General features: G+C 29.9%; 2 protein-coding genes across 6 annotated transcripts; one reads left to right on the top strand and one right to left on the bottom strand.

Annotated features, from left to right (window-relative positions):
• The first annotated feature begins 57,444 nt into the window (after positions 1-57,444).
• LOC129967060 (G protein-activated inward rectifier potassium channel 3-like) lies at positions 57,445-212,200 on the top strand. 5 transcript variants are annotated; one of them, XM_056081708.1, is made up of 6 exons: positions 57,445-57,560; positions 191,823-192,615; positions 198,320-198,641; positions 204,498-204,775; positions 208,156-208,393; positions 210,467-212,200. In XM_056081708.1, exons 2-5 carry the CDS (start codon positions 192,068-192,070, stop codon positions 208,385-208,387), a joined length of 1,380 nt encoding a protein of 459 aa, XP_055937683.1. In that variant the 5' UTR covers positions 57,445-57,560; positions 191,823-192,067; the 3' UTR covers positions 208,388-208,393; positions 210,467-212,200. The 5 variants fall into 5 exon arrangements, with proteins under 5 accessions (XP_055937683.1, XP_055937681.1, XP_055937686.1 ...); XM_056081706.1 differs by lacking the exon at positions 57,445-57,560 and adding an exon at positions 68,471-68,797; XM_056081711.1 differs by lacking the exon at positions 57,445-57,560 and adding an exon at positions 134,444-134,463.
• A 2,613-nt stretch (positions 212,201-214,813) lies between these two features.
• Positions 214,814-226,756, bottom strand: LOC129966675 (enoyl-CoA delta isomerase 1, mitochondrial-like). Its single transcript, XM_056081188.1, has 7 exons — positions 226,480-226,756; positions 225,202-225,326; positions 223,430-223,576; positions 221,651-221,749; positions 218,631-218,650; positions 217,507-217,688; positions 214,814-215,321 (listed from the first exon to the last, which is right to left on the bottom strand). Exons 1-7 carry the CDS (start codon positions 226,616-226,618, stop codon positions 215,155-215,157), a joined length of 879 nt encoding a protein of 292 aa, XP_055937163.1. The 5' UTR covers positions 226,619-226,756; the 3' UTR covers positions 214,814-215,154.
• Positions 226,757-246,532: the final 19,776 nt, after the last annotated feature.

Consider the following 246,532-nt stretch of genomic DNA (forward strand, 5'->3'; position numbering starts at 1 on the left):
TATAATGATAATTTTTTTAAACTTTCATTTTCAATTTTTCTAGCTGACAAACAAAGTTTTGGTGCTCGACCGATTTTGAGATGAATAATAGCTATGATGTCATAGTTCTACGTCAACTTTTGAAAAACGCATCTGCTGTCAAAGAAGCATACGTAATAATAAAGCAATACTGGTAAAAGCAAGTCAGCCTTTTAAAAACGCATCTACTTTCAAAGCAGCATACATAATAATAATGCAATACTGGTAAAAGCAGGTAAAAAAAAAATATGCGATTAAAAGATGATGATGGAAATTGCCATTATTGTTTTATTCATTGCCTACGCGATTTCGAATTTTAAAACTCCCTAACCAAAACAACATCATGTTCTCACAAGATAATAAATCGATAATAACGTTTAACTGAAACGAAAATAATATGAAAAAAGAAAATTGGAATTAAACTGTTGATTTTTTGAAAATTAGTTTTTACTCTTAAATTGTCATCTGAAATGTGTTTAATAAAGGATCACATTATTGAATCGCAGTATGGTTTGTAAATGCAACAAAAAAAAAAGCCTTTAGAATATTTTCAAATAGCATTGAAAATTTTGCAACTTCGATAGAAGAATCTGCCAGTCTGTAAATCTCGGTTATGTGCCTGCTAACTATTTTTTTTTTACTTGGTATGCTCTCTAAATGTATACTGGAAGGTGAACAAAACATTTTTGAGGAATAGTTATTCAGTTTCACAAATGGTTCTTCTCAATAAGCGAATAAACACAAAACACACTAATTGAAATAGAAATTACTTTTTGTATTGACACACATGGTTCGCTGCCTGGCTCTGTGACAAGAATTAATTTAGCTCTGACTTTCTGCACGTTTGGCTATTAACACTGGAAGGATACGGGTTCCTGACTGGATGACTATAATTAAAATGTCATTTTCGTAATGCTAAATTGACTCTCTCAACTCATTAGCAGAAGTCGTTTTCTTAAGTTTAAACAGTGATGAAAGGTAAGACCGGTACTCTACGAATGCTGATTGGAAGGAAGGTTTTTCTTTTTGTTCCTTAGAAGTGTTTTCTTTTGGAAACGAGTCCTAAGAAAAAGAAGAGCAGCTTTAATAGTTCAGTAACTTGAAATGAGCGTGAAACATAATTGTGTTGTTTCATCTTTTAATAAGTAGTAATGGAAATGTTTTGCCGGCGTAAAGATTTAAGGAATGATGGTAAGTTGTAAATTCAGGAATTATATTCAGAATGTAAACAGATTAAAATAATTAGCGTTATTTGTAGTTGCATTCAAAATTTTGGCTTGACTTCCTACACATCTGTTTATTTTTCAAAAAACATCCCGGCATTTGTTTTCTACAGATTACTACATATTGTTCTTTATTTATATGAAATTAAATATCCAAAATAATTTAAGGAAAATGGTACTTTTTTGGTATAAAACAAGAAATCTAACATATGACAAGGTTTGGACATCTAGATAAAAATGCTAAAATACATCAATGATTTGTTTAAAAGATAATTTTAAACAATACAAATGAAAATGATTGTTTTTCATTCGATTGTTTATGTACATTGGTAAAAGTCTTCAGCGTAAAAAAAAAGGGGGGGGGGGGGTAAAAAAAACTGCATTTACTTCTAAGTTTAAAAAAAAATTCTTTAAAAAGGATTTATTTACTGCTAATTTAAAGAAGTCGAATATTCGCAAAAAGCTTTAATAGGTAAGTACAGAAAATTCGAAAGAAAAATAATGGATGAAATAATTTACAGTTCAGACATTTCTGAAACCAAGCGGTTACAAAGATAAATATTTTAATAATGATATATGCTTGAAAAATAAGCATAAGTATATTATTTTACAGAACTCTAAAAGAATATAATTGTTTGGCCAGCATAAGAATGATTGCAAGGCAAAATGAATAGGTTTAAGTGATTATTTGATTTTTTTTAATAATTTTTTCTTTTTTAATTTTAATAATTATTCTCGACTTTCTCATATGATTTCACAGTACAATACATTTTGTGTCTAGCTGTATAGTATAAAAAAGAAAATTAAAGTATTTTCTTTGGACCTCTGAATCAAACGATTAGTGAAAAATTTGAAATAGACCAACAATTTATTGTGAGGCGCATTTACCAAATTTCATTTGTTTAGGCAGTCGTGCATTTTGAGCTACCGCACTCACACATGCACACTGACGTACAAGCAAACCCTTCTATCCATTGGCGAATATAATCCAAAATTAGATTCTTTATAATTTTTTGCAAAAACCCCATATGCAATAAATTTGAGTAAATATATAATAATTCATTACAATATTTTATGAAAACAGAGTATACACTAAATTACATTTTGCTTAATTCTAGACCTTTATTTTCCTTTTTACCTATTATTCTAGATCTTTATGTCTAAGTGGGTCTTTATGGGCTTCAAATAATAGTTTCTAATACTTATAAGCCGAAATTAAATCATTCAAAGACGCTATAACTCGAGGTAAATATACCACACATTACCTAAAAACTCCTCAAACGTTTTATGAATTCTGAACTAAATAAGTAGGACAATTTCTAAATTACGTAACTGGAAGTGTCATCTAATTAGACAATAAAACGAGGGAAACGGTTAAATTGATCATTCCGTTCCTTAGTCCAGTCATTCAAGCCGTTTGTTATGAAAACTTTGCAAGTTAGTTCGATATAAATACAGCTTTGGCCTTGATTGCTCTTGAACATTTCAGTGCAATGCAAGTTAGATTTCACACACTTGCATTTCTCTCTGCAACTTTTATCATATTCACAAGAAATTGGCGATTTTATAGTTTCTTCGCCACCCTCATTCATCGAGAGCTCGTTTCAAAAGACGTAATTTAAATTAAGATAGATTATATATAAGATCTTCCATTCCTCGCCACACCACGCCAAATGTGACCATTTTTCGCACTAACGATCCATTTTGGCTTAAATTTGCTTGACGAGGAATGATTGCGAATGATCGACTTTGGTTTTCTATACCATCAGATAGAAATTTACTTTTTGCAACACAGCAAAAATCATCTGATGTAGAAAATCTTAGAACTCAAGATTAAGCTGCTTTATACACTTGGAATAATTCATATTCAATTAAATTCGCATGAATTTTGGTCTAGTGGTAGATTGGATTTTTACACTTTTAAGATGTTTATAGATGTTTCTGAGCATTACTTTCTTCAAAAATCAACATGTCAGATTTTCTTCACTTAACTATGAAACACAAAACGTGCCACATTGTGATATCATACAAAAAGTTCTAGAGGAAAACATACCCTTTGATGTTTTAAATGTTTTGTATAACCAGTAAAACCTTAATATATATTTCGGTATCCGTTTCCAACTCCATAACTCATACAATTAATCAACTAGCTGGAATGGTCTCTCTGAAATTTCTCGCATATTCTCCAAGGAAGACTTTCTCATAATTGTGGACTTTGAGTTAAGCCATGATCATCTTTTTCATGACATTGGTGAACGATAGCTACGAAAAATAGATTTTACCATTTTTACTGAATCTATTGTGAGAATATGTATTTTGAACACCTTTTTATAGTCTGATTTACTCCAAAATTTGACACAAAACTACAATTGCAGTCATAAGATAACATACTGAATTTCATTGACTTAAGTCCTTATAAAAGTCATACATGTGAAGTTCATACCGACAAGTTCTTAACCTTTTGATGGATTTGGTTGCTAATTTTATATTCTAAATGTGTACCAAATTTTATCTACTTCCCTCTTCATATTTTAGAGTTATCTTCATATGTACCAGATTTTCAGTTCAGTCAGACATTCTTTCAGCCAGACTTCCTATGAATAGGCTTCGTTTAAAATTTGATAGAAATTTATAAATTTGGTCATAATGCCATATACCAAATTTCATACTTCTAGCTCAATGCCTTCCTTGAGTTATCGTGTTCTTAGACAGATTGACAGACAGACGCATAGACAGACATAATGACAAAAATTTATTTTTAGGACATGGAGAGGTCTGAAATATAGAGATATATCAAAATTCCGAGTTCGAATTTTTTGACGGTTAAAATATTCCCTGTTTATTGCATATACGAGAAAGTAAAAACGGAGAATATATATTAAAACAAATAGTAATTTTAAAATGATATAATAAAAGACATTTAGAAGACATGCTAGCAGATTTAACGCAGTAGATTAGCATGCAAGCTTATCTTATTCCGTAATATAATCGATAGACGATAAGACGTTTTCTCTAGCTAGGCAAATTTCCAGTTTTCATGTGTATTTGGAAGTGTTTCTTACAGACCGATTGAGACCAAGATTGGAAAAGGTCACTTTTAGTCACAAAAACCAAATTTCATATATATATATATAAGTTATTACATTCATATGCTTGTGAAAGTACAAACCGGTAGCCAACAAATCCCTGGACGGATTTGGTTTCTTACAGACCGATTGTGACCAAGATTGAAAAAGGACTGCACTTTTAGTCACAAAAACCAAATTTCATATATATATATATAAGTTATTACGTTCATTTGCTTGTGAAAGTACAAACCGGTAGCCAACAAATCCCTGGACGGATTTGGTTTCTTACAGACCGATTGAGACCAAGATTGGCAAAGAACTACACTTTTAGTCACAAAAACCAAATTTCATATATATATATGTATAAGTTATTACGTTCATTTGCTTGTGAAAGTACAAACCGGTAGCCAACAAATCCCTGGACGGATTTGGTTTCTTACAGACCGATTGTGACCAAGATTGAAAAAGGACTGCACTTTTAGTCACAAAAACCAAATTTCATATATATATGTATAAGTTATTACGTTCATTTGCTTGTGAAAGTACAAACCGGTAGCCAACAAATCCCTGGACGGATTTGGTTTCTTACAGACCGATTGTGACCAAGATTGAAAAAGGACTGCACTGTTAGTCACAAAAACCAAATTTCATATATATATGTATAAGTTATTACGTTCATTTGCTTGTGAAAGTACAAACCGGTAGCCAACAAATCCCTGGACAGATTTGGTTTCTTACTGACCGATTGTGACCAAGATTGAAAAAGGACTGCACTGTTAGTCACAAAAACCAAATTTCATATATATATGTATAAGTTATTACGTTCATTTGCTTGTGAAAGTACAAACCGGTAGCCAACAAATCCCTGGACGGATTTGGTTTCTTACAGACCGATTGTGACCAAGATTGAAAAAGGACTGCACTTTTAGTCACAAAAACCAAATTTCATATATATATGTATAAGTTATTACGTTCATTTGCTTGTGAAAGTACAAACCGGTAGCCAACAAATCCCTGGACGGATTTGGTTTCTTACTGACCGATTGTGACCAAGATTGAAAAAGGACTGCACTGTTAGTCACAAAAACCAAATTTCACATATATATGCATAAGTTATTACGTTCATGTGCTTGTGAAAGTACAAACCGGTAGCCAACAAATCCCTGGACGGATTTGGTTTCTTACAGACCGATTGAGACCAAGATTGGAAAAGAACTACACTTTTAGTCACAAAAACCAAATTTCATATATATAGGTTATTACGTTCATATGCTTGTGAAAGTACAAACCGGTATACAACATATCCCTGGAAGGATTTGGTGTGTAACTACGCTTTACATGTTAAATCTGTGCACCGAATTTTATCCTAGTAATTCTTTTCATTTTCTAATTATCATGTTAACTTATATTAAGAAAGTCGGTCAAACTATTTCCGAATGGATGTTTTTTAAATAAGTACCCATAAGTATGGAATAAAGAATACATACCAAATTTCATCTGTCCAGCTCAAAGCGATTTTGAATTATCGTGTTCATAGGCAAAGAAACGGACATAATTCCAGAATTGTGTTTCTTCGGACTCACGGAGGTCTGAACCGTGGAAATTCTTCAAAATTCTGAGTTCAAATGTTTTTGACGAGTTTAATATTTTATATATTTTATGTACAAGACAGAAAAAAAAATATTTAATGTCTTTACAATGCACGCGTGTGTACAAACCATCAAATAAAATGATGGAAAGTACTATTCTAAAATACAAATATTTTTTTTAAAAAAAAAGTCTCAAAAATGAGAGAAAAAAAATGTTACTTTATGAAATGAAATCTATATTACTGAAATGCTAATTTTTGACTTGAAAACTGGCGCGCTTCAAATTGATGAGGAAAAGGTTTATACTTCAATTAAATTTTAATAAAAACTCTAATAAAAATGTTTTAAAACCCCTTTCTTGGTGAGTATAAACTACTAAGAAAGGGGAAGTACGTAAGTATAGAAGTAATTAGATGTTGACTTTGGTAGCTGTAGATCCATAAATCTACTCTATAAAGCGTTTTCAGTGACTTTTTTTTCTCATGCATGAAGAAGCATTATGCAATTTACTGAGAAAAATCTTCCATTACTAATAATTTCACCGCAGTTTCGCTCGTGATATGAAATCCGTTAAAGATGAATAAAACATATTTTTTGATATATTGTATTTCAAGTTAGTAAAGACAAAATGTCTTTTTGCATGTCATTTTAAAGGATTTCCTGTGCAATTGCATATGAAGTTTCTGCTTTAGTTAGGAGAATGACCAAATTGGAAGTGAAAAATGGTTGAGGAACAGACAATATATAGAAGTGGAAAATAGAATTTAATAATAAAGAAAATGCTTTTAAAGTCTGTCTTCTCAGGTTATCTATCCTTTGTTGAATATACGAAAAATAAATGCGCCAGAGAGAAACATTTAAAAAAATATTTTGCAAGACACAAAATGCTTAAAGGTGAAGGTTAAAATAAATAACACGAGTTTTCACTATTTAAAGAGAAAACTGCTTTAGAAAAAAATTCCAATCTCCTATACGAAACATTAAACCATTGCAATCCTTTAGGACTTCATTTCCCTTTGTATTATTTTAATATATTTAAATTAATCATGTAGCAACACCTATGTAAACAAAATATATATTTAATAACCTCATAACGCCTGAAAGAAAGAAAAATTGGTATTGTTGAAAGATAATTTTTTTAAAACTGTTTAAGTTGTGTCAGAAAGATTTTTTTTCTAAGTATTCTACGAACTTATTGAAAAGAATATTAAAATTTCGATTCATTTTCAAATAATATCTTATCAAAAATTTGAAAGAGATAAGGAGAAATAAAAAGGCGAGCCTCATTCTAAACGAGCACCTGTTACCTAAAAAAATAGGAAGACGTGCCAAATTTGGTAATTGCAGATGCTTGTAGAGCATTTTAAGTGGTTGTGTTTCATGTGATGCATCATACAGAATTGTAGGCAATATCTAGCATATTAATAAAGATGTTATGTGAGAGCGATCAAGTAACTTCATTTTTTTTATCGATTTGAAATTTTACAAGTATTAAGATTCGGTTTGGTTTGGTTATATTAACGTCCCGTTTTAAAGCAACACTAGGGATATTTTGGGACGGACCTCGTCATTTTGAACCGCGGTTAGATGACGAGGACGACACCTGAGCTGGTACCCCCTCTCCACACTACACCAGCGTAAGGGCGTTTGGTCATGACGGATTTAACGTGCAACAGACCCCCTTACACGACAGTTCTTCGGTGGAATCGGGTCACGAACCCGAAACTCTCCGGTTCCGAAGCCGAGACCTTACCACCAGGCCACCGCGGCCCTCGGAAGTATTAAGAAAAACACATTAAAAGATAAAATAAAAAATAATTAATTGCAATGTCTTTATTTATTTCTAATTTACAGACATAAATATAATATTTAATAACAGGGCAATAAATTTTTTTATTAGTTGCTCTAGACATTTTCAAACAAAAGTTGGTATTAAATTTTATATTTGAGAAAGAAATTTCAGAATAAACTCGAATAATAATGTAAAATTTTTGATTTCGGAAAAAAAAAATGTCCCATGAAGTAAATACATCACCTCAATATCAAAGCAACTTTCATGAGAAGGCCAGATCACTTTTATAAAACATTTCATATATTTATATAAAATTTTAGAAATTTTGAAGAAAATTGAAACACTTGGGAAACACTTGGAAAATCTTCCAACTTTATGAAAATAGACTTTTTTAATAAACAAATACCCTGAAATTTCAATTTAGTTAATTGGTTTCTGGAAATATAATTTCCTTTATACATTTAAATCTTTAACATGCATATAAAGTATATCACATACACATTTCTGCACTATAATTGAATGAATATTTAATTTTAAATATGGCAAAACATTTGAAATCGCATTCAGTTTATTGAACGCCAACATTTTTTTGAATATTATTATAAGAATAAAATATTTCATTAATATTATTCAATGTAAAATTTAAATATAATTATATTTATTATATTATTAAAATATTTTTTGAATGATAAAGATCCAAAATCTATAGAAACCTATCCACTTCCTTATCTGTCAAAAAGCAGGCATAATACTTGATTTATAATTTTTATTCTTTTCATAATATCTCCAAAGACTACAGAAATGCTACTTTTTTAATATTTAGATATTGATATATCTTAAAATTTAAATCCAAAAATCATTAAATCAAAAATCATAAATTTTCATCCAAAAAATGAAAAATGAAACAAGCGATCAGAGGAATCGCCTTTCTCCCATTGAGGAAAAAAAAAGCAATTATTTTTTATCAATGAGGAAAAAATGATGATAGCCTTAAAACATACTATTGTGATTGATTGCGATGATCGAGGATAGAACCTGGGACCTTGAGTTCGCAGTCCAGTTACATGACCACAATACAAAAACAATTGCTCGTGTAGCGGACTTGTTAACTGACTTATATGCTTTCACTACACTTTCATGAATATAAATTCCAGCATAGCAAGAAAAAAAAACCCTTTGAATTTTCTTAATAATACATGACTATTTCATTCATAAATTTATTACAATGGCACTAGGGCCATTGTATTATATGCCAGACGCCTGAACAAACCAGAACTTTTTTCTCTTAAGGTGTACGTACACACTTGAAGATTTTTTTTTTAATTTTAACTTTAAAAATCCAATTTTTTCACAGTAGGTTATTAATATATGTTTAAACTCATTTCAGTGAGAAAAAACCATATTACACTAATTATTAATTAATTAAATAATATTTAATGAGCTAATTAGCCTATTTTTTGAAACATGATATCTTAAATTCTAATTTGTACAGACACATAATTCTAGTTGGAAATTATGCCTAATGTGAGTCTTCATGTTGTCTGCCTCAATCAAGTTATAAAAATAGATAGTTATTTTTTTACAATTTTTTCATCAACGATGAATATAAAAAGCGAGATTTTTTCTGTCATTTTAACTTTTAAACAGCTATTAAAAATTTATTTCTATAAATATTACTTTGATTGAGGCACAAAACATCCGCTATTTCATGCAGATTATTTTGATATATAAATAACTGTATTTAGTTAATTTATTGTTGAGTTATGATTGTTTGAATGAAGCAACAGAGTGGGAAAATATCATTCTTCATAAAATGAGTTTTAAAAACACCGAAACTAGAGTTTTCAATGAAAGTAATTCAAGAAAAATATTTATAACTCGAGAAATATTTGGAATATTGGCAACATCTTGGTATCGTTTGAAAGCTAAAGGATCAGAGAACTTTATTAAGCAATAAAAAAATATTCGATATTTTGAACGATTTTCGAAGTTTCAAGTGTGTACATACACCTTAATAAAAAAGGACCAAAGTTTTTTTTTACCGAAAGATCATCGTATGAGCGATATCTACACTGCTTATCATCTCTGGTAAATAATAACTAATTTAGAAGCATGAACGAGAAAAAAATCATTAATTATATTAGTGGGGAAAATAAATGAAACATTAACGTTTCCTATTAATATGAAAAGTAAACCTCATGGGGAAAAAAGAGGAAAAATTGAATAATATACATTTAAGTATTATTTGCACTAGAAATATTGACGTGAGAAAGATCCTGACCCCCCTCCTAGACTCTTTGGAATAATATTTGCAAACATCCGGAGGAAATATTGATTTTCAATATTTTAGAACACCATTAACAAGTCTTCAAAATCCTTATTTTCAGGATCAAAAAATCATTTTTGAGCGTAGATGTATCGTATATTATTACCTACTCACGTTGAATTACGCTGTTGATTTAAAATTCTTATGTTGTTCTAATGCAGACGTTTGAAAGAGACGTTTTGTGATTCGGCTTCCAATATCTGATTACTTTGTAGTTATTCAAAATATTATTAAATCTCACTTTTAGAATTCTTTGCTGTTGTTCAAAATAAAAGTTCCGCTACAAAGGTTCACGTGCAGTTTCAAAATGGGTGTTTAGATTTGACAAGAAAACAGAATCAAATGAATGTTTTATCACTGCGGCGGATTGTGATGCGCGAGGATAGAACCTGGGACCTTGTGGTTCGCAGTCCAGTAACATGACCACAATACAAAAGCAATTGCTCGCGTAGCGTAGCTGTTAACTGGCTTATAAGCTTTCATCACAGACTCTCCCTCCAGTGAGTCGGAGGTGAGACGAACGATATGGCTGTTGAGTGGTGATGTATTAGCTGCTGATTCTAATGCGCCTGTACTCATTTGAGTATCGCAAAGCGTTATGGCGAGCGTGTGTGTGGGTGAGTGGTTGCTAATGTGCTGAGTCAAATGATTGTGGGTTGCTGCGTCAAGTGAATCTGACGACTTTGGGTTGCTGTGGGTAGATGGCGCCACAACAGCTGTACGAAGGAGCATCGTCCGAGGTCACCAATGTTGAAGATTGTTACGAGCGAGGCTAGAACCTGGGACCTTGTGGTTCGCAGCCCATTAACATGACCACAATACAAAAGCAATTGCTCAGGTAGAGCAGTTGTTAACTGGCTTATAAGCTTTCACCACATCACTATTCAACTTTTTGAAGCCAGTTTTAAATAGTTTTATCTTCATATTTAGAGCTACTAATTACTTTCTATTATACTTAGAATAGATAAAACATAGCAATCGTCAAAAAATTCGATATTTTGACGAATCTCCACGTTTTAGATCTCCCTGAGTTCGAAAAACATGTTTTTGGAAAATGTCAGTCTGTCTGTCTGTGACAAAAATAACTTAAAATTTTTTTGGGATAAACGGTTGAAATTTGGCATATCGTCTTTATACTAAATTTGCAGATGTCTCTCAAATTTTTGAGTAAAATCTGATCAGAGAAAATTCAGTCTGTTCGAATATAAGTTAACACGATAACCACAAAACGAAGAGAGCTAGATGGATAAAATTCGGTACACAAATTTAACATCTATTGCCTAGACACCTATCAAATTTTGAGTCAAAATCCAACTACGGGTTGACTGTCTGTCGGTCTGTACTTACAGAAACATGCAAATGCAATAGTTCAAAATTGCAATGACTTACATATTTTAAATTTGGTAGATGATTTTGAGATTACAAGTGTAATTTTCTGTCAAACCTTTCTTTCACTCGATTGAGAAAAACGCATTTAAAGCACAAATTCGACTTTTGGATACTATTAACGCATTCCAGAGATTAATCGCCAAAACACTCGCCAAGTATGATATGACAGATTGAGTAAAAATGCTAAATTCCGCCAAAAGTTAATATTTCGCAATAATCATACGCCAGTGACATGCAGAGCTTTCTCTGGCATGAAAAGTTTATTAGAGAGTATGAGAGAAAGTTTTTGTAAGAACTCTCCCTTTGTTTTTTATAATTTTGGTGCATTCATTCGTTGCCTATCGGAGAGGGAAAAAATGTATGCTACATGAAAAGTATAAACTTCATTTACAATATTATGATCTGAAATTAAAACCAACCTTCTTGCTAGATGATGACAGTTTTAATTTTAATTAATTTTAAATTTATAACTTTAAAAAATCTTTAGCGTTTTATTATTAATATTATCAAATTATAAGATTCTCAATGGAATGCTGATATATAATGAATCTTTAGCGAGTCTAGATTTATAATTCGCTATTTTGTACGTCTGATTATCTTAATTGATTCTGTTCAATTTCTTCCGGAATTTCATTAAATTTAAAAGATTCAAATCAACTGAAAATGAAGCCAAAGAAATTTAATAGATACTAGAGTTTATATATTTATTTAATGTTACTTGGTGAAATCCGGCTTTTTTTTGGTATTTTCATATATTTGCTGCATATATGTACGTCGGAGAGTTAGGTTTCATATTACTGTGAAGTTCAAAAACCTCCTTTTTAATGAGCATAATGTAAAGCAGCTTATTTCTCTTTCTTTATTTTTAGCAGTTTTTTGAAGTTTGCCGAAGCACCTTTCTTCTTCATCGGCGTTAATTTATAATTCATTTCATATTCATACCTCGTGAAGTTTCATTTTCATAATGATAATTGTGGCACGAGACGCTATGTTATATTTCCGTGTTTTAATTTATTAGTTTCATAGTTAATTTATAGTTTTTTTTTGGTTCCTTTATTTGTAATGCATATTTTTAACGACGCTTAGATCGTTCAGTTTTTTTTTCTTCCAAATTTATGTTTCTAATCAGAACATATGCTAACAGATGGTTTTTTTTTTTTTTTTTTTGGGCTTACAAAAAAAAGCTTAAAAATCCAACTTCTTCAGCAGAGAAATCAAATTATTCATTAAAAAAAATTTGATTAGTGCGCATGCGCTACTGAAAAATGAGTAATGATTGAAAAAGATGGAAAGATATTATTTCTATATTTGAAAGAGGAATTTAAAGAAACATATTTGGTGGAATTAAACGTGATAAATAATGAAAAATAAGAACAAACCGGAAATTTACTGATTATTTAAAGAGCCAAATATTATTAATTTTAATAGCAATACCTTTTATTAAATGGGCAGACACTGAATAAGTTTGGATGACAGGCGAGCCACTAAAAAGATCCTTATGGCTAAACCATTTCGTACCCGAAAAAGAAGAGGATTAGAATTTAGGTGGGTTGACTGTATGGAAAAGATGCGAAATCCATTTAGGTGACAAATTGCGAAAACTTAATCAAGAATAGGATGGCATGGAATGGAATTCTGTGGAAGGCTAGGGTTCACCGGGGCTGCCGCGGCAATAAAAAATAATCCAAACATATGAATTACTGTCATTGTTTTATTGATCTTGTACCATCACTTTCTGCACTTCTACATATAGGGAAAAATAGTATTTTGTATCGTATTTCTGAAGAAATATGCTTCTTTTGGTAAATCTTTAGGTGTGAAAAAAATACAAACCAAAACATACGAAATATAAAAGATAAAGCAGGAGGAATCGATCATATAATGAAAGAAAGGCATATTAAAAACAACCAAAAGAGAGGCAAGGTAGGCTGTAAACAAATATTAAAGGAATTGCAAAAAAGAGCGAGGGTCCTTTATTTAAGGGATTTTTTTGACACGTGTAGTCTTAGGAAAGGGAAATTTAGTTATCTTTAAAAGAATGTGGTAAACAATAGGGATTTTTATCCCTTCACTCGGAGTGTGAGAACCTGTTCAATTAATATATATATATATATATATATATATATTACCAGACAGGTTACACTTAAGCCAAATCACAGTTTCGGATACTTCATCATACTTCTTGCTACCAACATATTTCTATCAATCTTAATTATATAACACACAAAAGCAGATTAGCCTAATGGACTTACTATTGATCAAGCTTTTCTTAATTTCTTATATTAAAATATTGAATTTCGACTGTGATATGATGGCAAATACCAAGAGAGACTATTATGGTCAGGAGTTACGATTTATATTTTCTACTTCATGTTTGAGAAGCTCTTAAACAGTTTTAAAGTTTATAGTTTCAAGAACATGGATTGTTGTTAAGCTATCTTATTTCAATACATTTTCTCCATTGAAAGTTAACCATGAGAGAACGCGATTTTTCAGTACGCACAAGATATTCATGACATAATCCGCAAGTTCTACAAGACTTTATTGTTATAGCAATAGTTTGTATATTGATGCAATTATAAATTCTGAACCATCTTTAATATTAAATTTATAATCGGAAACATTCTCACCTTAATTTTTTCGTGTGTTTGATGCTAGATAAGGGAATGAAAAGCTTCCAATATGATGGTTAGTTCTCACTACCCAGGTGGGCTCAGAAATGGTGCAGGGTCGGCTATCCTCTACTGACGACGGGTCTTGCATTCTACGGGAGGGGTTGTACCTAGGCTGGTGACAACCTTTGAAACTCACCCATAATTCCTATCTATGCTGTTGCAACATTTCGGTCATTCAGATTTTTCAATATGCCGCAAGGTGACTCGGAATAATTGTTTGTGATAAACTTTAGGTCACTTTTAGGTTAAGAGTAATTACGCTTAGGTTAAGCATTATTACTCTTAATTAAATGCTAGAGATAGTTTGGTAAATACAAAAAAAATTAGGATTGTGTGTATGCTTCTATTTAATAATAAAAGTTAATTTATTTCCATCAATTTTTTTCTTTACACATTTTTTCATACATCACGTTTTACAAACATCATGTCATTTTTTATGCTCCCGTTTCGTCATCTTACATTTCGTGTTCTTGAATCCTTTTCAGAGGAAATCGATTTCTTTTTTATTCTATGCTATCATTGAAAAACGCATTAAATCTTTGATACTTATCTATCCATTTGCGAAACATTGTTGAAAACACGAGCCAACAAATTAATTCATAATATTAATACACACATTTCCTCTTCTGTTGAAATGATAGACCGGTATTCTTCTTTCTAGCGCGAATGAAAGTAAAAGCAACTCGTTCGACAACTCGCCACCAACCGGTGGAACTTTCTTGAAACAAATTACCAATTCTTGCATATTCCTTCTAGTTGAAGGTAATTTGAGGACAGCAAACGCGGTCACTCGCTTGCGAACGCGGAGTTGCCACTCGCAGTTTTGCAATTATTATTATTCCTCTAGTTTTTATTATTTTGTTTTGGCAATGCAAAAGTGTATTGAAGGTTGTGGCAGTGTTTTCCTTCACGGAAACAGAAGTGTAATAAGATGCAAAATTTACGGCATTAGCATTTTTTTTTCCTTTTTAGTGGTAATTAAAAGTCGCCAAAACGAATCATACTAATTAAATTTGCATCTCTTTTCGTAACATCTGTAAATGATTAATGAAATTTAGATATTAATTGTTTTTGAATAGCCCATATTCTTAAAGAATTCATAATTTTATTCATTTATCGAATTTTCTTTTTTTTTCTTTCAGTTTTCTTAATTAATCTTTTTGTGGTTTTTGCGTTTAACGGTCGTCAAACAGTTGTAATGTCTTGTTCCACAAGGACAAGACATTATATATATTTTCATGAATGGTTTATTTTTGAAAATTGAAGGTAATCTTGCATAATTAATTTGGGGATAAAATACAACTTTTCTTTGCAATATGTGAAGTCATTCTTCTCAAGGTAAATAGAATATTATTAGACTTTATGCTAATTTTGAAAAATATGATTTCAAAGCAAATGATTTTTTTTCTATTGTAAAATTTGGATAATCATCTATTCCTTTTTACCAATTGGATTCTTGGGCTTTGTAATCTATTTTTCTCTTTCTAAAATTTTCATTTTTGGTTCTAATCAAGAGAATTTGGACAAAATGATATATATTAATTTCACTGCATACTGGCAACGACCAAGGAAATAAACCCGTTCGTTATAATTGTACTTTCACTATTATTTAAGAATCAAGTAAATATTTCAGGAAAATATTTTGTCCTAATCATTCTCCTAATCTCTTAAGCAGGAAATATCTAAAATTCCCCCTCCGATTTCTAAACATAAAAAAAAATATTCGCCTTGAAACTTTTTTTTTGTTTAGTCCTTAATAAATGTTTATCATAAAATTGTCCTTTCTCTTTATAAAAATTACGACCCTCAGACAAGATCGTAAAGGCCACAATTGGTCAAGTTTTCATTTTTAGAATGCCGGTCGGGCTTCGTAACATATTGAAGAAAACCGAGAATACGAATATACAAATTTTGGTGATATTTTTGCCGCTTGAATGAAATTAAAATTTGAGAGAGAACTGAGATTTTAATAACAAGATTAAACCAAATTTCATGTATCTTTGCTATTGTATTTTTGAATTATGGCGTTTATATATATGTGAATATATAAACAAAAAAAATCTCTTGTCGGATGTGATCCAAAATTTAATTTAAATCTAGATCTTTGAATTAAATTTTATTCATCTAGTTCTTCGCGCTTTCTAGTTATTATGTTCACTTACACTCGGCAGACTGACAGACAAAAAATTTTTCCTCTTAATGGATTTTGTTCAAAATTTGATAAAAATCTTATGCACCAAATTTTATCTATCTAACTCAAAGTATTTTTTTAGTTATTGTACTTGTAGACTAAGATAATTCCAAAAATATTATTTTCCGAACTTGGTGGTGCCTGAAATATGGAGTGTCGTGAAAATCTAGAGCTCGAATATTTTGACAATTACAATATCTTATATTTGCGTATTTCATATACGAAAAATTGAAAACATTAATTACAACCTCCGCTCCATCATTAAAAAACGAAAAGGCATATACGCACATGGAAAAATACCATCTTTTAACCTTTGCAATCAAAAATAATTCGATGCATAATTTTTCACCGATTGTTCGTTTCAGAATTCCGAGACCTGCACTTTACTAAGGGGTGATATGCAAAGAGATGAGCAATTATTATGCCTCCTACACCCTCGAATAATTTGAATTTACCCTGCTGCTAAATGTAAATATCTCCTACTTTCAATTTTCCTTTCACCCTTATGAAAATTATTGCATTTCATGATTACACAATAATTTATTTGATAGCGAAGATTGTGGTCTGGGTGAAATGACTTGAAGACACATGTTGTCTTTTATGGGGTTTATTGGTTAATATCAACAGCAAAAGGCACATGATTACGCCATAATGTAGTAGGCCTAGAGAATTACATATAAAATTTTTCGGGAGAGAGGGAGAGAGAGCCGAGATCACACTCCTCCTAGTACAGGAGTCAAGTTCCCTTCTGGAAAAGAAAAAATATACTAACATCAACAGTGAGACCACGTAATATTTACATGATTGGCAGCTAACTCCGCCCAGGAAGACCATGTGGCTAACTGAATTCTTAACACATCCCTTTTATGACGAATTATGACTTCCTGACGCATGCGCAAAAGCTCCGAGGGTCTTAGAATCCGAGAATGAACAGTAGTGCAAGAGTTTGTTTATTGCTCAGAAAAATAGATATACTTAATTGCTTTAAGTTGAATCTCCACGAAAAATTAATCTATATCTTCTTACCACTCTGTAGGTACTTTTAACAATTAAAACATTACTAAATAAAATGTCAAAATGATGTACCATTTTGAATGGTGCCTGAATGGAGCCCTTCTAGTACAAAGGGTTAAATCTTAACTTCATCATTAATTCTCTTACGAAAGATAATTGATTACATTTGTTCCACAATCTTTTGAAATTTCTTCATGTAACAAAAATAACAAGAATCGTGTATTTATTATAATGCTTATCTTTAAAAAAAAACTTTGGATTCTTTAATGACAGTACTGTATTTTGTAAGAAGTGGCCGTGGGAAAATTATAAATATGTTTGAAAGTTATACTTTAAATTTCATTCGGTTGTCCTGCTGTGAAGCTAATTTCTGAAGACAGCGGTCATTGTCACTTTTATAGATCTGAAGTTAATCACTTTCACAGGTGACCTACTTTTCATTGTTTTGGTATCTGCAAAGGTTGTTTTCAGCCTTACTAATGATCTGATTTGCATTTATTTGGGAATGATTATCGATTTGGTGTGACCTATCATTTCATAAAATTTCAGAATTGAACAGTTCATTTCGGAATTTATTTTATGGTGAAAGAAGCAATGTAAGACTAAACAGAAGTTTTCCAAATGTATAAAACGCTTCTTAATAGACTTTAGCTGTAGTAATAAAGTCGGTATTATTTGCATAAAACTTTTAGACATCATTATATTTCTTAATATTACATTTCGTGGCAATTCCTTAACATTAAAGTCGCCAAGAAATAAATAAGTAGGTATATTTATTTGCATTCAAAGAATAAAATGCTAGGGGAAGTAGGAAACACAAAAATAAATCAAAATCACATAGGAAATGCATGGTCAGAAAGGATATCCCGATGAATACAGGGTATACGAAAAGTGACAATAACGGGTGAAATCTCTTTATTTAGCGATATTTAATAATAAAACTGTATTTGCACTTATCCAAATTACAATAACATCTCAAAGTTTTTGCTATTCAAAATTATATGCTCTTTATATTGGCGATGCGTGGAATAGGTATCTCTTTCAAAACTACCCAGCGTTTCTTTGTCATTTGCTGGCCGCGGAGGTTTGGTGATAAGGTATCGGCTTAGAGACTGGATGATTTCAGGTTCGAGATCCTGTCCTTACGAAGAATTATCGTGTAAGTGAGTCTGGTGCGTGTTAAATCCGTCGGACTAAATGTCTTCCCGCTGGTGTGTCGTGGAAGTTTGTGGGAGAGAGTGTAAGTTCAGGTATCGTCCTCGCCATCTGACAGCGATTAAACGCTACGAAGTGCGTCCCAAAATAGACCCAATGTAAGTTTAAAACCGGATTTTAATTCGACTAAACTGAACTTTATCACTTCCATTGGAAGCTTGGTTTAATTTTTTTCGAGACAATTTGAAATTTTAATGCAAATGTATTTTGATGCAAATATAACGTAAAGAAAATAAAAAAAAAATAAAAATTAAAAATAAACTGTAATAAAACAATTATTAATTTTTACAAAAAGCAAGCTACGCAATTATTATTTTCGATTATTTTTTCTTATCTTCTTTATTCTTTCTCTTTTACGAAGATTTATTCAACAGTAGACATTATAATTTTAACATTAAAATTTAATTTTTATTCTTCAGCTACTGTTGAATACATCTTCATAAATTAAAGAATGAATGAAAACATAACCGAAAATAATAATTTCAAGATTTACTTTTTAGATTAAAACTAATAATTGTTTATTACAGTTTATTCTTCCAATGTACCAGTATCGAGTAAAAAATTAAATTATAATTTTCTTATTACCTTGTAATTAATTTATTCACAATTAATTAGTAAAGAAAAAATATCAATTATGCCGAAAATCTCGAATACGCGGTTTATTACAGATTATAGTATATCACATATATAGTGCACTAGCCGCAGCCGTACAAGAAATACAACTTTAGAAAACCTGAATGTTGTTGAACAGAGTGTTTCATGGCAACATAACGATGCGTTCCAAGGGCTCGCTGTCACAATGACCGCACACTGGGTGTTTTTTTCCATCCTTTTTGAAACGCTTTGCTTCATTAGACACATGTTCGTCCAGACGCACGATTTTCACCCGTGCGGCCACTTTCATTTTCATCGCCAGCTGACCGTGTGTGTCTGGGCTGGTGGACTTATTACTGGTAATGGGGTCACGTGCATGTCATTTTACCGAGGTTATAATTTTAGAGTGCTTTTTTGGGGGGTATTCGAACTCTAATGTTTGTTAACCAAGTTTAATGTTTCGATAAGTTAGTATTTTTAAATTTTTAAAAGTTTATTTTTTTATTTTATGCGAAGTATACACAAAAGATAGTAATCGTTAAGCAATATGACCTGGAAATTTCGATATTTTTGAAATTATGTCTGTCGATCTGTTTGTGAAATCAATAATTCAGAATGCTGAATGAAATTTGGTATGCCAAAATTATTGCTACAATAGCTACCTTTAGTGTGCTCGTTTCAGGATTTAAAAAAAAATGGTAATATTAACCAACTGAAAATAAGAACCGAATTGGGTAAAATCAACTATATATTTATAGCCTCAAGGGACAAAGTAATTACTTCGAGTCTATCTACAATTCATTTCAAAAATAGCAAAAAATAATTAATTATTGCTTATCAATATTTATTCTTTAACAATTTATTATACATTATATGTACTTGTGCTGTTTGTTTAAAATTTACTGCATCCCGGGCTTCAAAATAACGAGTGTTTCACTCGTTTCGGTGTTTATTGGGTGGTATTTTCAATCATTCTTTCTGTCGGAACCATTAACCATATTAATGCATTTATTACTTAATATTTCTCACAAAATTCTCAAGATTCTTTTACAAAAAAGAGATTGTTACACTGCAATATTACGTTGACTTATTTAGGTAAACTTTCTTGTTTGTTAAGAAGTCAATTTTGTGTTTAACACTTAAATCAGCTCTTTTTAAATCCCTTTTATTTTCACACTTCAGTCACATGCAACAACGATTTATAATTGTTTAACATATTTCAAACCAGATGTGCACAGCTGTTTATTTAAACCAATCAAGACCGTTCTAGTCTAGACAAAAGAATATGAACCCTATGCCCTGAGAAAAATGAGGTTTCCTTATAAATACAGCAATAAATATAATTTATAGAAATACATATCAGTAATTAATGTCGGTTGAAAATGAAAGATCGGCCGATTTTCTACTTCAAACCTCACATTTTTGATAAAATTCATCAACGGGAAATTTGCCTATAATTGGCTAGGAGGAAGAGTTTCAAAATGTTCATCATCTAAATATTTAAAGTAATAAGAAAAATAAAGCGACAGAATCTCCCAGCCAGAACCGCTCAATTTCGATAATTTTGATTTTATATGGAAGATTGTGACCTTGTCATAAAGGGACGCTTCCTCTCTTCCTAGTTCCACTTTTGAACTAAATCGACCTTCCAATTTTGTAATTCTTTCTCTATGAGGAAATCTTACGACAAAATTCTCCAACTGAAACCACTGATACGATTTTGATAATTTCAGTTTCATATGAAAACTCATGACCCTTAGATATGCGATTAAAAGCTACCTGCTTTATTTTTTCAATCCATTTTCGGAAGAAATTGAAATTTCACTATGTACTTTTAATTGCAGAAATCTTACGACAAATTTCACCATTCTTTATCATTGAACCGAAAAGGGAAATTTGAAAAAGCTCATTATCCCCGCATATGTCATTAAAGACCATCTACATTCCATTAGTATGTGAATTTGTAATTATAATTACAGCTCTATGTCAAATTTGGTTTTCAATCGGTTGGCAAAAAAGAATCCGAGATACATATTGGGTCTACTGGTACTTTTATAATGATCATATGTCAGCCATCAAAACAAAACCTAATAGTCTTTGTTGTATTTAGTCTTTATTGTATTTATTGTTCGTTAATCGCATGCGGTTAATAATAGTCAAGAACATTTATTTAAATATATCGAATACCACTGCTGTTGATTGTAAAAATGGACCCTGTTGTACAGAGGCAATTAATGTAAAGTATTACTCTTACTTATTTCATATAAAAAAAACATAAAAAATCTTTCACTAAGGCTTCAGTTGAATATTTTAAAGAAATGAATGACTTTAAAGTCTTCATAACAGTTCTTTCAGTACTCTTTAAAATGAACCTGTATGTATCACTCTTTGAATGAGTGTTCGGCAAGATGTTCGACAATTTTAACTTGCAAATCACGTTCCAAAAAATGTGACCTTCGCGGTATTGCATACCTTTATGTCGGACCACCGTGGATTCCAGCGGTTGTTTTTGATGCCAATGGACTCAAAATTTCTGATTTCCGTCTGATTTCGAAACTTGCGACCTTTAAATACCTGCTTTCATATTTTTTAAAAAAATTATTTGCATTAATTATAATGTTGTATACGATGGGAAAAACGATAAAAACTCTTGTTTGAAATATAAATAATTATTTAATGAAATATTTAATACTATGAACAAGGAAATAGAAATTTTTCGTAAAAATTCTTATTTTGGAAAAGGAATGAACACTTGTTGATATAAGAGAAACGAAGAAACTTTTTTGTAAACTTGTAGCAATGATATAAATATAAGGGTAATACTGTTCCACTTACAAAGATTTACAAAATGATAAGTAGATTAAATATGTATCATGTTTTACAGATGAACGAATCTATTACAAATTTCAATCAGAAGTTGAATTAAGATTTTTTTATTTTGTGAACGATTGAAATGTAGCTTGCTAGCAGATCAAGAATTTGAAATATTTGTCCATATAAAATGGCAACGAATGTGGCACAGAAATCGCTCTTATTACTTGTTGTCGAATGGCAGCAGTGAAATGTAAATAAAACGCTATATGAATGTTTCTTATGGTTTCGTTGGATGTTCTAACAACAGTACTTAAATGCACGGTTTTAAGCGGCAGATACAGATATAGGGACAAAGTATTGACCAAATGTATAGATATTCATCAGAAGCCATCTATCAAAAATTTATTAAAAGTTAGATTTATCAAAATAATAATAAAAAAAGATTTGTAATTTCTTTAATTAATTTTTCAATTTATATTCTTGCAGATTTTTTTTTAATTCCTTACATTTTCAAAAATATTTATTATATTCCTGATTAAAAAAAATAAAATTCTAATATATGAGGTATTCGAAGTAACTCTTTCCAACGTTAGTTTTTTTTCCTTCCTAGAGTAGGAAATTGTTTTTTTATGAATATTTGAGTGATTTCATTTTTGTTTATTAATGCCGTATAGAAAAAAAAATATTGAAAAATTTCTGTGCATAGAATTTTTGTATACACATTCATTTAACTTGACTTGTTTCATATTTGAAAAGATGAAAGATTAGAATCTATTTTTCATTCACTTTCTTATTCTCTAGAGATTTAAAATTCTATGTACTTATTTATTTTCGATAAAAACATGCTATTTCACTTTTTTAGTACTCAATTATCAATTAAAAAATTAAATTTAATTAAAATTTGATTTGATACCTATGATTACATGGTAGAGAACTTTAAAAATAATTTAAAGATTCCATATCATTTTTATAGTGAATTATAAATTAGAAGTTAAAAATTAGAAAACGATTAAATAAATTTATTTTATTTCCTAGTATGCATATAACACATGAAACTGTGTTTTTTTAAAAATATATTTTTTTCATTTAATTAAAATCACGATTAAGCGTATTATACATTTCATTTAATTTAAACTAGATTTAAGGAACACTAAAAACTTTTTAGTTAGTTGTGATTTTAGTAATGATTCAGTTTAAGTTAATTTTAGTTGTGAGTAAATTTATAATTTATTTAAATTATTTAGTTGCGATACAAATATATTTAGCGTAATTCCAATAACTTGAAACGCAATATATTTGTTAACGGTATAAAACATTCTAAACATTTTTAAAGCATTGACAAAGTATGAAAATGAAGATTTCTCCTTTCGACATATTTGTGGTTGGCAAAGAGTTTCTAAAATTCAACTGCATTCACTGTCCACGTTTGTCGCCGGTTGAAATAATTCAATGCAACTCGCATTTCGAGAAAAATTTCGCCGTGACCTATTTTGACGTTTCGTTGCTTGAAATTAGTCCTCTAGTTCAAACTAATTTCATGCAGAATGTTGGAGCCTCTATATCAATCAGAAAAGATGCAAAAAATAAATAAATAAGTAAATTAATCTCGAAAAGATTTCAGGAAAACAGTGCAAACAGAAAATGTGTTTGTTGCTATGTTCTGAAAACATGGCCTGTAATTTCTCATCATATTTTCGTCTACACATAAAAATTTGTTTACATGATCATTTCATAATTATTGGTTCTGGAAATATAATGAAAAGTTATAAATGCCCTTGTTCTAGTATTTCGTTAAATTTCTTGAGTAAAATTACTGATTAAATGTTTTATTTAAAAAAAAATATGTTATTAAATAATTCGCTGTTAAAATGAAAAAAAGTCACTGATCATTCATTCTATTGATTTCGGGTATGTAGTGATTATTTTAAAAATACATAATGAATAATTTAAAAAAGCATTTTTTTGTATATATAAATTAAAAATGCATTATAACAGCTTAAATACGCACTTCTATAGTTTTAAAATTTTAACACAATAATATAAACGCCTTGCAAAATGCAAAAATCTTAAAAAATGTTCTATAAAATAAAACAATGTACTTATAACTACGAAATTTTATACCTAATTACTCCTTGGATATGTGGTGAAGAGCTTATAAGCCAGTTAACAGCTCCGAAACACAGGCAATTGGTTTTGTCTTGTAGTCTTGTTACTCAGCTGCAAACCACAAGGTCCCAGGTTCTATCCTCACTCAAATCAATCCTCTACAAATAATTGGATAATAGATGCTCATAAAGAATTAGTTTTCCAGAATTGACACCAGATGTTTAATTAAAAACAACAATGTTTTTCTTCACTATCGTTGGAGCATATTTTTGCGCCAATTAAAACGTCAAAACATTACTTATTTAGAAATATTATTTCTGCACAATTTTTCTCAAATTCTAACACATTTTTAAAAATATTTTAAGTATATTTTGCTGCAATACTTTTGATTGTTTTAAATGGTATATTAAATTTCCGAGATTTGCAACGATATAAAATATACTTTTTGTGCTCTTTATTATTGTAAACAGAAACTTTTAAAACTAAAATAAAGATGGAAGGAACAAGTTTAAGCATTCTAGTGCAACGATGCTTTAACCAGAGTCTTGAATCTTCTCAAAGAAATTGTCACGTGTAAATATGGGTTTAATTAAATTTGTTAGGATTTGCCGTTAGGATTAGAAATAAGCTAACGGATGTTGCCTCAGCAGTAAAAAAAGGCAAAACAAAAGGAAAATGTCCAGCGTGACATTTCTTTAGAATGCATTAATCAATTACTTTAAAGCGCATAGCGATTTCAAAAATAAATAAATAATGACTTTACAGAACTGAATGATTTGATAATGTGACTAAATTTGAGTATTATAGCATTCATGATTTAGCATTAGAATGAAAATGAATGCTGTAGCATTCATGTCCATTGATGTATTAATTCATTTGCAGCCACACCCAAATTAGATTAATCAAAGGATGTAAAACTATTTTTAGGAGAAGGCAATTAATTAATTGGTAAAAAATGGCAGTTTATTATAATTCATTGGCGATATAAAAACTATAAAACTCTTTAGTACTAATGCGATGAATGAAGACGTAAATGCATATGTAAGGATTCTTTATAATCTGGTTCAAGCCAATATATATTGATTATACTGTGGCGGATCAGAAGGTTGCGTGTTCAAATCACGTCTGGGTCACCAATGTGGCGGATTGTGATGAGCGAGGATAGAACCTGGGACCTGGTGGTTCGCAGCTCAGTAACATGACCATGCTACAAAAGCAATTGCTCAGTGTTAACTGGCTTATAAGCTTTCCACTATAATACTATTATCTGAAATTTTTACTCTATCGATTTAAACTTTGAAACAGGAAGAACAGAACCCCTAAACATGCCGTTTTGACCATCGCGTTATTAGACTAATTTTAGATGCGAACTGTGTCTTTTTGCCGACATTTTGTTGATCCAAGAATTCCTTTCAATATATTTCCTTTAATACAATGAATATTCGAAAATAAGTTCTGGCTGGTATATACTCTTAAAGAATTACATTACGTTTTAAAGTTCATGTATCGATGATGCAATTATAAAAAGTGCATGAAAATGGTCCATAACTATCTGCTGAGGATAGATTATACCTTCATCTGTCATCTCCAGGGCCATTTTCAGTTCCAGTTTTGTACCGTTACGCAAAATCGCATGCCATCACAATCAGCATGAAGGTCAATCCTCACCTTTATTGACAGGCGAGGCACAGATCCCAGCTTCTAAATGCTTTATGACCCTTTCGTTTTACGCGCATCTTGCTTTTTGAGCGTGTCGTCCAAATCATGTTTGTCCGATTATAGGTTTCCGCCAACCAACAGATCTGAAGGCCGAGCTCAGGAGCAATAACATCCCGCGAGGACGTTGGACGCATCAAAACAGCGGGGTTTTTGTACTTCACTTTCGACATCCTCCGTTTTTCTCAATTTTCTTGGCCTTCAGAAAAGACGCTCGTGTTTTATTGGCGCTCGAAAAACACTTCAGTTTCCGACAATACCTTGTCAACGATTGACTGGGTCATTCACATTCTTTTTTTTTATCACTTGTTCGATGACATGTTTTGAATCTTTTGTTGCAAAAGAGTCTTTTGTATAGTTTTAAAAGCATGGTTTATGTAATAGTGTTTATGTGGATTGTGTCATTGATATGTCATAGGAAGCGATTCCGATCTGTATATAAATTTAGTAGGAAGTTGGTGATGTATGTCCTTGAAAGCATTATTTCTAGAGTCATACTGTAATGAACAGTATAGAAAGTTATAAAAGATATATTATGTATTCTTACCACTGAAGCATTGAGGTACTAAATTTTGACGTTAAGAATCTTTTTCAAACTAAACATTTTTCAATGACAGTGATTAAGCCTTTTTGGAATTTATGCTTGTTTTCCATTAATTGTATTCTCTCGTTTTGAGCTAACTGTTTTTTAAATATTACCACTTTTGCTTACTTTCTGTTTGAATGAAACAATAAGAGAGATAAAATATGACAGAGATTAAACTATTTTACCACTAAGAACATAAGACGAATTAAATACTGCTTTATATTTTTAAGAGGAACGAGCTAAATCTTGTGTTTAATCTTGTAATTAGTAATTGAGCAATAAATTTCTTATTCTTCATTAAGATATCTTAAAGGGTAAAAAAAATATAAATCTTCTTATAAACCACATGTAACTGATGCGTACAAATCTATTTAATCAATCTATATCTAGCTATTTAATCAATCTATATCTAGCTATTTTAATCAATCTATATCTATCTATTTAATCAATCTATATCTAGCTATTTTAATCAATCTATATCTATCTATTTAATCAATCTATATCTAGCTATTTTAATCAATCTATATCTATCTATTTAATCAATCTATATCTATACATATCTAATATATCTATATTTATCTATCTGTCTATATCTAATATATCTATATTTATCTATCTGTCTATATCTAATATATCTATATTTATCTATCTGTCTATATCTAATCTATCTATATTTATCTATCTGTCTATCTAATCTATCTATCTATCTATTTATCTATATTTATCTGCTTTATCTATCTCTATCCATCTAATCCATCTATCTATATGCATTTCTTTCTCTTTTTCTCTCTCTCTCTATGTATAATATGCTAACAAGTGACATAGAAATCGCTTTTATTACTCATTATCGAATGGCAACAATCAAATGTAAACAAATCATCATCCGAATTTCAGGCTGCATCATTGAACGTTTTTAGCGATGCATAATGTGATTCAATGCCTCAAATATAGCTGCAAAATATTATTAAAAATGTTCTGGAAAGGGTTCACCGTGTCACCAAAAATTATTCAATCAGAGGAAAGAAATTATAAAAGAAATATAAAAACAGGCTTCAAATAGAAAGTTTAATCGAACTTAAAACCAACCGACACCTTGTAGGTAATCGCTATGACTTGCCTTCTAAAATTGATGTTCATATCTTTCAAAATAATTATTTTATAAACATGATCTTTTTATTATCTTAAACCCAATATTATCTTTTTAGTGATATAATTTCGTTCATCCCCCTAATTTTAATATTTTTAAAAATTCAGTTCGATATATCATCTAATCTTATGATGGAATTCTAACTTTAATGCAATTAAATGCAATTTAATGCTTTTATCAATTCTTAACTCCATAGTAGGATTTTCACTTCCTCTTTTATTTCATAATATGCGCACTTTTTAATTTTTGGTAAACTTATTCTACTGAAATCATGTTTTTCAGTTGCATCAGATAGCAAAGTGAAATTTTTTGTTAAAAAAATGCATTTTATAGTTATTAATTAACAGCCTATAAAGTCAATAATCTGGGCGAACAAACTGGTTGTCAAAGGCAGCGAGTTTATTAAAAAATAGTAATAAATATATCTGAGGTGCGAAATTTGCTGTCCTGGATCAGGAAAAATCATATATTATGTTAATGTCACATAGCATTTGTCTAATTTTACGATTTATAGCCTTGTATAAATCTGATCTGAAAAATAATCTGGTAAATTTAATTTTGCTTCGGATAGTAAAGACATACTATCTTGGTGATCACGTACGATTTTGAAGTGTTACAGTTGTATTGGGCAACATATAAATAGTGCTTCGAGTGGCAGTTCGTCTATTAGAGCTGAAGAACAGCAACACCTGCCAAAAGTATTTTTAAAAAGCTTGTTTTTGTTTTCAATTTTAATCCTATCTCGTTATTTTACCTTATTAAGAATACATAAACAGGAAAAAATTAAAAAAATAATAATAAAAGCAAAGAAAAAAACAACAACCTTAACCAATAATAAGTAGATAACATGTAAAGGTTGATTTTCGAGCGACCATAGAAAATATCACACGTAAAAAACGAATCATATGATGCTTTATATTTTTCTCTCTAAAATGAAAAACACATTTTATTTATTGATTGATTTTTTGCTTCGCTTTATTTTTCTGCACTTCTTTTTAATATTTCCTAAAACGTATCTTGTCCACCATTTTTATTAATTTTATAAAAGTTTTCACTTTTTATTTACTTATCTTTGTGCGCGAGTTAATGTATCTAAGATCAATATATTAGGAATATCTTTTTTTTTTCGGACTGCAATGTTTATTTTTAAACTTTACAAATAAATAAAAAAAATTTTAATATTTTTTATTGAGTTTGGAAAAGTGATATATAGATGCGACCAATACTTGTTAAATTTTGCAGTTTATAATTGGAATTATTCTCCAATTAGTCTTAAACTTGCTGTTCTATATAGATTCTGTTACATCCTTAGTTTTGATATTTCTGAAGCGTTATTTATTGCATTTCTTTTTTTCATATTTTCTTAATGCTGCTGATAATCCAGTTGATAATCCAGTTTCGTGAATATGAATGGCATAAAAATCTACTTCTCTTTTTATTTAAAAATTATATTTCAACCATATATTAAAAATTATATTTCACTCATTAATATTAAATTAAGGTATAGTATTAAAAATTCATAAAATCATATTAAAGAAACAAATTAAATCCCATATTTATCATTAATTTTAATTTTTCTTTATAATATATAGATTCTCAAAACATGGGCAAGTGAATTAACTGAATAAACATAATACTGAATTAAAATGAAATATCTAAAAGCCACAATAATTTAATGCATTATTATTCTATAAAATGTCCTCAGTCATCTCAAAAGTTTCGATTTCGAAACAGCAGAAGGAGAATAAAAAAAAATAAAAAAACCTGAAGTCCATAATCTTTCTATCTGAAACGAATCTAGAGATAATAAAAGCGGAGAAGCGTTTCGTTTTTTTATGACCGCTCTCTGTCAAAACAAAACATTTCGTATTTGTTCCATTGTTGGATACGCAAGCAGAACATGCTCATAAAACGAAAAGAGAAGCTGGGTATCATTGCGCTTCAGTTGTTTCGATATGATTTATGAATAAATGCTCGAACGGCAGCTGCGAACTGAAAGTTGCATAAAGGGTTTAGTTCATTCTTTTATTATTTCATTTCAAAAGACGAGGATAATATTTTTTTGTTATTTTTAAATTAATTGTCTTATTAATATCTAATGAAACAGAATCACGTGCGATTCCCTCATAAGATTTTGTTTTAATTTTTCTATTTCAAATTTTTTAATTTATATCATTAGCAGAAATCTTTTCTAATCATTTCTTTCATCGAGTTAAAAAAAAAAATTCATATATAGTATTCCTACATTACAATGTCCATTTTAATTATCTTATTATATGTGGATAAATATATAAACTTGCGTGTGGGGTACACGGAAAAATCATTAAAAATACTTGTGAACTTAATTTTTTAGCTAAAGTTAATTTGTTTCCGTAATCGATTAATCGTTAAGATTAATTTGTTTCGATTGTTCGATCAATCATTAAATAACTTGCCAAGGATGACATGATTTTGTTTAGTTATACTAAATTCCCATTTTAAAACAACACTAGAGGTGTTTTGAGACTGACAGCGTAATTTTGAATCGCAGTCAGATGACGTGGATGACAGCTGGGCTTGCACCTCCTCTCCAAGCTTCCACGCCAAACCAACAGTGGGACATTTAGCCCCGCTTACACGACTGTTCTTCAAAGGGACCGGATCTCGAAGTCGAAACCCTCCGGTTCTGAAGCCGAGACCTTGACATCAGGCCACCGCGGCTCCAAAGAATGTACTCTCATCTTAAGATTTAGAAATAAATAAATAAAAATAAAATGAATGAATGATAAAAGAAACTATTAAAGATAAACTATTAAAGTTCTGTAAAATTTTTCTCGTAAATCAATACGGCTTTAAATATTGCGTATGTATTATAACCTTATACTTTTATGATTCGTTTTATTATTTAAACGTGACAGCTTAAATTTTCAGAAAAAAAGAGTAAAGTTTGCAGGAAATATATTGAAGGAAGTTTATTTTGATATGCAGTTTTTGAGTAAAATAAATAAAAAAAACTCGTAATTTCTAATTCGCAATTTTTTTGCCTATAGTAATTAAAAATCTACTTATTATTTATTTTTAAAAAAAATAATTAAATTATTTAAAAATAAATAAAAAAAATTCGGATAAAGCTAAAATGGTACAATGATCAATGCAATATTGCAGTTCATATATAGCTACGATGAATCAAATGCCTCTGGAAAAAAGTTATTATTACAAACTTGTTTCTTGCCCTTATAGAATCATTTCAATATCGCTTATTTTTCCATTAAAACAGGTTTGAATAAATATTTCTTTGGTTTTTAAATAATTTTTTTTAAATTTTAAATTATTTTTTATGTAATTTTAAATTATTTTTTATTCAATTTTATCATTATATTTTATATATATTTTTAAAAATTTTAAAATATAATTTAGGAAAAGGTTGGCATCTACATCAATATTTTTTTAAATTTACAGTGACAGAGAAATACTTTTAATAACCAACGGGATTGGTCTTCCCAAAACTTTCTCGCAATCTCTCTAATAAACGTGTCATGCCAGAGAACACCTTGCATGGAACTGGCGTACAATAGTAACGAAATATGAACTTTTGGTGTGGATTTATCATTTTTATTGAATCTATTATATCATTCTTGGCCAGTTTTTTGGCGATTAATTCCTAGCATGTGGTTTATACTCAACTCAAAAACCGAATTTGTGAACGGAATAGATGAACTTTTCACTCAAAATGTGATGTAAAGACCGTAAACCAAATTTTAACCGTCTAGTTCAAAGATTTTTTGAGTTATCTTTGTCAGAAAACAGACAAATAGACAGACATTTCCAAAAACTTCTCTTTTGACTCAGAAAAGTCCAAAACGTGGAGATTTGTCAAAATCTCGAGTTCGAATTTTTCGATGAATATTGTTTTTTCTCTATACTATGTATTCGAGAAAGTAAAAACAAATGATATAGATTTTATTGTAGTTATTGTTTTCAAAACAATGCTTTTAATTTTTCTTTAAATGTATACTCTTTCAAATTAAAAAAAATAACATAATCTTATTGTGTTAATGCTGTGATTAAGAAATCTGGTTTCCCAGATTGAACTACAAAATTCTTTAAGAAAAAATTAAAACAAAAATACTGTTTGCTTCTCACGTTCACATCAGCATACAATGCATGAAACTGAATATGAAAATTTATGCATTGTATCATTTCTTCTTTCTTTCTTTCGTCACTTCTGATTCTACTATGTAAATTTTACATTTTACTTCGCCAACCAACATTTGATGCCTTAATGTCCATTTATTTATTGGTTTGGAGTGTTTCCAAAGTTATGTTGATCCAGTTGACGAGGATCATTAATAGTTGTAAATTTCTGGGCTACTTTTTTGTTCAAGATCACAATCTCATTGATTTTAAACACCCAGATTGGGTAACCATTTGCAAAACAGTTCGGAAACTTTTGGTGAACAATAGAGAAATTTAATAATTATTTCAGCAGCTGATAAAGAAAAATAATTCTTTTTCGATCAAATTTTCGTTAAATTCATGCACAAAATTAATTATTCTTACTTCCATACATAAAATTCATACTTTCCTGTGTACGAGGTGCATAAAGAGAAATTATTGTAATATACAAAAAAATTCAAACTTTAGGTTCTGACGTATCTCCACGTTTCAGACTTTGCTGCGTTTCGGTATTATGTCGGTCTGTCTGTCAATCCAATTGTCTGTCTATGAATTCGATAATTCAAAAAACGCTTTCAGCTAGGAGGATAAATTTTATTGTTTGGACTCCGCCAATGGTTTTACGCTTATAGATAATAATATAAATTACAGATAATCTTTTCATAACTATTTATCGCCAATTATAACTATTTATCGCCAATTATAATACTCAAGTATATTTATTAAAATGTATAAGATGAAATTTTTGGCGAGACTATTTCCGCAGGTTTAATCTTATCAAACAACAAAGCAGAGATTTAGTTTTTATAATGAGTTTTTACCAGTCAGTATAATTAAGCAGCTAATATATATTTTTCTTGTATTTGTAAGAAATTAAAATAATAAATGCTGTTAGAAATTTTGTAAACATATAAATTTTCCGTAAATATTGTTATGCATTTGTAATATTGCTTTCCGGCTCACTAAGTCTCTTGGTAGAAAAGAGAGTTTTGTAGATATTGTAATAGCTGCTGAATGAATGGTGAATCAATGATTCTCGGCCTTGGCGACAGACTTCATAACCATTTGATAACTTGACGAGTAAAACGAAAGATCTCGAATTTTAGTCATAATTCTATTAGGACTCGAATTCCAGAGTTTGTCCCAGAATGTTCGATGCTTTGCCACGGGAGCTATAAAAATGGAGGCTGACAGACGAGAAGGTGACAGTAATAAACATTCTAGTCACGTAGTTAAGTTGAACTCAAACGAATGGCTTAGCGAAATCTGTCTTATCACCATCTTGAGAGTTATCTCTGAGAGATTGTAATTTCGCGGTTGTTTAGTGATGGCAGACTTTCTAGTTGTTTACTGCAAGTGCTTTTCCTATTACTATTTTTGCTTCGGCTGTGTTTTGCTATTGTTTATTCACATTTTCAAGTAGAATAAAGTCTTTCTATTGGTTACGGAGCTTGTTCGAGTTTTCATCGTACAACCCACAGACGGATTTGGGATTACCCGTTATAATGTTCTGTAGTTTCAAAAGTTTCTTCTTTGCTTTAAATGAAGTGCGTTCAGGCCAGCCATCTGAGGGGTGAAGGGATGTTATTAGGGTTTGACGGTTTTTCAAACCCGGTTTTAAAAAACCGTTTTTTTAAGTAAATTTGTCACATTCGAAAACCGGTTTATAAAGTAAGAAAACTGGTTTTCCGGAACGCCTAGATATTCCAATTTTTCAATATATATATATATATTGGTTGGAACTGATTTGTCTAGCAGCTGGGGGCTTAAAGCGATGAGATGCGAATTTATTATCAAGTGTAGGTATATTAGAAATTCTGTTAAATGAACTAAAAAAATAGAACACTGAAATAAGTTTCAAATTGTTATATGCTTTAGAAGAACGAATTCAAGAAAGTAGAATTAGCGACTCTTTTGCTGTATTCGCACACTTCTAGTTCAGCGCAGAAATCTAGTGTACTTTCTTTAGTTTCAAAAACCGTGCTATCTATATTATTAAATTATCTGGAAAGATATTCTCTAGATTTTTTCCAAATTCTTATGTGGAAACCGATTCTGATGAAGAGCAAATCTTAGAAACTATTCGTCAGAGTAATGCTTTTTTAAAAGAAGCCATGGAAAAATCAATTCATAGGTTTCTTGAAGACCCTGAAGAAAAACTTGCAAGTCCGAAGACACTGAAAGCTGAATAAGGTAAGTAGATTTACAGTAACTTATGCCACTTACTTGGTAGAATACAGCATATATTAATTTGATAATTCATTCTATAAGCTGCTTAATACTGCTAGATACAACCGTGTCCATGCCAATGGAATATCGCTTTGGTTGTCAAAAAAGAAAAGCTAAACTTTACAAGAAGTCACAAGTAAATTAGTTTTCTTGGTTTCGAAGTAATTCTGGAAAAGAAATTGTTTCAACTTCAGAAATTACAATTCAAACTTCAACAGGGAAAGAAATTTCTACTCCAACTACACAGTCTTGCAATGAAAATGTTGAAACGGTGAAATTTGTTGAAGAACCGTGTGTTTATACAAATATGACCGAATCAGAAAATAATGACAGAAATGACAATAAGAAATACGATCAAGAGAGTATAATTGATCCTGGTTTATGACCAAGTATTAGAACTGATAAATTTAGAATGTTTTATGTTAAAGCAGACCTGTACAACACAAGGGATTTTTTACTAAAGTGCTGAAGTTTCCACTGCGTACTACTTTTTAAAAAAATGCCAAATGGTGAAACTCAATTTCACTGAGGGTTAATTTATTCAAAAATGCAAGACTCCGTGCTTTGTTTACCAAAAGAAGAAGAAATGGCCAAACTACACGATTTATAGGTACTTATAATAACTATAGAAAGCTGTCAACTGTAATCCAGTATCATAAGCGTTCTATTTGTCATTTTAATTCATTTATTGCTTGGGAAGAATTACTAAAACGACTAAATTTACGTTCAACTATTGGTAAAACAAATCAAGTTAGCTGATTCTTCTAAACTGACTGATTTTTCTGATCTTCCACTTAGAGGAAATCGCGAAATAAAAGGATAGCCTAATAATGGAAATTTTTTTATGTTTGATCTAATTATTAAGTAAATACGACCCTGTGCTAACGGATCAAATAAACAAAATTATAAATTCGAAAAATAGAATTGTGCATCATTTAGCATATAGTTAAAAAAATTATCTCTGCATTAGAAAATGGAGCCCTTAACAAAATTAAGCATGATATAAAAGCAGCCCTGTACTATAGTATTCAAAAGGATTGTACTCCTGATATTTCCCATAAGGAACAAACTTCAATCATTATTAGAAATGTAAAATTTGAAGAAAAAAGGTTAACTATAAACGAGTAATTTGTAGGATTTATTGAAATAACTGATGTGACTAATAAAAACTCTATTGAAAAGATTTACTGAGCTTGATTTATATAATATGAATTGTAGAGGGAAAGCATAGGACAACGGTAGTAACATGAAAAGGAAATATAAAAGAATGCAATCTAGAATATTTTCTCTAAATCCGCATGCAATTTATGTTTCTTGCCTATCACATTCCTTTAATTTATTAATTTGTGATGCCGTTTCCAGCAGTGTATATAGTAAAAAAACTTTTGGGGATATTACAACGTTTATATTACTTATTTTTTGCAGTGGGAAAAAGATGGGAAATTCTGCAAAGCATTTAAATATTACTCTTAAACCATTATGTGACACTCGTTGGGAAGCCAAAGTATATTAGGTGAAAGCAGTGCATACACAGTTTGAAGAAATTTGCAATGCCCTAGAAGAATTTATTGATGTTTAAATGACGTAAGTAACGATAATATAGAGGTATTCGAAGCTAAAAGCTTATTAGGTGCAAAAAATGTCATTTATTTTATGTTTAATAGTATTGTTTGCAATATTTTCCAAAATTAACATTATCAATAAACTATTTCAAGCAGAAACAATTGCTTTTGACTCGGTTTTCAATTTAGTCAATAAAATTAAAAATGAAATCCAAAATTTAAGAACAAACTTTAACACATTTTTCGACGAAGCAAAAGTGCTAGCACATAATTTGAACATTTTCCTGAAAACAGAATTCAAAAAAAGGAAAAGGTTATGTTCCGAAGTTATAAAAAAACCCAGTAGAGGAATTTAGATGTTATTTTTTAACCCTGTAATTGGTACTGTTATTGTACAAATTGAAGATGGGTTTAAAAGTATACGAAATAGTATTTCTGATTTCAAATTAATCACTGATATAACAACTTCAGAAAAATGTGAATTAGAGAAATGTTCCAAAAACTTTGTAAAGTTTTATAACATAGATATAGTATATGAAAACCTAATCCAAGAAATTTGTTTGTTACGGGATTAGATTTTGAGTGAAAGATATTGAAATAACTCACAAGAAATATTCCAATGCATACTAAATAATAATTATAATGAGTTATTTCTAAATGCATTCACTGTGTTAAAATTTTTCTTTACGTTACCAGTTACTACAGAAAGTGCTGAGCGCTCTTTCAGCAAATTAAGATTAATAAAGAATTATCTTCGGTCAAGCATGTATTTAGAGCGCTGAAATGCACTTGCTGTAGTAAGCATCGAAAAAGAAATGGCAAAAAATTGTAATTTTTCTGAAGTAATTGATGTATTAGCAAAAAAAAAAAAAAAAAAAAAAAGAAAAAAAAACTACGCATTAAATAAATATGCATTAATAATGTATGTTCAGTTTTTTTTTTTTTACAAAAAATTAGGACCCCAAATGATTTTTTTCACCCAAGCCCCTTTGAAGAAAAGGACGGCTCTGACCATAAGGCCTTTAATCTACTCTGTCATATCCGGCTATAAATATATGGCGACGAATTATGTTATGAATTTGTAAATTATTGTCACTATAATTTTTCAAATTCAAGTCATTATAAGATTCCTCCATCAGATTTATAATTGTCAACGCTACTGATTTTCTGTATGTGTGAGTTCTACAACAATTCTTTGTCAACTACATACTTTAAATTCTTTTTTATTTTTTTAGAATAAAAAATATATAATTCTAACGTATATCTAAAAAAAATTGCTGTTGTTGCTACCATAAATACACGTTCTGAATGCTCTGAATTTCATGTTCGTAATGAAATTTTGGGGCATTAAAACACGAAATCAAAAATTAGATGTGTAGTTTTGTCAAACTAAAAAAAAAGTTCATTATTTATTTCATACTTGAGTAGCCTCTTAGCCGATGCATTTCCAAAGAACTGCACCGTTGCCCAGGGAACACCACGTGGAGGTGGGCTACTTTCGCTCCCCGCCCACCCACCCTCCATTGCTGCATCCGAAGACAGTTCTGATCTGAAAACTGCATCGGGCAGCTGACAACAATTTTGATGTTAAATTGCGTCCTTCTGCGACTGGTATCTCACTGGAATGTCCAAGGCTAAGCAGAACTGGTAGATCGCAAAGGATTCTACAACTGGCACTCCGACAGGAGCCATCCGTGCAGGCAAACCCAGAGCAGAACACAGCTTGTAGACCGTATAGGATTCTACAACAGGGATATCAGACTTCTGGGTTGCAGATGGAGCCAGTTTCGCTGGAAGTTCTAAAGCCTGGCAAATCCTAAATACCGTGTAGGAGCGAACCACTGGGACGGATTCTACTCTAGTCGCAGGTGGATCAACATCTTGATCCAAATCGGGATCGAAAAACAGATCTCCGATTGAGGGTAAGTGGGGGAACATGTAATATTTCAACAGTTCCAAGATCGTCCAAAGGACGATCCATCCAACGATGGCCGTAGCCTCATTGAAATGTTCAAAAAACGCACTAAGCATAGCTCAGCAAAATAAGTCACACAACGATCAGTTGCAAAAAGAGAAATGATTCTTAACAGAGCAGCACAAAGTGGATTTATTGTTTCATTTATGATGTTGTTTGTATTTTGTGCTTTTGTTTAACATTAAACAGTAATATTTCTGCTAACAACAATAATAAGAGTGATTGTTGAAACCTCCGACATCCAATAACAATTGAAGTTTAACCAATGATTATTACTAAGTTAATAATGGAATAAATCTAATAATCAAGCATAGAATACTAGAGGGGGACAAAGAGGGGAGTTAATATTTAATTAAATTATGTGGGTTTTAATTTATATATTTTTTCGAATGTTAACTACATCTTTTATGAGGGATTTAAAACAAATATCATCGATCAAGATTGAAATTGATTAAAATTTGTAAAAAATGTGTTGAGTAAAATTTGAGAACAAATTTCCTTTTTACTTAATATGTTAAAAAATAAGTTTCTACCCTGTGCTGTATTTGAGCTAAATTGCCATCTCATAATAGTGTAGCAATTAGTTAAGCAAAGGAAGTGGAAGGTAAAAGAAAAATGAAAGAAAAAGAGAAGAAACGCGCAAAAATATGCTAAAAGACAAAATTCACGCGAAACTAATGCAGAAAAAACATCAATTCAAGAAGAACCAATTTTCAAAATCCCTTACATGGGCCTTTAGTGCTTCGTAGAATAATGAAAAAAATCGAATATGCATTTTGGACGCTCATTTGTCAACCAAATGAAGCTCAAATTTCCATACCAAACTATTTTAATGATAAGATCAATTATCAGATTAAGTCGCTGTTATAACGTTTACGCGCTTGTGAACGAACAGATCGACAGACGGTCAATCCAAATTTGAAATACTTTAGATGTTAAATCGCCGGCTCCTGGCTTAGGGGTAGTGCGTCTTCCCTGTGATCTGGACGTCTCGGGTTCGAGTCCGAGTTCGGATATCGTTGTTCTTCCCCTTGTATTCTATCTGTGAGGTGTGTGAAAGAGCACCCCACCTCCCTGTAAAAAAAGGTTGTGCACGCGAGTGTGTGAGTGCAATCTTCATATAAGCTAGAAGTCAGACTTCTGCCCTCGGGTGCTCAGGGGTCTTTATCCTCCGAAGCTACTGGACCCCTCCTTCCGTTGTAACGCGGACACGACATAATCAGATGTTAAATCTGTGCATCAAATATTAGCGTTCTTCGTTTTGTTGCTATCGTGTTAAATTACTTTCGGACCATCGAATTGACAAATTTCCTCTGAATGTACTTCGTTGAAAATTTGATAGAAATTTAGAAATATGAAGTAGAGACCATATACAAAATGTCATCCATCAAGCTGAAAAAGCTTTCGAATAATTGTGTTCAATCATAGGCGTGATTTTATTTAAAAAAATAAGTTTCTCAGATTTTGGGAGATCTAAAACGTGCTGATTCATTAAAACATGGAGTTCGATTTTTTTTAAAAAAATATTATAGGTACAAACTATAAAACTCGACTTAAACTATTATGTATAAACTATATTATTTAACTATTATAAGTCCTGGCTAGGCAGACCGTCAACCTATTCTTATTTGATTGACTGTTGACGAGTTTTCAGCAAGTTGGCACGATTTTGTCAAGTTTTGCAAGTAACTGGACATTAATCTTAAATCTTACCGAACCTTTAATTACTGTGTCTTACTTTAAAAAGTATCCAGAAACTGAATTGAAGCTTCAAGTAGCACAAATAATGCACAAAACCTGGAAAGTGAAATGCAATCATTCATTTTGTTAAAATTTTATAATATGAAATGTAGTTAATATAATTACGATTTTGTAGCCTTTTTCATTTTCTGTTAAACTCATCTTTAATTAGGAATCTGTTTTATGCATGAAAAAAACTTAATATTTTGAAAAATGATGATATAAATAATTTATATACCTTCTTCCTACATTTATCCTTTAAACTTTATACATGATTTCAGTCTTAAACCATTAGAAACCCCAAAGACGCCAGAAAAATTGAAATTTGTTCTAAGTGAGAGACTAAGAGCTATTGAAGGTGTTTGCGTAGCTGTCGGCAGGTTTTATCACACGACACAAAATATGAATTAAAGAAATGTTCCAAAAACTTTGTAAATTTGTATAACACAGATTTAGATGAAAACCTAATCCAAGAAATTTGTTTGTTACGGGATTTGATGATTTGATTTTGAATGAAAGAGATATAAATGAGCCGGCGTCCTGGCATAGGAGTAGCGCGTCTTCCCTGTGATCTGGACGTCCCGGGTTCGAGTCCCGGTTTGGGTACAGTTGTTCTATCTGTGAGATGTGTGAATGTGTTCTCCTGTAAAAAGGGGTTGTGCAAGCAAATGAGTGATGCGTGAGTAACAAAGTCGTACTCTTGGCGTCTAGCTGGCGCTACTATAAAAGCAAGAGACGCTCCCCCTCCGGCTTAAATCGCTATCTTCGTAACAGCGGGCTTGTCCGTGACAAGTACTATAAGAAACAACAACTGAGATATAAATAACGCACAAAACATATTGCAATGCATACTAAATAATAATTATAATGAGTTATTTCTAAATGCATTAACTGTGTTATAACTTTTCTTTACATTGCCAGTTACTACAGCAACTGTTGAGCGCTCTTAATTAAAATTAATAAAGAATTATCTTCGGTCAAACATGTGTTCAGAACGCTTAAACGCACTTGTTGTAGTAAGCATTAGAAAAAAAATTGCAAAAAATTGTAATTTTTCTGAAATAATTGATGTATTAGCAAATATAAAAAAAAAATCATGCATTAATAATATATGTTCAGATTTGTATTTATTCATTTTTTTTTCTTCTGCTTAACAAAAAATTAGGACCCCAAATAACGTTTTGCACACAGGCCCTTTTGAAGAGAAGACCGGCTCTGAGTACGTTTAATAAATTCTAAATCATTTTTTCTTCTAGAAATGCTTATTATATGCATTTTTAAATAGATTCAACTCGTGTAAAATTTGCAAGTATTGAATTCACCGAGAAATCGAATTCCGCCATCCATTGCGCATCTTATAGGATAAAAAGGGCGCCAAATAGCAGCAGAGCGTAAGGCAATAGATAACCTTATGTCAGATTACAATTTTCATTGAGAAGTAAAGAGTTCTATGTTAAAGCTGCTATGAAATATCACGATTATTAGTAACTAATTAAATACTATTTTATACTAACTACAGGAGTGGTCTCCTAAAAATTTTTTCGCATACTTTCTAATAAATTTGCCATACCAGAGAACTCCTTGCTTGCCATTGGCGTATAATAATTATGAAAAATTAACGTTCAGCATGAATTTAACATTTTTACTGAATCTACCATCTCCTTCTTGGCGAATAATTTGGCGATTAATTCCTGGAATTTTCAATCGATTGAAACAAAGATTTGACTCAAAACTTACAGTCACAGAATTCCAAACCAAATTTGATATCTTTAAGTCATTGCGTTTTTCAACTATCGGGTTTACATGTTTCTGAAAGTACAGAGACACATAATTAACCCGTTGTTGGTTTTGTCTCAACCTCTGACTGATGTCTACACTATAGAAGTTAATTCTGTGTACCGAATCTTTTCTATCTTGCTGTCTTCGTTTCGTAATTAAAGGGTTAACCTGTATTCGAACAACCGGACAGATAGACTTTCTTTGAACGGATTTTGCTAAAAATTTGACATAAATCTACAAATTTGGTTTTAAGCCCGCATACATATTTCATCCATATAGCTCAATGTATTTTTTTTTATTTAACTTTGCCACTGACAAAAGGACAGACAGCCATTTTTCAAAAATTTACTTTTCGAATTCAGGGAGATCTAATATACAGTAATTCGAATTCGAATTTTTTGAAGATTATTGTACTTTCTTTATACTGCCTATACGAGAACATAAAAAGAACAATTATTGAAGGGGATTTGAGTTTCTTTTTCAGCAGGAATAATATTTTGTATATTAAGAAAAAAGAAATATATTTTTATTTATAATTGATATCTGATTTTTGAATCATTTACACAAATTGATAACGGTTACTCATTTACCCATTTTGGTGCTTTTAAGTCTGCTGCACTTCGTAAATGAGTCTACTGCATTTCGTAAATAAGTATCTTCCTTCGAAATGTTAAAAAAAAAAAAAAAAAAAAAATCTAAAACGATTTTCTTGCAGAGGGAATTTCCGAAAGGAGTAAGTGTCGCAAACTTTCGATTTAAATGGCAAATAAAAATAACATTTTTGGTTCTTATTCTGCGATTGTTCTGTTTGACGTCGAAGATTCGAGAACACCAAGAGCGAAAATAAAACGTACATTATCCATAATGTATCCATTGTGAAGAGATTCCAATCAAGTATTGACAAAAGTTCATCGGACGTGTCTGTTGAATAGAAACAAGTTTTGAATAAGGATGGGTTCTAAGTGCAAGAAGGAAGTAGTGTGGGTTTTCCAAAAAAGAAAATCTTTTCAAGTTGTGAAATACAGATCTTTCATGTACAAGACTCATTGTTCACTGTCTATATGTATATTTATTTTAGTGGTCTTTAAAATTTTTAAAAAAAACTTCGTATCCGGTTACTGTTACACAATGCTAAGAAAACTTTCAATAATGCACCATACTTAGTTGAAGAGCTTTTACCAAATGCAATTTCTGAAATTTAGTATGTTCGTATAAATAATCCTATGAATGAGTGTTGTTACAAATAATAGAAAATAAACCATCACTCGGTTTTATACTACAATTTCAGATTTTGTTTAATAAAATTGGTTCCATCATGAAATGTGTTCAGAACTTCGTCAAGTGTTCACTATCGACTCTTAAGACGATAAAATAAAAGTACCATTTCCTTAAATAAGGCCATATAAGGTTTTTTGAAAAGTATCTATAGTTATCTTGAAAAAAACAAAACAATCGTCGCATTCTTTATATACTTATGCAATGTTTGCAATAGTACAAATGGTGGATTCAATCATGTTGCGGCCCTAGGCAATTCACATTACGAGGTCTTTGTTTGGATAGCTAGTCATTTAATATCGTGTTTTAACGAATTTTTCACTTATTAAGTTATCTTAAAAATATCAATATTATTAGTTAATTATAATGTGTCTATATTTTTATTTTAGTAGCTTTGTAGATATATATGTGTGCGTGTGTGTATTAATATTTATATCGTAATAAAAAATGTAAAAGATAATGAAATTCTTATATAATTAATATTTCAATATATGATAAAAAGTAAATACTTATTATTTTATTGACGATTTTAATAACCTGATATGCACATACATTGTAGTATTAATATTTTTTTTTAATTCAAATAATATGCTTTTCCCACAAATTTATTTATTTGAAAAGTAAATTAATAACACTTTTCAATCATTGTGCTTGCGGCCGTTCTTCAGTTAAGCAGTCATAGGCATCTACCTAGTCTGCCTGGTCGGAAATACGCCACTAAATAGTGGTACGCATTTTACCACCACTTACGTATTTTTGGTAACGAATTGGAATACACATTTTGGAATTGTACATCTTCCCACCAGCCAATTGATCCAAATTTTCATATATATGTGCAACTTTTGTGTCACGATCATTCACCAAATTTCATTAATTTCACTTGTTTAGTTTTAATAATTATCTCTTTTAAAGACATACAAGTAGACGGAGAAACAGATAATCAACCAATAGAAGGGACTGCTCGGAAATTTTATGTGGATATGCGATTTTATAAATCAAACTACAGAACCCATCTACCTCATTGCGTTTTTGATTCATTGAGTTTGCATTAGCACAATCAGCCAATCAGGAGGATTTCTATGAGTTGTTTAATCCAAACATTGTGGAATACTTATAGCAGTAGAGTAAAGAAAGAAATATAATATCAAATATTTCCCGTTTAACTTGTAATATTTTTTAATTATCGTATCCACAGGTATACATATATAACTCCAAGAATAGATTTTTCGAACTCAAAAGACGCAAAACGTCGAGTTTCATTAAAATTTGAAAGTTAAATTTTTAAATATTTACCAAATTTAAAAAGAAAAAATCCATATAGTATATCAATCGTAACTTTGCATCAAATTACTCTAAAGTAAAATATCTCTCAACATAAATTGGGGGGGGGGGGAATTCAGTTTTTTACATGTTGATTAAACTAACATTTTAATGATACTTTTTAATCTAGCCGTTAATTTTATGAATTCGTTGAGTTGAGTATATCATGAATATATATGAGTTGAGTTTTATATGAGTTTTATCATGCACAAACTCCTTTATTATTTTATTGATTTAAAACTGAGGTATTTCATTTACACAGTGCATTTATTGGCATCGCATTGAATCAAAGGTACATATAAGACAGATTTAGAATCAGACAAATGTATTACATTTCAAAATTTGATGTTCAAAGATATCGGACATTTACTTTCCTTTTTAAAAATATTTGCTGTCAAGTTGGAAAAATATTTAGAATTCCATGTACTAAAAGATTTTTTTTATTTCCTCCATTTTTAGAATGAATAGAAATAGTAATATTCTAAGAGCTAATATTTACTTGCCATAAATATATTTCCTATACAATGATTTCGCAGAATCCATGAGTCAATATTTTAGTGTATTCTCGTATTGCCAATATAGTATTATGTAAATAATGACGAGGATTCGGTTAAAAAGCAATTCAAAATGACACTTTAAACATAGAACTAACGATATTTTTATAGATATTTTATATTAGAATATAAAATACTATAGATATTTTCTTATTGGGATAAATTATTTGTAGATGCAAACAACAAACAATTCACACCTTCCAGAACAAACCAAAAGAAAGAGCAGCGCTTTGCATGAAATTTATTAATCATCATAGTTTACCTTTAAGTGACTCTAGACGAGAGCCTAGATGTGCCACAAAATTCAGGCGCTTGAACATTGACGAAAATTATTCAAAACTGAAGTTAATAATAGCAAACCTTCCAATAAATGTTGCTTAAAAAAGACTAACTGATCTGGTTGTAAATAGGAAATTGCAGCGTATTTTAATGTCGATTCATTAATTCGATAAGAGTAAAACGAATGGGAACTGACAAATAAATGAGCAAAATACATAGTAAAATGACAGTGTGGCCTTGACAGAGTGCCTTGCTATAATTCATTGTAAAACCACTTATTCATTGTGTATACGTCTTTAAAGTTTAGTTCATGTACATATTGTTACAAATTTATAATATTGCTTCCATGCACAGTTAACTTTATTGTAAGAAAGAGAGTATTACAGATATTTTAATTTATGTAGAATAGATAGATGCCGGGTCAATTATTCCAAGCCTTGGAGACAAACTTGGCGATTTTTTTTGATTTGATGATGAATTTGGCGATTTTGGTGATAAAAAAATTTATTCGAGAAAATGCAAAAATTGTTTCAATATCTCTGTTGCGATTCAAGATACGGCGATCCTTCTAGAAGATTCGACTCTCTGTCCCGAAGACTTTTTGAAAGGAGACTCTTAGTGAGCCGACTGGATTTTCTCTATGGAGTAATGATCACAGAGCGAGCTGTTTAGCCGCACTCTCAGAGTTCTGTATTGTTGCTATTGTTTAATAAAAATTGCTGTTTCCTGCCTATTGTTAATTTTTGCAAACGCTGTTTAGTATACGCTTCGGCTGTGTTTTGTATTTTCTTGTGGAACAGCAGGATCATTATCCGTTATCGAGTTTGTTGGACTTCTCATCCGGAATTTACCAAAAATGTTTAGTAATAATATTTATATTTTGTTGTATTGGGATGATAGAACATAATAGATAGTGGGAAAATAATTAAGATTACTTTACATCAAAAGAATAACAAGATCAAAGTAACTCCAGAATCCACCTTTATCTTGCCCTAAATTAATAGGATAAGGAGTTCCATTTCCATAGTGAAAAGGGAAGGCATGATTAGAGGTACATCTTTTTTAATCAAACGGAAGATTTTTTTAACCACAAATTAATGGTTAGTAGCATTTAACCCCACCCAACTCCTCCCAGAACGTCTTTTTTGCCACAAACCTTTCAACAGTGATTATTATTATTAACTACTAATTGCTGTAATATGTAGCCTATTTATACCACATTATAATATAATCAGCGGAAATGGTTTGTTTTCCCAAAACTATTTCGTATACTTTGTAATAAAATTGTTATGACGTGAATTTAGCATTTTTATTGAATCCATCGTATGATTTTTGGCTAGTTGTTTTGGCAATTAATCCCTGGCAAGTGGTTAATAATATCTGAAAATCAAATCTGTGCTCTATACACATTTTTCCTAACTGATTGAAATAAAAATTTTACTCAGAACTATACTTATAATCACAAAATGACATACCAGATTTCATATATTTAAGTCACTGAATTTTTGAATTATAGCATTTACATATGTCTGAAAGAACAGTTAGACAGACTTTCAATCCCATATTAGAATTGAAAAATTTGGTTTAGTTTTAGTTTAGTTTAGTTATATTAACGTCCCGTTTAAAACAACACTAGGGCTATTTTGGGACGGACCTCGTAGTTTTGAACCATGGTCAGATGACGAGGATGACACCTGAGCTGGCACCCTTTCTCTACACCACACCACACCAGCGGGAGGACCTTAAAAATTTTGGTAGATGATATACTATAGATGTTAAATCTGTGTACTGACAGCTTCATTTTGTAGCTATTGTGTTAACTTATATTCGAACAGCCGGACAGACAGATTTTCTCTGAATGGATTTTAAACAAAATTTTAAAGAAATTACAAATGTGTTGTAAAGACTATGTACCAAAATTCATCCATTTAGCTCAAAGCATTTTTGTATTAGCTTTGCCACAGACAAACAGACATAATGCCAAAATGTTTTTTTCGAACTCAAAGAGGTCTGAAGAGTGGAGACTCTTTAAAATCTATCCCAAATTCGAATATTTTGACGATTACAGTATTTATTCTATACTTCGTATGCATGAAAGTACAAAAAGGTCGCACTGACTCTAAAATGCGCGTAGTTGGTTTGGTATAAAAATATCATTTACGAATATAACTAAGTAGTATAAATTTTAAATCTATTTAAAATTCTTAAATAACTTTTTTGAGACGATGCATGGATTTTTCATTCTTATATATGTGGCACAAAAATTTTTAAAAACTTAGTCCATCTCTTATGATTTTAAATGAATTCCAGTTCAACTGTAGCCACGTGTAGAAATATCACTTCATCCGATTCTTTTAATTCAATCAAGAAAAATCTCTCCAACTTCGAATTTCCTAACTGAGTCTGCACTCCCGTTTTTTAAGATTCCACTCGAAAACAAAAGGCAGCGAAAGTAATTCGCCTTGCCGTGGCTCGAATCAACCTTGAACGTGAGGGAAAAACACATTTTAAGAAGTCATAGTTGAAAGCGTGTTAGAGAGAGTTTACACTGGTCCGAGGTCAAAAGATTTGAGAGGATCAGTCGCACTTCGGGATCCTGATTGATGTAAAAAGACCCATCCATATTTTCCTTTTCTTTTCCAATTCGGACTTCATAAAATTTTAAGAGGATCATAAAGATATTCGGATGGTTAATTCCAAAATTGTGTTTTCCGCAGATTAAAGTGTTTTTGTTTGTCACTTGTTTTTCCCATCTCGACGATTCTATGAGTAGTTTTAAAGTGATGACGGTGGATCCGTATATTTTTATTGCATTGAAGCTTCTTTAAAGGAGTTTATTTTTCATGTCTTTTGTTATTCAACGGTTTTCATATTTGTAATGATGGGATTTTGTAATCAATTTCCACGCCCACAATAAAACAGCTTAACCAAATAATTTGCAATTTCTTTTATTGTTTTATTTGTTCAGTCTAATTTATTTACATTGAAAGAGACTGGATGACTATAATTTCAAAGTACTATAGTACTATAGTACTAATAACTATACTATATAGTACTATAAACTATAGTACTAATTTGGATCTCTATATTGAGCAAAACATTCCAGAAAGACCAAACATCTTGAAAAATCAAATCTATTTAAGATATGTGACTACATTCAGGATGAATGTTTTTGAAAAACGTCCGAAAATAGTTATATTTTTAAATATTTGCGTGAAAAACTTTAAAAAGATATCTTTAAAATCAAAATATACCAGTTTAGTGGCAATTTTTTTAAATTTTTTTTAAAAAAGGGCGGGTTTTTTATGGCCAAAACGAGATAAACAAAACCCTTCTAGTTTAGAGGTTTATCAAATGATTTACTTAAAATTTTGCAAATAGCTTAAGAAATACAATATCTAGTTCCTGAACTAAAAATAAGCTGTGTTTCTATCCATTCTTTAAATACTGAGACCCGACTGATAAATAACACCAATTTTCAATTTTTTCAAATTATGGGGCATTAAAACCACTATAAAATTATTTCTAAATGAAACGATTATTTATTCTCTAGTTTAACAATTGTAGAACATATTGAGAAACTATTATGCCAAATTTGAACAAAAAATACCCATTAGATCTTAAATTGTGAGGTTTTCTGTAAGAAAATTTTATCAAAGATTAGAATTTGAGAAAATAACATCTAAAGACGTAAAATAGCTTAAGAAATACAATATCTAGTTCCTGAACTAAAAAATAAGCTGTGTTTCTATCCATTCTTTAAATACTGGGGTTCGACTGATAAATAACACAAAATTTTCAGTTTTTTTTTTACATTATGAGGTACTAAAACAACTACAAAATATTTTTAAATGAATAGATTACTTATCCTCTAGTCCAGGAACTGGAAAATATATTGAGAAATTATTATACAAATTTCAGCAAAAACTATGCATTAGTTTTTAATTTATGATGACTTTTCTAAAACAAATTCTACCAAGATTAGAATTAGAGAAAATGGTATCTGAAAATGTAAAATAGCACTAAAACGTCTGCAAAGGCAAATATATAAAACAGTGTAACTTCTTGAAAAACAGACTTAGAAAAAAATATTCCGTAATTTTGCAACAAAAACTACTTTTTAATGAAGTCACCTACTTTAATCTATTATATTTAATTGATAAATATTTATTGGCAAAGTGCTAATTATTGATAACGATAAACTATTCATTGATAAATAAAAAATAAAACTTTTCGGGACGTTTTGTCAAACTGAAACAAAGAGCCCAGAACGAGATTTTCGATGTTTAAATGATCGATGATTAATCCTTTCATAAATATAGTAAATATAAGAAATATTTATCAATAAGTAAATTAACGGAAGTTTAGTGAAAATGTCTTTCAAATGTAGGATACTTTTGCAGTTTGAGATTAAAAAAATAAAAATTCGAGACTAGACCATTTAATATATTTTGTAAGTTTACTACAGTGAAAATATTTTCATTGAATAATGATTTATATTTTGAAAAAGTCTATGCTTTGTTTTTTTAAGCTGGTCAGGTCGCAAGGGGTCATTGCAATGTGACGTCAGTGTTGCGTCGAGGTAAGAAATAACTTTTTTTTGAGGAAAATACCAGCAGACTCTTCTGGCCAGATGTTTATATTTCAAATGCATATGAAATCATGCTGTTATGTGAGGGTTTTTTTGTTGTTTAATTATCAACAGTTTGAGAGTTTCCAAGTTAAAGGTTCCTCTTTTCAAAGAGTCAATGGATATGTTTAATAAAGTGCTAACCAAAAAAATTGCGCCTGCTTTCCGTATACCAATCTTTTGACCTGCAACTAAAATTTACGAACTTCCGCTCTGCTCCCATGAGATACATGGCTTTCGTAAGCCCTTTAAACTGAAAAATAATAATTAAATGATTAATGAAAATCTCATTGATAAAGCTGTGATGAACTGATTGATGAAAAAAATAATTCTTAACCGATTGGTGAAATTATGAAAAGGTGAAGAACTGATTAATGAAAATATAATCCTTAACTGATTGATGAAAATCTGATTGATGAAATTATGAAACTGTGATGCATTGATTAATAAAAAATAATTCTTTACGAATTGATGAAATTATGAAACGGTGATGTGTTGATTAACAAGAAATAATTCTTTACTGATTGATGAAATTATGAAACTGTGATGAACTGATTAATGAAAAATAATTCTTAACTGATTGATGAAAATCTGACATAAAATTATGATACTATGATAAACTGATTAATGAAAAAATAATTCTTAACCGACTGATGAAATTATGAAACTATCATAAATTGATTAATGAAAAAAATAATCCTTAACAGATTGATAAAATTATGATGGACTGATTAATGAAAAAATAATTCTTAACCGATTAGTGAAATTATGAAAAGGTGAACTGATTAATGAAAAAAATAATCCTTAACTGATTGATGAAAATCTGACTGATGAAATTATGAAACTGTGATGAATTGATTAATGAAAAATAATTCTTTACGAATCGATGAAATTATGAAACGATGATGTGTTGATTAATAAAAACTAATTCTTTACTTATTGATGAAATTTTTGAAACTGTGATGCATTGATTAACAAAATATAATTCTTAACTGATTGATGAAAATCTGAGATAAAATTAAAAAACTGTGATGAACTGATAAATGAAAAAATCATTCTTAACCGACTGATGCAATTATGAAACTGTGATGAATTGAGTAATGAAAAAATAATCCTTAACAGATTGATGAAATTGTGAAAATATGATGAATTAATTAACAAAAAATAATTTTTAACTGATTGATGAAAATTAACTATTTCAAACAAACATCTATTTACTATAACTTTGTATGGGAATTAGATTAATTAATTTTGGGGGTACAGAGTACTGAACTAAAATAATTTCTTTTCGCATATTTGTATCCCATAAAATTAAAATATACCAACAAATCCGCTACGAACTTATACATATTCAGTGCCTCCCTTCTCCTCAAAAATGATTTAAGTATTTATTGGGACGTTCAACTTAAATACTTAAAATAACTGGACAGTAGTGAAGTTAAGCTATAAGATGTATGTAATCAACTTTATAAAATAGAAAAAAAAGAAGGTAAAAGAGTTATTTATTTGTAGTGTTAAAATGTCTACGATGTCTTGATTTTTCTCTTTTAATTTGAATTTTAAATGAATAATATATTTTAACACAAGGTGAGTATATTATCATTAAGATCGGCAAAAAATAGATATCTTACTCATTATTATATGCTTCATATTAGTTTAGAAAAAAGGGTATTGAGAATAGATGAACTGTTCGTTTCAGTATCCCGAGATTATCACTTTTCAATGATTTTACCTCGCTTAGGGTGAGATGGGAAAGGGTGAACGTATTTTGATCTTCATTTCCGCTTCACGAAATAATTTTTCGTCTATTCTTTTAACATTTGTATGCAGGTCTCGTATCATGTTTTACCGTATTATTTTATTCTCAGAATTAAGTATTGATTGCTAATGTGGCTAGTTCAAGTGGCATGACGCTTTCAGGAATGACAGGGAAAATATTTTATATGATATAAAATGTTAGAAAAAGTGTTTTAACATAAAAAAATTATTATTTTGTAAAAAAGCGAATTATCAAATCTTAAGAACACAAATCTTCCATTTATTCTTCATAATTTAAGGTTTATGCCTTTTATAGTAAATGAAAATTGTTCTCAAGTATTTTATTATTAGTGCTTTAGTGCTTTTACAAACAATATTGCAAGTTATTCGCAGTTTTTACCCCTCCTAAGTTAGCGGATAATCTGAGTTCATTATATTGTGAAATGTAAATGATTAATGATCTCCTCCTTCAATCTTTTCTTTCACCCCTATTTTGACTAAATAAACACATCCTGATGCATGAGCAAAAACGTTTCGAATTCCAGAACGAATAGTAAGTAATATATGAGAATTTCTGTTCACTTCTAATGTTGACAACAGTTCTTGATTTTTATATATTTTTTTCAATAACAAGTCCGGAAAAAAATTAATTTTTAGTCGACGAAATAAATATTGTTACAGAAATCACAATTACGAAAATATCTGAAAGCAGAAATTTCTATCGCAGGATTATCATTTTAGAAAGCACAAATCATCCTGAAATATATTTCCACACTTCATATTTTCGATTTCATTTTCGTTTCTTGCGTGGCGAATGCACTGCTACTGTTGGCAGTTCTTTGGATAGAAATTTCGCTTATTCGTCAATATTGCGATGGCCGGATGACAACAAAATATTTATAAATATTATATACATAATAATTTCTTCGGTTATTTTTTCCGAACAATGCTCATTTTCTGAACACATACCAATTACAATAACCAATCATCCATAAAACGCTATAATTTTACAGCGTATTACAAATTGTTTTTCTCTCCCGGTGTGTGCGTGGAGGGAAGGTTGGATACCACGTATACGCGAATGAGGTTTCCGCATAAGTGACAGTTAGTTCAATTCCCAATGTCGAAGCATACCTCTTACGGGTAAATATGTGCCGATGCCGGTGATAACCATTTGTCTAGTTCCAGCGTTATTATTGAGGCGGGTCGGTCATTCAATATCCCGAACGTTCAGAACAAGTTTAAATCATCTATGGCTACAAAATGTCCTCATCTGAAAGAAGTTTTGAATTTTTAAATAAATTGACTTTTATATTAATTTTCTGAAAATATGCTTAAGAATTAATCAAATAATTTGATGCAATTTTCAGCTATTCAATGTCATGACCTCTTTATAAGTTATTAATATAGTTATATCATTGTTATATCACTACATAAACAATTTTGTATATCACACATATATTTCTAAATTGATACAAATCAAAACCTAATGATTTAAGAAAATACAGAAAAAAAATGTCTTGATGCCGAAATAGTCAACTTTAAAAAAAAAACTAAGCATTTGCTCAAAATTCATAGGCGTTAAGCAGAAATGAAGGTCGAGAACACAAACACTCTTACACCACAAGGGTCGATACTCAACCGTCAACGAAGAGGAGCTTCAAGGCAAGAAGAGTGACAAGAGTGTGTGTTTAAGTGGGTTGGATTTGAAGCTAATTTGGTACACTCTTTTCATGATTTATAAATGACTGTTGATCTCATTCTTACCATGGTGGTAGTTCAAAAATATATTGTATCACTTTAGAAATATCGTTAGTGATATATTTATAATTCAAAGGTCGTCACAATCACATAACAAAAGTAACTTCTGGTATCATTCTGACTCTCTCGACTTCTTGTTTTATGTTGAGTCTTTTCATTGCCATGAGATGCACGAAGCAGACTTAAACTACATAAACGATGCACTCTTTATAATACGTGAGTATTTCATTGTATTGCTGAGACTGAAAATATGTTTGATGTCTTATCTTTGTCCTTTTAAGAATTGTTGTTTGTATTGTTAAAACATTAGTTGAATGTGAAGTTTTTTTTAGTTAAAACAATTTGGAACAAAAAAGATTCTTAACAAATTACATGACCCATTTCTGTTTTTCAAATTTCTCAAATACGAAAAATATTTAATTTTCTCTCAGCCAGTAATGGATATTTCTAATTTTTTTCTCATCTAGTATGAATATACGACTGGTTGTTATTATGTAAAATGCTGTAAAAAATATACAGTAAATTTAATCGCATTTTATTGAGAAATATTATAAAGAATTGTTACAATTTCCAAAATGTTCAACTAAGCATGTAGGCTCTCTTCGATACCCTGTAATCTTATTAAATTCTAAAAATGTCATCTAACTTTAATATTGTTGAAACTTTTATCGAAATGTAAATGATATATTTGTTTTTGTTTTGTCTGTAGATACTATCTATGATATCGTAAAGTGTATGAGTAGTTTTATATTTATAAAGATTTATTACAATTTCCAAATTATTTAACTGAACATCTAAGCCTTTTTTAATACCGTGTAATATTATAACCATTCTAGAAATGCCAACATCTAATTTTAGTATTGTTGAAAACTCTATCTAAATGCAAAACGATATAATTTTTTTTGTCTATAGATGCCATCCTTAATATCACGAAGTGTGAGTGTGTGTGTTAAATGTATTCCAATCTGTAAAATGTAAAATGTCTGCAAGCATCTTTCACAAAAGGTGAGCTTGTGCCACAGTAGTCAAAGCAGGAAGTTCATCAAGTTATAACAAAAATACATACGTACATCTGGCCAAAAAATGTAATTGTTATCCTTTCTTCATTCTAAAGCATACACGGAAGAGAATCAAGCACGATTTTGGACCTCTTTGTATATAGATTGATAAACAGATAGACAGACGGTCTTCAGAAAGGTTGACCTTGTCCAAAATTTTATAAAAATCTACGATAGTGCTGTTGAAAATCCCATGTTGAAATTCATTTCTCTACTTTCATTTCTATTGCGTTTTTTAGTTTCTATGATTACGGAGCAGACAGACCGATAGACAACCGACTGATGTCAGACTTGGAGACTTTCAATTCTCATAATAAAAACATGTACCAAATTTTATTTGTTTAGGTCATGACGCTTTTGATTAATTGTATTCATATGCAGATAAGGGAACTGATCGATTTTCAGTTGACAGTTTCGCCAAAATTTTATAGAAGTCTGGAATTTTATTTCTACACAAATATCAAATGAAACTTCATTCTTCCATAGTGTTAATTTACTGTGCTCTAAGACATATAAACCGACTGATATAATTCCAAAAATATGAATTTAAACTTGAAGAAGTCTGAAACATGGAGATTCGCCAAAATTTTCATGTGGAATTTTCTGAAGATTTCAATACTTTCTTTTGTATGCTTTGCATACATGAAAGCAAGAGACACAACGAATAATATAATAATGTTTTTCTTTTAAATAAACCGTACCACAAATTAACTATACAGCAAATTAAAAATTTTCATTTCAAAACAAAAGGAAACTTTTTTCAGTTGATTCTTCTGCGAATGAATTATATTTCAGTTATAATTTCTAAAAAAATGAAACAAACTAAATAATAATTTCAATTATAAGGTATTGCAGTCCTTAGATTTTGCAAATAATCCGATTAAATCCAAAAGGAAAATTCGTAAGAAATCGTTTTATCAAATCTATGTTTAATTCTTTTTCTTTAATCCTTTTGATATCATTACTGAGAAATTTCAATTAAATTCTCGAGAACTTTATGTCGGGGGAGGAGAGGGGGGAACATTTTGATTGTGCATATTTTGGAACAAACAATAATTATTTTTACAATTGAGATTTCACATTCAAAAAGATATTCCGTTCCAACAATCCCGTCGGATCAAATTGTTACATTTCCAAACATGCCTCCTACGTCATTTACGAAAAATACTTCTATGAATAATCTACATCTGCATGTGAATTATTGTGTGCTGTCACAAAACGGCATAGGTTAATTATGATTCCATCTGTTACATCCAAATGCTTTAATTTAAAGAAGGGTTTACAATTTGACATATAAGGAACCCGGAAAACAACTTTATATCTTTAAAAAATGACAGACAATGCTATGCACTTAATTTTTTTTTACCTTCTTGTAAACGAAGTGTAAAGAAAGTATTGCAATCTTCTGAAAATTCACATTTGAGACTGATGAATCTTTATGTTTCAGACCTTCTTTAGATCGTAAGAAACATTTGACAATAAGTCTCTCTGTCTGTTTGTCTGTGGCTAAGAGAGCCTTCACACAAAATTTACAGATTTCTATGAAATTTTAAGCCTTTTTCCATTCAGAGGAACTCTGTATAAAAAATGAATATTTCCAAAAAAATTCATTTTTTTATATTTTTACTATATATATATAAGTAATCAATCTAAAGTAAAAAATAGTTTGAAAACGAAACTAAAATGAAAACAGATATATATATATATATATATATATATATATATATATATATATATATATATATATATATATATATATATATATATATATATATATATATATATATATATATATATATATATATATATATATGTTTATGTTTATTCTCAGCAAAAGATAATACTGCTTTCTGCTGAGTTTTCCTTGAATACTGAAAGCACTAAAAGGAGTGCTATTAGATTTTTGAGGGATTTAGTACAAAACTGAATAAGTCAGAATTATTAGTTACACGCTGAAAATGTCTTCAAGTGTTGTAGTTCCGCAATCTCTAAATACGAGCCTCTCCTGGCTAGACTAAATTGACAGTAACAAGTTTTTTCCATGAAAATATAGAATCAAATTCAAGATAATACTGAATAAACTTCATTGATGAAGAGAGCATTTTTAAAAATTGAAAATAAAATGACAAAAGATGGTCTGTTCATATTGTGGATGCACTATGACAGTTAATTTTATAGCTGCTGGTTAAAATTAATTCATATATTACGACGAAAAATATTATAACTAGTTATTACAAAACTCGATAAAAATTCTATATTACGCTTAAGGTAAATTAAATATTTTCACATCATTTTTGATAAAAATAAATGTATATATTTACCTTTTATTTATACAATCAGTGCGAGTATTTCTTAAGAAAAACAAACAATTATTTTAAAAATAAATATATAATTATGGTTAAAAATATAAAAGAAATATATTAGATATAAGAGAAACATTTTATTTTATTTAATGTTTTAAAATTGCTTTACATGTTTACATGTATTTGAAACCAGTTAATAGACACTAACAGTCTTTTTTCAATAAATATCTCAAACTTTTATCTCATTCGCAATATGCGAGATTGTTTTACGATTAGTGATAGCATAAATTTTTTACATTTATTTGCATATATTTGTCTGATATTACTTGTTTTGTTTAAGGTGTACGTACACACTTGAAACTTCGAAAATTGTTCAAAATATCGAATATTTTTTTTATCGCCTCAAAATGTTCTCTGATTCTTTTTCTTTTAAACGATACCAAGATGTAGTCAATATTCGAAATATTTCTCGAGTTATAATTATTTTTCTTGAGGTACTTCCACTAAAAACTTTCGGGGTTTTTTTTTTAACTCATTTTATGAAAAATGATATTTTTGCACTATGTTGCTTCATTTAAACAATCATAACTCAACAAGAAATGAACCAAATGCAATTATTTATACATCAAAATAATCGGTATGAAACAGTGGATGTTTTGTGCCTCTATCAAAGTTATATTTATAGAAATAAATTTTTAAGTTATTTAAAAGTTAAAATGACAGAAAAAATCTCGCTTTTTCTATTCATCGTTAATGAAGAAATCGGTAAAAAAAAACTATCTATTTTTATTACTTGATTGAGGCAGACAACATGAAGACTAATATTAGGCATAATTTCCAACTAGAATTGTGTGTCTGTATAAATTAGAATTTAAGATATCATGTTTCAAAAAATGTACTAATTAGCTCATTAAATATTATTTAATTAATTAATAATTAGTGTCATATGGTTTTTTCTCACTGAAATGAGTTTAAACATATATTAATGACATACTGTGAAAAAACTGGAATTTCAAAGTTAAAATTTAAAAAAGTCTTCTAGTGTGTACGTACACCTTAACACGATTTCGTACATATGGAATGTACTTCCTCTTTCCAACCCCCACATTGTATGGGACACCATTATAATTAACCATTATAATTAATGGTGTTTAATAGCAATGGCGATGAAACATTTTTTAGCACAGGTTAAAAAATTAAGATTTTTGTTGGGATTTATTTTTATTTTTGTAATAAGAAACTGCACATTATGTAAATAAGAGTATGTTTTCCTTTTTTTGGGGGGGGGGGGAGGGACCTAACATTCCTCTTTGAAGTAATACTGTTTGATATAATAAGATATTTTCTTAAATAAACATATTAACAACATTATTCAAAGATTATTGGTATTTTAAGAATATTTTGAAAGGAATCAAATTATATTTACAAAATGTTTTACAATGAACTTTCTCGTTTGCTTTTTACCTCGATAATTCATTTAAAACCTTCACCACTCTTACTTACTCTTCTCAATTTTAGTTAATTGTTCTTTTTTTTATTATTCACGTGACCTTCTAAGAAACCAAATCCTCTCATCCTCCGCACGTTGCATCACCAATGAGAACCCTGCTCTCCCCCTTGCACGCGCTGTCCCGAGGAATATCTTCTAATCTCATCCTCAGAATCGTAAACATCACACGGACGCGGAGCCTTGTCCGCTATTACTATGAGAAAACAGAAGTAAGTCTCTTTAGCTTAAATCTCATTGTCATCAAAAGGAATTAGCGTATTAGCTCTTGCATTTCAAATAAATGAACAATTTTTTTTTATCAAGGTTGCATTATAGTATAATTAAATTTAACATTGAAACACCTGCAAATGCTTGCTTGGTTATATATTTACATACTATTTAACCAAACCTAATACATTTTCAAAATAATATTGAAATCAAATAATTCATATTTTTTTTTAAAAAGTGAAAGTTAATTATCTCTCTAGTAATTGTAAAAGTGTGATGAACATGAGAGAATATTATGAAATTGTATTTTAAATGTGCAACAAGTTATATAAGAAATTTTTAATAATTTTACTATGCATAATAGTTATTATGTATAACCCATGATTTACAACAAATTTGGTTTATGTTTAAATTTCATTTTGCTGTTTAGATATGAAAATGGCATAGCTGCAAATTTTATGAATCCCATAATTATCTTATCTTCCAATATTTTAAGTTTACACTTAAAGTTAGTTATATAAATTGATTATTTAGAAATTTTGGAATGAAATAAAATATGCTAATAAATAAATTTTCTAATATTTATTTTTTTGAATAAAACGTGAATAATATTTAATGCAACATCATAAAAAATTTTGAACCAAGCTGTCCTATATTCCAGTAGAAGCAAAAACTAGATACACTGAAATATAGTAATGAACAAATTTTTTTACATATTAAAAAATTTATAATATAATGTAAATAATAATTAAGTGAATATGGTAAAAACTTTTTGTACCAAGCTGTCGTATATTCCTGTAGAAGCAAAAACTAAATGTACTAAAATATGCTAATAAGAAATTATTTTTAACATATTAAAATTTATAATATAATATGAATAATAATTAATTGAATATTATAAATTTTTTTTGCCCCAAACTGTCGTATATTCCTGTAGAAACAAAAACTAGATACACTGAAATATAGTAATGAACAAATTTTTTTACATATTAAAAAATTTATAATATAATGTAAATAATAATTAATTGAATATGGTAAAAAAATTTTGTACCAAGCTGTCGTATATTCCTGTAGAAGCAAAAACTAAATGTAATAAAATATGCTAATAAGAAATTATTTTTAACATATTAAAATTTATAATATAATATGAATAATAATTAATTGAATATTATAAAGAAAAATTTGCCCCAAACTGTTCTATATTCCTGTAGAAACAAAAACTAGATACACTGAAATATAGTAATGAACAAATTTTTTTACATATTAAAAATTTATTATATAATATGAATAATAATTAATTGAATATGGTAAAAAATTTTTGTACCAAGCTGTCGTATATTCCTGTAGAAGCAAAAACTAAATGTAATAAAATATGCTATAAGAAATTATTTTTAACATATTAAAATTTATAATATAATATGAATAATAATTAATTGAATATTATAAAAAAAATTTGCCCCAAACTGTCGTATATTCCTGCAGAAACAAAAACTAGATCCACTGAAATATAGTAATGAACAAATTTTTTTACATATTAAAAATTTATAATACAATATGAATAATAATTAATTGAATATGGTAAAAAATTTTTGTACCAAGCTGTCGTATATTCCTGTAGAAACAAAAACTAGATACACTGAAATATACTAATGAGCAAATTTTTTAACATATTAAAAAATTTATAGTATAATATGAATAATAATTAATTGAATATGGTAAAAAATTTTGCCCCAAGCTGTCGTATGTTCTTGTAGAAGCAAAAACTAGATACACTAAAATATATTAATAAGCAAATTATTTAACATATTAAAAATTTGTAATTTAATATGAATAATAATTTTATATAATATTAAAAAATAATTGTCCCAAGCTATCGTATATTCTGTTAAATGTAAAAATTAATGAATAAAATATGCTATTAAGCAAACTTTTTAACATATTAAAAATTTATAATATAATATGAATAATAGTTGATATAAATGATAATAGTTGATATAAAAAATGCTGTTGAAACTAAATTTCATAAAATATGCTAATTTTTCAACTTATTAAAATTTCTTTATTATAATATGAATAATAATAATATTTTAATGTAAGGAAACTCTGATTAATTTAATATTTCGATAAAATTTTATTATGTGTAATTAGTTAAATGTTAGAATCTTTTTGTTGGAATGGTACATGATTACAATACATTGTTATATTTAGAAGAATTAATGTGAAGTTCTTATTCTTTTTTAAAAAACTTTTTTTATTTAATTTAAAGTACGCTAATAAAGTCCTATTTTCATTGACACCAGGAACATAGAAAATATTTTACCAAATGATGTTTTTCTTTCTGAAAGATATTTTAGGATTAGCAAATTTTCCAGCTGAGGAATAATAATATGATGATATTACAGAAAAATTATTTTTATATTATTTTCATATGAAATTGAAAACTTTAAAATCAGTCTCTATATTTGTGGAAACACTAACTTAAATGATGAATTTGTTAATTTTAGATTTCTTTTTATAAATTATAACCGGTTTGCATGACATAATGGATTCTTGCGCAGTTTGTATGCCTGTTTGACGAGAAAACTCGTCCAAGATTAAAAGTGTTATGATATTCAAATTTCAAGAAATTATTATGAGAAAGTGCTTGAATATTTTTTAAAAAAAATATCATTGTTGCTTGCTACTGTGAAAAAGAGCAATTATGATGTGAATAAATTGTCGAGGATGTTTCAAAAATATCTTTCTAATGCAGAGCAAATTTTCTCTAATGCGTGAACTTAAAATGTATTCAAAAAAAGTTCTATAAATGCATTTGAAATTCTGAGAAAAATATTGCATTGTTGACATTGAAAGGAAAAGTTTTATCTTTTCTCTAAAAAAACAAAATTATTTTGCCTTGGGAAGGACTTATCACTCCCGCCAGCTAAAAATAGCATTCTTTTTAATAGCAGTGTGCTTTATTCCATCTTAATAAAATATCACGAATATGAAAATTAATTCGTTGAAAACTACTTCCTTAAAAATAAACAATAAATTGAGTTTGCAAATTCTTTATAAAATTTGTGAATCCAAGGCTCAAGTTTACTTCGTTACATTAATTTTCCTCCAACTTTTTAAAAATTCATTTATACATTCAGAAAAGCCTCGAAAACTTCCGAACGTTGTGAAACCAGATTTGGACCATAGCAACAAGGAAGATCTTATGACGTCATAGCGAAGTAACAGGTGATAGTTTTGCGGAGGGAGTTGAGTCAAACCTTGGCTTCTGTTAAGGATACTCTTTCAAGCAAAAAAAAAAAAAAAAAAAAATCCCTCCTTTCTCCTCTTATTCACGGACTCTATTTGTTTTGAATGTCAGCAGTTGTTGCCAAAGCAAATAACTCTTAATAAAAAAGAAATATCTTAAACAATTGTGGAAATGAAGAAGAAGAAATGGGAGAAATATCAACACAAACAGCAAATAGATTTTACTTGTCAACTTATTGTTCTGTCTACAGATAAAAAGAAATGTCATTTGTTTTACAAATTAGCTTTTTCGTGACAAACTTGGCAACATATTTTTATACAAACGATTCTTTAAGAGCCATTTAACGTATAATTATGTTTTCTTTTTAAGTCACTAAAGAATTCTTCGTAGTAAAGTTTTTTTTTTTTCTAAAATTATTCAACTGATAAACATTTAGTCGAGTGAAGTAAATAATGTATTTAGTGTCTGAAATAGTGATTGCGACTTTTTAAAGATTTGCAATACTTACAGCAATTCCAAATGCGAATAAAAAATATACGAATGAATGATATAAAAAAAGGAATATGTTACAAAACTATTACTTATATATGACGCAATGTACTGTGTTACATATATATCGTGGGTACACTGCTGAATGACCAGTCAAATGATAAAGGAAAAACAGCTTAGGTATTCTTTTGCTTTAAAGTTTAATCTGTGCAAAAAAAAAAAAAAAAAAAAAATATTTTATCGACAGTATACAATATAGATAGAGAGAGTCTAGTATGAAACATTAAGCCGTTATCATGGTATTTAATTTCAGCCACCTACTATACCTGTGTCATCATGTTCCTTTCATAAATCAATGTATTCAAAATTGCAAAATTTTCTTAATGTCAAAAAAAATTAAAGGAAAATTCTGCATAAGTAACTAAAAACTTATTTGAACATTTAACGAAATGGCGATGAGTTTAATTAATTCGTAAATAAAATTCCGAATTTAGTGAAAATAAAATTAGGGCAATCGGAAATGAATTTTGCGAAGTTTTAATTAAACGTCCTTATGAAAATGAAAATTAATTTGTTATTAATTAATATTCTGATTAATATAATTAATATTCTGATATTAAATTAATTAATATTCTGATATTAAATTAATTAATATTCTGATTAATATAATTAATATTCTGATATTAAATTAATTAATATTCTGATATTAAATTAATTAATATTCTGATATTAAATTAATTAATATTCTGATATTAAATTAATTAATATTCTGATTAATATAATTAATATTCTGATATTAAATTAATTAATGTTCTGGAACACTCATTAAACAATCACTTATTTTTACAAATTAATTAATTATACAAACTTAATTACAGCAATGTTTGCAATTATCCTGATAAGTTCTCATCCCCAAAATATATGGGGCAACTGGAAAAAATAGCTTGATTTCTGTGCACAGTAAGGAACTGAACTGAAGAGAATATTTTTTTGAAAGATTCAGAAACTACTGACTTCTGTTTTTTATTGCAAAATCTATTTAACCATAAGTTGGAAACTTATGGTGAAATAGATTATTTTTTGTTGTTTTTGAATAAAAAACATATTATGTTTCATGAAATATCGTATATAAACTATAACTAATTAATATCTTCAGTTTGGAGGAATTTATAAACATTCCATCTCCAATTTGGTCGGGGTAAGAACCCTTTATTATGAGAATGAAATATTATGAAAAAATATGTAAGATTTAGAAACGTAATGAATAAGAACTAGCTGTTCAAATCAAAAGTTGAAAATAGAATTTCTATTTGAAGCAGAAAGTTCAACCTCCAAATTAATTTGTGCCTGACTTAAACGCTGTCTGAAAAAAAAATCTGCTTAGCGATAGAATGCGATAAAATAAATAATTTAAATATTTCCAATCGTTAATTATCATAAAGCACCAAAAAAATTTTGATTTAATCAAATTGAACGTCTTCAAATTTGTCGCATTTGGTTGATCACCATCGACACTATTCATCTCACGGATGGAAGAATTCTCGTCATTTTTTCTGGTAATTTCAACATTGTTGATCAAAATATACATATTTGTTTTAAAAAAAACTAATCACGGATGATACGAGATATTACTTCTTGAGGCTCCCCAACATCCGTTTCTTATTGAAAAGAGTGAAAGTCCTAATCTTTGGATTCCACTTTTGGCACCACGTTTCTTTTTTCTTTCTTCAGGGTGTTTTGTTTGTTTATTTTTGTTTTCTTCTAGATTCAACGCTTGCCAAGATCAAATCATTATCATTATTAACAATAGATTTCACGCGTTAACCCTTTCTAGGGCCGTGGGAAGTATGCTTCCTACCAAATTTATCAATCTTTGTATGAAATTATGTAGGTTGGTATAAGTTCTGACAAATTTTTTTAGTAAGTCAGAAACTCAGATGCTTCAGTTCTTTATCTCAGACAAAATGATGTGTCTTGATTTGTTACTTAATTATTAATGAACCAAATAAATTAATGAATCAAATTAAATTTATCTAATAAGCTAAATGAATCCCTTTTCTTATTCTAATTTCAAGCCTAAAAATATTTTCACATAATATGACTAGAAAAAACTGGCCCTTTAAAGGGTTAAAAGTATTATTTATGTAAATCACATGACGGGCTCATATTATAATATTAGATACTATAAAAATGACAATGGGCATATAATAATAAATATTATTGGCATATCAGGATACCAGCATGTATTTTAGACTTAATAACACTTTTTATCATGTAATAAATTATTTTAAATCCGTGAAAAATATAGGCGTTACTAGTGTAAAAGCTTTTTTCTAATTGCCTTACGATGAAATATTCAATAATATACTATTCTTTTTCTCAGAAGAAATACCAAAAATGGAAAATGAATCTTATTCGTAACTGTTATATCCTTCAGATACAAGAAATATATAAATTCGTAACTTACCTTCCAATTAACAGATATAAGAAATAAATAATGAAATTTGAGAAAAATTTGTTTTTATCTTTTGGCTTTTTCGTATATGAAATATAGAGGAAGTATAATTATTATGACGAATTTTCACGTTATTTAATTTTTTTCTTTTAATTTTAAACTTTTTTCTAATAATTAATATTTTTTTTAATTCAGCAAAAGTGTCATCTTTATCTCTCTCATAGCTAGTTAAAACTTTTTCCGAAGCATAAGTCTCACAAGAAAATTGTTTTTTCCAATTTTGATTCTTATAAATATTTTAATCTACATAATTTCTATTTGATTTATTTACAAATTTTCTGTTATTTTATATTCTGATTTATGCTATTAGAAAATAAATATATTTTGTAGGTGATGAATTCATAAAATTTTTAGTTTTTCTTACCTTGCAAATAATTTAAGAAATTAAAACAATGATCAGAAGCAGGAAATCTGATTTTTATATAAATTTCAACAAGAGAAAACAATAATTTATTAATAATTTATTTATTTTTTTTACTTGAATGGCAACATGAAAAAAAAATCCAAAAATTGGTCCTTTTAAGAACATTTATTTTATATCAAATTACAATTGTGTAATAAGTATTTTAATATTTTGAATACGAAATATATTGGTTATTTTAATATCCAAAAGGAAAAAAAACAGTCACTGTCAAATAAATTAGTTGTTAAAAAAAAACTGTTGTTTTGTTAGCCAAGTAAGTATAGCTAAACAATGATAATGGATACTTTATGTCTTTTGATTTTGCATATCTTAATGAAATTTGATAAATTAATCAAAATTATTGTTATTAAAAATTATGAACAGAGCTTTTTGATGTAACTATCAGAAACTAAATTCTGAAAAGACAAATGTAGAAAATGAAGAGAACTTTTTTGTTGATAAAGCAGTAGAACGGAAGGATTAAGTAGAAAAATTCATACTGCGCTTGGCATATCAAAAGTAATATAATATTTTTATCTGTATTATTAGTATAACATAAATATATTGCCTCCGTTTCTTTAAATAAATGTTTAGCACATCGTGTTTTGTTGTGTAAACCTACAGCTGTGTATCCCGCGATTTCAACGGGTTGGCAATCAGTCCATTTTATGTTTTGCATCCCGCGTTTTTCTCAGCTTAGTGTTGATTTTTACGATTACAGATTTTTATTATATCATATTATTACCGTGTAACATATAGTATCAGTTCACTTTCTTTGAAAAATATTTGAACTTATTTGCAAACATCGCATCCAAATGGTGATTTTAAAAAATTACACAGCCAGAGGGTTAATCTCAATTTTTAATTAAATAAAAAATACTGGCGTTAAGACTATTAATTATGTATTAAGAAGACTGTAAAATTCGATTTTTCTTTCTTCTATTAATTATCTGCAAATTATTGGTGATATTTTAAAGAAACCAGCGCCACAATTTAACTAACACATTTCCAGTTGCTCAATATTCTTCTCGATTTATTCCGAGTTTTACTAATAATTAAAATTCTTATTAATTTTTAAAAATGTATTTAATATATTTAATTTTAATGAATTCCAAAAAAAATTTGCTTCCATATATTTTTACTACTCAAATAATACTATACGTCACGTTGGTGTGATCTAAAAATTTGAGAGAGAGAGAGGTGATTTAATATTTGACAAACATATACAAAAAATTAATTGCTCTTTATTTTACCTTTTTCCATCCTGACATATTAGACAGGTCCTGGAATGATATTCCAAAAATCTAGTGTTTGTTCACTACATAATTAGATTCATAGAAAGCGCAAACTGCAAATAATGCAATGTAAATTATTTTTAGATGAAAAACAACTGGAAAATGTAAATATATTAGTATTCGTCAAAATTTAAACTACTTTTTTCGGAACGTTTTGTGTTTTCTTCATGCATCTAACTAATTTAAAATATTCCTTTATATAGAATGCTAGTTTTATATTAACGCGTGAAATGAATTAACTAATCCAATCAAATGAAATTTGCAATATAAAATTGCCTATATTTACAAATAATTTCGCAATTCAACAATTTCCCCAAATGCTACACAACACTGTTATTCAATTACCTGTTTTGATACTAATAACAGTTACGTTATCTTTTGATTCAATCTGTTCACAAGAAACATATCACTCAATTTTCCTGTTTGATTTCTTATAAAAGAAAATAGAAGTCAATTACTTAAAAATAAATCGCATTTGTTTAGAGCCGACGGCAAGGAGTTAATCTTCCACTAATGGAGAAGTAAAGCAGTAATTCTTAAACCACTATATCTTGTCGTCACGCCTTAGTAGGTTTCTCCGTAACGTTCTTTCGCTTTGGTGGTTTTCTCCGTACAGCCTTGAGTGCTCCGCTTTTTCGGAGAAACGTCGCAAAACGCTCAATTTTGCTGTCTTTTCGATCCGAGTACTTCCTTTTCACGACGGTCAGGTAGGGTGTACAGTTGAGGAAAGCCTTGTCACTATTGAAAACAAAACTGGGATTACGGGTTTGCAAATGGCAACAAACATAGAGTTAACGTCAGTGTAAGAGTGGGGAAACGCGACTTCGTTCAGTTTCGTTATTGAAACAGGAAATTCCTTAAATGTAATGGATTACGAATAATGATAATTATTGTGAAATGAATATTTTTGAGGAAATTTCTGTTCTTTTTTTAAAATTATATTGGTGAAAAATATTTTCGCAAGGCTTGATTTGTTTGGTTAAGGCTCTAATCAGAAATCATATAAGAATTATTTACAGTCGTGATTTATAGCTGTTTTAATTTGACAATTGAATTTGCTACCCTCTCCAAACTTTCATAAAAATACCTGAGAGACCCAACTTCATTTTTTTTTTTGTAAAATTATATCTATGGCTTGTTTTAAGCGAAATCTAATTGAATTTCAAACGCAGGATCGAACATGGGAAAAAAGCGTGGGTGCCCGAAGTTCTAACCATTACTCCATCTCTAACATACGTATGTAGGTAATGTATAACCATATGCCAATATTTAGTCATAATTTTTTTTGTGTGTAAAACCACGTTTTTTCTGGAAAGACACCTATATAGATAAAAAGCAAAACTTTTTCTAAATATAAAATTTAATCCAAATCGTCTGAGCCGTTTCCGATATACACGAAATAAATTTATATATACCCCAGAATGCTCGTTTAAAAATACCAGCAGGAACATGTTTCACTTGAGTGTGCATCAAACACGTGTCTGCAGTTCGAATCCCCTATCATTGCGACTCATTAAGAGTATTTTCTTAACTTTTTAAAACAGTGCATGTTAATTTCTAAAAATGAATTTGAAATATTGAAATGTTTTTTATCTTGGTTCCTTTAATTTAAAGTAAATATGGACACTTAAAACCTGTATTGTGACTTCAATGAAAATTGTAAAGAAGATTCATCTGTTGATATCTAATTGGATGCAAGAGAAATTGTCGCCTTTGACCTTCCCTTACCAGTGAATTTTCGTATTGAAGTGAGAAAAAAAAATCAGTCATAGCAATATCGCCAAATCGTGATGCAGTCAGAATACTATTGAGCTCATTAGAAAATTGTTTCAAAGGACTTTCTTAAAGTGGAGAAAGCAATTTATGCCGACTAATTAAAAAATATCCAGAATGATATGTTAGAAAGAAACTTACATTTTATCGTGCCACTTATGTGACGTTAATTACGTTATAGTTTAGTCTGAAAGTAGGAAAATTTTAAGAAGTTCACCAGAGAACGATACGAGGGACAAATTTTGTTTGAAGTGCGGAATTCCAAATAATGTTTAAATGCATGAATTGTCTATTTTAGAGATTCATATATTTTTAGTTAAAGATATTGTTTGCTTAAGGCTATTTAAAATTAGTTATATAAAGAGGAATTCGGTTCAAATAGTCATGTCGTAATAAAAGAATTTTAAAAAAATTCTATGTATTACGACATGATTATTTGCTTAATCGGTAGGCAAATGAAACTCCTATTCACTAATGGAGTCCATTAATGGCTCATCAAATGTGCAGTATCTCTTTAATTTTAGAATCTAGCGCGCATCTTGCAGACCATAAAAGCACAAGATCTCGGAGTACAGTGTAAGACAAAGCAGTTTTATATAAAATTATACGCATTTGTCATGTGATAGTCAATTCACGAGAATAATCGAAGATTAATTCAAAAGCGGAGTTTAAAAAATAATAATACATGGGATCTAGCCCTTTATGCTGATGCTGCTTTTTGACAGAAAAATAATTCTTATTAAAATAACAACTTTTAAAAAAATACCATAAATCAGGATTTTTATTAGTTATCTGATTATAAGAAATACAATTTAATTAACAGAAGATTATAAATTTATCGTTTATGTTAATTTTATAACGTTAATTAACTTCTATTTTTTTATGAAATTAAAACTTCGAAATACTAAAATATATTTCTAACAATAATGGTAAAAGTCAACTGTGTACAATTTTTCCATGCAATGTGAAGTAAAATTATCTTTTCCCTGTGAAACTTTTTCTTGCAGAAATAACGCCATTTTATTCATGAAAGGATTTAGAATAAATAAGTCATTCCGAATGAGAATCCGAAATCGAGCGCAAACTTTCAGCCAATCAAATCCTCTCGCCATTTCCACCACTAGAGTGAGCCACGGTCGCTTCAACGAAAGGGCTCAACCTAGTGCTGTTCACAATTCAGAAACAATTTCTTTTCCACTTGCATCACACTTAAGATAAATTAGTCGCGTTGTTAATCTCAGAATGGTCAAAATGCTACGACAATTGTTTTTATCAGTTTTATCGAACTTGTTTAATAAGTTCTACGCGTATGCCTAGTTTATTGATTTGTGATATAGTGATTCACCGTATGTTTCCATACGCTTGCTGTTCTACAAATAAATCTTCAAACGATTTTTTAGCAACGTGTTTATTATTCGCTCAACTCCGGCTGGAGATTTGCTGGGTCAATTTAATACAGAGAAGCGTCGTCGTTACCTTAGCAACTGCAATTGTCGATCTTATTACCATGGGAACCGGTAAGTCACGCATTATACTCATTTCTAAAATTATAAAAAAAGTGAAAGGCATCAAATTCCTTTACTCCCGGAGTTCTTGTTGCATGATTTTCTGGATGATGTAATTTCGAGCATGAGAAGTTTTGTAAAAACGGCTTAAAAAATGTTTTATTTTAATAATAAAATTGATACATTTTATATGTATTGCGTATAAAGTGCTATGCATAGGAAAGCACCAATTTCCTTTTAATTAATTCTAATTTTTATGGATATTCTAGAATGTTCTCTGGCCTGTACATAAGTGCATACTGTTGTACTTATTATTATAAAATTATAGTGCATTAAAATGTGCTGTCTTTACTTTTAAATAAAGTGGAGTTTTGCATCAAATGAATTCTGAATTTACCTCAATTTTGTTGCAGTTGAATATTTGCGTATATAATACTTTTTTTTATTGATATTTATTTTATCCAATTATTCATATACGAATCTAAGATATTAAATATATTTTCTTTCTGTATTATTGTTGCATTTGCTTATAAAATATTTGATTTCACTTGTAAATTATAAATTAAAAAAAGAAATTAACGATAAAAAATTAATTTCTGAGAGCGTTACATTTTAAAAAGTACTGAGCTGTATTATGTTTAATAAAAAAATTTAAGATTCTTTCAATAATTATTCTAAATATCATATATTTTAATTAGCCATTTTTATATTTTTGCGCAATGTGCGATGATAAAAGAAATATTTCATCAAGAAATGAGTTTGGAATCTAGCAACTCATCCTTTTTTATGATGGTTTTAAAATCAAAATATTTATATTTTGATGTAAATTCTTCCTCATCCTATATGAATCAGCGATGACAATATTGTGCGATTAAAAAAACCGTGAAAATCGATACTTAAATCATAGATTGTTTGTCACTTAATAATTGTATCATTGTAATAATGTTTATCACGAAAATTATGTAAATTGTAGGTTAAAGAGTAAAATTTAAAGTTTAATTTTAAACACTTATGTGCTAATAATAAAAATAACATTTATATATATAAAAATAAGAAATCAAGTAGCCTTTTATTATTTTATCTTCTAATTCGAAGAAATTCTTTCATCATTATTTAAAAATATCTTGAATGATGTCGTAATATTATCATAAAACTTATTTATTGTTGTGAAATTAACATACCATGTAGAAACTTTTCTTCTTGGATCTTTTAAAGACGTGTATAAGACGTTCAGGAAACTAGGATTTTCATCCAAGTTTTCTAACATGCATCCATTAAAAGGAAAGGTTCTACTTTAAGCAAATGAAGCATTGGAACTGATTGAAATACTTTTTGCATAACTTTATAACTCAAAAGCATTTATCTCGTGTAAATTAGTTTCTATGTGCCCTATTTTTCTAGCCCTTTATCCTGACAATTGCAAAGTATTCCTATATCTTAGAACAAGTTTTACAATTATTTAAACTAGACCAATAACAAAATTTGAAAATTTTCTTTACAAAAATGCTTTTTTTTTTAATTTAGTAAACAAATATGTCTTTTAACCATTTTATCAATTAAAGCGAAATAAATATTTAGGACTTTGTTCGAATTTCATTATACTAAAGAAATTTTGCTAAGACACTTTGTTTTGCTCTCGAAAAATTAATTTTAAATTTATTTCATTTCTGAATGCAAATAAAATTGTTCACGAATAACTTCACTCATTCAAATAAACCATCTTTTTTTTTACAATAATAAACACCATTTTGCACGTGCATCTATTGATGAGAACGAAGCGCATGTAGTTACTGGCTATTAAAATGCCACATTTTATCACGTGGTCTGAAAATAACCCTCTTCACGTTTTACCACACGTGAACTATACTTTCGATTGTCGTAAATTCGTTCTTTTTATAAATCATTTCCCATTGAAGTGATGCATATTCAACGACCTTGTGTTAATCCACCTGTGTTTCCATCTGTTATTATTACTACAAAGTCATCTTTTAGACTAAACAATTTTCTGAGCCGACACTATGGCAACATAGATGCGTCTCTATTTTTTTTTTAATTATTTCTATTATTTCAAGCTAGATTTTGTTATTTCATTGCAGTTAAAGGTTTTTATGAATATTATTCATAGTTATTTCTATGAATGATTATGAAATATCCTGAATGTAAAGTAAATGATACAGTGCATTGATAAGTATTCGCTTTACTACAAATGATATGGAAGTCTTATTAACATAAGGTATTTGTTTTGTAAACCTATTGTAATGATAAAGAGTTATCAATTCTTTTGGTCATTACATTTAATTTCAATATTATGAAAAACTTTTTTTATTTTTTAAAAATTAAAAGTATTGTGTTCTTCGATCTTTTAAGGAGTCCAATTGTTGGAACTGCAACGAAATCGAAATAATTGTTTTTGAAATTTTGTATGTGTGTCCTTCCTTTTTTGAGTTATCATGTCAAAACATACGGACACCTCAACAGATCTTCATGTCTATGTCTATAAACAGAGAAACTGAAAAAAAAAATAATAAATTTTAATGCACTAGCTTTGTATCAAAATTGTAAATCTGTGTTCTTTTGGTTAAAACCCGCCAATGAGAAGACTATTTGTTTATCTAATTGTAAATAGATGTGTGGTGGTAACTTCATAAGCCAGATAACAACCTCCGGAAAGGAGTGTACACTTCTGTTAAGTGGCTTTGTTACTCGGCTATGAATCCTAACGTTGCGAGTTCGAATCTCAAACTTGCACAGATGCAATTCAAAAATATTAAAAGTTGGATGGATGAAATATGACGTACTGATTTTATTACTATTCTTGTTGTAGATATCTGCCAAATTTTCAACCAAAATCACTGAAAGATTCATCTTCTGTCTGCTGTCTACTCGTGTATATTTCAAAGTGATAACTCAAAAGTTCAACATACTGCATAAATAATATTCTGTCTATAATCTTGATACCAAAACTTTAGTTTTGTATCAAATTTTGGATTCAGGAAGTTAATTCTTTGAGAAGCCATTTTTTTTTTGCTAGTCATGACATATTAAAATATTTTTGGAATTGAGATTGGCAGAAGAAAATTGAATCATTTTGTTAGATATTAGTAGATAGATTTAGTAATTAGATTTAGTAATTAAATTAGTAATTAGATTTAGTAGATATTAGTTAAATTTTTATTATTCAATTTGGTTAATAATCGAATAACAAATCAACAAATCAAGACTCACCATTTTGTGTGATACAAGGAAAAGTATCTTAAGTTTCTCCCTATTGAAAAATTGTGCCAGCTTATATAACTTCATACAAAGTGGTGGGAAGCATACTTCTCATGACCCTAGGAAGAGTTAAAGAGGAGAGGTACAAATAATATATTTGAATCTCTTTCCTAAGGTACAAAACTTACTCTAAAAGTCGTTGTGCTGTGTGGGTATGCGAGAAATTCTAGAGGACACTATTCTACTGATTGTGCAAAATGTTTTCCGGAAGTTAAATATGATAGTGGTTTGTACAGTGTAATTATATAGCAGCTATGTTGCAGCTAAACCCCAAAAATCAATATTCGCCAAATAAGGTCGCCAAATAGCATCGCAATTTTTTCCTGAATGATGAATTTCAGACTTTCACCACTGTGACTCTCAACAGGTACTGTATTAACGCCAATATCGTCCCAATGCTATCCATGCATTGAATGAGTAACGATTTTGATTTACATTCCCAGTCATCTCGCTCTGGTGTTTCCGCCAATAACAGAATCGATTGATTGCTTCTGAGTGACATTTCGCCTGAGGTCGCCTCACGTTTGGCGATGAATCACTGACAGCTCGTGTCGCTCGATCATAATAAGTCACTTCATTGTATCGCAGTGAACATGTTAACACTGGGTTGTAAACACACTTTCAAACTTATCTTCGCGTAAAAACTTTTATGTGGATAAATAAGCAGTTTGCAATGAAATCATTTCCGTGATATATAGCCACTTCATAAGCCACGAAAAGCACACGCTAGCGAAACACGTGGCAGTCTTCAGCGCTTAGTTAAAATGATTCATAGAACGGCCTAAAATTTAGATTTCTTTATGGCTCCAACCGTGCGCACGAGATCCTCATTGAAACGACAAGTTAATTCGAATTTTCTTTGTTATTTTTTACTTCCTTACGATTTCTTACGAAACGTTCAAGAAAAGTTGGAACAATCTTTCAACCCTGTATGCTTCGTGTTCCTGCCATTTATAGACGTGTCTGTTACATTTCCCATTTTCTGACAACGCACGGAATGGTTAGCTGCTGTTTTTATTCTCCTGTCCTTTAAACTGACATCATGTCAAGAGAGCGTTTTGCGTATAGATACATGACCTTTAATTGTTTCTTCAAGATTTTTTTTCCAGCTTTATTTGAGTGAGGAAATAAAAAAAAAAGATGAAAACACCTGAAGAGCGTGAAATGCTATATATTATTTGATGTTATTAACCGAGAAGGACAATGCCTACTTGTAGAGTAAATCATTATTATTAGAGCAGGCGAAAACGAGATTGTGTATAATGAGAAATTGTGAAAGATAAAAACTGATTTGAGTGTCTTTAATGTTTCTGTGCCTTTGTTGTCATTTTGAATTAATTTAGATATTCTCTTTGGGCCCTCGAGTATATCATAACAATTTTGATTACTGTTAGGAAATAACGCCGCATATTTTCTTCAAACTCTGAGCTTAGAGTTTGATATTTTATATTACATAATGGGAATTCCTGTATTTTTGGTGAAAAAATCTTTTGGTTACTGGATTATGGATTCAAGATCTGATGTCACCGCAGATCAGCCATAACTAGTATGGCTCAATTCAATAAATCCGACTTCTTGTGTTGAACATTAAGCTGTGTGTGTGTGTGTGTGTGTGGGCTGGCTGGCTAGGCTAGGCTAGTCTAATTTCTACAGGCTAGACAATTTGTCCTAGACTTGGTATATAGTATTTTTATGGCAGAGTGAATTGTGCATCCCAGAGCGATTTTTTTTTTTTTGAAATTTTAATTAAAAGTTGAGTCTTTACTTTTTCTCTTCATAATTTCTGAAATTATTACAGTAATAATTTTTACGTAATCTAAATATTGAAAAAAAAACCTATTTTTCAATGATACTAATTTAATATTTGTGCAATTTTTTTTTTAAATTTTGACAATTTTTAAAAAAAATATTTTTTACCAAATTTTCAACAATAGATTACATTATTGTCCTAAAATTCAAACTGTTTTTATTGTTTCATCAAACTTTTAAAATGTTTTTTTTTTTTTGTTGTTGTTGAAGGTTAAAGAAACATTCTGTTGAATATTTGTGTGTTTACAAGATTATATAAGTTGGTTATAACACTACAAAATTTAAAAGAAAGATGAACAGAACATTTTTGTTTTTAATATCGTTTTGATGTCCTGTAGTTAAGAACTTTTTCTAATAGAGATCATGTACAATGAACCGAACATATGTAAGACATTTAAAACATTTCGGCTGTCTTAATGTCTAGCATTTAATGAAACGATGGACAATAAGTTATATCTAAACTATTTAAATGAAATTATATCGACAAATTCGAACTCGATCGACAAATTCAACTAGTAAAGAATATATAAAGTTAAACTTCGGTGAAACTTGAAAAGTCTAATTTAACGTTACAAATTTTCACATTGTAGATGCAGGGAAGTTAAGCGATAATAAACCGATTTCGTCCTTTTATGATAGATTCAGAATGTTGCCAGTTCATATTTACTGGATTGAAATCAAATGCTGTCCGCTAGTATTTGTTTTGCAATTTGATGCATATTTAATACTATATTAACTACTAGTAGACATATAGCAAGACTTAAAATCGGATAATTAGAAAAGTAATGTTTATTATATTTCTATACCGATACATGAATTGCTTCCAATACCTAATTTATATTGAATAACTGTTAAGTGCGTGAATAACAAGAATCCACCAAGTAGATGAATTATAATAGAGTACCAAATACAGTAAACATTGTTGGGTTATATTAAAATGAAAGATGGTTGTATTATTAATAGTGATGCAATTTAGGTTTCTGTTCGTTTTGAATTTTAAAATTCATAACATAGTAATACACAAATATGTGAAAAGGTTTAAATTTTTGCAAGAAATGATCAAAATCAATTTAAAAAAGTATTTTTAGGTCCTGCCATTTCTGTGAGAAATTTATTCAAGTTTATTTATTTTACAGTTGGATAGCTTCTTTAAGTCTTAAAATTTCCTTGTGTAACTTATCATCACTCCTCTATAAAACTTGATTTCTTACTGCTGCTTTGTCGGAAATCCGGTCGAGAATTACAAGGCGCCACTTCATCGCGTCTTCATTTCTGTGTTGTGAAATATCACGCTTCATTAGACATATTTCTCCTCTATTAAAGAAAGAAAATTTCTTTAGCATGGAAACATTTTATCTCTTAGAAAAGAATCTAGCCTAGTTTCCTGAGCTGTACGGGGTGGAGTCATACATGAACTGTTTGAAAAGACGCGTCGGCATTTTTAAAACATGAATTGAAAAGAGGTAGTAGCAATTTATTTAAATGATTAAATCTGCGTAAAATCTTTTATACTTTTAATGTGATTATATATCTGGTGTTTATGCATAAATAAATAAGAGGAATTGGAATCATAATTCAATTCTTAATGCAGGTATGAATTGCAATGTAATTATTAAAAGTTTTTGTTGATTTTTTGTAACTGAAGATAAAATTAATTGCTATGATCGAAATAAAGAGAAGTTCACATTATTAGTTAGTTTTATGATCGTGACCGCGGGCAATTTTAATTTACGAAAATGTGTACAAAAGGATCATTGAATCTAAATGACTGCCTTTTATTTGAGATCAATAAACTTTTAAAAAATCGATAATTTGTATTTTTAAATATGTTTATCGCTTATAAAGTAAATCCGTAATGCCTTAAGACTTCGGAATTTCTACGTAAGAACTTGAGGATTCCGGTTCAAACCATGATTACTGCAACATCCAATGTGTATATGATCCTGGTGTGCTTTACATATAATACCGCTGACGTCTGCCAATTGCTATAGCTCAGAAATTTAGAAATGGTTTTCCGATTTAGGTATATTCTTTATCGTATGGCCATGAATCAATATTGAGAAATTTTTCTGAAAATAGCCTTCGTATTGCTACAAAATGCAACTTTAGATTAAAGTCATTTGTAAAATGATTATCAACTTCCTGTTGATTTTGATTTATTATTCTTTCGAAATTCGTGATAAAATATTTATTTTCTCTCCATAAAAATAATATAAATTTCTAATTTTATTTTTAACTAGTTTCGTGTTTTGTTCAAATGGGATTTTCTAATGGATTTTGCACCGACTTAGTGGTCAAGAGTTTTGCAATTTTGTGCACTTAAGTGCTGTCAATGAGAGTACATTCTTTGGAGCCACGGTGGCCTAATGTCAAGGTCTCGGGTCCGCAACCCGATTCCATTGAAGAACCGTCGTGTAAGCGGTTTTGGTGTACTTACATCCGCCGGGGCGTTCAAACGTCCTCCTACTGGTGTAGTGCGGAAGTTTGAAGTAGGGGTGCAAGCTCAGGTGTCATCCTTGTCATCTGACCTCGGTTCAAAATTATATGATCAGTTCCAAAATATTCCTTGTGTTGCTTTAAAAAGGGACGCTAATATAACTGAACTGAGCTGAACTGAATTGTTTGAATATTTTCAAAATTTATTTAAAAAAAATCGTTAATTAATTTACTATTGAGAATCAATTAAGAATTTTTTAAACTATAGCTGAGTGCTAATACCGTATGAGAGTCCTCACTTGATATTGAATTTGAAAAAAACATTAATTGTAAAATTCTATTATATTCATAATTACTGAATTATAAATTAACTCCTTTAAATTAAAAAATAATTTGAATTTTTTAAGCTATTTTTAATACTTTAATGAAAATGAAATTTTTTTGTTTGTCTTCTTGAATCAAGCTTTATTGCGAAGTAAATTTCAGTTGAACTAAAACTTTATCATGCTGTTACGAAGGGTTTTCTTTTTATATTTAACTTTCTTACCATGGTCACGATATGGTAAATGTCTTTTCGGTTTACTTATAATTTAAAGGAAATTAATTCAACACCTGATTGAAATATTTAAACACAGACATTTATTTTTAGTAACCCATTAAAGCAGAATTATAGATTTCGTACCAATCAGAATGCTACAAATTTAAACTGATTCACTGCATCTTTTTTATTGGTTGATCTTTATATCACCAGCTACTTTTTTCTTAAATTTTAATCTTTAATTCGAAGATGACACAATTTTGTTTTTACGATGGAGAACAGATAGTAATTGATCACTACTATTTTTTTTTCCTTCCAACTACTTTTTCATTTTGTTGTTGTTAACTTTGAAAATTAATTGAATCTATTTATATATTTTTGCTTAAGAACAACTTAAGCTAATAATTTGTCGATAGTTATTTTTACAAACATATATTTGTAAAAATAACTTTACTTCATTATTATCTTTACTTCAAAATAATTCTGCATAAATAACGAACAAGATAATGATTATTTTCTAGTAATTTTGGATGATGCCAGTTTTTTGAAAAAAAAATATTTCTGTAAAGTTGAAAGAATATTAGTTTTTAGTCTTTATTTTAAACGATATTCTTAATAATATGAATATAATAATGAAGTCTTAAAGTTTTCTTATTATAATGTATTTTGTATTTTAAATTTTCTATTTATTATTTATTCTGTATTTTAAATTATTCAGATTTGGGAATAAATGTCGGATTTAATGTTTTATGAATACGTGAGCAGTTTCTAAAAGAGTTGTATGTTTTGAGACTAGTTTCGTGAAAGTCATATTTCTTGTGCAAGTTACATATAGTCATTGAAGGTGCAAAAAATCGTATATCAAAAATTGTATTTGGCTTAAATCCACTTTTTTTATCTCGCCAATAGATGCCAAGTCACAATGCCAAACACACACTCATGCACTAAGTGACCGCCAAATTGTTCACTGCAATACTGCAATAGTGGCTAAGAATTAAATATTAAAAATAAAAAGGAATTTTCAATATAAGGTGTTAATTTAGGTATTTTTTTTATTTTTGAATGTTTAGAAGTTGAATTTACTGTGTGTATTTTATCGTACGTCTTAGTATTTATTTCTGGTTTTAGCATTGGCGACTTGGCATTATTTGAATATGAAATGAAAGAATATCCACTATTGGATTTCAGTTGAACGGAATATTTGATACACGATCTGTTGCATATTCAGTGACAGTATGGACAGCTTTACATCAGGGCATTTAAAGAAGTAAAATATGGTCTTTATAGCTTTAAGATGGTATAATTTGATTGTCACTGAATTAATGCTCTAGCTGAATTAGGAATATTCAGCTAGTATATCTTCTGCAGTCTGTGGATATATAGGCAGTGTATTACTGAGTAAGTAACTGTATCTCGGTGTCCTGGGGAGAAGATCGCTTGGTGGTGCGGCTCATATCTGGTGGAAAGGTAGAGCCGCTAGTTATAGTTTCGATGTCCGATTCACCGAAGAATTCCGTATATTAAATGCGTCTGATCCATATGAAATCCTTTAAAGTCAGATGATTTTGGTGTACTTCGGTAGTTTGGAGACGTTGGAAGATGATGGGTCAAGTGTCACCCTCATCATCTGATCTTTGCTGAAATATACAAAATTATATAATAGTCATTATGTTGCTTCAAAATGAGAGGGAAATATTACTGAAGTAAACTAAATCGAGTGTAGTTTCATCACAAATTGTATAACGGGTCGAAAATGCGTTAATCATGCGTGCGCATAGCGGCGGTAGTCTGTGTTCAGTGAAAATTTTCTCAATGTAAAAAGACATACTGTTTATGCTGAGTTTTTCCTTGATGTTGAGAGATTTAAATCAAATGCTTTTAAATTTGCAGATTTAGATATCATGCGTATTATTAAATAATGATTGGATTTGTAATATGGAGAGTGTTGAAAGTATTGGTGTCAGTGGCATAGTGACCGATGGTCAAGGAAGGGCAATAGATGCTCCTGCCTCTCGTCCCTTAACGCTCCGTTGGAACAAAACCTTAGTGTGTCTGCATCAATATATTAAAATGAAATATTATGAAAAGGCAAAAAAAAAAATGTCATGTCCCTAGCACCATCTGTATTTTACTAAGCCATTAATGATGACTTGATGAAAAATACAATTTTGCCTTGAATGCTTGTTATTCCCTTTACGTCTCTGGCTACAATACCGCATTGTCTCTGCACGACCCCCTATCCCAATTTTAAAGTATTTCTTATTTGTTGAACGTAATGCATTCTCTTTTGAGTTTAAGTTCGTGAACAAATCGCCAATCACGGTATTTTCAGAAAGATTTATTAAATGCCCTTGCTCATGAAAATATACTTGCACACATGTGGTTAGTTCAAATGGTATTGGTCACTCTCAAACAAGAATTATCATTTGTCAAATAATATTCATTATGGAGATTAACTAAGGCATTAAAAAAGTTTCCGAAAGAGAATTATCATTTTTTTATAATAATTAGAAACTTAAACTTTCCAATAGCTGATTAAATACCTCATTTGTTCTTATTAAGTAATGAAGGTTTGGTGTATGTTATTATTAACTCTTATGCAATAATCATTCAAAGTGTGCGCGTGTGTTTGTGACACCTTTGCGTTTTCCATTTAGGGTTGTAAAACAAGAACTGTTTACGTGGTCAAATAATCGAATACTATTAAATAAATGATCTGTGATTCTTTACGTTCTACTGATCCATTTCCCCAATGCAACCCTGACCTCTCCCCTAAATTATAACTCATTTTGTTCAATCTCCCGTCCCTGCAGGACATGCTCCGAGAAGCGTGACACCCGCAAATGGCGGAAAAATTCATGAAGATTTTAAGTGTGGAAGGTAAAAAAAAAAAATGCCGTCAGTGATTGATTGGCGACAATTTTTTAAAATTTGCTTCACGTGGCATTGCAGCCAAATTCAATAAAATCTTGGAAAGGCCATTGTGTGTATTGTGGTTTTCATTTTTTTGGTTCAGTAAATTAGCGCAGATGACCTTATATTAATGGGACCTTTCAATTCAGAACCTTGAAGAAATATTTTATTGCATGTTTATTTCACAAAATATTTATTCAATAACATGTAAATTATTTATTTGATGAAATTGAACTCCTGAAATTTAAATATTTAATTTAACCTTTCGTCAAATTCTAATCATTTTCAACAAAACAGCTTGGAAACAAAAATGTTTAGTTTTCCTGTTTTATTAAATTGACTGCATTGACACAGCATATTGAATTTTGAATATTTCTTATGAAAATTTTGTCTCCTTTCAAAAATAATTTTTACAAATTTTCCTTTCTTCTGTCTAGAAATAATAACTGTTACAAATAAATACTAAAAACTATCGGCATTAAATTTAAGTTAAAATTATTTGTTTGGATTATTATATTACCCACAAATGAGATGAGATTCTACTGAGCAGGTGAGAGAAATGGGTCTTCAAGAGTTTTTTTAATAAGAGATTTTTAATAAGCTAAAAGATATTTTTAACATCATGGTTGCGAATGATCAACTTTTGCTGCAACTTTTCAGTTCTTTGAAGTGTAACTTATACAAAGATATATTAGGGCGTTGGATTCGCGTCCCTTGGGTTGCGAGTTCAAACCTCGTCGGCCTAAGACTCTCGGTGTATGTGGTGGCTGGCACGTATAAATCTGTCGTGGTCACAAAGTCTTCAGTGTCGAGAGTAATATCACTGGGGGTACTGGATCAAGGGTGATCGTTCTCTGTTTCAGGTCTAAATTACCATCTGTGGATGAGTGAATGAAATGCGTGAATGAAGTCCGTCCCGTAAAAAGGGTTGTGACGTGTGTGTAGCTAAGTCGTACTCTTGGCCCTAGATGGCGCTACTGAAAAACAAGAGACGCACCCTTGGCATAAAATCTCTGATTTTTAAAATCAATGGGCTTGTCTATGACAAGTGCCATTAGAAACAACAAGAAAGATACTATGTATTTGTGTATCAAAGATAATACAAAAGTATACCACCAAATCTGAAAATTTAATGACCTACAAACAGAAAAAAAAACTATTGAGAATATTCTCCCTTCAGCATTCTCGTATGTTAACACAATATGGCGTATTTATAATGCAACAAAGAAAACCAGAGTTTGCATTTGGGGTGTCTTCCTTTCCATATATGGGTTTAAAATTTGGCGGGATCTATAGTTTTGGCGATAACATCTCATACAATATTTTATTTGGCGAAGTTCAGTTTTTCGAAGCATTCAGATTCTCACCTTATATATGCTCACAGTCAACTCTTTTATGAATTGCACCCAAAATTTGAATTGGATCTGGAATTCTATGTTAAATTTCATTTGGCGTTCAGTTATTACGTTTTGTTAATGAATATCCTTTGAATTTTGATGGGAAATCTGTAAATTTGTGGAAAGTTATATAATTAAATACTCGTAGCTCGTTACTTTTTTTGAATTATCGGATTCATAGATGCAGCGGCGATTTAAATATTTTGCAACCCTAATTGATCTAATTTGTGATGACCCTCTTATTATAAGACTGCTAATTTAATTTTCCATTTGAAAACATTTTTCGCATGTTAGTGATTTATTTTAGATTCATATGCTTTTATTAACTTTTTGGATGCTTGAGTCTATATTTGTACACAATATTATTGAAGTAGATGCTAGGTATTATAAATATTCTAACAACTGAACTCAAATAGAACTTATAAGAATATGACTAAACACATCGGATAAAAATATTATCCTAATTTCACCAGTTATGGAATTGGAATTTTTTTTATAAACATGTTTTTTTGCTACTAGAGAATGTACTTAATCAAGTTATTTGCAGCCTACTCTTAGCCTAGAGGCTTTAGGCAGATGCCTAATCTGCCTAATTGAAAATCGACATAATTCCAAATATTCCGTGTGCGCAATAACATATTCAATTATATTAGAATTATATATAATTCTAATTATTTATTATATATTATCATTATATATATATTATATTATATTTATATATTACTATTACTTATTATAGAAATTAAAATAATAAATGTCCCAAATAGGGAATGTCATCTAATTAGGCAGTTAAGTGAATTCATTAATCAAGAATTTAATAAATTTTCTTTGTGTATATTTCCTATATGAGTTTACAAAGAATCGGACGATGCTTATTTTGAGTCACGTGATTTCTTACTTTTTGTTGAGAGTATTGCAAGGAAGACAGCAAGCTCATCCAATGGTCTTAGTCATGCTAAACAAATAAACAATTTTGCATCTTGCATTTAGAAAAGGAATGCTGTAAAAATAATAAAACTACTGATGTCATCGAGATGTCTTTCTACTTTATTCACGTTTGTTTTGTACTCCTAACATATATGTTTTCATATGAAACAGTAAAATGAAGCATAACTAAACAAAAATTAAAAAAAAAAACTTTAATATAATCTCAAAGCTTTGAAATCAAACTTCAAGGTTTATGTACTATGTCTTTAGAAGCACTTAGTCATGAAATATAATGGAAAAGATGGTGTCGTCTGTTATTTTCAATGCGATAATTTTTCAAAGCCTATTCTGTATTTTAAGAACAATGGAAATTAAGAATAGTTTTTTCATTTAAGGTTTGCAGTTGTTTTATACCATTGTAAAGTAAAAAGTTTATCTAATGATAAACTTGTTTTATGAGTTTTGTTAAATAATTTGTTTATCGTAGCTTGTTAAGAAATATGAATTCATGGAAGCTAAAACAATCTATTTTTATCCCAGTGTCCTAATTAACAATTGCTTCTGAGACAATGAGTGAATGTGTAGTGTGTTCCTCTAAATTTCTTGTGGTATATAAAATTGTTACAAGTTTATGTATTTAATCGAAAAAATTTGAAATAATAATTTTTTATATAACTATTTTTTGGAAACAAAATTTTTACAGTGTTAAAATGTATATATTTTTAACTCGTTATTTTATGATTACATTAAAATTTTGTAACGTCATCAAGCATGTTCGACTCTATATTATTTTAATGTTCAAGCACATCAAGAAGTGAAAGATCGATTATAAAGTTACCTTTTCATATACTTGACATAAATGAAATGGAGCCACTGTGGCCTGATTGTAAGATCTCGGCTTCGGAACCGGACGGTTTCAGGTTCGAGACCCAATTCCACCGAAGAACCGTTGTCTAAGCGGGTCTGGTGCACGTTAAATCGGGGTATGTCGGGTCCCAACATCCTTTCACTGGTGTGGAGAAGTTTGGAGAGGAGGTGGGGATGCCAGCTCAGGTGTGGTCATCATCTGGCCGCGATTCAAAATGACGAGGTCCGTCCCAAAAATATCTCTAGTGTTGCTTTAAAACGGGACGTTAATATAACTAAACTAAACACAAATGAAATATTCCTTTTCACACACCTGTATTTAAATTTTAAAGGCTTGATATATTTAATAATTTTACTCTCTTAGGTTATTTAATTTAAGAATTACTTATTTTAAGAATCATGCTTGACCATACATTTCCTAGAAGCGGATGGGATCTGAACTTTATATTTGAATCCCAATACCACATAAAGATCCATCCTATATGTGGACTTGGTGCATGATAAATCTGATATCATGGTTAGAGGTCTTCCCACTTTTATGATGCTAAGTTTGGAGAGAAGACAGTCATCTCAGCTGTCGTCCATGTCATCTGATCGCTGTTCAAAATTACGAGGTCCGTCCCAAAGTAACATTTGTTTCTAAAAATACTAAATTAACCTTAGAAATAGAAACATCTTAATTTTATTTCTTATCATTTGATTAGAATACAATTATTGGTGTTTATTCGAATGGTGTCTAAATTTTATTTATACTGAGATGATAGATGCTAATTTACCCAATCAAGAAAAAAAGTTTCTGATCTAGTGAAGTGATGGATCAAGAGTGGCTTCAAATTAAATATATATATTTTTAGTTATAAAAAACATTCTGATAGTTGTTAACCCAAAAATCCCTATATGAAACGAGCATTCTAATTCTTTTGCGAGAATTTTCTTATCTCATACAGATACAAAACTATATCTTAAATTGCACTCGAATTTTATATACACCTTGTTATTAATAATTAACCATAATATAAAAAATTATGGTTATAAATTGATTCAAATATAAAATTATTACTCTTTGAAATATGAAATTTAAAAATTTGAAGAAATAAAACGACTGTATTTTTTACGGTAGAATATTAGCATTTTTTTCCGTTAAACATTTTATTTTCCAAATGATAGTAACGAGACAATGTGATACGGTTGTCATGTCTTTTCCTTACAAGTTTGAACAGCAAATTTCATTGCTAAAAGCATTCATTGAGGAAATAGTTTTGAATCCTTCATTGCAAAGTAAGATATGGTTACTGTAGTTCAACATATATGTGAAGTTAAGATTGTGGCAATATCGAGATAATAATTTGCCATGGACAAAAATAGATTATGCCAAATTTCCATAGTTCTCGAGTGATAAAAATTCAAGTCTAAAAATATATACATACAGTGTTAAATTAACAAGAAAATAATCTTTTATTAATCGATTTCCCATTCTGGTGCATGTGCTTCATTTTCAGTGCGCCGGTCTTGCCTGTGCATCTGCGTCCTCTGTATAAGTATGCGTCCTAAGTATAGTAATCGTCAACAAATTCGAAATCGAGATTTTTACGAATCTCTGTTTCGGATCTCCCCGAGTTCGAAAAACATCTGTCTGTGACAGATAATTCGGAAACGCTTGGAGCTAGATTGAAATTTGGTATACGGTCTTTACACAAATTTGCAAATTTCTATTAAATTTTGAGAAAATCTGCTCAGAGGAAGCATGTGGAATATAAATTAATACGATAACTATAAAATGAAGAGAACAAAAGAGATAAAATTACGTACATAGATTTAACATCTATAGTGCAGATTCTTTTAAAATTTTGAGTCAAATCTAACGAGGAATTGACCGCCTCTCGGTCTGTACTTTTAGAAACATATAAACGGAAAAACTTAAAAACACAATGACTTATATATGTCAAATTTGATATCGGATTTTATGACTACAAGTGTAATTTTGTATCAAATTTTTGTCTCAATCGGTTGAATAGATGCCTCTAAAATACAAATTCTATTTTCGGGGACTCTTAACCGCATGCCAGGATGGCACAATGAACTCGGTAAAATTGTTAAATTCTTGCCAAAGGTTAATATTTCGTAACTATTGGACGCCAGTGCCATGCGAGGCGTTCTTTGGGTACGCGAGAAAGTTTTGGGAAGACCACTGCCGCTGGATTTCTTTCGGAATTCATCTCGTAATACCTTTCTAAATCTGAATAAGACATTAGGTTTCATCCTATTTTGAAGTTTTCGCTCCAAATAGTTCCTGACAAAAGAAATTTAATTTGTATACATTCTGTATTTCAATAGGTAATCTCCGATTTTTTTTTTCAGTTACATATATGCATACATATGAAGCTGCGATGGCCTGGTGGTAAGATCTTGGCTTCGGAACCGGAAGGTTTCAGGTTCGAGACCCGATTTCACCGAAGAACCGTCGTGTAAGCGGGTCTGGTCACGTTAAATCCGTCCGAGTCAAACGTCCTCCCGCTGGTGTGGCGAGGGGGTGCCAGCTCAGGTGTCGCCCTCATTTGATCGCGGTTCAAAATGACGAGATCCGTCCCAAAATAGCCCTAGTGGTGCTTCTCTGGCAAAACATCTCAGTAGACGGGTCGCGAATATCGTTATTATTTTTATGATAATTGCCTATTTTATTTTTATTTTTCATTTTTATTATTATGATTGTACAATGCGTTGTTGGCATTTTGTGACAAAAAAATTTCGACACGCGTGGCATGTCTTTCCAGCTTAAAGTGGTTAAAATGGGTTACAAAATTCATTTAAGTAACTAAGGACAACAAGCTTACATGGAGTTTTTTTTTTCTATTATAATATCCAGTGTATTATAATAGAAATTATAATGTATTAGATAAATGTCTCTTGTAGTATAAGGAAAACAAAGAGAACACCATAAAAAAAAGAAACTTGAAGCTCTTGTCCATACTTAAGGCTTAATTTGGTTCTTTTGTCTTTACTGGCTTGATTGCATCAGCCGTTAATTCTAGTGACATATGTTTTATTTCAGTCATTTTATAAAAAGAATATCATCCTAAAATATTAAATAAAAAATATATGGCTTGATTGATTCATATTCTTGTCATATGCGAGGGGAAGTGCTATTCCAGAATTGTTTTAAGGCTAATGAAAAATGTATTGAAATTAAAGAAATGTTGCATAGAAATGAAATTGTTGCATTTCAAATGCTAATTTTTAAATTTCAAGAAATTAAATGGTACATTTAAATGCTTTTCATGTGATAACATTCTTTGAAGTTATTAAAGGTGGACAATATTTTGATTAATTTTTAATTTATTATATATAATTTTTTAAAATCTTGATTAGTGCTTCCTACCCAAGTAATTATGCGTTGAATTCGCTAATTCTAGGCTCGATGCTTCTGTTCAAATACTGTATCGAGCATTTTGAACGATTTTTGCATCAGGCATTGCGCAATTTACAGATCGTATCATGTATATAAACATGATCTTGAAAAATATGCATTAATACCATCTTTAAGGCTTAATTCATGCGGATTTCTCAATCTTGAAAATTCTGGACTACTTTTTCAAAAGATAATCACACGTCAGAACTATGCATTCGTACTTGATTTATACTAGGACGATTTGTCAAGATTTTAGTCGCATTTCATCATGTAAATCCGTAGAATGTTGAGTGTTGCTTTTTATGAAGCCAAACGGTTGTTTTCTCTATTAATGGGTCGAATTCCGATTAGGATTACTTGGCAGCCGCATAGGGCCGATGCAGCTAATTTGATTTAAAATACAATTAACTTAGCTGCCAAATAAATTTCTTTAAAAAATCGAAATTCTATGAATAGTAAAATATAATTATGTTATCGAGTCTCTTTCTGATATAAGTGGATAAGCTTTTATCTGCTTCGTTACGTTAAAAATTAATTGCAGATTTTGTATACATCATAAGTGTGCTTAAATAACATTGCAAATGCGTCCCAATTAGGAATCATAATAAATAAAATATACATTTTCATCAGTTTACTAAAATAAAATGAGCCTACGTTCTCTAAAATAATTCATTAATATGACGTATATCGATTAACTAAAATAAATCATTAATATGATTTTAACCCTTGGCACTCGGAAAAGTAATGCGATGTAAAATTATTCAGCTAATGCAAGGATTTGCTTATTTCTATGAAAAAAAATATTTATTATAGTTTTAAGTTGAATTTTACCGCAAAATTAATCTACATATTCTTACCATTCTTTAGGTATTTTTTAAAAATAAAAATAAAAATAATAAATAAAACATCAGAATGATGCACGGTCTTGAATGACGAGTGAGAGTCACCATCTGAAAGCAAAGGGTTAAATTAAAAATGCGTTGGAGTCTGAAACCAAACTAGTCAATTTATTAAAAGAAAACACTTTATATCAAGCACTAACTATGGCCGCAAAATTTCTAATGTTGCTACTAAGAAATGGGTAAAAAAAATCCATTGTCGAGAAATTATACATTTGAATGTTTTTCCGTTGTAATAATAGAGGAAAGCTTTCTTTTATTTAAATTTCCTAGCTTAAGGAATGTGATGTATTATAATTACAGAAAACTGAAAGTCTCAGGTGTGAAGAAATAAGGTTTTCAACAAATCGTATAACAACTGACTGAAAAATAGGTGTATCATGTATCACACATATTCAATTTTTATCTTTATCTAAAAGGTGTTGCAAATTTATCTCATCACCTGCAGGACGCTTTTTAACTGCACAAAGATTTCTGAAACCGTTGCAGTTGGTTCTTTTCGCGTTGCGCAATGACACTCCGTTCCTATTGTTTTACTGGAATGGCCTCTGCTTTGTATAAGCAGCTGAAAATGAAACCAGAACTGCTTTTAGTTTTTGTTAGTTTCTCCAGACAGAATTTTAAACTCTCTCACAGCAACAAAAGAATAACATTTCCTGGTGGATGTGGAATTGCAGAATCTTGTCAACATTTCAAAGGAATCGCTTAAAGGTGTATTCGTGGTGGTTTTCTTTGAAATGTGGTTATGTAATGAAAGTGTTATTTTTTTTAATTTCATGCTTTTTTCTATTTATTTTAAAATAAACCAGAAAATTCTTCTCGCTTTCTTGTGTATGAGGTATGGAAAAAGAATTATGTAATCGTTAAAAGGTGGGAAAGCGCACGAAATTCATTTATGTGAAATCTTTGTCAATCCATATGTGTGCACAGTTATTACACAGAAGTCAATTATGTAATAAAGCTTTGTACATGGCTTTATTACAAAAACTGCAGATTTTTTTAAAAATATTGAATCATTAGTTTGTCTCCTCGTTCGTGTTTGAAACACAGTAACTAAAAAATGCCAGAATGTAAATGTGTGAATTACAATGTATGAAGTTGTGTGTCCATATGTGTGCTGAATTTTATTACACAGAAGTCGGTTATATAAGTAAAGCTTTGTACATGACTTTACTACTATAATTGCAGATTTATAAAAAAAAAAATAGTCATCAATTGTTAGTCTCTTCGTGCGTGTTTGAAATACAGTAATTCAAAAATACCAGAATTTGGATGTGTGAGTTTCAGTATATGATATTGTACATACGTATGTGTGCTATATATACGTGCTACGTATATTCAGAAGTATATTCTGTTAAGTAAATAAAATTTTTATACATGACTTTACTACTATAATTGCAGATTTATATAAAAAAATAAATAGTCATCAATTGTTAGTCTCTTCGTGCGTGTTTGAAATACAGTAATTCAAAAATACCAGAATTTGGATGTGTGAGTTTCAGTATATGATATTGTACATACGTATGTGTGCTATATATACGTGCTACGTATATTCAGAAGTATATTCTGTTAAGTAAATAAAATTTTTATACATGACTTTACTACTATAATTGCAGATTTATATAAAAAAATAAATAGTCATCAATTGTTAGTCTACTCGTGCGTGTTTGAAATACAGTAATTCAAAAATGCCAGAATTTGGATGTGTGAGTTTCAGTATATGATATTGTACATACGTATGTGTGCTATATATACGTGCTACGTATATTCAGAAGTATATTCTGTTAAGTAAATAAAATTTTTATACATGACTTCATTACTAAAATTGCAGATTTATATAAAAAAATAAATAGTCATCAATTGTTAGTCTCTTCGTGCGTGTTTGAAATACAGTAATTCAAAAATTGGATGTGTGAATTTCAAAGTATGATGTTTGCATAATTCCATTTTGGATTTCCATTCGAAAGAAAGTGTTCTAATTAGCTAACTCAATTGTCTTTAATTCTGAAACTGAACACAAGTGTTGTTAAGTATATGGGAAAGTAGAGAAGTCTTTTGTTGTTTTTTTAAAGATTGTAGTCAATTTTTTTTCTCAGAATTATTTGCTGATTGGTGGTTGCTTAAATTTTTTATGTCGTTACGTTTCTTGAAGTCCGCAGTTGAAATGTGACATAAAATCTGTAAACAATTTAGTTTTAACGACGACCAGATTCATTCATATATCCCAAGTTAAGATCAATTTTCTGCGAAGATTGCTAAGAGGAAAATTAATTTTGTATTTTAAAGAAATTTCTCTGTGAAGTAAAAATTCAGCCGCATTACTGTACAGAAAAACCATCTCCACTAGGAACCAATACGCTAATTTTAATCAAAGCGTTGTGACGTCCAGATCCTCGCTGTATGAAGAATATCCAAATTCGTTAAGTCATACCTTATGAAAACCGTGTTTCCCTGAAGGAGTGTTATTTGCGCTAAATTCATCTGCTGGATTTAGTTGTTTATAATATAGAATGGAAAATCGAAAAAATAAAAACAGTATGTATACTCTTTTTTTTTATTACTGAAATAGAATTTAAAGCAAATAATTTTACTATGCGCGTTAATCTACTCCTTTATATTTATTGATTAATCCAATCTCGCATTCAGAAGGTTAAGATATCTGCATTTTGCTAACGAATCGATATTACTTTACCCAATCCATGCTCTATAATTTATTTATTGCAGTTACACATTTTACTTATTACATCTAAATTTTTTACGACTTTGACACCAAGTTTTAATCTGTATTTTCTCTGTTTTTTACTTTCGCAAATTAATCGGTATTTTTAACATTAATGCAAAGTTTTTTATCCGTCAAGAATATTTGAATTCTTATTGGATTGCCAGATTTTTCCTCTTCTGGATTTTGCAATAAATAAATCAACTTATTTCAATCAAATTCACGTAACTAAAATGAAATCAACCCCGTTTACGATTTTTATTTATTTCTTCCAAGAAATTTTTTTAACTAATTTATTGTTTCCTTTCTTTTCATAAACTATCGTTTTCCCTTGGTTTCATCTATAAACCATGGCAACAGTATTTAAAGAAACCGCGCGACGGCGTTACTGACAGCTCCATCTATCTTTACGCGTAACGTTTTTAAACAGTTAGCTCATTTATAAAGCATATTTTATCTTTTTAAAAAAATCGCTGTCTCATCATAAAGAATAGCTTTCCTTGATATAAATGTTTAATTTAGCATCACATTGAGCCCATCGCTTTTAAAATGACAATCTGCAGGAAGCAAAAAGCCGTAATGCTATCCCTCATCGCCTATGTTTTTGTCCAATCTCTATCTTGAAGCATCGAAACTGAAAACCGGCGAGAAGTCCTCCCTCAATTAAGAGCTGCGGCGATCGGATTGCGGTTTGGCCTACTTGGACAGTTTTCCAGACACGCGTTTCCAGCATTGGAAGGCGTGGCTGGCGAAAGGTCAGAGATGTGTGTTCGTGTCTAATGGGTGATAATAAAAGTAATTTCCAAAAGGAAAATTCGGGAACAATGTATTCGAATGGAAAATGTGGCTATTAAAATAGGCGAAATTTACAGTTTAACATTGTGTGGTTAAACTGTAAATTTAACACACAATGTTAAATTAACATTGTGTGTTAACACAATGTTAAATTAACATTGTGTGTTAAAACATTATTTTAATTAACGTTTTATTTAAAAAAACCATTTTTTTAGCCTGATAAAAGTGAAAGGCAAAATAGTGATTTATCAGATAATGTGAAGGCTTAAATATAAGATTTTTGTAGTTTTTAGCGTAAATACGTTAAACATTACGTATGTTTTTGTGGTCTACGTTTTGTGATTAAAATATACACAATGTTTGTGGTCTATTTTTGGTTGTGCTTGCTTATCATTCCATTGTTATTGATACTGTATCAATGCACTACTTTTTATTCTGTTCCGCGAATAGAATGGGCTGTATAATATTTTCATGATTTACTTTGTGTCCATATATAATACAATCACTAATCGGATGGCAACACCTCAAATGCTCGTTTTCAATACAGTAAAGAAGCAGATATCTGACCAAAGGACAACTGAGTTAGTTTCAATTCTTTTTTTTTACATCCGTTTTAATTTTTTAAAGATGTTTATCCCACATAATATTACGGAATATTCATAGTTGTTATATAATATGAAATTTTTTTGTTTCATTAAGATAACCAAACTCCCAGCCACATCCGTTGGTCTGATGTTGTCAATTTTTATTTGCTATGAAAATTCAGAATTTTCCTATGATAATTAATAATTGCCCTTTATATAATTAATTATTGCCTATCCTTCGCCATGCCCAGTTTTGAGGGATGTCTCGAACTATTTCACTGTATATTCTATATCGGGAAACACTGAGATGAAGTCTCCCAATCCTATTTTGAGGCCGCGGTGGCCTGGTGGTAAGGTCTCGGCTTCGGAACCGGAGGGTTTCAGGTTCGAGACCCTATTCCACCGAAGAACTGTCGTGTAAGCGGGTCTGTTGCACGTTAAATCCGTCCTGATCGCGGTTCAAAATGACGAGGTCTGTCCTAAAATAGCCCTAGTGATGCTTCAAACGGGACGTTAATATAACTAAACTAAACTAAACTAAACCCAATCCTATTTTTTCCCCCTTTTGAATGTTTCGCGTACTATATTTCTTTTATGAATGCTAAAAAGGAAATAAAAGCTGATTCCTAGATATGTCATCAGAGGCTGCTTTCCACCTTCCGTCTTATCTCTTTTTTAAATATAATATGTTGAATTCAACATTGTTATAACGCAATGCCGATATTGTAGAGCTATATGAGAATTAATTACAATTACTTTGTTACATGATACATATTGAACTTTATATGGAAACGCACGTATAAAAGCACTATACAAAGAGAAACAGTGGAACATCTTCATTGTATTGGTAGTTGGTCATCGAAACATCAATCTTGATAAAAAAAAAGGTAAATTACGAGAAATAATTTGTGAGTATATTTTAGTAGTTAGGATAAAATATAATATGCGAATGAAACAAAACATTTAATTTTACGGCATTAAACGTTTGACAATAGAATATTTAGTTCTAAAACAAGACAATGTTGCTAAATTGTGCTATGAATTATCTTAGGATTTGAAAATATTCTATAAATACTAAAAAGTAACATTTCAGTCTGTCTTAGAGTTCTTTTTCCTTAGAATACAGTTAATTTAAACAGTATTTTGACTTTACCAGTGTCAAAAAAATCAGTTGAATGTCCACGCTTATTCCATCGATATTAAATTAATGAAATTTAATGGATCGTTTTTAAACTAGCTTATTAAATAATCCTTTCTTTAAAACTGCAGAATATTTAATTATCCTTGTAATAATAATAATCGGTGAATGTACCATTATTATAGAACTATGCATTGCATTATATATTAGGGTAATAATCGAAATAATGTTGAAAAAAGGATTCTGGAACTGTCTATCTTTTGCTGAATCTGGTTTTCTAAGATCTTGGCTTTGTACTGGATTCGACGTGTGTTTCCAGTCGCGGGAAAATATGGCATGCATACAAATGATGAAATTATCGATGATGTCCTTGACGATTGCAGGATGTTTATTTGGACTCAGATTGCTTTTCATGTGCAGTACCTGTCTGAAAAATGTTTGTCCAAAATTTTTATCATTTACTGGAAAAAAAAGGAAATTGGACTTTTCTCATTGGTACCATTTACTATTTATTTTAATTCGTCTTCATTTTATAATATTCATTTTATAAACATTTTTATTTAACTTCCACATGTTTCATGCTCTGAAAATAGAATTTTCTTAGTTTCTGGTTTGAAAGCGTTGAAATTTAGTGCGTTTGTATATTCTCGATTGCAATACACTATTTTAATATTCTAACCTATTTATTAATTAAATTTTACCTTTGTAGCTACAGTCCAGTAGTAAGTTTGATAAACAATCGTTTTCGAAATTAAAATACAGAAAATATTGAAAATAAAAAAATATTTGCTGTAGTACATTATTATTTATATACTTACTTATTTTACTTCTCATAAAAGCGACCCTTTTATACAATGTACAATTATGCTCTTAAACTTTGCCGATCCTAAAGTTTTAAGTGTATTGAATAATAGTTTTCTCGGCTGAAATAAAAAACGCTTCCTTGTATAAGTTGATCACTTTCCGAAGCCAGAGGAAGTGATGTGTCGCCAAAACTTTTTCGTTTACTCTCCAAAAAAATATCCCAAAGAATGTCTTGTATGACATTGACTTACAGTAACTACGAAATTTTAACTTTTGGCATGAATATACCATTTTTACTTCTTACTTTCAAATAATATACCAAATATACCAAATAAACTGTCATCATTGACAGTTTATTTGGCGATTAATCCCTGGGATGCCGTTAATATTATCCAAAAATCGAATTTGAGTTTTTGAAATGTTTCTCTTAATGAATCGAAGCAAAAATGTGACACAAAACTGCTCTTGTAGTCACAAAATCGCATACCAAATTTGAAATATTTGTCATTGTGTTTTTGAATTATCGCATTTAACTGTTTCTGAACTTACAGCCCGACAGACAGTCCCCCGTTATTGGATTTAACTCAGTTTAATAGTTGTCTATGCTCTAGAAGTTAAATCCATCTACCAGATGTTATCTATCTGGCTCTCTTCGTTTTGCATTGAACGTGTTAAATTATATTCTAACAGCCGACAAATTCCACCGAACAGATTTCATTCAAAATTTGACAGAAATCTGCAAAAATTGTTGAAAGACCTTACTATACTCAATTGCCTGGCTCAGACTGCTTTTGAGTTATCTTTGTCACAGGCAGACGGACGGACATTTTCCAAAAATGTGTTTTTCGAACTCGGTGAGATCTAAAACTTAGAGTTTCATCAAAATTTCGAGTTCGAATTTTTTTCACGATTGCTATACTTTTTCTAGTACGTGTATACCAGAAAGTTACAAAAAAAAAAATCAATCTGAGACTTCTTACACTCTAAGTATTTTCTTTTAAAACATTGAAATCAAGAAATATCAAAATCGTGTATTGCGTAAATAGATATTAGAATTCCTCTATGATCAACGAGCTATTAATCTTTTGCGGTATATAATATTTCAAGACAAATAATGATAAATTCCTCTTGATATATTAGACAATTTCTTGTGCTGAGGAATCATTAATATTTTGTTAAATTTGCTCCGTTTTATTTTTACAATCCTAAATTTTTGGATGAATATAAAATGAGCATTGTTCCGTGAATCCATGATTAAAATTTGAATAACGCAGCAGAATTGTAGTTAAGTTATTTATTGTTTCAACTTTTTGCGAACACTTTTTTTTCGGGCGACGCTCAAATAATAGGACCCATTCATGTTCACTTGATAGAAGTAAATTACATCACGCAAATTTAATTTTACTAAATATTTCAAAATATGTAGATGGAAAAAAGGTAACAACATAATCAAGACAATATACAGTTAAAGAATGACATATATGGTATAAACCACGTGACATCCGACATTATAAGTTCACTCTGTTGTTAATTTATTAACACCTTGACTGCCGTGGGGGTCACCGGTGAAGGGGCGGGCCCATATATATTGCATTGTAAGGGTTCAGCGTTGCAGTGGATGTATTAATGACGAGTCACCACTGTAAATAAACGCATGAGAAAAAATTTCCGTGACACTTTAATGTGAGGCAAAAAAAAAAAATCTTTTAATATTTTGCTTTTAACAGTTAAGGAGTTGTTTTAATCCGAATAATATGTGTTTTGAGTTTTATTGGCAATAAAAATCTGTTAATTTTAAGATATTTCTTTTTAATAGCTATTCAAATTTTTGTAATTAAATATTAACAAAGCAAAGAGTAATGAAAATTTTTTATAATTGCATTTAATCATTTATTAAACTATATCTGAGTGTAAATCTTCATAACATCCATTCATATCGAAAAGCATTTAGTAGAGAAATTGTGGACTTTATTTCAAATTGCTTGTCAGATGTGACTTTTTATTCAAATATTGCCTGCTGAAAGATTTTGCTTTTGCTCTTTCAAATCAACGACCTTCCAAATTTTGTAGAACGATCCTTATTAAATGCAATGATAATTTAATATTCATCATTATAATATACATTTACATTAAGAAAACAAAATTCCATCTCATTTTTCAGATAATATTTACAAAGTTAGCTAGAGTTTATCATTTTTATTCTAAAATCCGCTCATTTTATAAGGATATGCGTAAAGCAAACATGCAATCGATGATTACCTACTGCTTTCTTTTTCTTGCTACTTTTTCTTTGGCGAAAATGGCAGAAAAAGATTAAAAGGTATTCCTCAAGGGTAAAATGGATGGCCAAACAGTATTCATTTTGAATCATACCTTCATTTGCCAAATGATGCCCAGTGATTACAAAAGGCGTACATAACATCGACGACCTCGTTGGGAATTCCATTTTTTTCATCGCATCCACCCTGTTAGCAAACAAGTAAACTAACCCACATAGACTAATAACCATTAGTTGACATTGTATATATAGTTAGGTTTGGAAAGTTTAAATATGACATTTCTTTTTTAAATGCATTGAAAGATTTAGAACGAAAGTTTGTTAATGTTAGCTAGTTTAGTTTTTCGTCGCACAGTATAGTAACCGCGTGTTGTTTGCCTTGCTTTTCCGTTCTTATAGAAAATTCTTTTATCTCATTGCTTTTCTTACATAGGCAAGTTGGAGTATCTGTATTTCACTTCATTTGTATTTAGTGGTGGTTAATTTAATTTTTATTTAATTCTTAATATTCAATTTTATTTAATCTGTTAAAATAGTGCAAAGGAGTTCTTTTTGTACTATTTCAGATGGTTAGAATTAAAATATCTTCATTCAGAAAAAAAAAATAATAAAAGTAGTTAATTAAATATAATAAAGTATAAAGTTAATTATAATAAAGTAAAAAGTTAAATATAATAAAGTATTTTTACTTGCCTACTTTCAAAGTAGAATGTTTAAAAATTGTTTTCTTTTTTCAATCTTTTTAATTCTTTGTTATAAATATTATAGACTTCTAAAATAATTTTTATAAATTCAGTATATCTTCAGTATTTAGTAAATTGCATAACTGGCATGGGCAAAATTTAAATAAGTTATTCTGTTGCTTGATATTTAACCTCTGAAAATACTATATATTGTCTTCGAGATACAAAAGTTTATAAAAATTAAAAGACTCAAACACACCAAGAAGCGAATTAAAAAGTCTGTTACAATTGGAAGAGATTTAAAAATGGATTGCTATGCAATTAGAAGCGAATTAAAAATGGGTCAGCAAATATGAAATGAGAAAGGCTTAATAAAAGCAGCGTGCTAAAGACAGCAAAGAACACCTAATATCAGTGATAAGTATTTTGGAAACGGGCGGAAAGAAATAACACAAACTTCCCAGTATGAAAGGGGAAAAGACTTGACCTAATTAGAATCCTAAGAACAGAATTTAATAATTAATATAATTAATATTTTGTTTATAATTAGTTAACCTAGTTATTAGACGAAATTCAGCTATCACCTGTAGAGTATCACCATAGTTGTGATTCATATTAATTAGGATTTATCCATTCTGTAAGAATTCAATAAATATTTATCTCGAATACCCAAGTGTCAGTTTTTTTAAGATAAACTAAAAATTTCAAACTCAGGAAATTGTAGTTTTTGCTTGACATCTTTTAAAATTTCTTGCTCAATTCAATGACACATTTCTTAATTACAGTAATGATGTAAGCCGTAGTCCTGAACGGTGTGAACCAGTGACGTAATCACTTAAAAAAAAGCTATAACCATCATTGAGACGTGGCCACTTCATCACAGTAAACTTTGCTTCCAGCTAAAACTTTAAATCCTTTTTTTTTAATTTTAAATTTTGCTTGTAGTAGTACATTAAGTTTTGAGTTTTCCAGAATAAAATCGAATACTTTTTACCTAATTTCAATTCAAAATGGACCTAGCCTAGTACTGTGAACACCCGATTTGTTCATGTTTGCCCATGAATTATTTATATTTAAAGAAAAAGAATTGCCATATTTGAGAATCGTGAAAATTCCACCATCGTAAACTTTTCTAGAATATGGAATGTTTTTATCATTTCATATGCGATATGCTGGTATAAATCACAACCCATTAATAAATGGATTGTGGTTTCACACTGATTCCAAAACAAACATTGCATTTATACATTTTCTATGCTGATTTGTATTTAGATATGGATCTTAAGGTTGATGGTCATAGATGTTGCAATCTACAGCTTCAGGCAAAATTAAGACTCGGTTAACACCTCATATTTTATTCCTCACTGCATAATATTGCCAAAGGCGGTTTCTGACAACAACCTGTCCATGACGTTAAAAGATCACCCATCTTTTCGCAGATGTTGGGCGTCCTGACGCAATTTGTATACAGCTGTCTTTTTTTGTCCACAAACATTGCCTTGATCAAGTTCACCTACCTATGAGCAGGGTGTCTGGTGTTTGACGTGTGATGTTTCAGGAAATATCACTCGTGCTCTATCAACGCTGAAACGGCGCCTCTATCGACGTAATTCAATTTGCAGTGACGCCTCGTGTAGACCTTTCAAGCTGGAAGATGTATTGGCGATACTTCATGATTTTATTTGGCGATCTCCTTTCTGAATGGAGGCTGTTGGCGGTATAAGTCATTTATGCTGTCCAATGCGCAATGTTTGCCATTCCAGATTGTTTGGTGAACAACTGTCTGTACTAATTTAATATTTCAAATGCATCGAAACTTCATTCACATATTCTTTGGTCAATAGTTATCTCCTTAACATGACTGTGTTTACAAGTTGGATGTTATTAGTAAATTGCATACAAGTGACACAAAAATAGTTCTAAATGCTGTATAAAGCAAACCATTGGACTTAGAGCTTCTGAATATTTCATGTAGTCGTTTTTGGGATAGTAAATATCTACTAAAAAAAATTCTTCAAATTTTTTGTTGTAGTTAAAAAAATGAATTGAAATATCAGTTTTTCTTCGATAACTTCAGATTTTTTTTTTTTTTGTAAAAAAATATATTTTTTTGCCTTTTAAAAAATACGTTTACAATAATATTAATTTAATTTATATTTTTCCTCGAATTTCGACAGCTTTTAAAATATTTTACAATATCTTACGTTGTTTTATCTGTACACGTTTCATTTCGAACATATTAAATTGTCGGGAAGATGTATTTTATGTGCATGTTATCATTGCTTTAAATAAGAATAAATTTATAAAAATTAATATAAATCTAGAAGAATCACATTCAAAAACTAAGATCATTCTACGATGTTTCTGCGTAGAGGTTCGATTTTTTTCAATAAAACCCTTTCCAAAAGTGCTTGCTATTTTTATAATTATTAAATTGAAATTATTTACATATTATAACTATTACATTATTATATTACATTGTTATATTACATTATATTATACTTATAAATATTCAATTATATTTTAAATTCAAAAGATTATATTAAATCCATGGTGATAATGTGTAACCAATTTGGTTGTACTCTAGAGTGTAACTATCCTTCTATTTATTTCGGAGAGAGCGCGGAGGAATACATGTAAAGTAGTTCCCAAGGATAAGGCGCGCGATGTTATTAGTTGTGGAATAAAGATACATTTTTGACATAAAATGGAGAGTGATTGCTTCCAAAACCTTACATGGAGTCAGATCATGACAAATAATATTATGGATTAATCATTCCTCTTCAAGAGACTTAGATGAAAGGAAATCTTATATAAACTGGCCACAATTAATTTTCTTCTAATTTTAACAATTACATATATTTTTTTACTTTTTTGATTAGTTTCAAAATGAAACTTGTGTGTTTAAAATGAAATATTAATTTAAAATTTTAAGTAAATAAATATATTTAAAGAAAAGTGGGATGAAATGTAAAAGAAGCAAAGGTATAACGCATAATGTTGTTAACCACTTAAATGTTTCATTTTCTTTACTATCTAATAAGATTACACCTATTTTGAGAATATTTTTTTATTTTGATTCAAATGGAAATGCATTGAATACTTGATTTATCTATGAATTCGAAGTAATTTTAATATTGCATCATAATCATTATGAATAGTTTGCCGGCGTCCTAGCATAGGGGTAGCGCATCTTCCCCGTGATCTGGGCGTCCCGGGTTCGAGTCCCGGTCTGGGCATGGTTGTTCTTCCTGTTCTATCTGTGAGATGTGTGAATGTGCCCTCCTGTAAAAAGGGGTTGTGCAAGCGAATGAGTGATGCGTGAGTAGCAAAGTCGTACTCTTGGCCCTAGTTGGCGCTACGATAAAAACAAGAGGCGTCCCCCTTAGGCTTAAAATCGGCTGTGTTTGAACAACAGGCTTGTCCGTGGCAAGTGCCATAAGAAACAAAACAACAAACAAACATGAATAGTTTATTTTTTGCTTACAACTATCAAAATTGATGCACGTATGGTACTCAGGCAAAACAGTTAATAGTTAATGAAATTCTTTATTTAATTTTTATGAATTGAAACTAAATATCTATAACCCATTCTCTTCCTGTTTTCGAATATAATTCACCTTTTACTTGTCTTTATTGCCATAAATTGCTATTTCACCTTCTCTTAGTTAATTGGTTAATAGATTTCAAAAATCGTACTTTTCTTTTATTTGTGAAGAATTAGTTTGTTTTTAATGGTTAAATTAGCTTTTATTTTGAAGTTCTGATGAAAAATGGGTTACAAAAATGCACACTGAAAAGAATTTTGTCGCAAGATGTCCTGATTGATCATATTTCGCTAGTCAAGATTCGACACGTTATCTGATGAATTCAATTTACTAGATAATAATGAATTTTTTTTCACGATTCTTTGTTTGTTATGAAAATTAATTTTAAAAAAATTTAGCTTCAATTTATTACACAGAAATCATTTTTTAAAAATTCAACAAGAAATGACCATTAATTGAAATATTAAGTTTGTGAATTCAATTAAGAATATTTACTGGTTTATTGCATCATCAAATATGTTTATGTATAATTCTTTCTTTTCATAAATTACTACAAAAACATATTTTAATGATTGCCATAACTAATAACTGGGATCCACTATTTTTTTTAACAAATTAGGTCACATGTAAAAAAATCAAAGAGTTTGTTAGGCTAATGATTTTTTGATTGGTTAATAGTTTCTTGAATGGATTGATTTCGAACCATGCATTTTACCAAAACTGTGGATTTCATAAAAATGCTGATTAGACCTGCTATTTAAAGCGAATACAAGAATTATTCAAATTACTATTCTATTACTGAAACCAAATTATCGTCTTGTCGAAATTCTGTGCCGTTATTTGCATATAAGATACGAATTAGGCCATCGGGGTCACTGTTGTGAAATCAAGTGTTCACTCGACTTTTTGATGCGTTCTTGAAAATATCAAAATATGTCCGCTCTGAGATTTATATACTTATTCATAGAAAAAAAGTATTTTCGTTTTAAAGATGGAATTATTTTTGAAGGTAAATTTGAATTGTTATTTTAACAACAATAATTTATATAAGGGAAAAGAAAACAAAATAAAAATATCGAATTTCGCCATATAGTTTTCCAAATAAAACTATTAAAAAGGCAAAACCTTTAAAGAAAAAATCTAAAGCAACTGATAATATTCCATTATAAATATGATGTTAACTTAATGTGCTGAATTGATATAAATGTAATACACATTTTTAGTTTCTCGTATGCTTAATATAGAGAAAGTATCGTACACGGCAAAAAATTCTACCTCGAGATTTTGACGAATCAACACACGTTGGACCTCTCTGAGTTCGAAAAATACTTTTTTTGGAAAATGTTCGTCCGTCTGTCTGTGACAAAGATAATTCAAAAGCAATCTGAGCCGGACAGTTGAGTATGGTATAAGTCTTAAAACAATATTTGCAGATTTTTGTGACATTTTGAGTTAAATCTGTTCGGAGGAAGTCTGTCTGTCCGGCTGTTTGAATATAAGTTAACATGACAACTACAAAACAAAGAGAGCTAGATAGATAAAATTTGGTGCGCAGAATAAACATCAATGTCTAGACAACTGTCAAATTTTGAGCCAAATGCAACGAGGGATTGACTGTTTATCGGTCTGTATGTTCAGAAACATGTAAACATGATATCTCAAAGAAGTAATATTTCAAATTTGGCATGGGATTTTGTGATTACAAGTGCAATTTTGTGTTAAATTTTTGTTCCTATCAGTTGAGAAAAACATATCTAAAGTACTAATTCGATTTTCGCATACTATTAACTCCTTATTAGGGATTTATAGCCAAAAGACTCGCCAATAATGACACGAAAGATTGAGTAAAAATGCAACATTTACGCCAAATTTAATATTTTATAACTATTATACGGCAGTGCGTGCAAGGCGTTATCTGGAATAATAAATTTATAAGAGAGTATGCGAGAAAGTTGTGGTGAAAGCTTATAAGCCAGTTAACAGCTACGCTACCGAGCAATTGCTTTTGTATCGTGGTTATGTTACTGAGCTGCGAACCACAAGGTTCCAGGTTCTATTCTCGTGCATCACAGTCCGCTAGAAAGTTTTGGGTCGACAACTGCCGCTGGTTATTTTGTTTAATATAAACTGACCTTCATAAGCCTGGCGTAATTATTATTGCCACAGTAATACAGATGAAATAATTGCAACGATCGAAACTAGAAAAATATTTAGCAACTTATTGATCGCACTTTAGTCAATAGAATTAAATAAATTAGTAAAGGCAGATGTTTGTTGAAAAAAATATTATGTATTATTATTATTATATTATTATTAAAAAATATTAATTTCAGATAAGCAAGCATTAAGAAGAGCATTTAGCTAAGTCATTGTTTTGCAAAAAAAACAGAATAATATGTAAACGTTAATGAACTGAGATAACACAAGATGCTAGTATTGATAACTATCAAAGTGATGCGAGAACTCTTTACCTTCCGCCTTCCTATTTAAATATCCGAATGCATAAATATTAATGAACTTGGTATTTAAAATCTTTCTCTTGTTATTGCCTTGATCTTTCATCACAAGAATACTGATGAGTATACGTAAATATTGTTACTCGAATGAAAATAGCGTAGGAAGAAAACTGAAATGTCGGCAAAAATTAAGTATTTTATAATGGGAAATATTTAATAGTAACAAATGAAACATTCAAGATAAATTGCGGATAAATAACCGTTTATAAAATTGCGGATACATTTTTATAAACGGTAACTCTGTAGATTTAAGCTGGATACCTTCTTTCTATTCTGTAAAATGGATTCAAATTGAATGCTTCAAAATTGAGAGTTTCAGTGCTCTAATGCGATTGGTTATTGATTTGTATTCAATCGGTGCTTTTGGAAAAATAGTTTGGGGATTAGAGTAGTGTAGTTCGAAAATATTTTTCCACTAAAGTGGCCTATTTTCTGAATGTCGATCCAGAACGCTAGTTTGGGGTGTTATAGGGTGTGGATTTATTCACCTTCTCCTCTGTCATATTATACACAGTGGAATTCAATACAATGCGGTGGACCATATATAATAAGTCTAACCTATCATCATTCTAAGAATAATTATTATGACTCGAACATAGATTTCATTTTAACTTGTAAGTTGTTCTTATTTTAATTTCCCCACTCTGCGTCCTCATGCTCAAAGTATTGTCTCAACAAAATTCAGAACTTATAGAAGTTAATGTTGTTTGTCGTTTTATTTGGACTATAGCACAGCATAATCGTGGTTCGAACAACGAAATCTTAGTAATATCTAAAAATGGAATGCCAGCGTCCTACCATAGGGGTAGCGCGTCTTCCCCGTGATCTGAGCGTCCTGGGTTCGAGTCCCAGTTCAGGCATGGTTGTTCATCTGTTGTATCTGTGAGATGTGTGAATGTGCCCCTCTGTAAAAAGGGGTTGTGCAAGCGAATGTGATGCGTGAGTAACAAAATCGTATTCTTTTTTCTAGTTCGCGCTACTAAAAACAAAAGATGCTCTCTCCCGGCTTAAAATCGCTGAATTCGAAATCAGCGGGCTTGTCCATGGCAAGTGCCATCAGAAACAACAATAAAAAGGAAATTCTTTCTGTAGTTACGAAAGAATAAAAGAAACCATATAAAAGAAATCCACGTTGCTTCTTTTTTTCTTAGAAAACGTATGGATTGAAAAAAAAATTGGTGAGAATAAAATGCAAGTGAATATTCATATAATCTTACTTTTCCAGACAAAATAAAATATATAAAGAAAAATGAAAAAAAAAAAAAAAACACCTTCAACAGTTTAAAAAGTATTACATTTTTCGTATGCATAATACGGAAATTTTTATCACGTTCTATAAAAATTGGTCCCATTTTTTTTAGTTGCGTTATTATAATCACGTAAAACAATCCACTGTATTTATCTATTGCGTATGTATATATAATATGTAAACATTGCGTTTATTCGCTTTGTGATTGGTAGATAAAGAGTCACCTGACCCATGATATCTAAAGTTTGTGTTGCCAGTATCATTTGAAATTGAGATTGAAACATAAATTTGACACAACAGTAAAATTGCAGTCACAAGATCACTTCCTGAGTTTCACTTATTTCAATCATTGTGTTTTTGAGTTCTTACGTTTATGTGCATGAGTAAATATTGTGGAGGTTCAAAATTGGATACGGTTCTAGATTACATATGCTAAACTGTGGATCAAATTTCATTCACCTAAGTTGTTGCGTTTTTCAATTATTTCATTTACATATAGATTGTCATGTACATATAGAATGATATCATTTACATATAGATAAAATATAGATTGACAAACGGACAACCCCGTGACAAATTGGATCTAAATCTGATACAGATCTATAGTTCAGATGCTAAATCAGTTTACTAAATTTTATCTATTGTATTCTTTTCGTTTTGCAGTTAGCATGTTAATTTGTATTCGCATAGCCGAACATATTATAAACTTGTGAATGAATTTGGTTCAAAATTTGACAAAACTCTACAAGTTTGTTACAAAGGCAATATACCGAATTTTATACTTTAGCTGAAAACCTTTATGAATTATCGTCTTAACAGACATGATTCCATAAATGTGTTTTTCAAATTCAAAGAGATCTGAAGCGTAGAAATTCGTCGAAATCTCGAGTACGAAAGTTTTGACAATTACAATATTTTCTCTTTCTATAACTTAGCTCCTGAGCCGTAGGGTCTCAGGTTCGGGACCCGATTCCACCAAAGAACCGTCGTGTAGGGGGGCGGGGCGGTCTGTTGCACGTTAAATCCGTCAGGGCCGAACGTCCTCCCACTGGTGTGGAGAGGGTATCTCAGGGTGCCAGCTCAGTTATCGTCCTCGTCATCTGACCGCGGTTCAAAATGACGAAGTCCCTCCCAAAATAGCTCTAATGTTGCTTTACAACGGAACGTTAATATAACTAAACTAAACTCTTTGTATAACTTTATATCCGAGGAAGTAAAAAATTACATTTAAAATTCATTAAATATCTTCAGAATGTATTTTATCACAGTATCTGTTAGATAAATGAAATTCATCCAAGGTATATTTACCAAACCATTTCTGTTGACCAAGACTTTTAATAGAAAGCTATACTGGAAATATGGTTTATGATGAAAGATGATAATATAAACAACCTTGATTCCAAATTTCATTATATTATAAGATGTTATTTGCTCAAAGCAAATAAGGATTAAGTAGGTTTATTTCAAATTTATTCTTATTTCGACCTACATTTGACTCAGAATGGCCAAATAATGGCCTTTGCACCATAAACCCCAAACTACATCTCACTTTATTCTCTTTGAAAAGTTTAAATTCTTCGAATATTCATTTTTTCTGTTCTGAACGTGTTTAGTTCTATTGATCGGACGCGAGGACAGAAAGTTTTACGTGTCTGTTACATTTCGTAAACACGCTGAAGATAATGATCCTGTAAAATTGCATATTCAGTAGAATTTGTGGAATGTCAAAGTTCCATTTAAAGAACACTTCGTAAAAATGTCGTTTTCTGCTTTAGGAAGGAAACGCCCGTCATTGTTGCCATATCAACGAACTCTCACTCAGTGTTTATGTCGATTACTTTTAATTCTTTTCAGGTTTTTCATAGGGTGAATCATTTTATAAAGCTTTGAGAAACTGTATGATGTTACTCAATGTGATTGTTCACTTAAGTTTTTTTTTTTTTTTTTTTTCAAATTCTTAATTTTCTTAATGTTTTCTAGAATATAGCACATGAACAAGTTAGAAATATTTTAAAAGTTTATATCTATATACGTGTGTGTGTAAAACATGCTTCAGAGAAAAAGTTGGGCAGTTCTTCAATGATTTTCATTCTTTATGAATTTTAAGAAATAATGCATTTTTTATCTTTTATCAAGATGTCTTTGTTAAAGCCATGACAAGCTCAGTACAGCGTACTAACTAGGAAGACAAAAACAAGAAAAACAATGTCAGAAACTTTTGAAACTTGTATAGTCATAGAAAGGAATTTGACAACATAACATTTTGGTTCTGTGGGAAAATATCAGGTCGCGCGATTTAAAGTTATAATGAAGCTAGAATTTGTGTAATTAAACATTGTTTTAGAATTCAGTTAATTAGGAATTTTATATAATATGAAATGTTGATGCAGCGAAATCTCTCGGCTAGAAAGAATATTTCGATTTTATACAGCGAATACGAAGTGTGTTCATAAAGCTTACGCAAAATTATAAAAATCGCAACTTTGTAAAAAATATACTATAAATAAAAACTATAAAATGGATTAAAAATTATGTAGCTAGTGTATTTTTGTCTGTAATAAAATCTATTTTTAGCAGATTAGCTTAAAAACTATATTTTCCTACCAATGATGCGGTTTAATGTGATGAAAACTCGAAACAATGATTAGAAACATCTTTTTTGTGCTAAAATCATCATTATTATAGATGGATACAAAATTTTGCACCAAATCATTAATAAGTCCGACTTCTGAATCCTTCTGAATTCTTTATAAATTATTCTTATGAATCATGCTGTATATTTCTATAACGTAGCCAGCGGAATATTTACCTCGAAATTTTATAAAATATTTCCTAATAAAAAGTGTTTGACTTCTCTCTCCGGCATGAAAATCGGGGGATCTCGGTTAAGACCATGAACGCTACGAGTGCTCATATTTTTAGTTTTGTGCTTTCAAGTTTTGTGCTTTGTAATATTGGGAAGAAAATAAATGTTCATAATGGGCACCTTTTTATCTCCCGCTTGTAACTAAAACTTGACACAGGTCTCTAATATTAGGTAGAAAATCCCATATCAAATTTCATTTATCTGTGTCATTTCGTTTTTGAGCTATGGGATTGGCAGATAGACAAACATAATTCCGAAAATGTATTTTTCGGGCTTTGAATTCTGAAATGTTAAAATTTTCGAGTTCGATTTTTTTTTTTACAATTATAATACTTTGTTTATTTTTTATTCTAAAAATTAAAAAAAAAAAAAGGCCGAGAAAAAAAATGTTCCTCACAATTTAAAATTATAATATGTAATTCTATTGTAAGAAACATAAAATCATGTACACTTTACAGAATAAATACTTACATTATTCTAACTTGGTAAAACTTGAACATAAAAGGCAGGCTTGAATCTTATAAAAGTTATTTAACCTTATTTTACTGTTCATTAATAACTGATTGCACTTGTGTGAAAAGTTACATTTAAGATGAATGAACCACAACTGGCATTTGAAATAGAAATTTTGTTGATTGTAGCAGTCCTCCACTGTAGCATTCCAAAGTGAATAATTCTTATGAAATTATTTTGGCATATAAATTATGAAATGAGGCTTCTCTTTAAATTCTAATGAAAATGCTGTTATTGACTTAAAAACCAAATTTATATTTATTTGATAATATAAAGAAATCTATGAATAGAATTTTTTTACCCTGAATTAACTTTTATTGAGTGATAATTGAATTTTTTTTATCAGTAAAGATTATAATTCTCGTTCAGCATTCGAAGGTTAGCGGTATTTTTTAGATATAGTAAAATCAATTTTCTGCAATAATAGTATTTATCCGCACCTACATAACAATTTTAATTTGTAAAATAAATCCTAAATCTGTAGCAATTCATCATTTTTCAATCTGTATATGCGAGACCGTTACTATTGTTTTATTTTTAAGTTTTCGTAAACATAAAATTGAAAAATTTGCATTTGTTGCCGTTGAAATGGAAAAAAAATTTCCCTATACTGTATTATTGAAAAATAACTTCTTATTTAAAATTATGAATATTTCAAATCAAAATTTCCTTATTTTTCCTAAAAAGTAGGCAAACTTCCTTTTCTTAAGAATGATGTGAAAAAATACAAATGCCCGTTGAATACCCGTTATTACTTTATTTATCTTTCACTTTTTACAATTTAAGTAAACAAAATTGTTTTGGTGTTGAGTGTTTTGCTTCTTATACCTAAAGAAATTTCGCTCGGTTTAATGTATTTCATTTTTGCATACAAAATAGATCAGAAAAAATTTACTTATAAAAAAAACTTAATTATAGTTAGTTATTAAGGATGTTTTATGATTGTAATTTTATTTAGTGAAACGTTTGCAGAAATAAACCGGCACAAAAAGTATTGTGAATTTTTTTACTCTTTTATTAAATTTCTTGCTGGTTTGAAAATATCATATTTATAATAAATATGTCGTCAATGAGTTTTTCTGTAAATTCCTTATACTAAATTCTAAAATGTTGTACACCTTTGCGTTGACAAATACAATTCAATATTTCAATGATTTCAGTACTTAATTTTCAATTAACCTATAATTTTCTTTATTTTTATATCCCCAAAATTCATCATCCGGTAGTGAATTTCGGTGTTATTAATATTTTATTGTAATTTTAATAATAAATGGTGACATATATTAAAAACTAAAAATTAGAAATGATATAAATTTTTAAAAATTACATGCTTTTACTGATATATTATAAAGTAGGAAGTAATTTTTTTTATGAAATCTGGAGGTCAAAATAAAAATTTGTAAAGTTATTCAAACTGAAATAAAAGCCACTTTGGAAGTTAAGCTAGTATCAAAATCACTGGAAATAAATTATAAACATTCGCAATAATATTTTTAAATTAACATGATTAAAATTCGAATTAATGTTCAATATTTTTATCAACACAGCATCTTTTATGATTTTTGTTTTGGCCTCCAGATTTTTCATATAAATTTCTACGATTTCAAGTACATTTAAATATTGTAATATTTATTGAAATTTTAAAATACTTATGAAATTTGTATAAAGAAAAGCTATAACTATAATTAAATTTTACGAAGACAATCTGAATTTTTTTTTCTTTTGAAGTTCTGGTTATAATTGGAAATAACTGCAGTTGTTGAATACTTCAGAACAATTAATCTTGTTATACCTAATTTTATAGAAAGACAGCACATAATGAATACTAAGTAGTTATTTCAGGGAAATTAATCATGCTATTAGTAATTTCATAGAAAAACAGCGTGTCAATGAATATCAAGTTATTTAAATGTGATTAATCATGCTATTAGTAATTTATAGAAAGATGACATAGAATGAATATTTCTAAGGAAGTTCAATGAATGTATTGCATCATATCTTAATATATTCCAACCTAAACACCATAAAATAAAGTTACTTTTCATGTTCTTATTGCATTCTCATGTGAAAATTTCATTTGTGCAGTAAAAAAATTTGTCTCATTTATAGTTTTATAAAAAAAACCCTGCATGATTATAATAATAATTCTTTTAATAATTGCGATATTCTTTCATCTCTAAAATGTTCCCATATATAATAAACAAAAGACTTGGAATTATTTCTTGTATTTTTATTGGTGCCTTCCTTTTTTTTTCTTTCAGAAATTTAAGGAGTTCAGTTATTAGAAAAGTGTTGACTTCCTTGATATTTCAAAAATAAAGTTATTAAATAATATGTGCAAGAATCAATGAAAAATAAAATGGCTTCTCTTCTAAATGCCAGTTACTAGTGCATTCACCTTATATAATTTTATTCTATTAGCTTTAAAGGGAATTGAACCTTTTCTGGCTCTTTTAAACGGAAGCAAACGTCGGAGCATTTCGGCTTTTGAGTCCTGTTAACTTGATCTTTTGCAGTTTGAGTACCAATCAAATGCATGATTACTGGGGGGGGGGGGGGAGTCTAAGTGAGAATTCAACAGTCCCAATCCCATACATACATTGTTTGACTGTTGTAAAATTCAAAATGTCGCGGTTTTTAATACTTTGACAATTGACTATTATCTACATAGATGGTATCTTCTGTTGAGGAAATGACTTCTTTCCTTTTTTCAGTTAAGAATTTATAAGGCATTGAAGATATTGATAGGTTCCATTAAGTTGCTCATATCGAATTGATCTGTAAATGACGTGATTTTAGTTTACAAATTATAGAATACAGTAAATTGATGTTCGATGAAGCGATTGACGCGTCAAAGCATAACCAGCAATTAAAGTGCAATCACGATTGAGGAGATAGAAATCTAGTTTAGAAATATTTCTACTTTTATTGATACTTTGACGATGGAAAACGTATAAACTTATTATTTTCTTTTCATTTTTCTTTTCGAATTATCAATGCCAAAATTTAAATTCAAGAATTTGACTTGTACATGTATTTTGAAAAAGTTAGAATTGTTTATAGATATTTCCAGAATATGTACACTTCTCTGTTTTATCTGATATAAATTATATAAATAGAACAGAATTACTGCTTATATTTTATGGAGCATACACTTATATCGTATACTCTATATTATGCGTTAAGAGATGTGCCTTCACTAGAACCCAAAATGGTTTCGCCATAGGTCTTCTCTATTCTTTATGTTCAAATTTGGTTATGTTTTTTCAAAAATTAGATATTTATTAAAACAGAACCTGCTCTTTTATCCTTTATAATAATTCATTTGCTATAAAATAGTTAATCATTTGGAAGCAATATTCGATAGCTTGTGAATGTTGTTTAAAAGTTTTTGATTCAGGGAAAATTTTATGTATTTCACTAATGTACGAATATATATTTTGCACTGTGACTACCCTTTATAGTATTTTTGCTGGTTGAAAACAAAATATGTCAAAAATTTAGATGTAACTGTATTAATTATGTAATTATATGTTAAAGGGGTCTTTTATTTAACTTTCACTTAGTTAGCCATAATTGGCCTGCTGAGAAGAGTAAAAAGGACAAAACGCACAGAATTCGGGGCAAAGTGTTGGGTGTGTGGGGGGGGGAGTATATTTGCTAATATTATGTTCCCAGTACCCAATTAAGCACTAGGAGCCCCCCCCCCCTGCATTATAATAGTAAAATGGTCAGGCGGATAAATTGATGGATACATCTCGCCCTAATAGACAATTCACATAGCAAGTATAAGTGCGCATGTTATCTAAGTACATATTGTCCAACACTATATTGCGACGGCATATCCATTAGGCACCAAATTACTCCAAAATTAAATTGCTACTTTGTATTAATATGTATCACTTGACCATGCACCTAGTCCTTTGTTCGATTTTTTTTTCATCTGCTTGAATCATTTCTGAGACATGTTCGACTTTAGAATTACAGGCACTTGCCATTTATTGCTTCATAGCCTTTGGATCATATTCTTTTTATGTATCAGCTATTTTTAAATATTAAACATATAATTTGTAAAAAATTATTTGCTATATTAAATATACAAATTTATTTCAACCCCTTTGACATAATAATTGCTAAATTATCAACCAATATGTTAGTTTAATTAAAAATCAATCATACAAAGTCATTTTTGATATCCCAACAACGAAAATAGTTTGGGGGAAGCAGGCCAACCGATTCAATTCTTGCAAAGTTTTTCTGAAGTTAATATATTCTGGTGGCATAGATGTGGGCAATCTTTGCCGGTGGAAGTGTCGGGAAAAGACGTTTTCCTTGTTTCAGAAGCCATTCGATAACGAGCCCAGGGAATTTTCGAGGTCAACTTTTAATTATACGTTCCGTATACAGAGCAATGTAAATTATTTCGTCTAGGGAGAGGGGACAGAGCAATGTTGCCAAACTGGTACTTGCCGCCTAAAATAAGTGTTTCAGGGAGTAACCGGTGTTTCAATCAGACCAAACTAAATTAAAGAGTGTTTTGACTCCTCTGTAAATTGCTTGGAAAAATCATCGTTATTATGCAACTGGATATTTAATGCTGGATTTGCACGTGTGTTGTGGTCTCGTGATGACGAAAATGTTTTTCTTTTACGGTTGTATCGCTTGAAGTAAAACTACAGTTTAATACTCTAAGCCACTCTGTATGATTTTTGATTTTGTTTCAGGACTTCTTAATTTTCATTATAGAATGGCATCGAGTTCTATGGATTATTTAAATTATCGCATAATTTACAATACGATAAATTCATTGTTTGTTTTTTTAATTATGGGACTGAATAAATTATTGAATACATTATAGCTTCTTTGCTGATAGGATTAAATAAATTGCATTGCGTTGTAATAGAAAACAACTAAATAATTTTACCAAATATGAATACTCTTATCTGCCTACATTGCTAATGTATTTTTCGATAAAGCATGTTTAAGCAGAATGTCCAAATTTTGACATTAGCAGACTCAATCATTTTGGTAAGAAGGACATTAGTGACATTAAGAATGACCACTTTGTGGGAGAAAATCCCCATTAAACGCTTTTTTTCCTTAAAGACATAGGTATTTACAATCTCATTTGAGTCCTTTTTAGCATTTAATTGGAAGTTTATTTAAAACTTGTTCCATGCAATTCATTATTCCTTTAAGGGGTTTTATTATCTGGCGTTTGGCGCAGCAGGGTGAGATATGGAGCTAGAAAACACAACTTAACCAACCAACCAACAAAATATGAATAAATATTTTATTCTTTTTCAGATAAAAAAAAAATCATTGAAATCAATATTTATGTTTACATTTTGAAAAAAAAAAAATTTTTTTTTGACCGTCTCTAGGGCCGTGGGAAGTATGCTTCCCCACCAAATTTATCAATCTTTGTATGAATTTATGTACATTGGCATAAGTTCTGACACATTTTTTTAGTTAAGTCAGAAACTCAGATGCTTCATTTCTTTATCTCAGACAAAATGATGCGTCTTAATTTGTTACTTAATTATTAATTAACCAAATTAATTAATCAGATTAAATTTATCTAATAAGATAAACGAATCCCTTTTCTTATTCTAATTTCAAGCCTAAAAATATTTTAACATAATATGACTAGAAAAAAAATGATAATTTAAAGGGTTAATTAAGGATGAAAACTGCCTGTGAATGTTAATTTGTAAACACAATTTTTACTTTAGCTTTGCTTTCGCGTATACGTTGTATAGAGAAAATATAGTAATCGTCAAACAATTCGAACTCGAGATTTTGACGAATCTCCACGCTTTAGACCTCCTGCAGTTCGAAAAACACATTTTTTAAAAAAACGTCTGTCTGTCACAAAGATAATTCAAAAACGCTAACAGTTGAAATTTGGTATACGGTCTTTACACCAAATTTGTAGATTTCTATGAAATTTGATTAAAATCGGTTCAGAGGAAATCCGTCTGTCCGGCTGTTCGAATATCAGTTAACACTATAATTACAAAACAAAGAGCTCTAAATAGATAAAACTCGGTACGCAAATTTAGCATCTGTAGTGTAGATACTTGCCAAATTTTAATCCAAATTCAAGTACGGATTGAGCGTCTGTCTGTCAGTACTTTCAAAAACATGTAAACATTTAAATATATCACATTTGGTACAAGATTTTGTGACTACAAATGCACTTATATGTCAAAATTTTGCTTCAATAAGTTCACAAAAACGCGTCTAAAACACGATTCGAATTTTAGATACTATTAACACATGCCAGGAGTAATCGCCAAATAACTCGCCAAGGATGATACGATAGATTCAGTAAAAATACTAAATTCATGCAAAATGTTAACTTCTCGGGACTATTATACGTAAATGCCAAGCAAGGCGTTCCCTGACTTGACAGTTTGTTAGGGAGTATCCGAGAAAGTTTTAGAGAGACCACTCCAGATGGTTTAAATTGAATTGACTTTCTGCAAATGACATGTAAAAATTGGTACGCACAAATCTCGAAACCTCATATAGTCGTACTGAATATCGATAAGATACACAAATCAGAGTTATAACATCATGCTACAATGTTTCCGACTAAGCGTTATAAATATAAAGTTTTTTTTTTTTTTTATAATACAGTTTCAACTGTCTCCTACGTTGCACGAAACAAGGCCGAGCCCGTTTCGAATCCTTAAACGAGAGCCGTGATTATGCAGCTCTAATTGCGAATAGTTCAAGATCATACAACGGATGCTTCTTATCTGCTTTAATTTTTTATTTATTTTTGAATCACGATTGGTCTCTAAACGCGTGACACTAGGTTATAAATAGGACCTCCTTGTTGGAGATAAAAAGGGTTCTTATTACCATGATGAGATGCAATCTCAGGGATTTTTTTCCCTCGTTGATTTAAACTTTAATTGCGACCACAAATCTTCTTTTTTAACTGAACAGACTTTTAAAAAAAATGAACGTTATTTCTAACCAAACAAACTTTCACTAGCTTTAATGATAAGTAATGTCATTCTGTTTTAAAGCGTGATGAATCGAATCTTTTGACTCCTCGTTACTTTTTTTTAATCGTCTGGAGAAGGATTTTTAACTTAGACGTTATTATGCATTGTGTGATATATAATTTTGTTATATAATCGTCATTTCTAAGTGAAGTGAGTACCCATTAGAGCTCTTCAATTATTTTACTATCGAAACTTTGTTTGATCGGTTATTTTATAGTTCCAATTCAAAATTCTGTTAATTTGGTTAGCCATTCTGAGTCTACTCTTTTTAAAATATCAATTCCTCCAGGTAAGTACCCGGATCGTCTTATTTTAATGGAATAAATGGCTTGTAGTTCATGGGCGTTGTTGATTCAAGAGTGTTTAAAAATTTACAATTCTGCCTTCATTTTAATGTCAACCAAAAAATATTATTTCAAATACTTTGAAAGTAAAAGTATGTTTAGAATTTGCAAATAGACAACCATCTATTTTATAATGTTATATAAACATGTATATGAAGTTTTTCGAACAATTCATATATTACCAATATTTTTTTAACTTGTATGTAGTGGATCTAAAATTACAAAGAAAAATGTTCACTCACTAAGGAAAAGAAAAAGCAGTAAGTGTCACTTTAAGCATGGTAGTTAAAAACATCCGATTTAGCAATACCTGTTATTTTCGAACAAAAATCCGGGTAATTAAATCAGATCGTTGAGAACCGTTGATAGCTTCGGATACAAATTTAAGATACATATCCTACTATTCTTCCATCTATGTTGTACTTGGACTTGGTTATGTTTGATTCCTTGGCGTCAGATGTTATTCTACTTGATTTGCTGCTTAAGTATATCCTCGTCATCTGACTACAGTTCGAAATCTAAGTTCAAATCAGAAAATAGACTTTATGTTCGTTCAACACATGCTGTTAATGTAAGTAAACTAAATTAATATAAATTAATCATAATAAAAATTCATTAGCTTAAAATATATTTTGTGTAAAATCTCAATTGATTGAAAACATTGCATAAAAAATGATATAGAAAATTTTCCACGATTTATTGCATTCAGTTTAATTGTACAGAATGTTTTCCAAAGTACAACTGAACTAATTAAAGGTCTTCGGAAATGTGTTAACTTAATATTTGGAAAACTAATGATTAAATACTGGGGACATCTTAAGGGGGGGAAAAACCGCAAGAGTTGTAAGTTAAAATACTTTTTTTTTTTTTTTTTTTTTTACTATTAGATTCATAAATTTTGTAGTTTTCGTTTATAATATTTATTGACGTGCTTTTATATTTGCGGAACGAAATATTTTACTTGCACGCTTAAAATGGGTCGATTACCCTTCTAAACGTTCGTATCACTTGTTATTTCAGTTCCGTTATTTTATTTTTCATGACTTGCAATAAACACTGGAAGTTGATTGTTGACGTCACTACTCGCTGCCCGCAGGTAGTTCACACCTAGAGTTTGCGAGAAGAGAAGTGAAGCATTTCCGCAACCGCGTTTGTGTATGCATTGACGTCATGACTTAGATCAAAAACTCTTTAGTTCTAATGCACGTAATTTCCTCATACTCTGAAAGAAAGCACTGTAATTAACAAAACAAAAAAAAATTATAGTCGACAATTTTGGTTTTAAAACTACGATTTTTTTAAATATATTTTTCCTATTAATTAGCAAGTGTGTTCCATTCTCCGAGCGTGCATTTTGGAACTCATCCCTTGGATTAATGGGATTCAAAGTTATTATCTGTGAACAGTTTTACAGATTTTACTTTCTCGTATACGATTTCAGATTCTCCACCTTTCAGACGCTGCTCCGACCGAAAAATACCTGTTTGGAATTATGTCTGTTTATCTGTCTGTGAACAGGATAATTCAAATACACTTTGAACTTGATGGATGAAATTTAGTCTACCGACTTGTATCAAGTTATAAACAAAATCCATTCTGAGAGAGTCAATCGATATAAAAATAAGAAAGATAACTATAAAGCTTACAAATCTAGATAAATAAAATTTGGTGTTTAGGTTAAGCATTGAAAAATGTATATCTGTATCCACCAAAAGGTTAATTGTATGTCGGTCCGTTTGCAGTTTTGCATTACGTAAACGCAAAACTAAAAAAAAGAAAGAAATGATTGAAATAAATGGAATTTAACATGCGATCTTGCATCCTATGCCACATATTGATTTCAATCAATTGGGATAAAAGCATCCAAATTACAAATACGATTGATTACAATTTTGATTTTTTTTAAAATTGTTGATCTTGAATAGGACCGCGCATCCCTTACTTCACATTAGCGAATAACAGTAACGAATTACAGATCTTTGGCATGAATGAAAATGACTTTACTTAATATAGTGCATGATAATTGCAATTCTTCAAAATGTCATGTACTATATTAATTAAGTAAAGTCATTTTGATTCACGCTTAAGATCTGTAATTGGTTACTGTTATTCGCTAATGTGAAGTAAGGGATGCGCGGTCTTATTCAAGATCAACAATTTTATATGGGAGGTAGGGGAAGGGAATAGCAGCTTTGTTAGAGAGTATGCGTGAAAGTTTGGGGATATCAAGGGGCTGCGGTGGCCTGGTGGTAAGGTCTCGGCTTCGGAAACGGAGGGCTTCAGGTTCGAGACCCGATTCCACCGAAGAACCGTTGTGTAAGGGGGTCTGTCGCACATTAAATCCGTCCTGACCAAACGTCCTTCCGCTGGTGTGGTGTGGTGTGGTGTGGAGAGGGGGGTACCAGCTCAGGAGTCGTTACTCGTCATCTGACCGCGGTTCAAAAGTACGAGGTCCGTCCCAAAATTGCTTTAAACGGGACGTTAATATAACTAAACTAAACTTGGGGATATCAATTCTTCTGTTTTCTTTGATTTTAAGAAATTTTTCAAAATACTTTTCACTATATTGTGCATTTTTTTTAGTTACTCTATTTACATTTGTGTGTTGCCACAATATTAAATGCAATTTTTATGTATACACGTTATCGCTAATATACATATAAGAATAGATTTTAAAAGTAAAGTAATAACAGATGAATCGATCATAAACAACATCATATGACATATGTTTTGGACTTCAAATAAGAATTTTTTTTATATAAGATAGAAAATCTATAGAAGAATGGTAACTCAGTACGAAATAAATTATTTGCTGGTAAAAACAAAGGTAAAAATCCTTAACCTCTGACTTGATTGCGAATTTCCTACCATAATATTAATCCGTCATATTTTACATGTGACAGATTTGATACTGTTATTGAAATGTATACAATGTTTTATGGCCCGTGGAGTCTTGATAGTGCAATCACAGAGTTATTACTTCGCAATCGGCTATGACTGATGATCCACAATATGTGTGGATCTGGTGTCCATTGAATCCGTTTGGTTCAAGTGACTCCATTAATCTGATGTAATAATATGCAACCAAAGACTAGCTAGTTCGAAAGGAAATTGCCTCGAAGATCCATGTAGTATATGAATCTATGAATGTAGATCACATAGAAGTCAAATGATCCCACTAGTCTGATATGGTGGAGGGGGTTTCGGCTCAAGTCATTCATCTGACTACAGTTTTGAATATATGTGCATGTTTATTACAGAAATTGCCATTTTTTGTCCCGTCGAAGTGGGCCGTTATTTATTTTCTGCCGATTTTCAGATATATCCACATTTATTTTGTGAGTCAACGTGGAATCAAGGTGTCAATTCAACTCAATGAAAATGAGAAATATTTTAAAATTGAATTGTGAAGATTGGTCTTTAATTTATAAATTGTTCACTTAAGGGGTCCGACTACGTTAAAAACACTGATTTCGACCACATTGGTGAATTCTTCTTTTATTATTATTTCTTGTAGTTCAGGCTTTCCTCTTTCCAAAATAGTATTTTCTAGGAAAAGGAAGGTCTGATCTATCATCCAGGATAACTTTAAACAATTTTTTAGCTAAAATATTTCTTTAACTTCAATTTTCTTAAACTTTAATTTTTATAAAATTTTTCCACCGTTAACATGATATCTCAAAAACTAATAGAGGTATTTACATAAAAATTTCAGCGTGTGTTTTAAATACTGTGGGCAATGAAATGAACCAAAAGTTTTATTGTTGGTGAAATACATTTTTATTTATAGGTGTTTTTAGAAAAATTAAGTTGTAAATTTATGTAAAAAATGTATATATACGTACATTTTTACCCATAATTTCTTTGCATCTCAAAACGTTTCTTAGATTTTGGTTCATTTCATTCATCATTATATTCTATAACTTGTGTACAAAGAAAAATAGGATACCTGCATTAGAATTTTGTGTAGAGTGTTAACCGTTTAGATTAAATTTCATTAAAATTTACTACAAATTTTCCTATTTCTCAAAATATATTATATTTCCAAATAATTTTTTTGTATATATAGTGTTTATAAATGAAAATACATCTAAAAACCATAAATAGTTTTTTAAAAATCCAATTTTTCAAAAATATTGCTTCGAATGTAGTCGGCTACTTTAATATAAAAATTTGCGATTTTCATTTTTTTTTTTTTTTTTTTTTTTTTGACTCCTCATATTAGTTGCATTTTAGCAGCTCTTAACTGGGCATATTTTTTTTTTTTTTTATCAAACGAAGGAAATAAAACTCTAAATTTGTTTTCGAGTTTCGTTGCCTGATGGCGTTTCTTTATAATGGGGGTTCATTAAATGTTCATGTGATGGGCGTCAAAAGTGGTGAGCCAGTTTCATTTTGAAATCCATTTCAAATTTTCCTGGCAGAAAAAAAGGTGTGACTTAGAAATACAAAGTATCTTAGTAGCAATTTTATGATATATAATACGCATATTTAATATTATTCTTATGATTTTGATGTCAGATGAATTTATTTCAGTGCAAGTTTTGAAATTCTAGTTATTCTGAATAGTGTGACCAAATCACATGAAAATGATTATTACCGAATTCGCTAGTGACAAGGAGCTAGTTGACCACGAACCCTTGTTATGTTTAGCTTTTTTAAACCCAAATAGAATATAATTCTTATATTAGATGCAGGCATATCCTCCAACAGCTATATAATTTCAGTAGCTGCTGTGAAAATTAGGCAAAAATTTTCGAATTGCGAATATATAATGAAAAACTATGTAAAAATAGAAACAAAAGCCCTTGGTTATATACACAGGAAAAATCTCTCTCTCATATATGGAAAAACTACAAAATACGTTAAAAATACTCTTCGATTACAGCTTTCCGTATAGTGAAAGTATTTTTAACATGCTTAAAAAATTGAATTGCGTTCTGTAGCGGATTGTTATGAGCGAGGATAGAACCTGGGCAGCCGAGTAACAAGACCACAAGACAAAAGTAATTACTTGTGGTTCGTAGCTGTTATCTGGCTTATAAGCTTTTCATCACAATTCCATCGGGAATACAAAAGCACTGGAGTTGTTCCTCATTATAAAATTAAATATGGGAATTTGTTATGATTATTATTCCATTAAGTACTTGCTATTAAATGGAACAAAATTGTGAATGTCAAACAAATAGTGTTAGTTTATTTAATCAGTAAAATCTTGTTCTGTGGTTTTTTAAAAAGAATTATTTCACTTATATATTTAATCAATAATAAATGCATGTTAAATAATTTTGAATAATGGTTGAAAATATGTTTTAACTAATTAAAATTATTTGGAAATACCTATTCTTCAATAATTTTTTGATACTACTTGCCTGTCATATTTCGATAAAAAATACTATTGATGATTGAGGTAACCAATATTGCAGGGTTACAATTACAGGCAGCTTAACTTATAGTTTTTATTATGATAGAATTGCTATCGGATAATAGGTTAAAGCTTCCTGGCCCAGGCGTGGAATTTTAACGAAGGAAAAAACGATTCAATTTCGCCATTAATGACGGAAGAATATATTAAAGCAAACATTTATTAGGGCTAATGCACATTCAGAACATATTTACAGTTGCTACATTTCTATCCTATAGAGTAGATGTTTGTTCTACTACATCTATATTGTTACGAACCTGTGATGCGGCTTCCCAGCATAGCTGGTTCCATAGGAGAACCCAGAGCTTGGCGACGAATTTGGCGCCAAAATAGATAATACCCGAAAAATCGAGAATTTTCCCGATCCGTCGAGTAGGAACGGAGATACGCCTCGAACGTTCCTGATTGGTTGAGAGGCGTCTAGCCCCGCCTCCCGAGACCTATAAAAGGAGGCAGCCGCAGCTGCCGGGCAGTCGTGAACCAGGACGGTGAATTGAGAAGAAGTCGGAAGCGGCAGAGCAGAGCAGTGTGAACCTGTGGTGAGTCGAGTGGTGAATTGAGTAGTCGGAAGCGACAGAGAAGAGTGGTCGTGGACCAGTGGAGTCGTCGTAGTTGTAAACCGACGGTGAGTCGAGTCGTGGACCTGTGGAGTCGAAGAGTAGTCGGAAGTGACGGTGAAGAAACCGTCTTCCAGGGACTAGCGGAGCAGCGACGGAGTAGAGCTGCTGTGTATACTGTTGTATGCTGCACGTCTCGGCTGAAGATAATCGTCTTCTGTGCTGTATATAGTTGTTGTCTTTGTGCTGTCCTGTGTGTCTTCGTGTAAATAAACGCCGTTGTTTCATTTTCTACTGCCGCCTGCTGATTGAGTGTTCTCCACACCATATAACTCCCACTATCCAAACGAACCCCGGGAAAATTTCGTAACAATATTAATAGTAAAGTCCATAGACACAGTCTCATGTACGGCCTAAAGATACATAGGAAAGACGAGCGCGTACTTTATTAACTGCAACTGTTATATAAATGTACTGAATGTTATCATATAGAACATAGTCACATGATTCATGTTAAATAACTGTGAAGTTAAATAAATATCAAGTAAAGTGATGGAAAAATTGCTTTCAATCTTATATTAAGAAGTACGAGCGATGATATGAATTTATCTCACAACTTAAATGCAGGAGTTCCTAATGGAATTTATGAATTTTATTAATTTTATTTACGATTTGTAAATCTGGAAGTTGTAAGGAATCATTCCTATCTAACATTTTGTATAACATAGGATTATTGAAAAAAAAATTTATCCGATTATAAATGATCCTTCCTTGTAAACAATGGTAGGAAGGAAGGATTTGAAAACAATACGAAATGTTTGTTTGTATACATAATAATTTCCGTCTGTGAATTCTCTTTATTTACACAAACAATATCCATTTCACTGCCATGTGAAGCATTTTTTTTTGAGAGCCTACATTTCTCTTACTTTTGCTTGCAAAGGCGGCGATGAAACGGAATCTGTGACATACTTCAATAAAATTAAGACTAAAAAAAGATAATTTCGGAAGATTTAAATAGCCACGTGCAGAATATGTACATGACCTTAATCCGCATTAATGATTATGAAGTTGCTTCACAAATCTGGTCATGAAATCAGTGGCACATTTAGACCATATTGCAGCTTTAGACAAAATATGAGAAAACCATTAAATAAAATGCTCAGTTTAGTTCTACATATCGATATATTTTTTTAACTTAATATTATGTTTAGAAAATTAATGTAAAAGAAATATTTTTGTGCTAACATTGTAAAAATGTATATAATTTTATATAATTATGACTGTGATGAATACATCCATGTTTGTACTACTTAATGCTATTTAACCAGATGATGATTATGTCGTGTCCTCGTTACCACGGAAAGGGGGTGCAGTAGCTTCTGAGGGTAAAGACCCCTGAACACTCGAGGGCAGAAGTCTGACTTCTAGCTCATATGAAGATGAAACTCACACACTCGCTTGCACAACCCCATTTTACAGGGGGGGGGGACATTCACACACCTCACAGATAGAACACAGACGAAGAACAACCATGCCCGAAACAGGATTCGAACGCGGGACGCCCAGATCACGGGGAAGATGCGTTACCCCTATGCAAAGGCGCTGGCATTTAACCAGATGTGAATACTATAATTATTAAGCGAAAATAATGTAGATGATATATATTTAATAAGTTATACTTGATAAATAGTAATTATTATCCAAATATTTTGCAATGCCTAAAATTTGTACTGAATTTGGTTATGAAACTAATAACATTTTTAGCCTGCGACCCTCCCAGGTCACAGATCCTTGGTAGCTGCCTAGTATGTCTAGCTGGGAATCCGCATATACGTGAAATATTGTTCGAATACTCTCTGTCTGATCAATAGAGGCTAGATAAGACATCATTTAAAAAATTTAATTACATTTTTGTCTTTCCTTTATTATTTATGAAAAAGTTATGCTCGTTTATAATCGGTGCAATTGTTTTGACTAATTCAGTAGAATAAAAGATAATAGAATGGAATGATATTTTATTAGCCGAATAAAGAGCAAATTCGATCATAGGGCTGAATGTATTTATTAAAGTAATATAAAAACAAAGCTTTTTATGCCTTTCAGAAATTTTATCAAGCCCTTGAGCTGCAAAGACGGGCTACCCAATGAATGTCGATGACCAACAGCAACGACAGGCTATACTAGTCATGCAATTAAAAGTATATGTGACATTTTTAAACTTGTACAATGTCGAATTTCTTTTTAAAAAAATAGCTTAATTCCTAACACTTTATATTATGCAATGGCTTATTCAAATTGAATTCAAATTTATTGCAAAATTTTTCAAAATTAAATCGAAGCACAAAAACTTGAATGCTGTTGCATATCCATGACAGCAATTTTAAAAGCTGTCCCGTGATTGGATAGCTGGGAATTACATTCTCTTTTTGCGTCTTTGCTCGTTGCGTAACATCACCTACCTGTAAAACAAACTCAGTTTTTAAAAGGGTTCTTACTCAGCATCTAAATTAAGAATGAATGCCAATCATTTTCTTCGAAATAATGAAGAAACACGTCTTAAAAAAATTTCATGAATAAGTAGAAGTGCAAATATGTGCTTAGAGGATTATTTAATAGATTGAAGGATGGACAAAGTATTCACATTCAGTCCCAAGAAAAATGTGCAGAATTTGTAGAAGCGCACTCTCTTTTCTAGTTCACGCATGTTTAATTTTCTGCTTGTTCAACTGGAACAGGTGGTCCAATAAGTTTGTGCAAGGTTTTATAGCGAGAAAGATAGAAAACTTTCGACCACTGAATCAACTCGAGACTTACAGGATGAGGTCTCGAAGAAAACAAAAGCTTAAAACCAATATAAACAAACTGTTTTTCCCCCTTCGTTTGAAAATGATTGATTTGTCAGTATACTTTAAAGAAATCACGAATCTAATATGTTTTGAAAGGTGAATATGTGATTTTAGTTTATAAAATTAATGATTTAAAATAGCTGTATCATAATGTTTTAATATTTAGAGTTATAGCAATTTTCTAAATCAGCGCCTCATTTTAAAATGACTCGAATGATCACCTCAGATTCTCAGTCATTATTATTCTTTTCCAATAAGATTTAATAATGAATAGTTGTGCATGAAATAACCATTTAAATTTTATTAGAAAAACTTAGTTCATTTTATAATTCTTATATATTGTTAATTAAAATTATATTATGGATATAATTGTAATCCGTAAGTTCATATCCAACACTTTTTCAAAACCCGTCATTGACTTCGGATTAGTACCTAGTTTTGAGGTTCGTTACGGTGTTTATTTCACGGTGTGTTTTTCCTTTTGTAAGACAGATGTTCGCTCCAAATCTTTATAAGAATGAAGTCCACTGACTAACAACAATTTGGCCTTAAATTGTACCAAGACTGACATTTTACCCGGTAGAGTTATAATGAGGATGGCATGTAAAACAATATCTTTTCTCTCTTGATCCAAGACTTCGCATCGTACCAGTGCCATTTCATATGAATACAAGATCATAGATTCTTTACGAAGTGGTTGAATTAAATTATATTGCATTTCGGTTTGTGGCAACATGCAATTTGGAGACTGACTTTGTCATTTTTGAAGTTTGAAGACAGTTTCTTCAAACTTCTGCACCACTCTGTGTATAGGACGTTTAATTCCCGACGAGGCGATGTAACATGTATCAAATCAACATACATGATGTTTGCAGAATTGGGTCTGGAACATGGGGAAAATATCGGTGATATTCATAAACTAATTCCATCTCAACCAAAAGTCATTCAGAACAGGGATGTGGTAGCCCATCCAGAAGCATAAGTAACTTGTAGGCTCGAGGATAAAACTACAACATCAGATCATTTGAGTGATGTATGCAAGCGGAAGGGATACCCAGTCATCATCCACCCTTTCAGGTCCACACCACTAGAAGACACCAACATCAGACCATTCCACTGTGTAGATATCATCACCAGGTCATTGCAGCCAAGAAGAGTTGGATTACAACTCCTAAGAATTATTAATGATTAATAAACATGAACTTAAAAACGTACTATTTAGATGTTAATAAAATAATGCTATATTTGTTTAATACCTTTTTAAATAGAAACGCGAAAATAATTCCATTTATAAGATATATCTATTTCAGTTGAATAATTTTCGAGTATTTGATACAGTGTAAAAAAAAATGTGTGCAACGAGCGAAGTTTAATTTATCAAAGAATACAAAAATAATGCCGACGTCCTGTCCTAGGGGTGCGCGTCTTCCCCGTAATCCGTCCTGGTTCGGGCATGGTCGTTCTCTTCCTCGTGTTCTTTCTGTGAGGTGCGTAAATGAGCCCCCCTGTAAAAAGGGGTTGTGCAAGCGAGTGTGTGTGTGCTATCTTCATTTGAACTAGAAGTCAGACTTCTGCCCTCGGGTGCTCAGAAGCTACTGCGCAATATTTGGCTTAAATAGTCACACGACAAAAAAAAAAAAGCATTTTGTGAAAACATTGTGTACAAAATGTGTTCAGAAAACAATATGTAATTGGCTGGTGGTATTGATTGAAAATATAATTTGATTTATTAAAATTTGAAAATTATAAGATTGTGAAAATGTTTAGTTTAAAATAGAAAATTATTGATTATGTAAAGCTGAAATTCTATTATTAATAGGAATAAAATTAGAACAAAAATTAATCCAGCTTTAAGACCTCATTAATAGTTAGTTACCTTTAGGAAGGGATTCAAATCAATAATGTTTTTTTCTATTAACAATTTGGCGTTTGTCCGAAAATTGACCCCTGATTACTCAAAACTCCCAAAATATTTAAGTTCCGGAAGAAAAAGAATTCATACATAAAAATTTAGATAAACAGAGATTAAATCTTTAGCCCAAACTCACTTTTATTCTAATATTATTCTTATTTCTTAATGTACGATAATCTTGAGTCTTGTATATTTTATATTTTTTCTTCTTGGATTGTTTCTTTTGTAGATTTTAGATTTGCGCTCTGTCAATAGAAAGTTTTCCTCAAGTTTTTTTTCTGACAATTTTAATAATCTGAATTGATTACTTACATAAATTTTAATTTAAGCTTAAATTATTTTTTATATTCGGAAAATGTTTAGTTTATTTCAAGAGAAACAGAAACTGTTCATTATTGCAGAAACTACTCTTCTTCTTTTTTATTTTTTTTATTTCTATAGATTTGCGAGGCAATCGATCCCATCAATGATATAAAAATGCATAAAAGTTAACGAAGAAAAGCAAAGTCTAATTTTATCTTACCAGCTGGTGTTTGTTTTAACACGATCAAACAAGTGTAAACATGAAAATGTAAGAAAATTCAACATTTTAGGGAATGGAATTTTGTGTTTATTTACCATTCTAATCAGTTTTAGTATACCTTAAGAATTTAAATCCTAGTTAACTGAACTGATACTCAAATAACATACAGAAAAGTGATAAGATAAGAAAAGTATTGAACCAATCAAGATCGTTGGAAACAAAAAATATTACAAAGTCAAATCGGTTTTTGCTTATTATCTTGATTATTAAAGTTTATTTATAAATTGATATTTTTATAACTATTTTTAATAATTAATGAATAAAAGTTTTATATATTTAAAGATTCACTCATAACATTATTTTTTCAAAGATTTGTTAATAGATTAAGCATGCTTTGCTATAAGCTTTGATGCTTTACCAGCTTAGATTATCAAACGATAAGGCATCTAAGCCGATAAAACAACAGAAGCTGCACTACACCATCCTTACAAGGGAAAACACTTTTGACACCTGTTCTCAACGTGTTAAATTTATTACTCATCTTATGTGTTGAAACTGTACGATTTCCTTGTACATGGCATTTACAATTTACTTGGGCCATCCAAATCGACAATTAAGTATATATTCGTGTCGAAGAATCATGGATAGTTGTCAGGTTTGTCATAACTTTAAAGGTTCTTTTCAGCGTTTCGCCGAATTTGCTAATCACAGCAATAAAGATTGTTTAATGTTTACACATCATATTGCGGTATCTAAAAGTGATTGAAGGTATCCGACTAGGTTGAAAACATGAATTTGGATGAAAATTAGCATTAATATTTTTTTTTAATTTCAAAAAATAGGCGCGTTTTGTGTTTCCAGTGATTTTTATTTTGTCTCTGTGTCAGTTAGAATCCAAATTATAGCAAAACTATTGACATGTAAGTGTTGCTTATTTACAAGCGTTTAAAAACTTTAAATCCATCTTCTAAAGAACGAATTCTTTTTTTCATAATCCTACTGTGTATGTATCGTCATATCTCAAAAAATAATCAAAATATATCTTAAGGAAATGTATAATTACAGAATGTAATAAACTGTCCATTTGATGTTTAATACTCAAAAACGGATTTACATTTGTTTAATGTAAATATTGTTCAAAAAATTCCAAACTCTCATAGATAATTTCATAGATTGCACACAAAAATTTTATTTCTGAATATAATTCTTGGATAATAGTTATTCTAAGATATGTTACATATGTAACGTTGCAAAGAAAAATGAAAAACTGTAACAATTCTTTTTTTCTCTATAACAATTCCAGTTTTTGTGAATAAATGCTAAAATTTACATCAAAATATGGTTTATCATCAAATGCTACGTATGTATTTAAATAATTTCACTTTTATTCATCATTTTATTCTTCTATTAACAAGTAATATAAAAAAAAATTAAGTCAATTCCTACTTTCGCAAGAATTGAACTCACATTCTTCACCTTTACTTGAAAAATACTGAAATCCTTGCATTTTACCGATTGCCTGTTGATTTCAATTTTCATGACAAACTGCTAAAACTCTATTTAAAGTATTAAAAATTAATTCAATTTAATAATTAATAAATTAATATTTGAAAAAACTGTATTAACATCAAGTGCCATCCAATACAAATTTTAAAAGAATGTATTTGAACTTGAGTGGATGAATAAAAAGTATTTTTTTAACGATTGAAAATTTGAACATGATATATAAATATATACAGGGAGAGTGTGAACTAATAATAGAAATTGAATAAAAGAAGCATCATATAAACATTATTTTATTTCATTTTTTTCAAAATTCCCCTCCGAACCTAGTCGGATATTGTAACTTTTGCAAATGACATGATTGACTGGTGCATGGAATTATAAATTTTGTGTTATTAAAATATACATCTAAATAAAAGAAACTGTTAATCAAAAAATATATATTTAAGGACGTTTCCGTATCTCGGATACCTTTTAAGTTCTTATATTAATTGAAATAACAGTAAATGTCACCAGAAGGATGTACCGTCCAATTAGAAGGTTGATTCAATTCGATTAAGAAGCTAAAATTGAGACGAGGTGTGTGTATCGGAAACGATAGGGAAAACAGGAAGCGATCAAATGGTATTGAGAAATATCTTCAATGACAAATCGACATATAATCGGAAATTAAACTGTATCGTAAACATCCTTGTCGAGTACAGCCAAACAAGGACTACTAGAGGCAGTCCAATCACTGCGATGCCGGTGCCTTGAACCCAAGGACCTTAAGGTCATTTTCATTAGCACTATCTTCTTAAATGTCTGCGCTTTACTACTCTTCCGTAATTATGATTTTCTCACTGTTTATTTCTACAAAGTGGGATAGTTTTTTTGCTGAAATCTTTTTTGACCTTGAAAATGACTCCTATTCTGATCCTCTGGGGTCCTTCACTTGTAAACAATCATAAGTTTTTGGTCATTAAATCTATTATTTTCATATGTACATGTGTATGATTTGATAGATAGCTTTATGCTGAATATAATATAATTCAAGGTTACTACCCTATTGCATAAAAATTATGAAAACGAAAAGAAAATTTTCGAGTGTTTTCTGTCAGCGACCTGTTGTTCTTAAATTGGAAGCTTATTATTTAATTTCGAAAAGGATGAATCTTCGTTTTAAAATTAGATCTTGAGTATCGTTACTTTTGCCGTTGTTTATGGAAATTTTATCACACGTCATGATCAATTCTTTCAAAACTTCCGTTTTGTAAGATAATGAAATCCGCGGCGTTACTGTTTGTATACACGGTTAGTTAAGCAATATTTATTTTGACAGCCTGTTTTTTGTTTCTTTATCGGTAAGTTGCCAAATATAGATATAGTTAATTATTTACGTAGGTTTTTCAAAAATCCTTATTACCTAATATGTGAATTTGTATTATACGTTATCATTTTCCTTCAATTCCACAGCATATCTATCGCAATTTTGAATCATTGTCTCTTTTTTTGTTGAATTTTGAATTGTTTAAATCATGTTGTAATGATCCCTATTACTGCTAGAAGGTGCCATTGAAACTGTTTTTAATCTTTTTCATTAGACAAGTTATATTACAGCAAGCAAATTTCAGTTATAATAGATAATTTCGTATATTAATTCTGATAAAAAAAATTATATAGAAAATTTAATAAATTTTTGAAATTATTTTTTTATATATGGAAGTGTGAATAAGTCTGAAACTGAAAATGGCCTTCAAATTTAGAAGCAAATGCACTTTACGAACAATCCAGATGTAATGACAGATTTCTCTCTTTGTTTGAGCTGTAACAAATTACATTAATGTTTTAGAATCTCGCCAGCCACGCATCGCTTATCTGTACGATCTCTAATCACCCAGAAAATGTTTTTACTGTCGTTTTCCATTGTCTGTGATGACTGTTTATTTCTAATGAAGAAAGGAAAGAATTTCTGACCTCATCATGGGCAGTTAAAAGGGGAAAATATCTTTTCGAAAGTCTCCAGAATAAAATTTCGCTACTCTGTCTTCTTTGCTATCCTGGATTTTCCTAGTTTAGTCCAGTTATAATAACGTCCCGCTTTAAAGCAACACGAGGGCTATTTCGGGACGGACCTTGTAAACCATGGTCAGATGACTAGGACGACACCTGAGTGGGCACCCCCTCTCCAAATTTCCACACCACGTCAGTGAGAGGTGTGGTGAAAGCTTATAAACCAGTTAACAGCTACATTACCCGAGCAATTGCTTTTATATCGTGGTCATGTTACTCGGCTGCGAACCACAAGGTCCCAGGTTCTATCCTCGCTCGTATCAGTTCGCAACATTGGTGACCTCGGACGATGAACCTTCAACCTTCGTACAGCTGTTGTGGCGCCATCTACCCACAGCAAACCAAAGTCGTGAGACTCATTTGACGCAGGAACAGCAACCACTCACACACACGCTCGCCATAACGCTTGGCGCTACTCAAATGGGTACAGGCGCATTAAAATCAACAGCTAATACATCACCACTTAACAGCCATATCGTTCGTTTCACCTCCGACTCACTGGAGGGAGAGTCTGTGGTGAAAGCTTATAAGCCAGTTAACAGATACGTTACCCGAGCAATTGCTTTTGTATCATGGTCATGTTACTCGACTGCGAACCACAAGATCCCAGGTTCTATCCTCGCTCATTACAATTCGCAACAGGACATTTGGCCCGATGGATTTAACGCTGGACTTTCGTACTTTCCTTAGAGAAAGTGAGTGCATCCAAGCTATATTTGAAAAGCTAAATGTTAATTTTATGCTTTAATTAATGCTAATATATTCTATTACAACGAATCCAAGAAAAAACTTTGAACACATTTAAATTTTTAAAAAGTATTTAAAAGTATCCAAAGAAGTAAAAATAAAGATATTTTGATAGGATTTAGTTGAAAAAAACTAACAAACTAACAAGTCGTTCCTTTAGTATTCACTGTACGATAATAGTTTAAATATTTGAATATTATTTACTTATTATTCTTTTTGTTATGCATCCTTCTTGCTGAGCAGGGGATCTGGTTAACCTCTATTACTTATCATTACTATTTATCCAAAAATTACTTCTCCGGTAATGTAGATTTATGGTTCCCATTTCGTCTGAATGTATACACTTCAAATGTTCCGCTTTATGTGATAGACTAATATAAAATATCTGAAAGCTCCGGCGACAGCACGGCTGGTGCTAGGAACCGGGAAATTCCATGAGACGTTTTGGCATCGATTACTCCATTTCCTGACTTTGGCTGTACCTTCTTTTAAACAAGTTAAATTTCCACGTCGTTATTCTGGGAGTGCTTACTGTGACAGTCTACTGGAATCCCAAATTGATTTCCAGGAAATGTTAAGAGTGAGTTGGCTTTTTTTGGAATGTTTCGTTGTTGAGATGCTTTTCTTGGAAATTGAACCCATTCCATTGGCATGGAAGATTTAAACTCTATACTGCAGTATTTTTTTCTGTAATTTTCCAACAAAAATTGCAAAGTGATTACAATTGTTTGTATATATAGGAAAAGAATAACTAAAAACTTTAAAAGTAATGTAATGTTTCAATTTTTTTTATTACACATTAAGTGCTTAAATAATTTTTTTACTAAAATATTAAAATATTTGTCGGCATAAGTGCTTAAATAGTTTTTTTACCAAAATATTTTTAAGTGTTTAGATAATTTTTGCCAAAGTATTTTTAAGCATAAGTGTTTAAATAATTTTTTTAATAAAATTTTTTAAGCTTAATAATAATTTATTAAATAAATCATTGGATCTTTGATTCAAATTATGGTACAAATTTTTAATTACTGAAAATAAATTGAAAAACATTAAAAAATGCAAGTCATTCTCAATCTATGGCAGAGTGCCATTTCGATTATTCGTACTCGAATTCATTTTTTTCAACATTATTTTAATTCAAACGGGTTATAAAAATTGAGAATGAAACGCAAAAATCCAATCTATGAATGTATAATTTTTGTACGTAGTATGAAAAATATGAAATTTGTACTCCTTTGTATGAAAGAATCAAATATAAACAATATAAATAAAAATGCACCCTGAAACTGATTTTTATTTTGAATTTAAGAATTTATTTTTTGCGGTCACATATACTGCTTTACACTGTACAATTCATGAATTAAAAAGCAATAATAGTGATTTACAGTTTTTCTTTCATATATTTTTGAAATTTTATTTTATTTATTTTTTAATTTTAGCTTTTCTATTACGATAATGATTTTTTTTCTTTCGCTAAATATAAGTATCGTTTTTCTTCTATCATATCCTAATAGCAACAACAAACTCATCGAAATTTAGTAATTCATATAAAAAAAATGTAGATGATTTTTTTTTAGAATTAATAATTTATTTTTATTTAAGCCAACTTTGGAAAAATTCAGTACAAATATCTGAGTATCAATAATGTGATGTAATTAATGCTCTTTTCATCCAGAATTATATTTATAATTTCAGTATCTCAGTTGACCGTATTAAATCTCTAATCACCAGAAGATTAAAAAAATAATTTTTTCGACATATAAAACAGTTAAATTAATTATCAGTTTCTTTAAGTACTTTCTTAAGTAGTTTCAACAGTTAAACAGAAATTAAACAGTTTTAAATCGCTTTTATTTGAAAATCTATATTAGATTGAATAGTTCAATCTCTATTTTTGTACTGCTATAGCCAAGAGGGTTAAAGAAGCTAAAATCCATCTTTTTAATAAGAATTTAAAAAAATCTGAAACTGATATTAATCGCAAGCATTCAGTGTTAAATCGTCTGCTTAAAATAATTAGAACTATAGTTCGCCTGATTTTACAAGGATTATTCCATTTTCAACATTAAAAAAAAATAAAGATTTTAAAAGGAATCGCCAAAGTACAGATTTCGTGAGATTTTAAGCAGTGCAAGGTCAAACAAAAGGATGATCCAGAAAAGGGATTTAATATGTTCACTTATCCCAGAGAGATGAAAGCGTTTGGTGATTTAGTAAAGCGGCTTTCCTGCTTTCAACGGTAATGATAATTTATTACAATAGCGTCTTTACTTTGAGGGTCAAAAGTACTTTTCTCTTTAGATAGAGTGCTGGGCAGTTGTTCTTTGAGATATGACAGAAAAGAAAAGCGAAGTAAATTTTCTCCGCTTCATTTATATTTTATTTATTTTTGTTATTACTGGTGGGGTTTTTTGGAGGTTTATGTACGTAAAATGAATTTTTGAAATGGAAGTAGAATTTATTTATGTAATATAGATGGTTCCTATTTACCAGTCTTTATAAAGCTTTAAAATTATCATGTATGCGGTTTTCTAACAATTTATTAGCAATAGTATGCCGCTTTTAATTTTATACATTTAACCCTTTGAGACACAGAACATAAAAGTACTGATTTTTAGGTAGAAATCAATAAAATGAAATAAAATACGCAACAAGGAAATGAAAATGTGAATTTATTAATATTTTCGTACATTTGCATACAAGTTGGGGAAGAGGTGACTTCATTTGAATCCACTGTTGCAGATCTTAGCGATATACATGACTGACAAAAAGTAAAAGGCCTGGTGCGCTTAAAAAAACCTCTATACCTCGAAGGGTTAATATGTTTATGCAAATGTTATATATTCGTTTAACATCTAATCTTTAATGTATATATTATTAACATTTTGACTTTTTTAAGATTAAAATCCTTTTCTGAAAATTAAATATAGGATATTTTTTCGAAATCTCTCATATATATACATATGAGTCATACATATGTTGCATGAGACGAGATCAAAATCTTAAGAGTGAATTGAATAATTCAAGTTCAGTAATAACGAATTTACTTATTTTAAGTCCTCTAAAAATATAATATTTTCTATTTAAAAAAATTTATCAACCAAAAAGTAAAAACGGAACAGAGTATTAGTTGACTTTAGATTTTCCATATCCTTTTTATACTTATTTTAATTTGATTTCTGGGCTACTTTCTTCAATGTAGATTGTCTTCTAAGTAATTGATAAACATCATTGCCAGAATTTAAGTGGCAAACGCAGCTGACCTAACTGGCTGAAGTCGAAATTGGTGTCATGTATGATTAAGAAATTCACTTCCTGAATAAAGAGTAATTTTAAGAAAATCGCTTGGTTGCTTTTCTGATGAAATATGGTCCTTAAACGATATAACTCATCACTGAATATTTCATAGACAAATTTAATGAAAATTGTTTGATATTAAATATTTCGTTTCAAATTTGCATTTAATTTTGTTTTATATAAATGTTTCAATAATTACGACAGCTGATGTTAGTACAGTGCAGAAATAAAATACAATTACGGAGAAAGAATATTATGGAGAAAGAATTAAATGAGGGAAAGATTAAAAAAAAGAAAGAAAAGAAAGAAAGAAAGTGTGTCTTTTACGTTCTTCCGATTTTGATCATTTTTTCCCCATGATAACTATAATAATAAGTAAAAAAGAAAATGTAAAAATTCCCTGTTGGGAAAATTCATGTTGTTTTAGGAATGTTCATGTTTCAATTCATGTTCTTTCCCAGTGGTTAAAAAAAAAAAAAAAAAAAAAAAAAAAACGTATCTTGTATGTTCTTTCGATTTTGTTCATTTTTTCCCACGATAACTATAAGATCAAATAAAAATGTAAAAATTCCCTGTTGAAAAACTTCGTTGTTTCAGTTCATATTCTTCTTCAATGATTTAAAAAAATAAGGGTATATGGTATGTTCTTCCGATTTTGATAATTTTTTCCCTTGATAACTATAATAATAAGTCCCAAGACGCCCGGGGAGGGGGAGAGAAGTCAAAGAAAATGATACAATTTATTCTGAGCGATATGAGTTTCTATTAGATTTTGTGAATGATGAAGAGTTAAAATTTTAAATTCATTCCATAAACTTGTGTGGCTGTTAAAAAGAAATATTTTAATTGAAAAAATTGTTTTCTATTTTGTAATAACAAAGTTCAATGAACTATTATCTTGTAAACTGATGCCAATATAAGTGGGCTGATAGTACTTTAATTCACACTGGAACAACATGCTACCCACGAATGTCCTTGGCTCTGTCTCCAGTACTTTCTGTCCTATGTCCTTCCAATTATTAATTTCGGTATTAAAAAAAAATTAAAAGCGAGAGGAAGTTGTCCTTTTTTCCCATCACCCAATCGATGCCGTGAGTCAGACAGCGAAGGTTTTTCCCCCAGGTCGCCCCGCTGTCCACTATCGTCTAACTTATCTGCCAATCAGAATTGTTATCTGCCTGCACAGTAATTGGTCACTCTTGGCGAGTCTAGACGATCTCGAAATAGTATTCGGTAAGAATGAAGGAATCGAACAATGTTGACACTCCCGCCTCAGTGCTCTGGATACGGTGTGTTTGTTGTTTATATTTTGAATAATTTTTCATTTTTATTCGATCCAGTTTTCTTGGTGTATATTATTGTGGAAAATAGCCGAGTTTGTTCAAATTAGCATTGTTTTTTAGTGTGTGATGTTTATAATATCCAAGAGCAGATGCTCTGATTCGGAAGGTAAATTTTTGTTTTGTATGTTGATATTTCTATCGTTTCTAGTGAAAAGAGACGTTTTTAAAATTTTAATTTAGAATTGAAGTGAAACTTGATTAATTCGAAAATTTTTTTTCCTGAAAATTATAGTTAAAAAATTTTTTATTAACATTATGTTTAAATTATAATTTGAATTTATTTTTGAAAATCGGGAGTTAAAATTAAAAATTCTAATAAATTGTTTGCTTATTTTAATTGTTTGTGCTAAGTTCCTTCTGTATTTTGAGTCCACAGTAAGTGATAAATTTATTTTAAATATTTACTCCTTTTTTTAAAATTCATTTTTTAAAAAGAACTGAATCCAGAATTTTATTGTGCATTACATTCAATCATAAAAACAGTAATAAATTTCTCTATTTCTTAAAAAAAAAAAAAAAAAAAAAAAATTGAACATTTAAATATAAGATTTTTTTTCAATGAAAATTTGAAACAAAAATTTCGAAAACATTCGGAATTTTGATGAATAGTTATGTCATTGTTATACTAAACTATATACTATACTATATGCTATTTCTTTATTACAGTTTTTTACTTATTTATTGTACTGTAGTTCCTGAAGTAGAAAATAAGCATTCGTTTAATTTAGAAATTATTTTATTTGTTTCAGTACTTGAAAAATTAAAATTGATGCATGTTATTTATTTATCGAGTCCCAATATTTAAAGAATGAATAGAAATATAGCTTATTATTATTTTTATTTTTATTAGTTCAGGAGCTACATAACGTATTTCTTAAGCTATCTGCAAGATTTTGGGCAAATCATTTGATGAACCTCTAAACTAGAAGAGTTTTTCTTTATACCCCCTTTTAGGAGAGGGGCTTTCTTCGATTTTTTTTTTTTTTTTTTTTAATTTTCCATTTCACTGGCATATTTTGGTTTCATAAATATTTTTTCAAATTTTTTTTTATGCAAATATTTAAAAATATAATTATATTAAATATAGAATTAACGTTTACCATTAATGATTGCAAATTGAGTGATTATTCTCAAATGCATAATTGATACGATGTATTTTATAACAAAAAAATGTTTACAACCTGTAACATACAGTCATTACTAAGAATTTTTTTTATTAAAATAATACTGAAAATGCTAGTATTAAATTTTTTAAAAAAATGAAATTTTAATTTGCGAAATCTAAACAGAAAAGCTTCATTTTTGTTATTTCAAACTCGAAAACAGTTTTATCGGAAGAAATCAGTTTTTTTTAATTAAAATTCATTTAAGTTAATACATTATTCAAAGGTGTCTTTTATTCAAGAGTTATATTGCAGAATTTTTTTTTAACTGTGTGTTATACTGAAACAATTGTTTTATCCTCATGTTGGCTTTAAAAAATTAATTTTAACTGCCGAGAATATTTTATTCTAATTATTAATTGCTTTATTTTGCAAGTCATTATGTGGATAAGAGTCCCATTCAATTCTTTTATTTTTGGAATGATTTTCCTTTTTCTTGTACACGAAGAAAATATATTGCAGTCGTCAAGAAATTCGAACTAGAGAGTTTGACGACTGTCTACGTTTCGGACCTCAAGTAAATCCGAAAAACATATTTTTGGAATTATGTCTCGTTCAACTGAGTAACGATAATATTGAAAAAGAAATATTATTAGACCTTTTGATATTTCATATTTTTGAAGATCTTTAAAAATAGAACTTTCAATACAAATATTTTTCAAAATTTTATAAATAATTGCTTTATTTTATGATTCAATGGTCTTTACTTCATACATTATCTTTTATTTACTCTTATTTTGTGATGCGACATTGTAACTATATTTCTCTGTTATGTCCATTCTCAGACAAATAATTAAATAAATATAGTAATAACAAATGATAAATCCTCGATTTATCGAATTTAATTGGACTAAAGTAGCAAATGCTATTGAAAGAGAGAACATTTCAAAGCTTGAGGGTGTTGTATTTCATTCACCCTTTTATTACTGAGCTGTAAAAGTTATCTATTTTTTATTGTTTTGTTAATAATGTCGTATTTATATTTATTATTTTCACTATACAATGCAATTTAAAATATAATATCTAGTTTGAAACATGGTTCATAGAGTAATTTGCGATTACTTGCTTCCGCTTTAAAGACACTCTTTCGTCCCAATTATTCTTTTAAATTGTGCTTTTATTGTAAACCATTACGTTCAAGAAGTTGCAGCTCTTTTTGAATATTTTTCCCAGTGTTTTGTAGGATGTGACAAATTTATTTATGTGTCTGCAGGTTGGAACTAGTCGAAACAAGTTTAATCCTGTTCCGATACATAATGAGCATGTGCGTAATTATAGACATTGAAAACTTCTCGTCACAGGAAAGGCTGAAAAAAAATTGCCCCCTCTTGTTGTGAAATTGTCTGTGATTATATCGTGTTCCAGTATTGATACAATCAGCTGATTTCTCTGATCTTGTATCATGCGACTTTTTCCTCGAACGAAGAGTTAGCTTAAAGGTTAACAGTTCTCAAGTTCCGAAAAAGTGCAATGATGAATGTACAAAAAAAGTGGCAAAAGAGACCTACGATCTTGAAATAAACTTTTGCTTCAGCGATGACAAAAATACATAGTCTGATAGCTTTAGTTAAATCGATCGAAAGGTGCGACAAATAAAAAATTTCTACTTGGATTCATTTATCTGTAATAATAAAAAAAAAGGTTTTGGAAATTTTTGCATGTTGAAGTATATGCAAAAATAATAATTTCGCCTATTTGGATCCCACCTAGTGGGGGGGAAAACATGTGGTGAAATTCAGTGGTATTGGCATATTTGAATTTTATAAAAAAATAGCTAATTTTGGAGACAGCTGGTAAGGATTTGAATTAAAAACTAGGCGACCGAGTGGTTGGCTAGCGATATTGTTCATATTTAATTTCAGTTAAATCTTTCGATATAATATTATGTCTGGGGTTTCTTCAAATTATCAGACATTAAAGTCGTGTTTATCTTATTGTTCTATTTGTTCTATTCATTGGGTATATAAACATTTCTAATGGAAGCCAATCCCATGATATCATAGCGCTATTGAAAACGTGAATATGTGGATCATCTTTTAATTTTACTGCATTGTAACTTTAATTCATTTTGTAAATTTCACATGTATTAAACAGAATTCCCTTTCTTTAGCTTTCAACATGGTAGAAAATCCTACGATTGAATATTTGATGAAACAATGAAAACGGTTTAAATTGCAGAGCAACAGTGTTAACCAATGTTGGAAATTGCGCAAAAAAATTTTTTTTTAAACAAATTTTTCGAAATTCAGGAAAAGTTTTCACGACTATTAAATTATTTTTAAAAAGACTTTCTTTTTTGTGCGACTGTATCCTCAAAAGTTAGTGCTGAAAAACGCCAAAAAAGTGAGCTTACTTTTGAATTAAAATTTTAAAAAGATCACTCAAATATGCACATTTCCAAGATATATATTTGCCTAATTTGGTAGTTATAGCTTCAGATAGTCTGGCCTATATGCACATCTCTTTATTATTAGTTGCTACTAAATTAAATATTTGATTCGAAAAAGGGTGGAAATTTGACATATTTAATTAAGTACGTATTGTCGTGTAGGCTGTCATTTGTCGAATAACTCTCATGAGCTCGCATATTTTTCTATGAATTACCGAATTCTTTCCTGTAATTGTCCATTTTAGAAAAGACAATGTAAAATCGAAGCTTCAAAATAAATATTTATTTAAAGAATTTTGAAAATTTAAGGAGTTTTATTAGGTTTATTCGTTCTTTTGCTTTTAATAAAGCCGCAACTTTCATTTTCAAAGAAATTGAGCGCTAGAATTGCTTATTTATTTAACCCTGGTTAATTCCATTATTTTAATTTATAGTTTTTGGAAAATTTAACGGAGTATTGTATCAAGTACTGCCGCAGCTTGTTATTTCAATCCAATTGAATATGTTACATATATTAAAAATTTATTACAATGAAGAGCAGCCTTTGCATTGATAATTAGCTTGCCCATGGGGGAAAGATATAATTTTTTATTATTTTATTCTGTTTTTCGATTTAAGTAGTACCATATTAAATAAAATTATGATTTACTAATTTTTCATATGACTTCTGGAAGTACATTACAAGGTCGAAAGTTCTATCACTGATGTAGATTTTAGTATTTCAACATTAGCACTCTTCCCTTATGAAAAACGATCACGGTCTCAGCTAATCTTAGTATTTTTAATCCATTCAAACTAGCACTTCCTGTGTTAAACATTATTTCGAAATGAATCCTACAATAAAAGGAATTTACATAATTTCTAAGGAACATTTTAAGAGGAAGAATGTAACAAAATACTTTAAAGTGAAGTAACCTTCACCTTGAATTTGCAATAAATAACCGAGACATTCATCAAAATTCTACTTCTGAATGCGTCTGGAATATCCTAACACGTGATACTTTTTTACCATGTCGTGCATAAGGTTGGTATCATTTCACTTTTGCAAGAATCCTTGCAAAAGTGAAATGATACCAACCTTGCAAAAATGAAATGATACCTTTCCTTGGTATCATTTCACTTTTGCAAGAATTTTAAGCTAATTTATAAAACTAAAAATTAAAAAAAATTCAATATTTTTAAGTGGATTTGCGCAGCATCTTCTGTGCTGTTGTTCATATTTAGAATGTAAATTGGGTTTCAAAAAATTTTTTATGGAACCTTTTTATTTCAATTTATGCCATAACATTGCAGGCCAAAAGACAGATGATTTATAATAACTTCTGGTGGCTCTAAAAAACGTTTTTCCCCTAGAACGGGGATTTTTTTTTTAGCCATAAGATATAGATTTTTTTCCCTAGATATAAAAAAAATTATAATTCATCTATATTTCCTCTCGGAAACTCTGCTTTTATTCCAAACTTGAAAACAAATATAAATAGTATTAATTTATGATAGCTAAAAGAAAATCAAGATTGACGGAAGGCAACTAAAAGAAGTAAAGTAATGGTAAACTATTAGGAAACTAGATTATTTTGTCATGTAGTGAATTTTAATGAAATCTTTTAAGATTCCGTGATTTTATTAATTATTCTTGGTTATAAGTTTTCAGGAATGCGAAATAATGCGAAATCTTTGATAGTTGTTTTTTTTTTACTCCAAATTGTTCTCCTTGACCTCTTTTGGGGTCAGAAGCCAAACTTCGACTAATTGAATTTAGATTTAAAGTAATGTGAAAAATCAATGAAAACAAAGTTATAACATCGATTTTTGACATGCATACAAATTAAATTGATCGGTCCTTTTATTTTAAAATGAAATGTTTTATTGATTGGTAAACATTGATTTGTTGATTGAATACTGTGCTGTTGGTTTATTGGTTATTGGAAGATGATTTATTGATTGGTTACAAACATCATGTAGGAAGCGAATGGCTATCTTTAGTTATTCCCTGGTGCTAACGAGAAGATGACTCAAATGTTGGAAGCCACTGAGAACAGAAGAGTTTGGAATAATTTTCACATAGTTAAGTTGGAAGACATCAACACAGTCGTGTTTATTAAAACCCTTTTATTTTTCTGTTATTTACATGTTCTTCTTTTTTGTACTTCTTACCCCTTTCAGAAAATGCACTCTCCTATATGCCAAAGGTTAGCCGCTAACTCATCAGAGCCTAGAAATAGTCAATATCTTGGCTATTATTAATGCTTTTGCTGTTTAACTAATATAATTGAATTACAAAAAATATTTGTGGATTTTTCAAAATTTTCCAGTATTACTAAAGAGGAAAATTTAAGATGCTTTCATCATTATTATTTTTTTTAAAATATTAGTGTTCTTTTGTTATTAAACAGTCTGAAACGTAATGTAAGTCCATACTTCATTGCTCCATATGAAAAATGCTTCAATCAAATGCAATATAATCCGACTCTCAGGATTTGACGGGTGCTGTGTGGAAACTACATAATATATACAGACCTCTTTTGATAAATCAGAAGATGGCCTTGAATCAAGACTTGCCAGAATCAGTCAATCAAATTTTTTACAGCCATATCATTTTTCCTCGAATCGCCCTCCATTCAAGCTGCTCTCCCTCTCATCGAATGCTCTCGACTGTCTGACGTCGAAGGTCAGCCGCCAACTCGTCAGAGCTTATCTATATTTAATGCATTTATTAATTTATCCAGTAGTCATGATGAGGATTGAATTTCCAAAGCAGTACTTTTGTTTTAGCTAGCTTTTAGTTTAGTTAGATTATTTTGTAGCGGATTGTTATGAGCAAGGATAGAACCTGGGACCTTGTGGTTCGCAGCCGAGTAACAAGACAAAAGTAATTACTCGTGTTTCGTAGCTGTTATCTGACTTATAAGCTTTTCACCACAATTTTTATATGAAGAGCTGATTAGAAACTTTGTGTTAGAATTAAGACTGTAGGCACTTTGCATTTTATTAATATGATCTTTAGCTCTTCAATATCAACGTGTTGTCGAAACACGACCAAATTGATTAAAACTCTTGTTAAATATTTAAATTTCACTTAATGATTTCATTCCTTTTTAATAATGGACAATAGAACAAGAATCTAAATAATAATTTTAATTTAATGGTATTTTCAAAAGAAATTACTCTACTGATCTTTGTTATTCGCTAAATTAGATAAATCAGATTCTATATGAATCAAATTATTCAAAAACTGATTTTTTTAATTATATATATATATATATATATATATATATAATTGAAATATATTTAATTTGAATTATTTGTGTTTATATGTTGAATAGGACATTACATCGGACATTTTGAAGCTGCGTCAAAAAATCAAAATATAGGCCTGACCTCAATAACATGGAATTTCTAAATCCAAATATAATAATTTCTCGATTATTAGGGATTGCTAATTTGAAAATGTCGGAAAACAACTTCTTCCACTCATAAAATTAGTACTTTAATACCAGAAAAATGATTTTCTTCTTTGTAAAAATATACCAAGAAAATTGTAAATACAAAAATTACGGTTTATTAAATATTTATTGTATTTGTGCTCCCTTTTCTCTCAATAAAATTGGTTCGGAGGCATGTTCGTGTTGATATTGGATCGTTTTCGGTCATTTTTGAGCATAATTCGCAATTGCCTCGTCACTTAATTCTGTGGATAATCCAGAATTCCAGAATAATGGAGCATTGGGAATTCCAGATTTACTTGCATACAAAGAAAATGAATCAAGGAAGAATTAAAAACAACTCCATATATCTCTAATTATATGTAATTATGCTAAAACTGTATGCATTCCACATCTTTCTATTCATTTTTATAAACATCTTTTTTAATGTACTGTATTGGGATAGATCAGTCTATATTTTAAAAGCATGCGACGATTAATTGGTTACGCAGTACGACTTATCTTGTTAAACATTATAAGCTTTATTAAATTAAGATATATCGATTTCTGGATATATCTATTTCTCCACTCTTTGACGTCTAAAACTTTTCGCATCTGTTTCTTGTCATATTCATAAACGACCTTCATCAAGTGTCCGCCTCCGTAATGTAATTCGATTTTCTCTGTCACGTTGTATATGAATATGTAACAGCAGCTGCAATGCACAAAACACGTGAAAAAACAGACAAAAAAATGAATTAAATAATTGTTAAATTATAACACCTGAACTCGGCTTATCCGTAGTTAACCTAGTTAAGAAAGCGTTAATTTGTATGCTAATTTTTCTGAGATCTTTGCACAGATAAAAAGCTTTGCTTGTTTGTTTTGGGGAACTAATTATTTTTTCATTGAAATTCATTGCAGTGTTATGTCTTTTTTTTATCCGAGGTGTCTTAACCCCTTCATTGATTTTTCTTTGGCATCTAATTAGATGACACCTGTTTTAGAATGTGTTATACTAGTCCATAGAAATCCAAAGATATTTAAGTATATCGCGAAATTTTTTTATATCGAATATCAAGGAAATAACACGCTTTTAACTTGTAAGTTTAAAGATATGATAATGTTATGCGGCAAGAAACAGAATTAAGATGTTAAATAATATAGAAAATAGTAGTTTAATTTAGAGTAATGAAAATGCGGTTTAAAAATCGTCAAATAATTCCGTTTTTAAATGTGTAAATTAATGTATGATTATGTAGAAAACAAAAAAAGAAAGAAATTGTAAAAAGGAAAAATTATTCACCTGTATAAAATTGTAATTTTGTGTGCCCGTTCTGTAGATTTAATTATAATTTTAAAATAATTTCCATATTGTACAAATATGCTCGATATTTAATAATAATAAAAATTTATATGAAGTCATGACATTGAAGACTGTCAATTTGGAATGTGTCTTTGAATATTAAAACAAAACTTTTACTGACATATGATACAAAATATTATATTAATATTTCAAATTAATCTATTAACAAAAAGATTAACATATATCGATTAAGAATTATTACAGATTCGATTTAATAGTGTTGTAAAATTAACTTGCTTTTGAACAGCTTAATGTACAAAATTCTTGTGGGTTCTTTATCACCTTAATCTTTTGCCAACCCATTGCAACAATTGACATGACATCATAGCTATGAAAACTTCAATGACTAATGCCTTCCAAGTTTTAACTGCACGTTATTTTATTCTGTGCTGTGACGTCAGAGAGACGTTTTTACATGCAAGATAAATATCGAAATCGTGCTCTCATTAATCTTGCCGCTTAAAGAATTAAATAATCAGGTGTCTCGAATTGTCCCGTTTTATTTTTAATCATTAAATAGGTTAAATTAGAGGATTAATTAGATTCAGTTTAAGATAATTAATTGAATGATTATTTTGGTTCTATCCGGTACTTTTATTACCATTTGCTATTCCAGGTGCTGGCTCGGGATATAAATTGTCGAGAATAAAAAATTACAAAAGTTATGGTTGATAATATAAATTATATTTGATTTTATTATACAGTTTTTTGACAGTTGCGTACAGAATACCAAATAACCTGTTACTATACATTTCTTTGCCATTGATACGATTTAGAGAAAGTATTGTAGTCGTCGAAAAATTCGAACTCGAGATTTTGACGAATCTTCATGTTGTAGACTTTTCTGAGTTTGAAAAAACATGTACGCATTGTGTTCATCTGACATTGATGGTATAGACACTTACCAAATTTTGAGCAAAGGTCAACAATTGTTTGAGTATATATCGGTTTGTATTTTCAGAAACAAATAATAATCTATAAACGCAGTGACTTAAATATATCAAATTTGGTATGGAATTTTGTGACTACAAATGCAGTTCTTCGTCAAATTTTTGTTTCAGTCGGTTGAGAAAAACACGCCTAAAGCGTAAATTCGATATTTGGATACAATTAATTGTGTGCCAGGAATGAATCGCCAAAAAATTCGCCAAGGATCATGTGATAGGTTCAGTAAAAATGCAAAATTCATGCCAAAAGTTAATATTTCGTAACTGTTGTACGCCAATGCAATATAGGATGTTCTTTGACATGTCAAGTTTATTAGAGAGTATGCGAGAAAATTTTGGAGAGACTACACCTGCTGGTTTTCCGTATTATTTTCCATGACGAAGATTTGTAGTAAACCTGGATGCAAAAAAGGGGTGTTTCACCAGTTTTGAATTATTATGGAATAATGCGCTTGCTGAGGTTTCACGATCTAAAATACAGCTTTGATTTTTAGATACTATTTACAGCTTATCCAGGCTTAATCGTCAAATAACTCGCCAAGGATGGCACAATAGATTCTGTAAAAATAGTAAATTCATGCCAAAGGTTTATGATTTCGTAATTATTATACGCCTGTGCCATGCAAGACGTTTCTCTGTGATATGAGAAAGTGTGCGGGGAGCAATTGCTGCTAATTCTCGTAATTGATCAGAGCGAAGTATCTCAAGATACATTTTTACACGCCTGTAACCAGCTGCAGAAGAGGCCTCATTGAGTGGGTACTCATCTCAATCTCCATTTCCACGTGGAGTCATTATGACAGCTTAAATTGCGGATGAGGAGCATCAAGTGCGCTCGCAGAAAATGAGTTAAAGACGCATGCATCACTTTTATGAGGCCTCGCACATGTGCCTGCACTTCATTAAATACACCAATCTTAAGATTATTTTTATATGTTATTTTATTTAATGTTTAATTGTTAATAATTATTAACAATTAAACATTATTAAAAAATAATTACTAACAATTATTTTTTTTAATGTTTAATTGTTAATAATATTTTTCAATTTTTTTAAAAAAATTCTCTTTTGTAAATTTTTATTCATTTTTGTATTACATTATTTTGATTAGTGCATCTTTAAATAAATATAATTGATAATTATACTTATTTATGAGCTATATAATTGCAACTTTTATAATTAGCGATTAATAAAAGAATGTCTTTAGAATTTTTAACATTTGCAAAAAGCATATGTATGAAAATGAAAATAAGATTAAAAAAATGAAATCTACGATCTCAAATTTCAAGTTATCATGTAAGAACATTATTATTTTTAAGTCATTATTTGTCTTAATTAATTTGTCATTAACCCATTTAAACCGGTTTGAAACAGTCACGAGACTTCTCTATCGGTCTCTAACCTTTCCTCTCTCTCTCTCTCTCTCTCTCTCTCTCCTCTCATATATAAGATATAATGATAATTTTTTTAAACTTTCATTTTCAATTTTTTGAAATGGGAAAAAAACCCATTGTTTTTTTAAATATCGACGTATGCATAATCTGGTAGTCTTGTGATTGTTTCAAACCGGTTTAAACTGATTAATGACTTAAATTAATTAAGACATTATTTTCTAATAACCCTAAAAGCGATAAATTGATGCCTCAAAAACTATATATCGCCAATTTGTTGCCTATGGATTTTGAGGCTTCAAAAACCTCAAACCAAACCAACATCATGTTCTCACATGATAAAAAAAAAGGTTGAATCGATCTTAAAATAGCAACAAAAATCTTTTGTAATTAAAGGATTTTTTAAAAAAATATTAGAAATATGTTACTTTTAATTCTCATAAGACAACTGGGATGATAATAAGTTAAACGAAAGAGTATAAACTCTTTCGTTTAACTTATTATCATTCCTGTTTTCTTCAAATTTCTTTTGCCTTTAAACATTGTAAGATATATTAAACCATGTAGCAGCGATTTTTATGTTATTCTACTCCAGTATTTTTATGCGTGGATGTGAAAAATATTTGAGTTCAGGTACTCCGGTAATACTCCGGAGTACTTCAAGTAGTCCGTTGAGTTTAAGTAATTCTGAGTGCACGTATAAATCAGTCGTGGTCATGTCGAGAGTAATACCACTGGGGGGGGGGGTCTGGATCAAGGGTGATCGTTTTCTGATTCAGGTCTAAATTACGATCTGTAGATGAGTGAATGAAATGCATGAATGAAGTCCGCCCCATATAAAGGGTTGTGACGTGTGTGTAGCTAAGTCGCACTCTTGGCCCTAGATGGCGCTACTGAAAAACAAGAGACGCACCCTGGCTTAAAATCATTGATTTCTAAAGTCAGTGGTCTTGTCTATGACAAGTGCCATTAGAAACAACAACAAATGCAATATTCAAAAACTCTAACTTAAATAAATGAAACTTTTGTATATAATCCTATAATTACGACTATAGATTTATATCAGATTTTAATTTCAATCTATTTGAATAGAAAGCCTACAAAATATATATTCGATTTTCTGGTATTTCTATATTCTTATATCAGCGATTATATACAAAAACTAGAGTAAACAGTCGAAAAAAAAAAACTCGTTTAGTTTCAAAAATGTGCTTTTTGCAGTCTACACTTAATTGCATAACAGCATACATATTTGAATTCTAATTATTATGCAATAGATTTCATAACCATCTTGCTTCTGGGTGTGTATATTTCCTTTTAAAATATAAGGAAAATGCCGAGACAAATTTTGTTAATTAAAAAAGAAATGAATTTTAAAATCAACAAATATTAGAGGGAAATTTTAAGTAAAAGGAAAAGCATGTCAAACTGTCGACAAGCTTTCAAATTCTGTCTTCTTTAGAAAGTAAAATAAAAACCAGCAGTCCAAATACCTCACTTAATATCGCATGGCCTTGGGAACAAGTTTGGGATTTGGGACATTTCGAGGAGATTAGAAGAGGTTTCTCTTTTTTATGTCCGTGAAGTTTTATCTCGGATTTTATCGTGGATATTCATTTTTTATTTCAATGTCATTTCTGTATATTTTTGCCTTTCAGCGAACCTTACGAGGAAAACTGCAAAGTGAGCCACTTCAGTCATGTAATACTTTATATATATTGAGTTCTTTGCTATTCTTGCGTTGATTGACATTTTTGTTATATCGATAGTTTCCCATCTAGATTTTCTAGGTTCTATTCCGCAAATTACACAATTTCAGAATACAAAAAACAGTTTATTAAATTTTTTCCATTCCCTTTAAGGCTCTGGATTTTTTCTCTTTTTGAATATATATTAAACATAGGGGAAATAAAAATATTTAATGTTCCACATTTTGCTTTTATATTGCTTAAACTTTTATTCGCCTGTTCGCGAGTCATTATTGCTTTGCAGATTGTCTTTCTGATTTATAAGCAAAACTTCAATAATACAGAGACTATAATTCGATCCAAAAATTATGCATAATTAACCTATACCATGGACTTTTTAATGAAAACTAGCATATTATAGTCCGAAATGGAAGATGTCATTCTAATTGGACATGAACTCTTTTTTGGACATGAGCTCATTTTTGCTTTTTTTAACGTATTTTTATTCATCTTATTGACGTTTTGCTTAAACATCAAGTAATGTTTCTAAAATTAAGTTAATGCTTTTCGTGCAATTTCTTTCATGTTTGTAAACATGAAATTTTGCAATTGATTTTTCTCTTTCTGAAATATTGGAATTCTTGAATTTTTTATAATTGTGCGATTCCATTGTCATTAGAAATATCGATACAATATTTTAGAATTATTAGTCAGTTGATTGATATAATTATGTTTCGATTATGTTCTATTTGAAGAACCCCTGTCTTGAAATGAATTTCAGAAAATGACACTATATTCATTCATGCATTATATCATTCATTACATATATTCTTTTATAATTATGAGTTATTAAAAATATTCAGAATATTTATAATAACTAGTTAAGAAATAAGTTAGGACTGAAGAAAAAAAAACATGGAAAACATTAACAACAATTTTAAAGAGATTTTCTTAACATATTAAAGGTAAAACTGATTTTTCAGTCAAATTTGTAGTTTAAAACAATAATAGCGTCTGAAATCTATAATATGAGAAATTAAGCCATATGGAATATTGTACTAAAGAAATATTCTATATACATGTATATAGAAATATATATATAATATAAACTTTTGAAGACAAAGGGTAGTTTTGGGTTCTAGAGATCATGATTGGTGATCTGCAGACATTTTCCCAAGTCTTGTCATGAGAACCATTACAATAGGTGTAGTCTTCCTATAAGAATCTACCTAAAAAATCTTTGTTCTTCATACTTTATAATGCTACATTATCTTTTTTTTTTCTTTTTTTTTTGCAGTATTTGAATTTGTTAACTATTTTAAATAACTGAGAAACGGAACTTTATTGGATGTTTGAAGTAGTTAATTATCGGTCGGTTATCTCTGGTGAAATTATGTATATATTTCTTGCAGCTCATGCTTTTATGTCCCGTTCAAATAATGAATGAAAATTCTTTATGATGAAGAAGCCCATAAAATCGGTTACTCCATTGTCAATATTCCTTTGGTCGCTGACCGCGGGACTGTAAAATCAACCACTGAATCAGACGCGGGTGATTCAGAGGGTCGGAAATCAATGGCTCTCTACAGCGTTCATTTAAAATGTCGGTTTCTATTGCTCTCCTGTGAGAATTTTGAACCGTAAAAAAAAAAAAAAAAAAAAAAAAAAAAAAAAAAAAAAATCGGATGTTTCACATTTCTTAAAGCTGAGATTTCCGCGTCTAACCTCAATGGTGAATTGCTATGGTTTGGAAATTATCATACCAATGAAGTGAACAGAATGTTGCAGAATAAACGAATTTTATATTGGTAAGCTGTTGTAAGAATTTGTTTTAAAGTTAATTTCATTGATGATGCTAATCTCTAAGAGGTAAAATCGTCACTAATGCTGTGTTAAATTGTACTATGCTATAAAAATGATTTTTTTTTTTGCGAGAGGATTTATGCCTAATTAGATTTGTTCCATCTCACTCTTAGAAGTACTGCTGAGTACATAGTGAGAGTAAGAGGGGTCCGGGACATTGCATTATCTTTCACCCTTCCATTATATTTATTTTTTTAAAAAATCATATAAACATTAATAATTTTTGATAATGTCCTAGTAGATTGGCGCGCAGGACATCAATATCCCCACCTCTCGGTTGCTATACCACTGATTTAATATTAAAATGGCTTTTGTTTTACTAATATACATTTTTTTTCCAATTGTGGATTTGTGAGTTGACATCATATGGCTGATGAATGTAATAGAGACGAAGAAAGTAATGGGTTCTGACTTCTATCTGTGTTTTGTTCAAAATCCATTAAAATGATGTGCATATTACTAACGGATGGGTAGCTGCAGTCGAGCTAGTTACGCCCAAGTTGTTGTTTTTCCTATCGAAACGCAAATGCGGATCGATTTCTAGTGGAAGTTCTCAAGAACACCAACTTACTCTTACATGTTATAGCTAAATCGAATGATTATCGAAATCTGTGGGCTGAAATGTCGCTTTGATAGTGGAAGATATCCCTTCCCCCCTTTTTATCTCGAGTCTTTTAGTAGATATGCTAGAACAATTGGTATTAGAATCGCCTTCCTTTAAGAAAGACATTTTGTTTTCATAGAATATATTTTATCATCTGTAATATTTTTGAACTTATTTGTCTTTTGCATTTTCCGATCTTTACCCTTAGAGGGTTTCAGGGTCGAGACCCGCTTTTGCAGAAGAACCGTCTTGTAAGCGGTTTGGTGCAAATTAAATCCGTCGGACCAATGTTCTGCAACTGGTGTAGTGCGGAAATTAGGAGAACGGAGTGCAAGCTCAGGTATTGTCCTCGTCGTCTGACCGCGGTTCAACATTACAAGGTCTGTTCCAAGATAGCTCTAGTGTTGCTTTAAAAGGGGATGTTAATATAAATTAACTGAACTGAATAGGTCTTTACGCTTTTATGAGGAGTAATGTCACACGTATCAAAAACAACTTGCTTAAAAATTATCGTTCCAAAGAAAAATTATCTTCCTTTTTAATTAATGTTTATCAATTCTGATCTCTACACTTGCTCTGTCCGCCATTGATTGCAAAAAGTTCCGACCGAATGATTACCCTTCAATATCGTCTGGTGCATGACATTTTCCTGCTTTTATTAACTTTTTCGTAATAATAAGCATCCTTTCATGCACTGTATTTTCTATTCTTTTTCATAGTAGCAACTTTAAAATGATTGCCGTGAAATAGGATGTTAACTATTACGATTTTCTAAATCTGATCCTATTTAACAATACGAAACATAATAAACTTTCCACTTGACAAAACCAGATGTTTCTCCGGTATTGAATTTGTCGTGATTGAAAGAACTGGAAGAATGCCAGTTGATGGAAAAGCCAGGTGTTCAAATTCGAGCGAAAATTTTATTTTCGTAGGTGCACCGAAATAGTGTTTTCTTGCACTTGGATTTAATTGAATTATTGGTATTTCACGCTATGTATTTGAATATAAAGCTGCAAATGCAAAGCTTTATGAATAAGAAGAAATCTAATTTAAATTGCTGGTTTGGAGAGAGGGAATTAAATTAGACTAAAAGGGTGGGAGGGGGAAATGAATAAAATGGCGGGAAAGCTTGTTCCAATGACATTTAATCGTTTGCGTCAACTTTGGAACTATATTATCCATAAAAAAAATTTTATGAGTGAAATCCGTTTATAAACTTTCCTAAGAAAGGCGGAGTTACAAGTTGGTCGAGCGTTGCTTATAGTCAGATGTTTATATTAATTTTTTTCGTTGTGTTTTTGAAGATGTCATTGCATACTTCTAATACCTCTTGCATTCCTCAGAAAATAACCGTTTGACAAAATACCTTATCCGTTATTATTATATATATAAAAGAGAAGGCCATACTTTAGTCTCGGATTCACTGTCAGCAGATTATACAGGAGGGGATCAATAATTTTATGACATTTAATAGATTGTTTAAATATTCTTGAAGTTTTTCTTTTTGATTTTTCTAAATCTCAACTTCTTCTAATTTGAATGTTTTAAACTTGTAAGTACATTTTTTTTGTATGCGTCATTAGATAACTGATTTTTGTTGAATGATATTTTTATGAACCTCATTTATGTTCTGTTGAGAATAAATATAATATCGTTTCTTTCTATCATATAATTATTGATTCTGTTTTTAATGGAATGCTTTTTAATTAGAAAATTTCTCATTTAATAACAAATTTTAAATAAATTGATTTTCATAGAATTTTTTTTTATTATTTTAAAATTCTTTTTTATAGTTTTGATTTTCATTTCTAATTTTAGAAAATGTTGTTTAGCTTATTTATTTCTTATTTCCAAAATTTCATTTATGCATTTTTGATTGTATTCATTATTTTTTTTTTTGCATTAAAATATTTATTAAAGAGTTTTTTTTTTGCATTAAAATATTTATTAAAGAGTTTTTTTTAGCCTTATGTATAAAAACTTGAGCAAATGGAAGGCCTAAGATCAATCGAATCAAAGATCAAATTTTAAAACAAATCTTGTATTGCTTATAATCTTTTACAACGAAATTCTTTCAAACCGGATAAAACTGTAAATATGGCAATACTTTGCGCTATAATTAAAATATGCCTGTTCCACCATTTGAAATTCCTAACTGTATGCTCTTGTGGTGAAAGCTTATAAGCCAGTTAACAGCTACGCTACCCGAGCAATTGCTTTTGTATCGTGGTCATGTTACTCGGCTGCGAACCACAAGGTCCCAGGTTCTATCCTTGCTCATAACATCCGCCAAACGCTCTTCTCAGTCTTGAAAATTAGCTGATTATTAAATTATTTGTTTATGGAAGATAATTTCATGACAGGTTTCTGACCTCTGGAGCTATTATAAGTATCGCGTGCCTTGGCACAAATAATGACATTACTTTGAAACTCTAGTTTATTGCATTTTATCAATTAGATGACTAATGAATATTTACATATGCACAATTGAATTCAAACTTAAACTTATTTCTCGGAATTCTCACCGGAGCTCCAACCAACCAACACACATACTCTTACTGATATCAATCACACGTCTTCCGCGCAACTATTCCTTTCTCCACACTTCATCTCTTCTGGCAGTTGCAGTGGGGGTTAGTGGCATGAGAATCAGTTTTCTCTATTTGTCATTGTTTTCGTGAAATCATCAACTTCCAGCGTACTTCAGATATCGTCCAAATATATTCTAAATAGTACGCCATCGTCTTATACTTTCATTAAGTATTACCTTTCAAGATTTTCAAATTTAGCATTTACACAGAACAGAACGCCGTCTCATACTCCCGTATCCGTGACCATTCTGGTCACTGAACGGTTTGGTGGGCATATTACGGGAATTTTATTTAATGAACAAAATATTTACAGTAGGAAAGCGAAACAAAAATAACTATTTACAGAATTTACAATTATATAAGAAATTATATTATGATTAGACCGTTTACATAATTTTTCAACTTAGAAATATAATTTGTAGTAACAAACTTAGAAATATAATGCTGAGAGATAAAATGTGTAAAAATATACATATAATCTGTGTTCACTTATTTTTTATGATATAGTAGATCAGGATGCAGTTAAAAAAATCAGATGGAAAATAATTTGAGAAATGAAAATGAAGACAATCTCTGTTTGATTGAAATGTGTGACAGGAGACTGCGGTGCTTGTTTTTTCCCTAAGAATTAATAGTAGGCTTTGATTGCAAACTTGGATGTGAATTAATTTCTCTAAAAAGAATTATATTCTGAATTCGTATTCGCCGTGACTTTAAAACCTTCTCTTAGAACGCAAATTCAAAAATAGTCGTTAGAGAAAAATCGCCTGGAGTGTGCCAACTACTTGTTAGCATTTTTCTAGTTTAAAGGAATTTTTTTAGTTGTTTGCTTTTTTTTCTTATGGTTATTTTAGCGAGATAATTAAAATGCGAATTCCTGTTTAAATATTTTTCTCTCTATTTATACAGATTATCTTTCCTCTGTAAGTAGTGCACGCGTCCGTTGATGCTGAACGATAAATGAGCTATGATTTCGTTTTTGACAGCTGATATTTTTCGCAATTCGCTCTAAACCAATCAAATTCCTTCTCAAGTATATTCTTTTTCATTCGTCAGATAAAGTAAATAAACGCAAGTTCGTTATAAATGAATATAGTTGTTAAAGAGAAAAACATTTCTATAATTTTAAACTTCGTTTGCTTGTAAATTATGGCTTTGTTTTTTTAGGAAGAATTTTAGTACGGATTATTAAAAATGAAATATGATTAAACTACACACTTTTTAACACCTGTGAGGTACTAAATTTTCTTTAAGAGACGAGAATTTAGGGAGGAAAAAACGTTAATTATAATGTCCATTTCGCTCAAAGGATCTTTTTAAATTACTTTGAAGGAAAGTAGAGCGATAAAATGATTCCATTATTTATTTGACCCAAAATTTAATACGAAGGAAAAAAAAAAAAAAAAAGGGTTCTTTCACTATTGCAGGGAAAGTGTCAAAGTGAAACGAAATTTGCGTATTATTATTTGTTTTTAAAAAAATATTTCTCTTTTATCTTGCCAGGAACTTGTATTGAAATTGTATGTTTTAGAATAGGGATGGGCAGACTTTTTCAGGGTATTGGCTGCTTCTAATTTTTTCAAGCTGTTGCGGTCCACTCAGTGGCGCAGATATACAATATATGTTATAACTTAATAATAACTATAGAATATGTACTTACTTTCATAATTACAAATACAGTAGACTCCCGATTATCCGCGCCTGCCGCACTAAGTTTTTGCTTCCAAGCAAAGAGAAAATGCTTCCAAAGCAAGAAGCAAACACAAATGACTGATTTCTTCAAAAAGGTGTAGTTTTACAGTTATGCTTTTGTAATTACATAATGCATTACATTATTAAAACAGTACATATGTATTAATTTTTCTGTGTATCCTTGACGCCTCTCGTAAATACAAAGCACTTTTCTGTTTTCATTAACAAAATGCATTTTAGGTTAGTTTTGAGTGATATTCTAAAATATTAAGCGTTAGTTAAACATTTCCTGCTGTTTATTTTACGTTTTATTGTACATAAAACGATTTTTCAAAGTTGGAATCACTGTTTTCTCTTTTGCTATACCCGTTTTTAGCTTTTTTCGGATTATCCGCGGCGGCCGCGCCACCCAATTCCGCGGATAATCGGGAGTGTACTGTATAATAATAATTGCCACAAATATGATATCAAATGATATATTTAATATCAAAAAATTCAAAATACACTAAAAAATAAATAATTTTCATATAAAATTAGTTCTTGTAGATATAGTTAGTGGAAGACTCCAGCTACGTACTGTCCACCAATGTCTCGGTATATAATTACTAACTGCTAATTTTGCACTGGATTCTAATTCTTAATTACATTCATCGTTGAATATGCAAATTCACACAGATAGAACCAAAGAATGATGTTAAATGATATGGAACTTCTTTAATTTAGGATACGTCCATTAGATTCCAAATGTTACTCTTAAATTCTGAACAACGTGCTTTTCAAATAATGCCATTTTGAAGGAGGAAAACTTTATTCTCTTTATTTATCTTTTGAGGAAAACGATGTTTCATAAATGTTTCTTTTATTATGCGCATCTTAGTAAATGCGGTCACTCCAAAATGTCTTGGTGGTCCACAGATCGATCGCGATCGACTTAATGCCCCAACCCCCGTTTTAAAAATTTCGGTATGCATGTTCAACCATTCTTATCTGTGTAAATTTATCCAGATAGTTTTTACTTTTTATTTTTATGAAACGCTTAATTATAAATCTAGCTTTTGCTTTTTTTGTGAAGAGCCCGCCAAAATGTATGCAATGATCAAAATTTGATATCAGCATGAAGAAAGATAAAAAAAAATCAATTATTTTCCGAATTTTTAAAAAAAATTCTATTATTCCAAATGAAAATGGATTATTCAAAATTAAGCGGGAATTAAACTGCTAACTTTAGAAATGCAAGGTGAAACTAAAAGATTCCCCATAAAAGAAAAGAAAATGTAAAAATAATATTGTCTTGTAATTTGATAAGTAAAAATAAACTTTATTTGGTTTTCTGAAATCCTATATTGTTAATGAAAGTGTAAAGAATTTGTTAAATCCCGCCAGTCTTTCATATCTCTTACTGATCCAAGTAGCCAGCGTCAAAAAAACCCAAGATGTTTGCTAAGATAAAAAGTGCTATGAAACAGTCAGGCTAAAGATTAACAACTTAACTTCTGTTAAAGGTCTTTTAAAAAGTTCGGTTTTGGTTTGTTTTCACTTGTATATAATACCAACATAGTAAATTTATTTTATAGGGACAAACGACAAAATATATCAGTTGATACGAAAATAAAAAAAAAAACCAGTCTGCTCCAGTATTGAATTATGACTTCCACAATTGCTCATCAAACATTAATTCAAATAAAAATCCGTAGTAAATAAATTTAAATTGTTTTTTTAAGTTACTACTTCACATGTGTTGAAAGTTAAATTCTTTGTTTGAATTTGAATTATTTTAATGGAATTTTTATTTCAGCATTGAAAATAAAAAAAAAAAATAAGCAAATAGATCGAAGAAAAAAAAATATTTTTCATATGTTTGCCAACGATTCAGTTTTTATCTTACTTAAGTTTACTTTTTGTTGAATAATTTACTTGCATGACTGAATTTGATGTTCTTTTAGAAAATATTTTGATTTTCAAAGAGTTCATGTGTACCTATTGTAGGTCTGCCTTTTGTAGAACTACCTTATGCAATTTTCGGAAGATATACTGCAAAATGGGTTGGAAATACTTTTGTTTGCATCTGCCTTTGACAGAGGCACGTGCAGTGAGCACGGGCTATGAAGAGATCTTCCTGGATTGTTCCTTTAGGTTTATATGCTCACGTGTTTGAAAATTAGTCGTCTGTAAACGGAAAAAGATGATCGGATGTATTTTTTTTAAATGAGAAATAAATCTGGAATATATAATTATAAGAGATTTTTAAAAAAGGCAAATACACCAGAAGAAAATTGGATATTAATTATTTTTGAATACGTTTGAAAGTTCAATTCTAAAAATAACACTTTGTATATAAACAAGATAAAAATTCCATGATATATAACTGGCTTTAATCATAATCATGATATATAGTTGGTTTTAATCTAAATTCTGAAAATGAAATTATAAATGATATGAGGTGGTTAAAGTACCATTATATTGTTATGAGGATTCCATAATTTTGTTTTTACTATCTAATTAGACATCTTCGGTTTTGGGAATATGTTGTTTTTTAATGCTCCAGTCCATTGAAAAAATCGTAATATTTACAGCTTTCATTTGGTTTCTGTATGGGAAATATAAAATCTGTTTGTTAATTTTTAAGTTTTAATTATAGAAAATTTAATGTATGCATATCGAATTTCATGTTATGGTTAAAGATTAAATAGCTTTAAATAAAACAGTTAATACGGTTAAAGGATGGTGTTAAAGAATTCACTATACCTTGAATCGCTGCAAGAACATAGTTGTTGAAATTATGGATGTATGCATGACAACCAATTCATTCAATGAATTACTTAAAAAATATTTAAAATGTATTAGATATTATATTATGTAAATATGAATGCCTTTTTATTTTTTCTTCAGGATAGCTTACAATATGCAATTTAAAGAAATATTTTTAGATCATTATGAAAAGCATCAGTTTTTAAATTTTATTTAGCAAATTTCTACTATCAAATTGTTCTTTCTTGCAAAAGTGCTAATCTGAAGTTGCTGATACCAAATTTATTATAAGATTTCATATTTTTGTCTATTAAAGTATTGGAAAATTAAGTTTCGAGAAAGAGTTGGCAGCTTTTTCTAAGGGGAGGGGGATCCATTGACGATTGTTATTCCAACAATTCTTTTCAACTACTTATTTGTTATTCTACTTCGCCCATCACAAACTTATTATTATATATGGAACTTTCAATGAAATTGTTTCTATATCCTTTATGCCTTATGACGTGGTTTGAATGTATTTTTCATGCATTGTTGGAACACAATAAGTAATTTTAAAAGAGAATCATTCTTGCTTATGATGCGGGGCTTTGAACTTCGTTCATCATCTTGGTTGAGTTGTATTTGTCCATCTGGGAATCTGAAATTTAGTTTAAATATTGGAAATTATTCTTCAGAAATTTTGGAAGGTCTGAATTATTCGTCATCATTTGTATCATGTTGATTTATCTTAATTAATGTTACTCTTGAAACACTTTTGTTTAACATATTAATTCAAATATATTTTTAATTCGCAATGAAAAAAAAACATCTTTGTAACCAAAAAAGTTATATTTGTTGATTTTTTTTTAATATATATAAATTTGTAGTTTCTTAGACGATTGTGGATTTGTTAAAATAAATTTTCTAGACATCTTTTAATTTTCTAAATAATTAATTCTTTTAATTTTTTTAGATCTTTTCAATAATAATTTATTGATTACAGCAATGGTTATGTATAGAATGAACCATTTTTAATTTCTCAGGTGGTTTCTGGAGCGAAAATATTCATATTGCCAAAAAGAAATCGACCGCGAGATATTATGAATCTTTACATTTTTAGATCTATATTGAATTTTGGAATGATGATTTTCCCCATGAAAAAGGGTAGATTTTTAACCAGTTATTTGCACAAAGTCTAACGACAGGAACTCTGTCTGTCTGTGTATCTATATACGTCCACATAAATACGATAGTTTGAAAATGCAATAGGAGAAATAGATGAAGTTCTGCATTTATAGATGCAAACGAAATAAACTGTCTTAGTTGTAAAGAACTTGGAGGAAATCTATCAAAAGATTGACAGTATTTTGTTTATATCTTCGAGAATATGTGAACGCGTCATATTAGTTTTAAAAAAATCGATTTGGTGCTGGTTTCTAGTCTTGATACCAAAACTGAAAGCATATATCATATTTTTGACGAAGCCGACCGAAGAATAGAGTACCAAATGCATGTTAGATTCTATTTATATATTCCAAAACTTAATGCAAAACGTGTCATACTGTATAAAATACAAGTAAATAAGACGGCATTTACTATTTCTGCATTATGCCTATACGAGTTATAGATATCGAATTACAAACGCGTTTAAAACGAGTTGCAGAAGTGGAATTAATAGGTGAAAACCTTGTAAAGTTTCATATAAAATGCCGTAAAATATAATTTTGTATTTCAAGCAGTAATTACATAATTGAAGAGTCACAAATAAAATTAATAATTTCTGTCTGTTAATATTTAAAAGCCTAATTACTATTAATTTTGATGAATGTGTTCTTCTTTCGTGGTAAGAAAAAATAATGCGAGAATATGTTTTTGTTTATCATCTGAAAATTATCAGAATGTTTTTGTTCGTAGCATATTATTCTGGATGCGTTTTTCAAAAGAAATGAATAGTGTCCTGTTTATACAGTGGCACGTAGATAACGTAACGCTCTGATATAGTATATCGTTTGATATTGAATCAGGTCTCGTGCATGACTGAAATAGATATTATTATTTATCGTTCGTTTACTTGTGTACTTAAGTTACGCCCCTAAATAGGTGTAGAAAATCAACAAACCTGTGAATTCCGGGTACATGTTGTTTCCGATTCCGAGGAAAAACAATAAAAAGCGAACGGAACCTCCTGAAACTGGTGCCAGGCGGATTTTGGCCAAAATTGTTTTTCATTTTTCTTCATTATCGAGTCGTCGCTGGCAACAGTCCATGATCGGCGGTAATGGGACTACTTCTGTCCGAATCCACTTTTGGATAACGATATACAAGAGGATATGAATATGCCCTTTACCTTAAATACTCCGTCCTCTGATGCAGCAACAAAATGATGTCCAAATGAAGCTTGCCCTCTTTGAATAGCTTTACTATTTACATTGTGCATTGAGCGAATAATCCAAAAACCCACGCCGAAAGTGACGGTTGGATGGACCTCATCCATGGCATAAAGCCGTAGATGGTGTTTGTTGAAGATAGACAATTAGTTTTAAAAACAAATCATGAGAGTTCTTCAAGTGTACTTGAAATAATGAGATGCAATTTGTACATTAAAAAACGCTTTGTCTTTTTTTGTGTCTTGTTATTGAATAAAGTTTCTAAATGATGATCGTCGCCTTCTGTGTTGCTAAGCGGTCTGCTTTGATTATTCGAGACGGTCAACAGTTTTAGCACTTTCATCATGGTAAACTTGAGAGTAAATAAATCGTTAATATGTCGCCAGATTTTCCATTCCGCTTCGCTAAAGGCATCATTTTATCACGTGTTGTCTATGACCTTCGTAGTATTTTATTTTTTCGATCAGATACATTATTTTAATAAGGCTTATTCTTACAGATTATAATATTTGTACACGAAAAATATGTTTTTCTGTTTCAAAATTATGCTATAGAGCCACATGAATCATATGCTATTTCTTAAATTGTTTTATTATCATTTTGTCCTAAGACGTCTTCTATATAGCTAGATTTCCTGATTATATAATGAGATTCCATTCGAGTTTTCTTCAAAACTGGGATTATGCTAAAATTTCTTTAATCTGTTGTTACATTCGCTTAAACAACCTCATTGACTCGACGAAATTGGGCACTTAGTCACCATTATTTTAACACATCACTTAATAGCTCTAATGATGGGCAATTGCAATTGTGGCATAAAGTATATCGCTGTAGCAGTATTATAAGATTCTTTAAAATCAGTGTATATTTAACTACTCGCAATACTCTGTGCAGTTCTGAAACGAGATTTTGAAGTTCCGATTCAAGAGGCTTTAATCATTTAATTTCAATATCAGCTTTTAATGCATTGATGCTCGGGGGAAAAGATTGAATTTTATAATTGCCAAAGACAAAATCGATTGCTAAAGTGACTTTTTAAATAGATTTAAAAATATTTATTAAAATCAATGTCTAGTAAATATCCGTTTATGATTTTAAAAGAATTGGCTTATTTTGTCGCAATTACCTATTCTTTCATTTGGATCATTCTTCTGTCATTCTTTTTTGATGGGCTTTTCTTTATTCTTTATTTTTTCTTTATTCATCTTTATTCTTTATTTTTTCTTTATTCATCTTTATTCTTTATTTTTTCTTTATTCATCTTTATTCTTTATTTTTCTTTATTCATCTTTATTCTTTATTCTTTCTTTATTCTTGCTTTATTCATCTTTATTCTTGCTTTATTCATCTTTATTCTTTCTTTATTCTGTATTCTTTCTTTATTCATCTTTATTCTTTCTTTATTCATCTTTATTTTCATAAAACTTTTAGCGATTCATCAAGATATATAGGAAAATTTTTATAAATCGTTTCGGATCTATGGCATAGCGAAGAAGGAACATGATATGAGTGGATGTCCTTTACATCGATGCCAAAATAACAGCATTTAAGTTTCCACTTACAATCCAAATGTTACTGATTTAAATGGGGTTTACATCAATTTTCTGATATTATTTATGGTTTTGATAAAATGAATATCCATTAAAAGGTAGCAAGAAATGCTTTAACCCTTTCTAGGGCCGTGGGAAGTATGCTTCCCACCAAATTTATCAATCTTCGTATGAATTTATGTAGGTTGGCATAAGTTCTGACGATTTTTTTAGAAAGACAGAAACTTAGATGCTTTAGTTCTTTATTTTACACAAAATGATGTGTCTTGATTTGATACTTAATTATTAATTAACCAAATTAATTAATTAATCAAATTAAATGTATCTAATAAGTTAAATGAATCCCTTTTAACATAATATGACTAGAAAAAAATGGCCCTTTAAAGGGTTAATTTAGTGATTGCATAAATTTTGAAATTTTTATGATCAGATCAAATGTTTTCAGTATATATAATATATGATATAATGTAATATAATTTTTTTGGCTTGTGATGTGTTGAAATTGCTTCATCATCGGAATTGAAAGAAGTTTTGGAAAGTTATAAAGAGAATGCATACGCTAATGAATTAATTCCGAGTGGTCTTATTTAAAATTCATATTTGTTTGTTACTTATTTAATACTTACCAAATAGCCTAGAATTGTGCAGTCATTCAGGTTTTATCACGACCTGATTTTTTCTCCTACTAATTTAGAATTACATCATCAATAAATTTACTCTTCATACGAACTACTTTCTTTACTTGAAACAATGCATTTTAATTAAATCATTATTTTTAATTAATTTTAATTAATTAAAATGTTCTTATTGTCTACAGGATGTAAAAAAATATCTTTGTAATTTTGGCTTATATCAGATTTACCTTTAGCTAGCAATGAACAATAGTGTTCGAGCTAAAGATCTCTTTATCTTGTTTCTAATTACGTGCTTAAAATCAATATTAAATATTTATTTAGTTGTACAAAGGTTAAAAACTTTATTTGAGCGAGTAATACTCACTTAGACTTTAAGCATTAAAACGCTGTTCTTTATTCATTGTGAGTGTAAAGAAAATTTCTTTCGCGCACATTGAAATACTTTACTATGAAGTGTTGCCTATGAAAGTTCACATGATTTTCCTGAGTTATATCATCATCATTTACAGCTTGGGAATGCTTAAATAACTGTTATTTCTGGTTCGTTACATCCACGAAAACCAATTTTTCTTTGAAAAAGAGTGAAGAAATTTCACATTGAAAACCCTTTGCTATTAATTTTGTCAAACAATAAAATTGTTGGTTGCAACTTGAGAAAGAATCTGGAACTTTCCTCAATCTGAATCTCTGTACAATAAATTAAATACTACCATAATTGAGAAAAATCATTTTACTTTCAATTTATGTTATTAAACACAATCTTATATGTGATGAGGAATGCCATCAACTTGAATAGTTTCTCCAATTAAAATCGAATGTTTAGTTACAAAAGTGTTCAGGTATTTTTCTTTACGTTTGTAAGATTTTTCTTTCTTTTCGTTACTAATAATAGTAATTTTCAAGATTTTGTAGTTTCAGTGTATTAGTTAATACCATCATCATCATTATGGATCACAGCAATATTGCCATGCTCTGTTTAATATCAAATTGCAGTAATCATAGACTTTGGGTTTCGAAAGGTGTTGAAACCTTTTCTCACAGAAACCATGCGTTCTTATATAACAGCTTCTGATGCAGCTCCAGATGTGATTTTATTCAATTAGCTAGATGTCTAGTGTTAAAGCTAAATGTAGGAAATTTTAAGAAGGATCTTTTCATTCTGAACTGTGGTCATATGATGAAAGGCCCCATCTTAGCCACATCTTTCTTTCTTTTATCTTCTACGTTAGATTCACTCTGCGATTGCCATGTTTCTAGATTCACTCTGCGATTGCCATGTTTCTAGATTCACTCTGCGATTGCCATGTTTCTAGATTCACTCTGCGATTGCCATGTTTCTAGATTCACTCTGCGATTGCCATGTTTCTAGATTCACTCTGCGATTGCCATGTTTCTAGATTCACTCTGCGATTGCCATGTTTCTAGATTCACTCTGCGATTGCCATGTTGCTAGGTTCACTCTGCGATTGCCATGTTGCTAGGTTCACTCTGCGATTGCCATGTTGCTAGGTTCACTCTGCGATTGCCATGTTGCTAGGTTCACTCTGCGATTGCCATGTTGCTAGGTTCACTCTGCGATTGCCATGTTTCTAGGTTCACTCTGCGATTGCCATGTTTCTAGATTCACTCTGCGATTGCCATGTTTCTAGATTCACTCTGCGATTGCCATGTTTCTAGATTCACTCTGCGATTGCCATGTTTCTAGATTCACTCTGCGATTGCCATGTTTCTAGATTCACTCTGCGATTGCCATGTTTCTAGATTCACTCTGCGATTGCCATGTTTCTAGGTTCACTCTGCGATTGCCATGTTGCTAGGTTCACTCTGCGATTGCCATGTTGCTAGGTTCACTCTGCGATTGCCATGTTGCTAGGTTCACTCTGCGATTGCCATGTTGCTAGGTTCACTCTGCGATTGCCATGTTGCTAGGTTCACTCTGCGATTGCCATGTTGCTAGGTTCACTCTGCGATTGCCATGTTGCTAGGTTCACTCTGCGATTGCCATGTTGCTAGGTTCACTCTGCGATTGCCATGTTGCTAGGTTCACTCTGCGATTGCCATGTTGCTAGGTTCACTCTACGATTTATCCTAGTTGCTGATGCTAACACGCATCAATTCCATATACATACCAAATTTTTAGATCTGCTTTGATTCTAAAAGCAGACTCCATTGCCAGACCACCGCACCCTTGATTCGTGAGTAATAATTCAATAAAAGTACGAGTCAGTTTGGCTCCTGCTCCAAGATTAGTCCCTTGTAAAACGTTTGCTGTTTTTAAATTTGGAGAATAAGCAAAAATGGAATTTAATAAAAAAAATACTTTTTTTACATAGCTTTTGAAAAATTGCATTAACTAATTGTTCACCATTATCTCATTTGTAAACCAGATGTCAAATGAGACATCCGCTTGATTACGTCGTTAATTCAACTAATTTGTAAATAGAAAAAAAATTCTATCCAAGATGATCTTTAGTAAAATACAATTTAATTTATACATTGAGTCAATTATTCCCACGATGTTTAAAAAATTACCTATAGATCTTGAAATGGCAGATTTTGCATGGGTGGCGCTTGAGTCTTATATGGATGAAGATCTATAATAGCATATATAGGTAAAAGAAGTTTTCCATACAGTAGCCGATTTCATTTGGAAAGAGGAGTCGAAAATAACCATGATACTGTTCTTCTTTTCTGTATCTTCAGAATGGACATAATTTAACTGATGAAATCAAATAAAATCAAAGTAAAAAGAATACGTCGAAAAATCAATGCGCAAAGAATGTTCATGCAAAAGATTAACGAAAGTGAAATTTTATATTGTTCTATTCTTCCAAAACTCCAAGTTGAATAGTAGATTTACTTTTTTTTATAAATTTTCCTGAAAGAAAAAAAAACAGTTGAGTGAAAAGTAAGAACGCTACTTTAGGTCAGAATGTTGTGAAATACCCATTGTAATTTTCTTCGCTTATTTCTGAATAATTGTGATTTTTTTTTACTGCTAACAATGTAGTTTACATTAAATGATGACTAGAAGAATGGTTTTTAAAATAGATTGCGAAAACCTTTTCAAAAGATATTTTCTGGGTGATTAAGTTCCGCAGTTGAAAAAAATTAAATAACCAGAATATGTAAATAATTATTTGAAATTGGTTTGTTGCTCATTTTGAAACAACCAGAAGCTTCCTGAAGATAATTTATTTAATTTTAATGCGATCAGATCATATGAACGACTCCTGAAATGGGAATGCTATTCAATTTGTCGCTCCGTGTCACTAAAATTATTCAACTTATTACATATTTAATATCTACAACGACTTCCGCCGGGTCATACCTATGTTGTCTTGGTGGTAAAATATTAGCTTCGAGACTGGAGCACTCCAGGCACAAAATATGATTCCACGAAAAATCTGATGTTTGTATAGGCCTGGTACATATTAACCCTTTCGCCGTCCTCTCCTGTCTGCGAAAATTTCTGTTTTTGGAACAAACGAAAAAAAACTCAAACAAATAAATATTTACAAAGCGTTTAAAAATGTCTTTAAAACATTTTAAGCGTAAAGTTTTAAAATGTAGAAAAACGCTTGAAGCGCGCTACGGTCGCCCTGCAGAAGTTTCACTTAAACGCGCTAAACGCGTTATGGATGACGAAGAGGTTAAATGCCAATTCTGTTCCAAAATAACTAAACCTCCTTAAAACATTCCCCTCATATTTTTAAAATGAATTCATATAATTTAACAAACTAATCGTCTTTGGAATTAAGTCTTCGGCCTAATGATTGACCAGTTCTAAAAATCAAGGGTACAAAGCATCCGCCATCTTTAAAAAGGTATGAGGTGATAAAGCTTCTATGGTATTTTCCACAGAGAACTTTTTAATAGAATAAGTCAACTACAGATGCGTGTCCGAAATATATATTTACTTATTAGATTATCCGAAATTTTATTTAGTACTTATTCTCTTACAAAGAGAATTTTAACCCTTTGACTCAGAAAAGTAATGCGATGCTTAATTATTCACCTGTTCAAAGGATTTGTTTATTACTCCAAAAATGAAATATATAATTGTTTTATGTTGAATTTCCCCGAAAAATTAATCTAAGTCTTCTTATCACTCTGTTGGTATTTTTAACAATCAATATTAAAAAATTAATTAATGAGATGTCAAAATGTTACACTATCTTGAACGGTGCGTGAGAGGAGTCATCCGAGTACAAAAGTTTAAAACAGATTCAATTCTTCTCTTGAAACAAGGAATTTACGTGAAAGTATTTTCAACTCATTCTATTTAGTCACTCGGAAGTAAATCTGTTGCTCATTTCAACCTCCTATAGCGTTATTTTTACCTCCTATTAGTGTTGCTTTTCTAATATCAATCGCCTCGTGTATAGTGATATCAAAAGACTAGGGAATGAAATGACTTCTGAGTTTTTAGAGACCTCACAGATTATCTATGGAAGAGAATTCTAATTACTTAGTGGTAAAAAAAAAACAAAAAAAAAAAAAAACAGTAGTGTAAGTACGGGGGGGGGGATACCATGCATAAAATCTAGTACATATGAAAAAATGTTATTTGTTGAATGTCCTCGCATAAGAATTTATTGATAATATTGGAAATTGGATATTGGGGTGAAAGTAAAGTAAAACCTTTCTTTTGTACTATCGCACTATCGGGGAATGACCCAGAATAATTCTGTACCATTCGTAAATCTCCTTTCAAAGTCTTTCTACTTGAATAAAATATTCTTCTTCTGCTCCGAAGACATCCGCCAATCCACTTTGCCTAATCACATGCGGAAACCAGATAACCACTTTTGATTCCATTACTGAAGAATGCGCTCGCCACTTTTGCCTATTCAAGGCAATGCTGAAAAAAGAGGTTACAAATTGAATACAATGCATGAAGAATAATAAAATGAACGTTCATCGCTGGTCATTCCCAGAACCGGAGATTTAGTTATCCCCCATAAAATTCAATTTTATTTCCAAATTCTTTTTTTTTTCCAAAAAAAATAAAAAGAATGAAAATCATCCCCCTTTAATATCTGTTATTCAAGTAAGTGTCCGAAATCAACGGAACACAACAGTGGCAGAAGTATTAAAAAGGATACCGCATCCATTAAGGGAGAGGGGGATGCTTAAAAAGTCATCAGCTCCACGGCTTCCTCTTTGACGTCATCAAGGCAAATTACCCCTTTCAGCACCGCATATATTTGATCGGCAGCTTCATTGGCTCAATGGGTGCCCCCTTCCCCCTCTTCTCTTCCTCCCCCCTTCAAGCATTGTCGTGAGTGTTATCAGCAGCAAGCATAAGAACTCACCTTACGAACTCTTCGAGAGTTGCTGGCAGTCTTCGAACACGACACCGGCCCGATAACACCTATCGGATGTACCTTGCCATCAAGACTTCAGAAGCAACAGGTAATCAATACTTCGGGCTCGATCCTTGCTGTTTGTCTAAACCCGATATTTTGTAAATTAATAAGTTAATATTTTTACATTTAATTAAGTCAAATTATTAATTGCCATTGCATGTCTTACGATATTCTTGATTTCCGTCATTACGAGAAATTTTAGTTGAAAATTTCATAGTAAACAAATCTTCGCCGCACATTTGGTTATGACAAAGTTCTGGTATTCTCTTACCAGTATTTGTTAACGGAAATGGAATTGGAATTCTTTATTTTATAATTCCGTCTTTTTCTCATGATGGTTTATTTGCAAAAAGCGGAAGCATTGCGATTTAACCATCATTAAACGCACTATTATTGTCCATTAAAAATGATGCTAATATCTTAGTTTAAATTTGGCGATTTTATTTAAATTTTCATAAACTTGCGTTAACTTTATTTTCTCATGGCAACAAAAATTATAAATTACTTTCTAAAGGATTCAAAGAAACCAAAATTGGATGGTATGGAGTTGATAATAGTGCACTTTCTGCATAGAATTATTTCAGTTGATTTTTAAGAATTTTTTCCTATTTTATTTCATATTTGTGAGTTGCATTTACGATATTCTTTTATAATTTGATGTTCTTAAATGAATGCTTTCTTAATTTTTCTATTTAGTTTTTAAAATAATAATACTAGGCGAAATATTTTGATAGAATTGACCAGTTTTTGAATTCGTTTCCTTATGATTTCATCCATGCATTTTCTTTTAGAATATTCATTATAGCTATGTTTTTATTCTTCGTTTATTTGCAAGACTTAGGGAAATGCTCTTTTGGCTTCTTATTTTGAATTTTAATATTTTTTTAATTAAATTATCTAATACGCTTGTTATATTCATTCTTAAAATCTGTTCTTTGTCATTTAATTGTTTCAATTTCTTTCAAACTTTTAGATTCGGGAAATATTTAGTTTAATTTAGAATTTTCTTTAGTTTGTTTTTATATATAATTTTATTTTTTCACGCATTTAATTCAAAAAAAAAAAAAATGTTGAAAATTCGTCATTTTAAATAACGAAAAATTTAATTTAAAAAAAGGCCGTGAATTTCTTTTAAGTTGCTTCAAGAAGTTAGTTAAAAAAGTTTTCAAAGTGTGTTGTGGTAATTCAAAATTTTGAACTGCGGGCAAATGATGAGGACGATACTTCATTCTTCAGGCTTCTAAATCAATGTGAAGATAGGTAAAATATCCCAATTCGAGCTCTGCAATAGTACTTAAAATCATCGAGTTTTATTGAAAGTTGATGTCAGAATCTTTACTTCAAGAGCTGATTTTACCAACGTTGCATAAGACCCGTGCAACCATGTGCACGGGACTCATGCACCTTACTCCGGCAATTGTGACATAGAAACTAGTAAGTAGACTTCTTTATATATTGCCGGGTCAAAATGACCAGCATACTGTTACATTAAATCCAACTTTTCCATCTAAAATTAAATCCATCTTTTCCATCTAAAATTAAATTCATCTTTTCCATCTAAAATTAAATTCATCTTTTCCATCTAAAATTAAATTCATCTTTTCCATCTAAAATTAAATTCATCTTTTCCATCTAAAATTAAATTCATCTTTTCCATCTAAAATTAAATTCATCTTTTCCATCTAAAATTAAATTCATCTTTTCCATCTAAAATTAAATCCATCTTTTCCATTTTAAATTAAATCCATCGAAATAGCACGCACTTCCGTTGATTTGGTCAGATTAAAGTATTGATTGAGACATCGTCCTCGTTATCTGAACAAAATTTAGTATTTCAAGATTTGTGCCGAAACAATCGTCCAATAGTTTTAAAATTTACTATTAATCTAAGGAACAAAGAAAACTAAAATGAGTTAGGATTATATAAATGTTGCAGCATTAACTAGATCAAAGATTTCGCTTTAAACTATCGTGATCCTGAAATCGTTAAAATCGTTAAATCCTGAAATTGTCATACTATAGAATATTTTTTTTATATAATTGTATGAAACCGTAACACTCCACTGTCACCATTACGATGACTTTCGATTGCATACATAATTTAGGTTTAAAACATATATAATTCAATTTTTGTATTCGAACAATTTAGACAAATCTTTATTAAGAACATAATTATTAACATTGCGTATTAATTTAAGAAATTGCTTTGTCTCTTAAAGAATTTAACCAACAAATGCGGCTCGAATGCAAGGATTTAAAAACATTATGCAGCATTTGAACATATGAATTTTCTATTATTTAATGCTGTTACCATGCGGTTGTGCAGTTGAAATGCAAAAAATAGTGATGGGTGTGTTAACATTTTTGGTTATAAATGATTTATTAGTATATCGCTTATAAACGGAATAGGCAACAGCTTATTTTTACTATTCCATTACAGTATTAGCATTTATACTGATAATGTTAACATCATCACTGTAAAAATCATTAAATTTGATTTGAAACATTTAACATTTTTATCAAATCCTTCATTTTGCCTTAAGAATATCCTTTACACTATTCAAGGTCAAAGAAGTCGGTGAGGTTTTAACAAAGTGAAACTTAATCGTGACACATTGTGCATTTTTCAAAAACGAAATTTAAGTGCGGCGTTGCTTCTGAACCAGTGTTCAGGCTATTATTTGATGATCATGCTATAAATTCGTGACTGATCCATTACTGATCATGTTTCTTCAAACTTGAATATTTATTGAAAAAATAATTTCTGTTTCTTGCTTGGTGATACCTGGTTTCATTCTAGCGCTACGCAGCTTTTCCTTTCGAATATATATTTTAAGTATCGGGAAAAATTATATATTTTGATAAATACTTTGATTTCAATTATGCCATCTTCAGGAAAGTTTTGAAAGGAAATTAAAATTTTTGCATTGTTTGGCTCCCGTGAAAAATTGTTATCCGATAATGAATGAAAGGAATTTTTCCTTCAAGAGAGATTTCGTGCGTAATATTTGTCATTTTTCAGTGAATTAATGAGTCTGTTATTTCACTTAAAAGTTGAAACTTCAGTTTTGAAACTTCGGTAAACATCCAGTTGAAATAAGAATGTTACATTAACATCTATCGATATCTATTGAAAAGAATAATTTTATAATTTTAGAAATTCAATTGAGTTTTTAAAATTATCTTTTATATTAAGAAGGACTTAAAACAAATTTTTCTGTATAGAATCTTTCTGTATTTCCGTTCAGTATAGTTTGCTCTTCGATCTTGGTATCGTTGTAGCAATTTAGCGTAAAACATTTTTAATAGATAAAAAAATAACTGTAGATGATAACTGCGAATTTATTTGTAGTCCCTTTTATTTTGAACTTTAAAGTATCTAACATATTTTACTCAATAAGAAGAATCCTTTTTTAATATGGTCATTTTTGGTTAAATTCCCAAAACATATAGTACAGTATTATCAAATTCTTGTTATCTAACATGGAAAAATAAAATATAATATGTAATAACATCTCTGAATCTAATTTAAATCCTAAGTTCTCTTATTTCCTGATCCCATTCCCACTTTTTATTTAATTAATACTACACACGCTCTGTAAAACTGCTGAATTCAGCAGGTTGTCGCGCTCTGAGCGTAGGAATAAAATTCCTCAATGCTTACAACGTTTTTGCAAAGATACCTAAGATTCCTTTTCCTAAGTCTACCCATGTCAAAGAAATCCCTATCAAAAGCTCATAGTAAAATCACTGAAGTAAAAAATTTTGCTCTCTTCTGCTCTTTATCGCGATGTAGACGCTTCTTTCTTGTACGCAATTTTTACCTCCCGTGATGAAATGAATCGAGTTTAAAATTTCAAAAGTTTCTTCTGTTCGGTCATGCATCTGCTAAATCATATATATTGTGGTTGGTTGCATTCCAAATATTTATATATAATATTATTTTTTATAATTAAGAGAAGCATCTTGATGAAAACTTTTTCTATCCAAACTGATTCATTAAGTGCGTGTTAAATAATATTTTCATCACCATCATTACTAAAAAGCATTAACAAGTTTAGTCACAAACGTGTTTTATTGTTCTTTCCATTTAAGTTGCGATATCCGATTATCGATATTTTTTAGTTTGAATATCGTCTATGACCTGAAAGAAAAATTCACTGTCAAACGATGGTGTCTGTCGCGGTTCACACGGAGAGTGAAATGGTGCTTATCTTGATAATCAAAATTATATTCTTCTTGATATTTCCGTTCTATGAATTTTCTTTTTTCTTATCTCGGCTTCTATTCGATACTTTTATTTTGTAAAATATTTTATTATAAATTGCTTGTTGTTTTAACTGAGAGATATTAAGTTGGTTTTTATGCTGAGGATATTCATTTGTGAAGTTTTCGCCCTGAAACTTGTGTTAGCATTCGTGGATAGATTAATTAAGAGACTTAATGCCGACTGCCTGTCTGTAGTTAGGACTTTATTTAGACATTGTAATGTGTTGTATATTCATTTTTGCCTATGCTGTCATCCCTTAAATTATACTGATTAGTTCTAATTTTTTTAATTGAATTATATATTTTTAATTTTTTATAGATGAAGTGTAGAAAAAAGTTTTATAATCATCAAAAAATTATTTCGACATTTAGTAAATCTCTAAGTTTTAGGATTTCCTGCGAAAAAAAGACAATGTATTCTTTGAACACAGTAAATGAAATCTGCAAAATCTAGTGCAGCGTTCTTGGTCTTACTTAATCACTAAAAATTTGGTACTAAATTAGTCAATAAATAAATTGGTCATAATCTTCTATTTAAAGAAAACTTCATTTGAAATATAACATATTTTGACTTTCAAAGGGAAACCTTGCTTTTATTTTTTTAATTAATACAGTTCCCTTCAGAAATATTTGTCTCATTGGGAGTTCCATTAGTCCATCATAAAGCCGTGTATCAATGGGTTATATGTATTTCTCAGCTGGAATATTGTATTACATATTTCAACCCTTCAAGTGACTAAATGTGGAATATTTTTACTTAAAATTGTTTTATTTTATTTAATTTTTACTGAAAATTTTCAGTTGAAATGAATTTAACTCGAGGAGTTATCGGTCTCTTGCAACAAATTAACGAGGCAAGCTGCTGCATTTCTTAAAAAATACAAAAGCTAAACGATTGAAGCGCCATCTTTCTTGCGCCAATTAAAAGGATTTTCTATCACAAGTTGGTATATATACAACTGGCCCCCTTCTCTCAAAGTGGAACCATCTCCTTTCTGCAGCAAATTATCCTTTAATGAAGCGTACAAGAATGAAACTATATTGTACAGACATCTGTATTATGTTCTTCTTTTTAAATGTAGATTTCTTCCATGAAAAATTACTTTGATTTCTTTTTCTTCTCCGTCTCGAGAGCCTCAATTGATTGCTCTTTTATAGGATTTCGTTGTCCCACGCTTAAATGGCCACTTTTTTGATCACACGCAACTAATCGTGGATTCACGCGATGTCGGTTTCCCAATAAAATTATGACGTGCGACTTTCTCGGATTAATGTCAAGGAAGTTGTCATTGATGATCAGTTTCTATGAAGCACAGTGTCGCCAGAGAGAATCGTCTTACACCTAAAAATATAGCGTAGATGACACTCGAATATTAAACTATGCTATTTGTCTGTGAGAAAATAACTTTTAATGTCTCAATTTCAATTTTAAGATTGTAAAATAGCTAGTTAAATTTCTTATAAATTAAGTAGCAGTAGTAATCTCGCCTGGACTTTTTTGTACGACAAATCAATCTTGCATCAAATAATTCGCATAATCAAATAATTTTATCTTTAAAAGAGCAATTCTTGTGTATATATAATATAAATTTATTTCGTGTGTCCCGGAAACAGCTCTAGCGATTTGGATCTCATTTTATATTTAGATAAGGTTTTGCTTTTTAAGCTTATCTGCATAGGTGTATCCCCTGAAAAAAACATGATTTTAAGCACAAAATTGTTTTTATAACCCAATAAGGACATGTAGCTATACATAACCTGCAGAAGCGTACCAGAGATGGAGTAGTAGTTAGGACTTCGGATTCCCATTGTTTTTCTCATGTTTGATTCCGCGTTTGCAATTCGATTCGATTTCGCTTATAACTAGCCATAGGATTATAAACTAGCCATAGAATGGGATCTTATTTAGGATTTTACAAAAAGAAAAAAAAAATGACTAGCGAAGCTTGGTTTTCCAGGTACATTTTAAGTTATTCAACCAAATGTCATCTGCTGGCATCTTTAAGAATCATGTAAAAACATTCGAAATTATCTTTTTCACTGACGATTTGTCACTTAAAATTTTTAATTTCGTAATTTTGATGTTTCTTTTCGAGAATTTCGAAAAATATTGCTCGAAAGAAACGACTTTTGTTAACGTGATTGTCCTGTTACTTTTTCTCCAAATTCATTAATTCTTAAATATTCATTTTTATTCATAGGTATAATATTTTGCTCACAAATATATTCAGTCATTTTATTCGATATTTCGCTAATAAATAAACGCAATAGTAAAAGATGATGAAATAAATGAGTGCAACAATTAAAAATGCATGCACTTGCCTCTTGTGTAAATGCCAGCGTCTCATACTGAAATGCATTGCATTATTTAAATAGAAAATATTAAAAATTTCGAATGCAGTAAATAAATTGCTGATTTAGATTTTAAATATTACGAATATCATCGACAAAAAGTGAACCAATTTATATGATAAATTATAATAAAAAGTAGAGATAAGGAGACTCATTATATTATATTTACTGACAATCGATGTTATTTATTTTTATTTATAAATATGAAACTCATAAAAATATATTTACATTAGAAAACAGTTATGTTTTGACAAGCGTATTAAATACAATGCAGTAAATATTTACAATTAAACATCTGTTAACAAATTGCTTTATCATATGATTGATTAAACATAGATAATTGAAAAAGTACTTCTGCAAACGTATCGACAAATTTCTTTAAAGTTAGTTTCAACAGATTTCGTAGAAACATTTTAACAAATACTGTTCCTTGTGGTTTCTTCGAATCGAAAAAAAACTTTATATCGATCATGTAATAATCTATATATAGCCTAGAAGTCTGATTTGCCTCGAATTTTTATTTAAGAAGATGACTGTGTTTGAGAAAACTTTCTGAAAACGAGCTTTGTTTGGTAAAATTTTATTTTTCCCTTTTCGTTTTCCCGATATAACCTTCATCTACTGAACTGACATTGACTTTCTTACTTGTCAAGGTCAAAATTTTTCATGCATCACAAACTTTTTCTAGGTTTATCTTTCTGTTTGAAAAATGAATGTCCATTAAACTGTTTAGTTTCCTTCAATTTTTTACTCTTTCTTTGTCGTGCAACGCTCCAGCAAATGCTAATGTTTCGGCGGAAATAAATGTACTCTGTTACCAACCAAAATTTTCTTTGTATAGGAATTGTCTATAGATTTGACAAGTGATTGAACTCTTTTTATGCCCAATTGTTGGACAACAAGAGGAACTGAATTCAAATTAAACTTATTTATATATACTCTATAGATGGGTCAAAATGATGAACAAGACAGACGAGTATAAATGAGTCTTTATAATATAATAATATCGAGAAAATTCTTGCAATATATGAGTCTTTCAATGCGATCAAACAAATTTTTGATATATTTTCATTTTTGTAAACTTAAATGGAAATAATAATAATCTATTTAGTTATTTAGGGATTTGTTTCGTTTTTTTTCTTTAATCAATAATAATTATTTATTATTTTGTAGTTGTCTATATATATATATATATATATATATATATATATATAATATGTGTGTGTGTGTGTGTGTAATGATATCTCTTAATTTAAATCTTAATTAATTCTCTAATTTTTATCGTAAATTAGAATGATTAATTTTAGATTTCAATTTATAAATAACATAATACGGATGATCCAGTATCATTTTAAAAGAATTTAATTATTCAGAATGGAATTCAAATATTTCCGCTTCAAAAAAATGTGCATGCCATATCAGTTCACGATGAAATTAAAATATTAATATTATCTTATGTAGCAGAAATTAGTTTGCATCACATTTTAATGGTGTAATTGGCATAAATTATATTTTTAGGAAGTAACCAAAGATTAGTCTGCTTTCATAGGCTTTTTTGCAATTCCAGAAAGTTCAAAAGTCGCTTCTTCTTCTTTCTTTTTTTAAATACTTTGATGCAATATTTGCGAAGAAATACTTTTGAAAAAATTCTATATTCCCTAAGAAATTATACAAGATATTATATGTTTTCAGTATTATAAATTATTGTCCAAATCCCCAAATCAATTTGGCTGTCCAAATCCCCCTAAATATGAATTTTTTTTGTTACCATTAATTGTCTCATATGTACGTAAGAACGTGATTTAATCGAATAATGTTTCTTAAGAAATTGTTGAAACTTTTTGATAACTATACAAAAGCGCGAAAGTGTTAAATAATTATAGATATTTCGATGTACTGGAATTTAAGAAAATAAAAATTGATTCTTATAAATCTAAATGGGGCATTTCTTTGAGGTTTAAATTAGGATTAACGAATATTTTAAATGGTACATTATACCTTGTTTACTATCTCTTTCCAGACATTTATGTATATTTTCTTTGATTCCAATGCATACAAAGATTTTTTGTATTTAATTTTTCAAATCTAAATTCAATATTTTTCTTAAGCGAGTGCATGTTTCGGTGTGATATTATCTTTATTATTTCTTATCGTCAAGAAAAATTTAGTTGATAATGCAGTCAGTCTAAATATTATTAGTCTGTAACACAAAATGATTATATGGTCCATTGAAATTATTTTCATCAACTTGTTTTTATTTGCCTAACATGTGATTACTTCTTAACTAATCTCTGTTATTTTCAGCTTTTCGCGGATTAATTTGTCAACACAGTTCTTGTAACTGTTAGTGATTATTCAATCCAACTTCAGGCTGAATTGTTTTTGGCAACTACTTGGAGGACAGTGGCATGTTTAAACGAAATGAAACATGCAATATACACAGCCAAATGCTTATAATGCTTGATAGGTACTTTAATGAAATTGTGCCTTCAGAAACTCTTGTCTCTGACTGACCGACTTCTTTTAAATTGGACAATTCGAATTCTGTTAATTTTTTTATTTGCCTTTTCTAACTGTATATTGTGACCTTATTTAGTAATAATAATTTTTCCGCTTTATTTTGCGACATTATTAATCTGATTTATTTAAAACGTTCGAACGCTCGAAAAGCAAACACCATGCAAATATATCATTTGTCAATTCATCTTTTTCTTTAGTATAATATTAACTATTGCATCTGCATAATTATTATAGAAAATATTTCTATTACTGTTTTAGATACAGGAAATTATCAATGGTTATTGAAAATAAGCATACTGTAACGCGTTTTGCTTTCTAACTGCAGATATTTTTTGAAAATATTTTGAAAAATATTTTTAATTACAATTCAGTCTTAATAATTAAAATTACTTTTCTCTTATTACTTAATGTATATAGATTTCCGAATGATACGTTGATTAAAATTTTGTAACTGGAACTTAGGTTATGCATTATGACAGAAATCGAATTTTTTAATGGAATTTTTATAAAATTAGTCAATAATTCAAGAAATTAAAAACAATTTAACTTGATTTTATAGCATTATCCATATTTTGAATATTGAAACGAGTAATATCTGCGAATTGAAACTGTCCCTAAATCACTTGAAAGATGATGATCCAGATAAATCAATTAATAATAAAATGTGACTGTTTTGTAAGTAAAAAATATGACAAAACACCGAGACACCGATATCATTAGTTTTTTAAAGATTTCAATAAACCTTCTAAGCATGGAACATCATTCTGGCATGGAACACATATATAAAATTTGTAAAGCAGTTGTACGTATATAATGTTTTAACCCAATTATTAAATAAATTTTTAGCCTTATTTGAAAAAAAATGGCTTTAATTAATGAACAGAGCTAAAAAAAATCATTTAAATTCTAGAGTTAAATGTATCGGAACACCAGCTTTTGTCCATACTTTTTGAAAGTAGAAACATCAATCTCTTAAATTCTTTTTTAGTACGAGACATGCATACATTTAGTTCTTATTGTCAAGATTTCTTACGGAGTGTTGCAGCTCATTTATTATCTCCTGTCTTATCACGGAAGCTAAGAGAAAAATGTTTGTTTATCTTCTAAAAGAAAAGAATTGACAGTCGCCAGGCAGCCGGCAACAAAACTAACAGTCTCAGCCGCGCTCATCTTCCAATTATACAGACTGGCCGGGACCGGGCTACTGGACGCACCTTTATTAACTGGTTTGGGTCAACGCGCTGCCAAGTGAGAATGAAATTAAGGAGACGGGTTCCTCTACAATCATCAAAATGCAAATCGGGGAGATCGCGTAATCCCAATCATATGGGAATCTCGCTAATTACCATTGATGACTCGCCTCGGATTTCGACTCGCGAAAAAATCTCCCTCCCTTTTGCTGAATGGTCCGACCAAGTGTCTCCGACTTTACATGCGTTAAGCTTGTTATTGACTAACTGTCTGCGCCTAAACGGCGGCGACAACTGTTTTTTTCGGACCCGGGCCAAGCCCCTTGGTCTATATGTTGTGTCCAACTTGAATAAAAACAGGGTTAAAAAATCTAGACCCTTTGTCTAGTTTTCAGCGGTATTTCAAACGAGATGTCATTGGTAATTATAATAGACTTAAACCTCACTTTGTTGAACTATTTTCAAATGAAGAGGTGGGAGTGTCTGAAATGTGAGAATTAGATTTGGGTGGGTTTTGAGAGCATTTTTTTTTTCTTCAACATAGCTTTAAAAAACTTGAAATGAACACTTATTATTTCTAAATTTAAAGGAAACATTGAGTCATTGAAGCAGACCTGGTACATGTTTAATCATTCCGTATCAAATGGTAATGCTCCTGCTGATATGGTCCTGGGAGCTTGAGAAGGGATGTTACTATCTGAGGTGTCCTCGTTATTACTTCTAATCACTGTTCAAATGACTAGGTCCACCCCTATGTAATAGGAACATATAAGTTTCAAAGCGGAACGTGACTCTAGTGAATTATAAACTAATACTTGCACCTGAATATCTTCCATATGTAACTGAATAATTATCTATCTTATCATTATTATATAGAACACGTAGATTCCTTATTATAAAACACATGCCAAAGCTCTTATAAAAGCCTTTTGCTAGATGATATAAATTAATATACAAGTCAAACTGCATATATCATCTAGCATGTGTCTATTTTTCTGCTTCTAACTAAGCTGTAACATGATCTCATTTTTCTCCTGGAAAAGGCTCAGTGGATTTTCAAATTTCGCTTGACACATTTGTCGTGAATCATGCATAGATGTCTACATTTCTGCAGTTCTTTCTAGGTAGCATGGCATGCTGTACGAATTTACAGTTATATGTTATATTGAATATACAGTTGGGTGTTATATAGAATATACAGTTGGGTGTTATGTAGAATATACAGTTGGGTGTTATGTAGAATATACAGTTGGGTGTTATGTAGAATACGCAGCTGGGTGTTATGTAGAATACGCAGCTGGGTGTTATGTAGAATACGCAGCTGGGTGTTATGTAGAATACGCAGCTGGGTGTTATGTAGAATACGCAGCTGGGTGTTATGTAGAATACGCAGCTGGGTGTTATGTAGAATACGCAGCTGGGTGTTATGTAGAATACGCAGCTGGGTGTTATGTAGAAATATGCAGCTGGGTGTTATGTAGAAATATGCAGCTGGGTGTTACATAGAAATATACAGCTGGGTGTTACATAGAAATATACAGCTGGATTCTATATAGTATTTGGATATTAAACTGTATCTGTATGCTACTAAGGTTATAAAGAAACATCGCAAAGAAATTGAAAGAAATTTTCCCTGAGAGTTATTAAAGTATATTCCGGAAATATTTAAAACAAACAAACATTAAGAGTGGAAGCAACGGAAAGGCGAATACAGGAAAAAAATCAATTACAGCATATTTAGCATATATGCACTATTTCTGTATAACTTAAGTAACATTCATGAAGTGTTTAAGGTTATTTACTTGTAAATCCTTCAGTTTGCAACCCAAAAATAAATTTTTTACAAGTTTCTTCCTTGATTAAAAATCTCCACTTCCTTGATTTCCGTTTTTAATCATTCCAAGACTCCCCATGGTCAGCAGATTAGCGAGTTGCTAAGCCCCGACTTCCTTGTAACGATCTTGCTTTGCGACAATCCCGTTTCTGCGGGACATTTATCGACGACGCAGCTGTGAATATATTTAAGTATGGCGTAGTGATGGCATTGGAAATTGTAACAGAAAGGGATATTAAACATTTTAATTCGTCGCCTTTGTAGACAACAAAGCCTTACACCATAAAAATAAATTTATCAGTGGCGTAACGATTGTATCTAGCATCCGACAATGATATATAATATATTTCATCTTTTGCTTGTCACCAGCAGAATAAGTATATACGGGATATAGTATTTTTTTTAAAATCATAGATACTTTTAAAAATGATGCAAATTCATTGTTTTATATCCACTGTGCTCTCTAAAACTTATGCTTGGGCTACCTTCGCTCCACCATTTGAAACTTGCTTATATTGGATAATAATCAACGGCAATGGTCTCCACAGAAATTTCTCGCACACTCTCTAACAAAAGTGTTATCCCAGTGAAACGCTGTAAAGATTCGGCTCCCTTGCCCTGAGACACCTGTTAACCACTGTAGTGAGTAAGTTCTTCGTAGGGTCATCTGGTCATTAGTTGTGTCCAAATAAAGAACCGCACGTGCGTTTTTCGTCGTTCCAAGGAAATAAATCGTATCTTCAAAGGGGAAGAGTATCAACCATTCGGATGTTAAATATTTTTTTTCATTGTGAAAGGTCAGCTACGAGGATGGATGATTAGCTGACATTTCCCACGATCGACTGGAGGTCATTGAGAATTTTCTGAACAGTTATTGGGTGACAGGAAGCTAAAGTGCACCGATGTGAAAATGAGAGCCAGGGATTTGACAGAAAATGAAACACGAGATTTTTGGAAGAGGAGGGAGAGTTATTTTGAGGAGAAGTCAGAGAAACTCCATGTGATTCGGGCTTCTGAGCTAAGATCCATCCGATGAAGATCGGTGAATTCCTAGAGCTAACCCTACAGTAGCTGGATGCTCTAACAGCCTGTTAACTTTTCATGTGAGGTTTCAACTGTGTTGTAAATATTATTAATCATATTAACCTAGATGAAAACGAGTTGTTCTTGTGTACATAAGGCTGTAAATAAAGAAATTGTTTTTAAACGCTACTCTCTTATTTGTTCAGTCAGGATCAAGGCATTTCAACGCCATGCATGGCATGGACATACAATAATTACGAAATATTTATCTTGGACGTCAATTTCACATTTTTACTGAATCTATTGTGTGACCTTTGGCGATTTCTGTACTTACGTATTAAAGCCACCGCAGCTACAGATTTGGCGTTTTTTGGCTACAGATTTGGCACTAATGCGCCAATAAAGAGAAATCCTGTTGTTCGCACACAACACTTAAAAACCGCCAAATCTGTAGCTACGGTGGCGTTAATACGTTAAGTACCGCGATTTCTCTTCGATGATTAATCCCTGGCATGTAACGATAAATACCGAAAATCAAATTTATGTTTCAGATGCCTTGTTTCCACCGATTGAGACCAAAATTTGATATATTAAAGTCATTGTGCTTTTGAGTTATTGCGTTTTCATGTTTCTGAAAGTACAGAACTGGCAGACGTTCAACCACTTGTTGGATTTGGATCACACGTTCATAGGAGTCTACAATATAGATGTTATATCTGTATACCGTCGGCGTCCTGGCATAGGGGTAGCGCATCTTCCCCGTGATCTGAGCGTCCCGGGTTCGAGTCCCGGTTCTGGCATGGTTGTTTTTCGTCTGTATTCCATCTGTGAGATGTGTGAATGTGCCCCCCCCCCCTGTAAAAAAAGGTAATGCAAGCGAATGTGATGCATGAAGTAGCTAAGTCGTACTCTTGGCCTTAGTTGGCCTACTGAAAAAACAAGAGGCGCTCACTCGGTTTAAATTACTGACAGGTAACTGTCAGCGAGTTTGTGAAGTGCCATAAGTCACAACAACAACACAACACATATCTGCTGGCGTTCTGGCATAGGGGTAGCGAGCGCATCTTCCCCGTGATCTGGGCATCCCGGTGTGGGCATGGTTGTTCTTCCTGCTCTATCTGTGAGATGTTTGAATGTGCCCTCCTGTAAAAAGGGGGTTGTGCAAGCGAATGAGTGAGGCGTGAGTAGTCAAGTCGTACTCTTGGCCCAAGGTGGCTCTATGATAAAAACAAGAGGCGCTCCCCCTTAGACTTAAACCAGCTGTCTTTGAACAGCGGGCTTGTCCGTGGCAAGTGCCATAAGAAACAACAACAACAACGGATATCTGTATACCGAATTTTATTTATATAATTGTCTTTGTTTTGCGACTATCGCATTCACATATATTCGAACAGCCGGATAGGCAGATTTTCACTGAATAGATTGTGCTCAAATGTTGATAGAAAAACAAATTTGGTGCGTAGACCATATACTAAATTTTAACCATCTAAGTTAAAGCGTTTTTCTTATCATTATTACAGCTAACATTTTCCAAAAATGTGTTTTCCGAACTCTGAGAAATCTAAAATATAGATTCATCAAAATCTCGAGTTCGAATTTTTTTGGAGATTACAATACTTAATACTTCGTACACGAGAAAGAGGAAAAAGGTTTTTGATTCTACCCTGTGTGTAGTTTTTTTGATACTGGGTTTTTGTATGGTGAAACAGCTATCTCAACCATTAATTTAAACTTTTGTATGCTTGAATTAATGAATAGTTATGAACATTTCGTATTTTTCTTCTATACTTCGACCTCTAAAAAACATGAAGTTGAACATGGAATGATATTCTACTATTTTTTTTAAAAAAAGGAAAATTACCAATTTAAACACTTGCTAATTTTCTTATATTTGTAAATACATATATTTACAAAAAAATATTTAAAATAAATCAATTTTTTTTTTTTGTCGTGAAGTGTTAAACAAATTCTTTTAAATTAAAAAATAAAATTGTTTATTTTTAAAAGGTTAAAAAATATTGCATTAGACATGGCAGTAAGAAATAGAATATATATTTATTTTTATCAAATTAACTTATATTTATTAATCATCATTATATATAATTGACCACAGCGATTTATAACGCTGGATATCTGTCTTTTGGTCTATGTTATTATTGGATGCGAAAACTCAATTTCTGTTTTGAAATCTAGCAACATATATATATGTAATATTATTTGTGGTGAAGCATGATGCAGTTGAAGGCAATGAAGATACTTTTAATTTCGTGACGTCGTTTTATTTCATTTTGAAGAAGCAAGCATATGTACAAGCGACGAGCACACAGACGACACAGAAAGGAATGAGGGAAGAGCTCTCGGACATTTTATCCCTGGTCTTATATAACCTATGAATTTGATAGGGAAAACATTTCTTCACAGTGCTAATGTATTATGAGATTTCGATAGGGATTTTCATTACAGGCGCCGAGAAGGTAGGGGAAACAAAGGGAGATTTTAAAAAAGAATTTACTTGATCAGCGGTATGTTATCTCTTCACGCGTAGTGTGGGAAAGTTAGATTTTAGCTGATTCAACAAAGCTTCTCTTGAATTAATTAAGTAGAGACAGTGGAATTGGATCACGAAATAAGAGAATATTTTAGAATGAAGTTACTATGGGCTAAATTAAGATGAAGTTATTATGAAAATTAATTAAATTGAAATTAGAGTTAAAATATCATTACAATTTTCCCCCCACTGCAAGACGCGGAAGTACGTCGGGGCCCTCGACATACAGCCTTACCTTACAGTGGTGGTCAAGTAAGAAACTAAAATTTAAAAGTCAAAATCAAAAATTGGTCAAGTAAGAAACTAAAATTTAAAAGCATTTTAAAAGTGATACCCGAGTTTCCCTTACCTTTACAATAATATAAAAATGATTTTTAACAAGATTATATAAAGCACAAAAAAGATAATATGATATCTGTGAATATATTGGATAATATTCAACAACACCAAAAATAATATTAAAATATGCAATGTACAAATGATTTTCTGAAGAAACTCAGTCTATTGTCTCTCAATCTGTAAGATTGTCTCTATTTGATGAGGAATGTCTCTAAAGAATGTTTGCATACATGGTCCTTTAAATAGTAGAAGGCTCACCAAAATTATCAAATTGAATGTAAAATAATGGAATAACAAATTGAATTTATATAATAGTAATATATCAACACTGTTCTAATTTTTGTATATAACACTTGAATCTGAAAATAATAATATGAGATTCAAAATCTTATTATAGCATAAATATTTAAAATAAATGACATAAAAGTGTGTATTTGTGAAAGAAAAACTTTAACCCACTAGTTAGCCAATTAGTGATGAATAGTAAAACTTTGTCCACCAATTTCTAGTAGTGGGTGAAACTTAATGACCCAAAAGTAGGACATCAAGAAAAGGGGACGTAATTCTTATTCTCTCTCTACTCTCATCCAGGAATATTTATTTCCAAAGTGGAGAACAACATATCCAGGATAAAAATAGAAAGAGATAGAAATTAATTGTAAGGTTGACCCTATACTCACATCTCAATAAGACTGAGGTATTTGAATTTATGTTGTGATGGCGCCTATCACATCATCATCATGAAGAACAGAAAAACTAACTCTTACGAGTGGAGACAACGGGCCAACCAAAGTGGGGATTTAGGAGGAAGAAACATGGGAAATTGAAGGATTTTTTTTTTTAATTTAAATTATTATTCATGACTTAATTTTAATTTTTCTGGTGGATAATATGTTCTTAATTTTGATACATGGACAATATCGGTAGCTTTGTTTGTTAATGCGTTTGGTTTAGTTATTTCATAATTTACATCTGAAATTTTAGTTACTATTTCATATGGACCTGAAAACACTGGAGATAATTTTCTACGATTTGGATAATTAAATTCCTCATACATTACAATGTCACCAGGTTTGAATGGAGAATCTATAAATCTAGCATCATATCTTATTTTATTTTTATCATGATATTTTATTGTATTATCTTTAGCTAATTTTCTTGCTTCTTCTACTGGAGGATAGAATTGATTTTGAGTTAAGGGAGGAGGATAAGGTAAAGTGCCAAATAACAAATATGCAGGAGGAAATTTTGTGACTGAATGCGGTGTTAAATTATATTCATTGATTACTTGTTCTAAAAGTTTAGTCCAAGGAATTTTAGTAGGAGAAGAATTGACTTTGCACTTTAATTTAGTTACTATTGACTGGTTAACTCTTTCACATTTTCCATTAGTTTGTGGATGATGTGAAGATGTTAACAGATGCTTGACACTGTAATTTCTGAGGAAATGTTTGAATTTAGATGAGGTAAAAGCACCATTTCTATCAGTTAATAATTTGGAAGGAACCTGAATTTGGAAAACTTGTTTTAATATATTAATATAAGTTTCAGAATTTTCATTTTTGGAAGGAAAAGCCCAAACATATCTAGTCGCATGATCAATTACTATATGAAGAAATTTTTTAGTTGAATTGTAATAGTTAAATCCACCAACAGTATCGACAGAAAGACATTCAAAAGGACGATCTGTGGGGGGCACAGCCTGTAAAAGGCCAAATCTTTTTTGCTTTTTCTTTTTATTTAATTGACAAATATCACAATGTTTAACAAAAAGTGCAATATCTTTAGTAATATGGGGCCAATAATACTGAGGAGTAATTAAATTTATCATTTTTTGAGTGCCTGGATGCCCAAATTGTTCGTGAGCTGTTTGCAAAACTTTTCTCCTAAGAGAAAAAGGTACAACTATTTTAAATAAATTTTTCTTTTTAACTACAAGTACATCATTAATATTCTTATACTTAGTATTATCTAAATTGTCTAAATTTTGATAGTGTTTTATCTCATCCAATTCCAATAAATGCACAGAATGTTGGAGATATTGAGCAGTAGGATGCCTTGATAACATATCAGCTTCAACATTAGCAGTTCCCTTTAAATATTTAACTTCATAATCAAACATGCTTAATTTTAAAGACCAACGAAATAATCTTCCCCTTAAATTTTTTACATTTTTAAGCCAAACAAGAGCAGCATGATCAGTATGAATTATGAATTTTTTCCCATGTAAATAGTAATAAAATTTATCAAGGGCATCTACTATTGCTAAACATTCCAACTCAGTTATACAATAATTTTTTTCATAAGATCGTAAAGTTCTTGAATGATAAGATACAGGATGTAATTTACCAGAACAGTCAGGCTGTTTTAGAACAGCTCCAATGGCTACCTGAGATGCATCACAAAAAACATGAAGAGGTAAATTAGGGTTATATAGTTGCAACACTGGTTTAGTTATCAATTTATTTTTTAACATTTCAAAAGCTTTTTGACAGTCTTCTGTCCATTGCCATGATGTATCTTTTTTAAGAAGATTATTTAAGGGTTCTCTTATTTTAGCATAAGAATCAATAAACTTATTATAAACATTTACAGAGCCAAGAAAACCTTGAAGTTGCTTGACATTTTTTGGAGGTTGTAATTTTTTAATACTTTCAATATTATGATTATCAGGAGAAATGCATCCTTCTTTGACTTCATACCCCAAGAAATTAATTTTATCTTGAGCAAACACACATTTAGAAAATTTTAATTTAATGTTTTCTTTTTCACACATTTGAAAAATCTGTTTTAAATGATCATGGTGTTCCTCTAATGAGTTAGAGAAAACTACTATGTCATCAAAATAGTGACATGCAAAATTGGAAAATTTATGTTTATTTAAAATTCTACGAATAGTTCTATTGAATATTGCAGGTGCATTTTTAAAGCCAAAAGGTAGGACTTGAAATTCATATAAACCTTCAGTAGTTACAAATGCCAATTTATGTTTATCTTGTTCATGCAAGGGTATGTGCCAATATCCAGATGCAAGATCCAAAGTTGAAAAAACTTTAGCAGTACTTAATTTATCTAACAAGGTATCTATTCTAGGGAGAGGCTCTGCCTCAGATTTACAAAGGGAATTAATTTTACGATAATCAATACAAAGTCTACTTTTTCTATTTTCATCTCTTTTATATGCTAATGTTACAGGGGAGGAATAATTACTAGTAGATTCTTTTATTAAACCTGCATCTAACAAATTTTTAATTTGCTTGTTTATTTCAATTTCATCAGTAGCAGAGGTTCTATAAGCCCTTTGTGAAACTGGTAAATCAGATGTTAAATTTATTCTAGGAGGTTCCATTCTTATTTTACCAACATCATATTTATTTTTTGCAAACACATGAGAATATTCTGACACCAGAGATAATACAGGTTCAGATAGTTTATTTACAGTCAGAGGTGGGAAAATTTCCTCTGAGGTATTCACTACCCTGACCTTATTATCACTAGTGTTATCATTTTCAACAATATGTAAAGACATATAATTATTATTGGTATGCAAATTGGTAATAATTTTTCCATTTTGAAATATTTTATTTTTGTCACAATCTATAATTAATTTATATAAACTGCAATCTGGTAGTCCTAAAATAATATAGGGTAAAGGATTGTCCATAATATATAATTTGATTTTCTTATTTATTTGGCCAATTTTTAAATATATGTCACAAATTTGGGTTAATTGGAACGTTCCATGGGCTTGTTTGACTCGAATAGGATATACATTTTTTCTTGTCAAGTTAAGTTTTTGTACAATATCTGCAGATATAATTGAAAGAGTGGATCCTGTGTCAATAACAATATTTATATTACTATGATGGTTATAAACATTGTCCAAGTTAGCTAGACTTGGTAAAGTTGAGATGTGTCCGGACACTAATAATTGTAACTGTGCTGGGCTAGGGGTCTCATTAGAAGAATTTGGTCTCCTTTGAGGATTTTGAAAACAACCAAGAGGGACCTCTGTGCACGGGGAAGTCACATTGGCTGTTATTGGAGTATTGGTCATAAAGTGAGGTTGATAAAAAGGACATGCTTGTGTCCAATGATAAACATTTGGAATACCTATTTCAGTGCAAATTCTACAGGGAGAAGGTGGTAATCTTTGTTGAAAATGCAAATTATGATTATAGATATTGTAATTATTGGGATGTGGCCTTATTGAATTATGAAAATTTTGTCTAAAATTATTGGGAGCTCGAGGAGTAAAAGAATTTTGAAATTTATAATTAAAGTTATGCCTAGGTGTAAAAGGTTCTGGTTGTCTTATTCTGATTTTAGTTTCATTACACCTGCCTGGGTTTGGTTCTGAAGATTCTTCCATTTTTAATAATTTAGCTGTTATTGCAAGCCATTCTATAGGGGTATTAGGAGCTTTTATGCTAACTAATTGTTTTAGTTGAGTTGGCAGCCCATCAGTAAGACCTTCTAAAATAAATTGTGGATTAAGGCCTAACTGTCTGCCATAATTTAATTTTTGATGGAAATAATCAACTAAGTTACTATTTTTTGAATTAAATTTCAATTGTGAAAAATCAGAAAAATTAACAATATTGGGTTGAATAAATTGTTCAATTAATATACAATATAAATCATCAAAATTATCAATATTTAAACAACTATTTATATAATGTGTTAAAGCTGACCCTTTTAGAGATTTAGCAATATTTTTAATTTTCCACAAATCATTTTTGTTATTTTCTTGACAAATTTTGTTAAAATATCTCAACCATAAATCCACTTTCATCCCATTTTCAGGATCAAAAGGGATTATGGAGGGTTCTTGGGCTATTTGATCATTTTCTTTATCAATTTTATTTTCTTTACTTTGAGGGCTAGACACACTTATTCTTTCTGGGTGAGTCATTTTTCCAGCTCTTAACACATTAAAGTATTTTTCAAATAAAAAACATTATAAATTTATGCATAACATTTTAAAAAATAGACTTGATAAAAGACTAAAATTCAATATTTTAAATAATATTATAAAAATATAACTTGCAATAATTCTAAAATTCAAAAATGAAAATCAAAAGAAAAGAAAAACACACAATATAAATCTTGATTTTTCACTGTTGAGTCGGGAAACACTAAACACTTTTTGAAGAATAATCATTTTTTTTTTTTTTTAATTAATCACAAAATGCAATTTTGAGCACTGGAACTGGAGACTGAAGACTACGGCAGGTGACTATTATTTTGGTGATGACGTAAAACACAAGTGATATTTTGAAAATCTGGTTGATTCAATTTAGCACTGGAGACCACTGGCGCGTATTATATTGTGGTGATGATATAAAATGGAAATGACGTCGAGATCGGGATTATTCAGCACAGGTAAGGAGCAAGAAAATTTTTATGATGACAAGGAGCCCCAACTCTTTGATGATATAAGGAGCACACACATGACAACAGTGTCGGATGAAGTCACAGGTTGTGGAAGGCATAGGTTTCAACGGGAACTGGACCGGATCCCGGACTACGGTTTGCGTGAAACAATGTGGCCGGAGGCAGCCGAAGCAGACGGCGGTGAAAACATCGCAGCTGGGCGAACCTGGACCGAAGTCATCTTTGGAGCACGGCGAGCGCATTGCAACGTTGAAGTCTGGCCAGTCAATTTAATTTTAATTCTTTTAGTTCATTTCATAATTTTTCACAGGAAACTATCCTTGTCGACTTTTTAAATTGAAATAATTTCGAATCCTGTCGACTTTTTAATATGTAATATTATTTGTGGTGAAGCATGATGCAGTTGAAGGCAATGAAGATACTTTTAATTTCGTGACGTCGTTTTATTTCATTTTGAAGAAGCAAGCATATGTACAAGCGACGAGCACACAGACGACACAGAAAGGAATGAGGGAAGAGCTCTCGGACATTTTATCCCTGGTCTTATATAACCTATGAATTTGATAGGGAAAACATTTCTTCACAGTGCTAATGTATTATGAGATTTCGATAGGGATTTTCATTACAGGCGCCGAGAAGGTAGGGGAAACAAAGGGAGATTTTAAAAAAGAATTTACTTGATCAGCGGTATGTTATCTCTTCACGCGTAGTGTGGGAAAGTTAGATTTTAGCTGATTCAACAAAGCTTCTCTTGAATTAATTAAGTAGAGACAGTGGAATTGGATCACGAAATAAGAGAATATTTTAGAATGAAGTTACTATGGGCTAAATTAAGATGAAGTTATTATGAAAATTAATTAAATTGAAATTAGAGTTAAAATATCATTACATATATATATAATATAAACTCTTTGCACTGGGATGGTGCTCTCGCTCACCATTCAAAACGGTGCATCGTTTTGACATTTTATTTATTTTTAAATTTTTATTATTAAAAATGCCTACAGAGTTAGAAGATGTAGATTACTTTTTCGGGGAAATTCAAATTAAAACAAATATTATATATATATAATATAATATTTCGGAGCACTAAACAAGGTAGTTATTGGGAAGAATAACTACGCATCGAATTACTTTTCTGAATGCAAAGGATTAAATTAAATTATTTGTATGCAAATAAAGTTAAACATGAATAAAAATCACTTATGCGATATTAAATTTCACATTTATATATTTTTATACCATATTGTGGCATAGGTTAACGAGCTGAAATCTGCAATTTTTATTATTTTATTTTGGATTTTACATTGCATTTTTTTCTGTTTGTCTATCATTATTTGTTTCAAACGGATTTATTTTAGTGATAATTTTTCATTTGAGTGTTCTTGATCGTCACAACAAGGAAATAAACATTTTTTTGTAAAATACTTTTAATGTAACTATAATTTACGTCTAAAGTTCATTTCAAATAATTTTCTTTTAAATTTCGTAAGCATTTTACAAATACGCATGATATTTTCAACTAGAAATTTCATCATTTTATCTGTGACAATCATATACTGGATATTATTAACAAGATAATAGCCCCTCTAGACGGGCATATCATCTAGTGGTAAAATAATAGTATTTATTTTGTAGTTGCAATCAATTCTTCGGGCTCGCATTTTTAAATATGTTCCATATATTGTGTAGAAAATGAGTCAATCTAATATCAAGCAGCATTTAATTCAATTTCGAATAAATTTATACAACGTAAACATTCAAAAATGAAATCTATTCCGAATTTTCTAGAAGGCTAGGTTTCTTTATTTTCAATAAATATCGTATTTTATACAATCACTGATGGAATCATTTTTTTTCATGGACATATGTACTAACTTCGCAAAGTTGTTTTTCTGAAGTTCGTAATTTCCCTTGAACTTCTCTTATCAAACCGGAAACGCTTGACCGGAAATGATACTCATTCATTTCTTTATGTATTTTGTTTCTCTTTATGCTTTATCGTTTGGACGGGACAGAATCTAAAATTGATTCTCGTTCTATTAGACTCAAGGTTCACCAACAAAAATTGATTGTTATCTCTAAAGGACTCATTAATTATCATAAATCTATCCGTTCTGCAATTAATATCTCAGTGGAGGTGACCAACCAATTGCTCAATCAACTGCAACACCCTGACAGTTACAAAATACTTCAAAAATCGATCGCTGCTTATTTCATCTATTGCATTTCGTGCGAATTTGTACTATTTTTTTCTATACAATTGAGCACGCTGCTTCACGTGATGCAGTTCTTAGAATATTCATTATCTACATCTTCCCATCGGCGACAAATGCAATTATATTTCTGGAGTGCTTTCAGGTTTTAATGTTTAATATAGGGGTCAAATTTTCGAAAACCAGATATATGAGATTCGAGAAATATCGTCTCAAAGTTTTCATGGTATATATAATTTAGAAAGCTTTTATTTGTTGATAGTCATGATTAAAGTTTTTGAAAAAGTAAATTCGCCGCGTCAATTTATTTAATAGTAAGATAAGTGAAAGCATGTTTTCAATAATTAAAAAAATCTTACGTACAATTTGATAATTTCTGTTATAAGGAGAGAAGAAAATAGTAGGAAAAATCGTTACAAAATGGCAAAAATCGTGGGTTTTTTTTAAAAGAATGCTTAGTTATATTAATATTCCGTTTTAAAGCATATATAGAGCTGTTTTGGGACGGACCTCGTAATCTTGAATCGCGGTCAAATGACGAGGATGACACTTGAGCTAGCACTTCCCTCCCCTATATTCTGCTCCACACCAGCAAGAGGACGTTTGGTCCGGACGGTTTTAACGTGCACCAGACCCGCTTACACGACGGTTCTTCGGTAGAATCGGGTCTCGAACTTGAAACCTTCCGACTCCGAAGCCGAGTCCTTACTACCAGGCCACCATGGCCCTCAAATCCGCTTACACGACAGTTCTTCGGAGGAATTTGGTCTCGAACCTGAAACCATCTGGTTCCGAAAACAAGACCTTGCCACCAGGCCGCAGCGAAATCTTGAAAAGCATGTTAACTAGATTGCGAATAAAAAGTTTTAAAAAGTGAAGAAAGGGGGGAAAAAAGCTTTTCTAAGTAACTGTATATAAAATATTCTTACCTTTTGTATTATAATCGATACAAATCAAAATGTATAGATAACAGATTTTTTTATTCTGTTGTTTGCTTATTTAATGTATTAAGAAGTTAGCATTGTCATTTCATCAGGAATTGAAATGCTTCCGGAAAATCGGAAATCCCAGGAATTTTATTCGATGATATGAGAAAATTATTTATTTTTATACATTATATAATCGATAAAAGAACTTTAAAAATTAAAAAAATTCTTAACATTCTCAATCAAAAGCCGATTTGCATTGATTTAAAAGGTTTTACGCACTCTATAGGCTTTGCCGAAATTTATAAATTGAATGTGGCTATTCTGCTTATTAGTATTGGTTCTATTTTAAACAGAGTTCTTCATTTTTTTTTCATTCTTTTGGTGTTTTTATTATTTTAAAGATATCTAGTTTTTCATAGTATGAGAGCGACAAAACAAAGTAAACAGTAATGTCCTATTTTCAGATTGATTGCAGCAATCAGAATATTGCTTTTAGTTGATTAAGAAAAATAGAGATATACATTTTATACTTTCGTTCTAGTTCTGTTTGAAAATTGCAAAGTCTTAGTTTTAAAGAAATAATTTGCAGTGTATTTGTTATAAGAGCATAATGCATACACACAAGAGAAACGTCTTAATTTCGTAATATTCTTCTCAATAGGTTCGTTATTATTCATTCAAAATGCCCGTTTTAAAATTTGTTAAAAGCCATGAAATTCGTGTCATGTTATTAAATTTAAAAGTGCTGATACATTTTTGTTACTAATGAAGAATTTTTTTGTGGATTTTAATTTTATTTTGTTAGATTATTTTTTTAAGAATACTCTTTATTGATCTTATGTTATATTATAAATTCAGATGTGTTGAATTAATATTTGATCTTTTATCCTCATTTCAGCTCCAGACCTCAATCACTTCCGATGAACTCACTTGAGATTAGAAACATGCATCCCAAAGACTGAAAGCAGCACACCTCATTCCTCATTCCCATCTGTATTCCAAAAGTAGCCTGAACTGAACTGAACAGAATTCTTTGTGGAAACCTGCTCTTTGCTCAATCGAAGCATAACTTCTCCTACTCCCTTTCGGACTTCATCTTCTTTAAAACTTTTGATTAGTGTACCTGGGTCATCTACGGCCAAAATGAAATGTATGACTGACCCTGACAACAGTGTGGTGTGGCAACTACTGCCAGGCAAGGACCACAAACTGGACATTGAAAATGATTCGCCGACGCCGACCGAGAATGGCGTCTTGAGTTCCAATGGAACTCTCTCGAAATGTTCCACCGTCCCGCGCAACATGTGCCTTAATGGTTATTCCAAGGAGAGGGAACACCTGTCGCCCAGATTCCGCCATCCCCGCATCCTGCACGGGAGGCAAAGGAAGAGGGTGATTCTGAAGAATGGTGCAGTGAACATTTCTCGCGAGAATGTCTCCAAGCGCAGCCAGCGCTACCTGCAGGACATCTTCACCACAATGGTGGATATTCAGTGGAGGTGGAATCTTTTGGTGTTCGCGATGGGGTTCTTCGGCAGTTGGATCTTCTTCGCGGTGCTGTGGTGGCTGATAGCCCTCGCACACGGGGATCTGGACCACGAAGGCGATGAGAACTGGAATCCTTGTGTCCAGAATGTCCATAGTTTCATCACTGCCTTCTTGTTTTCAGTGGAGAGCCAGCACACTATTGGGTAAAGGCTTCCCCCATTTTTTTAAATATATATATTATTACTACATTTTTTATTTAAAAATTATATTGTTACAACAAAATATTTGCTTTATGTCTTGATGTTGATCTTGCACCCCTCCCTTCCCACAGAAAAATACTCAAAATGTGTTACATTAGCTTATGTTGTTCATTTTAAGATATTATCCATTATATTTGTGGAAATTTTCAAAAATAATTCGTTATTTGATTTATTTATACCATCAAAGAAGACGTGATGTATAAATTATCATCACGTTTAAAGAAGACCATATTTCCATATTTCAAGAAAACTGTTTCACCGTTTAGAAGACTTAATTGAATACACTGGAAAATTTCAGTTGGTAAAAGGATTTTGAAATTGTTACATTATAAACTATTACCGATTATTCTTTCATGATCTTTTAAGAAACAAAACTATGATTCGCTTTTTAACCTTCTATTAGTCAATAATTTACAACTTTAAAGGGTTCTAATATATCTGGTAGATAATTTCATGTTATATGTTCATTTAGTTTTGATATTTTAATTCTTATAACTAATCTTCATGAAGATGTAAATGAATAAATACATTGCAAGAAAAATTCAAATTATGTTTTAAAAGTAAAATTTTTAAAAAATCAAGAAAATGGATCAGAATAATTAAGTTTATCCAGAAAATGTATTAACTTAATCTTGTATGTGTATCTATTAAAGCTGATACTGGGGAAAACAAAACATTATGACGCAAGCATCATGAAAATCATATAAAAGGTGCTTATAATAACCGGTATAATCTGGTTTATACATAATGTATAACCGAATCAGAGTGTGTATTCTTTCGATTCACAACCTGATCCAGTTTTCACAGTCTGTTAGCATTTTTCTACTTACAATACTAAAGTATGTTTCAATCGGTTTTGAAGTAGGAAATTGATTATCAATAACAAAAATCGTTTTCTTATATGCCTGAACACTAAACAAGTCAAAGATAGTAATTTAATGTACTAAAAATAAAAAGAAAGTGATAACAGATCATGAATTTATTTCCGTGATTCATCTTCATTGTATTCTTTTTTGAATTTCAAATTTCTTATTTTTACCCACATTGCATTAATAGTTTGTTTTTCAATCACCCAGACGCTCTTTCGTGCTAAAACTATTTATTTTAATGCATAAAGCGAGTAACGATGAATATTTCGGTTCTTTCCGAAAAAATAAAATAAAATCGTCTGTTGAAAATGAATAATGGTTTATTTTAAAATCCATCTAAAAATAAGTGTTATGGTTTTATTCTGTGATGGTGATGACGTTATTTAAAAAAAAAAATACGAATCAGCTGTTCGTTGAGAATAACTTGAAGCTTGGAAAACATCTGTTCTTTTACCTCTTCTTTCTGAAGACGAATTTGCTGTGTTGTTTGTTGGTTTCAACAATTATTCGTTTTATTATTTTTAAAACTTTTTACTTTTGCTGTGAGCGAATGTATAAGCAACATTTGTTGCTTATACATTCCTTGGAATTTATTCTATACTATTTATTATATTTAAATCTTCTGTCTAAATATTGTTTAGAAGTAAGAATTCCCATTCCCATTATTAACAATAGCAGATATAGATGAGAGAAAAAAATTTTGTGGAGTACGTGGTCCCTTCCCCCCGCTTTCTCGCATTTGGACTAAAAGAACATAAACATAGTATAAAACGCATGGCCGGGTACACGGCAGTGGTATATATAAAATTTTTGAGCCGCAAGGCAGAAAAACTGAGATTGTTTTACCATTATTTTGTGGAGAGAAGATGCTTAGTTTATTATTATTATTATTCCGGGAAACTATCATTTGTAACAGTTAAAACAGTTAGATTTTTTTTTTCTGCTAGTATAAATTAGTAAAAGTGACGTTGGGATTCCGAATAAGTTCGCTTCCAAAAGAAAAGACTTTATTCTTTATTAACATAATAGAAAGGCTTGACTACATATATCATAAATAATATTTAATGTCGAATAACGCTTATAAAGATTCAATTTTTTTTGTACATTTTTTTTTTTTTTACACGGAGCAAAGTAACTGACAATCTAATGAAAATAAACCGTTATAAAAAAAAAATAAGCGGTGAAGGATTATGCAAATTTCCAAATATTAGATATTGTTTCTATGTTGAAGAGTTATTATATGATAATATCTATCGTCACTTGACAGATCGCGAATTCCTCCCCCCCCAAAATGTTTTCAAAATGATGGATCACTTGTTATAGCAAATGTGGATTTACGATATCGCTGTTCGTTCTCTGATAATATTTATGTTTAGAAGTTTCTTAACTTTTAGTAACATCCAAAGCTGTAATCACTAACCAAATCCATTGAGTGTGGTTCCCAGAAAATTACTTGCAAACTTCCTATTAAAAGTGTTATTTCTTTCTCTCCCACAATAAAATTCGGACCTCGGGCAATGATTTGAACACCACGAGTGTTCATTATTTTATTTTTAGTGTCCCGCAAACGAACTTTTTGTGCTTCAATAAGGCAATGACGAAAACCGAATTTGTATTTTTAGACACTTTTTTTTTCCGTCCTGTTGAAACCAAAACTTGACACAGAACCACAGTTTTTGTAACAAAATTACATACCAAATTTTATTTATCTAAGCTTTTGCGTTTTTTAGTAATCGCGCTCATATGGATGGGAATGTATGACAGACAGCCAAACCCGAGGCTGGTTCCAAATTTCACACAATTCTCAGCATTACACATTAAAACTGTGTAATATATTTCATCCAAAATATATTTTAGGTAAATAGTATTTAGGTTTTATAGTTATCGTTTTCTTTTGAGCTAGGACATCCTGAATCACAAACTTACTTCGTTCAAAATAGTTCTTGGTAAAAGTAGGTGTTTTTACTTTGAAAGGAGAGACTTTATTTGACTACCATGTCCGAGACTCTGTCTTACAAACTATTTATGAAGAAAAAACGTTTCCAGCATATTTGACTTATATAGATCTTTTTCTCTTCACTTTCATTAGAAAATGGAGAGAAAAGATTTTTAAAAATTCGTAGTCAAATGATCAAAGGAGATTTGAACTTCCAAAATTGTTTTAGTCTTCATTCCTTTTATCTTACCTTCTCTGGCTTGATTGCCTCAACCGTTGCGTTTTGTTCAATATGATTTTTACATTACGTGATTTAAAGAAAGGATACTTACAAAGAAACTTCATCATGTTAGATATAGCTGAATTTTTCTCATTACAAATTGAAAAATTAATTGTTTAATAATATTTATTTGACCATCAGTAGTTTTGCAAAAATCTACTTAAACGTATTTTTAAAATATATGAAAGAAGGAAATTTCACAGAAATAAAAATGATATCACAGAAAAGTTAATTTTGTTTAAGTTTTAAATATTATTTGAGATTTTTGTTTAGTAATATATTCCGGAAATATTGAAGAAAAAATGTTAACATTTCGCTTTTCTTTTATTAATTAAAAATCTAATTTAAATTTAAAATGAACACCTGCTACTTTTTTAGTAAGCACCTTCTACTAAAAAAGTGATTATATCGATATTTGGTATTTCTATATCCGACGATTTTCGATTCAAAGCGTTTATGAATATATATATCTTGCTATACACGGATTGTATTTTCAGGTTGCAAATATTATCACGATAGGGCTTTTTCTTTGCGTACGCTTAATATTATTTTTCTATAGAGTATGTGACCCAAAGTATATTCGGGAAAGTATATATTTTCAATGATACCAATATATATGATAAAATCATGTGATAAACGTTATAGCAGATGCTATCTAACTTGTCTTAATCTGCATTGTGATACAATTTTCTTCTTTTTTTATAAGATGAGTATTAGAATTCAAAATTACCGCGCCGCATTTGACGCGTGTCACGTGAGAGCTAGTTTATTGTATTGCTTCAAAAGTAGCAAGAGCAAACATATTTAAGTTTTAATGATCTAGGTAAGTAAATTTGAAGATTCAAACTTTTGGTCAGAAACCTTGTAGGACGCTAACATTTTAGGATTAATTTGTCTATTTTCATATTATTTTTAAAAAAATTCAATTATAATAAGCAGGATGTGAACACAAGAGTGAATTTTTTATCTTTGTAACACCAATATGTATAAACAAAGTTATTAAAAGAATGCTTTTCATTATTTTAATATACTATCAAGTAAAAATATATTAATTAAAATATTTTTAAAGATATTTTCAAATTGTTTAAAAAATATATCAAAATTATTAAAAAACTGTATTCTCTTATATAAAAGTAATATCACTAAAAAATTTATTTTTTTAATTTTATACTGGTATAAAAAGGGTTTTTGTGCAATTATATGTTTCAGAAATGTTAAATACTTTTCTATTAAATAATCTGATTAAAATTCTAAAAAGCCGTTTCTTATAGAGCAAGAACCCTTGCTATATTTACATGCCAAATGAGGTAACTCTAAACTTAATTGTCAACCTTGTAAAGCATGTAGAATATTTTTTTTATTTATCATGTGTAACGCATGGCGCAATTCACAGATTTTATCTCAGTTTATAAACTCTTATCTTGTTAAAATTCAGTCAAATCTCAGTAAAATAGGCGCCAAATATTCAGGATTTAAAAATACGCAAATTATTTGTCTGAAAAATATTATTGGAAAAGATTCGTCTGCAAACTATAGTTGACGATTTGCTTCCTGAAAATGTGAGCAGTAAATTATATGAGCACAAATATTTAATAATTTCATTTCTGTTCATTTCACTTTCCGATATTTTAACATATGATCAGATTCTACAACTTGTTCATTAACAAGATGTTATTAATAAAGCACGATCAATGGGTTTAGAATAAATAATTAAAAAAAACTCGAAATCCTCATTTTGGGTAAATTCTTTTAATAAAAAAATATTAATAAAATGATTTTAACTAGCACACATTTTCTCTGGTCATATAGAAGCACAACAATGCAGTTCGTTTCTTTTTTCCTAGTCAAAATTCTACTCTAAGTTGCAGTTTTTCTTATTCAGTAATATTTCCGATACCACTTTTATGGAAAGATAAGAACTCGGTCCAATTCAGACCATTTTTAACTGTGATTTATTTAAAAATTCACATTTAAGTTGACCTTGATATTCAACCTTTTGACCTTTTTCAGACCTTACTGTAGACAAAATCAACAACTAAAGTAATCTGGTGAAATCAAATGAATATTTCTGGGAGCATATGCAATGAAATTTCTGATTATAAGAGCTCCAAGGGGAGCATCTTTTTTTACCTTTCCATATTTTTCAGGATTTTGATTTATTTTTCAGTTTGTGAATTTCACATTCTACATGATCTAATTCGCTGTAATTTGATTAATATTTTGTGTATTTGATTTTAAATTAAACGTTTGAGATGTTTATTTTGATTTGATAAAGTCACAAGAATTGATACTTATTATTTGAACACTTGTGTCATTTGTATTGTTTGCATTTTACTGTGTTGCTTTTTTGTGTGTCTTTTGATACAGGGCTGATATAACGTGATGCTTGCAATCGTGTTTATAAATTCAAATTCCACGCCGCCCCAATCAGTGCCAAGCATCCTCTGGATAGACTGGGCCTATGTGGGCAAATAAGTAAAAGCAAAGATTCATCTGCAATTTTATAAACCTGAACATTTTCTTCATCTTCTGTTTAACACTTGCATATTTTTCGTTTTACAGCTATGGCTACCGCTACACCACCGAAGAGTGTCCGGAGGGCGTGTTCATGATGTGCGTCCAATCGGTGACTGGTGTAATGATCCAGTGCCTCGTGGCAGGCATGGTGTTCGCCAAGATCGCCAGACCCAAGAAACGCAGCCAAACTCTCATGTTCAGTCGCTACGCCGTGGTGTGCATGCGGGACGGCAAGCTGTGCATCATGTGGAGAGTGGGAGACATGCGCAAATCCCACATCATCGGTGCCATGATCAGCGCACAAGTGATCCGGAGGAAAGTGACTCTGGAAGGAGAAGTCATACCTTACTATCATACGCAGATTGATGTAAGTTGAATAGTTTTTTTAGGTAGATCCTTTAGGAAGACTACTTATTTCAATAATTCTCATGACAAGACTTCGGGAAAAAATTTTCAATTCTTCACCGATTATGGTTCCTAGAATCCAAACCCATCCTTCGTTCAAAAGTTTACATATAATCTGCGTATAACGCTTTGACCATGTTGTGCACAGAGTAATAACTAGAGTAATTTTGTTTGGATTTTAACTGCCTCAGAATATGTTGTTAGAAATGTAAAAATCTCGAACGAGTTCGTAAATGGCCCATCTTGCTCTAAGAGGGTGGAAATTTTCATTTCGCTATAACATTCTTAATTTTGAAAAGAGAAAAATAAATCCAATTAGTCAAATTAGCGCCTCTTTAAGACAAATGACTTTCGTATTTCAAATTTTTCGATAACTGAGATGTTAGGGGCTGAAAAGTGATTTTCACGCTCTAATTTGGACTGCTTCTAACATAAACAATTTATGTTGTCAGATAGTAACTCAAATGTAACGGAACCTACCTTTGCTTCAAACTTGTTGAAAGGATTTTTTTTTTTTTTTTTTTTTGTAAAATTATATTATTTTAAAAAAAGTTAAAAGTCGATAACTGGAAAGTTATGATCCAAATTTTAATCACAAGAGATTATGAATTGTGCATTGAAACAGTGGCGTAGCGAGGACAAATGGCGTCTGGGGCATGCGATTTCTTTTCGCTCCTGTTGTCTTCAGTGGTTTAATGAGAATAAATTGAATGCATTATATTTTATCTCCTCTTGATATTTCCTTTTAAAAAAGCAGCATAAATGAAGACATATTGTCCCTAGAAATATATTGCTCCTCAATTTGATTCCCGAAGTAACCAACTTCGACTAGACTGCACTAGACTGATAACCTTTGGCTTTTTATTTTCATGAATGAATTTCTTTCTTTTGAATATATTTCTTGGTTTTGTTTTTCAGAAGATGGCTGAAGTTCTCGAAAATTTTTAGAGAATAATTTATTACAGTTACCAGAATTGTCAATAAATAGACTACCACTTCAATCATTACTTTTTTAATTAAATAGACAATATCATGAGTGTTTAAACATAAAAAAAAAAAGTTACCAATTTTCAATAAAAGGAGAGAATTCTATATCTGTCTGCCAGTGGAACGTAAATGAGATCTTAACTGCTGTGCCAATGCTCATTTCTCCAATATCTATTTTATTAAGCTTAGACAGATTTGAAAATAGCAACTGACGTATTTTATCACCTGCTTTGAAACGCAGGTGAGCGATTGTTTATAGTGAAAGGATTATTTAGGTTTAAACTGCTTTCTATCAAACCTAATTGTTTGGATATATTTATATTTTAATAATATTTTCTTTTAATACATCTTCTGAATTGTCCCATAGTATTTTGTTTTTATTTCATATATACTATTGTATCTGGCAACTAGTTTTATTTCTAATGCCATTGAATTTGTTTGTTTGTGAATGGCAACGTTGGTGTGATAAGAATTCTATAACTATGATCGCACTGAGCTGCAAACATGTTTTTCAGTTTTTATTTATGTGTCGTACTGGTCTTAAATGTGAAAACAAACTGTAATGTGTGTGCAAAACTTTTGTCTTTGAATTCAAACGGACTATTTGATTCCTCAGGTGAGACATTCCTAAATAGGAAAAATCTATATGAACTTTCATAAAACAAACTCTACTGCGAATCAACAGGATGCCAGAAGATAAGTATGCCTCTAGTACAGTGCGGTCATGATATAAAATTCTCATTACAACAACGTTGCCATTCACAACGAGATAAATTCAATGGCATTAGAAATAAAATTGGTTGCCAGATACAATAGTGTAATATGAAATAATAACAATACACAAAATATGATAATAAAAGAAAATATTATTAAAATATCAAAACACAAATATATATGAACATTAATAATGAGAATTTAATGTTCAAATCGCAGCTCTAAGTAGAGAGAAAGATGAAATTGATAGGTATCGAAATTTTTTTGATATTTTCAATTGTTACAAAGTCAAGTTCAGTTGAATTATGAATTTCTCAATGCTATATTGATAAGAGTATGAAATATTATTGAAATCGAATGTTGTTTGTAAATCGAATGTAAATTGAACTATATCGATATAAAAATACGGATGATAAACTATTCTTATAGAAGATATATTTACACTTTGAATTGATTTATAAAGTATTCCAAGTTAAAAATAAACTTGGTTTATTTTTAAGTTTGAAATTTGAATCAACTAATGAAAAATGCAAAACATTTTTTTTCATTACTTGAAATATTAAACAAGACTCCAAATTCTTTTTTATTTCCGGTAAAATCAGGCAAAAGAGACATCGATTCTCTTTTTTTCCTGACTTGATTATTTAACTATTTGAGGTGAACGACTAAAAGCTTCGTTCTTAAATAGTTTATAGTGTTGATTAATTGAAAATTATTTATAAAAAGGCTGTTGAAAACAAGTGTTTTTTTTTTTTAAATAACAAATTGTAAATAACAGTAAAGGTAAAGTAACAATAATTATGCTGCGTGGTCTTGTGGCAACATCTTAACTTTGGAACTGGAGAGTCACGGTTTCCAGACCTTGAGACTGGTGCACAATATATATTGCCAAACATCCGTCGGCTGACATGCTGTTACATTTTGAAATGGAATGACGGCCCAGATGTTGTCCTTTTTATCTGGCATCAGTTCAAATGTTAAGATTCCCTTCTAAAATAGTCGGCATGTAGCTAAGTATAAACTAAATATTAACCATTCAAATAAAAAAGCAGGTTCAAAGAATTTTGCATATACTTATATTTAATTTGTTTCATGTTTATAAAAATGTCATTTCTTTACTTTTGTAAAAAAATTATTGATTAAATTACAAAATTTTAAAAAGATTTGAAGCTTTATACATTTATTTTTTCTTAGTAACAATACATTATTTTAATCTTTTTGCAACTTAATTATATTGATAGAGAGAATTAATTAAATTCTTATATCATGTATGTGCCGCCATTTGCCGGTTAATGTGAGAAAAAAATTATTTCAAGATTCCATGTTATTTATAATAGCAGGTTACATATTACAGATGGTTATATATTTAAAAAATGGAAAATAATTGAAATAAAAATTTACTTTATTAGTAAAGTTAAAAAAAAATGTGTTTTAAAGACTGTTTTTATTAAAATAATTCTCGGATATATTTGTGGCAAATGCGTACTACTTAAAGAACATTTCAGCTTACAAAAATATAATAAAATCAACCACATTTTGTTGGAAGCAATGTCGTTTTTTGATGTATACCTAAGTGTTATTAATAAAAAGCACACACTGATCGAGTTCAGTAGTTAAAACTATAAGTTAAAATGTGTAAAAAGTCTGAAGCATATTTATTGTTTTTTTCCACAAATTCAATTTAAACACAAATTTTAGTCCCGATTTGCTAGGTGAGACTATGTTTGGCGAGTGGTAATTCAAAACAATATTTCGGATCTGCATTGTCTAAACCTTGATTTTTAAAAAAATCAAAGTTTAATTTATATTAATTTTGTACAAAACCATTGTACATACTGTGATATACTGCACATAGAGATACGCACTGATCGATATATAACTATTTGTTATTCGAGCAAGGTATCGTATGAATCATGATATATGTCCCAAAACAAAATGAGTTCAGCTGCTACTGTTTCTACACAGTACGAAGAAGTAAATCGCGTCTAAAAAAATATTTGCAGTGGAGAAAATAAACTGAAAGCTTCTTAGTTTCGATGTTTATGTGATGTCGGCTAATCTATATCATAATCAAAATCAGCTAAAACTATAAATTGGACGTAATTATGCAAACAAGAATCATCCACCTTTTTATGATTTCGAATTCATTATTAAAAACTTTACATGCCGTCTGTAGTATTCCGTGCAAAATTGGTCATTTATAACAATGAATCACTTATAATGCGCCGGCGTCCTGGCATAGGGGTAGCGCGTCTTCCCCGTGATCTGGGCGTCCCGGGTTCGAGTCCCGGTTTGGGCATGGTTGTTCTTCTGTTGTTCTATCTGTGAGATGTGTGAATGTGCCCTCCTGTAAAAAGGGGTTGTGCAAGCGAATGAATGATGCGTGAGTGGCAAAGTCGTACTCTTGGCCCTAGTTGGCGCTGCTATAAAAAATAAGAGACGTTCCCCCTCAGGCTTAAATCGCTGTCTTCGTAACAGCGGGCTTGTCAGTGGCAAGTGCCATAAGAAACAAACAAACAAACAAACTTATAATGCAATTTATTTTGGAAAAATGTAGCGCTTTTTTTCTGATTTGCGAAAATAGCTTATCTCCGAAATGGAGTTGTGTTTTTGTTCGTTTTGTGTTAAATTTTTTTTGTATATTAGTTACAATTCCGTTATGGATGCTAGTAAAAAATGTGCTCAAGATGTCAACAACTATACTATAAATGTTCGCATTATCTTTCTTTTATTATATCTTTTATTGTTCCCATTCCTCTTTTACCACTCGGAAAATGTTTAATATTACAATGGGATATTGTAGAATGTTGCGCGTGTGCAAGCACACAAAATTCGCTCCGAATTATAATGTCTGAGCTGAACTATAATGTCCGTGAATAGGAAGAGAAACATGACTATCATAAGATTCATGAAATAGATTGAATCTGAAAATAAAGATACAAAGTTTAAAATTGTATTTTTTTTCTTAATAATATTAATTTATGTTATTTGTATCAACGAAAATATTTAAGAAAATTGATTGAACCCTGTATTTGGCGCGATTGCTCCATTGCAACATGCGTTTTCATTTATTCTTATGATAGATATACAACTCCTATCAAATGGTCAAATTATTTGAATCAATAAAATAGCATGCTTTTAAACAAAGAAGACATGCTATTTTATTCATTATAATTTTAAACACGTTATCTGAACCAGCGGAAGTGATCACCCCAAAACTTTCTCGCATATTCTTTAATAAAGGTGTTATCTCAGAGAACGCCTCATTTAGCAATGTTGTACAATAGTCACGCAATACGAACCTTTGGCGTGAATTTAGCATTCTTACTGAATCTATCGTGTGATATTTGGCGAGTTTCTTGGCGATTAATCCCGAAAATTGAATTTGTGTTTTAGACACGTTTTTCCCAACCGATTGAAACAAAAATGTGACACAAAACTAATTTTGTACTGGCAAAATTACATACAAAATTTAATATATTAAAGTCATTCCATTTTTGAAATATTGCGTTTACATGTTTCAGAAATACAGGCAAACAGATGGTCAACTACTTGTTGGATTTGGTCCAAAATTTGACTGGCAATCGATGTTAAATCTGAGTGCCGAATTTTATTTATCTAGCTCTCTCTCCGTTTTGTAGCTACCATGTTAACTTATATTCGAATAGTGGGACAGACAAACTTGATAGAAATCTACAAATTCTGTGCAAAGACTGTATACCAAATATCATTCGTTTACTAAAAGAGTTTTAGAGTTATCTTTGTCACAGACATACAGACGGACATTTTACCAAATATTCGTTTTTCGAACTTTGGGAGATCTGAAATGTGGAGATTCAAAAAATTCGAACTCGAGATTTTGGCGACGATTACAATACATTCTCTATACTTCGTATACGACAAAATAGAAATGAATAGTCACGGAGTCCAGTCTGCAGCATTCAAGCATGCCTGACATAGTACGTAGGTTTGATATTTTGTGCAATTAAAGTCAAGTTTCATCTCACTTCAGAATTAATGCAGGATTGTGCAACATTAATGTTTGAACTTCCACACAAATATGTTTAAGAATTTTAGATTTTACAAAAAACGCTTATTTTCTTTATTATGTTGATAGGTTAAATTCGACGATGCTGGTGACCGAGTCTTTCTCATCTGGCCCGCAACAATTGTCCACGAAATCAACGAAAACAGTCCTTTCTACAGTATGTCAGCTCAGGATATATTAACCGACTCTTACGAACTTGTGGTGGCCTTGGAAGGGACCATCGAATCCACGGGGCAAGCCATCCAGACTCGCACTTCCTTTGTACCCAGCGAGATTTTGTGGGGCCATCGCTTCGAACAGATGGTCACCTACCAGAAAAACACTGGGGAATTCCTGGTGGATTACAGGTAAGACAGGTTGTTTGTTTTTGAAGTACTGAATCTATATTCGGAAACTGAACATTTGTATAAAATTTCATTCCAAAATATATTTACTTATGCTTCAAACTATTTTCTTTTATTTTAATTCTCCAACAGCGGGAATTTTAAAATTGCTATTCAAATACATTTTTAAGTGGGTCTAAATACTTTAATAACAAGGCAAGTTTATATTTACGTTTTATTATTGTACTAGCCGCCTTTGGCGACCAGCCGGTTCGCCAGTATTACCGCTCGCTACAATTTTCAATTAAATATTTTAAGTAACTGATCTCTTAATAGATTCTCAAACAAAGCATTTTTAATCTTCAAATTTTGATAGTCATACCAAACTTATACTGTTGTTTAGATCGTTTCGTTCAATTTACTATATATATTTTGCTAATTTGTTGTCATTTCCAGTAAAACTTCAACTTTAATTTAAAGTGGAAATGATGAAATAGCAATTAATATAAAGATATTTTTTAATAAAACCAAGCGTTTTATTTTATTTATCATCTTTATTGTTATTTATTTATTATTATTATTATTGAATATGAGTATTGCAAACAGAATCGCTCGAGTATATAAGTCTTATGTGAACTACAAAATATTTTTCATAATTTATGTAATATCTCAAAGAATAATTCAACAAAAATTTCTCAGATTCAGCATAAAATTCAGTTTTTAGTTTTGCTCTCAAGAGGATTGAAATGAAATCAATAATAATATTTTTGTTCCGGCCTATAAATATATTTCAAAAATTATGAAGTCTAAATTTAATGCAGTAAGATATCATATTCTGAGAAATATTCTGGACACACCAAATTTTAAATAAATGAATGAATTTTTCTATTTTCCACGATCAACTAAGACTTATTTATGAAGTTTTGAATGTTAAAAATTTAGAAAAACACAACATTTTCATAATTTTAGGCCAATTAATCTTGAGAAACCTGCGAACTGATTGGTGTATTTTCTTTGAAACGATCGATGAAAAATCTAAAATTATCCTTTTTTTATTGAATAGTGATATTTAAATTTTCATAAATCAGTCAGTTTAAGTGATTGATTTAGTTGATTTAAAATTAACTCTTTTTATTTAAAATATTAGTGTTTCAAGAACATTTTGTTAATCGTGATTTCCACAGCAGATGCTTTATGTAAAATCAAAAATTCGTTATTTATTAGAGCATTTATTGAATCAAGTTAGATAAAATATAATCATTTTCCATTTAGATCATTTTAGCAGATCTGTGTCTTCCTAAAGGTTTACAAATTAGCTGTGTGGCCCTGATTTGAATGGATATCCTGTTCATATTAAACAACACTTGCCTTAAAATAAAACCGATTTATTGGATTAATAATATAGAGAGTGTAAAAGATCATAAAATAATTTTTCTTGAATTTATTTTTTAGAAAAAATAATATTTCATATTTGTTTCATTTCCTACAGACACGTGCCGAAAATTATATTTTTGCAGATTTCATTTCCAAAAAGATTTAATTTATTTTTAATTGGAGCTTTAATCAATGTGATAGCAACACTTTGAAAAAAGCTAATTTTTTCCCATGAATGCGAAACGTGCTCGTGCAGCTTAAATTTTATTTTTTTTTTGTATGAAAAAAATTGTTGAAAAATAGAGTTAAAATATTTATTTAAAAATTCATTAAAAATAGAAATTTAACTTTAAAGTTAAAACATTGGTATCATTTAAAAGATAAATTTTTGATCTTTAACTTGATGTAAAAATCTTTTTTGTGCGGTAATATTTTCGGAAGTTATAGCAGAAACACGCCACAATTTCGCTTAATTTTTAAATAAATAAAATTCTAATTAAAAATTCTAAAAAATAACCCCCAGGTGCACATTCCCGGCCTCCAAGGTATACACGCGCCAAATTTGGTAGCTGTAGGTTGAATGGTCTGGCCTGTAGAGCGCCAACACACACACACACACACACACACACACACACACACACACACACACACACACACACACACACACACACACACACACGCACACGCACACACATTGAGCTTTATTATAAGTATAGATAATGTAAATATTATATTAGTAAGAGCCCCCAGATAAGTTTTGCGATAGTTATTAATTTTAAATTTCTTTATTATTTATAAATATTTCTCTTTGCAGAGGTTTCTTCGAAACTACTTTCTTCCTGGATCTTTAAGAGGTAAAGCCAGCTAGCTATCTTGCTGCTGCAAACCTCAATTTAACCACATTTGATTTTTATACTTTTTTTATTATTATAATTGTGCGCAATAATTCTTCTATAAGAGTTTCTTTATATTCATTTTGGGTGATAAATTCTTGCTAGTTCGCTTTAATTTTCATCAGCCATTCTGTTCATATGTATATTGTTTGGAAAAGATGATGATATGTTGTATGATTAAAATATTCTCCATTGATATCGCACTGTTGTCATGCCACTTCTGAAACTCTGAATCTTGTGCTTCTTTTACTGAAATAAGAAAGCAATTTCGTTTTGAAGCTTTACTGTAGCAATCCATTTTGGTGAAGTGGTTGATTAAAATAATTTTTGAAGTATAGTTATATTAACAACTGTTAATTACATAATCATCATAATTTTAAGATTTGTGTGACAGATAGATTTTATATAATTTGTGATGCAAATTGATTTGTGTATTTTATACGTCACAATTATGTGTAGATTAAGGGTGAAATTTGGAGTGTTTTTTAGTTTCTATATCCCTTGTATTTTAAAAAACGATTTTTATAGAAACATATATAAATCCATTGTAAAGAAAGGCATCTTAAACTCATTTCTCAAAACCTGGCTCAAATTTTGGATTTTTAATGCGCAATCCCTACGGCCCACACAGTTGCCCATATAATTGCAGCTAACAACTACATTCCTTATTGACATTGTCAGGTCATTGGGACTTTCTTGAATATCCTGTTATGATAGTTATGTATTATTCTATATGTCAGCAAAAAATAGGTGCATTTTCGTTACTCAATTGCAGTCGTGCTAAACATAGTACGAAATCTGATTTTCGATTATTTGCCAGATCATCCTTTACTCGTCAAGATGTTTGCGTTTCGCCATGTGCAACTGCTGTACACGGGGTCTTCGGTGTGCAGTTTGATTGCTGATGAAAAGTGCCCAAAAATCATTCCCAACAACGCTTAACATATGCCCAACATTCAAGCAATGGGCAGTGCTTAGCATATGCCCAACATTCAAGCAATGAGCAATGGGTGGGATCATACTCTTCTAACTGAATGTTTCTCACATTTTTTCCAGCATCATTATTTATAATCCTTCATGCTAGTTGTCTTTGATATTATCTCTAACATTCGTATTTTTTCCTCTTCCTACTTGCAGGAAATTCAATAGTACATACGAGGTGGAGACTCCTCTGTGCAGTGCCAGAGACTACTACGAATACCGACGCCTGATGTCCGTTTCATCCAGGGCGGTCAGTTACTGCGGTGCGGCCACTGAGGTCACCAGTCTCGGGTCCTTCAGGAGGAGCGAGTCTGCAGAAGCGCAGTCCACTTCGTCTCAAGCTCAGGGCGATTCTAATCGATTATCAGGGAGCTGTGATGAATGCTGATAATTCGTAAGTATGGCTTTTGGTTAAATATTGCATGCCGGAATATTTTCTATATCAGTGAAACTGGTTAACGGAAATAAATGCGATTTATTATTAGACTGAATTTGAAGTTTTTTTAAAATGTTCAAAGGCTATGTTACCAGCACTTGAGAAATATTGAATGTCCATAAATTATCTTTACAACTTTAAACTTTAATAATTTTAAGCTTAAATTAGATATAATAAACGGTTTTCAATGCGTGACAAAGCTACTCGTTAAGTTTTGTTTCATCACTCATGTACAACAATGTGTGAATTCTAATAATATGATAACGTCCAGTCGGTATTCAATTACTTTCTATATATTCTCAAGCACCTTCATGTTGACATGTATAAATGCAGTGAAAGGCGTGTCTGCATGTCCTGTAATCTCTGATCCGTTTATTAAACCAAAATAAAGTTAATTGGGCATGTGGTTCCCTTCCACACTGGGTCCGAAAATTTCTTTGCATTTGGATATCGAACTTTAATCTCTATACCAGCAGACTACACATAACACTTTTTCAAGTCTTTTGTAATGTCTACATTCCTCGTCAAAAATCTGCATGTTTGGGGGGGGGACTTTAATTTAATAAGCTATTCTGTAGTATGTGGGAAACCGTAGTAAGTGTTATTATCTATTATACAGTCAAATCTCGTAGAACGAGTAGTGCAGAGGAATTGTGACGTCGCATGCTGGACTGGCCTGTAAGCCTGTGTCTAGCGCTTGCTTGAAGAGAACTCTTATATCTACACAGGAGTTTTCGCCAGTTAGCGTTGTCGAACGCGACTACGAGGGGTTTGAGCAAGTGTTTGTGGAGCCTTAATCGACGGGAGTTTTTTTCTATGGATAGGAACAACATCGATGAGCTGATGAAAGAACTTAGCAAGAATCACCGAATAACTTATGAAGATGCATTCTGTGTCATAACAAAAAAAAATTGCAGAGATTTGTATAAGAAATAATCGATGCAACAATCTTCAGATAAATAAATAAATGAGATTAAACCATGGGAAATTATTGCATCTTATGTTGAGAAGCATTCACCAGACAAGGCAATGGCAAGACTACAAACATTTAACGATAATACTGTGTCTCATTTTCGCCAAATTTTGATGCCAAAGATGATTTTTCGCCAAAGACAATTTTCTTAGAAAAGCAGCACATATTATAAATAATAAACTATATTATTATAAATATGAGGGTTTTTTTTTTTTTTTTTTTTTTGGAAAGAAACACACTGCCTCATTTTTTGCATGAATTCTTATGGAAAAAATTGTTTTATTAACGAGTGTTTTGTATTACAAGCAAGATTCGGAAACGAAATATGCTCATGAAGCAAGAATCTTTGAAAGTTAATAATATCTAACGTTTCAAAGATAATTCATGGGCATTCTATATTTAGATGTATGCAAATTTTATCTATGGGAAGCTTACCATAAGAAATGAGTCATTATCGCTGCAAATATACCCTATTGTATTTTGGAACAAGGGGAAACATCGCTGAATAAACATCATTATTCACATATCAGAAGATTGCAACTGTACATTAGCATGAATATGCTTGTGATTCTTGGCCGAAATTGGCGACGTTTGCGGAAACGATTGGCGAGATTCGCAGCCACCATTGAGGGTTATTTTTTTTTTTTTTTATATATATATGATATAATTAGAAGAGCTTGGCGGAGGAGGGAGAATGATGGTTGTGCTTTTGCTTTGATTGAATGGATAATTTTAATAAAAGTCTGAGTGCTGCGTTTTGTTTGAGTTATGTCTTTTTTAAGAAATAGAAATAGACATTTTTGTAATAGTCATTACAATGCTATTACAAAAATTCTCTCTAAGTATCTGCTGACTCTTTTATGTCACAGATGTCATTCTTACTTGGACACTATCGCATTAAATTCTGGAACTAATAAATAATTGTCATTGAAATTTCAGACTTTGCCAAATCTTAAACTTAATCATAGTCAGAACAGTTTACTGACCTTTAGTAGAAAATTGTGTAATGATCTTCATTAACATTGTGTTTGCTAACAAATTTCTCTCATTTTTTACAGATGCAAAGAGGTGGATGTATTCAGAATTCAGAGGAACAGATTGCTTTTGATACTCTTCAAAGAGACTTTGAACCTAGCTTTTCACTCTGTGATATTTAAGTGAGGAGTCTTTGAAAGTTTTCTCTTTTGCTTCCAAGGGACCATTTTTTGACCAAAGATGTTACCAGAAGTTCACTAGGATACTGTAAATTGTTGTCGCCTTTTCCTCAAATAATTCAAGTAAAGAAACCATCAATTTACAAGCTGCGATATTTTTTCATCCTATTCTGCATTTATTAAACTGAATGTGGAACTATTAGAAAATTGTTGGAAAAGAATTCGAATACTGAAAAGTTTTGAATTTTCCCCCTCTCTATTAAAATAGGCAAGCATCTCGATAATCGGATACGTCACCCGAATACTAAAATGAACTTTCCGATTATCATTGTGAGCTTTTCTTTTTTATAATGTTTCATTTTGTGCGTTACGTTTGTTATGTACATTTTAATTTAATGTGCCATAAAATAAGGATTGCATGTGTAGTTTTGTTTTTTTTTAATCAAAGGTAGGAATGCGAAAATTTTTCATGTACAAATTATTGAACATTTAAAACATTCCAAACCACTGACATTCAGCTTTTTTTGGCAATTTTTCGTTAGCACCGCAGCAGCCGAAATAAAGTGCCAATATTGTAACCTTAAATCAGGAAATATTCCATTTCTAGCCAATTTCATAGAGTAAAGTTGCAGTACTTGGCACATTTGGCGATTTCCCAGTTAATTGAGAAGTGAGTGATTTCACGTCAATATTTACGAACTGCTTTGAAGCTAACTAAATATTGTATTTTTTAAAGATGATGTTTCATGCTTTTAGAAAAATGAAATTGTATGAATTCTTTGTTCAATGTGATTTCATTTGTGAAATGATAAAAAAAAAGGGTTTTTTTATCTAATTAATTTTGTATCTACTTTTAGTTTAGCAAGTGAATTTTAGATAAGTGAATTAACTCTTTAATAAAGTATTCTGGGATAATTTGCATTCCCGGCTTCATCAAGTTTTTATAATGAAAGTATTATTTTGTTCCACGATTGAATAAGTGCATTGACAATCATGGGAAATTGTTCCGAGCAAATACGAGAATATAAAAAAGAAGGAATTCATAAATCTGCCTCATAAATATTTATTTCAGTGGTGGTATGGACTATTAAAGTGATCATTAGGTGATAATGAAGCATACTATCTTTTTTTTTTTAACCTGTGATAATACAATGTGTTACTAGGTGGCTGTAAAGAAAGATTATAAAAAATGAACTTGAGCTGGAAAAATGCCACCCAATTACTATTCGTTGAAAGCAAAGTTAGAATTTTCATATTTCACTATGAACTGATAGATACAATTCTATGCATACATTTTATACAGGACTATAATACTCACATACAAGAAATTCTATTGCAGGCCAAGTTATTGTTGTTTTTTTTAGGAATATAAAACAAATTGCTTTATTCTGTTTGCATGTTTTTTCTTTCTGTAAATATTTGCTATACAGATCTATACACCTTGTTATCTAGTTGATCTTTTATACACTTGTTTAGAAAATTTGTAAAAAAATAAAGCATATATTTTATTATGTCAGAAACGATTTGCTAGTATTTCATTAATAAATAATTAACAGGATACTCTATTCTGTTGAAATGCTTTATTTTTTAAGTATGTAACAATGTTTGTACGCGTATTCGCGAAATAAAGTAAAAAAAACCATTTTTATGTCTAACATTTTCTTCTGTTGTGTATTTTCTTACAGGAGCTATTTGTTAAACAAATACACAAATATTCTTTAGTTATTATTAAATTGATTCCCGTTTCAACTTATAAACTGAAGCTGAACTTAACAGGCGTTTTTATTATTTTAGCTTCTGAAAATAAAAATGTGTGCAAAATCAACAGATCTTAATAAACTTTTAAAAATATCTAAAAAAATTAATTTTTGTCGTGCATTTATACTGCAAAATAATATCAAAAGTAATGGCTTATATAGATATTTTTCCATTTGAAATTATAATGCTTATTAGCAATAACTTCAGAAACTATGGTCGGAACTTTTCGATGATAACCATAGTGATATTGAAAAAACTCATATAACGTTTCCTTATTCTAATAGCGATAAAATAATAATGTTTATAATTTCCTTGATAAAATGTCAGCATCATGTAGATAAATGCAATAATTATATAATTTTATGCCAGTTTTAGTTGAACTTAAATATCATTTCAAAAATTTTTATGTTGTTAATATTTAAATTTCAGTATTTTCAGAATTTATCCAATAAATATGATGTATTTAAAATAAGGCTGGAATATTCGGATTCATAAAAAAAAGTAAATTTCAGCTTTTGTGTGTGTATTATCACTGAAAGTTCAAAAAATTCTGCTAAAAATTTCAGAAATTGAAATCTACTAGCCAGTACTCCTTCATTTTACTAATTGATGTCAAAAAGCTATTATGCAATGAAGCTGTAATGTTTAATGGTTTAAAGTTTAAATGGGTTTTAATTTTTTCCTCAGAATTCATATAATTTTATTGTCACTTTCAAACTGTTTACGGTTGTGTTTACCAAGATATACGATATGGTAAACACAGCAGTCATCTTTAGCAGATGACAATAAAATAAAGGAAACTTTCAACATATGATCTTTATTTAGTATGTTCAGTGATGTAAATAAAGTAGGTTTTTATCCCTATGCAGTTTATGTTTACAATATAATTGCAAAAAAATATACCTAACAAAAAAACTCATCTTTGCTTATAATGATTTCATAAATAACATTATAAAATTGATTTGACATACTGATTATAATACAGTTAATGCATAAATATTCAATGAGAGACAGTATATCGAAATTCGTTTCACATTCTTTACAGAATAATTGATTGGTTTGGATGGTTCCATCATGTTTGTTTTCAAAATGTGAAACAATTGATCTTTTCTTTACAGAGAGAAAAAAAATTTCTTTTGGCCCAGCAATGAAAAGCTTAGTTATCATATTTATGGCCAATACAAAGTTATGGCATTTTTTCATTCAAGAATCATTGAACAATGGCATATTATGCAAAACAAATTAACCTTCAAAATATTTGCTTCACAGTAATGGGTACCATCATGTTGCAAGTTGTTAGGTATTTCAGAGATATACAATGTCATGCTACAACTTTGAATTTACATTATCTACAAAATTGAATCTACGTTAGATACCCCCATATGTATGCAATTAAGAGAAAAGAATAAAAATATTACTTAATAATACTATCAAATGCCATTGTTAAAAATTGCTATTTAAGTGATGAAAATATAACTTTATTTTTAAGTCTTCACATGATGCATTTAACATTTCAACATTCAAAGATGACGTTAAAAAGCACTCCTGGTCAGCTTTTCCCTTGCTACATTTTTGGTTGCCCAATAATATTATTTCTGAAATTTTAACTATTATCATGGAGAAGAATGCAGAAAGGGAATATAATAAAGATAAATAATAGTACTATCTATAATAATTGAAAAGTTATAACTTGCACTGTATCTTAATTATCTTCAAAATTAGGAACATTATTAGTAATGCTCTTTAGTAATAAATTACTAGTGAATGAAATTTTTAGTAATTTTCTGTTCAGCAACTGTTGAATTTAAAATATTTTTTAACTGAAAATTTCAATATTCCTAAAGTTAAAATGATTTACATGAATTTCATTCAATTTAATTATCCCTTCATGTTTACATATGCCAGAAACTGTCTTCAGCAGTTTATTTTGATCACTTATAACTGCCATGAAATAAAAAATATTATGAATTGAAATGCTATTCATGAAACTTAACTATATTCATTTGCAATACTTATGTCTATTGGTGAATTTCTCCCTCGGCCCTGCTAAACTGTTCAATAAATAATGATTTAATTTGCAAATTCATTTTGATAATCTCGGAAGAAACTTTGGTCCAGAAATCATGACAGTCTCTCCGAAGGCTCAATAGACAAATAATGCAAGCATTACTTTTGCTCTTTAAAGCAATAATTATGGGTTAATCTTGAAAATAATCTGAACAGATTGACAAGATGTCTGAAAATTCCTCATTATATAGATCAGAAAATAGAAATACAAATTCAAAATAAGTAGAATTCTACTTTTCTTCAATGAAAAGCCGTCATCTAATAATTTCAAGGAACATCATTGCTGTAAAATACCCTCTACAACTAGTATTGTTAAATTTCTTCATTATCAAGATTAAAAATTTAGAGAAAATAGTTATAAAATATACTATTTATATAGATGTTTTCATTCTTTTCCATCAAAAGTATTTGAAAAGATACACTACATATAGAAAAATAATTTATTTGATCATTAAGTATAAAATAGTAAATATATTTGCTTTTAATACACAGGAAAATATTTCTATCCTTTTCATAAAAAACTGACAAAATTTTATATAAGATTCTGAACATATATAATTTCTACACATCAATTCATTCAGAAAATTTTCATGAAGACATGCAAGTTGCGAAAAAGCAATACATCTATTGCCTTCTTCTTTTAGATTGATTAATAAATAAATGTTAATTGTTAATTTTCTGAAGGTTTTATATTGAACAATATAAAATGGCACCATTTGTAAAGAATTGTGGTAAGTATTTGAAATAGAAAATGAACAGATGTATTTTTACTGCTTTTTACCCTTTAGACTTTCAAAATACTTCCCAAGCATAGCTTGAACTTTTTCTTGATTGACAAAGAAGACAATTTCTTCTAGTTCTTTCTTTTCATAAGAGATCAATTCATCAACATCAGGTTTACGTAAGCTTAATTTTGTCATCTGCAGAGCTGAAGCTGAAAATAAAAAAGAAACCAATTCATTATTTAAATTAGAATGCTAAAGCTAGATCTGTTCATTAATTACCTGATTAATGAAATTTAAAGAAAATATAATAATCAGGTAATATATTTTTCTACAGAGTGATTCCAAAGAGTTAGAATAAAATTAAGGATGCCACAGGTTTACATAGGAATTTACAGGCAGAAAAATTTTATGTGGATTGTTTTGTGTAATAGAAATTGATAACATATACCATCATTGTTCCAATTAAATTGATGGCATCAGTCATATATAATTGAAACTGCAGGCATGCATTTGCACCAGAAAATATTTCTTGACAGACAAATATCCAACATGAAGTTGGTATTGAAAATACAGTAATGTTCAAAATTGTTTGTGACCCCAAGTTTTGTCTTTGCAGGTTTTGGCTTTTACTATTGCACATGACAATTATATACAATGTGCTGAAATTACTGTGTATATCATATTTGAGTTTTAACCATATTCGTTTTATACATCTAACATGAATAGCTAATATTTCTATAAATGTTTCTAAACAAAATTAATTTATTTAAGCAAATACTGAGGTATTTGCTGATGATGCTTCCACCAATTTTTGCTTATTTGAATCGCCAATCATTTCAGCCTTTGAATTTTAAATTTCAAACTCCTGGGAGTATTTAATTAAGAAAAAGACTTCATCTTCATTTTGTAGCAAATCTACCAACTCTAATTATATTCTGTCGAATTATAGTCAATTGCAATGCACTTTTCTACACTCATCTACTTTATTATAGATTACAGATAGTATAGTATTCTACAAGGAATTAGATCTTATGGGGCTAATTCAACTTATCCATATAATCTTAATTTATCAATTTTATAGGACAAGAACTGCAGACCTATAAAATTAACAGCAATATTTTATGCCTCCTATTCCTTTGAGAAGATTAATTTTGCTGATTTTAAAGCTAGTTACCAAAACTTCTCACAAAAGATAGGGAGTACTTTGCATGATGGTTAACAAAAAGTGAGACTTTATAGTATGATGGAAAAAAAAATTACACTTAATAGATTCCGTCACAATTCCTTCTACACAAACTGTTCTACCAGAAAAAGAAAGAGTGGGAGAAAAGATGCACGAGAAAATAATGTCTCAAAATAGCAGGTTTGTTGCTATAAGGGAATGAAAAACACAAAAGTCTTGCTTAAAAACCTAAAACTGTAGAAGAAAAAATCTCAGGATCAATAAAATGAACACTGCAAACCACAACAGTGGCAACATAAAACATACAATTTCTCAGAATAAGAATAGTCCCCAGACAAATCTCCGACTAATCTATGAACAGACTAAGGATCTTACTGCAATTGGCAGTAGAAGTGTGATAAAATATTTTAGCACAAACAAAATATATAGAGCAAAATTTAACATGTCTAATATAAACAAAATATGCAACTTCCACATGACATAAATATAATATATCTACGTCAAATTTTAATAAATCTTTACATGTTTGTTGAAAACCTTTATCACAAACCTGAGCTTTCTTAAAAGAAGAAATAAAATCTATACTTATCTTTATAGTGCTTAGTTAACAAATCATATTGCTAAGCAAGGTCATAATTTCCCTCTAGTTAAATCCATTATAAAATATGATAGATACTTTTAGACATATTAAAAAAAAAACATATGACTTAACATGTCATAAGTTTATAAAGAAAATTCTCATTGAAATTTGATCTTCTAATACTTAATATTATTAGACAACTTAAAAAAAAGGCCATGGATTCAAAGCTGGTGCTTTTATCTGGAATTATTTAGAAATAACACTCACTTTATGGTAAATTGTCTTCTACCTAAATTTGCTGCATGAAATTAAAAAATTAATCCTACTATAAAAATAAAAAAACACACACACACACACAAAAAAAAAAAAAAGAATATGCAGGATGCTTCACAAATCTATACCTATTACACTGAAACTCAATATCTCTTCTTTGCCCTAATCATATGTACATCTCACGTTCATCAAGAAACTCAAATAATTAAGTTTATAATTAATAATATAATGTTCCAGATGACAATTTATTAATTGATTTAAGTTATGAAATAAGATTATGTAATTAACTGCAATTGTTTATATAGTGTTTATGCAAAGTATGTATAGATTTCTAGACATGCTTTTAAAAACCATCTACCTGGAATTTTCATCCATTTTTCCATCTCCTCTTGGGCTTTAGGAAGAACATCTGAAGGGGAATCTACAAGTTCATTAACAAGGCCTAATTTCAAAGCTTCTTCTGGACTGAACATTTTCCCAAGTTTTAGAGCATGCTCAGCTTGGCGAAATCCGATAGAGTTAATATAAACTTTCCTAAACCTAAAATAAATAAGAAAGCAGATTTTAAAAAAAATCTTATTTCAAAACTAAAAAAGAAACTAATTAAAATATATAATATTGATTTTTCATGTTTATTTTCTTCATGACAAGCTACAAATGATAAAACTGAAAGCAAAAAATAAATAAATAAACAAAATAAAACATACTAAACACAAAAAGAAAGGAACAATAAAATTTCTTGCAAATGATACTATTAGAATTTAAATTAGATGCTAATATTGTAAATATTGTAATTCTTGATTTTTTGAATGTCGGCATTTGCCAAATCAGTGAAAAAATAAAACTTTTCCTATTGATTCTGTTTTTTACTGTGCATCAGAAATATATATATATGAACTTGTCAGAAAAACAATAAAAAAATCAATGAAAATAACATTTTTTCTAGTTTTAAATTAGAAATGTTTGAAAAATGACCACAAAAAAATCTGTAAAAAGACTGTGGAATAGAATATCAAAACCTTAAAACCTTGGGGAAATATTATTTTTAAAAATGTATTCATTCTCTAAGTTTTTTTTCATTTAGCAAATTTAGTCCAAGCTACAAGAGAAATTTCTTTAAAACTACAATTCTTATATTTTTCCTTTTGATGATCTATTTTTTACTATAATTAAAAATAGAACTCTAAGCAAATACGAGTGATAAATCAGTAAAAGCAACTGAAAATAATAATTTTTAAAAAAATCCTATATTAAATTTTAAAACGCATTTCTAAGGGTAACAGTCATCCTTACAACTAACTGTTTTTAAATTTTCAAGACTAGATTTATTTGGACACTGGAGACATGCATACATACAAATGCTTTCATTTATAAATACAGATAAAGATTTATTCTTGTATTAAATTGTGCATATAAATGTAAAATTAGTTGTCAATTTATATATTTCTTTATATCAAAATATAGCAAAAAGACAAAGCTTACCATTGAGGAGCAACAATACCCTAGAAAGTAAAAAAAAAAAAAAAAATATTATACCTGTAAAACTTTTATTAATAAGAATAAATGACAAAAAATAAGATAATGCATTTTGGTGGGAAAGTATTAGTGTATCTAATAAAACTTTAATAAGAACAATTTATGCTTCCAGCAAAACCAAAACGAATGCAGCTTTAAAGCTTTAGGTTTAAATGAGAACTTACATCTACAAGATTATAATTTATGTGACAGTTGCAATTCTGTAAATATGTTTTAAAATTCTTTTAAAATCCCAATTTAAGAATGGAATTTGTATCACTTCTATTTGTAAAAATCCATTTCATCCATATGGAAATTAACTAGATAAGAATGATACTTAAAGCCAGCTTCACTTTTGACAATTTTACAGACAACAGATGATAAAATTCCTATGTGCTGTAATTGACAATCCAACCAAGTCTTGTACCTTTAAGTGAATAATTTCTTTCTGAGAGAAATTTATTTAGAAGTAAATTTAGACAATATTAGATATGCAATGCCTTGAAGTGAAACTGCTAATATCCCAATGATTTGAGAAACTAAATAATACCATCTCAAAAATTTTGAACAAGTTTAAAAGCAACTTTCTAAAGAAAAAAAAATTATTATTAAGAATTGCTTCAGACTTCAAATTTGAATAATTTCTGTTAATTCCCATATCATAACTCTTTTCTTAACTTGTGCTCTTTTTTCAGAATTTTTCTACATTTTTTTTTTTTTTTTTTTTTCCCATCATTCAAAACATTTTTTTTTAAGAAAAAAATTTCAACATTATGGTAAAAATATATTTCATGTTTGTTACATAACATTTAATCTTTTGCCACCTCCCCCCTCCCTCCTTTTTTTTTCTTTTTCTACGTTTTTTTTCCATCCAATTTTTTAAATAAAAATACATACTGTTTTAGAGAACATTTTTAAACCAATATGTCTAAGAGTGCAATGTACTTATCTCTTCCATTTAATGCCCAGAAAATATAAGAATTTCCATAGAATTAAGCAGGTGTTCTTTACACAAAAATTGCAATTCAATGGACCTAAACTAAAGAGCACCATACTAACAATGATTGATTTTGCATGCACATTGCCATGTATATTGAATGAAGATACATTTAAGACAGCATCTAAATTAGACAATATCATAACATCGATTCTATTAATATCTGGGCCATAAAATAGGCACTTAATGTTGCAATCATATCAATATTGCTTATTTAATAATTTCTTAAGAAAAGGGCTATGCATATGCAATTAGAAAACAAGCATTTTCTTTTCATAAATTAAATTTTTTAACCATTGTATAATAAATATTTTATATAAATTTTATAAATATTTTACTAAATTATTTATATTTTAAATATTATAATTAAATATTTTAACAAGTGATTAATAGCCCTTTGACTGCTTTAAAATAAGTTATTACATTTTAGAGAAGGAACTCGTCTCCAATCCATTATAACAAATTTATAAAACTAGATTAAAGATAAAATTACATAAATCTTCTTTCATTGTTCAAACGTTATTCAAATTGAATTCAAGGCAGTTTCTTAAAATTAGGATGTTTAAATTTCTTATTATCTTGAACTAGAAGAATGACTCAGAAAGTAATATACATTAACAGTCCTCCTAATTTGGAATTAGAAATAAAACAAAAAGGATAATAAAGATATTAAATATTCATTCAAAAAGTACAAAAATTAAACTTGTGTTGTTTTTATATGGATGAGGAAGCAAAAGAAAAAATGATACAGTACATAAAATATCACTGTTAGATTCATGTACCACATTTTGGTATATGGTTAATAAATAAAAAATATTTTGTTTAAAAAAAATTGTTGGTCCAATTTAGAAAAATAAGTTTTCTTAACCCTTTAAAGTGCATAAACATAAATTTTCTGAATTTTTAAAAATTATGTAATTAATTTACATGCTTAGGGTATACAATAAGAGAAAATACCTTTAAAAAATTTATAGTGGGCTACACCATGTGGGAGGGGGGGGGTCACTGGAGTACCACCGCACATCCAAGACATATTCTTCTTATGAATAATTAATACTTTTTAATTTGTTTTGTAATATAATTATTCATTCTTTATTAATGGAAATACTAAAACATACAATATTATCAATGAAAACTATTTATATAATCTTAGAACATGAAAAAAAATTATAAAAGAAAAATAAACAATTTTAATAACAAGTAATCCTCAAATAAAGCTAACAATAGCAAGCTCTTTAAGTAGCATTTAGACTTTAAATACAATCAACACTATATTCAAGTTATTAAGAAACATAATATTTAAATTAACTATTTAAAAATTAAGAAAATTATACTGTATTAGAAAATATATTTAACATCCCCATAATATGGTTGCTTGCTAATACAAGAAGAACACAACTGAAAAGTGAAAATTTCAACCATCCCATTCATATAAACCTTACTCAAATGCAAATAAATTCCTCACCCACAAAACACATGGCAAAACCCACATAAATTATCAACCATTTGACTAAGAGAGTCAGGGGAACATGTTTCAAATGGTAGAGAATCTCATGCTGTAGGTGTGCAGTGGTATATCTCTGAAACTACCTAAAAAGATATCAAGTATGAAGAACTTGCCTTTCACGATTTGATTTAAAAGAAATGTGTATGTTATAGACACCTTTCATACAACAAATTTATGAATGCATTTTGAGTTTGCTTATTTTTTGCTTGCTGAAAAAAAATTTAAAGCATTAAAAATGATGCATTTTTTTGTACGTAAGAGGTATATTAACTAGTGTGAAAATTAGAAGGAGAGAGTATTGGTACTTTCATGTTATACTTAAAAAGCCTGTTTTCATGATGTTTGGTTACACAAATAAAAAGAAAATGTATATTCATGTTTTAATCGTAACATATCATAATATATCTTTCAGGTATATTATGATTTATATGTAGTTTTAAAAAAATAATCTCAAAATAAGGAAAATATGTGTGAATTACATACCAGCATTGTCTCATTCAGACCAATACTGGCCCTAGATTTCACCATAATGCTGTGATCACAGCTCAGTGACACAAGACAACCTCCTGCAGGTGCATGGCCCTGTTGGTAAGAAGCAAAAACTCAGAGAAAATTTTACATTTTGAAATAAAAATTTATAACAACATTACTAACATCTAAATCATAATGTATGAGAAAACAAACTACAGTTATAAAACAGCTCTTATAATAACTGATAAGTGATAAATCTGGTAAAAGTGTACGTGGGACAGGAATGATAAAAAAAAAAAAAAAAAAAAAAGGCTTGAGACTATCAATATAAAAATAAAAAATTAGAATATTTTTAAATTTAAATTTGACCATAAAAATTTTAAATATAAATTTTAACATGTTAATATCAACATGCAGTTTAAAGGGTTTTTTTTTTTTTTACTAGGCAACTGTATGAGAAATTTACATCAAATTAAATCAAAATGAAAAAAACTAAAAAAAAAACAATTTCAGAAATTTATTGAAAATTATATTAGCACATAGTAAAACCATGAAATCGTTTGCTTTTAATTGTTTAAAATGTTAATTGAATTAAAATTTATATAGAATTCTTACTCAAAGTCAAGATAAATATTTTATTTAAAAAATTTTAATTACAGAAAAGGAAGATATAAGACAATAATAAAAATAAACCCAACTTCTAACAAGAAAATAATTTTGATAGCAAATAACATAAAGTTTAATGTTATTTTACATTCATGTTAAACTGCCAAAAAATAAGTATATAATAATAAATTCATTACAAATTTAAGACAACATCCAAATCTAGACATTCAAATTTGAGCAGGAAAGAAATAAATTATCAAGTTAAGAATACATTCTAACAAAAATTTGCAATACAAGAATAACTTTATAAATATTACATTCTATACACATAAATATTTAAAGCCTCGTATTTGAGTGTCACAAAAAGAATCAATTTGTTTGCAAAAAAAGTTATTTCTAAGATTATATATGACAAGGAGGTCATTAACATTTTATAATAGAATCATTCAAATGTAGGTTAAATGTACAAATGCTATCATTTTCTACTACTTTTTACTATCACAATGTAGTTAATTATTTTTTTTATATACATATGTGGTATCAATGCAGTTAGAAGGATTGTAAATACATATGATTACAGATGTCATAACGCATTTATTTCCAAATGAATAAATTAAATTGTATAATTTGTCCATTTCAAATTCATAATGCTATACATATAAAAAAAACTATAAAAGATACATACTCGCTGTCTTCTACTGTAGACAAATTTTGTCTTATAAAATGTGGTAACATTTCAATTAAAAATTGGCAGAACAGACCAAAATGAGGAAAATATTGATGTTTTTGAATGAATATTAGATAGTTCAATGAAATATTAATTGAAATGAAAAAATTCAACATTATTAAGTTTGGGGGATTATTTGAAAATTGAACAGACTCTTTTTTTCCATAAAAGTAATTCACATAATTATTAACTTTGCAAAGAAGTTAAATCAAAATGACACTGAAGCATATAATTTCTTAAAAACCACTAAAACTATCATAAAAAAAAAAAAAAAAAAAAAAATTAGAAAAATTATAAATATTTTAAAGAAAACAATAAGGAAAAGATTTGTTACCTGAAATAAGATTTTGAAAAAAGAATTTAATTCAAATATAAGCTAGCAGTAATATTTAATATAGCTTCTTACAATTCAAAATACACAGTATTAGATACAAAAATGTATAGAACATTTCACTTACATTGATTGCTGCAATTGTCACCAAAGGTGTAAGATATAATGTTTTCCACATAGTTTGTAAAGCTTTCCAGAATTGCCTCAATCTTTCTTCTTTCGGCTTGTACATTTCTGTAATATCAAGACCAGCCGAAAATACAGTAGGAGAGCTCTATATTTTCATTAGATAAATAATTTTTAATTATTTTGTAGTACATAGAAATGATTTGTTTTAAGTATAATTATGTAATATAATATAGTAAAAATGTGTGAATATAACAACCAATTTACCAACTTTAAAATTCCTCCAAAATAACAAATTGAAGTGTCATAGCTTTTTAATAAAGTTACACATTAAAAAAAATAACTTTCTTATTTAATAATTAAGAAGACTTTATAAATTTCGTTTCTTGATTTTACAAAATATACAAGTAATTTATAATATTTAAAATTCCTCCAAATTTCATAAAAACATACACAACGGCTTTCAAATTTTTAAAAAAAAATTATAATTTTTCATTTAATTTTTAGCAAATATTATGAAGTTTTTGTCATGATTTTATAAAACATACTAAATACAAAATTTTCACAACTTTGATACTAACTGAATAGTAATAAAGGAAAAAAGAAGTACCAAAAATTTATGCATCTTTGAAAGTAAAATCTGCATTTTTTTCATAATTACATAGCAAAAGATTATCTTACTTGGAGATTTTGTGATTACAATGCTAACAGAAAAATAAGATTTCATTACTTTTTTTTTTTATGATCAGCCATCATGAGCAGCATAATATTAATTTTCAGCAAATATTTAATGCAAATTTACAACTAATGTTGTTTGTATAATAAAAAGATATTATAATCAATTACATCTGATAATGGACTTAAACAACTGTATAGTGTTCTTAGAAATAGCCAAAACTTCACTTCAGGAATGAGGAAATTGATTTGTATTATTCCAGGGACATATATATATATATATATATATATATATATATATATATATATATATATATGTAATATTATTTGTTGCGAAGCATGATGCAGTTTGAGGACAATGAAGATACTTTTAATTTCGTGACGTCGTTTTATTTCATTTTGAAGAAGCAAGCATATGTACAAGCGACGAGCACACAGAACGACACAGAGAGGAATGAGGGAAGAGCTCTCGGACATTTTATCCCTGGTCTTATATAACCTATGATTTTGATAGGGAAAACATTTCTTCACAGTGCTAATGTATTATGAGATTTCGATAGGGATTTTCATTACAGGCGTCGAGAAGGTAGGGGAAACAAAGGGAGATTTTAAAAAAGAATTTGCTTGGTCAGCGGTATGTTATCTCTTCACGCGTAGTGTGGGAAAGTTAGATTTTAGCTGATTCAACAATTTAACAAAGCTTCTCTTGAATTAATTAAGTAGAGACAGTGGAATTGGATCACGAAATAAGAGAATATTTTAGAATGAAGTTACTATGGGCTAAATTAAGATGAAGTTACTATGAAAATTAATTAAATTGAAATTAGAGTTAAAATATCATTACATATATATATATAATTTAAATTTTTGACAAGAAATATCAGTAATATATTTAATTTAAAAAAAAAATATTTAAAAATTTTACCAAATAAAGTCTGCATTAGAATCAAAGATCTAGAATTAAAAATCTTGCAGAAGTTTTATTTTTTATTTCTTTTCCCCCTGAAAAACTCTCTGAGATTTCTTACACAGTGTATATAAAAGCAAAACACATATGTTCTAAATATAAAAAAGTGAGAAAAGCCAATAATTACTTACAGATGACAAAATCATTCCTCTGAATTGCTTCTTTTCCAAATCTTTTATTGTAGCTGTGAGTTGCTCCAGAAGCTCTAAATTTAAGCTATTCACTGGAGGTCTCTGCATAATAACATTGGCAATTTCTTAAAATTAAAAAAAAAATTATATATAATAAGAACTTTCTGTAGTTAAAAATATCATACAAGGATGGTACTAAAATATTACTTTTACAGCAAAATTAAATGATTCAATAAAAAAATGATGAAATTAAAAAAAATGTATGATTACAAAAACAACAATTAAAATTAATATCAAATGACTAGTTCTCCATAATATAATCAGTGACAATTCAATATGTAGAAAACTGTTATTCATTAGTAATGTAATTGCTTATAAAGTTTTTTTAATGCAGTTTAATTGTATAACCTTTCCAAAATTCAATTCATTTTCTTTCAAATGTGGAAAATCAATTATTACTGTTTTTTATAATATTTTATATCAAATTTTCAAAATATATATTCAAGTTATTTTATTTGTTGTAATGATATTTCTTAATTTTTTCCTCAAAAATGAATACAGAAATCTTCTAAGTTAATTAATTATAATTGAAGATGTTAATCAGTTTTACAGCAATATATTTGCAATAATAAAGATTTAACATCACATATTACTCAAATGCAGTCATGGTACTTTATCAACTGATTAAATTAAGATATGATAATTTTTTAAATAGAAATTTAATGAATAATAAGCATATTCAAATAAGGAGAGTAACTCTGATTAGCAAATTAAAATAAATCATTCCATTTAATAGAACATGATCAAATTATTGTTTTTTTTAAAGAAGAGAAAATTAGATATTAATTAAGTTGTTTTAAACTATATAATACAAGCAACAAAATTTTATTTTTTTTATATACATAATATAAATAGTCCACTTCCTTTCAGCTCGTCTATTAGAATTATAAGAAATTAGAAATATATAGTGCTCACTTACAACATTCAAAGATGATTTATATATGATATTACAAGGTATTTTATGGTAGCATGTAGAATTAAAATGGATATGACTATTCTCTGACAAATATAATTTTAAAACTAAAATGAAAAATTATTAAGAAAAGAAAGCATAAATTATTTGCTGGTTTATAAATAACAATAGAGGGGAAAAAATTTATATTTAGACTGAATTTTGGTCTTTGTAATTATATTGCAAGATACAATAAGCATCATTAAATATAATTATGAATCATGCCTGAAATCACAGGGAAAGAGGAAATAATTTGTAGCACATACGTTTCTTTTCATCTTGGATAACATTTACTAACATTCTGGCATTACACTCAATGCTTGCTTTAGCAGCATAATTTGCGTTTATAATATGTGATCGTAGAAAAGTCTGCAGAGGTCTAAATTTACAAAACATATTTGTCATTGTTTCGTTTATGAATTGTGGAGGAAATGTGTTCGAACTGATGCTGCAGTTGCGAAACTACAACTATAATCTTGCTTCTATACTCAATCAGATTCAGAAATGAAAGGCAATAAGTAAATAAACCGATATTGCCAGATTGGAATAACAAAAAATTCGACAAATTCAAGTCTGCTCAGACAATGGCATCATGGAAATCGAAAGCAAACTATTTCCACATTTCAACCAACAATTAATTTCACTAATCCAGTAACATTAGAAAAAAAGAAATACTTCTTCAATAAAATTTTATGCCTGAGTATTTTTTTAGAGAAACACTTTTATGTCATTAGAAATGAAATATCAAATATTCCTGCCATTAAATTGATTGGGAACTTTAAAATGGAAAATTTTCATAACTAAAATTTTATTGCTTTAGAAAGATTCCAGCATGAAAATTCAGTTTTAGCCTCCAGCGAAGTGACTTCTGATTGTTGGGGAGGAGGGGACAGAAATAAAATGAGTTTTTCTTTTTCTACATTACGAGAAAGCGGCATACTCAAACTGAGGAGCACAAAAGTTTGAGAATAGTCAGAAAAGGATCTGTCAGTGCATATTATCAGATCCTTTTAATAAGGTAGTCATTTCACATTTCAGCATGTTTTTTTTTTTTTTTTTTTTTTTTTGTCATGTGAAGGATTTATTTTAGTTTAACATTTTTTTAAAATTGTTCCTAACTTTGTGAATCTCTATCTATTTATCTATTTATGAGTCCAGACTGCCCACATTCCATACAATATTATCGAAGAAAGTGTTTGGTTTTATACACGTTCTAATTACTTAGTGAATGCGAAGAGGTATATACAGAACTAATCAATTGCACTATATTGTTAATATTATCCTCAAAATTTTCTTGATAGTTTGCTGAAACACAAGAAGTTGGCATGTTCTATCTACAATAATAATTGACGGAAATTCTTTTCAAAAACAAAGTTTTTTTAATATGCATTTTTTTATTTCTTTTAATTTCCTTAATTTACTTTCTTTTCACTTTTGAAAAATAATTATATTTTAAATTCTGATTATATTTTAATTCAAAAATTGTCTGATCTCTTCAGGTAAAACATATAAAAATAAATAATAAACTGCAGTTGTAAAATACATAATTTACAGTAATATGATTACAGCATTGATTAAAAGAAAGGGATTTTATTTTCAACAATGATTATATAACAATACAACAACAATATTTCAACCACTCCAATGCTGTAAGCAAATGTTATTTATATTTAAAGATTTTTCTATGATTGAAAGATTACGAAAATATTACGGAAGTAAAGGTTAATTAAGGGGTGAAATTCAACTTACCTGATTAAAGTTCTGGTTCTGTTTCAGGGTAATATGGTGATGAAATGATATTTGAAATAAACAGTTTTTACTTGTCCCCATACGAGTTACAAAGAGCTACAGTTTTCAAATGAATTGATCACTATATTTCAGTGAATCTTCACAATCTGAGTCCAAAACCAAAAGCATATTTGAAATTACATCCGTCTGTCTGTCAAAAATGGAACTTTAAAGGCTGAAATTTGTTATGTAATCAAATTAACAAAACGTTAATTTGAATGAAATTTTGTAAGAAATCGATCGAAACCAATCTGTCTACCCCCCTAAAATTATACGAACATAATAAATGCTTTTAAAAGGCTAGATGGATGAAATTGTGTATGCATAACCATCAGGCAAGCATATTTGTATCAAATTTTGACATTCCAGTTTTATCAGAAAAGAGTGCTTCTCTTATTTACTACTAGATATTGAAACGTGATTATTCATAAATACAGTATGTTAAAAATGTGTGATTTAATTGTAGTATTAACACATAATTTGTTCTTTATCAAAATTTAAATATGATCAGCCAAACAGATAAGATTTAAAAGGTATAAATGGATTGTCTCTTGACGAAACAGAAGCATTATTTCGGTAGCATACGGAAAAATTGAAAGTTTAGAATCATGAGTTTGCTGAAAATTCTTGATGGACTGTATGATATCTTTAAGTCTTTTTTCCCAGCATATTAATATTTGTAGGCTGGTATGCTAACTATAAGCTGTGAGGTGACACATGCAAAGACAACCACATAAGAATACAAGATCATTGAAACAAAAGGGGGGGGGATTAATGCTCTAAAGAGCTACTATAAGAAGAAGAGATTGGTGGATATTTTTCTATTATGCAACAACTGAGGCAATCAAGACGAACAAATGCAAACGAATCGAGCATAGAATATTATCATACAACGGGTTTTCAAATTAGAGGTTCGAAACTCTGTTTTTGCTAAAACAAAGCTAGCGAAGAGTGTAATTCCTTAGAGTTTTGAGTTAATCAGTGGATATTCGGAAAATATCTGTAACTAATCAAAGATATTTATACTCATTGAGTGCTCAACATTAGACCATTGACTATAAAAATATAGAGATTTAATTAGTGATCATTACCGTTCCACTGTTATACCGAACGCAACCAGATTTCAATTTAGTTTTATTGTATTGTAATAGATGGCACCAGGGGTTCTACTAATCCAAAGTGCTAGGTTACATGACCATAAGTTTGAGTAAAAAGCGAGCTGTTAGCATTCGCTCGAAAAAAAAAAGAAGAGGGTTCTTCGTCTCTGGAAACGATGTGTTTAATAATCTTACGCTATAGCGTCTTGTTAGGCTTCGCCCTTTGGTACCATCTAAGTATTTTTACTTCTAACTTGAATGTAATTAACCTTTCCTGTCTTAATGTACCGTTAATTTTGTTTACTCTAAATAAATTAACTGTTTTTCTTTAAACGTTACTTCTTTTCTTAATCAGTACCCTAGACACTGATCCAAATGGGATTGAATGGGCATTTTGTCCCATCCAGTCCTACATAAATGATGCTTATTAAATTCCTTATTTTAGTGTTAATTAATTTACTGAATGGTAGGAATTACTGAAGTTTTCTTTTCATTTCCTTTACTTGTAAACGATAGTTGCTGATAAATAGTAAACCCGCTTGAACAGTCCTACACTCAATCTGCCCTTCAGTCAAATTTTATATCGTCTGAATAGAATTTTTTTAAGAAAGAAAAATTCATAACAATAAGTAAGTCCTTGTGTTAGCTGAATTATTTTGCATCGAATTACTTTCCTGACTGCAAAGGGTTAATATTTAGCTAATTGTGGCATTATAATGACCGATGAAGCTTGTGTTTCATGAAGAGTATAAATATAAGTAAATTTAATATATGGTCCCTAAAAAAAATGGGCGCTGCAAATCGACAATGTGAATTGTACAATTTTTGTGAATATTTCGAAAATATTAGGGATATATGCACAATTTTTAAGATTCCGATATGTTAACTGAACGACATGTATCAACTTTTCTTCCATGAAAAAATTTTACAATATTACATTTCCCCCCCCCTTTTTTTTACATTCATGTTTACAAATTCATAAAAAAAATATTTATACCTTGCTTTGCATTTATTTCCTGATTTTACCAAATAAGGTATTTTCTTTTAATAAAATGAAACAGTTTTGAGAAATATAGTTTCCGAAATATCGTTGAAAATATGACTCATTTGACATTGGTTGTGCCATTTCTCAAAACTTTCTTAACTTTCGAAATTTCGATCAGTTTCACACAATTTTATTGGGAAATTGATTTCATGAGAAAAACTAGATTCAAGAAAAAGCTTAACGCATAACCTTAATGGAAAAAAAATCGAGATAGTAGTTAATTATCAATGTTAATAACTCGGTTAATTAACTTGTTGATTGGAACAAATCTCTAATCCAGCCAGTTCCAATGACTCTGGTTTGGTGAAGATGCGATGACAAATGAAAACGTTAGAGATGTTCCATTTTTTTTTTTTTTTTTCATTTTTTGTTGAAGACAGTAAAATATTCAAATTCAGCTTTTAATGAAAAATTATTCAAGTTAATATCTTTAATTATAATAAAGGTGAGTATGTGTATGCTAGTTCTCTACAGTCTAGACCTCTTGACTTAGATACCAAATTTGGCAAAAACATACTTTGAAATGTGGGATTGTACACTTCTTAGCAATTTTTTTAAATTTCAGTTAATTAAAAAATAAACTAAAATTTGATGCTTTTTCGCGGTAACTTCCAAGAATATTCCTGCTACATCTTCATATTTAAAAGGTATATATAAACCATGAAAAACTGATGGTTCAAAAAAATTGTTCAAACAAACGCTGTTAGATGAAAATGAGGCGTCACGATTGTTTTAAGGTAAGAAAAATGTAACAGGACACAACAAATGAAGAACAGAATACGAGGTGCAGGAAGTTAACATCATTATTACATTTTTTTAAGCACAAAATGTAAATAACAGCACAAAAGAAAAAAACACAACACATAAATGTTTCACAGGTAGTTTTTAACGTCTCCACCATACTTTGCAGCCAACATATGAAACTTTGTTACAGCATGATCTACTTTGGCATGTAATCGATCAGAATTAATGTTGAAAACGAGCAAGAAGATAAAGGTCTTCAAATCCGCCAAATTTCTTGTTTTCTCAATAAATTTTATCTTTGAGGTAAACCCAAAGCTATATATCATACGGAGTTAAATCAAATAAACGCAGAGAGAATCGTATAATAAATGCATAACTCGCAATGAAATCCTCCGTAAAATGGCATGGCAACAATTGTTGTACCTCATGTGTAATGCGAGGAAGCACATCATCTTATTGAAAATTGTTGTAACGAAATATCTATGCTAATGGAATTCTGGAAGGAATTAAAAATAAACAACATCATCTAACAGCATGTCCTGATAACGTTCTGCAGTTACAGAACATGCATTAGGTATCTATAACAGATGATATCCTCAAAAAAAAAAAAAAAAATGTCCAATCAATAGCCGAATTGAAACTGATCCATACAGTAACATGCGGAGAATGCTGGGAAATTTGCTGGACCTAGTGAAGATTTTATTGGACCAGATACGGCAGATTTGTATATTTACTATTATAGACGAGTAAAAGTGATCTTAAAAGGTCCATATGATGTCCCATGGCCACTTCTGAACCGTCTCCAACTCTATCAAAACGTCAAAGTCAGTATTCAAAGATTGCTGTCACGAAGTTTCCACTCTTGGAAACGACGAATCTGATATTGATAGTTTTTGAGAACCATTCGCATGCCCTTTAGAGTATGGAAAATCCTATAACTTTAATATGATACGAATACTCAATGTTCCTAATGTATTTGTACTGGCTTGCTCAATGGTTGCTACATTAATTCATTATCTGCGATATACCTTTAAAAAAAAAAAAAAACCCTGCTCTACTTGAACTGTAAATCTTTCATTTCTTCCGAATATTTTATAATTTTGCCGAAGAGCACATGGTATTAGTGGACCCATAAACAAAACTTTTTGCCCTCAACACAAACGAAAAGCTTTGGCAGCATTATAACGGTTTCGGCAGAAAAACTTTAGCAGCAAAACTCCTGCAATAAAAGACCCATCATGGCAATCTAAGAGTGTTCAGAATCTGTTCATCCTTCTTTTTAATGTGTTACTATGATCTTTCAACTCTCTTCTGAAAATTTTATCCTCCGGTACTTCGTGCACTAACGAATATTCAAATTTTCACATAATTAGCATGTTTGGTATATAAAGAAAAGTAATAATAATAAAGTTTATTACCAACGTCTCATAGTCTGCTTTTTACTAATTGCACCATTCTACTTTTCTTTACTTTAAACAGATAGCGGCACCTCATTTTTATCAACGACTTTTGGTGAACTTTTTTACATCAAATAATTTCCTTCTTTCTGGTATATATATACTCTCCAAATATGAAGACATTGCGTCCACCGTCAAGATGGCATACTTTAATTTGAACTACTTTACGTATAAAACTGAATATTTGTTCATTTCAACTTTATACAATTCCAGACAACTGAAGGATTGAAACGAAAATAGACGGACATGTTCCTTAGCATCTGAAAGATTTAAATTTTTCTGAAGAGAATGGAAGAGAGGGAATAGATTTTATAACTTCAGAATATATCATCATACAAAAAGTAGTTAAAATTGAAATTTTTTTCAGTTGAAGGGACCAGTATCTTTCAATTATCTTACATTAAAATTTAATTTTCATTTTAATCTTATTAATAAAAATAATTTTACCAAATCAAAATTTCTTAATGACACATATAAATTTGGCAATGTTAAAATAAAATGCATATTTTAAATGAGGCCAGTTAAAAATTATTTAAATTAATCTCGTGTTCTGATTTTATCATAAATTACAACATAAAAATATTCCATTGTATGATAAATATCTAAATAAAATAATATATAGCAACAATTTAATCTAAATAATTAGAAATGGAGTAAAACATTCAACACAAGTCTTTTTTTTAAATATTTTTTTCCAAACACAAATTTAAAAGAACACATCACAGTTCAAAGTTATTCAATAAAAATCAAATATAAAACAAATAGTTATTTTTTATTCTTAGAATATTTTCACTTCACAAACCAGTTCAGTAAAACTGGCAAGCAACAATCTCCATGTCTAATTGGACGACGATTTAGAATCAACGACTTGACCCATACATCTGAAGTAATTGCTGAATAAAGTCAATTTGCAAATATTTACTTTTACACCAACACAAAATTCTATAAATTCAAAATATTAAAAAAAAAAGTAATCATTTAAAGAACTTTCAATGTGCATCGGGGATATTAAAAGTTGGATATGAACCAAATTAATTAATTACTTTCGGAAAGAAATATGAGGTTTTACATTTTTAATAGTGTATAGTTTATACAAATTTAAGTGTTAAAGAAGATGTATGAAGATCATTTTGTTAGAACAAAATAGTTAGGATAACAAAAAATTTCGAATCAGGATTACTCAAAATATAAGTTGATCAAGGATAATACTTTTATATCCTCATAACTTTATAACTTTTGTATTAACCGCATGTCCGCGATTAATCGCCAAAAAATTACACGCTAATTGGATTTTTCGTTATTATCGTTCAGCGATAGCTTGTAGTCAATAATACGTAAATACATTTAATAAAGTATAAAAGAAAGTTTGGGTTTAGTTTAGTTATATTAACGCCCCGTTATAAAGCAACACTAGGGTTATTTTGGGACGGACCTCGTCATTTTGAACCGCGGTCAGATGACGAGGACGACACCTCAGCTGGCACCCCCCACTCCACACCACACCAGCGGGAGGACGTTTGGCATGACGGATTTAACGTGCAACAGACCCCCTTACACGACGGTTCTTCTGTGGAATCGGGTCTCTAACCTGAAACCCTACGGCTCACAAGCGGAGACCTTACCACCAGGCCACCGCGGCCTAAGAAAGTTTGGGAATCTGATTTAACTCGAAATCGCTGCTAAGTTGGTTTACAATCGCTAATAAAATTCGGAAACTCCCATTTTTTTAAAACAAGATTTCCAAAAATGGAAACAGTGATTTTTGAATATTATAGATAGCGATGAGATTTATTTCTGAGAAGATATTTCTTCTCTATCCTTTTTTTCCCCAAGTAATAAATTTCTAGCAAGGATATTGTTCCCCACTTTATATATGCTTGATTTTCTATTCTATTTACTAAATGAGACCATATTTGCAAGGATAATTTTAGTTTGTATTTTATTATTTGTAAAATGAATATTATATACATTTTAACCCTTTGAACTCGGATAGTGCCTCTCACTCACCATTCAAGACGGTGCATCATTTTGACGTTGTATTTATTTATTTTTCAAATTTTATTATTAAAATGCCTACAGAATAGTAAAAAGATGTAGATAAATTTTTCAAAGAAATTCTACTTAAAACAATTATATATATTTATTTTTCAGAGAAATAAATAATTAATCTTTGTATAAGGTGAATAATTATGCATGGAATTACTCTTCCGAGTGAAAATTGTTGCACAACGTTTCATGATTATCATTAATGATGTTTAATGAGAATACATTTTACTTGTTAACTGATTATATAATTATATAAACTGATAACATTCGTTCAATCAATGAAAACGGTTTTAGTTCCTTAAATATTAATTCTATATACAGGTTTTCATGCATTAAAAGGATGCAAACACATTTTGGGTCAATTAAAAATTGCATTAGTTTGTTTTTGGAAATATAGAATCTGATTTTATTTTTGTACACATCACACACAAAAACAATAAAGGCGTAAAATGTTTTCTATGGATTGATAAGTTGATATCCCGGTTATATGAAGGAAAAAAAAATCCCTGAATTTTCAATTTCTCTCAAAGAAAAAAATTCTTAATGAAGAATCTCTTCTCAGTGGTTATATGCCACATATATCGCTTTGAAAGAAAAACAAAGCATTCCTCAGAGATTTAATATTTGTCTAAAATATTTTCTATGCCATTTTAGCTATACATTCGTCTGATAATTCGTCTGTACATTTGATCAAGTTCATTTTTGGATATTATTAATGATTTGTAGATATTACTGTGAGGCGCACTGATCATGCATGTGTATGCTTTTCGGTATTGCTTTAATATGCTCTTGGGCAATTTTGATTCTGCAATCAATTAAGTGAAATGTTCAATTGTGTGACACATTTAAATAACTTTTTTCAGATAAAACTAATAACAGTCAAGCATTTTTGCATTTAATTATTTTCAAGCATACTAAAAATATTTACAATTTTTGACAGAATTCCAAGAATCTCAATGTTTCATTCAGCTTACATTGTTCAGAGAATTCACTCGTACACCACGGAAATTTTGAAGTTCCTTTAAATAATGTGTCAGGAACATTTAGTTTGATCAAAGTTTTTGTACAAGTTTACGAAAAATATGCGCTTTTTTATTTCTTAAAATGTAATCTTGTTTAATTATTAGTCAATTTCAAAAGATTGTGTAACCATTCTTAAGCACCTTTTAGATAAAGCATATGTGGCTAACTAATTAACTATCGCTATTTAAAATTTTAAAGCTGAGGTGAACTTTATTTCGGATAGTTGTATATACAGTGGCTCCCAAAATTGAGTATACACTATACTCTTTCTTCTTTAATTTTATTCTTTTTGATCTTAACATTCCTATTTATGGCTAATATTTATAAGAACGACAAAATATACATTAACAAAAATATTAGGCTAAAAAACAAAACGGAGGAATCAATAATATTTTTATGACAGTCATTTTTATGTCGAAGTTACAAATTCCAAAGTTCAAAATTGAGTATACATCTAGCAAAATCTCTAAACAAAAAGAAAAAAAAGCTAAATTAATATTTTGTTGCATATTCTTTTGTATTTAGAATAGCTTGTAAACGGTGTGGCATTGAGTTGACAAGACTTTGAGTCAATGGATATTTTCGACCATTCTTCTTGTAATACTCTTTTTAAGTGTTCCTTGCCCCTAATATCGTGTTTTTGAACTGATTTTCCTAATTATGCCCACAAATTTTCAATCACATTGAGATCTGGAGATTGAGGAGGGGTGTGCAATTGCAATTTACAACTATACAACACTCATAACTTTACTATTTCACCTGTATGCTTCGGGTCATTATCTTGTTGAAACAGAAAACTTGACCCTAAACACAAATTCTGGGCATTTTGTTTTAAATTGTTCTTCAATATATCCAAATATTTGATTTTGTCCATGATTCCATCAATGAATACTAAATTTCCCTCTCCTTTTGCTGACACACAGCCCCATACAAGAAGTGAACCACCTAAATGCTTGACAGAAGCATTGGTGTTTTTAGGAGAAAGTTCAGAATTGGGTTTTCTTCAAACATAACATCGACCATCACTACCAAAACATTGAAATTACTTCGTCACTGAATATTACTTGATTCCAGAAGTCCGGAGGTTTTGAAATATGACTTTTAACAAATGAAATTCTTTTCTCTGTATTTACTTTGGAAATGAATGGTTTTGTTCTGGCTAGGCGACCATTATAATTTGCTTTTCAGGTTACTCTTCGAATTGTTTCTGCAGAAACACCCTTTCCAATTGTTCTTCAAGTAAATGTAGCAATTTTTGTAGCATTCACCTTAGGATTGTTTGCTTCCTCTCGAATAACTCTTCTCTTGGTCGTGACACTGAGGATTTCTTTTCTTCCTCTTCCAGGTTTATTAACAATTTGGCTATACATTTTATACTCTTGGATAATTTTTTGAACGCATCCGTGACTGCGTTGAATTCCCCTTGCAATTTCTCATAGATATTTACCATCTTCAGACAATCGAATAACAAGTTTCCGAATTTCAACATTTGTTTCATTTCTGGAGCTCATTATGATAACCAAAACATTTGTTTTCGCTTGGAAATCAATGATTGCCAATTAAAGTAACAAAACTGATTTACTTATTCATTTGAAAATAAATAATAGTAGTCAAATCGCATATTTTATAAGATGTATACTCAATTTTGTGACTTTGGAATTTGTAACTTTGACATAAAAATTACTGTAATAAAAATATTATTGATTTTTCCGTTTTCTTTTTTAGCCCAATGCTTTTGTTAATATATATTTTGTCGTTCTTATAAATATTAGCCATAAATAGGAATTTTAAGATCAAAAAGAAGAAAATTAAAGAAGAAAGAGTATAGTGTATACTCAATTTTAGGAGCCACTGTATATTCTTAATAATACGAAAAAAAAGTGCAATATGATGCACTTAAGTTTCAAAATGGAGTTTAACACATCACGTCAAAATTTCAAGACTGTTTTTTTTTTTTTAAATTATATTTTATTTCCAAACAACACACTTATTTTCTTTAAAAAGCTTTATAAGATCAAAATGTAATGATTTTTTTTTTGCCTGTTTATGTTAGGATATTTTGTAATGAAAAGAAAACAAAGCATTTCATGTAAACATTCTTTAGTATTTGTTGACTGTTAAGAAAGTATCGATTGTAATCTCGACATCTTGAAAACAATGAGTGAGATTTATAGGAAGTCTTTGTTAAATGGAACAAATTGTTTTTTCGAATCGATATTGAGTAGAAAAGAATATTTTTTCTGTTATTATTTTTTTTATTTAATTTACGTGATGACTCTTCGTCAAACATCACGCATCTGAAATAGTGTATTTTTTCGATATTTTGATTTTTTAAAGACGCAGCAGTTTTTTTGAAAGCTACTTATTTGGAAGAAACATTTTTTTTATGATCGTCGAGTGCATTTTTTCACATTCAAATACAAATAGTCTTAATCTATGCTTTGACGTCAAGTCCTTCCTCTACAAAGATACTTCCAAGATTATATGAGCAGGGATCATTTGATGCATGAAAATTAATTCATCTAACTATGAGAAGATTTATGTTGCATTAAAATTGATGTAAAAAAATTTCATAAGTAATGTATATACAATGGAATCATATCTTGGAAAATTTTCCAGAGACATTTTAAAAAAAATCGATTTTTTTTCCATCTGAGCATAATGTGGATAAAATAATGCTGATGGTGTCAGAGAAATAAGCTACAGTTTTAACTGGAAAAATAACGAGATATTTGTTTTGTTTTGCTTTTCCCCTGTATCAATTGTGGAAAAAAATATTTCATCATTTTACTTATGAATTATCTTAGAAAAAATATTGCTATTCATTTTCGATATTAATTATATGAAATTTAAGGAAATCCACAATGGTATTTGAGATGCTATTGCCAATTTCATTTTTTTCAATGCATCCAAATTTGTTTCCTGATTCTATATGGACTTATTATTTAATGTGATGTTATAAGTGCTGATAATAACTGATCAGAGTGACATTTATATGTGCCATTGAATGAACTACAAACCATGACGACGAAAATAAAAAAAAAAAAGCAGCTGAATGTAAAGCGTACTTATCAAAACAAACTTTCCTAGTCAACAGTTCCTGTAAACATATCAACCATACAATCATTTTAATAAGAAAATAAAGTACAAACTGAATTTAAGTATGCATTCATTTCAAAAGAATAATTCAACTTTAATTGATAATGAGCTGGGGCATCTTCAATAAGAAATATTTAATAAATAAAAGTTTATTTGTGTTGACTTAGATGACTTGTGATGTTATAAGTGCTGATAATAACTGATCAGAGTGACATTTATATGTGCCATTGAATGAACTACAAACCATGAAGACGAAAATAAAAAAAAAAGCAGCTGAATGTAAAGTGTACTTATCAAAACAAACTTTCCTACTCAACAGTTCCAGTAAACATATCAACCATACAATCATTTTAATAAGAAAATAAAGTACAAACTGAATTTAAGTATGCATTCATTTCAAAAGAATAATTCAACTTTAATTGATAATGAGCTGGGGCATCTTCAATAAGAAATATTTAATAAATAAAAGTTTATTTGTGTTGACTTAGATGACTTGTGATGTTATAAGTGCTGATAATAACTGATCAGAGTGACATTTATATGTGCCATTGAATGAACTACAAACCATGAAGACGAAAATAAAAAAAAAGCAGCTGAATGTAAAGTGTACTTATCAAAACAAACTTTCCTACTCAACAGTTCCTGTAAACATATCAACCATACAATCATTTTAATAAGAAAATAAAGTACAAACTGAATTTAAGTATGCATTCCTTTCAAAAGAATAATTCAACTTTAATTGATAATGAGCTGGGGCATCTTCAATAAGAAATATTTAATAAATAAAAGTTTATTTGTGTTGACTTAGATGACTTGTGATGTTATAAGTGCTGATAATAACTGATCAGAGTGACATTTATATGTGCCATTGAATGAACTACAAACCATGACGACGAAAATTAAAAAAAAAAAAAAAAAGCAGCTGAATGTAAAGTGTACTTATCAAAACAAACTTTCCTACTCAACAGTTCCAGTAAACATATCAACCATACAATCATTTTAATAAGAAAATAAAGTACAAACTGAATTTAAGTATGCATTCATTTCAAAAGAATAATTCAACTTTAATGGATAATGAGTTGGGGCATCTTCAATAAGAAATATTTAATAAATAAAAGTTTATTTGTGTTGACTTAGAATCCTTCAAATCAATAAACCGATATGCATTTTCTGAAAAGAGCTCCAGTAGATTTGCCGCTTTGGATTCTACACGAACTTAGCAACGACAGTGTGAAAAAAATCGCCCCAAAATATCTTAATTATGCGTTTTACATAAATCTAACAGAATTGTTTATTTCGGGATTATATATGTTGATAATACTCATCAGATTCGCCAGGGCTCATCACACCTGGGGTGTGCCTGCTACTTTAATCGTTGTTATTCTGCTGTTTTTTATATTGTGGCTTTCATTGATGAATCAAAGAAAGAACTTGTATCGGCTCGTTTATTCTATTAAAATCAACAGCATAAAAATGAAAAGCTACGTTAATAGGAGACAAAAATATTTACTAAAAGCACTGAAATTAGCTATTCACTTTTTACCAATACTTCTTGCTTTATCACATGTTTCAACGACTTACAGAAAACGAATGATGATTAATTTGGATTTTTTCTATTATGGATTTAGAGGCGATGGGTATCTGTATATTTTCTTTTGCTATTTCATTTCTTATGCATACTTTGCGCTTTTTGTTAAGTATCCTTTAATGATGGTGTTGTTATTCTGTTTGTTGTTTCACCGCTGCATAATGCTTCTTGGTAAGTTTGACAATATTCTTCGAGTTTTGCATTTAGATGTGACAACTGACAGAAACACCCGTATACTACTTCAATATTTCAAAATAATTTCGGTTATAGATCGTTTGAAAAGCACCCTGTCCGTTCCATTGTTCATAATACTGACAAGTGGAATTTTCACTTTATATGTCGGCATTCTGTTTCGATTGAGAAAATATGAGGTTATATACCGCATCATTTTCGTGGATTTTTTTTCGAAATTTTTCATGGGCCTTCTAATTTTGTGTTCTCTGACGATATATAGTTCTAAAATACCGGAATACATGATGAAAGTAAGAGCGACTGTCGGCAATTTAGTTGATCAATGCCGAGGTGACAACGTGCGTCAAAGCGAAGCTATGTTTCTTCTTAAAAGAATAGAGAAGAAAAAGATAGTTTATTTGTCGCCAGGTGGCTTGTATAATTTGAAAAGAAGTTTTTTGATGTCCGCATTTGGAGCACTTTTCACTTATGGCGTATTAATACACGCCTTGGCTTGATTTACTTTTCATGTGTTTTTTAAATAAAAACGTTGCCTTTGGCAACTAGTTGGTTCACCAAGTCCACTGATTTTTTTATATCGCTAAACTATTAATATTGAAATAATTTTTTTAGGAATTTTACCTTGTTTTTCGTTAAGACTGGGAAACAGGAATTTAAAGGATTCAGCTAACTACAAATTATTTCTTCTGCAAATTAAATACTGTATATGCAACAAAATAAAAAGCACTAGCTCCTTGACATTGAATTGTTGTCACAAGAAAGCAATTCTTTTTATCTTAATTTTAATATTGGTAAAAGTACGCGATTGAATGTTTTGATGGACGAGTTTAGATTTCATCATATCATTAAAACATTGTTACAAATTGTATATCGAATTAAATATTAAAAAAAGTTATCGAAAACGAAAAAAGAAATGTTACAGAGTTGAAATTGATATTATTAAAAATGAACCTTTGTGAGTTTTTAGACACATCAAAACTTAGTTTTGTGAGATATCAGATTTAATTTTCCAAACAAAATTTTCATAATTATTTTATCAGATAAACATAAAAAAAACCCAATAAAAATTACAAAAATATCAACTTTGATATTTAAAAAAACACAAACACAAGAACTTTCAAGCCTAAATCCATACTGATTCTTAGAGTGCATATGTACATAAACATTAAATGTATCTTTTTCAGATTTTTGTTTTTATTGATGCAACTGCTTAATATAGTCTCGGGGGGGGGAAGCAATAGTATCAACAAAAATAAAAATCTGAAGAAAATGTATTTAAAGTTTGTAATGACATTGTACCAAACTAATAATTCTTGCAGATCTGTAGATTTTTAATATGTTATTTGCCAATTTAAAGAATGTACAAAAATACTATTTAAACTAGATATGAATATATTTTTTCTTTTAAAATTATTATGTTTTTGCACAATATCAATAGCACAGATTTTGACAACGAAAGATTACTTGATTTAATCAAAATTTGATAATTTCATAAATGTTTGAAACACAATGCGCTTCTATAAAGTGATAATTATAATTATAGCACAAATTAAAAATAACCACCATTATACATGAAATCTTTTAATTTCTAAACAGTTTTAAATAAGTACCAATTAGTAGTTTCATTTTGTTGTTGTGATTTTCTGTTTTATTTTCAATTTTCAGAAAATATAGTTTGATACAAAATGGATATCTTCAATTTTATCGACAATACCTATTTTCAAAATAGTTGCAGTTTGAAGTTTCACACTAATGTCTGCAGATGACTGATTCTCAGAATTATTTTCACTAATCTGTCATCCCATCGAAACATTTTGTGCTTCAGTTATTCGAAAATGTTTTGATCATGATATTTTGAATGATATTTTGTCAATAGAAGAATGAATAAAAAGCAATAAAACAAAAATTGCAAAATGAAGTAAAAAAAAAGTAAAAAAGTAAAAAAAAATATGTAAGGACTAATACTTAAAAAAAAAAAAAATATGTAAGGACTAATAATGGGCTTGAAAACGTTTCTGACATTGAAAAGTTATGAATTTGTGTTTAGTACTAATGAAAAAAAAAAAAAAAAAAGCAGAGCATAAACGAATATTATTTGAGCCGTCAAAAAATAAAAACCATTTCTCTTAGAATGTAATTGATTTCATTCATTCTTCTATTGAATGATATTTTGTCAATAGAAGAATGAATAAAAAGCAATAAGACAAAAATTGCAAAACTTCTAAGTAAAAAAAAATAATAATAATATGTAAGGACTAATAATGGGCTTGAAAACGTTTCTGACTTGAAAAGTTATGAATTTGTGTTTAGTACTAATGAAAAAAAAAAAAAAAAAGCAGAGCATAAACGAATATTATTTGAGCCGTCAAAAAATAAAAACCATTTCTCTTAGAATGTAATTGATTTCATTCATTCTTCTATTGAATGATATTTTGTCAATAGAAGAATGAATAAAAAGCAATAAGACAAAAATTGCAAAACTTCTAAGTAAAAAAAAAATAATAATAATATGTAAGGACTAATAATGGGCTTGAAAACGTTTCTGACTTGAAAAGTTATGAATTTGTGTTTAGTACTAATAAAAAAAAAAAGAAAAAAAAGCAGAGCATAAACGAATATTATTTGAGCCGTCAAAAAATAAAAACCATTTCTCTTAGAATGTAATTGATTTCATTCATTCTTCTATTGAATGATATTTTGTCAATAGAAGAATGAATAAAAAGCAATAAGACAAAAATTGCAAAACTTCTAAGTAAAAAAAAATAATAATAATATGTAAGGACTAATAATGGGCTTGAAAACGTTTCTGACTTGAAAAGTTATGAATTTGTGTTTAGTACTAATGAAAAAAAAAAAAAAAAGCAGAGCATAAACGAATATTATTTTATTTGAGCCGTCAAAAAATAAAAACCATTTCTCTTAGAATGTAATTGATTTCATTCATTCTTCTATTGAATGATATTTTGTCAATAGAAGAATGAATAAAAAGCAATAAGACAAAAATTGCAAAACTTCTAAGTAAAAAAAAAATAAATAATAATATGTAAGGACTAATAATGGGCTTGAAAACGTTTCTGACTTGAAAAGTTATGAATTTGTGTTTAGTAGTAATGAAACTCTAAAAAAAAAAAAAAAAAAGCAGAGCATAAACGTATATTATTTGAGCAGTCAAAAAATAAAAACCATTTCTCCTAGAATGTAATTGATTTATATCTTAATTAAAGTAATTTCAAAATATTTTTAAGTAATTAACTTTAGAAACAGAAAATGACTTCAAAATGAAAACGAAATTAACTACGTGCCCTTTATTCGAGATTAACAGCATTCAAAAATCAGCCATTTAATCTGCTATCCCTTCAGATGTATTATAGCTACATAGAAATGAAATCTAACATTTGAAATAAAACTTTCTAATCTTATCAACCTACGAAAAAAGCAATACATTTTTCTGATGTTTTTATTATTTATTGGCACTTTCATCTTAAAGATGAAAAGCAGCAAATAACACCAGAATAGCCAACAAAATTCGGTTATATCACCTGCGGAATTAAGATTTAATATAAACAAACCTGAAACGATTTTCTCAAAACATCTCAGAATCAGGCTTAACATTACAGAATAAAAAAATGCACCTGGATAATAAAAATCAATAATAAAGTTACTGAATTCCCCCAAAACAATGACACTTATTTAATAGAAACTTAAGGTTTCAAAAAATCTCTTCATAAGCAATCCGTCAGAGAAATTGCATGAATTTTAATTTTCCATTAATTTATTGGAAAGATCTTGGCACGTAATGTAGCTTCGACTGGAAAAAAGGTTTTCCAACAAATACAGCCCCAGAGATTAGTTTAGTTTAGTTATATTAACGTCCCGTTGTAAAACGACACTAGAGTCATTTTGGGACGGACCTCGTCATTTTGAACCTCGGTCAGATGACGAGGACGACACCTGAGCTGGCATCCCCCTCCACACCGCACCACACCATAGAGCCCCAGAAATTGCTAACTACTCATCTTTACCGATCAACTTATTTCTTAAATAACTTATCCTTATCCAATATTTCGTTGAAAACCCTTTTGTTTTAAACTGATATATTGATGACCGCAATATAGTTACCTCAAAGTTTTTAAATCCATTTAGTAATAATATTTATCCAGCTGAATTAAAGCTAATCAATCTAATATTGTCATAATATTTTTAGATTTAATTCTTGAGAGACAAAACTATTTAAAAATTGATATTTATGATAAAAGGATTAAATGTAACGATAACAAATACATTTTCTTGAATTTTAGTATCTCCGACATAATTTATAAAAACAATCTTAAAAATTAATTTGTGAAAATTATTAAAATGTATGCTGAAACATAAATTCAACTAAAAATCAAATTAAGCACTTATAAATTATTCCTCTTTAATTTGTAATTTATTAATTTAATTTTATTTCCTTTTTAATGATATTAAGATGTAAGTAAAAGATTGCTCATTAGAGCGAAGTCTTTGTAATTATTGCCAAGCCAACAAGCTTAGATCTGCCAACTGAGAAACTTTCTGACAAAAATAAGAAAAATTCTCTGAAAACTATTTCACTTTTATTATCATAATAAACTATTATAAGTTTATTTTCTGAAAATATAATGTTATGTTTTGTTACTAACTTGGAAAAGGCAAAATAATATTAACTTACAAATATTATTCTTTTCATGCAACATTATAGGGTTTTCTCTAAAAATATTATCTCATTTCATCAATCGTCCCAAGTTCGATCATTTTAAAATACTTTTTATACGTTTCGTTCAACATTCCGGACGTTTATTCCAGATTGATTTAAAGCCGCACAAAATTTTCTTCCTCGATGTATAGCAGTCCTTAATTTTCTCTTAAAGAACCTTGAAAATAAATTTCAAAGACAAAGTTTTATTTTGTTTGCTTTTTTCTCCTCTCCCGAACAATACAATGTTCGGTAACATCGTAAACAAAAAGGTAACAATGCGGAACGCTAAAAATGGGCGAACAGTACCCGCCCTTGACCTAGGCTGGGGTGATAGAGTACGCAAACAAACATTGACCTAGTGAGCCTATGTGGGTCGGATTGGGAACCATAGAGGTCATTTGGAGTCGTTTAGAAGGCACAGGAGGTCAAAATGGGAACTCAGCAAGTCATGTATAATTCGCTAGAACGAATTCGAAAGTAGGAGATATGTCGAAGATTCGGTCAGGGGATCTAGATCTCGGCTTCGGTGCTTTTAGGTCGAAAAGTTAGTCTTCCTCTGTGAGGGTAGGACATAATATAAAAGAGAAAGTGAACTATTCTAAATCACAATTTAGGTTATTACCTAGATCTAACTTAATGCTTATCAGGGTAGAAAAGATGTCCTTATGGCCTGTATTGAAAGTATTTTTCTATTCTTATATCAGTTGTGAGCTTATAAGCAAAAATTATATCTTGGAAACTTCCTACCTGAAAAAGAGGAAAGTTAAAGGTGAAAAATAATTATAAGCACTCTTTTATAAATATACTAAAATGTAGAAAATATTTTTTTAATAAAAAAAATCAGGAAATTATAAATGCATGAAATAGCATACAGTTATTAAACAAAAAATTGTAATATTTAGCATATGCACTATGTGGTTTAATTTTTAATTAATTCATATGACGTTTTTACAGTATTATTACGATTTAAGTTTTTCAACTTAGAGATCTAGAAACAAAATTAAATTAAAATCAATAGATTATTCTTAATATAAATAAAAGTCATTGTGAATATGAATATCTGTCTTGCTCTGCATCACCATCTAAATTATAGAAACGGTTTTAACCAAACTTATAACAATAATTTTGTTAAACAATGAAAAGAATATTTTCTCATAAACTAATAAATCTCACAAACTAATTAAATATTCAGTCAATTAAAAACTAAGCAAAATTTTGATTTTTTTTTCCCTACAAAATCAGCGGATCAAATCACTGCACAGTAAATAAATAAAATAAAATCCTCTTTTAGTGCTCGGTTAACTTAATCTTTTAATCTAAAGTGGTATCGATCGAATCTTTTGATTTTTTTCGTGTGTGCGGTACCATCTAAAAAAAAAAAAAATACCTTTTCAATATGATACATTTTTCTTTAATTTAATTATTTTTTCAAAATTGATTTTAAATGTATCGAACAATATTATATTCATTGTCATTGTTATTATTGCCAGTGTCATATATTCATTGTCATTGTCATTGTTCAA

This window comes from Argiope bruennichi, chromosome 4 (genome assembly GCF_947563725.1).
Source record: "Argiope bruennichi chromosome 4, qqArgBrue1.1, whole genome shotgun sequence".
NCBI lineage: Eukaryota > Metazoa > Arthropoda > Arachnida > Araneae > Araneidae > Argiope > Argiope bruennichi.

What these genes read in the sequence shown, in the direction of transcription:
- LOC129967060 (XM_056081708.1), top strand. Translation starts at nt 192,068, where the DNA reads ATGAAATGTATGACTGACCCTGACAACAGTGTGGTGTGGCAACTACTG. An exon ending in ACTATCATACGCAGATTGAT is followed by an intron (nt 198,642 to 204,497) that starts GTAAGTTGAATA and finishes TTATGTTGATAG; the next exon opens with GTTAAATTCGACGATGCTGG. An exon ending in GAATTCCTGGTGGATTACAG is followed by an intron (nt 204,776 to 208,155) that starts GTAAGACAGGTT and finishes TCCTACTTGCAG; the next exon opens with GAAATTCAATAGTACATACG.
- LOC129966675 (XM_056081188.1), bottom strand. Translation starts at nt 226,618, where the DNA reads ATGACAAATATGTTTTGTAAATTTAGACCTCTGCAGACTTTTCTACGA. An exon ending in TATCCAAGATGAAAAGAAAC is followed by an intron (nt 225,327 to 226,479) that starts GTATGTGCTACA and finishes TTTAATTTTAAG; the next exon opens with AAATTGCCAATGTTATTATG. An exon ending in GGTATTGTTGCTCCTCAATG is followed by an intron (nt 217,689 to 218,630) that starts GTAAGCTTTGTC and finishes TATTTATTTTAG; the next exon opens with GTTTAGGAAAGTTTATATTA.